The sequence below is a fragment of the Gopherus evgoodei genome, chromosome 1 (genome assembly GCF_007399415.2).
Source record: "Gopherus evgoodei ecotype Sinaloan lineage chromosome 1, rGopEvg1_v1.p, whole genome shotgun sequence".
Lineage (NCBI taxonomy): Eukaryota > Metazoa > Chordata > Testudines > Testudinidae > Gopherus > Gopherus evgoodei.
This window is the reverse complement of record NC_044322.1, coordinates 52,665,089-52,916,915: the sequence shown is the minus strand read 5'-3', so window position 1 is coordinate 52,916,915 and position 251,827 is coordinate 52,665,089. Positions and strand designations below refer to the sequence as shown.

The 251,827-nt window shown below is 43.4% G+C and overlaps 3 protein-coding genes across 6 annotated transcripts; 1 reads left to right on the top strand and 2 right to left on the bottom strand.

Moving 5' to 3' along the window:
* The first annotated feature begins 24,563 nt into the window (after positions 1–24,563).
* WDFY2 (WD repeat and FYVE domain containing 2) lies at positions 24,564–149,746 on the top strand. The gene is made up of 12 exons (XM_030564340.1): positions 24,564–24,839; positions 94,955–95,022; positions 103,558–103,631; positions 112,649–112,703; positions 117,802–117,952; positions 121,265–121,377; positions 122,521–122,647; positions 128,667–128,772; positions 133,374–133,475; positions 135,130–135,260; positions 137,677–137,785; positions 147,683–149,746. The coding sequence occupies exons 1-12, from the start codon at positions 24,703–24,705 to the stop codon at positions 147,710–147,712; spliced, it is 1,203 nt and encodes a 400-aa protein (XP_030420200.1). The 5' UTR covers positions 24,564–24,702; the 3' UTR covers positions 147,713–149,746.
* On the bottom strand, positions 140,374–195,349 carry DHRS12 (dehydrogenase/reductase 12). 3 transcript variants are annotated; one of them, XM_030564358.1, is made up of 11 exons: positions 195,122–195,349; positions 193,184–193,317; positions 191,747–191,829; positions 187,814–187,906; positions 185,079–185,160; positions 170,998–171,059; positions 170,033–170,137; positions 168,833–168,923; positions 167,561–167,698; positions 141,588–141,667; positions 140,374–140,741 (listed from the first exon to the last, which is right to left on the bottom strand). In XM_030564358.1, exons 1-11 carry the CDS (start codon positions 195,175–195,177, stop codon positions 140,727–140,729), a joined length of 939 nt encoding a protein of 312 aa, XP_030420218.1. In that variant the 5' UTR covers positions 195,178–195,349; the 3' UTR covers positions 140,374–140,726. The 3 variants fall into 3 exon arrangements, with proteins under 3 accessions (XP_030420218.1, XP_030420209.1, XP_030420230.1); XM_030564349.1 differs by lacking the exons at positions 140,374–140,741; positions 141,588–141,667 and adding an exon at positions 163,244–163,514 and having other exon boundaries at positions 195,122–195,331; XM_030564370.1 differs by lacking the exons at positions 140,374–140,741; positions 141,588–141,667; positions 195,122–195,349 and adding exons at positions 163,244–163,514; positions 194,889–194,986.
* Positions 195,350–213,037: 17,688 nt separating this feature from the next.
* Positions 213,038–249,462, bottom strand: TMEM272 (transmembrane protein 272). 2 transcript variants are annotated; one of them, XM_030564320.1, is made up of 5 exons: positions 249,221–249,462; positions 245,807–245,887; positions 224,928–224,987; positions 218,401–218,483; positions 213,038–213,913 (listed from the first exon to the last, which is right to left on the bottom strand). In XM_030564320.1, the coding sequence occupies exons 2-5, from the start codon at positions 245,862–245,864 to the stop codon at positions 213,551–213,553; spliced, it is 564 nt and encodes a 187-aa protein (XP_030420180.1). In that variant the 5' UTR covers positions 245,865–245,887; positions 249,221–249,462; the 3' UTR covers positions 213,038–213,550. The 2 variants fall into 2 exon arrangements, with proteins under 2 accessions (XP_030420180.1, XP_030420188.1); XM_030564328.1 differs by lacking the exons at positions 218,401–218,483; positions 245,807–245,887; positions 249,221–249,462 and having other exon boundaries at positions 224,928–224,982.
* Positions 249,463–251,827: the final 2,365 nt, after the last annotated feature.

The following is a 251,827-nucleotide window of genomic DNA, read 5'->3' as shown; positions in this document are numbered from 1 at the left end:
GAGAGTTTATCTGTAGAGGTCCCTCCCCCCAGCCTGAGTAGAAAGGGGCACCTTAGGTGGTCCGGGGCCAACTGCCCTGCCTCTCCGTGGGTTCTGCTTCCACCTTCTCCACGAACTGCTCCGCTTTACCAGCCGCTCCACTCTGCTCTGCCAGCCATCCTCACAAACTGCTCCGCTCCACCAGCTGCTCTGCTCCATGAGCTGCTCCAGTTCTCCCTGCAAACTGCTCGGCTCCGCTCGCTCTGTGGGCCGCTCCACCCGTCCCACAGCTACTCCGCTCTGCCAGTCGCTCCGCTCCACCAGCTGTCCTGTGATCCGCTCCAGCCATCCCCACAAACTGCTCCACTCCGCCAGCTGCTTTGTTCCGCAGTATAGCTTCAGGCTCCCCTACTAGTTAGCACAGTACTCAGTGCTCTCAGCTCAGTAATTTCAGCTCTTTAGTGATTTCAACTCTTAGTGATCTCAGCTCATAGTAGGGGAGCCCCAGTGCTAGTGCACCATTAGCCCAAAGTGAGTTCAACTCAGTCACCTATATCTAGATTCTTAAGGGAATAAAAAATCAACTCTGACATTCCACAGTGGAGAGAGGAGCGGGTGGAACTGGTGCTTCTGGCTCCACAAGGAGACTGCACCACCAGGCACAGATACATGTCCCCAGCCTCTCTCTCTCCATTCACTGGGTTTTGGAACCCATGTCCCTTGTCTAGCAAGTACCACCCAACTGAGGTTGAGTCATTTCTGTCACAAAGCAATCCCACAGCTCGGCAGCCTGGGATGGGGTAGGCGTGCCTATGCAAATACACTCTCTGAAATTCTTTCCACCAGATGTCAGGGTAGAGCTCATCCTGACTCTGCTTACACTTGTAGTTATCCTAGCCCTTCATTTTGCCATTTGCGTGCTCTCTCTCTCTCTCTCTCTCTCTCTCTCTATATATATATGTATTTATACACACACATACACACAGAGTTCTATTAATATTTCTGTATAAATAATTTTTGTTCTATAAACTCCCTGTAGCTTGAGACATCTGTATACTGTCTATTTTGTTCACTTTTCTATTATTTTCAGTACAAGGATTTATTTCCCTTAAAAACTCTTTAGCAGTTCTTAACAAAGCCACATCATTTCCTTCTTATAACTCATGGTAGCTTAGAGGGCCATGTATATTAAACCCATCACAGGCTGGGTAATTCCTGGAAGAAGGTTAACCAGAGAAGAATGAAAACCAAAAGTACAACTGTTAACTTTAGAGTCTGATTTTTTTTCAGAGGTGAGGAGCAACTGCATCTCCCTTTAACTTTGATGGGAGTTGCAGATACTCATCTCAAAAATCAGGCCTATCCAATACCTTCCATTTTCCAAAGGTCTTTGGGCGGGCAGGGGCTGCGGAGTGCCATTTAAAGTGTAGGGGAATAGATCACCCTGGCTCCAAGGTCTAGGAGGGTCAGTACAGCTGAAATAAGAACATTGAGAGATCTGGCTAGCAGTTTTGGGGGGTTTTGTATTCTTCAGCCCTCTCATAGAATCTTAGAATATTAGGGTTGGAAGAGACCTCAGGAGGTCATCTAGTCCAATCTCCTGCTCGAAGCAGGACCAATACCAACTAAATCATCCCAGCCAAGGCTTTGTCAAGCTGGGCCTTAAAAACCTCTAAGGATAGAGATTCCATCACTTCCCTAGGTAACCCATTCTAGTGCTTCACCACCCTCCTAGTGAAATAGTGTTTGCTATTATCCAACCCAGACCTCCCCCATTGCAACTTGAGACCATTGCTTCTTGTTCTGTCATCTTCCACCACTGAGAACAGCCTAGCTCCCTCCTCTTTGGAACCTCCCTTCAGGTAGTCGAAGGCTGCTATCAAATCCCCCCTTACTCTTCTCTTCTGCAGACTAAATAACCCCAGTTCCTTCAGCCTCTCCTTGTAAGTCATGTGCCCCAGCCCCCTAATCATTTTCATTGCCCTCCGCTGGACTCTTTCCAATTTGTCCACATCCCTTCTGTAGTGGGGGGACCAAAACTGGACACAATACACCAGGTGTGGCCTCACCAGTGCTGAATCGAGGAGAATAATCACTTCCCTCGCGCTGCTGGCAATGCTCCTACTAATACAGCCCAATATGCTGTGGATCTTCTTGGCAACAAGGGCCCACTGCTGACTCATATCCAACTTCTCGTCCACTGTAATTCCCAAGTCTTTTTCTGTAGAACTGCTGCTTAGCCAGTTGATCCCCAGCCTGTAGCAGTGCATGGGATTCTTCCTTCCTAAGTGCAAGACTTTGCACTTGTCCTTGTTGAACCTTATCCAATTTCTTTTTGCCCAATCCTCCAATTGGTCTAGGTCACTCTGGACCCTATCCCTACTCTCCAGCGTATCTACCTCTCCCCCCAGCTCAGTGTCATCTGCGAACTTGCTGAGGGTGCAATTAATCCCATCATCCAGATAATAATTTTTGTTGAACAAAACCGACCCCTAGGGCACTCCGCTTGATACCGGCTGCCAACTAGACATTGAGCCGTTGATCACTACTCGTTGAGCCTGACAATCTAGCCAGCTTTCTGTCCACCTTATAGTCCATTCATCCAATCCATACTTTTTTAACTTGCTGGCAAGAATACTGTGGGAGACCGTATCAAAACCTTTGCTAAAGTCAAGGTATAGCACCACTTTCCCCATATCCACAGAGCCAGTTATCTCCTCATAGAAGGCAATCAGGTTGCACTTTCCCCATATCCACAGAGCCAGTTATCTCCTCATAGAAGGCAATCAGGTTGGTCAGGCATGACTTGCCTTTGGCGAATCCATGGTGGCTGTTCCTGATCACCTTCTTCTCCTCCAAGTGCTTCAAAATGGATTCCTTGAAGACCTGCTCCATGATTTTGCTGGGGACTGAAGTGAGGCTGACAGGTCTGTAGTTCTCTTTCTTCCCTTTTTTAAATATGGGCACTATTTATCCTAGAGTGCTGACTTCTCAAAACCTTCCTCACTGGTTTCCTGGCTTGTAAATGGTGTCGACCAATTTCAAAGGCTGTGTTTTAGCTTCCTTAGCACTGAAGCACAGTGAAACTAAATGGCTTTGCAGACTGATGACCTTTGAAGGGGCTGCACTCTGGCTTTCTCTGGCCTGTCTTCAGATATAGCTAGCCTCATTTTCTTAAGATGGGAAGCCTAAAGTATAGTATTTAGCTCATGACTGTTTTTTTGTTTTGGTTTGGTTTGGTTTTTTGGTTGGGTTTTTTGGTTTTGTCATCCAGAGCCCTTTCACTGTGATCTAGCTGAAGAATCTGAACCCAATGAAGAGTACAGTGTGACCCTGGGGGGCATAACTAAGGCATGTCTACACTGTGGAATAATGCTCAGTAATTGTGTGTGGTTTCTGAGGTGCACTAATGCGTTACACATTAATTGATCTATGTAGACCCTGTTGTGCATACTCAGGCCATGCCTACACTACAGAGCTAAATTGGCACTGCTGCAATCGATGCAGCGGCATCAATTTAGCAGGTCTGGTGAAGATGTGCTAAATCGATGGGAAAGCGTTCTCCCATCGATATCTGTGCCCCACCTCCCCGAGAAGCATAAGGTAAGTTGGCAGGAGAGCTTCTCCCATCGACCCAACAAACTGTGGGCACCGCGATAAGTGGCTCTAGCTACATCGACTTCAGTTATGTTATTCATGTAACTGAAGTAGTGTAGTTTAGATCAATTTACTGCGGTAGTGCAGACCAGCCCTAAATGTTCCCTAGTGCACTTTAACAGCATGGTGTTAGAGCGCATCAGCAGGATCTATATGGCCCAATTAATGCACAACAAGTTAGTGATCTTTAAAAATCACATGCCTGTAGACTGCATTACCCACCATGTAGAAAAGCCCTATCATTTGTTTATCCAGGGATTTCAGTACACACTGGGATTGGACTGCATTTTGAGTTTTTGATATAGTCTGAATACCTACTACACATGGCTATTGAGAGACTAAGTTCATGAATGTTTATTAAATACTTGCTATCCTCTAATGAAATGTACTGTAGAAGTACACAGCAATATTATTTTCTGACAAATTTTTTTGACTTTTTAATCTCAAGACCCGCCTATGCAGCAGTACCTATACAAAAATCAGCTAATTAATGATGGGTAAGTGGAGATACAAATGGATAGGGCACAGATGTCATTTATTTATTTTAATTGCAAATGTGTGTAAAAATTGCATAAGTTGATTGTATCTAATCCTACCATACTTCTCTTCCATCTCCTTTCAATATCAATGATATTAGACTATGAGCTCATCTGGGGAAAGGAGTGTGTCATATGTGCTAAAGTAATATGAATATTAAATTTAAGATTCCTACATTAAGTAAACATTAAAATAAATTTTGAGAATGTTGGTTAAAACAAACATTAGAAGCATGGAAATTATAAGGTAAGGTAGATAAATATTAAAATAACTTTATAGTTCATACATTCTCCTATTTGGCCTTTTTTACCATTCCAGTGCTTTTCTTCTGTTTTTACAGCTCTGAAGGCAGGATGCTTGTCAGTGATGGGTGACTGGCGTGACTCTATCTAACAAAAAGAAAGAAAGAAGTCTATACCTCCACCCCCATCCCACAGTTTCTTCAGTTGAGAAGAAAGATGTTCCAGACCAACGGGTTTTTTTTAATTGGAGTCAGATGCCAAGAAAAAAGGTCACTCTAGAGCATGAGTAAAGTCAAAAAATTAGACAAACTTTCTTTGGGGTGCAAACAGGGCATTTTCTTTCAGAGGAGTTTTCAAACCATAGTGTGGAACCTTCTCTCTTGTGTAACTAAAGTATCTTTGGCATCCATCTGAGCCACAGCTGAACCCACCCAGCCCATTTGGGCTTGAACTGATATCCCCTATGGTATCTCTTGATCAGACCAAACAATATCAGAATAATACTGCATAAAAGCTCTTTAGTATCTTCATCTCCGATGCTTCCTTAGACTTCTTACATTTTACGTCCAGGTCAAGGGCTAGGAACATGGTGACCATGAGACAACATTCATGGATTAGCCTCTAAAAAGAGGACATACAGGCTATGCATCTGTTATTCTCTATCTATTGCAGGGGGAAAGCTCTTTAGAGCATCCTTTTAAAGCATCCCATGTTTGAAGCTGTGGATAAGGAAAATAAATCCTGAACTTCCTCCAGACAGAAGAGGGCTTACAGATCTTATAACAAAGTGAAACAGTCATTGTATTTTATTTATTATTTTAGTAATTGGGCTCAGTAAGATGTTGATGTGATGGTGGTTTGTTCTCCAGGGGACACTGGAATTACAACAGAGCAGGAAGAACCAGGGCTGGTGATAACCGGCTGCCCATCCTTCCTCCTCTTCCCTCCGCCCCCACCGCCCCAAAAATAGGACTCTTTGAAAATTGTTGTTTCTATTTTTTGGTGCAGCTGTTTCAGCTGGGGAGTAGCCTTAAATTTCTTGAGGTGTGACTACCACCTCAGGCAGATGAAGATGAAAGTTTTGAGCAAGGGATATGTTAGCGAATTCTTCAGACTTCCTTGAAGCATTTTTTGTTTGCCTCATCTCAAATCCAACCAAATACTCTCTAATGATAAAGGCTATTGCTCATCTCCTGGATTTTAGGGAAAGGGAGCTGATCTCAAAAGGAATAGCATCTGGCAATATTACTGTGCTTTCTACCTAATCTCTAAGAGCTCTGGAGGAAATAGTGCTATTCTAGACCTGAACTGCTGAACAAATCCAGTGAAAAAATCACTCCTCATGATAAAAACTCTGAAGACTCTCCCGTTGGCCATATCTTAGAGTTACTCCATAGACCTATGGGAAGTACATCTCCACATCTCAGTGCAGTCTTCCCATAGAAAACATCTCTTTTTCTTTTATGATGTTGTCAAGGCTGAATCCCCACTCTGTCACTTTGAGTGCAGAAGATAGGGGCCTGCAAGGATTCTAAAAATTAATACTTGCCACTTCAGGCTTGTATTACACTCCCAAGGTTATAGCTTCTTGCCGACCTTGGCTTGGTAAACGCTGCCATCACCAAAATGCAAAAAACTCCCTTTGAACTCAGGAAGGAGCACTTGGGAATTCCTCCATGTCGGGTACCTTCAAGCCCTTTCACCCCCACCCCCAGGGAAGAGCTAAGAAAGAAAACAAAGGAAATTGGCTGTGGCTACCAGCTAATCAAAGAACATGCACAAATCTCTTAGGACACCAAAAATCCAATCCTGTTCTTAAAAAAGGTAAATTTTATTAAAAACAAAAAGGAAAAAACTACATCTGGAACTTAGGCTTTTTGCTAGATCTTAAAAAAAACAATTACAAAAATTAAGCACCCAAAATAGCTTTTGCGGGGGGTTCAAATTAAAGGTTACAAGAAAACAAAAGCATCTGGGATTAGCAGAGAGGAGATGTACAGGCCAAAAAAAAAAAAAAACCTAATCGCTTCTATAAACATGCCCTGTCCAATAATTTTTTCTAGGTGTAAGCAGAGTCAGGATGAGCTGTACTGCGACATCTGGTAGTGAATTATGGCAAGTGTGGAAAAGAATTTCAGGGGCTGATCTTGTTTGCATAGGCACACCCACCCCACCTAGCATCGCCGATGGCAGCCTAAATGGGGCACGAGGAATAAAGTGTTGTTACCCTGATCATGTGAATGAGGGACTATGAACCTGTTTTATGACAGAGGATCTCACCACCAACTAAGTAGCTCTTGCTAGACAAGGGTTCCAAAACCCAGTGAATTGAGAGAGGCTAGGGATTGGTATGTGTACCTGATGGTATGGGCCCCTTTTGAGGGCCTGGAACACCAATTGCACTTCCTCTTCTCTCCGCTGTTCAACAGCAGAGCTAATTTTGATTTCATTAGGAATCTAGCTAGAAACTGATGAGCTGAATTCACTTTGGGCCAATGGTGCACCAGCACCGGGGCTCCCCTACTACCAGCTGAAATCACTAAGAGCTGATAACACTAAAAGAGCTAAACTTACTGAGCTGAGTGCTGTGTTAATTAGTGGGGGAGCCTGAAGATATATTGCTAAGCAACTGGCAGAGTGGAGCAGTTTGCAGGATGATTGGAGCAGCCCATCGAACAGTGAGCGGAGTGGAGCTTAGGAGTTTTCAGGACGGTTGGAGTGGCCCCACAGAACAGTGAGCAGGGCGGAGCTGAGCAGGTTGTGGGGACAGTTGCACCGGCCCACGGAACAGCGAATGAGCAGAGCGGTTTGCGGGGACAGCTGGAGCAGCTCACGGGTCGGCCGGACCGGCCCACGGAACAGTGAGCAAGCAGAGCGGTTTGCGGGGATGGCTGGAGCGGCTCACAGGTCACCTGGTGGAGTGGAGCTGTTCGTGGTGAAGGCTGCAGCAGAACCCCATGGAGAGGCGGGGCAGTTGGCCTCGGACCATGTAAGGTGCCCCTTAACACCCTGTGTGCCCCCCATTTCCACCCAGGCTGAGGGGGGTGGTGTGTAAAACTCCTCAGATAAACTTTTGAACTCTGGGGTGGCACTGACCAGGGACAGAGTCTTTTGGGTTGTTGGACTTTGGGGTGATTGAACTTAAGACCTAAGGGGAAAAGGACACTGTCAAAACTTACTTGGTGTGTCTTTTGCTCATGGTTTATATTATGAATTCTGTTTGTGGTGTTTCCCCAATATGATGCCATGTTGCTTCCCTCCTTTATTAAAAGGATTTTGCTGCACTCAGACTCTGTGCTTGCAAGAGGGGAAGTATTGCCTCGTAGAGGTGCTTGGGGAGGTGGTATGTAACTGTCCCAGGTCACTGGGTGGGGGCTCGAGCCAGTTTTGCATTGCGTTATTGAAAAGAAACCCCTGGATACTGAACCCAGCCCTTGTTGCTGCCAACTCAGAGGGGCAGAAGGGTATGGAAGATGAATTTTTATACCTGGTTCAAGCCTCACACAACATTCCTGCTGCCCTCTGTTCCCCTTTCTTGGAGAGAGACAACACACAAACAAAGGGAAGGGTTTTTTTTCCCCATTTAAAAAAGTTCTAGCCCACCCATTGACTCTTTTGATCAGGTGCCCACTTTTTTTTTCTTTACCTGGGGGACTTTTTAACCCTTTACAGGTAAAGCAGGTAAAGAACAGCTATGAAGAGGGACTTTACAGCTAATTGGCTGGCTGGGTGTCCATCAAAGGGAGCTATCCCCCTACTTTATTTATCACAGGTGTAAACTGCTGTCAGTACACGGTACTACCATTTGGCCTTGCCATCTTACCCTTACTGAAGTGATAGTGGTCCTGATAGCTGCTCCCAGGAAGAGAAGGGTACATGCATGTATGTATGTGTGTGTGCGAGATATATATATATCTCTCCCTTTCTCCACAGCATTCCCATTCAGGCATATTCAAGATGAGAAGCTCTTTAGAACAGCAAACACATAATATTTCTCCAGCAACACAGCTTTTTAACAATCATCCAGAAAAAAAAGCCAATTAAACCCTTCCCAAGAGAAACTTACTTGGGATGCTAGTTTCTTGCAAAGATCTTCTGACCTGGGCAATACCATTTGTGACTGTTCCAGAGGTTTCTTCTGTCTCTTCCTGCAGCATTCTTTCCTATCTACATTGCAGTTTCAGTAGGCCAGGAAATCATGTCCTTTCTGGACTGGTGGACCTTCCCACACGTTTCCTAGCATAACAACTCTGTTGTGGAACCAGAGACATGTACCATTATCATGGATGCCAGATACTGGCTTGCAGAACTCATTTAGCCAATCAGATAGTTCAGGGATACTGGTCCCAGTCAATGTGGAGCATAAACTGGTTACAGCTATCAGAGATTCATCTACGAAAAGCAAGGTGAAACAACAAGAAAAAAATTTAAATGGAAACAAGTTTTGAAAATGTCAAAATGCCCCATTCTGACATTTTTTTAAATGAAAAATTTCTATTTTTCATTTTGAAACAACTTTTTAAAAAAATCTATACTTAAAAATATTAAAAGTAAAGTGTTAAAAACAAAATGAAATGTTTCAGTTTACCAAAAATAAATTTCAGATTTCATTTCACAGAATTTTTTAAAATTTTGGCTTTGTCGCAATTTGGGATGAAATCTCAAAATTTTTCATGGAACAGAAAATTCATTTTCTAACCAGTTTTAGTAGAAACTAGAAAGTCCTATCTGCTGGAACATACTGCCTCTTTTTAACTACCCTATGTGTGAATTTTTTTTATTACTGTATACCTATGCAATAAGGTTCTGCTCTTGCAAACTGCTCTGTGTACTCGCATAGTCCTAGTGAAGTCAGTGTACCTCCAGGCCAGTGCAAGGATCTGCCTGCACAGGGCATTTGCAGGATCAAGGCCTTAGTTTGTAAATATTTCCATTTTGAAGCGAGGGCACTGATAAAGGATTACTTTCAAATGTGCAAAGGGGATAATTTTTAATTAGCTGAACATTCAAAACCGTTTCTTGAACTTATTTGAGATTTAAGGGAAAAACACTTCATTGTAGTCCTGAGCACCCCAATTTTCAGCCAACGATTTTTTCCATGTCCCAGTTTAGAGAAGGAGTATAAATATCAGGCTTATAATGTAATCTTGATAATAACATTAACTGTGATGAGAAGACCTTCTTTCCATAATAATGTCCTGCACCAAATAATGCTGCTTCTTCAGCCATGAGTTATTCAGTTTCTGGAATTGGCTTTTAATTTCATGATGCTGCTGTTGGAGAGGCTTGACTGTTCCAGAACTGACTCTGATCTTTACCTGTTCATAAACCCATCTCTCAAGGCAATACACAATTCATGGTTATTTTCCAAGCATACATCCAAAATTTAAAGGTCAGGAAAGCAAATTAGCACATCCCACAACCTATGCCCTGACCAATAAAAATTACATGTATACTTCCCCACTTTTGGTACTGTATATTTTATACTGTATACTGATTCTGTGATTAACTTAACACTTTCCTCTAGATTTTTCTGGTCCTTCCCTACTTTAAGCTAAATTCATATTTCTATGTTTTCAGGGCCTGATACTGGCACAATACATGTGAGGAATACTTGTAACCTTGATGTAAAAGAGACTACTCCTTGAATAAGGTACTACTCATTATGAAGATGGCAGAATCAGGTCTTTACCTGTTAAACCCTTTTCACACTCAACTATCTAAAATATACAGTCGAAATGTTTGTAACGCTGAACAAAACGTTATGGTTCTTCTTTCAAAAGTTTAGAAATGAACATTGACTTAATGCAGGTTAGAAACTTTACTATGCAGAAGAAAAATGCTGCTTTTAACCATCTTAATTTAAATGAAAGAAGCACATAAAATTTCCTTACCTGTCAAATCTTTTTTTTTAAACTTTCCCTTTATTTTTTTAACAGTTTACATTTAACACTGTAATGTTGTTGCCCTTTTTTTCGGTCTTTGCCGCTGCCTGATTCCATACTGCCTGTTCCAAGTGAGGTGTGTGGTTGACCAGTCAGTTTGTAACTCTGAGTTTCTACTGTATTGCTAATTCCTGCATACTGTTATTTAATTCTATTTTGTTTAAATAAGTTCTCTCTATATATCATTACCTTTCCCTTTTAAGTACTTTTTATCTTCCCTATATTTATCTCCAGGTAAAGTCTTTCTTCTTTCTTGTCATTTCCAATCGCATACACTAGATAGTTCTCTTCAGCTAGTTGAAGACCAAAAAGACACTTTCTCCTGACAAGTCTTTTCATTGCATATGGTGGTGGTGTAGCCATGTTGGTCCCAGGAAATTAGAGAGACAAGGTGGATGAGATAATATATTTTATTGGACAGCTTCTGTTGCTGAGAGAGACAAGCTTTGAGTTTCACAGCGCTCTTTTGCAGATAAGAATAAGGTCCTTCATTCTCAGTTTGCTGTCTGCCTATCTTCAACAGTAGCCAATCAGTAATTCTTGATTGTGGAGCAAGTTTCAGTGTTCAAAGAATGAATTATGTCCCTGCTGTCACTTCAGAGTTAAGTGACAGCATTCAGCCAGTCATGGTCCAGTGCAACAGAGGTAGTACTCAGTCCTGTCCTTCCGCCAAGCAAATACAATTACTTTACAAGCAGTGGAAGCTGGGACATTACATAGGCACATTCATTTTTCTTTGCAGAGGAACTATGGTCTCTTGTGCCATAATTATGTGTTCTTTTGAATGCACTAGCCCTTTTCCACCTTCAATCACATTTTTCCATTGCTGCATCTGCTCATTGTTTCTTAATTTCCCAACATTTGCTTATTGAAATCTATTACACTTGTATTAGTATATCTTACAGTAGTTGCCATTAAAATGTTAGTTTTACTTTTGTCTAATTAACTTAATCACAGTATTTCTAAAATTAATATAACAAAGTCTGCTGTAATGTTAATTACTTTCAATTTGAAAAAAATAATTTTAATAATGAGCATTGTTCAAATCTGTTTGCATGTAGTGTTCAGGTAGCCCATTGTCACTAGTACCAAACTTTCATATAACTCTCATGTTGTGATCAATTCCTCCAGTTACTGCCAATAAGTAAGTCCTGGATGGCTTTTTCTCTGTCTGAATTCTGTTTTCTGGATTGTGAAATTGTTCTTTGCATAAATTAAGAACCATTTCATGATACATGTTTAGCAAGCAGTATTTATTACTGTTACCCAGTAGATGTCTGGATAGTTAATGACCTCTTAGTGCACAATCCTGTGGTTCCTTGCTCCTAAATAGATGGTCTGGAAATTTTTATCTCTTTTATAATAAATTAGAATTAGTGTGGTATGTGTCCACTTACCAAGATACAAAAGTGTAATGGGCATAAAAGATTTCCCTCAAGGTAGTTATACATAGCCATACTCCCCCATGTCCTCCCATTCCCCAATGTATTGTCCTAGAAGCATGGAACCCAGGCATTGGCCCTCATGTTCTTTGTGTATATGTGTTTTTTCCTGGGAAAGAAGGAAGGAGACAAGTGAAAAAATCTGGAGCAAATAAAAAAAGAATTTGGATGAAAGAAAAGATTAAATTAAAAGCCAGAGCTGGGCTCTTAACCCACTAACTGGAAGTTGCAAGGGACTGGTCAAGACTTCTTATGGAGATGGATCTGCTCCAATCACTCCTCTCCAGTCTTTGATGTAGGCCTCACAGTGCAAGAAATGCCCTTTTCACTGCCACCCCCATGTATTAGCCTTGGTTTCTCCTTTGCTTTTCTTTTTTCTCTCCCCCTCACCTTACACTGGGAGAGGAAGAGCTTTGGCTGCAGCCTTTCTAGCTGTCAGTGACTTGTGTATATAGGAGTTTTCTCTTCTGTAGCTACCCAGAGAGAGAAAATTGCTGGGAGGGAAACTCATTTCCAACTCACATCTTGTAGGCCTTGAGGGTTTTAACATGCCCTCCCCTCCACCCTTTCAGACAAGGAAGGTGCTAGAGCTCTCATAGTGCATCTTGCTGCTTTGAAGTCTGCTGCCTTTCTCAGTGGTTCCTCTGCTTAGCTCGGTGCTGCTGTGGAGAGTTCTTTTGACCTCAGAGCACTGTTTGAGCTCAGAAAGGACCTTTTAAGCATCCGTTTGCGTATTCTGACTCAGGCTCTGCATAGGAAGCTTCTGCCTTTCCACTGTGCTTATATCAGGCCTGAAGTAGGGATGCTGTTTTGGCTTCAATTAAGCTGCTAAGAGAGTCTCTGTAAGCTAGCGCTGTGATGCTGCCCAGCTATTAGCTAGGTGTGCAGTTACTTTCACATTTGGTCATAGACTCATTTGATTGAGGGACTTGGATGTTGACTCATCTGCAAAAGAGAAGGTGACTTGAAGTGTGGAAGAGCATGATTGGATGATCCAACATCATTCTGACATCCAGAATAACTCTATGCCACAGAGCCCTAAGCCTCCTGCGCAAACTAAATCTTCTGTACTTTACCCTCAAGGTTCCTTTCCATGCTTTCTTCATTTAGGAACCATAAGCAGTTGGAATGATCTCCTGCCACATTCCTAAATGAACAAATTAGCCTTACTGAGGGCCCACCATCTTTCTTACACACTCAGGCAGACATGCAATATATTTGTGTGGTATAAAGCTTTTCTATACTCTTGCAGTAAGGTGTAATCTTCAGGATGATTTGGCTAACTTTCACAGAAAAGAATCCTGTCCACACTGGTAACAGAAATTCTGCTACAATTGTGTTAGCAATAACCATCCTAAAATGACGTTGACCCTAGGCTGTGTCTGCACTAGACTTTTTTCGTAGAATTGCTACTCCTAATATACCTGACCAAGTGAGCTAGCAACAGTGGGAGAGTTAGTGTTAATGAAGACTGGTGTTTTAATCATAATCTTGTTTAACACTGCCAGAGAAGATCTAGAGATGATGTGGTGTTGAAAATCCAGTCGCTTCCAGTCCCTTGTCAACATAAGAGCTCCCACTGGTGGACCATATGAGTAATAGCAAAAGTGAGAAATTTCAAGAAAAAAATATCTAGTGATCTAGTATGCAGACAAAGGCCGTTGTGTGAAATGATCCTTTGAGACTCCCTGGAGAAATATTTTTTTTAATTGTTATAGTTAAATCAGAGAAAGATCAGGTACTTAGCGCTTGGAGCCGTCATATATTTAGTACTATGTGCAGGACCGGTGCAACCATTTAGGTGAACTAGGCGGTTGCCTAGGGCGCCAAGATTTGAGGGCGCCAAAAAGCAGTGCCCCCCCCCAAAATTTTAAATGGTTGCAGCCGCTGCTGCTGGAAAGGTAGTCTGAGCTGCCCGCGGCAGCAGCTGCCTGCAGCCGGCAGCCCAGGCGCCCCCGGGTCAGTGCGCCACCGCGGCAGCCCGGCAGCCCAGGCGCCCCCGGGTCAGGCGCACCCCACAGCCCAGGCGCCCCGGGTCAGCCACGCTAGGAGCAGCCCAGGGCGCCCCCGGGGTCAGCGCCACCGTGGCAGCCCAGAGGTTTGGGCCGACGGCAGCTGCGCTGACCCAGGGGAATCCCTGAGCTGCAGGCAGAGGTCAGAATCCCTCTCCCTCCCAGAGCAGGGGCTCCAGCCTCTGCAATTTTTCTCGTTGCCCGGGGGCGCTGGCGGCTGGGCAGAGCTGTGCAGCTCTGCTTAGGGCACGTGGCAGGGGCCCTGCGACAGCGGCGCAACACCAGGGCTTCGCTTCTGGAGGAAAGTGGCGCTGCCCCCTGGCTCAGCCTCCACGTCAGCCCCAGTGAGGGGCACGGAGAAGAAAGAGCCTCAGCAGGTGGTCTGGTGGAGCGGAGGAAGAAAGAGGACCCAACGCTCATGCATTGGGCAAGGTAGCAAGTGCCTCCCCACAGGTCGGCCTCAGGTGCCTGTGCTCCTGCCCCCTTGGTCCTTGGCTGGTCCCTGCTCCTGCTCCCCTTGTGCCTGGACTGCTGAAGAGAACAGCAGCCTGCAGAACTGAGCTGCCCCAGTGCCCCCAGGCACCCCCCTGACCCCATCCCCCCCACAGCCTGACCCCCAGCTCCGAGCCTAGTCCTTCTGAGCTGGAAACCCCCTCACCCATCCCCCCACAGCCTTACCCCCAGCTCCGAGCCCAGTCCCTGTGAGCTGGAAACCCCCTCGACCCCATCCCCCCACAGCCCTGACCCCCAGCTCCGAGCCCAGTCCCTCTGAGCTGGAAACCCCTGACCCCATCCCCCCAACAGCCCTGACCCCCAGCTGAGCCCAGCCCCTCTGAGCTGGACACCCCCCTGACCCTATCTCCCCACATCCCTGAGCCCAGCCCCTGTGAGTCTGGGCACCCCTGAACCCAGAGCCCAGCTCCCCACCCAGCCGTGGGCAACAACAGCACCACCCCCAGGCAACGACAGCCCATTGGTACCAACTATCACAATCACCCAGCAACTGCCCATTATGTAATTGCAAATGTATACATACCATTACAGCTTTTAATGTTTTTAAATAATGTATTTAGTTTATTTTCAAATTATTACAAATTAATTTTTAATGTATTTCACTAGTTTTTTTACATTTCCTATACATGTTACTATAGTATTGCAAATGTTTTATGGAAGGGGCCCCCGATTTTGCTTTGCCCAAGGCCCCCTGAGTTCTCTGGGCGGCCCTGTCTGAGTTTTAAGCCCTGCTGCTGTGTTTTGCCTGCAACAGGCAGGCCTAAGCCTGTGAGTGACCCCCATAGCAGCTGCCTGAAGAAGTGCTTGGGGGAGTCATGCAGAAGGAGCATGATATTTGTTTGAGTTCTCTCTCATGGAGGCTGTGCTCCACTTGGTGCAGGACAGCAGTCTCAGCAGGATTCTAGGCCCAGCCTTGCCTCAGTTTGTAGATTTGTAGTGCACCCATCACCGGGCTCAGTCTGGCACCGCTACCCCTCACCAGTGCCCAAGAAGCAGTCAAAAAAGTTGGATGGACTGGTTAGGTTAGTTGTCATGCTGTTGCTTGGCCAGTGCAGAGACCACTGAATGCATAGTATTCCTCTATGATGTTCTGTCATGAGCAAAATTGGCATGTTATGAGGTAGTGCCTGTGAGGGACAGGTGTCTGTTTATGTATCCAGCCATCATGTCTTAGGTCTTCTTGGGGGAGAGCTTTTCCATCCTGCTTTCATTGGTGACATCTGTGATGCTCTGGTAGACATCTATGAAGACAATACTCTGACAGGATCATCTGGCAATACATCACGAGTTGATGCAAAGGCTCTTACAAAAGCCATTTCTAGTTTCAAGTTTCTTGTTTCTCTTGTTTTGTGGTATGACATATTGTTTTAGATCAACATTACTAGCAAACAACTTCAGGCAAAAGAATTTGATATATGTAATGCCATTAATCAACTTGGAGAAACCAAGAAGTTTCTTGTGGGCCGCAGAAGTGACGCAGCCTTTGAGAAAACATTGGTAGATGCAGGTGAACTTGCGGAGGAGTTGGATGTACCGGCACTTTTTGAACCAGATCCAATCCGTATTAGAAAGAAGAGGAAGCAGGTCACATATGAAGCAGATGACGAACCTATTTATGATCTGAAAGAAAAATTCGAAGTGAACTTTTACTTTGCAGTCATTGACACAGCAATACATTCGGTTGAAGAAAGATTCACATTGATGCAGCAAATTAGTTCAGTATTTGGCTTCATATATGATGTTTACAGTTTGCAAAATAAAACACCAAAGCAAATTATGGAACATTGCTTGAATCTGGAGAAAGCTTTGCAACATGGTGAATCCAAAGATATTGATGCCTTTGACTTGTGCAGTGAGTTGCAAGCTATTGCAAGACGAGTCCAAAGGAGTTCATCACCGCAAGATGTATTGAACTTCATATGGGAAAATAAGCTGACAGATAGTGTCTCTAACACAGTTATTGCTCTTCGCATCCTCTTGACTCTCCCAGTTTCTGTGGCCAGTGGTGGGCGAAGCTTCTCGAAGCTCAAGTTGATAAAAACATATATGCGAACATCAATGTTGCAACAAAGACTTGTTGGGCTATCTACCTTGTCAATAGAACATGACATTGCTCACAGCATTGACTTGGAGGAACTTGTTTCTAAATTTGCTAAACTTAAAGCGCAGAAACATAAATTCTAAATTATAACATGTTACTCTGTGACCGTGTATTGTGTATAATGTATGTCTTTTGGGGGGGGGGGCACGCAAGATGGAAGTTTCACCTAGGGCACAAAATATCCTTGCACCGGCCCTGGCTATGTGTGCAAGAAATTCACTTATCTTTTCAGGTAGATTTTGCATGCAATTTTTTCCCTCTGCTTTCCAAATAGAAGATACACTGTTACACTTATCAGTGATATTCTCATGTTGATAACTTCATCAGGAGCAAATGGGAAAGGAAGATGTGAAAACAATTCATAATTTGTCAGGTCTTTAAAGAAAGCCTGGAAAAGTTCAAGAGTAAAGAGCTAAGAAGAATAAGAATAGGTGGGTGGAGAGATCCACTAAAAAGATAATGGAATTACTAACAAAAGTTTCTAAAGTGGACAAGGTTAGAGGCCCAAAATTTGAGAAAATATATGGAGATGTGTCAGTGAGGACAGAGAAAACAGGAATAAGACTGCATATAGTGGAAGAACTGCTTATGGAGCAAAATGTGTGAGCCAGAGTTCTCATTTGCAGCCCACACTCTGACACAGTATCCCTCTTTTTTGTTCCCACATGGACACAGTCTGTTAAGAGACAACAACATGTAATGGTAGCTAAACATTAATGTCTTTGTTTTAGATGAGGTGCTGTATGTTGACATTGAAGACGTGTCCTTTTAAATCTTTTTTTCATAATTCATAACTCAGGAAACTCCAGCTGTACATCAGTTTCAACATATAATATAGAAGTTTGGCATTTTCCAAATTTATAAAAAAAGGATACAAAAATAGTGGAATATGGGAGAAGGTTGAGGCTTAAATCTCATTAAGAGCACATAAGGGTTTATTTTTAGAAAACATAGCAGCCAGTATTATTCACTATAAGAATGCTAAAGCCAGCAAAACAAAATCACAACATAAAGGAAAGCATGTCTGAATGTGAGGATGAATTTTCTTATGCAAGCTGTTTTCTAGAAATCCATTTTTTTAAACAAGTTCAAACAAGTTTGTGTTCCACAGAATAAATGGTCTACAAAGTGGTTTGTTTTGGTCTTTTTCCCCCATCAAATTTCATATACACTCTTTCCCCCATTATCTTTCATTTTTTAAATATTAGTGTTGATATCTCAAATGAAAAGCATTTTATTTAAAATTTTCTTTCCAGTAAATTTGTTAAGAAGACAACCACCTCTAAAGTGTGGTGCCTGGGTGGACATTTCAAGCACACACGTATCCAGTTGCTCAGTAAGAGTATGTCTACACTACAAAGTTGTTGACAAAACTTTTGTCTTTCCTGGGTACTTAAAAAAGTCCCCCCCAAAAGAGAAAAGTTTCGTCAACGCAAGTGGCAGTGTGAACATGGCTCCTGCCAACAAAGCTAATTCCACTTGTGGGACTGGAAGTATTTTGTTGGCAAAAGTGCTGACAGAGCGTTTACACGCTGACTTTTAGCGACAAGGCTGTGTCAAGACAGCCTTGTCATTAAAAGCTCCATGGTGTAGACAAGCCTAAGTGATGCTGTTATTCGGAGATTTGTTTTCTACTGTAACAATGTCTGGGATTTGTTACATTTGTGAAAATGCAGTGATTGGGGGATTGGAGAGAGCAGAAGAGGCTGCTGAATTTGATGGGTATTAAATGGCCATTTGTGGCTCTGCTTGATGCCAAGTGTTTTTACCTTTTTTATGTGGTGGTGGTTTTGTGTATACAAGTGCTTTTGGTTTAGCATGGTGTGATGGTACTTGGGGTATCCAGGACTGTGAGTCACCTTGTTTACCCCCTGCATCCAGCAAAAGGGAGGCTTTTTTATGGTAACTGGATGTCAGTCCCCTGACACTGCCAGCCCTTCACTACTCAAGTACGCTCTTCTGGGCTTATGCCAGCCCTTCCTTTTCTTGCAGGTTAACAATAGGCTCACCCAAATCCCTTTGAGTCATGCCTCTGTGATATCCAGTCACTGACACTGGCTACTGACTGTATTTCCCGATCTTCTGCACTGAAAGGTGTAGGCGTGTCCCAGTTTACCAGTTTTACCTTAAACCACACAGCATTTGTGAGCACTTAACAAAAAGGATTTATGTAAGAAATAATAAAGATTTAATTAGGAACAAGAAAGAGTGGTGAAAACAAGATGTTACTATATGAAACACAATCATAAAGCAAACCTGGATCTACACTTATAAACAGTTACCTTCTTATCTAATAAAGTAGATTTTCCCAAAAGTTCAGTCCATTGCAGAGCTAAATGGTTTCTTCCAGAATCAGGATCCAAATGTCCATGAAAGCGTTCCCCCTCTTCCAAGGTTTTTCCTCACTGAAGTTCCTTTTTCTAAACTATGTTATATTGAAAACAGTCCTTTGTTTCTATTCACAGGCAGGGTGAACTCCCGACATGTTGCAGTTTCTTTTCTACCTTAAGTAGTTTTGATTGATTGTTGTTCTTTGATGATTTTCCACTGACTGTTCTGGGAGGGGCAGGGTAGGCAATAGGATCTAACTTCAGTACTGGACAGATGGTTAGAAACTATAGTAAATAAAAGGAATTATCAGACACATACATAAACACAATTGTTGGGGAAGAGTCAACATGGCTTTTGCAAAGAGAAGCTATGCTTCCACAAATCTATTAGAATTCTTTGAAGGTGTCAGTCAGTATATAATGTGCTAGGATTTAAGAAAGTCTTTGACAACATCCTTCACCAAAGGCTCTTAAGGAAACTAGGTAGATAGGATAACAGGAAAGATCCTCTGATAGATCAGTAACTGATTAAAAGATAGGAAACAAAAGGTAGGAATAAATGATCTGTTTTCAGAATGGAAAGAGGAAAACATTGGGGTCCACCAAGGATCTGTACTGGGACCTGTACTGTTTAACATATTCATTAATAATCTGGAAAAGGGAATAAACGGTAAAGTGGAAAGTTTGCACAATACACAATTATTCAAGATAGATAAGTCCAAAGCTGACTGTGAAGGGCTTCAGGGGATCTCACAGAACTGGGTAACTGTGCAACAAAATGGCAGATGAAATTCAACATTGATAAGTGCAAAGTAATGCACCTTGGAAAAAGTAATCCCAACTACTCTTACGTAATGATGGGTTTTAAATTAGCTGTTATCACTCAAGAAAGAGTCACTTGGAGTCACTGTAGATAATTCTCTGAAAATTTCAGATAAGTGCTCAGCAGCGGTCAAAAAGGCTAATAGTGTTAGGAACCACTAGGAAAAGGATAGAAAATATTATAATGCCACTATATAAATCCATGGTGCACTCACACCTGGAATACTATGTCCAGTTCTGCTCACTTCATCGCAAAAAGGCTATAGTGGAACTGGAAAAAGTTCACAGACATGCAACAAAGATGATTAAGGATATGGAATGGCTTCCATATAAGGAGAGAGAAAAGATTAGGGCTGTTCATCTTAGAAAAGAGACAATTAAGGGGAAATATAATAGAGGTCTATAAAATCATAAATGGTGTGGAAAAAGTGAACATAGACATGTTACCCTTTCCTGCAATACAAAAACCAGCTGTCACCTGATGAAATTAACAGACAACAGCTTAATACAAACAAGAGGAAGTTCTTTTTCCACACCAAGCACAATTAACCTGTGGAAACTCATTGCCATGGATATTGTGATGCACAAAAAGTGTAACTGGATTTTAAAAAAAACAAGATAAGTTCATGGAGGAGATAGGTCCATGATTACTTGTTAGCCAAGATGGTCAAGGGCTGCATCCTCAGGCTTGGGGCAACTCTAAACTGCTGACTTTCAGAAGCTAGGAGGTGGATTGCTCACTGTTCTACTGCCTGCACTGTTCTGTACATTCCCCTGAATCTCTGGTACTGACCACTGTTGGAGACAGAACACTGGACTAGATGGACCATTGGTCTGACACATTATGGCTGTTCTTATGTTATGTTTTTACCTTCTGGGGACTGATTTCTACTCCAAGTTCTTAGGCATACTTTCAATATAAGTACATATTCCTTAATATTATCCTTACCTACATCTCACAACGATTCTGAGTCTTGACAAGTTACAAGCTTTCTGCAGATACCCTACATGTTACTCTTTATGAATAAGTATCCTGCAAGACATGTGTTTGGTGTAGTAAGTTTGCCAGATCTGAAGTGAGAGCTGTTTGCAAAGAACAGGGGACCCTTTGTAACGAGTCTCTGTGTCACACAGGGGTGATTAAGCTGTTGAGCCTTCAAAAATGCTGAAATCCCCAGCTTCATGTTAGCAAAGCACTCCAGAATTAAGCACTCAAGCAAAGTGCAGTTTCTTTTCCACACTAGTCACCATCTTGTATAATGAGAGGGACAAGTATCAGATTAATAGCTTAAAGTTGCATTTGTTAAGGAGTTTTGGCTCCAAAACGGACCAATCATAAAACAGTCTAATTGGGTAAGAGAATATTCTCGGATTCTAAATATCTATTGTAATTAATGGAACCCTTCATTGTTGAACATTTTTTTTAAATGACCAGTTTTTGTGAGCTCCTGTTGTCACCCTGTTTGTTAGATTGGCTCACTTCTAACAGGATGATCCTAAGGCATCCTGGATTTCCACAGTTCCCACTATTTGTTTGGAGGTTCATCAAGTGTCATCACGTTGCATGTTGATGTACTATTAAAATAATCATGCAGTAAAAAAGGCATGAACTAAATTGGCAACACAACACAGACAAATGTTGCTATGTTGTGCTGGGAGAGGAGTGTCCCCTCAAACTTACAGAAGTGGCAAGTCTGCAGCTGTAGTTAACTAAAAAATACTGCTCACAGATAGGCTTGGGACTCCGTCCAGCTCTTGGACCACTCCACTTTCACCTTCCTATGCCTGAACTCTCACTTAGGCCAGTGGTTCTCAACCTTTCCAGTCTACCTGTACCACTTTCAGGAGTCCTGACTTGTGCTTGCGTACCCATTTCACCTCACTTAAAACTGCTTGCTTACAAAATCAGACATAAAAAATACAAAAATGTCACAGCACAGTATTACTGAAAAATTGCTTTTTCATTTTGTCTGTATGAAATGTTAGTTGGTACTGACTTTGCTAGGGCTTTTTATGTAATCTGTTGTAAAACTAGGCAAATACTTAGATGAGTTGATGTAGCCCTGGAAGACCTCTGTGTACCCCAGGGGTATGCATAGCCCTTGAGAACTATTGACTTAGGCTTGATTACCTGCTCATGACATCTACTTTAAACTCTGCAGATTCTTTCAAGAAGCCAGAAGATGGAACCCAGAGGGCAACTTTGTAAGCAAGGAGACAGAGGTGGTAGGTAGGGAATTTCTTCTGCTACAATCCAGGAGTGTCAACAGGATTGCAGATGAGGAATCAAAGAAGGTGTTCTGGTATACTATCCTAGTGTGAGCACGTGGGGCTTGGCTCAACTGTATGTAACCACCATGGCTTGAGGCCACCACTGATTCCCAGAGCTGTGCTGACATCATCAAATATGTGAATTCAAAAGTACTATCACCAAACAGCTATGTTTCATTTCACTCCCACTGGGGGAAAAAAAGAGAGTAAACAGAAGTACATCAAATAGGAAAGACCAAAGCTATTTACAAACAGCTACAGCAAAATGCAAAATAAAACAAGGACCATTGCTGACTAAAATATCCAATAAAAGATACTACCTCCCCATCTTGTCTCTTGTTGATTAACACAGATTAAATTATACTGATACTGTACAAACAAGGTTAATTTTTTCAGAGGCAATCTACTATCCTTATGGGGGAATTTTTCTAGGACATTTTGAATAGTAAGGACCAATGAAGAAATGACCTTTTCTCTCTCTCTGTTGTATTCTTCCAAGAATACCATGCCTGTAATTGGGCTTCCTTCTGTTTCACAATTTACAGTAACAAAAACAAAAAACCCCACCACCCTTGGATGATATCAACCGTTTTATTTCTCTTCATTTGTGCTTTCAGAGATCAGCTGCAAAAAGAATACAAAAGCCTCCAGGGTAGCAAGAGAGGCATGTATTGACTTTTTTTTCCCAAGTGCACATGCTTTTTAGGATGCAAATATACCACTTGTGGTGCTCAGACTCAGAGCCAGTATTTCTGTATTACAAACAGTTGCAGAATGGCCAGAAAAAAATCCAACGAGCCTCTCGTACCTGTTGAATAAGCTAATAGCACTAGAAAAGAATAGCCATAGACCTCTGTGAAGAAAAGGGGCATACCTATGTGGTTTCTTATTAGTTGCTGCAACAGGCTACAGTTTGTCAGATTTGAGGAAGAGAATTGTCAAAGGTGAAAGGTCTCAGGATTTATTTTACCATCGGAATGTAGGCTGACATTTGCCCCAGTCTAAACCAGAAAACCCAGGCCCCACTTTAGGAATACATCTCCATTCAGAAAAAGTGCTGAAGTACATTCTTAAAGTATGTGCTTAAGTGCTTTCCTGCATTGGGAACCCAGTCCTGATAAAACTATGACGAATATTGGACATCAGCTGTTGTTACTGGATGTAGCTGTAACTTGTGATCCTATCTGATTGAGACTCAGTATAGAATTAAAAGGCATCTTCAGCTGCTTCCAAACTCAGTAGTTTGCTCTGTGACCCCAGTAGCCAAGGGCTCAAAACACTGCCTGAGGGAAGGGAGATTCTAAACCCACAGAACAGAGTCATTAACTTTAGGATTTTCTAATCCAAGTGAATTAACAAACTAAAACCCTTCACAAGGCCAGGACATGAGATGCTAAACTAGTGACCTATCTGAATATATAATTTGTATATTAATTCTTGTTTAAGATTATTTATACAGAAAGTTCATTGTTTAGTGTTGGAGGAGAGCAACTCTTGCTGTCATTCTTTACCATTATTACATGACATTACTAGTATTTTTGCAACATGTATGGACAGAGCTTGGATCCTGCAGCTTTCTCCTCTTCCACTGATCCTCTCTTTTGCCTTGTACCCTCCTGACCTACTTTGGTGCTCAAACCCCAACTGGTGAAACACTTTTTTCTTTTTATACTATGCAGAGAAATTAATCTTCAGTAGGATATTCAACATGTGAAGACAACAGCAATTAGGAAAAGGACTGACAATTTTGAAGGAGTCCAGGGAGAATTCTTTTTAAAGTCATATTTATTAAAAATAACTAGGTTTCAGAGTGGTAGCTGTGTTAGGCTGTATCAGCAAAAACAATGAGGTGTCTTTGTGGCATTTTAGAGATTAACAAAAGCCCAACTAAATTTATTAGTCTCTGAGGTGCGACAAGGACTCTTTAAAAAAACAAACAAAAAAACTAGTTAGTATTAGTAAAATGGATGTTTCTGGCATCAGAAGGAGCCCCTCAACACAAAGGTCCTAATTGTGCAGAGCTGGCATCCATGCTCTTATCCCACATACCTCCCTGCTTCCAGGGAGGGCAGCTTGAACGGAGGAAATGGGGTGGACGGAACACCCCTACAAGTTAATTAGCACCTGCTCTGACCCTGGAAGACAGACTCAGTCCAGCCGGCGCAGGCTCAGAGAGGGAGTAGCAAAGGTGAACCGTAGCGTTTATTTGCGCCCTTACCCGCCTGCTCAGCAATAGAGCCAGCCAAACCCCAGCCCGTTTAGGAGAGGCGGACACGGAACATGTCCTGCGCTCCATCAGGGTTAGGCTCCCATCACCCAAGTATCCCAATGGCATCAGGGCCGCGATCACCCTCCCACAGTCGGGGAAGCCAAGCGCCGCCTTGGGCGTTTTGCGTCGGTGGATCGGAGCAAACCCAGAACGGGGAAGCCGGGGACTGGCAAGCACCATCCACACAGGGTTACTGCAGCAGGCAGTGCCTCTCGCCTCGCCTCGCTGCGCAGCCGCCGTCCGCACAGACAGAGGCTCCCCACGCCCTCCTGCGTGTGCGCCCAGACCGGCCAGCTTGCGCTCCAGGCAGGCTTCCCCGCTCCCGATTGGATGCCGGCTGCCGCGCGGGGGGAGGCGGTGGGGGCGGGGCTCCCGGAAGTGCCGCTGCCACATTGGCTCGGCGTGGGAGGGCGGGGCGCTTTAGTTGCAGGGGTGGCGCTGGTTGTCGCGCGAGCTGCTGTTTTGCTACCTGGTTCTGAGGGATTCCACGGGGCGCGAGTCGCGGTCCCTCCTCCTCCTGTTGTTGCTGCAGACCGGCGCCGCCCCCTGCCCCTCCGCAGCCCGAGCCCGGCGGCGCTGCCCATGGCCGCTGAGATCCAGCCCAAGGCGCTGACCCGCAAGCCCGTCCTGCTCAGCAAGGTGGAGGGATCCCAGGATGTAGTGAGCATGGCCGCGATCGTGCCCAAGGAGGACGGGGTCATCAGCGTCTCCGAGGACAGGTACTGGCAGGGGGAGGCGGGCACGCCGCTTCGGCCCCGCCTGCAGCCAGGGCGGCAGTGCCGGGGGTCCCCACGGAGCGTGTGTGGGTCCGCGAGGGTGCCACGTGTGTGTGGGCGTGCATGAGGGAAGCCCGCTTGGGGCTGGGGTCTCGCAGTGGTCTGCCTGCAGGGGGCAAGGGGCTGTGTATGCAAAAACTGGGGTGGGGATTGCTCTGCGTGCATCAAACCTGTCCCCGTGGTTAGAGGGGCGATCCGCTGGGTGCCGGGCTGACCTGTTTTGCACAAGGCAACAACGAACGAGTTGCTCGGGCAGAGCATACGCCGAGTAGATTAAATATTGATCAGGCGTATTATGTGTGCACACTGCTCACTCTGCCATGGAGCTCACCGTTTCATGGTAACCCTGCTGCATCTGTCTGTGATGTGCATGATTCAGATTACACAGAGGTGAGCAAGAAGGATATGTTGTGGCTGATGGCTGGTCAAAACCGATAACGTATCTTTAATTAACTCTTATATCGGATACTTCAGGGGATTCCGTTTTGTGATCATACATGTTAAAATGGTCTGTCCTGAAAATTGAAGTGAGTCATTTTCCATAATATGCCTATGTTACTGTGATCAGAAGTGATGTGCAAGTCAGGGCATGACTTTTCCTTTATCATAAAAATGTATGGAGGGTTTCACAAATGATGCTCCTTGAAAATTCATATCAGTATATTTACAGAAGCCAAACTGGGTTTTTTTCCAGTCCAACATTGTACTTCAGCAGGCCTTTAAAATAACAGTTGTGTTGTTGTGTGTGTTGATTGGTAACTTCATAAGGAGCTGCTAATGTTTGTAGCAAAATGTCATTCAAATTACTGTAGTCTCATTCAATTTCTCTTTATATTGTTGTCATTTTAAAATCAGCATTCAGAAAGATATGTCAAACTCAGTTGATAACAGTGAGCTACAACAGTTTGCACTGAATAGCTTTTTGTGTATTTTAATTTTATAAGCTACAGTTAGGTAAAACTGCTAGATTAGGGAATCAAACTTTTAAACCTTTCAATACGGTCAGTTTATATTACTCTTTAATCTGTGTGTGTTTTGATGTGTAATTTGTCAGACCAGTTTAAACATATGCAGCTTTTGACAAATCTGTGTGAGATTTATTTTGACACTAGACAGAAGACACCAATGTTGTTCGCTGAAACAGCGCTTCTCATTCTTATCTAACAAAAACATTTCCTGGTAGTTCTTTTAAAAATAACTTATCTAAAGGATAAGAAACTAGTCCAATATCCAGTACTGTAAAACTGCAAAAGTGTCTGGTATTTTTATAATTTTTAGTGGTCTTATTCCACAATATAAAAGTATGTCTTAAGCCATCCAATAATGCTTCTTTTCTTTTCTGAAAGAGTTCAAATTTACTTCATTTAGTGGCATTTCCTCTTACATCTAGAACGGTTTCATTTTGTTAACTCTATAGGAATGCTTTCCCTTAAAATATAAAATTGCCCCATGATCCTAATTGGAACCATTCTAAAATGTAGTTTCATCATCACTCAAGCAAAAATCACTTGACTTATCTGCCCCAACAGAATGTTTAAAAAAAAAAAGTGTTGGCCCACAGGCACACTATCTCAGATTCAGGATTTTGCTCTTTTGTCAATGTACTTGTATAGAAAAAAAATCTAAATTCTGCCATAAGTTAGTTTCTGGTTAACAGTTTGATACATGAACTATACAAAATCTCATTAAAGTTCATCTATTCCTTGGGCTCCAATAAGCTCTGTTATCTGCTATGAAAAGAAAACACTTACGCTTCTAAGAGGCAGGTATATTGTGGAATTGATAGTGACTGAAAATGTGAAATCCACTTATTTTAAGTGTTATGGCCAAATTTTGCTATGTGAAACACTGAGTAAAGCATGAGTATAGTAGGAGTAAGAACTGGATACATTTATGGAGGATAGGTCCATCAATGACTATTAACCAGGATGGGCAGGAATGGTATCCCTAGCACATGCTTGCCAGAAGTTGGGAATGAGCGACAGGGGATGGGTCTTTTGATGATTATCTGTTCTGTTCATTCTCTGTGGAGCACCTGGCACTGGATACTGGGCTAGATGGGCCTTTGGTCTAATCCAGTAGGGCCATTCTTAAAATGATATGAGTTGGCGCATAGTGACGTGCTGAAATGTTCACTGATGTTCTGCACTGGAAGAAAATATTTCTCAAATATTCTTTATCTTAATAGAGTGAATGTACCTAGTATCTCTCCCTTAGAGAAAGAGAGAGTCCATTTGTTCCTTGCACTACTTCTTACAAGGTACAACCCCTCCTAATTTTAAGTGCCAGAATAGCAGCATGACACTATAAGTTAATGGTCTGTACTTCATGTAGAGATTCTCTGTTAAAAAGAGCCTTGGTCTAAAGGAGCATATAGTAAAGTGGAGATCTGGAGAGTGTCTCCAAGGAACATAGTATTTTAAAATCTTGTGGTCTGATGATTAATCTGCCTGTTGGTAAAATTGGTTAAAAGTGATTCCTTGCTTCTTACCTGTAGATGTTTGGAGTGCTGTTGGCAGTACAGGGTGGATCTAGGAAAACTACCTAACAAAGGCACCTCTAATGTGGAAACCTTCTGACTCTTCTGCTTGATGCTATTACATTCTTTCATTAACTACACTTAATTCATTACTTTAGGTAGAAATGGATTTAGGTAAGTGGATGTTCATTTCTGGATTCATAGCTGAAGTAGTACATTATTTCAGTGGTCACTATTTCTTTTGCAGTTAAGGAATTTGAGATATCGGTTAAGCTTTATTTGGAGGAAACAGCAACTTGGGAATAAACTTGTAGCCTTCTTGTTACGGAGACGAGCATGGTAGGGGAATGCACCAAGTGACAACATTTGCTTTCATCATTTCAGTGCTATGCTGCCTCCTAGTTGGATTTCCCATTTAACATTGACTCTCATTTTGTATTGGCTTATGTACTCCAATTATGTAGTTGCTTTTAGAGGTGGTTGGAAACTATAAAGCGCTAGTAATGAATGTGGAGAGTTTATGCCTGTTTCCTTTCCTTACAGAAGGAGGTGGTAGTTCTGGCTGAGGTGAGACCTATTATATGTAGAGCTCTGCAAATCTGCAGATATCTGGTTTATATCCGCAGATACAGATATCTGTGGACCACATTTGCGGATCGCAGATTGGATGCGGATAGAAATTTTGTATCTGCATAGGGCTCTAATTATGTGTGTCAGTTGTATGTGAGATACTCTGAAATGTATTAATTAGCTTCAGTTGGAATAACTTGTATCCAATGTTTGGGATTAGGAGTTTTTTATGAATGCAAAGGGAGTCATCAACTGACTCTTTGCTAAACATTGATAGTGTTAGGAAAAATCGAAGCTAGGCTTTAAGGTGCATGTCTGTTTTGCATCATCTGGCTCTTCATTTCATAAACTGTCTAGGATAGGGGTCTTGATGTCTTTTTTTTTTTTTTTTGTATTTTGTTCAATGCCCAGAGTTGTGCCTGGGTTCATTGCTTTGTAAACTTTAAGGATCATTTTAAACAATAGCTAACAATACCCTCATGGTTGATGCAATATGAGAACCTGAACAGAATGTACTTTATCTGTATAACAGCAACATTCTTAAAGTTGACTCTGTCAAATATAAAGGATGTATTCATTTATTTTTAAAGTTCTTGAGATTTTTGGTTTCAATTTGTTTGGGTAGATATCCCACGTCATGATAAATATTAGGGAATGGTATAATGTATGTGATGTGGATGCACATTGGAACAAATACTTGTCTAACTTTATTTTGACTGTTTGTTTTAGAAGAAGTGAGTATAGTGACAGTTAAAGCTTATCTAAGAATGTTTGTTTAAATCTGATAAGGTGAAGTTCTGAGAACAAGATTACAAGCTCTGCTAAAAAACTGTTGGATCTGACAGCCACTTAGGTCCCAGCCCGTAGAATCCTGTATCATACATAGTTTAGATTGAAAGTGTGCCTAAGTATAAAAATCTTTAGGCTAAATGTTGGAATATTTAAGGTTCCAAAACTGAATGTCTTTTTGGTCTTAAATTTTCAGAGCCCCTTGAATTTAATGATACATATTGGCCAAATTCTCAAAGGTGCTGAGCATTCCTACTTTCCATTGACTTTAGAGAAAATCAGGGTGGATAGAATTTAATTTTTTCAAACCAAAAAAATCTAATTTTTCTTTAAATCCTTTAAAAAGCTAAATCTATTTGAAATTGACAACCAATGTTAAGGCCTAAATTTAATATCCATTAAAATAATTTAAAAAAATATTAAGCAGTACATGTTTGGTGCCAAGTTTTAAAAAAAGTCAAACACCTGAGCTGCTGTAAGTCCCTGGCGAAGCACCTGGAGCTAGAGTTTGTTGAAGTGCTAAAAACCAGCTTTTGATAGCAGTAGTCTTGTCCGCAGCTGTGAGAGAATATTTTCTTTTTAGTTTATTCAGCTAGTTCATAATTTGTTCAAAGTTAAGAAACCAGCGTAAATTGAAAAAGCAGAAAAGTTTGTTCTCTTCCAGTTCTCAGTGATTTGAGCATTGGCCTGCTAAACCCAGGGTTGTGAGTTCAATCCTTGAGGGAGCCATTAGGAAACAGGTTTTTTTTTTTTTTTTTTTTAACCCCAGTCTGGGAATTGGTCCTGCTTTGAGCAGGAGGTTGGACTAAATGACCTCCTGAGGTCCCTTCCAACGCTGATATTCTATTATATGATTGGCAAAGAATCCTGTGGCACCTTACAGACTAACAGACGTTTTGGAGCATGAGCTTTTGTGGGTGAATACCCACTTCGTCGGATGCATCTGACGAAGTGGGTATTCACCCACAAAAGCTCATGCTCCAAAACGTCTGTTAGTCTGTAAGGTGCCACAGGATTCTTTGCTGCTTTTACAGATCCAGACTAACATGGCTACCTCTGATACTTGACATTATTCTATGCTTCTAATTCATGAATAAAAAACAGCTGAGAGGATGAGATCAGTTATAAAATTCTTGAAGGGCATAACGGTTTCTAATCATCCGTTGAATTTACTAAGCACAGATACTTGGAATAAATCAGTTTTAAATGCAGAAGAGGTTTTGATAAACTTTCTAATAAAAGTATTCCTATATAATTACTTAAATGTGTGTAGATCTAGTGTATCCCCCGACTAGCAAAAAGAAGCACAATTTAGTGTATAGGCTATATTTGGTTGCAAATCAGCATGTTTTAATAGTTACCAGCCAAAGAGAATCAACTTTACTTTAGGAAAATAACTAAAATGTAAAAATGCAAAACACAGTTAAAATCAATGTCTTGAATCAAGGTTTCCTGCTGTTTTTAAATTATTACAATTGATGATTTAAATCATTTCAGTTGAAATCAGACCACCCTGGAGGAGGTTGTGTGTGCAGGTCATTAGCATGTCACAAGTTCAAGTCACTGGACAAATATTAAATCTTCATCACAGCATTGTGAGGGAGGTAGCTATCCTTAGCTAAACATTGGATACAGAGGGAGAAATGGATTGACTTGTTTATTTATCAGTGAATGTAGTTCAGCCTTGTCTATATTGGCAAACATTTGAAGCTACCAGCAGTGCAGCTCCACCAGTGTTGGGGGTGCTAGTGCAGTCTGCCTGCTAGTGTTTTAATCATTGTGTCCTCCAATCTAAACCTGCTCTGAGCAAGGTTGGATTTATCGTGATGGTGGTGGCTGCTATTGGTCAGTCTGCACTACCAGCCAGAGAAGCATAGTAGGAGATCTACACCAATTTGCCAGTGTGCAGAACCTCCCTGACTGTGAATTCATATCTCTGGACTGTGCTCTCATCTCAGTGAAAGTCCTGGGCTTTAACTCACATATAGCTGATTTTGAAAACTCGAGAGTTAAGGTCAAGCATTATATTTTTCCTGACTCCTCTGCTCCATTCTGATCCAATAGTGTAGCCCATCATGGAGGAATCATCAAAGCTCATCCTCTGATTTTCTTTGTCATTTTCTAAAATGCATTAGTTGTAATATCTTAAAAGGAAACAAAACTTAGACAAGTAATTGTATGCCATAAAGAGTAATAAGTTTGAAGTGAACTATAAAAATAAATGTGTACTGCCCCCTCTACTCTGTTGTGTTGCTGCAGCACCTACAGGGCCCACCCTCATCGTACTAGGTACTGTACAAACATAACAGATGAAGACCCCTGAAAGTTTGCATTCTCAGTTCATATTGGCCTCTCTCTTCACTCCACATCCAATGAAGTGTAAAAAATTAACTTGTACTGCTCACGCTGTGTTGCAACTTGAGGTTTTCATCAGCCTTTTTCAATTTAGGTCAGCATAGTTTGTCTTAACATATCTGTCCATGGATTGTCTTCTGGGCATGTTAGTCAGCAATTCTGTTAGAGAATTTGTACGGCAAAAGGTTTTGATCTGCAGAAGGAATTTAGATTTCCACACAATACTGGTGTTGCTCAATATGGTTATAGGGAAAGCACACTTCACCATAATTGACATCAGCATAATTTTTCAGTGTGCTTTTTAGCATGCTTGTGAAAAACTCTAAGAGGTATAGAAATTTGTCCTTTCAACTGTTAAATACGCAGAATAAACTCTGGTTCCTTGTATCTTCTTGGCCATGTCCAGGGAGTCAGGCATATAGTGGCGTAGGCTATATCTTAAGAATTTATTTTAAATCACACCTGGGAAGTATTTTAAGGAAGAGGTGAAAATTCAGTGGTCTGAATATAGCACCCCAAAGAGAGGATGTGGTGGAGTGCGATACTGTGAAGCTTAGTTCTTGAATCCATTGCTGCAGCAGATGTGGTGTGCACCAGACAGTTAACTTCTACTGTGAACCAGTGGTCAAGAGGGAGTGTGCCATCAGTGCAAAACCTGAGTGTGTTGGCAATAGGTGTTTAAGTGTGGTGTGTCTTCTCTATACAGGCTTTTTATGCATTCCCAATCCAGTTGACTGCAGGAGTAGTAGTTACTTAAACAGTTCCATAGTTGTGGATTCTGCTTTATGGGTGAACAAAATGACAGTTCCCTGCCCTGAAGAGCTTACAAAATGGTTTAACTGCAATAAAGAAAGGAAAAATCAAATGCACAACTACAAAACGGGGAATAACTGAGTTAGGTGTTGGTACTACTGAAAAGGTTCTGGGCATTGTAGTGGAACACAAGTTGAATGAGAGTCAACAATGTGATGCAGTTGCAAAAAAAAGGCTAATATTTTGGGATGTGTTAACAGGAGCGTTGTATGTAAGACACAGGAGGTAATTGTCCTGCTCTAGTTGGCACTGATGAGGCCTGTGTCCAATTCTGGGCACCAAATTTTAGTAAATATGTGGACAAATTTATCCTGCAGTGGTGTTCTGCGGTTCTCCCACTCGTAGACCGGGCCTTGTGCTACAGTACCCTGTGTATCAACCATTGTTATCCTGAAAGTTGGATTGAGTTCGGGCATCTGTGATTCTTGCTTTCAGAAGTCAGTAACCAGTGGTATATCTTGATAAACCAGCCTTCCTAAAACCAAAGTGTTCGTTTGTTTTAGCAGTAGGAACAAAGCATTAGAGAGAGGTTTCAAAACAGTCTACATGCATGTCTATTTTACCTAAGCACTGTCATCCTTTGATGGGGACCGAGAGTCTAGCTTCTCCAAGCACCCCAACAGGGTCCTGTATCTGTCTGATTCCCCCAGACATTTACTACCCTTCTCCCTTTTTAATTCTGCCAGTGTTCCTTTGTTCTTCCTAGCTGAGTGGAGAGGAGGCAAAATCATAACAGTTTATAGGTCTTGAGCCATTCTCTTCCTTCCTGACTGTTTTTCCAGACAGCGACATATTGAGCAAAACCAGTATTTTCATACAGGGAACACCCTAATAGCCAGGCCAACACACACAATTAACAAATTACCAAGCAACTCCAAATCCCTGTTACCTTCCTTTGAATGGTGAAATTAATACTGCACTGTCATATAAGCAAGAATAGGGAGTGGTGGTAGTGCTGATACACTTCATTGCTCATGTTGGCACATCATTTTGATACAATAGTGGACAATAGTCTGATTATGATCTTTTAGGCCAGGGTCAGCAACCTCTGGCACGTGGCTCACCAGGATAAGCGCCCTGGTTGGCCTATCCAGTTTATCTGCCGTGTCGGCAAGTTCGGCCAATCATGGCTCCCACTGGCCGTGGTTCACCGTCCCAGGCCAATGGGGACAGCAGGAAACCATGGCTAGCACATCCCTCGCCCATGCGGCTTCCTGCAGCCTCCATTGACCAGGGATAGTGAACCGTTGTGAACAGTCTGCAGACGCGGCAGATAAACAAACTGGCCCGGCACCCTGGCGGGTCGGCAACCTCTGGCACGCAGTTCCTGTTTTAGGCTTAGAAAGCAAATAGGCCTGTGAAATGTGAAAATAATTTGCCTTTTACCTGTTAGCAATTTCAGCTGAAGACCCACCAACTCACGTGGAGTCACTTGTATGCTGGTTTTTTTAAATCATTTGTAGATACTGGCTTCCAAAATTAAACTGAAGCACTTAAACTGTCTAAAGCAACTTCCCTGTCAAGTTTTTTGCACACACTAAAATGAGGGATATTAGGCTTCAATCAGATGAGTTGTTAGTGAAATATATCTGTAGACATTAAAATAAAAAAGCAAATTCTATTTAAAGGGACACTATCAATGTGAAATCTAGTCAACTGTAAAAATAATTAATAGTGGCTTTAGGCAGTACACCTGCCAATTTCTTCACTATTTTTCCCCCCCTCTCCCCTGAGGATGGTTTTGGAGGGTGAAAGGAAAGGGGGGAACTCACACAAACAAAAGAGGAAACAGACTGACTACACAGAGTAAATGCTAAAAGGCATAAAAAGTAAGCAAATTAGGGGGAAAAGGAATGTCTGGGGATCAGCACATAATAGGACTTCTTTTGTGTGAGGTCCCCATGATGTTGGTGAAGATACTTGCTACAGATGATCAAGAATCTTTCTTTAAATGTCATCCTTTCTAGGATGTACTGCACTGGTGTGAGGGACTCATGGAGAAAATAATCAAGTATCACAGATCTGTCAGGTTTATTGTACCCCTAACCTGTAGTAAAACTAACTCATAATCAGAGTTAAGAATGACATTTTCCTTGGCAGTGAAAAGGATACCTTACATCAGTGGTGGACAACCTGCAGGCCGCATGTGGCCTGTCAAGGTAGTCTGCTGGCAGGCTGCCAGACAGTTTGTTTACACTTGTATGGCTGCCAGCAGCTCCCAGTGGCTGTGGTTCACCATTCCCGGCCAATGGGAGTTGCGGGAAGTGGCATGGACCACAGGGATGTGCTGGCTGCTGCTTTCCGCAGCTCCTATTGGCTGGGAACGGTGAACCTTGGCCACTGGCAGCTGCGGGCGCCTGTGTAAATGTAAACAAACTGTCTGGTGGCCTGCCCGCAGATTACCCTGACGGTCTGCATGTAGCCTGCAGGCCACTGGTTGCCCACCACTGTCTTACATCCTATTCTTGCCTATCAAAAATGGGCCCTATGCTGAAAACTAGTCTGTCAGAACATCTAAAATTGAACTTTGGAAGTGTTTATTGGGCCTATTTACATCTCCCATTGTGCTCAAATATTCTATATGCTTCTGTAGCCACCAAGGAGACTACTAGTCTTGCTGATACAAGATTGCTCTCCTTAAAGAGCAAGAATTTGTCCAGTATAACTGCAGGTTTTCGTGGTTCCCTTGCATTAGAAATTGGGAGTGATATTTCTTTTGCTGGGGCAGCTTTTGCAGCCCTTATTAGCTAAGAATCGATATTCCTTACTCTTGTTAGATTCTTACAAATTGGAGGAAGGGGGAAGCTCTTTGCTTAAGCAATCAACTCTGACTGGAGGGGAAAAAAGGCCACTGTAATTGCAGCAGTGTGGTTCTATAAGGGGAAACATTTGCACAACCTAGGGACTCTAATTAATGTGTAGTCCTTGAGTATAGGGAAGTGAATCAGACTTCAGATACAGAAAATCCTGTTTCTCAGTCTCATTTACTAGAACTCTCAGTAAATTAATGGGAAATAACTGTTTCATCTATCCTGCTCTAAGATGATGCTCCCAGCCTGTCAATGGTCTTACTGGATTTCTTCAGGGATTTTTAGCTCAGTCTTGTCTGACTATTTAACATAATCCATCATCTTCATATTATAATTCAGTTTGATTTCATCAGTCCTCAGATTATTTTAGGCAAAAAATGGAAGCAATTAAAGACTGGGTTAGTTTCTCACATTTGGGATTCTTTGGCAGCTTGATATGTTAATCCCTTTTTTAAAATGGTCAAGTACATTGAGTCAGATCAGTCAATCAGTTAGGGTGAGCCCCCTCTCTCAGCTCCTTCATGTATATTACCTGCAGAGATTGTGCTCCAAGCTGGACAGATACAAATACTCCTTTGCATTATCCAACAGGAAATAATATCCATAAGAGCCAGATGGGAAGGGGAAACATTGCAGAGTATTAACTTAAATATGTATGTAGCTTTTTAAATTGGTACCCATTTTCCAGAACACCTGGTTTGGGCCCCCCCCCCATGCTTTCCTTTCTCTTGAGATGAGTTCCTCATTTTGAGCATTCTGTGGTCACTTGACATTTTGGGTGAGCATGTAGTCCCCCAGCGGGCAGGAAATCTTAGTAGCTTTCACCGTGTTTCACCTGTAAACTCAGGTGCTGAGTAAAGAAGTTAAAACTACAGAAGCAGGCTAATTTTTCCCAAATTAAAGGTACGTCTACGCTACCCGCCGGATCGGTGGGTAGCGATTGATCTATCGGGGATTGATTTATTGCGTATAATGTAGACGTGATAAATTGATCCCCGAATGCTCTCCCGTCAACTGCTGAACTCCAGCTCAGCAAGAGGCGGAAACCAAGGTGATAGGGGAGCCCTGGTGCGCTGCAAGAATGCAAAGTAAGTAATTTTAATTCGATCTAAGATACTTTGACTTCAGCTGCGAGAATAGCGTAGCTGAAGTTGCGTATCTTAGATCAATTTCCCCCTCCTCCCTTCCCAGTGTAGACCAGGCTTAACTTAATCCTTATTGTTCTCCTGTTGCTGTCACCCAGAATGTTTGCTTCTTCTCTTTCATAGATTCATAGATTTAAGGTCAGAAGGGACCGTTATGGTGATCTAGTCTGACCTCCTGCACAACGCAGGCCACAGAATCTCACCCACCCACTCCTATAACAAACCCCTAACCTATGTCTGAGTTACTGAAGTCCTCCAATTGTGGTTTGAAGACCTCAAGGTGCAGAGAATCCTCCAGCAAGTGACCCGTACCCCATGTTGCAGAGGAAGGCGAAAAACCTTCAGGGCCTCTGCCAATCTTCCCTGGAGGAAAATTCCTTCCCGATCCCAAATATGGCGATCAGTTAAACCCTGAGCATGTGGGCAAAACTCACCAGCCAGCACCTAGGAAAGAATTCTCTGTAGTAACTCAGATCTCACCCGATCTAAAATCCCATCACAGACCATTGGGCCTATTTACCTGCTAATAATCAAAGATCAATTTATTGCCAAAATTAGGCTGTCCCATCATACCATCCCGTCCATAAACTTATCAAGCTTAGTCTTGAAGCCAGATATGTCTTTTGCCCCCACTACTCCCCTTGGAAGGCTGTTCCAGAACTTCACTCCTGTAATGGTTAGAACCCTTCCTAAAGCTTGGAAGAGTTCTAGTCCTCTTCAAACAAAACTCCAAACATCTTTGTGTGACTTTAAGCAGTGGGAGGTAGAATCTGGGAATGAGTGGTATAGTGGGTAGCAAAACAGAGGCTTCTTAACAAACAATTCAGATTGCTTATTCTGCTTGGACCACACCTCTCTGTGTTGCTGTTTTGCTTTGCTTCAAAGCTGAAATTACTCTTGACATAGTTTTAAAAAGGACACAATCATTCTTCCTCTTTCCAGACTTATAGGTGACTTGAAAAGGATGAGGTTTGAAAAGCCTCAAGTTGGTGTTCAATTCTTAACTATCAAAAGAAAATAAAATTTCATGAGTTTTATGTACTGAATGATCTAGGAGAAACAACAAAATTAACATTTTAAGAGAGACCTCTGTGATAAACGAAGGGGGAAACTCCCTTTTATGGACCCAGCCAGCCAGTTAGCTCTAAAATCCCTCTTAATAGCTGTGCTCTACTTGCTTTACCTGTAAAGGGTTAAAAGTCTCACTGCTAGGCATAGGTAAAAGGAAGTGAGTGAGTACCTGGCCAAAAGAGCCAATGCCAAGGCTAGAATTTCTTAAAATTGAAACAAGACTCCCCTTTTGTCTGTCTGTTTTCCTTTTCCCAGAGAGAGGGAACAGAGCAGCAACTATGCTGTAAGAAGCTTGGGGCCAGGTATGAGAAATCATTGGTATCATACCTAGAAACTACTCATTTGAAACCCCAGATATGTAAGTAGATCAGGAAATGTCTAGGTCAGGGGTCGGCCACCTCTGGCATGCGACTCGCCAGGGTAAGCACCCTGGCAGGCCGGGCCAGTTTGTTTACTTGCCGCGTCGGCAGGTTCGACCGATCGTGGCTTCCACTGATCGCGGCCAGTGTGGCCCGCGGCACTTCCTGAGACCATGTTGGAGAAGTATTTTTTAGGAACTATGAGAGAGGGAAACAGAAGGTGCTCCAAGATAGTGATCCTATGACAGAGGGACACAAGATAAAGAAACTTGTTTTCCTATGAAACTGGCATTACTACAGAGGAACTAAGGGGAAGTACGCTGGGCTCAAACTTCTGTACCTGAAAAGCCCTCGGTAAACCACCTTTCTTTATCTTTCTCCACCCTCAGTTTCTGCTATTTATTTTGGTCTTTTGCTGGTGTGTCAAGCTTCTGAGTATCATGTTGATGGATTTGGCTTTATTCTCTGTTCTGCTTAATGCTTCTATAAGTCACCCTCCTTTTCTCTTTCCAGGTAGTGTCCACATTATCACTTGCTCTGGAAATCATGTTGGGGACCTCCTTAAAGCATGGCCTAAATATGTCCATTGTGTTGTCTTAGCATATCTGATGCTTTAGAAATTCTTATAACTAGAGCAAACCAATCTAATGTTTCAATAAACTCTTTCCAGTAGACTCTAGAAGACTTTCCACAGGCATTTACTTTAGAATGAGTTGATCTCCTGATCAGTTTCTGTTGTAGATTTCCATGACTGCTTCAGTATATGACGGTTGTTTGTTGCTTTTTATATTCATTGCTTGACATGTAGCATCGTGTCATTGTCATTGCACATCTCACTCCTTAGATAGGTAAAATGACTGATTTCTTCAAGTGTATCTTCATCCCACTCTCATGGTTACTTTTGGGGTATTGATAGCTATGTATTTTGTCTTCTTGTAGATGAACAAACCAAATGGTTTTGCTATATTTGCCAAAAGCATGGTCTTTCCTTCCATTTGGACTAAGCAGGACAATGTCATCAGTAAGGCTACGATTTAGTCATGGTGATCTCTGACTTCAGCCTGTGGTGGTTAGGAGCTGAAGGGTCCCCCACCACCTGCAGGGGTAGGGACCTCTGGGGTACCCCTGCTGCCTATGGCAGCCCGCGGAGCTCCAAACCACTGTGGGCAATGGGATACCCCTGCAGCTCTCAGCCCTGCTGCTGCAGGTGGCTTCTACCCTCTGCACAGCTGCCTGCTTCAGGCTGTGTGGGGACCTGCAGAACCCCATTTTGTCACAGATATTTTTAGTCAGTCACAGACAGGTCACATCTTTAGTGAATTTTTCTTTTTTGCCCATGACCTGTCTGTGACTTTGACTAAAAATATCCATGACAAGATCTTAGCCTTAGTTATTAGCAAAACTGTGGCTGTCCATTTCTGCTTTATCACTTGTTCATAAAATTCCTCTGTGGCCTTCTTCATTTACTTTCCTGAGGTGTACAGCTAATCTTAAGTGTACAAAATTAAGTAGAATTAATATCTGTAAGTGTAAAAAGTGTGTGTTGTTTGTGTATGTATTTGTGGAGGGATGATTAACATAGATTTTTGGACTGGAAGGGACTTTGAGAGGTCATCGAGTCCAGTACCCTGCCATCATGGCAGGACCAGATACTTTCTAGCCCATTCCTGATAGACATTTATCCAATTACATCAATTACCATGTGCCCCTAAGAACACAGAAGGTACCAGTATATTTCAGATTCGATATAGTCTGGATAGGTGTAATGAGCCTAGTAGAATAAGTACAGAATAAGCTGCTTTTGTATATAATGTGTATATACCATTCCACATCAACAGTAGCTTATCCTGTATTTATTCTACCAGTCTCTGATCTGGACTACATGGAATCTGAAATGTATTGGTAAACTGCTGTGTTCTTAGAGGCATGTGGCAATTAGTGTTAGTGCGGGTTTTGTTTTTTTTTCATAACCATTCCTCTACAAAAGAAATGCAGCTTTAATCTTACATACCTTCTTTTCATGACCATTCTATCTTTTCGCATCTCTTCCTTATTCATACAAGCTCTACCGCATTGGCTTTTTTCAGGCTTGCATTCTTTTTTGCCAGTTTGAGTGTACACATCAGTTAGCACATAGTTGGATGTAAATAAGGTGAACTGAAGAGGGTTTATGATGCTTTTTTTTTTCTGAATAACACTCATTGGGGGAGAATAAGCATAAGTAGTTTGTTTTCTGGCTTGTTATAGTTTAATGCTTGCTTTATATTATGAAAAGTGTGGTTCATCTGTTGGTAATGCTGCTATTGACTTAATTGTGAGCAGGCTCAGACAAGCTGTTCTGAAATTAATTGCTTTTAAACTTCAGCTGCACAAGAACAAAAATTGGTGCTCATAGGCTTCTATAGATAAATAGCAAGATAAATAGCAAGAAGTGGGAGGGTGGAGGAGGTGGCAGGGGCAAAAGTGTAGAAGTGCTCAAGATTGGCCTAAGTCTGCTTCTGGTGGTTTTAATGGGATTTTTATCAGATGTATTTTTGTTATATACTGAGTTCCTGCTTAGCCCTATATATGCAGACCTCTTGTGCAAAAGTAAGGCCCTTGCTTTCTGTATCATTTCATTGTTTTCAGTAAGACATCACTCAGCCAAAATCATCCCTTGTTTAACTCCATCAGTTCAAGTGGCATTACAAAGGGGAATATAAGCGAGTCTCATCTTACACTGTGGTTACGTTCTGCTGTCAGCGTATAAAGCGAAAATCACGTATAGTATACACTGAGTGTAATGGCAGGCTGAATCGCCCGCAGTACAGGTACAGTATTGAAATTGTTGTTTTTCTTTTTTTCTTTTTTTTTTCTTTGCCGGCTGTTCAAAGCTGAATTCACGCATATTAAATGCGCGTAAGATGAGACTCGCTTGTAATTTGAGTGAAGAACGTAGAGCAGTCATAGGTAGTGTGAATATCCTTTCTTAGAATAGATATTAGAGAATTTGGAAAAGTGACAAGGGATTTCTTGAGTTGTATGTACTTTGAAATATTGAGGAGACTTGTTCCTACCACAGCCTTGTAACATTTTTCTCCATAAACCTGTTTTTCGTGCTGCACTACAGGGTTCTCCTTCTGTCTCACTCCTTGCACAAATTAAAATTCTGCTCTGTCTTCGTTGCATCAAATCTAAGGAAAGCAAGAGTTTGAGTTGAGCAGTGAGTGAGAGAGAAGAAGAATCACAGCGAAATGCAGCATAAAAACATAATTCCTGACAGATACCAGTGATCCAGGAATAATGTGAAAATATTCTACAAAAGAGAACAGCCTACTTAAGACATAGTGTGTACATAATTAAGGGCCTTCTCACAACCACATCTCTCTCGCTCTGCAAGATAACTACGTTGATTCCTTTTCTTGGATATTTCCTGGTATTGCAATTTTCTCAATGACATGATATCACTGTGCACTTAGAGTAAGAGAATTTCTTCCAAACCTTCAGGTTAGAAGACTACTGCATGTTAACACAGTTTTTCTGTGGCAGTAGGGTGACCAGGTGTCCGGTTTTTGACCGTTAAATATCTGGTCAGCGGTGCTGGGACGCTAAGGCAGGCTAGTCCCTACCTGTCCTGGGGCACCGTGCTGCACCCTGAAAGTGGCCAGCAGATCCAGCTCCTAGGCAGGGGGAGAGAGTGGCTCTTCCTTCCCCCCACACCTACTAGCGCTGGACCTGCTGGACGCTTTGTCAGGACAGGCAGGCATCCTGCCTTAGTGCCGCCCTCGCCCCCCAGCTGCGCCGCTGACTGGGAGCCGCATGAAGTAAGCCCCAGCGCAGAGCCCCTTCCCACACTCCGAATCCCTTGGCCCCAGCCTGGAACCCACTCCTGCACCCCAAACCCCTCATTCCCAGCCCCACCCCAGAGCCAGCACCCCCAGCTCAGAGCCCTTACCCCCCTTCCACCCTCCAACTCCCTGCCTCAACCCACAGCCCCCTCCCACACTCTGAATCCCTCAGCCCTGCCCCCCAGCCTGGAGCCCCCTCCTGCACCCAAACCCCAAGCATCTGCCCCAGCCCAGTGAAAGTGAGTGAGGTTGTGGGAGAGCGAGCCACCAAGGGAGGGAGAATGTAGTGAGTGGGGGCAGGGCCTTGGGGAAGGGATGGGGCTAGGATATTTAGTTTTGTGCAATTAGAAAGTTGGCAGCCCTAGGTGACACACTTCAAATGTTGCTTATCAATTCTTTTGGTCTTGCATGAACTGAGAGGAGAAATGGGAGGGCTCTGCATTGCTTGTACAGAAATGAGTGTTCTGGTCATATGCTGAATAATAGCCATTTTAATCACAAATTGAATTTCTGTCACACTAAGCAATGCTCTTCCATAGCATTATACTGTATGTCCATAATAGGAATTTCTTAACCAAAGAGCATGTCAACAGCCGAAATTAAGATAGTGTTTTTGAATCTTGCATATAATGTCGGTAAATTGGAGAATGAATTTTTTGTTGTGATAACCTCACTTAAAAACTAAACTGCCTTCATTTAGGGAGCATATTGTACCTCTTAGGGTATGTCTACAGTACGATATTTATTCAAAGTTATTTTATTTGAATTTCCTGAATTGAGTTCATACATTCGATGTTATGTGTTCCCACTAAAGCACGTGAATTCGGTGGAGTGCGTCCACAGTACCGAGGCTAGCATCAAATGGCAGACTGTTGCACTGTGGTAGCTATCCCACAGTTCCCGTAATCTCTGCTGCCCGTTGGAATTGTGGGTTAAGCTCCCAGTGCATGGTGGGGCAAAAACATTCTCACGGGTTTTTCTCGGTGTGCCGTCACTTGCTCCTCCCTCTATGAAAGCTCCGGCAGATGGCATGCTGCTAGTAGACGGTGCAGCACGGTGCATCGCCTGTCTCCTGGTATGTTGAATCCACTTTGAATGTCCTCTTCTCTTTCTATCTACCCTTTCATTTAACGTTTCCCGCTGTTTCATGGCCATCGTGAACAGAGCCGCACAGACAATCTGGAGAAAGCGGTGGAAGCTGTCCTGGGTTCCTGTGGAAGCTACAGAAGACAATCATTTACCACCTTTTATCGGCCATCTTGAACCGAACAGCTCATTTCGCACCCTTTTTCAAGGATTACCAGTGCAGGCGCCATTGCGTGGCAAACGTGGAGCCCACTCAGTTCTCTGCTGCAGTTTTGACCATTGTAAATACCTCGCGCATTATCCAGCAGTATGTTCAGTACCTGCAAAACTGAGCGAGGAAGTGACAACAGTGCGATTACTTTACTGATGAGGACATAGACACAGGCGTTCCTAGATGCACAGCATGTGGCGATTGGGAGATTTTGTATGCGTAGGCCCACTTTCTTGGAACTTTGACTTGCTGTCCCCTGCCCTGAAGTCAAAGACACCAAAATGAGAGCAGCCCTTACCGTTGAGAAGCAAGTAGCCATAGCCCTGTGGACGCTTGCAACAGCCGACAGCTACCGGTCATTCGGGAATCAGTTTGGAGTGGGCAAATCTACTGTAGGGGCTGCAGTGCTGCAAGTAGCCAGTGCAATCATTGAGCAGCTGCTATCAAGGGTAGTGACTTTGGGAAATGTGCAGACCACTGTGGATGGCTTTAATGAGCTGGGGTTCCCTAACAGCGGCAGAACAGTTGACGGAACGCATATCCCCTCTTGGCTCCGGCACATCATGGTGGCCAGTACGTAAACCGCAAGGGGTACTTTTCAATGGTGCTGCAAGCACTGGTGGATCACAAGGGACATTTTACCAACATCAGCGTGGGATGGCTGGGAAAGGTGCATGGCACTTGCATCTTCAGGAACTTTGGTCTATTTGAACAGCTGCAGGAAGGGACTTACTTCCCAGACCAGAAGATTACTGTTGGGGATGTTGAAATGCCTATAGTTATCCTCGGGGATCCAGCCAATCCCTTAATGCCATGCCTCATGAAGCCATACACAGGCACCCTGGACAGTAGTAAGGAGCTGTTCAACTATAGGCTGAGCAAGTACAGAATAGTGGTGGAGTGTGCTTTCGGACATTTAAAATGGCACTGGTCCAGTTTACTGACTTGATTAGATCTCAGCACAGCCAATATTCCAATTGTAATTGGTGCTTGTTGTGAGCTCCACAATATCTATGAGAGTAAGGGGGAGACTTTTTTATGGTGGGGTGGGAGGTTGAGGCAACTTGCCTGGCTGCCAATTTCACACAACCAGACAACAGGGCAATTAGAAGAGCGCAGCAGGACGCACTGTGCATCAGAGAAGCTTTGAAAGCTAGTTTCATGACTGGCCAGGGTACAGTGTGACAGTTGTTTTGTTTCGCATTGAGAGAAATTAGAAGGTAGACCTGGGGGGAGGGGGGCGGTTGAGTTAGTGGAGTGGAGGAGGAGGGAAGGACAAGTCCAGAAACCAAATCAAAAGTTTGCATGTGCCAGCTTTCTGGGGTTGAGTGTGTGGGTCCCTGTAGCCTCCCCCTCGCCTCCCCCCCGGTGTTCTTGGACGTCTGGGTGAGGAGGCTATGGAACTTGGAGAGGAGGGAGTTTGATTATACAGGGGCTGCAGCGGAAGTCTGTGGTCTTGCTACCTTTCCCGCATTAGATCCACCATACAGCAGAGCATGTCAGTTTGCTCCCCCATGAGCCTGACTACAGCGTCCTGCCTGCTCTCATCGCATGCCTCCCTCCTCTCTTCATGTTCCCGTAATGCTTTACGGGACTCCGCAATTGTTAGGGCCCATCTGAATGCATGGAGGCAATCGGTGTGGGAGGACTGCATGAGCTCATCAAACATGTCATCCCGAGTTGGTTTTTTCTGCCTTCTAATCTGGACCAGCCTCTGGGATGGAGTAGATAGGGGCCATGTTGAAACATTTGCACCTTTCAGAGGAGAAAAAGGGAGAGTAGTATTTTAAAAAATACGTTGCAGAGATCAAAGGGGGCACTTTGGTATGAGTAAGCCATCACACACTGCCGGGTAACTGAATTCATCTTGCAGGCAGCCCATAGGTGCACACAGGGTTTTGCTTCTTCTACATTCATTTCAATGCTTTCACACTGCTGGGCCCCCTTTCCCACAGCAAGCAATGCCTGGTGGGTTTACCATATAAAAGGAAGCGCTGTGGGCTCTCTGGGATAATCACTGCACACAACAACCCCTCCCACCCTACGTGGCTCCAGTCAGGCTCAGAGCAGGGATGAGCCATTTACTCTAAATGCAAACAACTCGGCATGACTGGGTTCCCCCTCCCTGTCTCCTACTGCGTGATTCCGATCAGGCTCTCACTCACCAGAAGTACCTTCTCCAGGGTCATGGAACAGGAGCCCGCCTTGGGAGTGAGGGGAGGCTATTGGACCCAGTGTTAAGATTAGTTCCTGGTTGTGGGTGGAAAACTGATTCCCGACTTGCTGCCTGTGCGCTGTCATCCTCCTCCTTCAGTGTCTCTCCTTCCTTGCTCCGTGCAACTCCCCCCTTGCAGGTGTCCACGGACAGTGGTGGGGTAGTGGTGACATCACCCCCCATAATTGCATAGAGCTCACAGTAAAAGCGGAATGTATGTGACTGTGACCCAAAGCACCCGTTTGCTCCCTGGCTTTTTGGTATGCTTGCCTGAGCTTCTTGATTTTTGTGTAACACTGTTGTGTGTCCCTGGAGTAACCTCTTTCCATCATGGCCCTGGAGACTTTAGCATAGGTATCTGCGTGTGGTGAGGGGTTTTTTTGTTTGTGTTTTTGGTTTTTTTGGAACGTAGTTCTGCCATAACAGACTCATCTCCCCAGCATGCAATGAGATCCAGTACCTCCTGTTCGGACCATGCTGGGGCTTGTCTGCAAATCTGGGACTGCATGATCTCCTGTGATGGTGGACTCTGCATGGTTGCCTGTGATGGCGGACTGTGCTGATGGTCACCTGTGCAGCCGGTGACCAAACAGGAAATGAAATTCAAAAGTTCCTGGGGCTCTTCCTGCCCACCTGGCTAGTGCATTGGAGTTAAGAGTGTTGAGCAGAGCAGTCACAAAGGAGCATCCTGGGATAGCTCCCAGAGGCCAGTAACATCGAATTGTGTCCACAATACCTTTTAACTCAGGATTGTGATCTTGATTTAAGCGCTTCTCAACTTGCTGAGGTGGAGTACAGAAATCGAATTAGAGCCCTTTAAATCGGAAAAAACCATGTAGTCATGTAGACGGAATCTTTTATTTTTTTTTAAAATAACTCTGCTAATTCCGAAATAACAGGCTAGTGTAGACCAGGTCTAAGATCTTGAGTAAGTTTTTTGAAAACTTTAAATTTTAAATGCTCAACCATTGGCAACTGCATGAAGGAACTGTGCCTAAAATATTTAGGCCCAACTTAATATTTTACAACCATTTTTTTAAAAATCACTTTATTTCCCTTTAAATCTGTGCAGAGAGAAATGTTTCCTGTTTAAGGTATAGGTTGTGCGTCAGAAACCTTGAGTTCAACTTGAAGCCTGTTCATCTAGAGGTTTCAGGATTCCTCACTTAACATTCGAAGGGCTATTATCTTCCCATGTTAATCTCCTTCTCCTAAATATCTATGATCCTGGTCTCGTGCTGCAAACATGGGTGACTAGAGTTCTGAGTCATGAATCAGTTCAAGGATATAACAAGATCTTTAAAAAGTATGTTGGGTATTAATTACATTCATCTGTGTATTTTAATTGCACGGTTGGGGTTTAGTGCATCCACAGACTACATTTTTTCCCATATAGTTTTCCCAAAGGGCCAACACCTGCAAAGGCGTTTTTAAATGGAGGTGAGCGGAGTGAACAGTGAAATCTTTACTCCATCTTATGTCTGTCACTAATGCAGACACTGCTGTTAAGGCAAGTGATAGCCAATTTGCAGAGAGACTTTTTTTATGCCCTGTTTTGTTTACTCATTGCTGTCAGCTTCTGTAGGAATCCCAGTTTTCTGTTACTATGCAAGACAGTAGTTGGTACCATTGGGCAGGAATTAGACTTGTATCACCCCTTGCATCAATACTGGGGTAGAAGTCCTCTGCAAATGGGAAAAAAAGAGAGCTTCCGACTTCATTATACCCTGTTGGATCTGCTCTTGTGTCCAGTAAGCCTATGTAATGTCTGATCTTCCCTGTCCCTGTTGGGGGGGTGGGGAGGATATGACCAGTCCATTAGATCAGTGGTTCCCTCTTAGACCAATAGAGATGGCTTGAAAAGGGCATTCTGCAAAGCAGCCACCTGGTGTGCTGTCTGTTAATTTGCCAGGCTTTCTTTGCATCATCTGGAGATGCATTAAGGTGGTGTGTTCAGGGTGGTTCTGCCCAGACAGTCTTTTTGAAGGTAAGATGTAAATAAAGCTTAAGAAAAGCATCCTCTTAACAATTAAGATTTCATCATGTTTAAATGCCGAAAAATCCCATTTCTCCCAGAAGATTGAAATGCTGAACAGGCAAGCATTCAGGGAAAAACACTTGCTGGGATTTTTTGAATATCAGTAACTTTAACAAAAATATAGCTATCTCAGCCTATGAGATCTCAATCTTCATAAATGTAGTGATCCCATTACAAAACTGTACTCTTTATTAATGTTTATCTCTGACATAATGCCAGTCATAACTGAGAATCTGCTACTGTGTATTCTGTGTATTGCAAGAATAGAGAGCATTTTAAAGTGGTTGTTATACAATGTCTAAATCGTATCAGAATGTTGAAAATTGGCATCTGTCACACTAACTCTTAGATATCGCTCTTGTATTTTATGCATGCTCAAGTGTATTAGATAAAATTATTTTAATAACTATGGACTTACATTGATACAGCACTTTTAATTCCAGAGGATTCCAGTGCTCTCCAGAAATTTAACAGGTGACTACGCAAAGGCTGCAGAGGCATCACTTTATCCACCACTGAAGTGCAGCTGTCTCTGGAATGAAATGCAGCAATTATTTACTCTTGAGTTAACAACTTTAAGAAAGTGACAATTTAAGACAGGAAGTGAAGTTCACTAAGGCCAATTAAAGCTAGGAGTGGGAAGGACTAATGCAATGTCCACCTATGACAGTGTTTTTAAGGTTGAATATCAGGTGACTGAGGTATTTCAGATGCTGTGAAATAAGTACACTGTTGAAACAAAGGATTCATTTAGAAAGTTTTTGCTATAGAGCTTCCTAAATTACTGATGAGAAGAATAAGCATTTTGAAACTGATTATCTTGTCTCAATATTACTACTAGGGGGAAGGGAGCATTAAACAAAAACTGGAATTTTGGTGTGAATTCCAGGATAACTAGTTTGTGAAGGACAACAAGTGAGATGCAGAGCAGTTCTGGCAAGCTGGAAATGTATGTGCACTTGCTGGCAGCCAGCCTATACTGGGAACAACTTAACGGTAAGAAACGGGATCATTGTACCTTTTCTGTGCTAACAAGCATGTGATTGCAAACATCAAGCATTTTCACGATTTTAATAATTTGGAATTGAACCAGCAGAGACAGTAGGGTGGGGAGGGGAAAGTGTGCATGAAAATGACTGCTCTTGTTCAGTGTTCCCTCTCATTTTTTACATCCATGTGCGGAATGAATCTTGTTATGTGCTCCAGTGTGGAGCTAGGCTGTTCTCAGTGGTGGCAGATCACAGAACAAGAAGCAGTGGTCTCAAGTTGTAGTGGGGGAGGTCTAGGTTGGATATTAGGAAACACTATTGCACTGTATTGGGTTACCTAGGGAGGTGATGGAATCTCCATCTTTAAAGGTTTTTAAGGCCCGACTTGACAAAGCCCTGGCTGGGATGGTTTAGTTGGTGTTGGTCCTACTTTGAGTAGGGGATTGGACTAGATCAGTGGTTCCCAAAGTGGGGTTTGTGAACCCTTGGGGATTGGCAAAATATACCGAGGGTCTCAGAAAAAAAAATTCTGTAATGTCGGACGGAGCCGTCCCTAGGGATCCTGGGTGCCGGGGTCCAGCAGTCCGAGCCCCGTGACCATGACTTCCTGGCAGAAGAAGTTTTAACCTTTGTTGTAGTTGTGCATTGTTTTCCTGGACAGCTCAAGACCCAAATGCTTGTGGGAGAAACTCTTTATTTGAGTTGGCTTCTTAAATACCTTTGTGCTGTTTCATGTCTGGTACTCCGTGATGAAATATGTAGGAGGCTTAATCGAAGTGATATGAGCTACAAAAGTGAAATCTTGGAAAAGTGTTGCCGTTTTCATAATGTAATGATAAAAATGTAGTAATAAATAGTGTGTAATAAGAATGTTATTAAAAAAAAAATTATTTCCAAGATCACTGATTCTATAATTCACGCTCAGGTAAAGGAGAAAATCCCTGGAAATACTTATTTTTAGGATGTGGTTTGTGAGATTTGATATTTTTGTGAAAGGGGTTTGTGGGTTGTTGAAGTTTGGGAACCAATGGACTAGATGACCTCCTGAGGTCTCTTCCAACCCTAATGTTCTATAATGTGTGACACATCACCTCCATATTGGTAGATATAACAAAATTCATGTTGTGGAGGTCTGGCCAAGGGGTTTGGGTGTGGTGGTGGAGGGAGTGGGGCGCTCAGGGCTGGGACAGAGAGTTAGAGTGCGGGGGGATGAGGGCTCTGGCTGGTGGTGCAGGCTCTGGGGTGGGGCCAGGAGGTTTGGGGTACAGGCTGCCCTGGGGCTGTGGTGGGGAGAGAGGATTCCCCCTAACCCTCTCTCGCCACAGCAGCTCAGGGCCGGGGGGAGGGAGGCACCTCTCCCCGGCTGCAGCAGCTCCAGCAGGGCGGGGCTGGGCTGGGCCGGGCTGAGGGAGGGGCTCCTCTCCCCTGCTGTGGCAAGTCCAGGGCAGGTTCATGCTTTGGCCAGCGGGGAGGGGCGCCTCTTCCTGCCTGAGCCCCTGTGCGGGGTTTAATGGGCAGCTGTGTGGCCGCACAGCTTAGAGGGAACTTAGCTCTTGTCCATTTATGGCCATTTTTGTATTTTCTTGAAATGTCAAGATGAATGGAATGTCAATGATCCTGTGTAAGGTATTAAGCAAAAAATTTTCAAGCAGCTATGTAGCATTGAAAGTCAGAGAGTTAGGCTCCTAAGTCATTTAGGCATTTCTGAACACTTCACCCTCAGTTCCCATCTGATTGCAAGTGTCTTGAACGTACATATAAAAATCCTCAGTTTGTTTATTATGTTACATAAATGAATAATGCTTTGAGTTTCATGGATAAAACATTTCCAAGTTGTAACTTGAAAAAACTTTTTCACCCCTCCCTAATTTGGCTCAAGTTTGATCCTGTACAGATAAATGAATCAGGGCTGGAGTATTGCCATGATGATACCAAGCACTGGAACTTTTTTTTCAGTTTTGCACAGACATTACATAGAGAACACTCTCATTGGTTCCCTATAACTGCAAAAACTTGTCACAAAAATACAATAGAAGTCCAAGTTATTAATTGAAAAAGCAAAATGCACAGTAAAATTACTTATAAAAATTCACTAATGTAGACCTTGGTGTGCACTGCAGAGTGCATTTTGATATTCCTTGGCAATGTATTCAGTTTCTTATTTATTGCTCACACTTATTTTACATTGATGGAGAATATGAGAGCCCTCATGTGGCAAAAATACCAGTAAATTCTTTTATCGGAGGGGTAGCCGTGTTAGTCTGGATCTGTAAAAGCAGCAAAGAGTCCTGTGGCACCTTATAGACTAAGAGACGTATCAGAGCATGAGCTTTCTTGGGTGAATACCCACTTCATCAGATGCATGCAGATTCTTGTGTATTTTAGCCAAAGTTTATGTAGCTTAATGGATTCAGTATATGCACTGATACTGGAAAAGCTTTCCTAAGCTAGATACAGAGGTAACTGTAACTTCTTGTACTTGCATATGCTTAATGTGGGAAATATCTTAAATATTGAAAATATGGAGATTAACTAACTGCAAATATTTAGAGAGAGAAAAGGTAGGTGAAGTAATATTTTTTTTTAATAGAATAATTTATCTTGGTGAGAGACTAGCTTTTGAGACACACCACACTTCTTCAGGTCTGGAAAAGGAACTCCCAGCAGTGAAATGCAAGGTGGAACAGATTTAGAGTAAGTAGCTAGAACACATTGTAAAGGATCATTCAAGGTAGAGTGGCCATTAACACCTCTGCTGTCATAGGATGAAAAGAGCAAGTTAATGGGTTCCAGATGGTTGTAATAAATCATAAATCTAGTGTCTCTATTCAGTCCATAATTTTTGCTGTCTGCAAGTATTTACTCAGTTATTAAGACAGAGAAAAAGACTCAAAGTTATCACCATCATTGTACTTCGTGAATCAAAGGCATGGAGTTCAGATTCTGGAAAGGATGTCTGTTTTTTTAATAAAATGACCTGCAAAGCACAGTGTAAGTCTCCAGACAAGTTTCTGTATACTCATTTTCAGTACTGTGGGACTGGAAGGAGTTACTGGAGGAGCGAGGAGGGTGGATCTGTTCATTCCTTTCTCTCAAATGTTGATGTAACTACAGGTACTACTGTCTAAACCTAGTGCTATATTATAATGCACTTGAAGAGGTCATTGAGACTGAGTATTGCATTATTCACTAAACAGCAGCAGTAACAAAGAAACCTGAATTTTTGTATACCATTCATGCTCTATGACCTCTTCCCAAGATCCACTAGGATGCCCTTCCTACTCCTTTTTCTTCTCTCTTCTATTCTTTCCCCTCATTCTTTCCAGGGTGGATTTGATTTAAATCACTAGTCAGGAAGACTCAATTTAATCATGGGTTTCTACCTAAAAGTGCATTCTTGTTGGTTGTTATAATCTTAATACATATTCTTCACAACTCAGAGATGGATGTAGGTTTCATTTTTAGAAGGTACACAACTATACATTTTTAAAGTGATTTATTTTGAAAACTTTTCAGATTAGTTATACAGCTATATCAGAAAATGAATGATTGGTTATTTCATTTACCAAAGGTAATTGAAGCAGATGGTACACCTCCCAATGACTTCTCCAAATTGGAGATATTTATGGATTTTCTTGCCATGCTGTATTAGGAGGAGAACATCACCAGACAGACATTTAAATTGTTTTATTTAAATAAAAAAACAATGTTATTTATTCTGGATTTTTTCCTTCAACAGCAAACATATAATAGTTTAACAAAACAAGCATATAAATTTTTGAATTAAACATTCAAGTTTTTTAAAATCAAGTTTGTTTTTGTTAATTGTTTTTAACTAAAATAGTTAAAAGAAATATTTTTAAAAAACCACAAAAATTAAATCTACCATGCCAGGTCTACATGAGAAACTTAAAATATTGGCTTCTGGAGCTAACTCAGTCGTCTTCACCTTCATTTTCTTGTTTGTTTGTTTGTTTTTCTTTTCCAGATTATGAACAAATTTTCCTGCTTTTTCAGACCCCAAACGATTTCTCAATTTGGAATGAATTAGTCCAAAGGAAGAAAATATTCTTTCTACACCGGCGGAAGATGCTACTGCTGTTAAAAGTGAGATTATCACTTCAATAGTCTCTGAATCCAAATGCTTAAGTGACTTCCACCAGTTCACTGGTGTGACTTTCTTTAAAACATCATCAGCAAACATATATTTCTTGAATGGTTCTTATTCCCAAACTGAGTCTGTCTTATGACCTGCTGCCATTATAGGTTTTCTCTTCTAGAGAGAGAATGGTATGATAGATTGCAAATCAAGAAGGCTAGAAAGACATCAAATCAGAAAGACCTCAAGACTTCTGGAATATGCTGTTCAAACAGTTTCACTTTTGTTTCTACTGCCTGTCGTCCCTCTCTCTCTCTCTTCCCCCCCACCCTCCCAATTTATCTCCAGACTTCTCCTTTTCCAGATCTGTTCCGCCTCCAATCTTTTCTATTCATTGAACTTTTTGAAACTTTGCACTTACAGAGAGAGGTAAGAGATTGTCTCTGTGTACACAAATTTGCAGAGGGATAATAGCGTTGAGGGTTGTTATTTCTCACCTCTATATATTTATTTATTTTAAAACATTTTTGCTGTTAAGAAGTATGTTATCTCTGGAGACACAAATTCACTGTTTCAGAACTGCAAAACTAAGCATCTCTGATGTCAAGTATCAGAGGGGTAGCCGTGTTAGTCTGGATCAGTAAAAGCAGCAAAGAGTCCTGTGGCACCTTATAGGCTAACAGACGTTTTAGAGCATGAGCTTTCGTGGGTGAATACCCACTTCATCGGATGGTATCTTCTAGACTGAGCACTGAGTCCCATTGGGTAGATAAAAAGATTAACCTAAATCTATACAGAAGCCCCTGGAGCCCCATAAGATTAGGTCCCTGATCCATGAACTATTGGAACTCATTTCAAAACTTTTCTTAAACTGTATATGAATATATTGTCTCATTCTACAGATTCAGAATTTATAATCCCTATTCCATGATATCAACTTAGAGCTATAATATATCTTAATCAAAACTATCTTTAGATAGGTTTTTTCCTCAAAAAGCATTTTATCACAAAATCTGGGTTTATTTTTTAAAATAATTGATTTTTATCTACCCTGATTCTTTATCATTTGTAGCTTCACTTTTTAAAATTCACTCTCCTTTCCCACCTTACTGTTCCTCCATTGTCTGTCTGTTTCCTCTCCTGATCCATGCAGAGGACTAGCAATTTGAAATTCATACAGACTGGCTGATCTCTTTCCTTCTTCTGGCCTAATATCTTCATGATCTCTCTCAGCAGACATATATACTTACCAACACAGACAGTGCTACTACATACAGATCTCCAGCAGTGAATTAATACGAGGCAATGATGAAGAATGAAGGCAGCTTAGAATGGAAAGTCTTTGGAACAGGATGTAACCCTGTGCATCTGTGGTATTATAATACCTAAATGATCAAAATCTACTGGTATCTGACAAATGTTGCCATCAAGAAATTTAAAAATACAACTGCCTGCTTATCCTATTTCCTAGCAGTTTTTTCATTTAAGAACTCCTTCCACTATCCATTCATAGTCCTAATCAGTTGTTATTGAATTGGTCTCTTTTTTTCTACTAAATCTTTATTAGAAGAGCACTGTTGTTGTGAATAATGAAGACATGCTGGTTGTGGTATTTGTGATCAAACAAAACAAATATCATCTTTCCCACAGGAAGTGGGTATTCACCCATGAAAGCTCATGCTCCAAAACGTCTGTTAGTCTATAAGGTACCACAGGATTCTTTGCTATCTTTCCCACAGACTCAGATAGTGAGGAATGGAGTGAAGGAAGTTGCTCTTTTGTTGCCTCATCGCTTTGAAGTGATCTTTCTGAGGCTGTCAATACCTGATGGGTGAGGAAAGGGCCCAGAAGTGGGTCAGAGCAATCCAGTTAATTGGGGATACTCACGGTTACTGAAAATGCAAACTGCTGCCAGGAAAAAAGTGGACTTTTATTGTATGATCGCTACTAGCAAACCCCACTCTGAAAATAAAGGTTTGGGTGGGTTTCTTTTTAGTTCTTTCTTTAGCCTGAATTTTATATTTTAGGTAAGTGATTAAACCTAATAGTATGGGGGTGGGAGGGAGGAGGAAGTAGTCAAATAAGGATTGTTAGTAATTGAGTGCTGGAGCCAAAGCCTGGGAAGAGAAGTAGCCTGGCTGAGGCATGTTAAAGAACAGGAGAGGAATGCTGCTTCTAGCAGCTCCCTCCATCACTGCTTCTATGGCTACCAAGAGACTTGCAGATGGTGGATTCTGCCGTGGGAGCCACTGTGGTGAAGCTTTCTATGTTAATAACTCATAGCTAAGAGATAAGAACTATTAGTCAACCAATTGAGATGGAGATTCCCAGTGTTCAGTGATTTCTAATTAAAATCTTTGACCTCTGTGACAGTTATAACCCCATATACCAGGGGTTCTCAACCTTTTTACTTTTCTGAGGCCCACTCCAACATGCTATTAAACTCCACAGCCCACCTTGCCACAACTGCTTTTCTGCATATAAAAGCTAGGGCTGGCGTTAGGGGGAAGCAAGCAGGGCAATTCCTTGGGGCCATATACCACAAGGTCCACCCCATGAAGCTACGTTGCTTAGTCTTTGGCTTCGGCCCCATGCGATGGAGCTTTGGCTTTCTGCCCTGGGGCTCCAGCAAGTCGAACGCTGTCCATACTTGGCGGACCCTTTGAAACCTGCTCGCACCCCTCCAGGGGACCCCAGACCTCTGATTGAGAAACACTACCATATACCATGCACTTCATACCCTTCCATAAGTTTTTTCCTTCCAAAATATTCCAGACAAACTTAAATCAATCAACACACCTTCAGCCTCTTGCCCCCCCCCCAAATAAAAAGTGCTTGTGGCACAACAAAACTAATTGGGAAATATGAGGGCCTGGTCTACATTTTAAAAATTAAATCAGCACTAAGCAACATAGCTAGGTTATGAAAAATTTCACACCCTGAGCACAGTAGTTAGGTTGACCTAATCCCTGATGTAAACACAGCTAGGTCGATGGAAGAATTTTTTTGTCGCTCTAGTCACCTCTCAGACAGGTGGATTAACTACATCAATGGAAAAAGCACCTACACTACAGTTCTACAGTGGCACATTCAGTCTTTCTTTCAGGTGTTGCATAAATTAAGGATGCATTTTCCTTTCCATGGGTATGCCTTTAAGGAGACATTTGTGGAATGGTTGGGTCAGTATATTCCCAGGCACCTCAGCTGGCTCACACTTATATTCTACAAAACCGATCATGGGGGTTCCTGTGTAAAGTCTGAAATAAGCCATTTGTTCCCTTTAGCATTTAGGATCATAACTCTTTTGTGTCTTTTTTCATTGTCAAGTGTATCTCCTGCTACCTTTAATAACAAATTTGCCTCACTGATTGTTTGCTTTAATGAGTACTGAGTTGAATTTTTTATAACTGTCTGTCAAGTGCATATGCCCATCAGCAGATTTCACATTCAGTTGTACAGCTAGACATAATTCACTCATTAGTAGCTATTAGAGCTGAAAGAGACTTATTGGATTCTAGTCTTCCTCCCTGGAGCTCTTCAGTAAATGTTTTTATGCTTCAAACTCTAGTACAGAAGAATGTAAAAATGCAAATAATGCCGCAGTGTATGAAGTATTAAAAAGAAACTGATGGTTCTAGTCAGTGGGGAAACAAATCTCTTGGCCCCGGGTAATTGGTCTGTTAAAGCCTTTTCCATAGTAGCTTAACTGTCACTAATGACAGAGTGGTCTGTCCCGTCCCCCCCACTCACTCCTCCCCTACCCCACAACAAAGTGTGTAAGAAGCAACCCTGTAGTTCTGGCTCAACTGCCACAAGCCATGCAGACTTCAGTACTTCCTAAAGAATTAATTCAAGAGACAACTGAAACATAAAGAACTTGCCTTATTCCCTCACTACCAGCCTCCCTTCCCCCATTTCATCTCATGCCATTCCCCAGCAGATGTTGTGAGCCAATTTCACGCACAAGGAATTACTACTCCAGAAGGTGGTTCCTAACTGCACCATACCTTGAATTAGCATTTAAAATCTGATGCCAGTTGGGGTCAGCATTTCAGTTACAATATGCCTCTAGTATCTGCTGCCATCCTCTGGTTTCAACAGGCTGTGAAGTAGCTAGAAGTCTGTGGTTTTTGTTTTGTTTGTTTTTTTCCCCCTCTCATTCAATCACCACCCACATGAAGTATAGGAAAGTCGTGAAGTAAGGTTGTAAGCACTCTGTCAATTAATACAGCCATATACTTATACTTTGCAGAATGAATAACTCCCACTTTTCACAATCCATTGTAAAGAGAAGGTGTTAACTCTGGCCTGGTCTACACTACGTGTTTAAACCGATTTTAGCAGCATTAAACCGATTTAACGTTGTACCCGGCCACACTACGAGGCCCTTTATATCGATATAAAGGGCTCTTTATATCGGTTTCTGTACTCCTCCCCGACGAGAGGAGTAGCGCTAAAATCGGTATTACCATATCGGATTAGGGTTAGTGTGGCCGCAAATCGACGGTATTGGCCTCCGGGCGGTATCCCACAGTGCACCACTGTGACCGCTCTGGACAGCAATCTCAGCTCGGATGCAGTGGCCAGATAAACAGGAAAAGCCCCGCGAAATTTTGATTTTCATTTCCTGTTTGCCCAGCGTGGAGCTCTGATCAGCACAGGTGGCAATGCAGTCCCAAATCCAAAAAGAGCTCCAGCATGGACCTACAGGAGATACTGGATCTGATCGCTGTATGGGGAGATAAATCTGTTCTATCAGAGCTCCGTTACAGAAGACGAAATGCCAAAGCATTTGGAAAAAAAAATCTACAGGCTACACAGTGCTGTGTGACAAGCGTAATGGGAAGCCAGAGACTCAAACGGACGCTCGTGGAGGGAGGGAGGGAGGGGGTACTGAGAACTCCAGCTATCCCACAGTCCACAGCAGTCTCCGAAAAGTATTTGCATTCTTGGCTGAGCTCCCAATGCTTGTAGGGTCAAACACATTGTCCGGTGTGGTTCAGGGAATAGCTCGTCAATTTACTCCCTCCCCTCCTACGTGAAAGAAAAGGGAAAGAAATCGTTTCTTGACTTTTGTCAATGTCACCCTATCTACTGAATGCTGCTGGTAGACGCGATGCTGCAGCAGTGAAGAGCAGTATCCGCTCTTCTCCCCTCCCTGGTGGCAGACGGTACAATATGACTGATATCCGTCATCACTATCAGCCTGTGAGTGCTCCTGGCTTGCCTCAGGTGAGGTCGGCTGGGGGCGCCTGGGTAAAAATAGGAATAATTCCTGGTCATTCCCAGTAGATGGGGCAGAACGGCTGGTAACCGTCCTCATCATAGCAATTGGGGGCTGAGCTCCATCAGCCCCCTCCCTTTCCTGTGTAAAGAAAAGATTCTGTACTGCCTGGACTATCATAGCAGTGGGATGCTGGGCTCCTCTCCTCCGCACCGCTTAATGTTCTGCCGGGACTGTCATAGCACCGGGAGGCTGCCTCCCGCTCATTTTATCTCACTAACAAGTCACTGTTTCTTATTCCTGCATTCTTTATAACTGCATGACACAAATGGGGCGGACACTGCCACAGTAGCCCAGGAAGGTTGGGGGAGGAGGGAAGCAATGGGTGGGGTTGTTGCAGGGGCACCCTCCGTGAATGGCATGCAGCTCATCATTTCTGCGGGATCTGACACAGAGCAGCTGTGCACTCTGATACGCTGCTTCTCTAGTACACTTGCCCCAAATTCTAGGCAGGACTGACTCTATTTTTAGAAACCATAAAGGAGGGATTGACTCAGTCATTCCCAGTTTTGCTTTTGCGCCCCCAGCCGACCTCAGCCAGGGGCACCCATGATAGCAGCAGACAGCACAGAAGGACAGATAACCGTCATCTCATTGCCAAATTACCCTGGCAGCAGATGGTACAGAACGACTGGTAACCATCTCTGCTATCATGCAAAAGCAAACGAATGCTGCTGTGTAGCGCTGGAGTATCGCCTCTGTCCATGGCATCCAGTACACATACGGTGACTGGAGGAAAAAAAAAAAAAGCTGAACGGGCTCCATGGTTGCCATGCTATGGCGTCTGCCAGGACAATCCAGGGAAAAAGGGCGCGAAATGATTGTCTGCCGTTGCTTTCCCGGAGGAAAGAATGACTGACGACATTTATCCAGAACCACCCGCGACAATGATTTTTGCCCCATCAGCCACTGAGCTCTCAACTCAGAATTCTAAGGGGCGGTGGAGACTGCGGGAACTATGGGATAGCTACGGAATAGCTACCCACAGTGCAACGCTCTGGAAATCGACGCTAGCCTCGGACCATGGATGCACGCACGCCGAATTAATGTGCTTAGAGTGGCTGCGTGCACTCGACTTTATACAATCTGTTTTATAAAACCGGTTTATGTAAAATCGGAATTATCCCGTAGTATAGACGTACCCTCTGACAAAGATCCTCCAAGTAGCTCCTTGGGTAACCCTGTGTTCTCAGTTTTATAATAAAATGACAGAAGTCATCCTTTTTATAGCAGTTTGGAGACATTAAGATCTCATGTAGGGAAAACTGCATCTTTCTTATGAAATAAGAGGTGTAACAGCATCCTGACTAGAAGTTATATTGTTTGTATATTTACATTCAGCCTATGGTGCATCTCAAAGAATTGTATAGTGGATAATGTGCTCTGCATCTTTACTAATGCACTGATATAACAATTCAAGCCAATTGTGTAGCGCAAGGCATACAATAGAATTCATCAAATGCTAGGTTCCTATACAAATTCTGCAAGGCATTTATTGTAATGCACTTATTGATCAGCTTTAAATATGCTTTTCAGATATTGGTTCAAAGAGTCTAAATTAACCTGTTTTGTGTCCTGAACTATCTGGGCCACCATTTAACCAAGCTGGATTGTTTTCTCTTGGGATACTGATACCATCTTGCTCCATACAAGTGAAAACTACTTTTGTTAGGTTAAAATGTGTCAAGCAAAACCAAGACAATTTAATTATTTTTTAAGTGTCTCAGCTTGAATTTCTGGCTTTGGTAGATATGTCTGGAATATGAAAATGCACAATAAATAGCTATAGCCTGGTTAAACAATAAAGATTGTTCAGATAACTGTCTGTCTGCAAGATGGTAAACATGCATAGGAGACTTGGTTAAGATGTTCTAAGAGGATATTGCTAAGATTGTTTGCGCTCCACTTACTAAATGTATGCAAGTAGATCTTACTTATAGAATGGGGGGCTATATCCTGGGAAGCAGTGACTCTGAAAAAGATTTAAGGTTTGTGGTGGATAATCAGCTGACCAATATGTGACACTGATTAGTGGGGTACTGTGGCCAAAAGGGCAAATGCGATCCTTTGGATGCATGAGCAGGGGAGTGTCTAGTACGAGTAGAGAGGTTACTTTACTTCTGTATTTGACACTGGTTCAATTGCTGCTGGAATACTATGTCCAGTTCTGCTGTCCACAATTCAAGCAGTAGCTGATGAGGTGGAGAAGGTTCAGAGAAAAGCCACAAGAATGACTAAAAGATTAGAAAACATGCTTTATTTTGATAGATTCAGAGCTCAATGTATTTAGCTTAACAAAGAGAAAGTTAAGGGATGACCTTCTTACCCCTGTAAGTATTCCTTACCAGTAAATACCTATATAAGGAACAAATATTTAATAGGTTCTTCAGTCTAGCCAAGAAAGGTATAACATGATCTAGTAGTTGGAAGTTGAAGCTAGACAAATTCAAAATGGAAATAAGATGAGAGTAATTAACGAAGCGTCCCGGTGCATTCTCCATCACTAACCATTTATAAATCTAGACTTAAGAAATTTGAAGGAACTCAGATATAAAATTGCAGAACTACTAGATGTGGTATGTAACCTATTGCCTAAATCTGTCTCTGTACTAGATGACAGGAAGATAGCTAATGTGATGGTGATCTTATTTAAAAAAAAAAAAAATGTACCATTTGCTGATCCTAGCAATTACAGGCCGGTAAGCCTAACTTCACTATCGGGCAAATTGACTGAAACTATAATAAAGAATAGAATTAGCAGACACATAGATGAACACAATATATTAGGGAAAGAGTAAACAGAATTTTTGTAAATTGAAATCAGGCCTCACCAACATAATATGTTGGAGTCAGTGGGTATGTGGACAAGTGTTATCCAGTTTATAGAAAGTCTTTGACAAGTTCCCACACCAACGGCTCTTATCCTAGGACTGCTTAAGTTTGCTTAAGAAGGAAGGTCCTCTCATGGATCAATAACTGGTTTAAAGACAGGAAACAAAGGCTAGGAATAAATGCACAGTTTTTTCACAGTGGAGAGAAGAAAATAGCAGGGTCCCACAAGGATCTATCCTGGGACCAGTACTGTTCAACATATTCATAAATGATCTAGAAAAAAGTGGTGAACATTGAGGTGGCCAAGTTTGCAGATACAAAATTACTCAAGATAATTGGGTCCAAAGCTCACTATGAAGAGTTACAAAGGGATCTCTCAAAAGTGAATGGGGCAAAAAAATGGCAGATGAAAATGGTTAGCACTTAATGACTCCAAGATCTTCCTTGTGGATAGTTCTCTGAAAATATCTGCTCAGTGTGCAGCAACAGTCAAAAAAAGCTAACAATATTAGGAATTATCAGGAAAAGGCTAGATAAAACAGAAAATATCATATTGCTTCTATATAAATCCATGGTACGCCCACATCTTGAATACTGCATGCAGATGTGGGTTGCCTCATCTCAAAAAAAGATGTATTAGAATTGGAAAAGGTTCAGAAAAGGGCAACAAAAATGATTAGGGGTATGGAACAGCTCCCATATGAGGCAAGATTAATAAGACTGGGACTTTTCAGCCTGGAAAAAAGATGACTAAGGGGGATGTGACAGAGGTCTATAAAATCATGACTGGTGTGGAGAAAGTAAATAAGGAAGTGTTATTTACCCCTTCACAACACAAGAACCATGGGTCACCCAATGAAATAGTAGGCAGCAGGTTTAAAACAAAAGGAGGCGGCGAACAGAGCGGCTAACGGGAGTTTCAGTGGGAGTTTCCAGGGGGAGGTTACAGGGGAGACCAAGGCAGAGGAACCAGGAAGGCAGACTAGGGAAGAGGCAGGGGTCTGCCAGCAGCCCAACGCTTGTTGGTGGCCTGCAGTGTGGTGTGAGGCGTGGATTGCCAGGCACAGAGTTGGAGCGCTACGATGGAGGCAGAGGTAGCAGGTGCAGACACACTGAGGATGACCAGATGCGGTAGCTGCGGCATGTACATGGTCCTAGAGGGGGCATCTGAAAGGAGTTTCATCTGCATGAAGTGCCGCCTGATAGAGCTGCTGGAGGAAAAGGTAAGGGGACTGGAGATGCAAGTGGAAACTCTGGCTGAGTTTAGAAGGGGATTTGAGCAGATGATGGAACACAGACATGATGAGGCACAGGGGACAAGCTCAGACGAGCAGATAGAAGCAGGACCAAAGGACTCTGAGGAGGGGCTGCTGGGTGAGGAAAGTGAACGGTGGAAGCATGTGACTAGGAGAACCAGGCAGAGGAAAAGACGGGCCAGCGATGGAGAAATAGAACTCAGGAACAGGTTTGCTGAGTTGGGAAATGAAGATGGAGCACAGCAGGCTGCTGAAGGACAAAGGGCGAGGAAGAAGAGGCGAGCAGCTAGTCCTGCAGAAGGAGGGGAGGAGTCAATGGAGGCGACACCAAGTATGAGCCCTAGGAGGACTGTAAGGGCAAATACAAATCGAAAGGAATTGCGACCACCTGCTGTGGGGGATAGACCACAGAATCGCACTGTCACCAGGAAAAGGCAAGTCTACGTGATTGGAGACTCTTTACTGAGAAGAGTAGATAGGCCTGTAACTAGACCTGATCGGGAGAACAGAAGGGTGTGCTGTCTGCCAGGGGCTAAGATACAGGATGTGGACCTGAGGCTGAATACGATCTTAGCGGGAGCGGGAAAGAATCCGTTGATTATCCTTCATGTGGGAACGAATGATACGGCTAGTTACTCGCTGGACTGTATCAAGGAGGACTATGCCAGACTGGGGAAGAGGCTCAAAGACATCGAGGCTCAGGTGATCTTCAGTGGGATTCTGCCGGTTCCTAGAGCAGGGCAACGAAGGAGTGACAACATTATGGCGATCAACAGATGGCTTAGGGAGTGGTGTTATAAGGAGGGCTTTGGGATGTACGGTCACTGGGAAGCGTTTACGGATAGACGACTGTTCGCTCAGGATGGACTTCATCTAAGCAAGGAGGGAAATAGAATTCTAGGATGGAGGCTCGCCGACCTCATCAAGAGAGCTTTAAACTAGGAAGTTGGAGGAGATGATTGGGAGATGTTCGGGAGATCTCCATGCCGGAATATAACCTGGAGAGGAAAGTAAACAAAGTGAGAGGGGATACCCTTGCGGTCCCAAGATTTGATCCAAGGAGGAACAGTGGAGTAGAAACCAGAGTAACGGGTGATGCTGGTGGTAAAAGGTCTCTGCACGACGGGGGAAAGAATGTCACTGACGCCAAACGCCGAAAATTAAAAGGTCTGTACACTAATGCGAGGAGCCTAGGTAACAAGATGGAGGAACTGGAGTTACCGGTGCAGGAAGTGAAACCGGATATTATAGGGATAACTGAAACCTGGTGGAATAGTACTCATGACTGGAGCACGGGTATTGAAGGCTATGTGCTGTTTAGAAAGGACAGGAAGAAAGGCAAAGGTGGTGGAGTAGCCTTGTACATCAATGATGAAATTAACTGTAGCGAAATAAGAAGCGATGGAATGGATAAGACAGAGTCTGTCTGGGCAAAAATCACACTGGGTTAAAAAGCAACTAGAGCTTCCCCTGAGATAGTGCTTGGCGTGTGCTACAGACCGCCGGGATCTGATTGGGATATGGATAGAGACCTCTTTAATGTCGTTAATGAAGTAAACACAAAGGGGAAATGTGTGATTATGGGGGACTTCAACTTCCCGGATATAGACTGGAGGATGAGTGCTTGCAAGAATAATAGGGGTCAGATTTTTCTGGATGTGATAGCGGATGGATTTCTTCATCAAGTAGTTGAAGTACCTACGAGAGGAGATGCCATTTTAGATTTGGTGTTGGTGAGCAGTGAGGACCTCGTAGAAGAAATGGTGGTAGGGGACAACCTTGGTTCGAGTGATCATGAGCTGATTCAGTTCAAACTAGATGGAAGGATAAACAAATGCAGATCTGGGATTAGGGTTTTTGACTTCTCGAGGGCTAATTTTAAAGAGTTAAGGAAATTAGTTAGGGAAGTGGATTGGACGGAGGAATTAGTGAATTTAAATGCGGAGGAGGCCTGGAATTACTTTAAGTCGCAGCTGCGGAGACTGTCGGAAGCCTGCATCCCGAGAAAGGGGGAAAAAACCATGGGCAGGAGTTGTAGGCCAAACTGGATGAGCAAGCAACTCAGAGAGGGGATTAGACAAAAGCAGAAAGCTTACAGGGAGTGGAAGAAAGGCAGGATCAGTAAGGAAAGCTACCTTGGTGAGGTCAGAACATGTAGGGATAAAGTGAGGAAGACTAAAAGCCGCATTGAACTGGACCTTGCAAAGGGAATCAAAACCAATAGTAAAAGGTTCTACAGCCACATAAATAAGAAGAAAAAAAAGAAAGAAGAAGTGGGGCCGCTATACACTGAGGATGGAATGGAGGTTAAGGATAACCTAGGTATGGCCCAACATCTAAACAAGTACTTTGCTTCAGTTTTTAATAAGACTAGTGAGAAACCTTGCGATGATGGAGGGATGATAAACGGGAATGTGGATATGGAAGTTGATATTACCACAACTGAGGTAGAGGCCGTACTTGAACAGCTCGATGGGACGAAGTTGGAGGGCCCGGACAATCTCCATCCGAGGATATTAAAGGAACTGGCACGTGAAATTGCGAGCCCGTTAGCGAGAATTTTTAAGCAATCGATAAACTCGGGGGTTGTGCTGTATGACTGGAGGATTGCTAATGTAGTTCCTATTTTTAAGAAAGGGAATAAAAGTGATCCGGGTAATTATAGGCCTGTTAGCTTGACGTCCGTAGTATGCAAGGTCTTGGAAAAAATTTTAAGGGAGAAAGTAGTTAAGGACATAGAGGCCAATGGTAATTGGGACGAATTGCAACACGGATTTAGTAAAGGTAGATCATGTCAAACCAATCTGATCTCCTTCTTTGAGAAGATGACGGATTACTTAGATAAAGGAAATGCGGTAGATATAATTTACCTAGATTTCAGTAAGGCGTTTGACATGGTTCCGCACGGGGAACTGTTAGTCAAATTGGAAAAGATGGGAATGAATATGAAAGTTGTAAGGTGGATAAGGAACTGGTTAAAGGGGAGACTCCAGAGGGTCGTATTGAAAGGTGAATTGTCAGGCTGGAAGGAGGTCACTAGTGGAGTCCCTCAAGGATCGGTTTTGGGACCGATCTTATTTAACCTTTTTATTACTGACCTTGGCACAAAGAGCAGGAATGTGCTAATAAAGTTTGCGGATGACACGAAGCTAGGGGGTATTGCTAACACGGAGAAGGACAGGGATACTATTCAGGAAGATCCGAACCACCTTGTAAACTGGAGTAATAGAAATAGGATGAAATACAATAGTGAAAAGTGCAAGGTTATGCATTTAGGAATTAATAATAAGAATTTTGGATATACGTTGGGGGCGCATCAGTTGGAAGCGACGGAGGAGGAGAAGGACCTTGGGGTACTGGTTGACAGCAGGATGACTATGAGTCGCCAATGTGATACGGCTGTTTAAAAAAGCAAATACAATTTTGGGATGCATCAGGCGGGGTATTTCCTGCAAGGATAAGGAAGTGTTAGTACCGTTATACAAGGTGTTGGTGAGACCCCATTTGGAATACTGTGTGCAGTTCTGGTGTCCCATGTTCAAGAAGGATGAATTCAAACTGGAACAGGTTCAGAGACGGGCTACAAGGATGATCCGAGGAATGGAAAAACTGCCTTATGAAAGGAGACTCAAAGAGCTTGGCTTGTTTAGCCTGGCCAAAAGAAGGCTGCGGGGGGATATGTTTGCTCTATATAAATATATCAGGGGGGTTAACGTTAGGGAGGGAGAGGAATTATTTAAGTTTAGTACTAATGTAGGCACGAGGACGAATGGGTATAAACTGGATATTAGGAAATTTAGACTTGAAATTAGACGAAGGTTTCTAACCATTAGGGGAGTGAAGTTCTGGAACAGCCTTCCGAGGGAAGTAGTGGGGGCAAAAGACTTTTCTGGCTTTAAGACAAAGCTTGATAAGTATATGGAGGGGATGTTATGATAGGATTGTTAATTTGGGCAATTGATCTTGGATTACCACCAGATAGGTCTGCTCAGTGGTCTGCGGGGAGATGTTGGATGGAATGGGAACTGAGTTACTGCAGGTAATTCCTTCTTGGGTGCCGGCTGGTGACTCTTGCCCACATGCTCAGGGTTTAGCTGATCGCCATATTTGGGGTCGGGAAGGAATTTTCCTCCAGGGCGGATTGGCAGGGTCCCTGGAGGTTTTTCGCGTTCCCCTGCAGCGTGGGGCACGGGTCACTTGCTGGTGGTTTCTCTGCAGCTTGAGGTCTTCAAACCAATTTTGAGGATTTCAATAACTCGGTCCTGGGATAGGGGTTGTTATAAAATTGGATGGGTGGGGTTCTGTGGCCTGCCTTGTGCAGGAGGTCAGACTAGATGATCAGATTGGTCCCTTCTGACCTATGAGTCTATGAGTCACCCAATGCACCGTCAAGCTGTGGATCTCATTGCCCGTGGCCAAAGGCCAAAAGTATAACTGAGTTCAAAAAAAGAATTTAGATAAGTTCATGGAGGATAGAACCATCAATGACTGTTAGCCAAAATGATCAGGGACACAGCCTCTGTCAGAAGTTAAGAACATCCATACTGCGTCAGACCAAAGGTCCATCTGCCCTGGTATCCTGTCTTCTGACAGTGGCCAATGCCAGGTGCTCCAGACGGAATAAACAGAACAGGTAATCATCAAGTGATCCATTCCTTGTCGCCCATTCCCAGCTTCTGGCAAACAGAGATTAGAAGCACTGTCTTTACCCCTCCGGCTAATAGCCATTGATGGACCTATCCTCTATAAGAGTGGTTTCCAAACTTGTTCTGCCACTCGTTCAGGGAAAGCCCCTGGCATGCTGGGCTGGTTTGTTTACCTTCTGTGTCCTCAGGATTGCTGCTCTCAGTGGCCGCGGTTCACTGCTCCAGGCCAATGGGAGCTGCTGGAAGTGGCGCAGGCCGAGGGACATACTAGCCGCTGCTTCCAGCAGCTCCCATTGGCCTGGAGCAGCGAACCTCGGCCACTGGGAGCCGTGATCGGCCAAATCTGCGGACGCAGCAGGTAAACAAACCGGCCCGCCAGGGGCTTTCCCTGCGCGAGTGGCAGAACAAGTTTGGGAACCACTGCTTTATGAATTTATCTAGTTCTTTTTTTGAACCCTGTTAGTCTTGGCCTTCATAGCATCCTCTGGCAAGGAGTTCTACAGGTTGACTCTGTGCTATGTCAAAAAAATACTTCCCTTTGTTTGTGTTTAAACCTACTGCCTATTAATTTCACTTGGTGAACCATGGTTCTTGAGTTATGAGACCAAGTAAATAAGATTTCCTTGTTTACTTTCTCCACACCAGTCATGATTTTTAAAGATCTCTATCATATCTCCCTTTAGTCATCTCTTTTTTCCAAGCTAAAAAGTCCCAGTCTTATGAATCTCACCTCATGTGAAAGCCATTCCGTACCCCTAATCATTTTATTTAAGCAGGATTCAAGATGTGGGCATACCATGGATTTATATAGAGGCAATATGATATTTTCTGTCTTATCTGACCTAGATGGGCCATTGGTCTGACCCAGTATGGCCATTCTTATGTTCTAGATCTTTTTCCGAAAGAGACCTAGGATTTATTTTTAGGGAGTTCTATAGCCTCTGCTACATAGCAGCTCAGACTAGATGATCACAGTGGTCTCTTCTGGCTTTGAAATCTATAAAAAATGAAGGTAGAATTTAACTTTTCTGCTTAGTATCATGATTGATTTTATTGATCTTTCCATGCCTTTATAATTTCCATGTAATATTAACATGCAAGCACATCCTGTACTGACAATCAAGTGGTGAGGCGTACATTGCACGATAAGTTGGTTCTCACCAGAGTCCTCAGGAAACTGCTCCTTGTGGACTGAGAGAGATACTTTCCTAGCCTTCCCCAGTGAACTGAAACAGTGCAGATCTTGGAGAACTGAGTACAAAGGAATGGGAGACTGTTTATTCACTTCCCCTAGAAAGGAACTCAAAACAGCATGGTGAGCAAATGAGACAGAAATACAATACTAAGAGATGCTTTAATAAAGTAGGAGGGATTCACCATGACCATGAAGCCTTGCCTAATCACAACGAATCTCTTACACACAACATAACAAGTAGAAAAAACAACAGGAGCTGAGCTAGTTATTGCTACAGAGTTTGTTGATTTGATAAGGGGGTAGCATCCTCTCTTGCCTGGCTTCCCCTCAAAGCACAATCTGTTACCTGAAGTCCATCACAGTTTTATCATAGTATACCACCACCTGGTTAATGTACTTAAAGTAACTCCCCCACTTCAGTATGTGAGGAGAAACTTTTATTTTGTATTTCTCTGCAATTGCATATTACATTTTGACTTTTCCGATTTACCAGGTATTGTGAACGTTTGATATGTAGTGCAGGTTTTATTATAATCTCTGTGCATGATCACTTATATTGCTCTTCTATTTCTGTTGTGGTTGTTTGTTTTTTCTGGATACCTGCACTCCACCTCCAGTACATGAATTGTGGAGTTTCCATTGTGTCCATAATTAGTGAAACTTCAGCTCTCCTCTCCCACTATTAAATTCTGGGCCCTTCTCCTGCTCCAAACTTGTAAATAAGATAATGTAAATTAATTAAATCCAGAGATGATTGAGGAGCTGTAGAAGGACTTAATCAAGCTAGGTTAATGGACAAGATCCTGGCAGATTAAACTCAGTGTTGATAGATAAAATAATGGCACATCAGAAGGAAAAAATTGATTTGCTCATATACCTTACAGGGTTCTGAATTAACTTCTGTCAACTCAGGAAAAGGAACTGTGGTCAGGTCAGTGTGGAGCTGTGGTCACAATAAGCAAATAATCTTAAAATACCTAAGGAATAGAGTAGAGAAATAAAACAGAAATAATGATATTTCATAAAGAAGTGTGTCCTCATCTGGCATACTCTGTCCAGTACAGATCATGCCATTTCAGAAAAGAATATTGATGAACTAGAGGGCTATCAGAGGCATGTAATGAGAATCACTAGTGGCATGGGAAAGACTTTTATGAAGAGAGATTGGAAAGATTGGGATTGCTTACATTAGAGGAGAGACAGATAAGGGAGGTGATTTAAAAATATACCAAAATAGTGAGTTAGGTAGGGAGCTTCTATACTCCCTATGTCATTACAAGAACAATTAAAAGATGGTTAACAGCAAACTGATAAAAGGAAGGCTTTTTCACACAATACTGTGGCCCTCATGGCTTTGGGATGTTTAGAAGAAGAGTGTAGCTAGATTCAAAGAGGGATTAGCCACTCAAATGGATAACAAGAAAATCCAGAGTCATCGTAAATGGAGAGTTTTGGATGGGATAGAAAAACTGTAGTTTGGCTTAAAACCTAATCTCTATTAGAATAGGAGATTTGGGTGGGGAGGGGCAGATTATTCCTCACATGCCTGCTGATGACAGGGTAGTAGGCAGACCTGTGGCTCATCTAGTCCTTCTGTCATCCCAATTTAACTAATTGTGGGCTCAGGCTTCGCTTCTCACTGCCCACCTTAATGAGTTCTGAGCTCGCCTGGCTCTCTTCCCAAATGACAGGGCTGCAGTGAAGATGCTGTTGAAGAGCAAGCTGCTCAGAGAATATTTTGGCTTTTGCTTCCTCTTGCTGTCCTATTTAAAGGAGCAGTGATATTTGGGCTGCTCTTCTCATTTCTTCTCTCCCTTTCAGAGATGATGCTAGTGGCTCCCCAGCCTGACTCTGCCGCTTTGCCAGGGCAAAATGGCTCCTTGCCTTGAGTGAATGGGTTATTCTGAGCCTTTTATGCTGAGTTTCGTTGCTTCTAGGGAGAACAGTTAGCACAAGGACAGTGGAGATCATTAACTTAAATTACATAAGAACAGCCATACTGGGTCAGACCAAAGGTCCATCTAGCCTAGTATTCTGTCTTCTGCCAATAGCCAATGCTAAATGCTCCAGAGGGGATGAACAGAACAGGTAATCATCAAGTGATCAATCCCCTGTTGTCCATTCCCAGCTTCTGGCAAACAGAAGCTAGGGACATCATCCCTGCCCATCCTGGCTAATAGCCATTGCTGGACCTATCCTCCATGAATTTATCTAGTTCTTTTTTAGAACCCTGTTATAGTCTTAGCCTTCACAACATCCTCTGGTAAGGAGTTCCACAGGGTGACTTTGCGTTGTGAAAAAATACTTCCTTTTGTTTGTTTTAAACCTGCTGCTTATTAATTTCATTGGGTGACCCCTAGCTCTTGTGTTATGAGAAGTAAATAACACTTCCTTAATTACTTTCTCCACGCCAGTCATGATTTTAGAGATCTCTATCATATCCCCCCTTAATCATCTCTCTTCCGAGCTGAAAAGTCCCAGTCTTATTTATCTTGCCTCATGTGGAAGCCGTTACATACCCCTAATAATTTTTGTTGCCCTTTTCTGAACCTTTTCCAATTCCAATATAGCTTTTTTTGATCTGGGGCGACCATATCTGTATGCAGTATTTCAAGCTGTGGGTATACCAGGGATTTATATGAAGGCAATATATTTTCTTATTATCTATCCCTTTCATAATGATACCCAATATTCTGTTCGCTTTTTTGACTGCCGCTGCACATTGAGTGGATGTTTTCAGAGAACCATCCACAATGATTCCAAGATCTATCTTGTGTGCTGACAGCTTATTTAGACCCCATCATTTTTAAGCACACATGATGAAGACAAGGCTGAGTCATGTCAAATCATCTTCCTCGAAATGAAAATAAACAGTGAAGCCAAAGGAATTATTCCCAGTCCATCCTATTCATTTTTTACATTCAATGACCAACTTGAGGGCCTACAAATGGGACTGTCGTCCAGGAAGCCTTGGTGCACTAGTTTAGCAGACAGGCGCTTTTATCTAGGAGAGCAAAGCCTTAAAGATAACATGGTGTGGCTCATAAAGCAGATATGGCCATCCCAGATAGACATGTTCACCTCCTGCCATAATCTTAAACTGGGTCAGAGCTATCATTCATAGTGTTCCCATTTACAACATAGTCCCGACAAACACACATTAACGGTGGGATTGGAAAAAAAAAAACCTGCTTCAGGGTTGTCTTATTAACATAATAAGGAACATATGTAAGACTTTTATGTGGAAAAACAGTAGGTGGCCATTAGAAATACAAATTACTTTTTTACGCACAACTATTTTCATAAGCATCCAACCTCAACACAGCCCCCATATAACATCTTTTTAGTATCCTTGTGGTGTTTAACTGTATTAAGTTATGCAGCTGTATTTTCCTGCACTATTAAAATAAGAAATAGATCATTAGTTACAGTAATGTATTGCATTAAATACTAATATTCTCATTGGTATGTAAAGCAAGAGAGCTAACCAGTTGCTCTGTTCATTTATATTGTAAGGTTAAAAGCGTATAAACAGGCTGTTATCCTGCCCTACATAGATGTTCAGGCTCTTGTCAGATTTTTTTTTCCCATAACCCTTCATTTCAAAGCTGTGGAAAAACATAGAAACAATTTTCCCTTTGATTGTTTGTTTGTTTTTTAAAGCTTTTCAACTTGTGTATACGTAGGTGGTTGCTTACTACTATAATACAAACACTGACAATATAACTTCAGAATTTAACAAAACATGCATGTTCCACTAGTTTTGCCTTACAAATCCTTATAAAGATGGCAATCCTTTTTCTAATACGCTAGTCTCTCAAGCTCTTCAGAAGTATTCACGATAAAGTAGATATCAGATTTAGCATATGAGTCCCTTCCTCAACCACTTCAAAGAAGTGGTGTGAGATGGTTATAATACTCAGTATAGCAACTCTTCTGAACTAGGATGTTGCAAATCTTTGCACTCATGCATTGACAGTAGGGACCAAGAAGGAACATTTCCATATCCAAGTGATAACATACTTGTACCCCTCTAAGTGAGTGTGTAATTCACTATGTAATGTGACTTCTGGTTTGTTGAGAGAGTAATCTAACCAACGGTGAGGTCTAAAGGCACATCTGCCTTTGTGATCCAGTCTCTTATTTCCTTCATAACTTGTGCTTCTGCTCCTGCATCTCTTACAGCATAGTGTGAATCTTCATCACTGATTGCATTGTGTCTAGACAGTGTCATAAATTCCCACTAGAAGCTTAATTTTATGTCTTCCGAAGAGAAACTTTGGAATGAACTTCCATCTTCTGCTGCAAGTTAAACTGTACTTTCTCTCCTAGCAGTAGAGAAATGATATTGGTAATCTGTCATTCTATTCTCAGTGCATTATATTTTAAAAAGGGATGTAGCTAATTTGCATGCAGTAAATTGGAAAACATGAGATTACATTGCAAGTGGGGTATCTAATGAATTCATTTTTATATTGAGTGAAGCGTGAATAAATGAAGTTTTAAAACCAAGTTCAATAGCCCATAATGGCTCTAAAGTAACTGTTAAATATTCACTTCTCTCTCTCCAGAAACAGATTGACCCAGTACACTCCGTCGTTTTAGTCTTCTATACTATGGGATGTGTAGTATTTTTTGGTTTGCAAATAACTGATCCAATGGATACCTATAGTACATTTCCATTGAGTTATTGATTACATAGCAAGCCTGCATGATCGTCTAAAGAAGCTTTTTTAGTAACTAAAGTTACTCAGGTATTTGAATTGGGAAAGGAGGAGAAAGTGTTTGGACTGAAGCGATCACTCTATCCTGTGGGCTTAACTAAAAAGTGTTTTTTAGAACTTCCAGAGAACAAAACTCTGTTGCTTTCTCCTTCACCCTGTGTAGTCTTAAGGGATCAGTGTCTCTTGCATATTTCAGTACAGAGCAGACTTCTACTTCCCAGTTGTCAAATCCTAGACATTATAATAGAATCTGTCAGATCCTTGATTGTCTCAGTATGACAAGCACAGGTGTAACACTTCCATCTAAAAACACATCTGATAGTAACTAGCATTTACCTTTCCATCTTACAATATTGACCTTTGTCTGGCATGTCTTTTCATTACACTTTCTGGTACCATGACAGATGGATGTATTAATAAGCAAAACGGGGATATATGTTATGAAAGGCATAGCTATATCACAGTATTGGTCATGACCAGGAGACAAGACTCCTATTTCTGGACCTCAAGCATTCTATGCACCTCACAGGAATGACTTGGCTGGACTTGACAGTGACGCTATATCTCTAGGGGATGTTCTGTCTGAGGAAAAACAAGAGGACAACTGCACACTATGTCAGAGTATAAAATAGTGCACATCTTTATACTAATTTAATTATCCTTCCATTCTCCTCTTTGCTGCACAATATCAGAACTAGTCAAGTGCAATCAGTTCTCTGTTGCTGTCTTTTTCTTTCAAGTGTTAATGAGTCGAGACTAAAATAGTAGTAGGAAAAATGTGGACAACTTTTTTTGCTTGCAAAAGTTAACATGGTCATAATATTTCATTGTCGAGGTTTTTTTTCCTTTTAAGAAAAGAGTAATTGACCCATACTGTCTTTGAATCAGAGACTCTGACTTTGTGCTACATCCATACACATACAAGGTGGGCCCCAGCCTTGATCGTCTCTAGGTGCCAATGTAATAGAAATAATACAAATGTAAATCATGATCATTATGTCATCTCTCTTTATTTAAAAAAAAGTAGGCACCAATTCATTGTTCCAGTGGAAAAAACATATTTGGGTGGAAAAATCAATATTTCATCATTTTTTGTGTAGCTGGAGGCATTGTGTTTAATAGGTAACTGAATTTAGGGAGTGTCTCTCTTGTGTTTGCTGGACAAGTGAAAATTGTATTCTTTGATTAGTCTTACTGCAAACAGGAATACAGTTTTCAATAAAGTGTTGATTTGGGATATCCATATAGTCCTTTTTAAGGGAATTATTGAGGGTGGGGAAAAAAAACTTGTTGTGAATCCTTCTGTAACCTTTATGTTCCCAGAACTGTGATAAAGAGGTCTATTAACTTAGGACGTGTTTGATGACAGTCACTTAAAACCCTTGCCTTGACTGCCCCCATTTTCAGGTAAAACAAATTTACCACTGCCGCCTTGTTTTGGAATGCATTTAGCATATGGAATACCAGGGTAATATGCTGTGACTACTTCAGTAACTTAAACTTTTACCACTTTGCAGGGCTTTATAAGTAGTGGTTCAATATCTAGTCCTCACACTTGTGCTCTAAGATAGTTCAAGTTACTTTGTCCAGTCTGAAGATTAAGAAACAGACATAGATGTCTTGTAACGTGCTCCAGGCCCCATGGGAGAGACTGTAGCACAGTCAGAATCAAAACTTGGAACTTCCTGATTCTGGGTTCTGTGTCTAAACAACAAGTGTACCATACACCAGCTCCAAATATAAATCCATTTGTAGTTCTAGTGGTCATCTCAGAAAATCTTCTGTTCTTTGCATCCAGAAAAATAACAGGAGAAAGTGAAAATTAGATTGCGCTATGCAATTGCAAAACTGGGATGCCTGCCATTTTGGAAGGATATGTAGTTTTCCTGGGCTGTTGTTTAACATGCAGCCTGTGGGTCAAATCACTGTCTGTGTTTTTTGGCCACTTTTACTTTGGATATTTGTTTCAAACGCTGTTCATTTTCTAAAGAAAAATTTATTACTTTAAATATAGGAATGTCTTTTTTAAAAATTTAAATACAGGGGATAGTTCTTGCAAGACAGCTTTCTATTGCCAAGGCCATGAAACTTTAGTTTTAGATACTGAAACTTTTCCAAGTCTTTGGCTGTTGTGCAATCTGCAATTACATTTTAGTGTACAGCAGCATAAATTGGATAGGAAAATATCTTACACAGCAAGACTTGAGTTAGTGTTGTGTAAGCTGAATGTGAACTTGCAGCTGCTTCAAAAATAGAATTTGAGCACACCAAAAAAATGATTGAACAGCATGTTTCTTTCACAGTGTCTGTCTGCTTGGTCAATGTCCTGTTACAGCTGGAATGTTTGTATTAGTAAAACTAATATTTGAGCTTAATGTTGAAGTACTTCATCTAATTTAACTAAAAACTAGAATTCTCAGGTTCCTCCTTAAAACTCGCTGTCTGTACAACATTTACCTTCATCCCTCTAACACTTCATGCCCAATTTAAAATAGATTTAAACTGAATAAAAATGAAGGAACTAGCAAAGTGCATACTGTGCAAACACAACTAACCTCCATGACCTTAGTCGGTGTAACTGGCCCTATTGGGTCCCATCCCCTTTTGCTTGTTATCGCTCCCTCTGTCCAGTCCTGCTGGTCAGTGACATAAGTGGGACTGTTTATGTGTAAAGCAAAACAAGGTGTGTAAATTTGGCAGAACTGGAGGTCTTGGTTAAGATCCTTAGGGCAGAGACCATATCTTCTTCTTGAAGTGCTAAAACTCGCTTTTGATACGTAAGTTTCTCAGCACCAGCTATTAAAATTTTGGTTGACTACTTGTGATAAAATACATTTACACAAGAATTTCCATTTTCAGAGTTTTATATTATTATTTTTATTTTGCCACTGGAAGACACAGGCTAAGATAAAGAATGGTGCTAATGTCCATAGCTGACTAACAGGCAATCTCAGGCTTTTTATAGGATTGTAGACCTGCCTGCCACCGGCTGGATCTGCAGAAGAGGTTGCAGGAGAAGCAGTCATATCCTAAAAACGAGGACAGTTGCTGAAATGCAACTATCAAGCCTTCTGAGGCTAAGACAGTTTCCTGTGCAAACTGCTTTTGGAGAGTGATGTTTCAGCCACAGGTTCTGTCAAGCTGAAGTCCCTACCACACAAGTAGTTAGTGTTAGAGACAACTGTTTGAGGGGGGAGCACACTGACTAGAACAAGGCAGAGGAAACTGTGTTGCAGGGCTGCCCAGAGGATTCAGGGGGCCTGGGGCAAAGCAATTTCAGGGGCCCCTTCCATTTAAAAAAAAGTTGCAATACTATAGAATACTATATTCTCGTGGGGGGCCGTGCGGCGCCCGAGGCAAATTGCCCCACTTGGCCGCTCTTCTCCCCCTTCCCCCCCGCCCCAGGCAGCCTAGGAAAAATAAACATTTAAAAACCTTCTACATCACGGCACAAACCCAGTTTTGAGAGAACTTCTTTTCAAGTCACCTTTACAAGGTTTCACTGGTTCTCAGCATCAGCTAGTGCTAAAAGGCACTAAAGCTCATTAAAAGGGTTGGACAAATATTTTCCATCAACTTTTTTTATCCAAAACTAGGATTTTTTTTAAAAAGCAGAAAAAAATCAGACAGTGTTTGCTTTCCTTCAAAATTTGTTGTAGTTTTTTAATTGAAAAGTTGAAATTAATCCGCCAAAACCTAAACATGGTTTGAGGTTTCAGAAGTGTGTGGCCAAATATTTGCTGCTTGCTGTGTTTGTTTAAAGAAACAATTAAAAAAAAATCCAAAACTTTTGAAACACCTCAGCTTGTCACCAAAAGCCTGAGCCCATCCAGTCAGATTTTTCCAGGTTTCTGATACTCTGCTGGCTTCCTTGACTCATATCGGTCTCCATAACTTTGGGTTAATTTAGCTTAAAATATAAGAATGGCCATACTGGGTCAGACCAAAGGTCCATTGAGCCCAGTATCCTGTCTGCCAACAGTAGCCAATGCCAAGTGCCCCAGAGGGAGTGAACCTAACAGGTAACGATCAAGTGATCTCTCTCCTGCCATCCAGTTCCACCCTCTAACAAACAGAGGCCAGGGACACCATGCCTTACCCATCCTGGCTAATAGCCATTAAAGGACTTAACCTCCACGAATGTATCTGTTTCCTAGAGTCTGGCTCCACAGGGTCCCTTGCAAACTGGAGATATGGTTACAGTGGGTTTGTCTTCAGTATAGCTTATGTACCTATTCCACGAACTGAGCATTCGAGCTTGTTCCAGAATCTGAAATGAGCTTTTGCTGTGAATACTGAAATGCTTGAAATAGCATATGCATGTGAATGGACACAGGGTGCTAAAATTAAATTAACCCAGGGATTCTCAAACTGGGGGTCGGGATCCTTCAGGGGGTCATGAGGTTATTACTGGGGGTCACAAGCTGTCAGCCTCTACCTCAAACCCCACTTTGCCTCCAGCATTTATAATAGCCCTGCCCCTTACCATGCAGTTCCAAGCGGGGAGGAGCTCAGACCCTGCCCGAGCCATACCGCTTGAGCTCTGTCCAGGGCTGCTCCTGCACCTGGTGCGCTGAGGCACTGGTGGATGGGGGAAGACGGGGCGAGGGCCGGAGAATTCTCGTGGGGGTCCCTGTGGGGCCTGGGGCTAATTGCCTCCCTCGCCTCCCCCCCCGGGTGGCCCTGCTGTGTTGCGCTCAACCTCAATCTCCCTTCTGAAATAGACCCTTTAGGAACAAAGCCAGATCAATGTCTACCATACCACCACAGAAGACAGCTTCTAGTGCTGATCCATGTTGTTCTAGAACCACATAACAATGCTGTATCAGCAGTCTTTTCTCACAAATGACCTCTTTTCCAGTCTCCCTTCTTGTCTCTTTCACTCCCCATCCAATGTGCAGAAGGCTGTCCCTAGTACAAATGTTACCCAGCAACCTGGAGAGGCAAATTGTGAGGTAAAAAGACAAGCTGACGTTACTTGTGAAGTGGATTGTGAACATCTCAAAAATAACTGAAGCTATAGATCAGTTCATGGCCAGATTCAGACACAAGATGCACTCCAATTCCAATAAGCAGCATTGCAGGAAAATCAACAACAGATATGATTTGGGGGGGGGGGGGGCAAATGCACCATACAAGGAAGCTACAGTATATGGCTAAATGAAGCTAAGACTGGATACTTTTTGCACCTGGGTAGAATGTGATAAAACTGATACAATAGTATTTTTCAGTTCACCTCATACAAGTACTCTAGTGCAATTTCTTTATTGTGAAAGTGCAACTTATAAATGTAGATTTTTTTTGTTACATAACTGCACTCAAAAACAAAACAATATAAAACTTTAGCACCTACAAGTCCTCTGAATCCTACTTCTTGTTCAGCCAGTTGCTAAGACAAACAAGTTTGTTTACATTAAGATAATGCTGCCTGCTTCTTATTTACAATGTCACCTGAAAGTAAGAACAGGCATTCACATGGCACTTTTTTAGCCAGTGTTGCCAGGTATTTACGGGCCAGATATGCTAAACATTCGTATGCCCCTTCATGCTTTGGCCACCATTCCAAAGGACATGCTTCCATGCTGATGATGCTCATTAAAAATAGTGCATTAATTAAATTTGTTACACAGTTCTCCTCCAAGGAAGTCAATGTCTCCTGCTCTGTGTTTTACCTGCATTCTGCCATATATTTCATGTTATAGCAAATATTGTTCATTTTAAGAACACTTTCACAGCAGCTTTGACAAAACGCAAAGAAGATACCAATGTGAGAGTTCTAAAAATAGCTACAGCACTAGACCCAAGGTTTAAGAATCTGAAGAGACTTCCAGAATCTGAGTGGGACGAAGTGTGGCGCATGCTTCAGAAGTCTTAAAAGAGTGACGCTCTGATGCAGAATCTACAGAATCCGAACCACCAAAAAAGAAAATCAACTTTCAGCTGGTGGCATCTGACTCAGATCCTGATAATGAACATGTCAGTCTGCACTGCTTTGGATAGTTATCGAGCAGAATCAATCATCAGCATGGGTGCATGACCCCTGGAATAGTGGTTGAAGCATGAAGGGACATATGAACCTTAAGCATATCTGGGACGTAAATATCTTGCGACACCAGCTACAAAAGTGTCATGCGAATGCCTGTTCTCACTTTCAGGTGATATAAACAAGAAGTGGGCAGCATTATCTCCTGCTAATGTAAACATTTGACTGAACAAGAAATAGGACTGAGTGGACCTGTAGGTGCTAAATTTTTTTTGTACATAATTCTACATTTGTAAGTTCAACTTTCATGATAAAGATTGCACTACAGTACTTGTGATAGGTGAAGTGAATTTTTGTTTTTTACAGTGCAAATATTTGTAATAAAAGTAAATATAAAATGAGCACTGTATATTTGAAAATGTAGAAAACGTCCAAAAATACTTAAGTAAATGGAATTCTATTGTTGAACAGCACGATTAATCATGTCTAATTTTTTTAATCGCTTGACGGCCCTATTTTCAGCACTTCCCAAGTGCATCAGATTTACCTTGTCACCCCTCATTCTCATCCTCTTTTCCCTTATGCTGGCAGAAACTAAATCCATGCTACCTGTGTCAGGACACGTGAGTAGGTGCACACACTTGCATGATCAGTGCTCTGTGTCACTCTGAAGAGCACCTGGTGACAAGCTAGTGGTGAGATACTCACAGTTGTGTTGCTATTTCTTGTAGGCGCAGTGACAGGATCTTTTTTGTGGACCTATGAACCTTCTGATACTCTTCTGTATGGTACGGAACACTGCTGGCTATGGCCAGTAGTTGTGCTACAGCAGTTTGATTTAGGTTTTCTAGTAGCGGCTCTTTGTCTCAGTTCTGATACTGACTCTGGTTCTGCTATATGTATGTAAGGGGACTATTATCCTCTTACTAACATTGAGTGGGGGTGTTTTGGTTGCTAGCTTCTAGCACTAAAAGGGGAGGGATAGATGGCAAATCAGGACCTTGAGACTGACAGTCCCCAGGAACAATGGCAAGAGGCCAATGCTCCAGGTCAGCCTGATTGACAGGGCGGGCAGGCTAGTCCAAGTGACATAAGGCCAGGGTGGGTCCCGTCCTCCCTGTGAGCTCTAATTGTCTGGGTCAGATAGAGTGGGGCTGAGCTAAGGTGAGAATAGAGGCTCAAGCTAAGCTGTTGGGAGCAGAGCTGCAACCCAAAAAGCCAGAGCACAGCCCAGAGAGAGAAGACTTGCCCGGAGTGCGGAGCTGCAGCAACCAGAGCCAGAGGGGCCAGACAAGCAGCCCAGGAAGCAGGTGAGAGCTGAGAGAGAGTCACAGAAGCAGCCTGCAGAGCAGGCCTGCCCTGGGAGCAGAGCTGTAGTAACTTGAGCCAGGGAGGCCAGAGAAGCAGCCCAGAGAGCTGAAGGCAGAGCAGCAGCAGCAGCCGTGCTGAGGCAGTGTGGAGCTGGGGCTGGAGCAGTCTGGAGTTGGGTGCGGTGGGCAGCTGGGGAGAGCAAGGGGGACCCTGGGCAATGGGCCCAACACAGGGAGACGCCTCAGCCAAGAGGCTCTGCAGGCTAGACTTGGAGGGGGATCATAACCCTGACAGAGCAGGGGTGACACTGGGGAGAAGGGTCCTGCCACCCACAGCCTGAGAGAGTGTGACCACCGCCAGAGCAACTGTCTGACTTGCGGCATCCCTGCAGCACAGCCAGGGCCTGAGAAGGAGGCCTGGGACCTACAAGGAACAGACCTGTGAAGTGCCCTGATGTCCAGAGACACTATTTTGTGATGGTCCCTACCACAGAGCGTGGTGATGTTTTCCTTTAACCTTTCCCATTTTTCCTTCTTTTTTAAAATTAATAGTTAATTAAATAACTTGTATTTGCTTTAAATTGTATGATGTGATCAGTGGGTCAGGGAGGTGCGCAGTGCAAAGAGAGTACCACGGAATGGGGACACCCTAGCCCCTGTCCTGGGTGACCACAGCAGGGTTGTGGGGGTTGAGCCCCCAGGAATCCTGGGCCCAGCCTTGTTGGGGTTACGAGGACTCCACCAGACAGGAGAGTGTAAGGGGAGTCCTCAAGGGCAGGGAGGCCTCTGGGTAAAGAAAGTGAGACCGAGGACTCAGATCCTTTCGCTAGCCCACTTCACCGGGGTAGTGCAGAAGACAGGAAAGTTCCCCACAATAGCGGGACCATTCCCCCGCTTACATGTAGTAGGGTTTGTCTGACTAATGTGTGGTGACAGTCGCATTGCAGGTTAGCATATGGAGTATAATATGCCAAGGGTAATAACAGTTGAGAGTTGGCTCTAGTTCCTCTTAAAACTAAATCTTACCACTCCTACAGACTTGTGTACACCTGAGTAATCTGGTGCATATGCAGTAGGGAATGAATGGAATATGCTGCTTGTTTTGCTAAGAGGTATAAATGCACTAAGTTACCAGCTTTGTGTAAAGTATGGGCTTTCATATAGGAAATTTTCATACAGGAAACGATTTAACTTGTTTGTTTAGGCTGATAATTTTGCAAAAAGGACAAATCCACAAGACCGTAAGAATGTCTTTCAGAGTACACTATATGAAAACTGACAAATTAGACTTTAAAAATAGAATAGGTCTCATGAGTCAAAGAAATGCACCTTCTGTTTGACTTCTGTGTATGCTAATGCGTTGGCATTTTAGATGTTTTGGAAAGACTGCTTATGAACACTAACATGTTTTTCTCAAGTGAGATCAAATGATAGTGGGTTTCCTTAGGAAAAAGATGCTTCCCTAGCCAAGATTCATAGACCACCTTGCCACTCCTGTGTTCATCTCTACTTTCTGAACTAAATCCTTTAAATTTGGAGGTGATTGACTACACTGAAATTCTGTGGCAGGTTACTCTAAAAGAGAGAAGGAGCTAATGGGGGGGAAGTTATTTTAAGGGATTTGTTGACGTATTTTACAAATGTATAGTTCATACCTCAACAAAACAATAAGGTAGACTTCACAAGAATGTTGCATTTTCTAATCCTGTCTAGTCACTTTTGCTTTTTTAAAAATTAATATTTTTTCTAAAGACTGCAATAATTCATAATTGCTTCGAGCAGTAAAGACATTGTGTTGTACACAGTGTCTTTATACATCAGTGTGGCATTGATTTACATGTAATGAGGGGGGAAATATTGAGCAAGGGGCCAGTAGTCAGTTTGCAGCTATGTAAGCACAAAATTTCCTCAGTCTGTTATGAATCTCATATTTTTGGTATTCAGTTGAGTGCTCATGTTCACAACAGTGCATGCAAAAAGAAAAGGGAAAAAAACCCACAATTTTCTGTTGCATTAAACTTTCTTTATACCAGACACTGTGTGTATATGAGTTTATGTGCCGGAGTATTCTAAACACCTCACATAAGTACATCTCCTTTTTAATGGTAAAGACTTTTTAATTGTGCTAGAAACTTTAACAAATGTGTGCCCAATTTTAATGAAAATAATTCCATGACACTTTTTTTTATAAATCAAAAGAAATCTGAGCAGCTTGAGGGAAAAATACAGGCAACACCATTTCTTCTGAACCAAAGCTGAGATGAACCAAAACTCTATAAATATGGTACATTAAGTGCTGTGATCTATAAAGTAATCTCCCATTCAGGTAAATATTAACTGTAGAAATAGGTGTACCAGGATACAAGAATGTGACCATTTTAGGCTGTATGCCAGTGCACAAAATACTTCTGTATATCTTGCTGTGTACATAGAAGGGAATGAGTAGTACAGCAAGTTTGCTTGTCAGGGTAGTATAAATGTACTAGATAATACTGGAGTAAGTTCCCAACTTTGTGTTAAATATGGGTCTGCATATTTTAAGGGGCTTTTTGGTAGTGGATGCTTGAATAATTTGAATGGTTGCTTTATTAACCTGTAACTAAGTACACATGGAATAAAAGAGGATATATTGTCCCCATTTGTGTCTACTTTAAACCAGTAATTGATTTGGTTGAATCTGTTAACCAAATCCTTCTCTGCTGACTAAAGAACAACCTAGGACAATAAGTATATAATGATGAATAGCCATGCTATTGTCTCCTAGCACTTAACAGTAGTCAGATGCTGAAGTCCTTGCTTGGCCCATATTGAGGCACATTCTCACTGATTTCACAGAGTTTGCTGGAGTAAAAAGTAGTGAGTAAAGACCTTGGAGTTTGATCTAGTAATTTGTCACTTTCCGATAAAAGTTGCTGTAGAAAATGCAAAGCCTAGATTGGTCTCTACCCTCTCCTTGCTCCCACTGCAAATATGCAACCCCCGCCCCCATTTTATGGATAGAAGATTTAAGCCTTCTCTTTTTTGTAAGACAGATTACTTTGAAATTATGTCCTGTTACCATCTCTCACTTCTATTCTTGTGTCCTCTGTCACTATTAACTCACATAGAAATGGAAAAACTCCCCATCACTAGTTACAAGCCACTGGAATTAGGTTACAGATTAATTGCTGCTAACATAAATAACTTTCTGTTCCTCCAGAAATCTCCTGGAGGGCAGTTCTTATTAACTGGCAGAGGCTATTCTCAGCTCACATCTCTCACTCAAAAGGTGGATGGAGCAGGCCCATACTATTCGTCTTTGGGGAGGTGTTATGATACTGTAGTATTTTTTGTAAATTTATTTTGCTCAGTTTCTTTTTCTTTCTAATGGCAGGATCTCTATCAAAGATGACAGAATTATCAGGATTCTAACTTAGTTTGAAACGATGTTATCAAGAGCAACCTTTTCCCGATCAGAATATGACAGCAGGATAAAGCTTTCGCTGTTGGAGGCAAACATTTCAGTCTTCATTTCAGATTGATGTGCCTTTGTGAACACATCAGCATTGTCACTGATGGATATTTGGTAGCGTGGTAGTGGTGGTTGTTTGTTTGTTTGTTTGTTTGTTTGTTTTAAGCCTTCATTTTGTTAAGGCAAGAAAAGGCCTAGTACATGGAGGTCAAAGCATGCTTGCAAATACATCTATCCTATGAGCACAGAAAACTCTACAGTTCCGCAAACCCTGGATACAGCATTAATATATCCTTTCCTAAATTGCTGCTTGTATTCTGCCCAAGTCCAAGTATACAGACTTAGTCCAGTCAGGCAGCCAGTATCTGAACTTTTAAATAGTCCCCAAATAGAGTTCATTGTTGTCTCCTCTGTGGATAGTACTGGGGAGCTTTTCAAACACTCTTAAGACAGATCTTTAGTCAATACAGCTGAGAGAGGACAGTTGTATGTCTGGCTGCATGGTATTATCTTCACTGAAAGATCTTTATTCATTTTGAAGGAGCTGTCTTCCAGCCCAGTAATACTTTGGGGGGTAGAGCTGTAGGCAAACCTATTACATTTTTTTAATTTGTCTTGCTTCGACGATCCCCTGGGCAGCTTCACCATACATGGAGATATAACCCATTTTGCTTCTAATATTGAACTTGACATTCAGTATTGAATTTTTCCCTCTGTAAGAGGGGAAAATTACAAATCTAATCCAATGGTAATTATCCATCCTGCATTTCTCCCACACGACATGGATGCTTATGGGTGTGGAGCCATATCCTGGCTCATTCTTTTTCCTCCGAATTCTCCCTAATACATTTGAGCGAGGACTGGATCTGGAATCATCAGGTTGTGGTCTGCCTTGTCTCTCTCTCAATCTCAATAGTGTTTAGAAACTGCTTTGTCTATATTGATTTTTTTTTTTTCAGTATTAAGCTTTCTGTGACAGTCTAGAACTACTAACAGTGGTATCAAGTATCAGAGGGGTAGCTGTGTTAGTCTGGATCTGTAAAAGCGGCAAAGAGTCCTGTGGCACCTTATAGACTAACAGACGTTTTGGAGCATGAGCTTTTGTGGGTGAATACCCACTTCGTCGGATGCATGTGGTATGTAACCTATCATTTAAATTAGATATCCTCCAGTCATCTGGTATAGAAGCTGATGTGACACCAGTTTTTAAAAAAGGCTCCAGAGGTAAGCCTAGCTTCAGTACCGGGCAAACTGGTTGAAACTTGAGTAAAGAACAGAATTATCAGATGTCTAGATGAACACGATTTGTTGGAGAAGAGTCAACATTGTTTTTGTAAATAATGCCTCACCACTCTTTGAGGGGGGTCAACGAGCACGTGGATATAGTGTGCTTAGATTTTTCAGAGAGCCTCTGAGAAGGTCCCTTGCCGAAGGCTCATAAGCAAAGTAAGCTGTCATGAGATAAGAGGGAAGGTCCTCTCATGGATCAGTAGCTGGTTAAAAGATAGGAAACGAAGAGTAGGAATAAATGGTGAGTTTTCGTAGTGGAGAGAGATAGATAGTGCTGTCCCTCAGAGCTCTGCACTGTGACCTATTCTGTTCAACATATTCATAGATGATCTGGAAAAATGGGTAAACAGTCCAAAGCAGACTGCAAAGAGTTGCCAAGGGACCTCACAAAACTCTGTGACTGGGCAAGAAAATGGCAGATGAAATTCCGTGTTGATAAATGCAAAGTAATGCACATTGGAAACCATAATCTCGACTATACATATAAAATGATTGGGTCTAAATTAGCTGATTGTGGAGTCATTGTGGATAGTTCTCTGAAAATATCCACCCAATGTGCAGCGGCAGTTAAAAAAGTGAACCAAATGTTGGGAATTGTTAGGAAAGGGATAGATAATAAGACAGAAAATATCATATTGTCTCTATGTAAATCCATGGTATGCCCACCTATTGAATACTGCGTGCAGATGTGGTCACCGTGTTTCAAAAAAGATATATTGGAATTGGCAAAAGTACAGAAAAGGGCAACAAAAATTACTGAGGGTATGGAATGGCTTCCTGTCATAAACAGATAGTTAAGGGTTAATGTCCCTTTTACCTGTTACAAGCAGTGAACCTGGACCACCTGACCAGAGGACCAATCAGAAGACAAGATACTTTCAAATCTCAGTGGAGGGAAGTCTTTGTTTTGTGTTTGTCGGTTGTTCTCTCTGGGTTCTGAGAGTGACCAGACATACCTACAGGCTCTCTCTAATTTTCTGTTCACATAGTAAGTACAAGTAGAAGGGCGGTTTAGTCTTTTTGATTGTTTGTTTGTTTTCTTTATTTGCAAATGTGTATTTTGCTGGAAGGATTTTAATTTGTATTTGTACTAGGGGGAAGGTTTCTCTCTAGTGTCTAATAGCTGAAAGACCCTGTAACCTTTACCATCTTAATTACAGACAACTTTTACGTTTTTTTTCTTTTATTAAAAGCTTTCCTTTTTTTAAAGACCTGATTGATTTTTTCCCCTTGTTGAGGCTCAAGGGAATTGAGAGTCTGTACTCACCAGGAAATTGGTGGGAGACAGAGAAAGAGAAGGGAGGGGGGAAGGTGGAATCCCTCTGTTTTAGATTCAAGGAGCTTGAATCTGTATTACCTCTTGGGGAAGGGGAAAGAGGAGGGGGCAGGGTGCACTCCTCTCTGTTTTTAGATTCAAGGAGTTTGAATCACAGTGATCTTCCAGGGTAACCCAGGGAGGGAAAGCTTGGGAGAGGCAACAGTGGGGGAAAGGGTTTACTTTCCTTGTATAAGATCCAGGGGGTCTGGGTCTTGGGGTCCTCTGAGAAGGTTTTGGGGGGACCAGAGTGTACCAGGCACTGCAAGTCCAGGTTGGTGGCAGCACTACAAGATCTAAGCTGGTAATTAAGCTTAGGGGGATGCATGCTGGTACCTCATCTTTTGGACGCTAAGGTTCAGAGTGGGGGTTATACATGACACTTCCATAGTTTAATAAAACTGGGAATGTTCAGTTTGGGAAAGAGACAACTAAGGGGGGTGGGTATGATAGAAGCAGCAGGTTTAAAACAAAAGGAAGTTTTGGGTATGCATTGTGTGAAGATAATCTGTGGAATGCTTTGCCAGAGAATGTTGTGAAGGTCAAGACTATAACAGGGTTCAAAAAAGAACTAGCTAAATTCATGGAGGATAGGTCCATCAATGGCTATTAGCAAGGATGGGCAGGGATGGTGTCCCTAGCCTCTGTTTGCCAGAAGCTGGGAATGGGCCAGAAAGGATGGATCACTTGATGATTACCTGTTCTGTTCATTCCCTCCGAAATGCCTGGCATCGGCCACTGCCAGAAGACAGGATGCTGGGCTAGATGAACCTTTGGTCTGACTCAGTGTGGCCATTCTTATGTTCACTATTTGCATGAAATTCATGGAGAGACAGATCTCTAGAGTAAGTGGGGTTGTTAGAGTGGAATTCTGATTAGCATGTAGGAAAGGAAGGTATGTAAGTATCTTTAGAAAATCCACAAACTTTCTGCATCACCTTATCTTCAGAGGGGATTGATAATTAATTTGTTGATATCTGATACAATACTTAGAGGATGAGGCATTTGTTAAAAATTAAATCCAGCCAGCACTGGAAACTTAAAGGGTAAGTACCTGTGATCTTAGATTGTAAATTATTTGTGGCATGGACTGACATCTCATGTTTTTTACAGTCCCTGGGACAGTGGGACCGTGGTGCATGACTGAGCTCCTCGGTGCTACTGCAATACAAATTAAAAATAAATCTCACAAGTGTTTAGGCAGTGATGCTGACTGCCCCTAGTTTAGGTGAATATTTTACAACTACTAGGAAAGTGCAACTCTCCATGACAGACAATTACCCAGACATACTGAGGAAGCTAGACTGGAAGGTAGTATTTTTTTTGTTTGTTTGTTTAATTTACAGGAAAGGCACCCATTTTTTCAAACTATAATCTTCTCTCTCTGTTGCTCTGTCACTCTCTCTGTGTCTTTTCTTTTTTCTGGGGGTGGGGGTGAGGGGTGGGGATACACTTTCCCGTGCAGTTCCTCAGGAAAGTTTGACTTTGTAGATGTTCAGTTGCAAAAAACCTTAAGGTTACTCTCTCATAACAGCTCCTTCACCCTGTAACTCCGCAGAATGAGACTTCAACACACCAAACTCAAACCTTTTGGGGGGAAAGGAGATTCATAGATTCTAGGACTAGACGAGACCTCGAGAGGTCATCGAGTCCAGTCCCCTGCCCTCATGGCAGGACCAAATACTGTCTAGACCATCCCTGATAGACATTTATCTAACCTACTCTTAAATATCTCCAGTGATGGAGGGAACTTAAGGGAGTAGAGAACACAGTAAATGCACAGTTAAGGTGGACCACCGTATCTCATTAATTTAAAGTGTTAGAAGAAGACAAACCAAAGCTTAAAACACCCCAGAAAATTATCACTGAGGTAGCGCTTACCACACAACATACTTAGTCACCCAGTGAACTTGGCACCTGTACAGATGCCACAAGCAACTCTGAAGTCCATGTCACACTGTATCTCTTAATAGTAAATATTTGCCTTTATTGGAATCTTAGAACATAGTCCAAGTGCACACAACTGTGAGACAATGCTTAAGATGCTTTCGATATGGTTAGATACTGTCTGTTACAGCTATCCCCCATTCCATTTTGTTTCTTACAGCTGTTCCCATACTCCATTTTGTTTTTGTTCTCCTCTTGTGGCCGCCCTTCCCTGGCTGTTAAGTTGTTTACCAGGGGCACTGCCCTTCCCAAAGGGAGGGCCCCTTAAGTTGCTTACCAAGAGCCATTGCCCTTCTCAAAGGGATGGCCACTTGTGCTGCGTGCTAAGTGGGACCACTGCCCTGTTCAGAGGGTTAGTCCTGTTATCATCTTGTTGAACCTGGGCTCGGTGTAGGGCAGGCAATGTCCAGAGCTCCAAGACCTATTGTGTTTTTAAGATCCTGGGCATGAGTCATAGGCCTCATGTGCTTTTGAGTCACCTATTGCACAGGACTCTGCCCAGGCATGTCTCTGTGCTCACCTGCAGTTTTTTCCCTGTGCCTCCTCCCCTGTGATAGAGGGAGCCTATCAGGATTACTGGCGGGAAACTGCCCAAGTTTGCCTTTAAAAACAGACATTTTTGAAACAAACATCAGAAAGGTTCCTGCATTGCTGCCTGGTCTGATCAGCCAGGGGTTTTGGGGGTCCTTTCTCCGCTCTCGTTTATTTTTGAGCGTACCCCTGGTTTTTAAACCCTCCCCCCCCACACGAAGAACGAATTGCTGCCTGAGATCTCCTGATTATCAAGACCATACCGAGCCCTCCTTGCTTCTTCTGATGTTGCTGCTGCTTCTGCCTTTGCTGCTGCCTTGGGGACTGGTAAGAATCCCTCTGTGAAACTTTCCATACTTTTATTTTTTTACTTTAGCTGCTGGCTCTGTTTCCCAAGCACACAGACTCAAGCTAAACCTTGGTCTGTGTCTTAAAACCTCTCTTAAACTCCCCCGTGCTTTGCTGCTAAAAATAAGCTTGTGCTGCTGCTAAGCTCTGCTCCCTGCTTTCAGCTGTATCCACTGCTGCAGCCACCATCCCTTGGCTTCCTTGGGGGCTGCCTTGGGAGCTGTATCCTGGGCACACACCACTCTGTCCTCTGTAACTTCCCCATAGCATAAGGTGCACCATAGGTTTTGCTTTTTAGTTTAATAAGTCATAGTTTGCTAAGATTGTAGAGCTTGTAAGTTTCACCTGCCTTGTTATAGTTTGCTGTTTTGTTGCTCTGTATAGTTGCTTGTTATAGTTTGCTTAGAATTGTGATATTTGTTGTTTTGCCTAGTTGTTGATTAAGATAGATTTAAAAAAGCCATTGCCTGGTTGTATTCTGTACCTGTTTTATTACTTTGTATAATCTGCTTGTAATTCATATAAGTTTGATTAAGTTAGAGGATAGATAAGGTTTTCACTGCTTGAATTCGTCTTCCCGCTGTCCCAATCTCTCCCTGAACTTTCCCGTGTCTGTTTTTCGCCCGCTCCAATCTCCCCCTCTGTGTACTTCTCCGTGTCTCCCTGTTGTAACCCCTTGCTGCTTCCTCCCCCCCCTTGTGTAACTTCCCAAACCCTTTGCCGCTTCTTCCCTTTTTTGGGGGTGTCCCTCTAGCCCTTCTTTACACCTCTCTGCTGCCTCTCCCTGTATCCCCTGTGTTCGTGCCCCCGTTCCTCTGCTGCCCCTCCTCTACCGAAGATCACCATCACACTGCTCCATTTGTCTTCACCCCGCTGCTCCGCAACTTCCCTGAAGTGCTCTCTACTGCTGCAGCCTGTTTCTTCCCTCAACCATCTCCCCCATTCTCCACATGCCTTCCCATCGCTTACACATTTCAGCGCTCTCCCCTCTTGCTGCTCCCAGACTCCCCTTAAGTGCACTCCAGCTGCTCTTGTCTCCCATACCTCCAGCCCGCAGGCTCCTGAAGACTGCTGCTCTGGGCTTCAGAGTCTCTCGCTGCTTGCAGCTGCACTCTCCTCTCGTCAGATACCACTAATCACTCACTCCCCTCCCGCCTCCCGCTTCTTGACCTAGCTTTAGGTACACTCTTGCTATCACAGCCTCACAAATTAAGTCAGTAATTTTCTACATTGCATAATTTCACTTATCACCCATATTGTATTATTGCACCGTGACTCACATTTTACTTGTGGTTATAACACCCTATTAATTGCCTCCATTTTTCTAATATACTTTGTATACCATTTTTATATAGAAGCTACCATTTTATTTTGCATTGTCTTTTGGGTATGTTTTGCATTCCACACTGTATCTAGAGTTGTTCCTATATAAAGTTAAGTTGCTTATTGACTGTACTGTATCCCATTGTGCTGAACCCCACTTACTGTACCCCACTGTTAAAACTCCCTACACTGTTCAATAAGAACCCCCCCCATCATTGTCTATTGTAAACACTTTATAAACCCCATCCCATCGCACTTCGTTAAATTCCCACCACTTCCTTTTCCCTTTAATAAAGAAATTAATTGGCACCCCACCTGTGTGGTAATTGCTCCCCAAGATCCCATATACCTGCAGGCAGGGACAGATACATTGCACTCAAGAATAGTATCTGTCATTTCCCAAAATGCGATCATGCAGGATGTTGAGGATAACCCAGTCACACACAGGCGGGGTTTTGCCTCTCAGAGGATTGATGCACCACCTGCTTACCATCCATTGAGCTTACAAGATCTTGCAGGTCAGAACAGAGGTGACTGGCAAAGATACCTAAGGAGTTTTGTTTTGCCTGCTTGCATTGCACCAGGTGCCAAGCATTGCTCTGACTCCCTTTAACATATACACACTTAAAAATTAGGATCTGACATCTGGGAAAAATGTCTTAGTGGTCAATGTAACTTCTTGACTCACTTTATTTAGTAGTCTAGTCAAACAGACTAGTTGGATGCATGCACACACACTCCTGCATAGAAACTTGAACAATTTTGTACTTTAAAAAGCTGTGTTAAAATGAAGTAGTAAGATTTTGTATCCGTTTAGTATAGAAAGAGTGCAGTCTCATTCCTTTGAGTGGCATAATTGTTCATTTTATGCAATTTTTCAATCTATAGAATGCACAAAGATCTGTCAGGAAAGAACTAGAAAAGTATCCATTGAGTCATCAAGTACTCTCAAAGTTCTTTTTAAATCACTTCACAGGCAGCAAAATATAACTTCACTTTCAAAGGGACAGTTCATTTCCATGGTAATGTGGCTTGCATTCTAGAGCAGCTGAAGAATGGATTTTGAAGTGGGTGGGTACTCTGTTATACTTCAGTAACTAAGCAACCAGCAGATGTACTCTGTGCTCTATTTCCATAATAAATGCATTTAAACTACATTTGTGTTTTGCTTTCTTACTAGGTTTTAAAAATTCTGGGTTTAATTTGTGGCAGACCTTGTTGTACCAAGAGGCGTACAAAAATGTGCAGAATGTAGGCTGAAAGTCACTTACAGGGGATAGTTTGGCTCCTCCCATGCTCTAAGTTCTTGATGCTAAATATTTATTCTGCTGCCTGAATTATTTATAAGCAAATGATAAAGTAAAAATTAAGGGGCCCTGCTTCATTTCTCTTCCATTCAGAAATGGGCAGTGTCAATGTAAATACAAATATTGTAGATAAACCATCTATTGGAAGATGATTATTACTGAAGTTTTTAATAAGGCTCCAGTACTCTTCAGGGCAGTATTGATTAAAGAAAATGTAGTTTTTCAGCAAGGTAACACAGCCCCCAAGATCTGAGTTCATTGCAGTGTTTTCTACTAGACAAAGATGGACTGTTGAGTGCATTCTCCTATTCAAAGGATATTAAACTGCCAGGATTTATCATTATTCAGTAGCTCTCTAATAACTAATAGAATTCTTTTTAAAGTATGAACGAAAATGTAAAGAATAATTTAGATTAAGTGTGAACTTAGTATTTTGCTGCCTGATCTGATGCTGGACACTGAGAAGGGAAGTTTGGCGCACCCCATTCAAAGTGTCAATCTGTTCTAATAATCTAAATTGTAGAATACACTATCTCCTATAGGACTTTCCACTTAAAAATCCTTGCAGAATAGGGTATGACAGATAGTCCTCTGCTAGGATAGTAGTGGTAAAACTGGTACTTCTAGATTTGTGGGGGACTATCCCAAAATAAAAATATTTTGGGGGACGATAAAAGCAAAATCAAAGAAGACTAGGTTAAAAAAATCATCTGAACATAGCCACCTAGTTGCTGGCAGTCAGTGAATTTCCAGATGAGCTAGATCTTGGCAGCTTTTGATTGCTGCTTGTCTTTCTCTTGCTGCAGGCTGGTAGAAGCTTTATGTTCCCATGCTGTTGTGATAGTACTGCAAAGTATGTGACTTTCTTGTCACAAACATACAAACCTGGAATTTAACAAAAATGTGCCATACTTGTGTGGTGGAGGGGCCAGCAGACTGAATTAGAGTGACCTGATGTCCTGCTTTTATAGGGACTGTCCCAATTTTTGGGTCTTTTTCTTATATAGGCTCCTATTACCCCCGCACCCCCATCCCAGTTTTTCACATTTGCTGTTTGGTCACCCTAGACTGAATGGATTACAGGGCTACCAGCCGGGTTCTTTGTGAGGAGGCCACAGATTATCTAGCAGGGCCCAGAAAGAGAGAGAATGCATTGGCCTCCTGGGAAACAAGCCTGGTGCATCAAAAGTGGAAGGCTAGTTCTTGGGTCTGGGAGTGGTTGGGCAGCTCAAATGCTATACTACAAAAAGTCTGCTCCTCAGAGCTAACACTACTAAGATCAGTGTAAGCCTTTTATTAGTGTGTGTTTTGACACTGGTCTATTTGCTGCTTTTTTAAAGACTTCTCTTCTCTGAAGAGGAAGGGAAACCAGTGACAACGTTCGCTTCCTGTTTGAGTTTTACATTCTCCTTGCTCAGAAGAGGGAAAAACACTGCATCTCTCAGCTTGCTTGAAGGCTTTGCTTTAACTCTCTCGCAGAGAAAAGCAAGGAGTTTGTTTAATGAGGAAGAAGTAATATGCTTAAAGGCAAGAGCATTTAGAAAGCAAACCTGGAATGTTGCCACAACTCCAAGGAGCAGGGAGGATTGGAGTTTGCTCGCCTCAGTGCTGATGGAGTGCTAGGAGATCGCTGTGTGACCACTTAAGTACCATTTATTAGACCCTAATAGTGTTGCTAAACTAACTAGCCTAATGTCCTCCACAAAAATCTGTCTGTAGTCATCACGATGGCATATTGATCTTATTTGTGATTGTCTACATTTACATTACCCTAGCATACCTGTTGGGTTTCTGTACTGACAATTAATAGCTGCTACTTGGTGGTTTGTACCTATTTCTGTATACTGAATATTGTGTGTGCAAGTCTACTAAAACATTTATTAAGAGGAGACCATGAAATAAAGCCAGTTCCATTTAATGTTAATAATTTGTATTTACCATAGTGCTGAGGAACCCTAGCCACAGACAAGGATCCCATTTTGCTAGACACCGTCATAACATAGCAAAAAGCAGGTTTCTACCACCAGGAGCTTAAATCTAACACCATGTCTATGCCACAAAGCTTTACCAGTAACAGTTCTGCCAGCATATAGCAGCTGGCATAGCTATTTCGGTGGAGGTATGTTTACATTTGGCTGCCTTTGCTGGTGCAGTGGGTTTCCATAGTGCCAGGTTGTGTCCGCAGCAGCTGTGCAGCACAGTGGGAAGGCATCCCATTATCCCCATCACCACCATCTGGCACGTTACTTTGTGGGAAATGTTTGCTGGAACACATGGTGATATTAAGGGAAACCAGTGCTCTCAAGGAGTTGTGGGAGTTTGGGGTCAAGTCAGGGGTGAAAGTAACTTAAAGAACTTACCAGTATGCTGAAGTCCTGAGGCGGGACCTGGCCTCAACTGGAAGAGACAGGGCCTTTTAAGATTTACGGGCCCTGGGGCTTTGGCTGTGGCTGGGGGCCCCAACGCCTTTAAAACACCCCAGAGCTACCAGCTGCAGAGGCGGCTGGGAGTTCAGGGGCGAATTAAAGTTTCCAAGGCTCTGCCCACCGCAGAGCTCTGGGCCCTTTAAATCACCGCAGGAGCCCGACTGCCTAATGCCAGAGCTCCAGTGGGGATTTAAAGGGCCCGCAGTGGCAGGACCACTGGGCCATTTAAACCCCCACCCAAGTCCAGCTGCTGGAGCTCCGGCAGTGCTTTAAAGGGCCCAGGGCTCCCCGCAGCGGCTAGAGCTCTGGGCTCTTTAAATCACCACCACGGAAGCTGGTCCAGTCTGGCACAGTGTACTGGCTCTTGCCGGTATGCCAGACCGTACCGACTTACTTTCATCTCTAGGTCAAGTTCCCACAATTCCCTTTGGTCCATCTTGATATCTGCTGTTTTTCTCATGACCATTTTCAGTCTGTCCACCACCTCACTGGCAAATAAGCATGCTGAACAGATTAGCAGAGCTCTTGTGGCTGCTTTAAAAACAGGATGACTGATTTGTTCTGTATTTGTGGAACCACAGCTACCACAGTGTGGCCGGCTGCCTGACACTACACATGAAAATACTAAGGGGAAGTGGATGATTCGGCTATTGAATGAAACTTGGCCAGCTGCTGCAGGTGGCCACTGGCAGTTCTGGGTCCATGCAGCAAGCACCAAATGGTGGGATCAGTTTGTGATGCAAACCTGGGATGACCAGTGGTGGCGGCATAGCTTTTGGATGCAGAAGGCCACATTCCCAGAGCTGTGTGCTGAACTCATCTGGCACAAACACACCAAAATGGGAGCTACTTTTACAATGGAGAGAGTGGATGTGAGACAAGACACAACAGATGGATATGGCTAGAGGGATGGAGAAGTACAAGGAACCAATGTGACAGTATTGGTTTGCCTGATAGACTGCAGTCTCAAGACAAATTTGATTGTTTTCCTTAAAATCTGCCAAGGTGTATCTAACCCTTCACTTATCTATAAATAGCAATTATTAATTTTAACCAAATGCGTGTCTTTTAAATAGTCCAAACTATAAGTCTTCCAGTATCGACACTAACAATCCACCTCAGGTATCCTTTTCTGAGTGGCATATGTTCCCAAGAGCTATATAAGAGGCATTTTAGTTAAGTATATTTGTATAATGTCCCAAGTCAGATAATTCAGAGAGTTATAGATTTTTATGAATATGAGGGGCACTAGAGTTCTGTGAACCACTCCCAGCCTTTGAATAAGAAATTCTCTAATTCAGGTAGAGCCACTCTGTTTGCATATTATGAAATGTCTAAGTATTCTAAAGGATGAATAACTATGATTTACGGTAGATAAAAATTCAAATAATGTTGGACTAAAATCCATCTAACTGTCTCCATCTCCATACAACATGTTCAACCCTGCTAAATGAACTCTTTACATTAATTTTACAGCTGGTAAGAGGTGACAGATTGACAGTACTGTGGACTGAATTCTGCTTTTCCACCAACGGGGTAGAGCAGCGCCACTGTAGTCTCTTCCACCACAACCATCCAGCCTCCAGTTTCAACCATGAGCTGGAGGGACATCGGTCTTTGGCGTCTCTTTCAGGAGCCCTTTTGATTAGAATGTGGTTCATGTTACTAGTAATTAGTTGTCATTGCTATCTTAGTGACTGTCTGATGGATTATATGAAATGTGTTGGTGGCCTTAGTCCACTTCTTAGTGGGCAAAAGTCAACATCAAAATTGCTACCGCCCATGCCAGATAGTTTCAGTTATTATGGGGCATTCGGCAGAGATGCCAAGGAATGGGATGGGCATAGAGAATTAACGGTCACCTTATCCCTAGATACAGTTAGTGACTGAGGCAGGCTAGTAGGGAATCAAAGGGATTCTTGTATTTTGTATTCTGAGCAAAATATTTTGGTTTCAAAGGCTATTTGTCTAGTAACTCTCATTAATTTTCAAGTGAGTATTAATATGAATAACTGACTTATTTTTCCTCTACAGAACTATCCGTGTGTGGCTGAAGAGAGAGAGTGGGCAGTATTGGCCTAGCATATATCATGCAATGCCATGTAAGTATTTTGGGATGTTCATTCTTTACTGTGTATTTGCCGACTGACTTCTCTAGGCCTGGACATATCCCTCTGAACTCGTGACCTTTTGGGGAGCTCACAATTGTATGCTAGATACTGTGCTTAAGCTAAGTGTCTAGGTTCTCTGAAACTTGTTTACCAAGTTATGAACCAATCAAAAATCCCCTATATTTTTTAAATATAAATTATTTGATACTTTGTAAAAATTTCTCCTTTGTTTCTATTACTAGCTTAAGTGTTAGTAGTAGTAGTGACTTCTTTCTAAAAGCAAAAGGCAACGTCCCTACTCTGAAGAGATGACAATCTAGTTCAGATTCATGATGCACCAGTATGAATTGAAAGTGGTGTTGGAAGTTCTGCGGAGGAAGTGGTGTCTCTCTTGTTGAGAGAGGGTCTAGAAGAGAAGATTGTCTGATATGTGAGAAGAGGGAGGATATCCCCAAAGAGGTGGCATCAATGAAGATACAAAGAGGAGAGTGGGAGAAGAGAATGCATTGGGGCTGGATTGGATGGCAATTTGAGATGAGCTCAGTCTTCTGGCATATGAATTCTGATGGCATAAACAATTAATTAGATACTGGGTAAGTGATGTGACCACTGTTGTCACAGCAGCAGCATCCAGAGATGTCAAGCACGTCCATCCACCATCAATGAGCTAACTAAAGAATGAAAGCAGAAAGAAGTGAACAGAATTATAGACAGGAATGGAGTTTACAGAGCCTTGAAATTAAGGGGAAATCAGAAAAATCAGTAATGGGATTTAAAGTAGGCAGTGATCTGATCAGAACAGAGGGAAAAGGAGTGCTTATTTTTAACTAGGCGTCCTGGACGGACAGGAAGGTGGAAGCTGAGGGAAGCCAGAGAGGAGAATGTTACAAAAATTATGGGAGGAGATGACCATAGCATTTATCAAAGTTAAGCAGTAGGGAATGGAGAAGAGTGGGGGTTCCATAGATGATGATGATGTAGAGGAAGATCAGAAATGGAAGTGGGCAATGGAAGGAGGAGAAAAAGGGTGAGAGACACCAAGATTCTGAGCTGGAGCAGTGGGGAGGCTAATGGAATTTTGGCTCCATTAGAAGGGAGGGGCAACCTGAGGGTGCGATATCCAGGTATGGAAGTTGGAAAGACAGTTGAAGGTGAGTGAAGAATGGGGGAGAATTCAGGAGTAGAGGGGAAGGTCTGTGTGGAAGGGAAAAAGAGTGGAGGATGAAGGACAAAGTCCTGAGGGTCATTAACAGAATGCTGAAGAAGGGAAGTGAAAGTGCAGCAAGAGGAAACTAGAATCGCTGAGTCAAGTGATCAATGAATGCTTGAACACTCTTATATCCAAATGTAATGCAAATCACCAAAAGTCAGGAAACTCAGTCCAGCCTCAAATCCTGCCACTAAAGGCGTGAGTCAAGGCTGAGGAGTCTCAAGTAAGAACCTTTCAGATTTCACCCCTTTCTCCTATAGTACTAAACCTTTAAAATGCTTACTGGGCAAGACCCTGGTGTTGGCTACTGCAGGATACTGGACGTACAGGTCAATGGTGGACTTCAGTGTGGCAAATCTTAGCTACCTTCTAGAGAAGGGTTGCACTAGTTGTAGAGGCAAGTTTATAAATGATGCACACAACAGGTTGGGTCTCTGCAAACAGCAGGTGTCATGAGAAAACATTGGGGCATCTTATTAATTCTGTCTCAAATCAGTTCTGAGCAGGGAAATTTTAGATTTTCCTCTGTCCCCCTGTTCTGATCTTTAAGCTCAGTTGACCTGTGGCATGTGAATCCTGCCGCCTGCACCACTTGTCACACAGTCTAAAATGACTTCCAGTTGTGAGTCCCAGTTTCAGGTCAGACTGTTAGGGCCTACACACCAAGCTGGTGGTATAGTCTACAACTGGATTCACCAAATGTGCACTCCTGATCAATCTATTAGTCTTACTATTTAGTCCCAAACACTCCCTTTAGGTCAGAAGTGGGCAAACTAAGGGCCACATCCGGCCTGTGGTACCATCCATTGAGCTCCCAGCCAGGGAGGCTAACCCCCGACTCCTGTCCTGCTCTGCCCCCTCCCCCGCAGCCTCAGCTCGCTGTGCTGCCAGCGCTCTGGGCAGCGAGGCTGCAAGAGCCGCCATGGTGTAGTGTATTAAATTGCTCCTTGTAGGAATGTGCTACTCACAGAGCACCAGGACTGGCAGCTGTAAGTACTACACCATAAGTGGCACATTCCTACAGGGAGCAATTTAATACACTACACCCTGGGTAGGGAAAGCTGTGCCTCCCCAAACAGCCTGGCCTCTGCCCCCTCCCAGCCCACCTCAGAACCTCCAACCCATTCAACCCCCCCGGCTCCTTGTCCCCTGACTGCCCTCTCCCGGGACAACCCCCCCCCCCCCCCCGGGATCCTCCCTGCCCCCATCCAAACCCTCCTGCTCCCAGTCCCCTGACTGCCCCGACCCCAATCCACACCCCTGCCCCCTGACAGGTCCCCTGGGACTCCCACTCCTATCCAACTGCCCCTTGGGAACCCCTGCCCCTTATTCAACCTCCCCCTCTCTGTCCCCTTACCATGCTGCTCAGAGCACCAGGACTGGCTGCCGTAAGCAGTACACCGTAAGTAGCACATTCCTAAAGGGAGAAATTCAATACACTACACCAGCCCTCCATACAGTTTCGGAACCCCGATGTGGCCCTCGGGCCAAAAGTTTGCCCACCCCTGCTTTAGGACTCTTCAACCTACCTTGCCATCCAGACAAACTGGACTTTGTGATACTGGTCACTATACCAAATATCACATCTCATTAAGTTACTCCCAACCCCAAGGGGTCCGTCACTTATCCCAGGTCAATGGATAATCTTGACATCACACCAAAGACAGTTCTGGCAGCCAGTTTCTCTAGTAAACAGCTAAAGGTTTATTAGTTTTTTAAAAAAAGGAAATGAGTTATTGAGAGGTTAAAGCAAGTAAAATACATTAACAGATGAGTCAAAGTTTATAAGTCTACAATTATTAACGTTTCAGTAATCTGCTGAATTTCCAAAAGTTCCTCAGGGTTACCCAGAGTAGTTCTAGGGATCTTTGTCCTCTTGATTAGTATTCCACCCTGTTAGCATCCAAAACAGTTCAGAGATACAAGATCCATCGTTGAATCCATTCTTAGAGTGTTTCCAGGGAAGGCAATCTGGCAGGTGTTTTCATTCACAGCATGAACTCTTCTTTTGCTGATTTAATATAAACAAAGTCTTTGAATTTCCGTTGTCGAACACAGCAATGCCTGCTTTGAAGTTAGCAATCTTTTACGTTTCCAATGCTCCATTCTCATGTGATGAGTAAACGTAATGTAAGCACAATGGGATAGCCTGGAACAATCCTTCATGAATTTTCATTAAGTTTACACATCAAGAACATTCTTATCTAAGTATTCTCACAATTTTTGATCTAGGGTTAATTAAGTACAGAGATACCCCTAATGTAAATAGAGAGCAATCAACAGTTTGTAGATAAATGAAGACCATATCCTTTGCATTTCCTTTGAAATATATTAACAATCAAGTGAATTAGTACACTTAAAGTTTCTTTGATAATCTCACACAAGAGAATTGGCCTATTGCTCTGACTTGAGCTGGCCTGTCAGCCTCACCCCCACACCCAATTTTGAGGAATATCTTGGACCATCCCCCTCGCCCAATATCTTGGAAAACTTCAGAACTATCGAACATGAGTCCTGCTGTTCTATCATTTCTTTCTAAGTGCATACAAGTATACTCCTAGGGCTGTGAGGTGTTGCCTGCGGAATTGACACACACAGTGACTTTTCTATATCATTGTTTCTGAAAGCTATTGGATGGGACATGAGTGATTGTCACTACCACTGCCCACACACCTCCTACATCAGAAGTGACCTTGCTACCGGAGTGTGGAGTGGCATTGCTGTGTTCTTCACACAGTTTCTTTTAGCTTCTCTAGCCAGAAGCAGGGGTGGCTCCAGGCCCCAGCACGCCAAGTGTGTGCTCGAGGTGGCATGCCACGGGGGGCGCTCTGCTGGTCGCCGGGAGAGCGGCAGGCAGGCAGCCTTTGGCGGCATGTCTTTGGAGGGTCCGCCTGAGGGAGGTCCACCCGAGCCACGGGACAGGTGACTGGCAGAGCGCTCTCCGCGGCATGCCGCCGTACTTGGGCGGCGAAATGTGTAGAGCCGCCCCTGGCCAGAAGAAAGCATCACTGGAGCAGTGACTGTCTAAAAAGACTTGGTAGGGCTGTAGGAGGGGGAAAAGATGTCTCTTTGCTACCAGAATGTGCTGCTATCCCCGTTCCCTAGCATAGCCATCCCAGTAGCATCACATGCATACATGACTTTGGCATCACTATTCAAAACACAGATGTACAGGATTCTTATTTGTGCTTGTTACTTGTTAGTATGCTGGGAGTGGTCTGGGTGAGGAAAAGGGAGAAAGAAGGGAGAGCTACAGGACTGAGCCAGATGTCAACTGTTTGAGTTTCTGCCGGCCTTGCGTTGAAATAGGTCATTAATGGAACGAGAACAAAAGGAGAGAAAGCACTGGAATGAAACTTTTGAGTTCTTTAGCAGATGGGACATACTTTTGTTGATGATTTTAGTTGTTGGAACAGCACCCTCCTCATGCTTGATAGATTATTACTTCTGGGGAAACAGACAATGAAAAGGCACTGCTGATCTATATGGCCTACAGGGATGAACTGAAAAACAAGTTAATATAGTTCTCATGTTCAGTACATTAGTTGACTTAGCAGCAGCATTCTTTACAATGGGCCTCTAAAAGATAACTACAGGCAGCTCATCCTTCTCATGCACATTCACGAAGGCTTTGTTAGTGTTAAGCATTCGAGCACTGTTTAACCTTACTTTTGCCTATGAATGGCCTTAAGATTGTGAAAGGGAAACAGTCTAGCAAAGAGAAATATGCTAAAAGAATGTAGAATGGAATACTGTAATAGAGGAGGGTGGAGTTTCAGTTTTGCACCAGGAGGTAGCCTGCTCTGCCTACCTAATGTTAGTCTTAATAGTTTCAATACAAACTACTGTGATTTTGGGGAGAGTGAAATAAGTTGTAAATCAGGATATACATTGGGCATAAAAATGATCGCTTTTAAATAATCTCAGTATTGGTTGTATCCCATCTCAAGGGACTCATAGGGATAATAATTATGTAAAGCAGTGGTCCCCAAACCGTAGATCACAATCGATTGGTCGATCCTGGAGCCTCTGCCAGTCGATCACGATCTCCGGCCGCTAAAAGTCTGGCTGCACAGCAGGGCTAAGGCAGGCTCCCTGCCTGTCCTGGCCCCATGCCACTCATGGAAGCGGCCAGCATGCCCCTGCGGGGGCAGGGTTCTCCGCGTGCTGCTCCTTCCAGCAAGCACCATCCACACAGCTCCCATTTGCCGGGAATGGGGAACTGCGGCCAATGAGAGCTGTGGGGGCGGTGATTGCAGGCAGAAATAGTGCACAGAGCCACGTTGGCGCCCCCCCCTTTAGGGCCACGGGGCCATGCTGGCCGCTTTCGGGAACGGTGTGGGGCCAGGGCTAAGCAGGAAGCCTGCCTTAGCCTCACTGCGCCTCCAACCAGGAGCCACCTGAGGTAGGTGCCACCCGGCAGGAGCCCACACCCCAACCCCCAGCCTTGAGCCTCCTCCCAGAGCCAGCACCTCAAACGCCCTCCTGCACCCCAACTCCCTCCCAGAGCTGAAAGTGAGTGAGGGTGGAGAAGAGCGAGCTAAGGAGAAAGGCGTGGATGGAGTGCATGTGCGGGGCTTTGGGGAAGGAGTGGTGCTTTGGGGAAGGGGCCGGGTATATACTGGGTTGCACTGAAATTCAAAAAGTGATCTTGTGTGTAAAAAGTTTGGAGACCACTGATGTAAAGTAACAGTATATACTTCATTGTAGCAGAGAGGAATGTACCATAGGGGGAATATAGAATATATAACTTGTTAATTCCTTTGTAATTCAGTTTGAGAAGGTGAAACTGAATGCATTAAGGGCGAGTCACTTGTCATATTTGTAAGTAAATGAACAAAACACACTACCTCAAGTCTTTTTGGTGACAGAAGGGTTACTGGATCATTCCATTCTGAAGAACATCCCTTAATAAGACTAAAGCAGAGGGGCTTAATGAAAATGCCTAGTCCTGTGGGTAAATTTTTCACAAGCCTTTAAATGTTTTACCAGCTTAAGTTCTATTTTCAAAGCACTTAAGTCAATGAGACTTAGATAGTTTCAATGGGAAGTAAGCATGAAAGGGCTTGTCTACACACAAGCAGTATCACTTTAACTATACTGGTACAATTAAAGCAGTTCAGCCACCTACGGTGAACGTAAATAAGCCAGTAAAAAGGTGCTTTATGTGAGAGAGGAAATAAGATGTATGGCATTTTTGTAAACAGAAATAACTGCATTTACACTAGGGGTGGTACTAGTATAACTATTGTGGTTTGAGGGGGGGACGGGACTCTAATAGAAATAGTTATGCTAGGCCTATGTTGTTTAAGTGCTTTTGAATATTTTTATGCAAAAGCTTTTTTTAAATTTTTTTGTAAGCTCCATTACTGACACATTGTTTGTGTATTTTTGGAAAAAGCATGACTTGAAAAATAACTAATTTATTAGACCCCGTCACTGACAGTGATTTGTAAAAATCTGATTTTCTGTGAACTATTAATGGTATTTGCAATGGCAGTAGAGGTTCTTTAGATTAGATGCTATCTAGCACTGGACCAAAAATGTAGGGTGGGGATGGTATTTTAGAGATTTTATATAGTCTGGTATGATACAGTGATTTTTTTTTTAAAGAATAACCATTTGTCTTAGACACTACCCTGCTGCAATGTTAGAAACCTAGACATAACAGCATTGTGCCAAGTACCAGCAGTTGAAATGACCTCTTAACAGAAGGTGAAACTGACCAGTTTAGTTTCACTGCTCTGAATTTGCTTTAAATCCACTAAGTAAATGGTGAAAAGTAAACTTTTCCATTCACCAGTTTCACTTTAATAATCTCTGGTGGTGTTAGTAGCAGCACAAAATACTGTTCATTGTGACAGCTTCATTTTTTAACTGAAGCCTTTTCTCTAGTCGTTTAGCAGCAAGTTAGACATTCCAAAACATAAAGTGAAAAAACAAGTAATCAGAGCCACTCTTGATCTACTTGATTGACTGTTGTGCTCTTTGAGTTTCTGTTGCCATAAATTATGCTGTATTCGTCCCTCAATAAATAAATCAATACAATCCTAATCTCCATGTGGTGGTGAAATTTCAGTTAAATGTCCAACACAAACTTTTTTTGTATTATCTTGTCTTTATTTTGTGGCATAATCAGATGAAGAACATGGAGGCTTTACTGGATTGTTGGATGTTTTGATACCAATCTACAGTGTTTGTTTAAAACTGTTGAGAAAACAAGTTGAAAATATATAGGGTAATCACTATTTATAGAAGCAAGTGCACATATGTAGTTAGGTGTTGGGGGAGGGCTACAAAAACAGAACAGAAAAATCCAGTGAAAAGCAGTACTAAAAATCTTTAGTTCTTTATTCCTGCGATCAATATATTAAGATTAAGATTAATGGTAAAAATCGGAAGGAGCAAGAATTCCTGGCCCCACTGCTAAGATTGCCAGTTGTGATGTTGAACCTGTCCTGCAGAAACTTGATCGAGACTTCAGCTACAACATTAAGAGGCAAAAAACCCAAAACTATCATTAGACACCTAAATTGGATTAAGAAGTCTGTCTATAAACAGAGAGCAAACATAACTCTATTTCTTAGTAGAAAATTCTGACTCTACACCAACATATTAACATCACCAGATTCTCAAAAGAGCCTAAGACATTTTTTACAAAGCAAGCTGCAAGAGTATGTCCTGAAAATTTGTAGTGTGGTAGTTGTGTAGGGCAATGTGTTTCTAGGGTGTTAGATAGAATATTGTTTTGAACATACTTTTAGTCATTGGTTACAATGTAATCTAATTATAACAGAGATGACTGACAACTGTAATTCCATTATGGACTATCTGTCTTTAATGAAACTCAATGACATTTCAGTCCATAGGCCTTTCCTATTTCAAGAATTTAAACTGATGGGATGTAAACCTTAGAAATATTATTATTTTCAGCTATAAAATAATCAGAAAATGTAGAAAATCAACTTCAATCATTGTTAAATCCACAAAAAATCTAAAACTGAAATGTCTTTAATATTCTTTGAGGGGTTTGTGACCTCACAACTGCTCTTGTAGAACATTTTCTGTTTAAATAATTTAACTGAGGGGGGGAAGTGGATCATGAAGTAAGGAGTAGTTGTATAGCTACTCATTTATTTGATGTAACAGAGTTTACCGAATAGCATTGCAGGAAGAGTGTGTTTATGCTTTTCTATCATAAGGGGTAAAATAAAGAATAGCCTCTTAAGTATGTTAGCTAGATAGGGACTCCAGAGCTTCAAGATCAATGAGAATCATGGTTTTGTTAACGTCATCAACATGTTCATTTTTTTCAGCTCCATGTTCATGCATGTCTTTTAACCCGGAAACAAGAAGGCTGTCCGTAGGTCTAGACAATGGTTCAATCTCAGTAAGTACATATAAATAAATTTTCCCATTGAAATACTTCCCTTTTGAGAAGTATGTATATATTTATTGTGCTGAGATTTTTAATTAGCATTTGCTAAATGACAGATTAACATTGATCCTACCTACTAATGACACTGACCGCTCTAGTGCAGAAAACAGAAGACCCATGACAAATTTTAAACTAACTGCTGTATAAACTTGAGCTGAGTTTAGAGGAATTAGGCAACTAAACAAATTGTATGGGTTTACTTGTCCAATAACAAGTTTTTAATTTACCAACTTTGATCAAATTATTAATCACTTGTGCTAAATTGGTCTGGGAACACAGCAAATGGGCGTAAAGTTACTCTCAGAGCCATATAATGCATCTCAACTCATACAGTTAGCTCTTTATATGCAATATATAGCACTGTACAAAGACTGGTCCTGGTTACCCTCTTATTAATTCAGTGTTCCGCAGATGTAATTCTCCTTTGAGAGAGAACTTCCTTCCGTGGAGTCTGTTCTGATTTACAGCAGCGTGAACGGGTCCATTTGCCTTTCAGTAACTTCTGAGAGATCCCCATGCGTGTAAAGAGAGCAGAATATTGAAGCAGAGATCTGCCATGTGGATCAAAGGGGCCCGCTGTTGCCATTTGATTGTAATTATTATGGAAACTGTTACTTGGGGGTCTGACTAGACTAAGAGCTGTTTTTCGGTGCTCAGGTGGCAGCGGTGATCACAGGCATTCTGTCATTCTTCCAAATGAGAATCTTGGTACTGTTATCTGTAGCTTTGACGTTTCATGGTCAGACCTTTTGCCATGTGCTTTACAAGGGGCCATATCTTAACATTGATTTGGAAGCTGAAACAAGTGTCAAAGTTAACTCGCCTTCTTGGTAAGCATGCTGTCCTATGGAGAGCACATGGCCCCCGTGCTTTTGGATCTGCCCTGTTTACCTGTGAGCTCTCTGGTAGGTTTTACGGTGCTGGCTTTGACTTCTAAAGAATAAAATGACCTGGGAACAGCCTGCCTCAGACTGCATCTCCCCATTATATTCTGCTATAGTTGCAGTCAGCAGAAGCGCTGATGTGAAATCCTCATTAATCTAATAAAGAATGGGGCGGGGGGCTGACAGGGTGTTCTCTGTACAGGCTTCATGAAAGCCTTCCCTCCAGTCTGATTTAGTTTGCACTTGTCGTCTTTCAGCGCACACTGCACTTGTTTTGCCTGGCCTTTGAGGAGAGGGACAGGGTTACTATACTTACCAGCATAATGGAGTGTTGGTATTTTTCATCCTGCATGTGTGAAACAGGGAGCTGATAGAAGTGTGTTTCGCATTTGTAATTCTAAATAATTGACAGGGCACTTGGATCCTCTAGGAGGACACATGTTGTTTGTTGTAAAGAAAGAAAATTGTGGCTTGTATGTTATTGGGTTTGTTGATATAGGGCTACATCTACACACAAATTCTATTCTATCAGGCTTTTTTTTCCTTGTGTTGGCCCTTTAAATGCTCTGACAGTACCAGCGTCATATATTAGCAGCAACAGCAAAAATCACATAGCATACAGATTTTTTTGTAATATTCCTCCAACATCTGAATTAGTCAGGTGTTCAGAGGAATATCTGATTGCTAATGGTTCAGAAAGCAGCAGTTATGTTCTAAAATATAAAACAAAATTTCTGGGAAAAAGTTATGTTGGACTAACTTTTGACTCACAGTCCAGACTATTTCAAATACTTTGGTATAGGGCAGGGAAGGAATGCTACTTTCAGAAATCAAGGAAATGTGTTAAAATAATCTCTCTGCATGCACTTTTAAAATGAGACTGATTCCAGTAATATGCCTGGCATTTTGGTGAATGGGGTAGTGCATTGTAAGGAGGATGTTGGTGTATAGAGACGCTGCATTACTGTCAAAATCAGTAGAGGGACAGATGTTCCACCAGAGCTGGTGAAAATGAGCTCAAAGACTGGTGGCTGAGATGATATACTGTTCTGTTTCCATTTAACTTAACCTCTGGCTAAAAGTTAATTAGAATCATTCAGCCATTTGTCATGGAGTAAAACAAAGTGGATGATAAACTTCCCTCCTTTTGCTCCTAGAAGTAACACAAGTGGCTATTTTCAAATTTTATAACTTTTCAGCTTAGAAGTTTACATTTATAAGCAGAACCTTTAAACCAGATGACAGATTATGCCTTGCGGTGATTGATTTTAATCACCATTGACAGATTGCATACTTCGTTAAGAAATGGTGGCACTTAAAACAAAATCATGTTGTATTTTTTTCTTGTGCTCTCACTCTGCAACCCCTTCCCCAAATCTTGGCCTGAAGTTGGGAAAGCTGTCTTTGAAGAGTACCTCTCATTCCATTGCTCCCTCCAAATCTTCAGGGCTATTTCAGGTCCCTTAGAGGCCAAGGGACTCTTCCCTCCAAAAACAAACTTTCTGCTCCAACATGAAGGAAAATTTTAAGTTTTTGGAGGAGATGCCAGTCTCCCACGCAAGTGGCTGTGAAGAAACCTCCCTTTTTATAAAGGTGTCTTAAAAGCTCTGCCTCCCTTTAATGGTAAGGACATTTATACACTATCACTTATTCTCCTACTGTTGTTGCTGCAAGCAAAGATCTTGCATGATCTCAGGGCTTGTCTTCATGAGCACCTAATGCATGGCAGGCTAATATGTGGTAGACTTACACTCCAGCTTGATGCAAACTCGGCATTTGTGTGGACGGCAAGCCCTCAGTTGGGCCTCAAGGAAAAGATCCCATCAAATACCCCGTTCAGAACAATGACTCTTTATCATCAGGAAGAATTGATCTTAACGTCTTCTTCTATCAGTTGCTCCTGCTAGATATTTAGAGACTTAGTCATATGGAGCGTTTTCAGTGTCTGTAACGGAATAACTGATGTTGGCTTGCTCACCCAGATTGTGTCAGTTAGAATCTCTTTCCTCAAGAGGCAAGAAGATAAAATCATAGTTTGTCACCCATAGTTTGCCAGCCTGTTGATCTGATTCATATTCTCTACAAAGTGAGTTACTTCAAAACTTGAGATCTTAAACTTTATTTTGCTTCTAAAGTGTACCCTGTGAATTCTACTCTGCAAACTAGGTCAAGGAGGCTTTTAAACCCAGAATGAAAATCTTACTTCAAATCCAAACTCTGTGCAGAAGCCCCAACTCTTTCTGCATTTTCTGAAATCTTTTAATCCTTAATATCCTTAATCCTGAGCAATATTTCCCAGTTTTAAAAAAAAAACCCACTTTGATCATCTTTCATAATGTCCCTTGGGGGATAAACAAAATCTTAACTGTAATTGCATTGTCAACAGTATCTTTTAAAGAGCCTCCATCCTTTTCTAATCCTGAAGCCAATCTGTTTACCTCTGGGGGAATGTACTCGCTACCGCACTCCAACAAAAGTGCTGTCTGCCACCCTTTCAAATAAGAGTCTAAAATGGAAGCTGTCTCTGGGTATGTGTGTCCAAACTGTATAGTCTGTCAAGTGGGATTATGAGATCCTTGGGCCAAAGGTCATTTTTTTCTGCCTCTGCTACAACACTGAGCACCCTGTTAGCTACTAGCATAAAAAATGTTTGAGGATAGTAGACTCTCAATCTGCTCACTGATTTGTCAAGAGAGTACTATTAGGATGCCTGTGTGGCCAAATTCAAGATTTTTCAGATGGGAAAAGATTAAAATTCGCAAAGGATATTACTTTAATTAAAATTTTAAGGGAAAATATTGGCCTCTCTATCTCAACTGTTATTCAAAGGTTTATATGTGGCAATGGACTCCCCATCATTGGAAGCTTTTAAGAACAGGTTGGGCAAACGTATCAGGGATGGTCTAGGGTTATGTGGTCTTCCCTGAGCACAAGGGGCTGGACTTAATGACTTCTCAAGGTCCTTTCCAGCCCTACATTTTTATCATTCTGTGACTGACTAAATAAGTGTATATTTAGAAACAAGTCAGACTGGCATTTGAAGGGTTCATCATAGCAAACAGTGTAGGTAAAAAGAGTCTAACAGACTTCTGAAGAGCCCAGTTACCTTGCCGACCAAAAATTTGTTTATAGCAGCAACTTCCATCCTGATAGGCAGTATGTGTAACCAATGTGGGCATTCAGAATTGTAAGTGGATGTGAAAGAACTCTTTATTTAAACAAACAAACAAACAAACAAAGCTTTTGTTTACAGCCCATTGTTGCTAGCCACAGAAGAGCAACAGACAGTTATCTTGGGGTCCATCTTTGTCAGATGTATCCGCCTCCAATTTAAGTAATGATAGGTCCAGTACAAATGCATTTCCCTGAACACACACGCACACACCCCGAGTGGCCAACTAAGTATTGCCAATTTAGTTGTTTTCCAACCCTCCCCTCTAAATTCAAACACCACTTCTAATTTCAATTACTGAGGAAGGTACTGTGGAAATAACCCTTACAATTTGTGGCAGATGTGTTCTGAACTTTGTGGGTGACCTCTGTCTTTATGATGGACAGAGCCAAAAAGTTGTCTAACAACTGGCAATCAGTTGCTTTGACAATAGAACCATATTCCATGAAAATAGCAATCTTATTTATATATATATATATATATGTTTGTGTATTGTGTGTGTGTGTATATGCATATAATAAAAATATAAAATTTAGTTAGAAAAATGAAAATATACCTTTGTAGAGTTTTTAGAAATGAAATCCAGTATTCTGAGAGTGGAGACTAAACAAAACATATAAGTGCAGTAGGCATGACCTTCATGAGCAGGGCACCCTATATTAAAATACTTGTCCATTGGAGCAACTAATTCAATCATTTTTTGACAAGGATAGGGGAATGAAAATGCAGGAAAAGAAAACAGTGGTCAAAAGGGGGAAGGGAAGCAAAAAATTAAAAAAAAAAATGTTGAGGAAACACCCAAGAATGTGTAAAGAAGAGAGAATACAAAGCAAGAATGAGATGTAGCTATGGATTTTGTATGGGAAGGAAGAAAATATGGCCAAAACACAAGGATAAAAACCATGGATTGTGTTCAGGTTAATGGAACATTCTTTCTTATACATTGCACCTCCTGTTTAAGAAAGGAAAGGAGGGGTTAAAGTTTGTGTATAATAATAGTTTGTCTATTTTATATCTCTGTGTTACTAGCAAATATCTATCCACAATGTATTAAAGCATAAATAGATAATCAATACATTGGTAATCTTTATTCCACTTTCACCTTCGCTAGACAGTGACCATCGTATTCCCTATACCACGACGCCATAATATTTTGTTACAAAGCATTTGAAAAGTCTTTCACTGAAGACTAGTGATTAATATGGTCATGTTACCTAACTACCAAAGGCAAAATTGGAACTAGTTATGAGTGTGCATTGTGTGTATACCAGCTTACTTCCTTCTGGAAAAATGTCGCAGGTTAATTTGAGGTGGGTAAAGATGGTGATGAGACTGGAGTTCACATGTTACTGATAGTTACATTAGTAGATGTGCAGGTAGATGATGTTGGTCCTGAGGACCCAACCATATCAGCCACACCATCAGGGACTCATTCACCTGCACATGTACTAATGTGATATATGCTATCATGTGCCAGCAATGCCCCTCTACCATGTACATTGGCCAAACTGGACTGTCTCTACATAAAAGAATAAATGGTCACAAATCGGACATCAGGAATGGTAACATACAAAAGCCAGTAGGAGAACACTTCAATCTTCCTGGACATTAAATAACAGATTTAAAAGTAGCCATACTTCAACAAAAACACTTCAGAAACAGATTTAAAAGAGACTGCAGAACTAAAAATTCATTCGCAAATTTAACACCATTAATTTGGGCTTGAATTAGGGACTGGGAGTGGCTGGCTCACTACAAAAGCAGCTTTGCCTCTCCTGGAATTGACACCTACTCATCAATTATTGGGAGTGGACTACATCCACCCTGATCAAATTCTCCCTGTCAACACTAGTTCTCCACTTGTGAGATAACTCCCTTCTCTTCATGTGTCAGTATATAATGCCTGCATCTGTAACTTTCACTCCATGCATCTGAAGAAGTGGGTTTTTTACCCACGGATGCTTATGCCCAAATAAATCTGTTAGTCTTTAAGGTGCCACTGGACTCCTTGTTTTTGTGGATACAGACTAACGTGGCTACCCCCGATACTTGACGCTATTGGGTATGTGACTGGGTTCGCTGTTGCCACACTAAAGTAGCTACCTCTGGTTCAAAACCCTTGAGTCCATGCACCACTGCAGTGTCATATGGAGCTTTAAACTTAAAGGTTAATAAGGTAGGAATGTTTAACTGTTACACATTGTGGCAAGTAAAGCGGACTTATTTTTTTCAGATAACGTCAGGAAAGTTAAATAACACTTCACACTAAGGAACCTTGGTCTAAATTAGCATTACTGTGAAGCACTTGATGCTTTGGTTACATTGTTAGGATCTTTAGGGCAATAACTAATCGAAACTAACATTAATGGTGGAGCAGTTTCTTGCTGCTGTGAGGGAGAAAGTGTCAGGGTGACCTTGGACTAGAAATTCAGCGCACTTAATAGATTTGTTACCACTGTTAATTGTGCTCTGAATTGTAGTCTGCCGGTGCCAGGGGATAGCCATTGTGAAATGATTAGAGTAAGGGAACAGTAGGTAAAGTAGGGCAAGTCAAGAGAGCGCAATTATAATTAACTTGCCAAGGAAACCTACAAACATCACACACTTGCTTTTGTGCTCTGTTGCTGCATAAACTGGTAAGACAAACCAGTCACATTTCATTTCTCAGTCCAGTGTTTGTAACCTTTGACTGACAGGCTGTAATATTCATTAGTCTGACCTCAATTTTAGTGGATCATATCCAGTGCCTTGGTATAATGGCCTCTTTTAGAGGAAGATTGTTCTGTTACTATTGTGACATGGTTATCTCGGAGCCATTTTACTGCAGGCTGATTTTTGGATTAAATTGGCCACCATTTTAAAGAGTTAACATAGACCTATAGCTACTTCACAGTGAGATCTGAGAATACCCTGGTTATTCTGTGAAACTTGGAAGCTATAGGGAAACATTGGCTTTTTTTAAATAACTACCAAGTATCTAGTCAAAGAATGGCTTTTATTAATTTTTATATACAATGTACTTTTCTTTACAAGTAGATTGAAGTACTAGTCATTCATTCATTATTTTGGCAATTCTTGCAAACTGGATACCCCAGTACTCTGTGGCTTTTAAAACTTCATTTATTTTAAACATTTTTACCTAGCCCTGGTCTACACTGGTGGAATCAATGTAAGTTATGCTATTCACTAAGCTGAAGTTGCATAACTGAAGTCGATGTACTTAGATCGACTTAACCGTGGTGTCTTCACCATGGTGAGTTGACTGCTGCTGCTTCTCTATCGACTCTATCTGCGCCTCTCGCGGTGCTGAAGTACAGGAGTCAATGGGAGAATGCTTGGGGGTCGATTTATGGCGTATCGATCTCCACTAGATTTATTACTGCCCGCCAGTCCGGCGGGTATTGTAGATATACTTTGAGTCTCATTTTTCCCCTTACTCTGTGCTACCTTCACTTATTTCAGTCTCTGTGATCCTCTTCTCTTTCACTGAAGTCACAATAAGGATGATGATTTTCCCCCAGTGTCATGGTTGCTCTTTTCTTCTCTTGAAGTCTCTCAGCACTTGCTATCTTGTGCACTTTTAGCTTTCTCTCACTTGCTCATGTGTTGACTAAGCCTGTACCCATTTCATGCACCTATTTCCCTATGAAAGGACTCCAGGAGCTTCCGCCCCAAAGTTATGCCATACTGCTTGAACATGTCCCCCTTCAATTGTTTTTTGTCTAGTCCATTATAAGTCACTTTTTTAGTGTCTGTGTCCACCATCAATCTGAGAATGAATTCATATGATCCTACCACAAAACACAAACTCTGAGATCTGGGTATTAGGCCATTTGCAATCCAGTATCACAAGACTTGTATCTGATTCTTTTCATTGAGGCCAGTTCTCCCACAAAACTCAAGCAGATGGACACCAGTGCTCCCTGTGAATACTAACTTGCATGGGGTTTGCCGCTCTGTGCTCCAAAGGCTGGAGACTGTTCTTCAGGTTTTCTTGTATGCTGATATTTTCATAAATAGTTCTTAAACTGTTAATATAACTTCTGTTGCTTTATTTTAAATCAGCACAAACCTGAGCAGCACTGGGAGGCTGACAACCTCCTCTAATGTAACTGGCAAACAAGTGCTTGACTGAGGTTCCATACCACTCCTCCTCTCCCATCTAGAGAGCTTGTAATAATCCATGGTATTCCACAGATACACAAATTTAACTGTTCGCAGCCTCGTGTAAACACCAAAAAAAGAGAAATACTGAGTTTAAGGATGGTACAAAGGGATATAGAATCACCAGTGGGATGAAATTAAGCAAAAGGAAATATGGCCTTAATATCTATCAAAACTTCCCAACACACACATCTGTTGAGATTTGAAACTAAATAGAACAGAAAGAGGAATAATCTAACACGGTAAGGAGTTGGGCTAGGGCTATTGCATCACTAAATTGAATTACAGGTATCTGGGCTCTGACTTATGTTTAACCAGGAGAGGGCAGTAGAACACAGGGACACACATTGAATTGAAGCCCCAGTTGACTTGAGAAACTAAATTATTTGGGATGTACTTGATCCCAGGTCTCCCATTCTGTGGCATGTTGTTGGCTAATAGCTAAGTCATTAACTTGGGCCAGCTTGCTTTTAAATTTTTTGTTTGCCACTTTTTCCACCTCCATTTCATTCAAAGTCACTATTGTGAAATCACTTACTGGGCAGATTGCAAAGGTGAAATACTCTGGTAGTAGCGAAATTTACTAGTCATGTATTTATTTTAAAGGAAACTGTTTGTATTGGACTACAAAATTCTAGCTAATGTTGGATTTGAACTTGGTTGAAAATTTATATTTTATGTAAATTCAAATAGAGCACAGACTTATTTGCAAATATTTCACATTTCTAAACATTATTTCATTTTTACAGGAGTTTATTTTATCAGAAGATTACAACAAGATGACACCAGTCAAAAGTTACCAGGGTAAGAAATGCAATCAGTCTTCGTTGGCAGAGTTATATTTTACATTTGTTAATGTCATCAATTGCTTTTTTAAAAAAAAAACACCTTTCTCTTTTGCAGTAGAAAGGAAGAAAGTGTTATTTCCTGTAATTATTGATTTACTAATATAAAATCTTGGTTTATCATTAGATTGATACTATACTATGTTTATTCTGAGATTACAAAAGTGGAAAAAAATGATTTGTTTAAAATGTTTTAGTCAGAAATGTGTTGGTGTGGGGTCCCCTCCCCCCAGATAAATTCTTTAAAATCCAATCTTTCTGTTTGAATCTTTGGCAGTCCCAGCATATCTAATGACAATATCTAAAACTCCTGTCCCCTTTTATCTTAAATACCCACATATATTTAAAGAGACCAGTCTCTCATACATTTTGAAGTATAGATACCTTACTCGAAGATCAAGCAAAACTAATCTGTATCTTCCTCCTAATAGCATTATAATGTTCACTAATGGGCTCTTCTAAATGACCAAGCTGTCCTTACTCTTGTTTGTTAGGTCACAACGGTGTTTTATACTAGTATTCATCATAAATTCAATGTCAACTGATGACTAGTCGTTTTTTGTTTTTTTTTCTTGTATCTCTTCCTTTGACATGTAGGTAACTCTATCCTGCATCATATAAGTGTGGTGTTTCCGCATAGAAACCTCTAACGCTGATTAGTGTTCAAAAGATTAATGTGAATTATTTCAAAGTTCTGTGTTTAGAAAGGTTAAAAATAAGACAGTCATTCCTTCAAGAGATGTTTCTTTGGGGTCACTTTGTTACATACCCCTGAAAGCATAAAAAGAATCTGGATCTTCAAGAATGAAGGTGAAACACATTTTTTTCCTTTTATAAGTCTTACTTCAGATCACTTTCACTTAAGCTCTCTGGTGTGTTATAACATCAAGCAAGAAAATATAAGTAGGTTTTTGTTAATGTGTACTGACAGAATCAAAGTAAGATGTATGTGCATATCTTAAGACTCTCTGGATTGGTTTTACAGACACTCCCCAATTTATGCAAGTGTTCCATTCTGGAATGCCTTGCGTAACCCGAATTTTGCGTAAGTCGGAAACGTATACCTGACAATTACGCGCAAAAAACCCCAAGCCCTCCTATTTCTAGTTTATGGAACTTTTTCTGTAAGTGCAAATTTGCGTAAGTCAGGTTTGCATAATCCGGGGGGCGTCTGTAATAATAAAAAAAACCTCTTGTACTGTGTCATATCGTCTGACGAATATGCTGGTAAGGCCTTGATCCACTTACACACGTGCCTTTAGTTGATTTAAATTAAAAAAGTCTCATTGACTGCAGTGGCACAGTAAGCTTACCTGCATGCATTGGAGGCTGCTGGATCAGAGCCTAAATGGAATTCATTAGTGGGGGAGATGAAGAGTGAGCTGAAATCTCCCTTGTCCTGCTACCCTACCATCTTTCTCAATGCTCATGCATGTGTCTACATTGACATACAATAATGTGTACATACAGATTTCTTGCTATTCCTGAATTAGTGTTCAGTACTGCCATTACCTGAAAATTCTGCAGTATGATGCAGTGTAACTGATGCAAGGGAAATTCTCTTATTTCCCCCACCCATTGCAGCAGGCTTACCAGAGAGGCATCACTCTGTATCTCAGTGAGCTCAATAGATGAAGGCTGGCACTTCTGACCAGTTAAATACAGGACGTATTGGCTTAAAAAAATTCAGTTGCTCTTTTGTGCTCTCAGCCCCTCTTTCATGGTTACAAAATGGGTTTGGAGGCCTATAGGAATAGGAGTGGTTCAAACTCTGTTGCAGGTTAGAGTATATGCAGCTGAATGGGACATGTTCCTGGTCCAGTAACTCCTCACTTAATGTTGTAGTTATGTTTCTGAAAAACGCGACTTTAAGAGAAACGATGTTAAGCGAATCCAATTTCCCCATAAGAATTCATGTAAATGAGGAGGTTAGGTTCCAGGGAAATTTTTTTTCAACAGACAAAAGACCATATTATATACACAGTATATGTTTTAAACAAACAACTATAATACTGATACACAGTGATGATGATTGTGAAGCTTGGTTGAGGTGGAGGAGTCATAGGGTGGGATATTTCCCTTACTGCTAAATGATGAACTTGCAATGGGCTGAGCCCTCAAGGGTTAACTCTCTCACTCTACAAGGCACCAGGAATGGAGGGAGATATGTGCATTTCCCCTTTCAGTACATTGCCTTGTTAATTAGATCAGGTTGCTGAGACCACAGCTGCTGCAAGCTCCCTCCGTCCTGAGCCCTGGTGTGTCCCCACTGCTCTATGAAAGATGGGGTAAGCTGTGTGCAGGGGGAAGGGGGCCACCTTGACATTAGGCCCCCTCTTCATTCCCTCCCCACAGCACAGCACGCAGGAGTCTCGGGGAGCAGCTCCAAGGCAGATGGCAGGAGCAGCACATGGCAGGGGGGGAGGGACAGCTGCAATTGCTAGCCTGCTGGGCAGCTGCTGCACAGGGAACTTAGGGGAGCAGGGAGCTGATGGAGGAGGCGGCCAGTCCACCCTGGTTCCAAGCCCCCACCAGCTAGCTGCAACAGGCTGCTCTTCCTGCAAGCAGTAGACCAAGCAGGCGGCTGCGAAACGATGTTAGAAGGGAGCATGTTCCCTAATTGATCAGCAATGTAACAATGAAACAACATTAACAGGGACAACTTTAAGTGAGGAGTTACTGTACAGCTTAAATTTTAGTCTAGTAAACTGGCCCATTTGCTATAGAAGTTTGGAGGCCACTGTTAGAGCCACATGTGTTAATTGTGTTACCAGGCCATGAGGAACCTCATCCTGAAAAGTGGGGGAACTAGTGACACATGTTAACACTGATTTTACATCCTTGACTAGAACAAATTCCTCCATACGATTCAACAGACAATATGCATATATTTGTGTAGTGTATGCAACAACAAAAATCTGTGCTTTATTTGAGCATTGTGTTCTGAGTAATTTTGCTTTTTAAAAAAATAACAGTTTAGAATATAGCTGCAAAGATATTTGATATCTTCCCAGTGTCAACTTTCACATAAACAGATACAAGCAGCCTACTTTGCCTGACATATGTCTCAAAGTCACAGAACACTAGTAATGCAGTAGGTTTGTGTATTATTGAGGAATATGACATTCACTGTTATGATACAGCTAAGAATAAATCTGTAAGCTTTTTTTCAAAGCACTTTTTTTACTTAAATCTGTCAGTCAGCAGTTCACAGTTCAGCCCAGAGGTCACTGATTTAAAGAATCAGTGATAGGTAGAATGCTGTTTCTTAGGTTAAAACCCCTTGAGGGTTTTATTTATGTAGAAGTACAAATCTATTTGTTCAGCTATTTTATTGATATTGACCAGCTGTGATTTTTATATAGCACTTTTTTCAACATCCTATTTGAATAACTATCTGGTGTGCCATATATGTGCAGTTTTCATGTGCACTGTTTGCATCTCACCTGTAACATCAAGTGGTCGGACAGAATACCAAACATCAAAGTCCTGGACTGGCCCCTGCGTGACTAGCATTGAATCTGTGATCATAGAGGGGCAACTTGGCTGGGCTGGTCACCTCACATGCCTGGACAATACGACTCCCCAAAGCCATGCTTTATGGACAATTGAAAACGAGAGCACGTGTGCTGGGGGACCAGTGAAAGCAATATAAGCACAGTCTCAAAGCTCACCTAAAAGCTGACTTGGGGTACGTCTACACTACTCGCCGCATCGGTGGGTAGCAATCGATCTATCGGGGATCGATTTATCGCATGTAGTGTAGATGCGATAAATCGATCCCCGATCACTCTCCCGTCGACTGCTGAACTCCAGCTTGGTGAGAGGCGGAAGCAAAGTCGACAGGAGAGTCGCGGCTGTCGATCCCACACCACGAGGACGTGAAGTAAGTGATTCTAAGTTGATCTAAGATACGTCGACTTCAGCTACGCTATTCTCGTAGCTGAAGTTGCGTATCTTAGATTGATATTCTCCCCCTGCCCTCCCAGTGTAGACCAGGTCTAAGTCAATCCAAATGCAGGAGAAACTGCTGCTGCCGATGGCAGCAGGCCTATTGATCTTCCTTAAAAGCCATTGAGAACAGCAGAACAGAAAAAGCCAAAAAGAGGTGGGAGTAAAGAAATTTGCAGCCACATCTGCCTGACATGTGGATGCATTTGAAAATCCCTCATCGTTTTCCATTCGCACAAGTTGATGCACTGAATCAAACTGACTGATTTGTCATCTGTGACCAGGACTCCAACAATGTGTGTACAGTGCTAAAACTCTTCTTTAGTTTAAGGCTCTGTCTACGCTAAATCTTCAGAAAACCTGTGATTGCGTTTCCACCTGCATGGTCCCACCAGTGATAACAATGCTGGGAGTGTAGACAGGGCATGGGTGTTTGTACCACTGTTATTGAAGCCTGCTCAGTAAGTCAAAAAATCCCAGCTTTGAGTTCTGCCATGCTAGCGTTACCAATGGTGATACTGCAGTGACGGGAGTTTTCCTGAAAATGCAGGTGTAAGCAGAAGTATATTACAGTAGCACTGCAGAGTTATGAACATTTCAGTAATGGAGGTTGTTTGTAACTCTGAACATTTTAAAAATGTTACAATGTTTAAAACTGAACATTAACTTAATACAGCTCTGAAACTTCACTAAGAAGAAAAATGGTGCTTTCCCTATATTTGTTTAGTAATTTACATTTAACATAGTACTATACTGCATTTACTTTTTCTTTGGTCTCTGCTGCTGCCTAATTGCGTATTTCCAGTTCCAAATAAGATGTGTGGTTGACTGGTCAGTTTGTAACTCTGGTGTTCGTAGCTCCGAGGTTCTACTGTATCATACAGACATAAGACTTGCAAAATTGGGCTGTTACATATATAGTTAGTCACATGACCAATCCTATTAGGACATCACTTAGGCTTACAGATGTGAATAAAGGCTTGCAGGATTGGACCCTAGAAGTGTTTTGGTGTGAAGGGATTAATGTTCGTGGATTTTTTGGATAGCAGAGGAGTGACTCTCTTCAGTGTTATATGTCTGTTTTTTTTCCTGCTTGATTTTTCCAGCTCACCAAGGCAGGGTTATGATGATTCTGTTTGTCCTGGAGATGGAATGGGTGTTAAGCACAGGACAGGACAAGCAATTCACATGGCATTGCTCGGAGAGTGGGCAGCGGCTCGGAGGGTATCGCACCAGTGCGGGGGCCTGTGGCCTGCAGTATCCTTTGTTTAAATCTTAGCTTTTCTCTGATTCTTTTGTCTTTGGCACATCTTTGTTTAAAACAGCCATTTTCAGGCCTGCATCATCTTGACCATCTATATTCAAAACCTTACAAGGAAATAATTTTTAAAACTCAGTTAAAAATTGTCAGCCCTCATAGCTTTGTCCGCTTTATGCATAAGGTATATTTAGCTTTAAACATTGATTTCTAAATGTTTCTATGACCTATCCGTTCTTAAAAGCTGCATCCTATTGTGGTCTCATTATAAGAAAGAGATTGATGGGAGCTTCATTTAAAACACGCTTTTTCTTTTGGGAATTATAATAGCAGCAAAGTAGGTCAATGATCAGGTCCGTGCGTGTGCACACACATGGCAAAAATTAAATGACTTAATATGAAATAATGAGCACATATTCTCTACCATGGAACAGAACAATGTGCTTTTGAAATATGGGCTCAGCTGGAGAGTAAATGATTCCTAAAATGTTACTCGCAAACAGGTTAATTCTCCAAGATCTGCCCCTAGTTGCCTGACAGAAGAAATGTCGAGACTCTCCTTTGATCAGTGATACACTGTAAATTTAAAAACCAGTCTTTTAGAAAGACTGAGACAATGGAGATTTCAGTGGGTTGAGAACCTGAAGATCAAATTGATTTGAAACCAATTTCTGTACAAACAAGTGAAATTGACCAGCCTTTTTGCCCTATCCAGGCTGAGTGAAATGCAAAAAAGTATAAATAGTGAAGAGTAAATTCCACTTTTAAAATATTTTCCCTTATTGGTGTTAAGTATTGATTAACACAGGATCTTGTTGTCATTTCTGTTGGATAGTTCCCTTTAGGAGTCTGGGGAGCCTTCCCACAGTTTGGATACCATTTGAACTGGACCCTTAGATCATGTCAGAACGGCCGCTCCTGTGTTTGTATTAACACCAGCAAATATAAGTAATAGATTGATAGTGCTAACAACTCCTTTACCCTGTTAATTCCAGACTCTGTTCTCTGCTGTGCCTCTTGTTTCAGAGTACATAGTTCTTTGGGCATGTCTACATTGCGAAAAAAACACATGCAGTAGAGAGAGAGAGACACTCAAAGCCTGGGTCTATAGCAGGGGTCTCAAATAGGATGACCAGACAGCAAATGTGAAAAATTGGGACAGGGGGTGGGGGGTAATAGAAAAAGACCCAAAAATCGGGACTGTCCCTATAAAATCAGGATATCTGGTCACCCTAGTCTCAAACTCAGTTTACCTTAGGGCCAATGTCAGTCCTCAGATCCTCCCAGCAGGCCAATAATGTAACCAAAGATGATGATCAGAAAAGAAAATGTTTATATTGCATTTTTTATTTTGAATTTCTTAGAAATAATAAAGCTGTCATACAACTTTATACAATTCTTTGCCTGTCAGAGTTTTTAGTGTTTGCCAGACACCTGGCAATGCTTCAGTTCTGTCAGTTTGTTGATGTTTGGCCTCCGTGACTGAGCAGTTGCACACCTTGCAGCAATCCTGAACGTTTCATCAGATAGTTGTGTTGAGTATTTTGACCTGTTTATATTCATTGTGGAAAAAAGTGATGCTGACTCAGCCCGGCAACCAATGATGAGATCTGTCCCTCTTCCCTAGCCAATGGGAGCTGGGGGGGGGGGGCGAGGAGTACTAAGGGGCCTGTGACTCCTCCTTCTGTGACTCCTCCATAGGCCACAGTGGGGAGGCTCTCGGGCCGCAGATGGCCCGCAGCCGGGGAGTTTGAGATCCCTAGTCTAGACTCTGATTTGTAGGTCTTGCACTTCAGTGCTAAAAATAGCCATGTAGACATTCACGTCTGAAACTCAGCCCCTCCCCTGGCGTCGGAGCCCAAGCTCCAGCCGGAGCAGGAACGTCTATGTGGCTGTTCTTTTAGCGCCGTAGCACAAGCCCAAGTCTGTACCCGGCTCCGAGACTCATTGTTGTGGGCCTTTTGCTGTGTGAATGTACCCTTTGATTATAAAAGACATTAGTGCAATGCAGCCTGTCAATGCTAATAACCCAGGGATGGGCAAACTTTTTTTGGCCTGAGGGCCGCTTCGGGTTTCTGAAATTATATGGAGGGATGATAAGGGGAGGCTGTGCCTCCCCAAATGGCCAGGTGTGGCACAGCTCCCATCCTCTATCCGACCCTCCCTACTTCTTATCCCCTGACACACACCCCCCAGGACCCCTGCCCCAATCACCCCCCGCTCTCTGTCCCCTGATGACCGCTGGAGCCCCCTCCCCTAACTGCCCCCCGCTGCCCCATCCAACCCTCCCTCTCCTTCCTGACTCCTCTCCCCCCTGGACCCCTGCCCCATTCAACCACCCCTTCTCCCTGCCCCTTGCTGCCCCATCCAACCCCTCCTCTCATTCTCCCCACCCTGTATCCTTGCCCCCATTCAACCCTCCTGTTCCCTGTCCTCTGACCGCCCTGACCACCACCCCAAACTCTCCTGTCCTCTGTCCGACCCCCCCATGCTCCCTGCCCTCTGACGGCGCTGCCTGGAGCACTGGCTGGCAGCACGGCTGCACCAGGACAGGCAGCTGTGCCGTCCGGCTGGAGCCAGCCACGCCCTGCACAGCACAGAGCACCAGGTCAGGCCGTAGCTCTGCAGTTGCGCTGCCCCAGGAGCTCGCAGCTCTGCCACCCAGAGCATTGTGCTGGTGGCACAGTGAGCTGAGGCTGTGGGGGAAGAGGAACAGCAGAGGAGGAGCCAGGGGCTAGCCTCCTGGGCCAGGAGCTCAGGGGTCAGGCAGGAGGGTTCCACGGACCGGATGTGGCCCGGGGGCCATAGTTTGCCCACCGCTGTAATAACCCATTCTTCAAATATGAGGTGTGACTAAAATTAGATTGAGGAGATACAACCTGTCAAAACGGATTATTCCAGTAATTAGTTGTAATCTCGCCATGTTTAGACCACACTTCAGAATGTACCTGTTCAAACTGGCATTTCCTCAAATATGTCATAAGACACAAACCAGCTCTATCAAAGAACAGCCACTGCCACCTACTAGAAACCATTTTAGAAGGAAGGAGGAGTCATCTTCCTAGAGGTAACTGATCTATCTCTAATCCTACAGAGCACAATGGTACTGCAACGGGCGTACTGTAAATGCAAATATAATAGTGGTTATTTCCAACTATGATTCCAGTGTAATGCAATAATTAGTATTTAAACAAAAAATCTAGTAACTGCTATGTAACTTCATAAAAATGCAACATATTCTTATAGATACATCCCAGAATTCAGAACCTCTGTCTAGCCTTTATAAAAGATTCCTCAATGCTTTCAATCAGATTTGATGTTGAGACCCGACATGTGTTTATAGGTGATCATTCTGGGCAGGTAACCATTCTCAAACTAGAGCAAGAGAACTGCAGCCTTGTCACAACATTTAAGGGACATACAGGTACAGTTTAAAGTTAAATAATCATCTCTGGTTCTTCATATAGGCTCTGCATTACCATGGGATGAACTGAATTTGTAAGCAGCTGTGATGGTTTGAATTGAAGATATGTCTGTATTTTGTGGGGCAAAATAGATGAGCTTAAACTGTCAACAAGGTAAAGGGTGGTAATTCTGTATTACTAAAAACAGGAGAGAACCCTGACTTTAATCTTGAAAATTCTGCACCTTAATGTACTTTGGTGGGAAAGTGCTGCAACAACAAAGCAAGCCCTGATGGAGGAAGACCTTAGTAGAGAAAGTCCCGATCCTGCTAACACATGCATGTGAGGAGTCCCATTTGTAGTCAATTGAATTGCTCAGGGTTTTGAATGGTATGTGCAGTGTTTCCAGGGTGTGACAGGAAGCACGTAAGAAGTTGATGTTTAAAAGTACAGTACACATTGCAGGAGCTGACTGATCACTTTGCTCCTGGGGCTCTCGCATTGTCCTGGTGGTTGCTGTGTCAGCCCACCATATAGCAGGTGCCTATGGAGATGGGGGTTGATGGCTCGTTCTTCATTGATGAATTTATTTTCCTCCTATGGCTGTTCTTTGGCCTCAGTGGACCTCCATATTGGCCTACCACTCCACTTCCCACATCCTCAGCACCAGCTGACTGGTCTGAAGTGTTTTGACAATCCACTGACTTACTTGCTTTGAAGCAAGGCTGCTCAGTTCTCATCCTGCAATTTTTGTGGTGGCATCGCCTCTCATTACTCCCCAGTGTCTCCACTGTTAATCACAAACTCTGCCTGCAGGGTGTGGAGATGAGTGTCCGCATAGCAGCTCTTTGACCACTCATGAGGTAACTTCCTATCCCAGGATGCGCTGGGCTCAGTCTGCATGAGTTAGAGAGCTGGGACCGGGCTCTGCACCAACAGAAATGCAGGATTAGAATTTGGCTCTGGTTTCCTAGGCTTTTCAGTGGGGCTCATTCTGTGCCAGACCTTTCAGTTGAGAAGTCTGCAGTGTGCTGGTGCACATGGAGGGTGTGTTGGATGTGTTTAAACTTAAGTCACATCTCTTTAAGTTGAGACTTACTTGATTACATTCTTCCCTTCCACTTTCAGTTGTAATGAAATAACCGTACTGTCTCTTGTTTTAGGTGGTGTCACTGCTCTTTGTTGGGACCCAGTGCAGCGAGTTTTGTTCTCAGGCAGTTCAGATCATTCCATTATTATGTGGGACATAGGAGGAAGAAAAGGAACAGCCATTGAATTGCAAGGACACAAGTAGGTTTGAAGAGTTTTTCCTCCTCCTGGGTTTAGGGGAGAAAAACAAAATGAAGCAGAACCAAGGAGTATATTCACTATGTCTGTGCATGGGGTTTGTGTGTGACTTCCTCTATCTTTGTATATTACCAATGTTAACTACAATTAATGAGAGGTTGTATTCCCCATCGGGTTCTATCTTCATCCAGCCCTTGAAGGAGCACAAGATTTGGAGTACCAGCCACTTAAACTCCATGCTAACCAAATATTTTTTAAATGTGAATGTATGTAGAATCCAGGCTGTACCCAAGGTGCTCTGTCTAATTAGCTATCATTTGTCAAAGTGTTAAATGTGTGTTCCTAAGCATCAGCAACTAAGCAAGGCAGAACTGGCTCCTGCTGTTGTAAAGGGGAATACACTAGAGGTACGAACCAGACTTAATAGACCTAGAGAGGAGGAGATGACTTGGTACTTCTGGTCTAATGCAATATTAAAGACTAATTTCACACGTGTGCTTTTCCAACCATTGAATTACTGTGACTGTGCAGACTGACGGTTCAAAGGAACTTTCTGCTTGGCTGGTTGGGCTCCCTTGATTTTGTGGTTCTGTACCACTCCTCACTGAAACACTCAATCTTGATGTCTATTTATATTAAAGCCTACTGCTGTGTGCCCTGCCGTGGCTCATTGTTGTAGCATCACAGCATCTAACGTGCAGGCAAACCTCTGTATCTTATTTGCAGTATGACAGTGTTGGAGAACATGCTGGTTCAGTGATGTAATGCATTGCATTAGATAGAACCACAGTAAAGATAGCATTTCCACACAGTGCTTCCTTCGAGTTGGCAAGTCATGGATATACAGTAGAGTGGCACTGTTCCAAATTGCCTTCTAAAAGCTTTGCTACATAGAGGAGCATCCATATACAAGATAATGGACCAGTATTAAAGCACTTCTCAGTATGCGCCTGGCTTGGTGTCAAGCAGTGCTGGTGCCAAAGTGTGGGGTGAAGATTCTGACCTATTCTCAGGGTATGTCTACACTACAAAATTAGGTTGATTTTATAGACATCAATTTTTAGAAATTGATTTTATACAGTCAACTGCATATGTCCACACTAAGCACATTGTTGGTGGAGTGAATCCTCACTACTGTGGCTAGCATCGACTTACGGAGCAGTGCACTGTGGGTAGCTATCACAGGGTTCCTGCAGTCTCCACCGCCCCTTGGAATTCTGGGTTAAGCTCCCAGTCCCTGATGGGGCAAAAATATTGTTGTGGGTGGTTTTGGGTACATGTCATCAGTAACCCCTCCCTCCATGAAAGCAACGGCAGGCAATCGTTTCACGGCTATTTTCCGTGCAGACGCAGTACCAGGGGAAGCATGAAGCCTGCTCAGCTCAGCTCACTGACACCGCCACTATTGTGTCCTGTGTGCTGCTGGCAGCAGATGGAGCAATAGGACTGCAAACCATTGTCGTCATCATACACTGCTTCTGCTGCAACTCTCCTTTCCTGCTCTCCTTCAGACACCATACCACAGCAAACGTGCAGCCCGCTCAGCTCGCCAACACCACCACTGTTGTGTCCTGGGTGCTGCTGGCAGCAGACGGTGCAGTAGGACTGCAAACCATCATCATTGTCATACACCACTTCCTATGCAACTCTGCTCTGCTGATATTGCCTCAACAGCAAAGTTCTCCATGTTGTCTGTCATGGGCTCCCGCGTTCTTGGGAAATGTGCTTGGTGCTAACCATCATCCGGAACCACTTCCGCTGCAATTCTGCTCTCCTGGTGCCTTGAATCCACCTCGCAGGTCCTCTCGTTGTTCGATATAAATATCTATTCTTGTGGCATCCGTCATCTACTGATTCCGCAGCAACTCTGCTTTCCTGCTGTCCCTCAGATGCCATATCACAGCAAGCATGGAGCCTGCTCAGCTCACCGCTGCTGTTGTGAGTGTTGTAAGCACCTCGCACATTATCCTGCAGTATGCACAGAACCAGAACCTGCAAAAGGAGGCGATGACTGCATGATCATGATAGTGATGAGGACATGGACACAGACTTCTCTCAAGGCATAGGCCCTGGCAATTTGGACATCATGGTGGTAATGGGGCAGGTTCATACTGTGGAACGTGGATTCTAGGCCCAGGAGACAAGCGCAGACTGGTGGGACTGCATAGTGTTGCAGGTCTGGAATGATTCCAAGTGGCTGCAAAACATTTGCATGCGTAAGGGCACTTTCATGGAACTTTGATTTGCTTTCCCCTGCCCTGAAGCGCAACAATACCAAGATGAGAGCAGCCCTCACAGCTGAGAAGCGAGTGGCAATAGCCCTCTGGAAGCTTGCAACGCTAGACAGCTACCAGTCAGTCGAGAATCAACTTGGAGTGGGTAAATCTACTATGGGGGTTGCTGTGATCCAGGTAGCTAACAATCACTGAGCTGCTGCTATCAAGGGTAGTGACTCTGGGAAATGTGCAGCTCATAGTGAATGGCTTTGCTGCAATGGGATTCCCTAGCTGTGGTGGGGCAATAGGGATATGCATTCCATCTGTCTGGGGACTGGACCTCCTTGGCAGCCAGTACATAAACCACAAGGGGTACTTTTCAGTGATGCTGCAAGCACTGGTGGATCAACAAGGGACATTTCACCGACATCAATGTTGGATGGCCGGGAAAGGTACATGACACTTGCATCTTCAGGAACCTGGTCTGTTTGAACAACTTCAGGAAGGGACTTACTTCCCAGACCAGAAAATAACTGTTGGGGACATTGAAATGCCTGTAGTTATCCTTGGGGACCCAGCCTGTCCCTTAATGCTATGGCCCATGAAGCCATACATAGGCACCCTGGACAGTAGTAAGGAACTGTTCAACTATAGGTTGAGCAAGTGCAGAATGGTGGTAGAATGTGCATTTGGATGTTTAAAAGTGCGCTGGTGCAGTTTACTGAGTCGGTTAGACTTCAGCGAAACCAATATTCCAATTGTTATTGCCACTTGCTGTGTGCTCCACAATATCAGTGAGAAGTAAGGGGGAGACATTTTATGACTGTGTAGCTGGTTGAAGTAAATCGCCTGGCCACTGATTACACACAGCCAGACACCAGTATGATTAGAAGAGCGCAGCAGGACATGCTGCACATCAGAGAAGCTTTGAAAACCAGTTTCATGACTGGCCAGGCTTCAGTGTGACGATGAAAACCTGCCCCCTTGGTTCACTCTACTTCCCTGTAAGCCAACTGCCCTCCCACCTTCAATCACCTCTTGCAGCGGCAATAAAGTCAATATTGTTGCAGAATCATACATTCTTTATTAATTCATCACACAAATAGGGGAATAACTGCCAACATAGCCCAGGGGGAGTGGGTGAGGGTAGGAGGGAAGGACAAGGACGCACTGCACTGTAAAACATATTAAATGCCAGCCTTCTGTTGCTTGGACAGCCCTCTGGGGTGGAGTGGTTGGGTGGCTGGAGCCCCACTCCTCTCTCCTCCATTCTTGAGCATCTGGGTGAGGAGACTATGGAACCTGGGGAGGAGGGCAGGGGCTGCCATCGCAGTCTGTGCTCTTGCTGTATTTCCTGCAGCTCCACCAGATGCCGGAGCATATTGGTTTGATCCCCACAGTAGCCTCAGCATTGCATCCTGTCTCCTCTCATCGCGCTGCCGCCACCTTTCATCTCGCTCGTCCCTTCTGTCCTCACGTTCATTTTCTGCTTTCTTGGACTCTGACATTATTTGCCTCCATGCATTCTGCTGAGCTCTTTCAGTGCAGGAGGACTGTGTGAGCTCAGAGAACATTTCATCGCAAGCGCAGTTTTTTTTTGCCGCCTTATCTGCGCTAACCTCTGGGACAGAGATGAGCAGGGGAGCGTTGAAACACTTGCAGCTATGGGAGGAAAAAAGAGAATTCTTAAACAAGGCACATCTTAGAAAACAATGAGTAGACTCTCTTTCACGGTGAACCAAGCTGTTAACATTACATAGCACATGTGCTTTCAGTACAAGGTCGCATTTTGCCTCTTATATTGAGGGTCTGCCGGTTTGGGGTGAGAGAACACATGCAGGGCCGAATAACAGAATTCAGCTTGCAGGCAGGCATGGTAAGCCACAGTCTTTTGGCTTCTTCAACTGTCATAACGTGGCAATGGTTTCAAACAGCAGCGCCCTCCTTTCCCATACCAAGCACCCATTGGGTTGGCCATTTAAAAGGAGGTGCTGTACTGGCCAGGAATGCATCCGAAGTCTTCAGGGCAAATTAATCCTTAAACACGCTTGCTTTTAAACCATGCATTATATTTACAAAGGTACACTCATCAGAGGTGCCTTTTCTGGCTTCATGATCCATGAGCCCGGGTTGGGAAGGTATTGGCTCCAGGGTGGTAAACAGTTCCTGACTGTCGGGGAGAATGGCTGTGCGCTATCCTCCTCCTCCATCTCATCTTCCTCATCTCCAAAATCCTCATCCCTGTTGTGTGAGACTCCCCCTTTGCAGGTGTCAAAAGACAGGGGTAGGGTAGTGGTGGTACCCTCCCCCCCCAGAATTGCATGCAGCTCATTGTAGAAGCGGCATTTCTGGGGCTCTGACCTGGAGTGGCTGTTTGCCTCTTTGGCTTTTTGGTAGGCTTGTCTGAGCTCATTAATTTTCAGGCAGCACTGCTATGGGTCCCTGTTGTAGCCTCTGTCCATTGTGCCCTTAGAGATTTTTTTTCCAATATTTTGGCATTTCGTCTTTTGGAACCGAGTTCTGTTAGCACAGATTCGTCTCCCCAAACAGCAGTCAAATCCAATACATCCCGTTCGGTCCATGCTGGAGCTCTTTTGCGATTCTGGGACTGGATGGTCACCTGTGCTGATCAGCTCGCCATGCTGGCCAAACAGGAAATGAAATTCAAAAGTTCCTGGGGCTTTTTCTTGTCTACCTGGCCAGTGCATCTGAGTTGAGAGTGCTGTCCAGAGCAGTCACTATAGAGTACTCTGGGATGGCTCCCGGAGGCCAATACAGTCAAATTACATCCACACTACCTCAAATTCAACCTGACAATGTTGATTTCAGTGCTACTCCCCTCGTCGGGGAGGAGTACAGAAATAGATTTTAAGAGCCCTTTAAGTCAACAAAAATGGCTTTGTCATGTGGACAGGTCCAGGGTTAAATCGATTTAACGCAGCTAAATTCGACCTAAACTTGTAGTGTAGACCAGGCTCCATGCACTAAACACCCCCCCCCCCCCCGAAGATCCATTTCTTCTGGAGGCCCTCCCAAAAAAGACCAGTGCAAGAAAACAGTGAGCTCAAGTAATTCCTTCCCCCTTGGTCTCAGTGTCTTCTTTCTGTGCCAGTCTCCTAGATCGTAAGTTTTCTGGGCCTTGATACTTCCCTCTTCTGTAGAGCTGAGCACACTTTTTTTTTCATGTTTTACAAATAATACTAAAAGGAGGAATAGTCCATTTTTTCTAAAAAACTTAACTCTCAAAATGTTAGGAAGATCTGGGGCAGCCTTATCAGTTCTATTCTATTTGAAATTCTTTTAATTTGTTAGTGTTAGATTTGAATGCTCACAGCCACACCTTAGAAACTATTTGTCTCTTCAAGTTGCTATCATTCACAGGTACCATGTGGGGATTTAACAAATTAACTAATAACTGACACATTCGTTCTGAGAGCGAGCGAGCACTTTACCATAGTGGTTATAGGTATTTGGGACTATATTCTCAGAGGTCATTAAATTACAATGCAGCCATGGCTTTCAAGGAAGCTAAGATCTCCAACCTAACTAACTGGAAAAGTATTAGTTATGTCTGGAAACTAATCTTGTTTTAAATCCTCCTCTAATAAGTGGTGTGCTACCCAATGGGGACCAAATTCAGAGCACATGGTACAGTATATAATATGTAATCTACTAATTGGAATTGTAGGACTAGTGAATTTTATACATGAATGAGCCGAGAGAGAAAAATATGGCAAACCAGTTATTTTGTCTTGGGACATATCTTTAAACCTTTAACTAACTGACGTTGTATGTTTCTTTTGCAGCGATAAAGTTCAGTGTCTCTCCTATGCTCCCCACACAAGACAGCTCATCTCTTGTGGTGCAGATGGTGGAATTGTTATCTGGAATATGGATGTTGAGCGACAGGAGGTAGATATCTATCTCTTGTTCATCCTCTAAGAAGCTCAGGCCTTTCTAAAGCATGTAATTTGAATCTGATTGGTATCTTTTTAAAGGTTAGAAAATAAACTAGTATTTTAGGAATGCTCCAGGTGTTACACGTGTGAAGATGTATAGTTTCGTGTGTGATCTAGTGGTTCAGGGTAGTTATGTAGCAGCGGGTGTGTTTTATGTATGTTGCTAAATAGCGAGTGCTCTGAAAAGTGACTCTTTGAAGAGGACATTGTAATGTGTTCTGTCTGTGTTTTTCAATAACAGAATCCGATGGAGTTACAAGTGTGCAAGTAGGATTTCTGGTTTTATGCATCAAAATGATTGTTTAAATTTCAGTCAGTTACACTTTGTGCAAAATTTAGAGGTAGTGAGATTACACCAAAGACCTAATTTAATGTTTTAGCAATGACGGGGGAAAAAACGCTAGTGACTCAAATCTGTTCGTATCCAGGGCTGTCAGTTTACAAGTGAAAGGATGGATGTTTGATTTTTAAACAGCCGGTTCTGGAAACTCAGATTTCTATTTGAGTCCATTTTCTTTTTTCTACCTTTGCCAAAAATCACTAAATTAGGCCCTGGGTTACAACTGTGTAATCCCACTACTGCTAATAGTTTTGGACAGGTGTAACTGATTGGCAATCATGCATCAAAGCAATTGTTTATTAAGAGAATAGAATCCTCGTTGCACACTCATAACATATTGGCTCTCTATGGCTAACATAAAAAAAGTAGTAAAAACGTATTCTGTGCCCTTATATATGCTTGAGAGTAGCCTCAGTTCTGTAGTCTCTGTAGCTGCAATGGTGCTGAACCTTAGGTGTTGACAAGGACATGCAGGGTTTGCACTCATTGAGCTTATGTTTTGCACTTCCTTGTAACTGGGGTAAACCCCGAATAAATCAATCCTTGCAAACTTCAGTTTGTCTAGTCTACCATATGGGGTGTAACTACACTTAACTGCTGAACTGGCCCATTTCTGGAGTATAGACAAGGCCTTAGTCACTAAAGTAAGGTAATGCAACTGATATCCACCGTGGGCAGATCTGAGTTACGTGATGGCATTTTTAGTCATTCTGTAGTGTGGAGCTGCACTTGAAAGGGACACAACCCACATAAAAACCTCACTTCTGTGGGGATTTTTTTTACCGTTATTGTTGCTAATGTCACCTGAAATTGCTGCACTACCGTAAACTCTCACTTTTGTGCCCATTGCCTGTTTGACTACTGCTTGTTAATCTGCCATATGTGGAATACTCATAGGGACTGTCACTCGAAGAAAGAGGTTACCCACCTATAACTGTAGGTTCTTCATGTGTGGTCCCCATCTGTATTTGCTACCCATCCTCCACTCCCTCTGTAGCAGATTGATTTAACGAACTGTGGTAAAAATGGGAAACTGGAGAAGTGTCAGCCTGCACCACCTTTTGTGCCCGTGGCTCAGAGCATGAGGAGGCCAATGGACACTGTTTGCAAAAAAAAAATTCAACTTTGGCACATGGCGCATGTACATATCCCATCTGTGGAATACAGCTAGGGACCACTCTGCTCAAAGAGCCTCCAGCCACAGGTAACTAACTGCCCTTGCCCTTTTGGTGTAACTTTAACATTCAGAAATAATGTGTTACTTAATGTTTTACAAAGGCAACTACAAAGCTTTAAAATTGAAAAGAGCTTTGTTATAAAACAAACTGCTTTATTGTGTGTGAGTTGGTTGAAAAGTGGGTAAGAAATATAATTAGCTAAATGAGTGTTTGTAATCAGGTGTTAACAGATATGTCTATATTGGCTCGTTCTTCTTGTCAGGAGGGAGTATATATATATTGTTACATTGACTCCAAAACACTAATCCTTAAGATTTTAGTATAACCTATTTTGCCTTGGGCTCTCTTCTGGAGTGCCTTTTTTCTTGAAATGTTCTGGTTATTGCTTTGGTGGCATTTTTCACTGATTAGATTTTCGTGTGTGTGTGTGTGGTATTCACTTTGATATTACCACTTCTACCATGTCTCTGGAATTGCACAAGGGAGGAATTAAGTCATTTATATTTTAATTCTTGTAAATTATTTTATCTGTCAATCTTAAAAGGCCTTAAAGGAACATTTGAAAGAGGCTAGAAGTGGTTTCCATTTTACTACTGAGCAGTTACTGTCACAAGGGATATCTACCTTTTTCAAATGTTGTGCCTCAGTGCGTAGATGAAAGCCCTATTTTCTCAGAACACACATCTAATTAAAGAGTTGGTTACTTTTAGAAAAGTAGAGTGGGGACTTACCCCTAAAGCACCTGCACCTTTGAGTTAACCTAACAAAGCAAGCTGCAGTTCCCTTAGGACTTGTTTGATCGTAGGGCGCTGGAGTAAAGGCTTAAGTTTAAGGATTTCATCAGCCTTACCTTGCTTTTTTGCTTTTGCTAAACTCCATCATAATCTAACCTTATTTAACCACAGTGTTGTGCATTTTAATCCTTAATTTTTGATACCCAAGCATCTTCTGAAGCCATTCCAGTTAATTGGGTTTGTACTTAATAAGGCAATCTTTTAAACAAGCAGCGGAGTCCTGTGGCACCTTATAGACTAACAGATGTATTGGAGCATGAGCTTTCATGGGTGAATACCCACTTCGTGGGATGCATTGTTTTTTAAACAATCCTCTTCTACACCCAGTAGTCAGGAATGGGTGTAAAGTGGATTAATGTGTATTTATATTAGAGCAACCTTGCAAAAGGTGGAGGTGAGGGGGGATGAGAGAATGCAGCAGCAGCTTCAAGGAGGGGCCCTATTTGTGAGGATGCAGTAGAAAGACAAAGGATAGAGGGAGGGAAAACACAAGAGGGGGAAGCTGCATATTGGAGAGGAGTTGCCCTGCTTTCCAAAGACAGACCAGTGTCAAGGAGGTGAGAGCGCACCTGAAGAGTTCAGGCCCCTGCCAATACTGCTGCTGTCACTTAGTTGTTTCCTGTTGTCTGCTGTCAGCGGGGGCCTGATAGGGGAAGCATTAGTTTACCAGACTTCCCTTCCAGTAGAGAATTGAGTCATTGTCATCACTCCTCATGTCAGGGCTTGGGTGAGGGTTACAGGCTATTGAGGATAGCCTTTGCTGAGGTTTCTCCATTCCTTACTCCTGGGAGAATTCTGCACCAACAAAATTAAAAATTCTGCAAATTTTATTTGTCAAAATAACACTACATAATCATGTCAGTTTCAATTATTTTGGTAATTTTATTTCAAAATACCTGTCAGCAACTCTGTCTGTAACAATACATATACACACACACATCCTCCAGGAATAGAGTTAGAGACCCCTATGACAACCCAGTTCCTGTTTCTCAATCCCCTCCCCCACAGAGCCCAGCTGGGGGACCCTTCGGCCCAGAAACTCACAACCTTTCCTACCAGAGCCCAGCTGCGGGGGTCCCCCGACCCAGACACTCTCACCCCCTACCCTCCCAGAGCCCAGCTGTAGGACCCCCCTCGGCCCAGACACTCTCACCCCCCTACCCTCCTAGAGCCCAGGGATCCAGAGGGAGAAACAGACTGATGCTGGGTTCTAGGCTTGCGTGGAGTTCCCTGCATACTGTCGTCTTCCTTCAGGGTATGCTGGAACTGCAGCTGCAGGCAACTCTCCAGTCCACGCCCACTCCCTCTCCCCTTGACCTTGTCTTCTATTTGTGAACTGAGCTCTGCCAGGCCCAGTGGCCCCTAGTGGGGGCCAACATCTCTGCAGTCCATTTCTGTGGTGGAGGGGGGAAGGAAATTCTGAACACACATTAATCTCTCTGCAAAATTCTGCCTTGCGCAATGATGCAGAATTCCCCCAGGAGTAACTCTTACCCACTTCACTCACAGCATGACAAGCATAGCATTAAATCAAACTGCATTAGAAAATACAAGATTTTACTGAAAATAAACGCTAGCTTTAGTGTATAAATGTAAAAGCAGGATAGAGCCGACCTTTCTTTTTGTTCAGCCTTGTTCAGGATCTGCCTGCCATCCCCCCACATGAGACTTGAAGTCTGACAGCAGGAGGTTCAGAAAAGCCAATTACAATTGAAAAGATTGAGCAAAATTTTTCAAAGTTTGAGTGTTTAGGCACCTAAAAATGAATGACCTGGTTCTAAGTAGTGCTGACCACTCACAAGTGCGTCCAGGGAGGGTTGCAGGGGCCCTGGCCTGAGTCTGAGTAGTGCTGAGTACCTGCAACGCTCAGTGGAGCCAGCTGAGTGTGCTCAGGATCACACCATTCATTTCAGGCATCTGATTTTTAAGCATCCATGTTTTTGTCAAATGTTGGCCTTTCTTTCAGAATAGAATCCTACTTTATGGTGAGAAACGTTCCTCCTGTGTGAACTTTCAGAACACAGCAAAATAAATCCCGGGGAACACTTTGGTGTGGGTTTGGGTTGTCTTTTTTGTTTTGTTTTTGGTTTTTTTAATGACTTTTGGCTGAAAAACTGTTTTTCTAGACAAGTTCAGCATAACACTGTTTAATTATTGCAACAGAAGCCACGTGGCTTGTTCTGCTCTTGGATTCCGACCTGAAGCTTTTCTGCCTATTTATCATAACCCTTTTGTGTTACAGACACCAGAGTGGTTGGACAGTGACTCCTGTCAAAAGTGTGACCAGCCTTTCTTCTGGAATTTTAAACAGATGTGGGACAGTAAGAAAATAGGCCTTAGACAGGTTTGTTCTGTTTTGTATTGATGAAGTAATTTAAGAGAACAATATACCTGATAGTTCAATGAAATATTTTAACATTTTTCAGATGTATAGGAACTTGTTTAACTTTTCCGTTGGCTGCTTGGTGATTAAAGTCATTTAGCTACCCTCGTTCCAAGAGAGGGGGAGTGGGCAGGCAAAGGCCTGGTGATGGGTGAATATCTTGGCCCTCACAAACAGAAGCACTTTTTGCAATCCATTTCTATAGAAAATGCACCCTGTACATTAGCTTGGGTAAATTTTGAGTTGCATGTGGGTTTAGCGATGTGAATCTTATTTAATATCATAGGAAGATTCTGTACAAACAAACGTGGCCCAAAGCTCACATCTGAAGAGTCTAATGGAACCAGTATAATAGTGTACTAAAAAGGGCATTGCTTTCCCTTCAAAGGCAAATGTCCATAATTGCTGTTCCAACTGCTCAGTTATTGGCAAAACTAGTCTACAGTTTGCAGCATGAGAAAAATGGACAGCGTTAGGTAGCAACTGTCACATTGCCCAAGGCATTTCCAGGCCTGTTTTATTAGGTAGGATTGTAAAAAGCTGAGGAGAATCTGCTCACTTGACTTTAGATGGACGGTGTTTACATAAACTGAATGCCTGACATTGCCCAACATTGAGATGTTATCTTGCCCTCCAACAGTAACCAACGCAGCATTCCAGTGTTACAAAGCCAGCAGGGAGGGGAAACTCGCTGTCCCCTATAATCCTAATACATGATCCCAGAGCCCAGCTCAGTGTGTGAGATCCTACCCTGTTTCGCTTTGCTTGAAGGTATTCCTGGTCCTTTTGTTGAGACTGAAAAAGTGGCAAAAGGGACCACATTGAGCTGCCTGTCAGGAATGTATGTTTACATGTGTGTTCGTATCTCAGATCATATTTGAGGAGGCAGAAGGATTCGCCCAGTGTCCCGAATGTAATTGTACAATACTGATAAAAGGATAGTTGTCTCCTAATGATACACAGGCAATTCTTGTAACACTAATGTGGCGTGCATGCATTGATTTGCCCACACACTAATGAGAATACTCTTCCCCACCCCCTTCCCCCCCGCACAAAAGAGAATATCCAGTCTGAGAATTTTTGCCTGATCAAAATACCAGACTGAGAAAAGGTTTCAAAGATCTTTACTCAAGCTAGTGAAGCAGACTTAAGTAAGTGAAATAGCTGTGATCTAAATTCATCACATCATAAGGTCAGTATCCCTGTCCCTCACTTCCTCTATACTCATTTCACAGATGGGGAAGTGATTTGGCCAAGGTCTCCCAGCGGCCGGAGTCAGAGCCAGGAACAGAACCCATCTCTCGAGTCCCAGTTCAGTGCTCTGTCAACTAGGCCACACTGCCCCCATTTGGCCGTCGTTAGCGGGCTTACCCCAGATGCTTAGCTGGATGTAGTTGTTAGTGAAAGGTAATGAAATGCAAAATTGAGACTAGTTTTTTCCTACTATTCAGCTTTTTCTCCTTCTGCCCTAAATGGGGGTTTAGAGAACTTGCTGTGGCCACAGGTGAGTTCTGCTGAGGTGAATGGGTGAAGTTAAGAGGAGAAGTTAAGTTAAGCACTGCTGTGCTTTGCTTTTTCCATTCTGACCAATCCTTTTTTGACTTGCCTTTTTCAGCATCACTGCCGGAAGTGTGGGAAAGCAGTGTGTGGCAAATGCAGCTCTAAGCGCTCCTCCATACCACTGATGGGATTTGAGTTTGAAGTGAGAGTCTGCGATAGCTGTCACGAATCAATAACGGATGAGGAGTGAGTCTGAACTATGAGCCCAGTTGCCTCAGAAGAGGCTTAATGAGTTACAGAACTCCTCAAGCTGTACTCCTGTATACTGCACTCTGCTCAGAGTCAACCAGATGGGAGTGCCACCAAGCTGTATAAAGTGCTTTTTCCTTTAACAGGTCAGGCCATCAGTCTCTATAGCTCTGTGTAGCACCAGGACTTGGTATCCTCCTTTATACAACTATAGCGTTCTTGTGACTCAGTTGCTGTGTTCAGTTCTGCGTACTTCATTATCAGAAAGAGAGACAGTTTGGAAGGAGTTTGGGAAAGAGCAACAAAAATGTTCTGGCGGTCAGAGGAGTTCATTTAATTAGCTCCTAATTTCTCTTTCTTGTGTGTAACTTGGTACAGTGTCCTGCTATTTGGAATACCAGGACTTGTGGTACACATCTGTCTTGTATCTGGGGATGCCCCCAGAAATGGAGTGTGGAGAGAGAGGGATTTTTATGCAAAATAAAGAGTTTATTTTGCCTGAGGCTAAAACTGTGGCTTTTACCAAGACTGCAGTACATAGCTGGACACAGTTAGGAAAAACTGGAATATGAAGAGTCATTTCTAAAGCAGTGGTGCAAAGTAAAATCCACTGCTGGAGGATTCTTCTAAACAGTCCTTATTTCTTCCTACCTGTTTCTTTCCCAATGTGCTCCTCCTGAATATGAAAGGGGAGCTGTTTTCACATTTTGCCTTGTCACAAATCCCTCTGTGGGGAGAGAGACTGTGAACTACATCTCCCAGCCTGCCTTGCCACAGACGTATTTACAGAGTTGGCCACCATAATGGACTGCATTTCCCAGCCTAACGTCATTGAGAGGTTCACAGAGATGGTCATCTTGCAGTACTGGTCTGTCTCTTGAGAGATGAAGCCCACCCTGCTTCAGAGATTCCAGCCTGGGGCCAGATGGGCTTCTGTCATAGCACCATACTGCTTCACCAAGGCCCACTCACTTTCCCTTCAGTCAGGGGCAGCTCCAGGCCCCAGCACGCCAAGCGCATGCTTGGGGCAGCATGCCGTGGGGGGGCGCTCTACCGGCCGCCGGGGCGGCGGCAGGCAGGCTTCCTTTGGCGGCATGCCTGCAGAGGGTCTGCTGGTCCCACAGCTTCGGTGGAGCTGCGGGACCAGCGGACTCTCGGCAGGCACGCCTGCGGGAGGACCACCGGAGCCGTGGGACTGACAGAGCGCCTCCTACGGCATGTCACCGTGCTTGGGGCAGCGAAATGTCTAGAGCCGCCCCTGCCTTCAGTCAGTACCTGTCCCATTTGGCATACCACATAACTATTAATTGTAGGAAACTGACTTTTTAGTAGTCTGTTTTTATTTAGTGTGGTAAAGCAGGGTATAATTAGGTGTAGTGGGATGAAATTAAAAGCAACCTCTTTAGGCTAACTAAAAAGAAAAGCTTCCTGAAAATGGAATCCATTAGGCTATAGAATAGTCTTTTTAAGTAAGTGCTGGCAACCCCATTGTTTGAGAAATTTAAAATTAGGCTGAACGAAACATTGGAAAATCTGCTGTAGGGAACCATTTTCCCTGGACAGTGGCGATGTACTGGATGATCTCATAAGGTGTCTTCCAGTTCTATCTTCTGTGGTTTACTAAAAATCGGACTCTCCTGGGGAGATGCACAGTGCAATGCAGTATTGGTCAAGGAAAGATCAAAAGTGCCCTGGTGTCTTCATTGTCACACACAAGCAGGTACACTCAAGTTTTCAGTATCTCATCTGAAAGATAAGTAACTGCCTGGGAAATTTGATTTTTCTATCTCTGAAGGAAAAACTATGGTTCCAAGGAACTACAGGTCATCCTTCATAGGGTGTGTCTATACTGCACGGTCCTTAAGGTGGCATGCAGAGTATGTACACTGCACACATCCCTAGCACAGGTATAAATAGTAGTGTAGATGGGGAGGTACTGCTTAGATAAGTAAAGGCACCTGAACCCTGTGGGTGTGTCCCCTCCACAGCTCACTACACTCCCAAGCAGTGCCTGCCCCCTCTACCTGACTAAAAATAGCAGTGTAGCATCCCGCTGCTTCCCTATCGCATGGAAGACTCTGGCAGCAAGGAAAGGCTCTGGCAGAGGGAGGCAGCAGCAGCTCCCCTCTGCCAGAGCCTTTCACTGACACATGTAGCTTCACACCACAACATGGGAGCAGCTCACTTTTCACTGCAGCATGTAGCTACAAGCCGCCACTAGTGGTGTGTCATGTAGGCCTAGCCATAGAGAGACCATGGAGCTATCTCCTCTCGCTCAATAATTAAGTTGAGTCACTGAAGAAAATCAATTATTTACATTAGTGTTCAAATTCTCATTTCCTCCTCTGTGAATAGTTCAGGGCAATACTGCAGTCGCTGTCTCCTTGATTCTTGATTTTTGATCTTTCTTTAGACGTGCACCCACAGCCACTTTCCATGACAGTAAGCACAACATTGTCCATGTACACTTCGACGCAACCAGGGGATGGTTATTGACTTCCGGGACAGACAAGATTATTAAGGTAGGACTAAGGAGACTGCTTTAGTTCATTTTCTGTCTTTTTCCATGTCCCTTCCTCCTCCCACATGGTTTCAGGTCTAAGTCTCCCCTTCCTGCCAATAACAGACTCATGGTTTAGAGAATCTCTAGGCTTTTATCATACACTGCTGTTTCTCACCAGGTATTTTTCACAGCCATTCAGAGATTTTCTGCCCAGTAGGGATCATCAGTGTCCTTCCATTGGGAGTTGCTCTTTCCTTTCACAAGCAGGTGCCCTCTACAATGGAATTGTTCAATCAGGGAGTTGGTACAAAAATTCTCTTGAATGTCACCTTGTCAATCAGAAAACTGTGATGCAACACGTTCTCCTCTCTAAGTGTCGGGCCTTGTCTTGCTGCCAGCATGGCAGCGGGTGAGAAGACTGTCAGATGAAGCTGGTCGTTCTGTGCGTGGTATCCAGCAAGCTGGCTGGGACACTGTTTTAACTGATGAATTTTACACCTAAGTCAGTAAGTTCCTTTACAACTTTCCATCTGAGTAAGGACACTATTATTTCAAACATATACTGTCTATTGTAGTATTAGTACTAACAAGGGAGCTGGAAAGAAAAAAATGTGCAAGGCTAATCTGAAATGCCAGTTTCTTCTTTGAATGTTTGTTCACGTTCATTCCACGTTAGGTGTGTATGCTTGTCACATGCACTGGTGCTGGAAGTTTTTCCCTCAGTGGTATCCGTAGGGGACCGGCTCTAGTGCCCCCTGGAGTGGTGCATTTTGTCGCGGTATAATGAGTGCCACCTGCACCTTCCAACCTTAGTTCCTTCTTACCGCCAGTGATAGCACTGGAACGTTCCTTTGCTTCAGCAAACCATTTCTTCTATAGAACTGTTCGTTGCGAACCTTTCTATTATACGTACTTACATACGTACGTACTCCTTATGGAGTCGGTGCTGACACCGGCACTGGAGCAGCCGAGATTGCATTCTGCACCTAGCATCATGGCATTGGTGCAGAGCACCCTGCGGGTACTGTCATCAGACAGCAGTCCACCTCCCTGGCACGACCCAGTAAAAAGAGAGAGAGGTCGTTCTCCTGATCGCAAGGGCAAGGAGAGGGCAGGAGGCGAGTCTAGACCCATGAAGGGTGGCTCATCGCCTCCAAATGAGAGTCAGGCCCCAGCTTCAGTTGTGCAGGTTAGCCCATCATGGGATGTGTCAGCCACTTCAGATAGTGGCACGGGAGACTGGCACCTGGCGATGCCATAGACCCAGGAGGCCCTGCAAGTGGGCAAGGATGTTTTGTCCCTCCCGGTGCCACCCACACAGGTGACAGTAGCTCCCAGGTCAAGGGGTAAGCTTGTCTTTGCATCACCACCTCAGTCCCCGTCAGTATGGCACTGCTCACCACCTCAGGGAGCGTACCACCAGTGTTCGCCCGTGCAGAGCCACCACACCTCGGATGTAGGTCTACCTACAATTTGGAGCCCTTGGTGCCAGTCTCTGGGACTCCAACCATCACACTGTTGGCTCTGAGCATTGGTTGCCGATGGTATGGCATAGACCTACTGAGGCACATTCATCCCTGTGACCCCAGTACCAGGAGAATCACTCACCTTCAGATTGATGCTGCTTCAGCGGAAGCCTCTGTCAGGACTCTCGGTACCAGTCACCAGTCTATAGTCAGAGGTCATTGTACCAGTGATGACGCCTGTCAGTCACGCTCTTGCTCCCACTCTATGGGCCGGCACCAGTCGGGAAGCATTTGGCATGGATTGCCAGAGTACCACTGCAGATCCACCACACTCTGATGCTGGTCACCAGGATCTTGATGTGGTGGATCATCGCCCATGTACCGATCCCATTCAGAGCGTGGCAGTAGATGCTGCTGGGACCGAGATGCCTGCATCGCTGTGGTCCCAGTCTCCAGAACATGGCCCTCCATCCCCAGGTTTGGAGTCAGACTAAGAACCCCTGCAGGCAGAGCAAGGTCCTCCATTGGCACTGCCAGCGCTATTTGTGGCCTCAGGATCAATGGCCCATGCCATGGCACCCTTGGAACCCATGGGGGTTCATGCAGCCATCCCAAGGCCATAAATCGGTGTCACGAGTCTGTCACCCTCTGCCATGGTCTGCCACCCACCTGAGACAGAGGCCCCTGGGCATGAGACCCTTTAGATGCAACAGACTGGGGAAGAAGGCCATGCCAAGCAGGGCACAGAAGCAGTGACACCTGCTGTACCTGCATCCTGTTCCTCATCCCTTGATGAGGCCATCATGGGACCCCGGCCACGGTCCCCCAGGACGACGCCAGGGCTCATCAGGAACTTTTGAGGAGGGTAGCCTCGAACCTGGGGCTAGAGGAGCCCTCAGACACCCTATTCAATGTCCTCAGCTCAGCAGCCCCACCTAGAGTCACACTGCCAGTACTAGGAGTGGCAAAAATTAACAAGGCCTTCTGGCAGACCCCCTCTCACTACCCCCTATTTCCAAGCATGTGGCGCGCAAATACTGTGTGTCTGCAAGAGGATATGAATATCTTTTTATACCCACCCTGCCCCAAACCCATTTGTTGACTGCAGACACTACTAACGAGAGAGCCAGGGACAACTGGGGTCTACTCCCAAAAATAGAGGCAAAGAAATTGGACCTTTTTGGGGGAGAGGTTTATTCTACATCAAGGCTACAGCTGAGGGTGGCGAATCAGGCCCTATTGGGACCCTATGATTTTAATATTTGGCAATCGATGGCCAAATTTGCCGATTCCTTCCTGGAGGACCCCAGAAAAGAGTTCCAGGCCATCCTGGAAGAGGGGTGGGGAGTGGTGAGGGCGGCGCTGCAGGAAGGATTGGATGGGGCTGATTCTGCGGCACGGACCATGGCTTCAGCCATAACGATGAGGAGGGCGGTGTGGCTGCAGTCCTCAGACTTGTTGATGGAGGTCCAATAGTACATCCAGGACCTCTCCTTAGATGGTCAAGCTCTGTTTGTGGAGAAAACAGACAAACACAGGCTGAAGGACTTATGCACTACGCTTTAGACCCTGGGCCTATACACCCTGGGGCAGCAGAGGAAGCGGGTTAAACCACTGCCTCCTCTCCAGCAGCGCAGTCAGCCTAGCCAAGAGCCCTTCCAGAAGAAGTGCTATAAACGCCATCTGGGCCAGCAGCCCTCTACCTCGACATAGGCCAACTCTTTCTGTGTCCGGCAGGGGTCGAAGTGGGCATTTTGAGGGTGCGCTGGAGGGTGACATTCCAGCCACTGTCCTGGATCCTGGCCCCCTCTGGTTCTCCAACCGCCTTTCTTTTTTTCTCCCGGCCTGGGCATCTATAACTTTGGACTGTTGGGTCCTCAGTACTGTGGTGGAAGCTATACCCTCCAAGTTTTCTTTCTCCCTCCCTCCCATCCCTCTTCAGGGACCCCTCTCACAAGAGTCTACTGCATAAGGAGGTGCAAGGCCTGCTACAGGCAGAGGCTGTGGAAGAAGTCCCCCCTAGACCTCAGGGGCAATAAGTTCTACTCCTGCTACTTTATGATCCCAAAGGTCCAGCGGGGTCTAAGGCCCGTCCTGGACCTGTGAGACCCTCAGCAAGTATCTCAAGAAATTAAGGTTCCACATGGTCTCCCTGGCGTCCATCATCCCCTCCCTGTATCTGGGAGACTCGTAGTTGCTCTCAACTTGAAGGATGTGTACTTTCGTGTAGCAATCTTTCAAGGACACAGTGCATTACTCCCCTTTGGCCTGGCAATGGCATCAAGGGTGTTTACAAAATGTACGTCAATGGTGGCGGCTTATCTCAAATACTGGGGTATCCTGATCTACCCGTACCTGGACGACTAGCTGGTCAAGGGTAACTCCAGGTCCAGGACACCATTGCGATGCTGCTGAACACATGCAGGAGAGTGGGCCTGTTGATAAACAAGGAAAAATCAACACTAGTCCCTGTACAAAGAAAAGAGTTTATCAGGGCAGTCGTCGACTCCACTAGGCCGAAGGCGTTTCTGCCACATGCAGTCATCAGATTCCCTCTCACGACGGCCAGGGTCTGCCTAGGGCTGCGGGGCTACATGGCAACATGTATGTACATCTACCATGCAATGCTCCAGATGCAACCCCTCCAGCAATGGCTGGCTATGGTCTATGCCCAGTCCAGGGATCACCTGGACAAGGTCATTACCATTCCACTGGAGATACTCACCGCGTTGCAGTGGTGGACTAACCCCGGAACAGTCCTGGATGGATCCCGTTCTGTTACCAGATTTGCCCATTACTTTGGGGTATGTTCATTTATTCAGGTTACTCTTCTGTGTGTGTGTGTGTGGAGGGGGGCGGTGTTCTGTAATTCTATGAATATACTGCTTGTGTCATGTGTGTTTTCATATGGAGCTCTGCTTCTGCCTTCTCCAAGTCTCCTCCCAGTGGAGCTATCCTGCAGGACCTACGTTCCCCAGGGCTGGGTTCCACCAAACACGAACACAAACACACACAAACAAAGCACATCTGAGCGGACTGAGTCAATCAGCACTTTCAAGCTGACCCCCTTTTACGTCCCTGGATTCAATGGGTTGGATCAAGTAGCACTTTCAAGCTGACCTCCCCCTGCCCATGTGCCTCTGGGCTCAATGGACTGGGTCAAGCAACACTTTCAAGCTGCCACCCTTGTGTGTCCCAGATTCAGCATGTCCCTATCCCCACATCATAATTGTGCTGGTAGTAACCTACTTGATGAGCAAACCCCACAGTATTTTGGGCGCTGCAGGGATCTTTAGCTTAGATAAAAGAACTGTTGCTGCAGAGTAAGTGGGAGAAGCTAAAAACACAAAAGAGTGAAGTTCAGAGAGAAGCAACCAGCTTAACCATAAAAGTTACTTATTGAATAATAGTGATAACCACACAAGGAGGGCTCAACCAATATAACATACATTCTACCTTAGGTATTAACCTTGAATAAAGGAAAACAGAGAGAAAGAGGGAATCTCACCCAATCGATGAGGCTTGAACTGGTCGGGGTTCCCAGGTGATGGTGGTAGCTCATGGTCCTGAGTGCTGGAGACAGGCAGAGCCGCCAGCATAATCAGTCAGGAGAAGAGGGAGTCCCAGTGGAACTGATGCATAGTTTGGATCTAAGCATCAGAACACTTATTTGAACATAGGTAGGGTTTTTTGTAGAGAAATGACAATGGTTCAAGGGAGAACACTAGATTTGTTTATGGGTAAATTGATGACTCAAGGGTTTTTCTTTAGGCTAGACAATAGGAGCTGATCACTCTTGGCTATGGGTGGTGGTTTCTTCCAGGGAGTTCACAGTCCAGCTAGGCTGCTTCAGTATTTTGGATATCAATCAAGAATTCATTAATAGAATTGGTCTGATAACTGCTGAGCTGGGTGTGGGCAGGCGTACATTCATTAACGTCTGGAGCAGAGATTCCCATGATGCAGTGCTTCCCTGCTTTTTCTGGTCCCAGAGTTCAGTGCAGTTCTCTGTTCTTCATTCTGTATGCTAATCCCTGTCCCATCTTTTATGCAGATGAGGCTAGAGGAGTTGTCTCTGCTGTTCATTCTGTATGCAAATTGAGATGTCTTGTCACCCTTGTCAGGAGGGGTGTAGGTGTCTCCCAACGCCGTTCACTGCTCTCTGCAAGCCTTTTCTCTGATCGGTTTTGATTCAAGCAGAGTCTGGTGGGAGGGCGTGTCTTTCATGAGTCAGGCTAGGTACTGCACCCTGGTTCCCCAGAGCTGACTGGTGTCAGTTCAACAGCCCGTGTCCTTTGGCATCACTGATATTGGATGCCTCGGACCTCAGCTGTGGAGCGCACCTTGGCGCAATGCGGACACGAGGTGCGTGGTCTCCAGAGGAGGAGGTGATGCATATAAATGTCAAAGAACTCAAGGAAGGTGGCCTGGCCTGCAGGGTTTTTCTCCTGCAGTTAACTGGCCAAGTGGTTCAAGTGCTGATGGAAAATACGGCCTCGATATTTTACATCAACAGGCAAGGGGGAGCACGCTTGTCAGCCCTCTGTTAAGAGGTACTCCACCTATGGCATTTCTGCATCCAGCATGTGATCGACCTTGAGGCCTATCACCTTCCCAGCATCAGGAACACGCCGCTGAGGCGATCTGGCAGGTCTTTCTCACCATGAGTGGTTGCTCCACTCAGAAGTGGTCTAGATGCTCTTCCAGAGGTGGGGAACTCCCCGAGTGGACCAGTTCACCACCAGGCAGAACAGGAAATGTCATGAATTTTGCTCCCTGCAGGGCCTTGGCCTAGCTTTCCCAGGCACCTTTCTCCTATCCTGGTTGGAGGTCCTGATGTATGCGTTCCCGCCCATCCCGCTCGTCAGCAGAGTCCTGCCAGAGATCCAGAGGGACAAGGCTTGAGTCATTATGATTTGCCCCAGCCTGGCCGCGCTAGCATTAGTTGGTAAGCTGTTGGATCTGGCGGTAGCTCCCCCGCCCTCCCACCCCGGGCAACTGCCCAACCTCCTGGACCTTCTTTTGCAAGACCACGGTCACCTCCTGCACCCCAACCTCTCCTCCCTCCACCTCACGGCATGGATGCTGCATGGTTGAACCTGGAGGAGCGAGCCTGCCCCAGGGAGGTGCAGCAGGTCCTTTGGGGAAATAGAAAACCCTCCACTAGAGTGACTTACCTGGCGAAGTGGACAAGGTTCTCCCACAGGACATCTGAGCGTAGCATCTTCCTGACACGCTCTTCTCTGGAGTCAAGGAATACCCTTTCTTCCTGAAGAATCACGGCTTGGCCCTCCCTTCTATCAAGGTTTATCTAGCTGCCATCTCAGCTTTTCATCTGCCGATCCAGCATAGATCAGTGTTCTCACACGAGATGTCCACCAGGTTCCTGAAAGGCCTCAAAAGGCTCTTCCCTCTCATTAGGGATCCTGTCCCACAATGGGACCTCAATCTTGTTCTCTCCAGACTCACAGGTCTGCTATTTGAACCCTTAGGTGGGAAAGGGAACAAGAGCCCATCATGGAAAATCGCCTTCCTTGTGGCAGTGACATTGGCTTGATGAGTGTCAGAGATTAAAGCCCTAACCTTAGAACCACTTTACATGATCTTCTACAAAGACAAGCTGCAGTTGCGACCCTATCTGACCTTCCTGCCAAAGGTGATGTCTTTCTTACATATCAACCAGGACATCTTCCTCACGGTGTTCTGTCCTAAGCCACACACAACCAATGAGGCAAGGCGACTACATGCCCTGAATGTCCGCCGTGCCTTCGTGTTTTACCTGGAGCATACCAAGCCCTTTCGTAGGTCGATGCAGCTCTTCATCGCAACAGCAGACAGGATGAAGGGCCTTCCAGCTGTCCTCTCAGAGGACCTCCAACTGGATTACCTCATTGTGATGTCTGATTAAAATATACTTACGCAAGCCATTATTTCTACCACTGTTATATACTTGCAATGAATCTTATACAGAATGTAACTTGTGGCCAGAAGCAGTTAAACAGTTTGCAGGCTGGATGACCCAAAGCCGACCTTTAAAGTCATGCTAGAAATGTATGTGAATAGTAATTAAGGCCCTTTATATAAATAGGCTAAAACTTTCAAATGCAAACCTGTGAAGTAATAAAAAGTAGTAGTAGTAGTACTTGTGGCACCTTAGAGACTAACAAATTTATTTGGGCAGAATTGTGTGCATCTTGGATGCTACTCATGTAAACAGACAGTTCCTGTCTGTCACTGTAACTATGAATTCAGAGATCAAAAGGGAATATTAACATTTAGATGACTCTCTTGGGTGAAATGTTAATTGTCTATATGTCTCTTTGAAGTTTGTGATAGACAGCCTAATGGATAAATTGCCTTATGTTAATTTGTGTAATTACTGGTGGTGGTAAGAAAACAGAAGGTTACATCAAAAGCCTATTGTTTACCCAGGTCTGCACGGTCGAGTGGATAGTGAAAAAACTATAAAAGATGATTGGGTCCTGATTCTGTCATCTCAGATCTGCTTGAGGCTTCCTACAGGAGAAGCTTGAGCTGTAAGGACTGAGATCGCAGTTCTAACTGGATCGCCCTAAAATATAAACATTGGATTATAACCATAGGTTATAAGAGACTCTTTGCAACCACAAAGCTAACAATCTCTGCTATGAATCTGAACCTTAAGAACTAAATTCATGTCTGTATGTACATTGATCTTTTTAACCATACTCTCTCTTTTGTTTAACTAAATTTTAGTTTAGTTAATAAGAATTGGCTGTAAGCGTGTGTTTGGGTAAGATCTGGAATATTCAATAACCTGGGAGGTAACGTGTCTGATCCTTTTGGGATTGGTAGAACCTTTGATTTTATGATGGAATAAGATTTTCAGAAATCTTCATATTTGACTTAGGTACCTGGGTGGAGGCCTGAGGCTGGATCACTTTAAGGGAGCTGTGTTTGGGTTTCTGAGTAACCAGTAACGTAATAAATAAACTGTTTTATGCTGGCTTGGTGAATCTAAGTATTGGAATATCCACCAGCTTTATGAGGATTATCTGCCCCATTCTTTGCAGTTCACCCTCATTGAGTGTCCATAGCTGTCCCCCACTGGGACCCCAGTCATTCATGCATCCGGACCTATTACAAGGTGGCGCAGGTCCAACTGCCACCTCTGGAGAATGCAAGTGTCCTCCGGCGCCTCCCTGGCGCATGTCCTCATTCAGGACATTTGCAGAACTGTGACGTGATCTTCAGTTCACACGTTCACGGCATCCTATGCCATCACCCAGCAGGCCAGAGATGATGCTGGGTTTGGCAGAACTGTGTTACAAGCTGCACGTCCATGAACTCCTACCCACCTCCATTCATACTGCTTGGCAGTCACCTAACATGAAATGTACATGAGCAAGCACTCGAAGAAAAGACAGTTACCTTTTCTGTAACTGGTGTTCTTTGAGATGTGTTGCTCGTGTCCATTCCATGACCCGCCTTCCTTCCCCACTGTCGGAGTTTCCGGCAAGAAGGAACTGAGGGGTGGGGGGAGCCAGCGGTGCCCCTTATACCATGGCATACGTGTGCCATTCCAGGGGGTGCAGGAGCCGGTGCCCTGTGGATACCACTGAGGGAAAAACTTCCAACACCGGTGCATGTGGTGAGCATAGACAACTAACCTGAGTTGCTCATGTCCATTACATCTTGAACACCAGTTACAGAAAAGGTGATTTGTCTTTTATCCTGGCCAGTCCTGATTTCAGGCCACTGGCTATCCTCAAGCAAGAAATTCATAAACCCAGTCACTTCACTGAGCTTCATAAGTGGAGCTGTGAGGTGGCAGAAATGGGGGAAATAAAACAGTTCCTTTTGATCTTTTAAAAAAAAAACACACACAAAAAAAGCTAAAGATTTGAAGGAATTGTTCTGTATCCTTGTGCCTGGAAAACTGAAAATATGTTAAGTGCTAATAAGTGGTGTACAATCTAGGGTGGAACGTTTTTGTCTTAAGCAATGTCTCAAATTTCATTTAAAAATACACTTTAAAATTCTCATAGCACAAAAAATCATTGTACAAATTCAGTCTTCTATACACTACCATTTGCCTTGACTGTTTTGTGTAATAGTGACGGAAGATAGATTTTTCTGCAACTTAAAAATAATTCTTACACTGAGACTCTGGGTGCATCAACACAAGGAAAATAGAGATAAGCTACATCTAGACAGCTAATCTTGACAAAAGGAAAGGACTATAGCTCATAGTGCTCATCAGGCATGTAAGCAAAGGTGCTGTGTTCTTGGTTTTATGTTTTGTTATTGCTGTGGCTTTGTTTTATGTTTACCTTCTCATAATGAAAGATCTGTTTAAATTAAATGAGTTAAAACAATGTCAAATGTTTTCAAACCTAATGTGTCTCTTTAACAGAAGAACACAATACTTTCCCCTGTGATATTACATGCATTCTTATTATTTTTAACAGTTGTGGGATATGACACCGGTAGTGTCTTGATGATACGTCAGTGGAACTTAAAAGGCGGTATTTGCTGAAGAAACAGATTTCCTAACCCTAATCGTATTGCAGAAGATAAAATGCTGTGTGTATATGGCAGATAAGGAAGGAGCTAACACATCTGTGACGATTTTTCAAGTCATCGGCTAGATCAATGGTGAACATTTGCACGAAGACTCTATTTCAACTTTGTTCTCAAAATATCCGAGAAGGTATTTTTTTAACTAACGGTTTGTACGATCTGGCTGTGTTCAGTTATTTTGAGTTTATCTGGAATATCTGTGTGCAGTGCAATGTATACTTGTTGCTTTGTGTGGAAGGGTTCTTTGTTTTGTGTCTGGGCTTGTAAGAAAGTTTCCAATCTCAACACACTGTACAAAGCTATCGGAGTTCCCCAGAGAGAGTACCTATTTATTTGATGTTTTTGCTAACAGCCTCTTCAGTGGAGCAACTCTGAGCAAGGCCTTGCACCTTTTGCTTACTGCTTCGTACAGGATCTGTGGAACTATTTCACCCATCCGAAAAGGGCTCTTCCATCTACTTGTTCTAGCAAATGTCACCTTGAGATGGTATTTTATTGTTGCATAAAATGAAATTCAGTTCCTTCTGTCTCTTCCCTTGCCACACAGGTTGCAAAATCAAGGGGCTGGGTTGCTTAGCAACTAATCTTACAATAGCTGAAATAGTTTTCCAGCCCAGAGCATTAACAAGGAGTGTCCATACTGGTTTGAATTTGATGAGGCCACACAGGCTGATTCAAATTAAATTGACAGCAGCTGTGTAGTTGTATAAAAGGGTGTCTAAACAGGCTTGGTCGGGCCCAATCAAGCCCATTTCTTCCTCATGAAGCATCATGTCAACGTTTACATCCGTCTCTTTCGCTGGAGAGAATCTTAACTTTCCCTTTCCTGTTCCCCACCCAGTTATTCATATTTATTTTAAAGTTGCTGATGGTTTTTATTAATCGTGTGTGGTCCAGAAACTAACGTTGCTGACTCTCTCTCACCCATTGTCCTGCTGTCGTGTTTGGCAGTTTCTTTTTAAAAATAAAAATGATTAAAAAACCCACCCTGGTCCAAATGACCTTTTTAACGGGATATTGTCAAGGTTCATAGGCGGGAAAGTTGTCCTCCTTCCACAGGGGTCCCATCTGGAAGGTCCTTGCTTTCTGGATTCCTTGAATGTTCTGTTTATAAATAAATTATTGTGGCCCTGCTTTGAAGAAACTAAAAGTGGAAAGACTGCAGCAGGTACTACCAGACCTTTCATATGGGGCCACTGTCAAGGTAGGCACCATGATCTGGGGACTTGGATACACAACTGGTAATCAGCAAGTCAGTGGCACAAGCTAGGTCTTCCATGTGACTTTGATGAAGTGACTTGCCCCTTTCTGTGCATCATCCCCCCACTGTAAACTGGAATATAATGATACACACCCACCTTTGTAAAGCACATTGCAGGCTGCGGATGTCAAGTGCTGTAGTGCTAAGTGTGCACACACCTACTGTTGCCCCTTGCCTGCAGTAGGTAACCTTTTTTTTTTTAATAGGTGAACAAAATATAGTTAGTTCTCTAGTCATCATCAGTTGTCCTAGTAAAGGGTGAGTAAGTAGGGTTGTGCACACACCAAGGTTGGTCCATCTTCCTGAGAATTCTGTGTTTTGTATTTATAGGTTTGCCAATCCTCATATTCTCCCTGTTAAAATGACCCTACTCTTGCTTTATTGGACATGCTATCAAGTATCTGCTTCTCCTCTAAGCAGCCCATTTTAACGTGTATTTTCAAACACAATAAAGACTTAGTTAAAATAATATTTTCCAATGTAAATGTTAATTCTTTTGCAAACCATCCTGCTTTCTCTCATGGTAGCTGGCTGCTGGTTTTCTCCCACCTTTGAACGGTTTTCCAGTGGGAGGTCATTACACCTGCTCCATATTATGAGACTCAGGCTACACTTAAGTCATGGGTATTTTTAGTAAAATTCATGGACAGGTCATGGACAGTAAACAAATATTCACAGCCTGTGACTTGTCCATGACTTGTACTATATACCTCTAACTAAAACTTGGGTCGGGGGTACTCTGGGGGCGGGGGGGGGGGGCAGGGCTGCTGGGGATGCTAGGGGAGGGCACGAGTGCACAGCCCGGGATCCTCGCTGGTGCTTGGGGGAGGGGAGAGGGCTGGCAGGCTCCCTACCCAGCTCCGTGAAGCGACCAGCATATCCCTGCAGCTCCTAGGGGGAGGGAGGAAAGACCAAAGGAGCTCTGTGTGCTGCCGTCGCCTGCCCATGAGTCCTGGCTCCACAGCTCCTGTTGGCCACGAACCTCAGCCAATGGGAGCTGTGGAGGTTTGCCTGCAGACAGGGGCAGTGTGCAGAGTCCTTGGCCCCTCTGCCTAGGAGCTGCAGGGACATGCCGGCCATTTCTGGGGATCCCCCCACAAAGTAAGCATCTCCCTGAGCCCCCTCCCACATCCAAACTATTTTTGCTGCTGGGCAGAGTCACGGAGGTCACTGAAAGTCCCAGAATCCGTGGCCTCTGTGACAGACACGCAGCCTTAATGATGACTGAAATTTCTTCTGCTGAAAAAGCTATGCAAGATAACTCAGTGGTTTGCCAATGTCCAAATGCTTGTTGCTTAGCTGGGGTGAAACTGCTGGATTATGCTACTCCACAGTACCTTGGAAGAGTCAGGCTCCTTTCCTAAAACAAGATCCACTTTGCTGCTGCTCTGAACAAGTATGCAGCAGGATGGTGAAACATCCGGAAATACTGGGCTAAACAACTCAGACCAGTGTCTTTTGTAAAAATGTATACACTTAGCCCTGGTCTACACTACAGAGTTAGTCAGCATAAGGCAGCTTGTGTCAACCTAACTCTGCAAGTATCTATGTTGGTAGGACTACTTTTTAATGTAACTCGCCCACTACATGGACTTAATAACTCTACCTCCATGAGAGGCGAAGCGCTTTGGTCAATGTAATTAGGTTGACGCAGTGTCAGTGTAGACACTGCATTGCTTACATTAACTGTTGCTGCCTTTCAGAAGCCATCCCACAATGCCCCGCACTGACAATTCAGTCGGTGCAAGCGGCCCTGGTGGGGTTGTGCACCGCCAGCACGAACGTAGTGTGGACATGCAAAAGCGATTTAATTACTGCGGTGGCTGTACATTAACATCACTTAGGGTGAGTTAATTTGTAGTGTAGACATGCCCAAAGGTAAACACTAAGAGGGCAGTTCAGCATCTGGTGTAAATTATTATAGTTCCATTGTAGTCAGAGGAGCAAACAATTTACACCAGCTGAGGATTTGTCCCTGTCTTTTAACTTCTCCTTCATAGGCTGTGTAAATACAAATCCACCTAACAAAAAATAACCAAGTTTTTACCCCCCAAAATGAAGGAGAACCAGAGACACCAACATCCACAAATCATTTGACTGTAAGAGGATTGACTGTACTGTGAAAACAGACTTCTCTGCAGATTATAATGAAGTCCTTTTCTTGATCTTTACAATTTAAATACTGTGGATGAGAGATTAAGAAATCCCATTCTGTGGGTCGGTTTGTTTTTTTGCATCTCTTTGTGCATAGGAAAACATAAGAGCTAAGGGAGTCTGTTCTCCTCTTGATGTAATCAGGTAGCCCTCATTGGAACTGTCTTTTATGTATGTGAATATGTATTGATATCAAGCAAGAAAAATAGACCTGTCTTTCTTGACCTGCAGTTCCTTTATCTCCCAAATAAAAGTACAAGGATTCGATACTGGGAGAGTTAAGAAGAACGTCCGATCTCTGGGGTAAGAGTTAGACCTTGTCTACACTATGGGGAGAGATCAATCTAAGTTATGCAACTTCAGCTACGTGAATAACGTAGCTGAAGTCTATGTAACTTAGATCTACTTACTGCGGGGTCCACACTACAGTATGTCGACAGATGCTCTCCTGTCAACTCCCCTTGCGTGTCTCATTCAAGTGGAGTACAGGAGTAGATGGGAGAGCAATCTGTGTGATCAGTTTAGTGGGTCTTCACTAGACCTGCTAAATAGACCACTGATGCATCAATTGCCATGCATGGATCCCTTGGTAAGTGTAAACAAGCCCTTAGTGTCAGTTTCTTTCAGCCCTTTGATCAGCGTGGATCCCAAAATTCCTGTTGCCTACTCCATTCTTTCAGTTATAGCTGTGAGGAGAGACCCTCAGTGCAATTATTCTAAACAATTATACTTTTTCTTTTTACTTGAAGGTGAGGAAAGGGCATCTTTCAACAAGGATGTTAAATTACATCTTAAGAAGTACAAGCAGAAATCCTCCATTTTCTTGGGGTAGTTGATTACAGTTGCAGTTTACTTTAGTTGCATGATTTTTCCACTGCATCAAAGGAATGCAGAAAACACTAGCCTTCCTCCACTTTTAAGTTTAAATTTATCAGATTTTCATCGATCCTCTGTTAGCTTTTTCCCCTTCAGGGAATCTACCCAGTCTGTGTGGCTTAAAAACCAAAGATTACTGCAATGCTTACAGAAAATAAACCCCACCATTATTGTGCATTGCACTGACGATAAATGAGTGTGTTGGCAATTGACCTGAGGCAAGATATTAATATAGCTACTTATGTTCCTGCTCGGTATTGGTGACTAAAGGAAGATATTTTTGTGGGTTTGGAGGAGAAGCTGAGACGTGTAGTGTTTTTCTTTAGGGTAGGAACTAGGAATGAGATGAAATTAGGCAAAGGAAAATGTATGCTGACTACTAGCAACAGTTTTCTTAGATAACAGCAATAGTCTCCTGAGGATAGAAGGAACAAACTCATTGCATGGGTCATTTCAAACTGGACAGAGGGCTAACAAACAGTACTGTAGGGAAGAATTCTGCACTAGTAACAAGAGACTAGATGGTCCAATAGGTCTCTTTTCTCCCTCTTTTCTATGACCTAATGGTGATCCTGAAGCTTTTTGACCTTGATATCAAGCAATGGAAAAAAAAAAAAAGGGTGGTCCTTAACACTCTGTGGTGTGATCCTTGAAGTGGTATCAAAGGGGATAACTGTTAAAGCTTAGCCCTGGCAAGGTTCTTAAACATATACAGTATTGGGCAGAGGGTGGGGAGCATTTTTCGTCAGTGTTGGGTTGGTTGCTGATGAGAAGGTGGGATGTCAGACATTTGAAAAGGATTCTGTGTAGTCTCATCTAGTTGCAGAAAGAAACTATTGGTTTAAGCAAACTACAGGAAATTATTGCATGTTCTCATACGCAGATTGCTTCCATTTCATAAGACTTCCATGTCGGTGAAAAATATTGAGATTTTTCTCAGTCCAAACCATTAGGGCTGCTATAACTATTACTTTAGAATGCTGTGCATGAATTGTCCTTACTGTTTACAACAGAGCTTGGAAAAAAGGACCAGATTAATTATCAGCATGTAAATCTTTCTATTTTGTAGTATGTAGGAACTAACTGTGCAATAAATGTGTACATATTCCATGTGAGTATCCTGATTCTTTACAGAAGACTGCATTAACCAGCTTAAACAAATGGTGCATATTTTTTTCAAGAAAGTCTTTTTTCATCTTTTCACTATATGCCATGCATACACACTTAGATATGTTAAAAAACCAAAACCACACCCCTAACCACATTTCTAGGAAGACTGGAGTGCTGACTGCCCTGAGGAAGTGGTTTGGGCATAAGAGATAAGTATCACTTTAGTATTTGCAAGCTTGCTGATTTTGGATGAGCCAAAAGTCTGGCAAAGCACTGTGTGAGAGCAGATGTGTTACAGAATCACTTGTATGCAGTATTGATGGAAAAGATGGGGCCAGATTTTTCCTTATGATCTCCCACATGAATGACAGTGGGAACTCTGCATGCATCCAAGGGAAAAACGTTTCCTCCAGCTTGGGACCAGTAAAGACCCAAAATTCTAATAATCAGGATTCAAAGAGATTCTCCCTTAATTTTGTGTGGCTACTTCAGCATCTTCAGTTTAGTGGGGGGTGGAGGGGTGGGGATTTTGTGGTTTTACATTTACACATTTTTTTTCCAGGCATCTCTGATTTTCTCCATTCCATTTATTTGTGTTCAATGAGACTGAAATCTTTTCCTGTTGGGGACAGAACTCAGAGCGCCATTGGCAAAATAATTCAAAAGAAAACAGTGCTGAGAGAGAGAATGTTTTCAGACCGAACTAAGAGTGGAGATGCATAATAGTCAATGGGATACAAAGCTGAACCCAGTTCTGCTGTTTTAGCCTTCTTTATTAATCACAGCATGCCCAGAGGCCCCTGTCACGACTGGGATTCCATGGTGAGTAAGGACTGTCCTGGTTGTTAGTGCTAGCCTGGGACTCTGGAAACCTGGAGTTCAATTCCCTGCTTTGCCAGAGACTTCCTGTGTGACCTTGTGCAACTCATTTAGTCCCTCTGTGCCGAAGTTCCCCATCTGTATAGTGGGGGCGATAGCACTTCTCTACCTCACTGGGATGGTATGGAGACTCCAATACTACAGTAATGGGAGCCAGATAACTAATATTTTGTGAACAGTCAGGATTTCCTTGAACAGATCTGAAATGCCCCTTGCCATTTCTCTAAGAAGATGAATAGCACTTCTGTGTCCCTCTGCCAAGAAATTGTCACTGGTAATTACTTGGGATTGTGGTTCTCAGTCAGTGGAGTATTGGTGAACATGGAAAAACTGAGCTAAGTAAATGTAGACAGACAGGGATGAAGTGGATCCCTGATGTTTTAGGGTGGAGTAAAAGAAATAGTTTGTCTTTAACACTGTGAATCTGGTCACTTACAGCACGTTTGTAAAACTCATTCCTTCTAGTCTGGCCTTTGGTAAATGTTCAATACAAAAATAATATTGCATCAGAGAGAAAGGTGTAGCCCTGATGGTTCCTTAAGACTAGGACAAAAGCATGCAAGCCACATGGTGATAAATTGCACTTACCAGGCATCCGTGTGGTAATATTTCTGCCTTAGAAAAGCTGATTTTTATTGACCAGCAAATGGTATGATTCGTTTTTCCAAAGGATAAGCATTATTTTTCACTTTCCCTTTATCAGTCTGTTTTCTGTGTTCATTATATTGACCAAATAAAGCTCTTGCTAACCTTCAGATTGGTATAGATTTAGTTTTTAAAACAGGAAAAACTTATTGATTTCTGTTCCAGTTGCTTTTCCTCTAACAATTCTACTTGGCAGTTTATAATTCTTGTGGGCATAAATGATCCAACTACCACTTTGTGGTTTCTATATGTAAATGCATGTCTCCAAGATACTTTAATACGTTCTTCAGCACAAGTTTAACAGTTTACTTAATTTATTTCCATCAAAATCTGTCTTTAACCTCTCCATCCTCTTGCTTTGTTTAATTTTTAATAGGGAGATTTGGATATACAATCTCATCTGCCTGTTCTATCTATGCTGAAATAAAACTGACTTCTTCTAAACAATGAGTGAACAAGGTCATTCTTTTAATGAGATGGGTTTTCACTTATCACACTTGGAAGGGCCTGAGCAGCCAATGACAGTAGGATGTGTGAGCTGCCAGATTCTTGGCATCATCTTGATTGGCAGCATAACGTCTCAGCTGCCACTAAGGCTTCAGAACTTTTTTCCTGAGTTAACTTCTTGGCTTTACTTATTAATGAGTTAATAGGAGACATTGGCAGAAGCAAGAAAAACCCAACTTCTCTGAAAGCTCCTTTTGTGATGATGCCCAGGCCCACAGGCTCTGCAGGTCTCCCTTTGTTTTATCAGCCAGTCTGCACCATTTGATTAAGCAGCTGAGTGGCATATTGGTGTGGCTGAGTGGTCTTTGACCAGGTTAGCCACACCAGTCCATTATCTAGGGCCTGGTCTACACTACAAACTTAGGTCAATGGAAGCCACCTTATGTCTCCCTAATAATGTATGCCTCTACACTACCAGGTCCCTTCTGCTGATCTAACTCACCTGTAATATCAAGTTAATGACCACCTAGTGAGGACGCACTCCACTGACACAATAAGTGTGGTGTGGACATCCACGACTGACTTAATTACTGTGGCAGCTGGATGTTGACTTAACTTTATAGTGTAGACGTGCCCTAGGAGTCCTTCGAGGCTGTTTCCTTTGGAACGAGAGGGGCCTGTGTTTTTAGGTAATCCTTAAAATCAACCAGTAGTGGGGGGGGCTGATAAAGGTTTAGTTTTGCCAGTCAAACTTCATCCTCCCAGTCCAAAAGAAGAAAAACTGTGAAGAGCCTTAATTGTTCAAAGTTCCCTTCTTCACCTAGCTCTGCAGAAACTAGCAGCTGTGGAAACTTCAACTGGTTGGGGCGTATCCTGTTAGAAACAGTGCCACCTTCTAGATTGTGCTATAATGTCTCCTGATCAGCTGCTGTTTGTCTTCCACTTTCTTTGACATTGGGTACTGTAGAAATCCAAATACCTGACTTGCCACTACTGCAGTCTTTGGCTCGTCTGTCCTCGCATCTTTTTTTAAAGCCTGCCTTATATATCCCATCGGGTTAGAAGATAGCCTTGTTCAGGGAGAGAACGTGCTATTTTTTACCTGAAATATCATCTGACACCCTGCCTTTAGGAATTAGGTCTGTGAACCTGCATAGGGGGATATAGAATATTGATACTGCCCTACTCTAGAAATATTTCTTGGGTTTGGACACATTTATACTGGAAGTTCCATTTTTGTTTTTTACTTAGCTTTTTCTTGGTTTTCCATCCTTTCAGGTACCTTTCCTCTCCACTTGTCTGTTTGATTTAGTGCCATAGTGGCTGCTGCCTGCCTACAATGATTTTAGACCCCTTTAGTCACATCCCAGAATTCTTTCCCCTAACCAGTCACTGGTGTCTGTCCAAGTGCATAGTAAGTGAAAATCCACCAAAAGCAACCTCATGCACAAAAGTAGGATTATAAAGTAGTGTTGGATCAAACTGGCTGAAAAACAGGAAATGTGCCCAGATTTAGAAGCCTCTCCCCCATTTTCATCCAAATTCAAAACCTTGCAAAATTGACATTGGGAAGACTTTGACAAGCTCTAGTTTTGGACGAATTAAAGTGTGACCTAATTTAATTGGGAAAATATGATTGTGCTATGTATTAGAGAGAGAGTGAGTTCTATCAGAGAGCTTTGCAGAAGGGAGAACATACCAAAAATGGGGGGTCAGAAGGGCAACTGAAGACTCTGGGTTTCTTTTACTAAGGTTTACAAATGCTGAGGGTATGGTGAAGCGTTGCCAGTCCTTAATGAAGTTGGTGAGCAGTGATTTTCCTACAAGTATCCCTTCATATCCACTATTGCTTGGGTTATTAAATAACATTCATTTTCCTTTACTGAATTAAACATTGACTAACGTTGTACTGCCACAGATGCTATTGTATTTTAACAAGTGACATTTTTCCTAAAATGTAATCAGATTGAGTTGAAAATTGTATTAATTGGCCTAGAGGAGAAATCCACACACACGATCTCAAGATGGGATTTTTACATGTAATCGGTGTTTGCCTAACTCTGCTCCCATTGAAGTCTCTGGTGAGCACTTGTCAAAATACCACCCTTAATCTGAGTCACGTAGGGACATATTCCCTTGCAACCTTACTTGTACCATGGTACAATAGTAATCTGAGAAATTCTCATTTTATGCATAGTATAGAAAACTGGCATTTCAGCAGCAGGCAAATAACTGTAGATGGTACTTTGCATTTCCTTCAAGGAACTGTAATGAAGGATCTACACTGTAAAATCATTTCCAGTTCAGTGGTACATTCTACAAAAATGTGTGGTCACTACAAAGTTACTGGAAGTGTCCTGCACCTGCTTTTGAGATTAACAGCACCAAATGTGATATGGTACCATTGTTATCGGCAGAGCTCTGGTGCTAGAAGGCAACCTATTTTGTTTACAATTGTTGTTTACAGGTTTTGTAGTTAGACTAACATTTTTACATGGAACAAGTTTGCCCCAGATGCAAAATTCAGGACAGGGACACTGTCAACTTGAAAAAATCACCTGACCATAATTACATTAGCATTCCTATCAAAGATTAAAAGTGTTCAAGTTTGCTTTCCTGGGGAGAGCTCAAAACACTGTATAATTAGTTCAACTGTAGTGTTGATGGTGCGCGCCCATCTTCAGAGCCTGCAAGGGGTGGTTATCATCTAAACAGGAATGTGTGCCTTGAGAAGGTGCAGGGGAGTAAGTCTAAGCATGGTTAATGGTGTTGCTCTCTGGCCTGTGCAAAAAAGCTATTTACATAAACAGGAGCACACAGCCCCTTAACTATTGATCGGGAGCTCTTAAGAGTAAGGGAAAATATAAGGACTTGATGGGATTTTTTTTTTAAATAAGACAAAGGTAAGTTTGCAGTGTGTCTTGGAAGCTAGCATCAAAGCTCTAGACTGATTGTAGGAAAGGTGAGGTGAGGGAGAACACCTGTGCTGGCATTACAGACTCAGGCTGAAAGTTACATATCCTGGAAAAATAACTTCACCAGTTCACTAACTGTTTATGTTGCCTTCCTGTGTCTGGCTGTTTAGTTGTTTTTTTTATAAGTATTGAAAGTGCATTGCTTAACAAGTGCTGGTCCTCTGTCTACATTGAATATTCTGTCACTAGTGTCTCTTGCCACTAGAATTTAAGATGACAATGAATGTATTTGCTTACATGACACGTATAACCTAATGTGCATTATTTTAAAATAAAGCATCTCATGTGCGTCCTGATGCCATACCTCATTCAAACTTGCGGTGAGGAAAAAGGAATGTTTTTAAAGGGGAGAAGAATTGTGTTTAAATGTTGAACTAAATGCAGTAGAATGCCAATGTTATGAAAAACTACATATTTGGTTTTGAAGTGCTGCCCTAGATTTAATTGTTGATTACAAATGCACTTCAACTACAAAATATGACAGCTGGCATTTCAGTACACTATGACTAAGTTTTACGCTTTCATGATTTTGATCCTTTCCACCTATAGCCTATGAATGGAAAGAAAGTAAACAGGTATTTAAGTATGGAATATGGACCAAAAGACATTAAATGCACTTTAGTTTTATGCACTGTTTTAGTAACTTACATTATACTACGGCTACTGGAGTGCAAACTTACTTTAGCTAAAACACAAACATTACGTTAATAAGCTCTGCAGCCTGCTAGATTAGGAAATGTTACTACTGCGTATGCTTTCTGTATAAATGCTTGTCCAAATAATATGCGTCAATTTACTAAATTGTCTGGTACAGGGAACTCTCTCTCCACTGTTAAATAGAAGAATGGCCTCTCTCATTAGTGGTTATTAATTATGAATTTTGGAATCTCTATTTTCAAACTCTCTCTTCAACCACAACAAAGCTGGCAGGTGTGAAGGGTAGTGTTCAGTCACTGCAAACTGACTAAAATATATTTAGTTCTCTAAGAACACTGGCACCCACATGCCATTTGTCAGAATATTACAGAAGGGTGAGGGTTTGGTATATTTTTACACTGGTAGTAGGAAATTCCAGTTGCACAGGAATTTGGCTTACTAAAAGATTATTCAGTAATGAAAAACATTTAAATTCTGCAATGTACTATTAAAATGCTGCTGAATGTGATTGTTTACCTTTGTCTAGAATTTTCCCTCCAATTTGTCATCTTTTCAGTAACTGTTCAAACAGTGTAATAAATTGTTGATGTAAGACCTAAAGCTTTGGGAAATAAATGTCTGTGTAAATCTTACTGTTGCACTTTTTCCACTGTAATTTGTATGTGAGAGAGAATCCAGTTCCCAAAACATTGTCTCTCTAGCTCTCATACTACTTACTGCTTTTTAGATTGTTCTTTACCAGTCTTCTCTTCAACACTACAATAACCTTAAAGTGATCAACTGTTAGAGGGCTTTCCCTCGGCCCTCCCACATCCCTGTCATGCAGACAGCAAGCAGCAAAAGACCAGAAGGCTGAAGCGCAGACAATGTGATGTTTATTGGGGTTAGTTTCCAAGCAAGCATATTCTGAAGCCCTTCAACCAGTTGGGCTTATCTCTATCCACCAATAGAACCTGTTCCCGTAGGTTCTGTTCCCAGCTCTGACTCCACAGAGCATTTACCCTGTGTCCCTGTTCCTTCCCCCCCCCCCCCATTAGTAAGCATGATTCCAATTTCCTCTTCCACTTCCTGTTTGACCCCAGATTATATAGTAACATTAGCTGTACCTTAACCAATCATTTTACTGAAATTTAACTAAACAATCCTAACATTGTAACATTCTCTAATCAATTATATCCTGCTACCGTAATTAACTTATCTAGCAAAATTAATTATACAGCAGACAGAAAAACTAAGGGATCCAGACAGATTAACAATAGAAAAGTAGGGGCCATAAATATAAAACAATACAGAAATGAGGGTTTCACAACCACTGATAAGTGATTTTTTGCCAGACACGATGCTATTAAACTAACTTTTCTTTAACCATCTTAAGATCTGTTTATCTATCTGGTGGTGATGGGCACTATCAGGACAGGATTGTCTTCCTAACAGCCCAATACCACCTTATTTCAATGTGACTGGTTTGGGATATGAGGATGTGACTATTCACTTCCTGGCTTATGGCTGCCTCTGTTGCTTAGCCGAAGGCCTCAAGCTATCCTAGTGGGAGAAGGCCCCTACACAAGTGGACTTCTGATTTTTGATTTGTTTCATACCTCTAACTAGCTGAGTGATGAAAATACACCTAAATTCTTAAACTATAGACCTTACAGAAGGCCTGATTATCTATATTCTAACATCTACTACTCTGTATCTTGCTAGAAGCTTGTTGTACTACTAAGATCACATTTTTGTTTGACTCCTTCCACATATATAGAGAGCAGACTGGAAACACACAAGTTTCTTTAAATCAATCTGTGTTAAGTCTTAAATTGGATGCTTTTGAACACAATGTAAAGGACTTTTGGGCATACTCCTTTTTTAAACTATGTGCACTTCACACAGTTGGGACACCGTTTTTGTGAAAGTCTCATAACACTTAAAATCTAGACATAATTATTCCTCCTTTGGGCAGTAGCATGGCCTCAAGCAAGCAATCTTTGTATAGCCCAGAAAGACAGCTCACTCACTTTGATCTCCCTAGTAAACTATGGGTTTGTCTGCATGGCAGCAAAGTGGTCTAGAGGGGGTATTTACAGAGGACTCTAATGCAAACTAAGTACCGTTTTAGAACATGCCAGCAGTGTCTACACTGAGCAGGTATAGTGCTCTATAACTACTCCCCCCCCTTTACCCCCAGCACTTTGCCATGCAGTGTAGACAAGCCTTAAAGGTGGTATTCTTGCTGCTATCTGAGAACAAACTAAACCTGTCTATAAAAACTAATTACAGTCTAAGGTATATTAAAATAATGTTTGTAACTTCCAAAGGCTTGTTCTAAAAAGTTTATTGCCAAAGACTGGTGTTTAAAAATGTACTGCTTTTGCAGTGTGGCTGTGTGCATGTTGCCTGAAGCAGGCCAAGAATTAGGCAAAGTTCATTAGTTCCCCATGGTAACACTTCAATTGTCTTATTCAGCATAGTCCTTCAATTCTGAAAGTAGACAGCTAAAATGAATTTAATGCCCCTGTAACCTTTTAGTTACCTCCCACGATTAGCTGAGTTTGCATGGCCTTACTCTCACCTGGCCAGCACTTCTGTCTGTAAGTAACATGATCACAACAGGATGTATTCAGATACTGGTATGTGAGACTGAAGGCCTTGGCTACACTCACACTTTACAGCGCTGCAACTGGGGTGTGAAAAAACACCCCCCTGAGCGCTGCAAGATACAGTGCTGTAAAGCGTCAGTGTAATCAGGGCAGCAGTGCTGGGAGCACGGCTCCCAGTGCTGCATGTAAACCACATCCCTTACGGGTGTAGCGTGCAGCGCTGGGAGAGCTCTCTCCCAGTGCTGCCGCTCTGACTACACTCACACTTCAAAGCGCTGCCGCGGCAGCGCTTTGAAATTCCAAATGTAGCCATACCCATACAGACCCTTGCTTGGGGCATTTTAGTAAGTCCCTGAAATGGAGGGGGATCAGAGGGTGGAATGCAACTAGTCCTGTTACATGCAGTAAGCTCAGCATATAGAAGCTATGATGTGTGCACCCTTGTGTTAAAGCTGTCGTAAAGCCTTTAGGTGTCACATGTAACAAGCATGTACACTTTCTCCTGTCCTTCTCTTGCCTGTAAAGGTACAGCTATTTTCAAGCATTGTCATTACCACTACTGAAGGGAAACTCCCATCTAGATTAGGTTTTTACTTTAGTATGTGGCTCTGTGATTCTCTAAATCAAAGCTTCAACCCCTTGAGGCTGGAATGGAATATAGTATTTCCTCCCCTGTTCATTGAATCAAGCAGCAGGAATTTGGCAACAGCTGCAGAGCTACCCACACAGAAAATAGTGGTCCACTTCCTCCTGTTTTCAGTAATTAGTTTACAGAAAAGCTCAAGGCCTTAAACCTGACTGTTTGTTTACATGAATTGTGTAACACTTGCTGGTTCAGTTATGGACCTTGTAGGAAGAGGGCTTATCAGTTTATGAAAGGAAAGACACTCCAAACTGAGTGCAGTCTACACCCCTGTAAGCAAACTAGCTGCTACCCCCAAACTCTGTACAGGACAGAAGGTTCTTACCTCTGGAATACAGCATTTAAGAGCACTTGCTATATAGATAGAGGGAAAGGTACTGGTTTAGCCTCCAAAGTAGCTTGCTATAAATAAAAGATCATTTAGAAAAATCAGACTGAAAAGGACTAGAATAGCCTTCCCAGACAGCAGTCTAGCACTTCTGGTCTTGGAAAAAGCACCGTCTAATGACCAAGCACTTCTGACCTTCATTTTTCACATACAGACCAGTCCTCTACTGGTATAAAGCAGTGGTTGAGTTGTGAGTGCAAGGGGAGAATACTGCCACTATCTCCACTCTCTAGGTTTTGCTAAAGTCTAAGTAAGTCAGAGATTGGCAACCTTTCAGAAGTGGGGTGCCAAGTCTTCATTTGGTCACTCTAATTTAAGGTTTTGCATGCTAGTACTACATTTTAATGTTTTTAGAAGGTTTCTTTCTATAAGTCTCTAATATATAACTAAACTATTGTAAGTAAAGTAAATAAGGTTTTTAAAATGTTTAAGATGCTTCATTTAAAATTAAATCAAAATACAGAGCCCTCCCAGACCAGTGGCCAGGACCCAGCCAATGCGAGTGCCACTGAAAATGAGGGGTTATCTACCCCTGAACTAAGTGACTGCCCCTAAACAGGTGGGGCTGCAGTCACTAGGAAATGAACTTTAATTAGTAATGGTGCTAGACTACAACCTGCTTGTTACAGGGACATATGAGCAACTCAATGCTGAAATACCTCCCTCTGCTGTTTCCTGTACATACTTGAGGCAAGGTGAATGTACCTTAATGTATGACATGACAGAGGTAGGACTTCAGGGGAGCAAAATCTGAATTCACAGGCAACTGCTTAATAGCTTATGCTATCTTATGAAAGCCTGCATTACAACATAGATTTAAGTAGAATCATAGTTCACCTTTTATAATAGAATTGTAGCAAACTTGTTCTCTTCACCTCATATTTGTAACAGGTGTAATACAGTTTTGCTAGTATTGTAAGTTAAAGCTTCATTTCTGTTCAACTGAGTAGTGATAAATGCCTACAGAAGACATGATCAAGCAGGTTTAAATTTCTGGGAAAGCTCTTCCAAAGCTTCTATTAGCTTCTCTTCCTCCTCTGGTGAAGAATATGTTCTGGCCAAGAGCAAGTGGGTAGAAACAGGGTGCCGGTCTGGGGGGGGGGGGGGGGGGAAAAAAAATAAAAAAAGGTAAATCTTTCCCCTCTCCCAGCACAAAGTGGGTCTTAGACCAAAACCACCAATGCATTTTACCTGTGCTCAAAATGATCTTGAGGCCAAAAGGTTAATCTGGCCTTGTGGATTTCTGTAACATTTAAATACTGTACTTTAAAAAATTACTTCATTTACCAAATCAGAATGCACTTGCACTAATTTCATTTTGAATTAGGTACCCAAAAGGCATGTCCGTGTGAGACTGATTTTATAGATAAGATGTAGACTCTTTGTAGCTAGACATTAGAAAAAGGAAGATCCTGTTCCATGCAAATTAGCCCTGATTTTAGTAATTAGTGTAGCTGGACCAATACAGTGATTTGCAAAGATGGAGTTTAGTCCAGTTTCAAGCAGCAAAACAAACAATGGCTGTCCTTGTTTTCAGGATGGGAGTTTGCACTGGTGCAGCTACTCCATGGTATGGAATTGGGCTAGTTTTATCCTTAAAATACAGAGCTTAGCATTAGCACTATAGAATTAGCTTGTTAAGTGCTCAGCCTTTTATCAAGAGAATAAACTGATTTACAGTCAAAATGTAAGCCAAACTTGCACAACAAGACATTCCTTACCTGGTTGCATGAACCTGAGCTTCCTGGTTCAGTCGACCACACAGCTACACCAGTAGAGCACCATAACACAAGGAACAGTACTAAATTTCTGTTCCTGATTAACTGTAATTACATACCACCCACAGAGAAGCTCTAGGTCTTTGCCTTAACAATGAATTAGTAATGACTTTCTATCTTTTTGAAAAGCAACTTCAAATCACTACTATGCATTGGAGTATTTCTCCTTCAGTATTCCTACAATATGTTTAGTGAAGTCCAACTTCTCAAGTGGCCACTTGAGCTGTAGAAAGCTAGTTTATCTTCACCATAGCAGCCATGCTGTAAGTAGGAAGCTGTGGAGAGCTACAGGTTTGTCATCCATCCTTGCACAAGAGTTGAGTTTCAAACATTGTTCTGAGCTCTAGTGGAAGATTTTCATGAGAGCACAGGGGCCTGCCTCATATCCTCAGAGGAGAATTTCCAGAAGAGGTGAAAATTGTCAGTTTCTTGTGGAGTTAGCATAACAACTCAGTGTACATACAGCATTACATCTGTTCACCCTAGCCTGTGCACAGGAACCCAAACAATAAAGAGACACATTCACTGTTCCTTATGGTGCAGCAGTCAATACTACTGGGGGGGGAAGAAAAATGTTTGAGAGAGAGAGAGAGAGAATTAGCATACATGGATACCTGGGAACTGTAATACTCTACCAGGCCAAAGCTATGCAGGGAAACAGCTTCCTGTCTGCCTGTGCACTCTCATTAGCAGAGGGGAAGAAATTATTTGAGCTTAGGATAGCCTACTCCCAGCTCCCTTCCATTCCTCAGCAAAAAAGCTGACTAGGGTTTGCTCTAAGTATCAAAACTGAACAGAATAAGGAAGGTGAAAGAGACGCAGGAGGGGAATGGAAGCAGAACAGCTGCATATTAATCCAGTTTGGGGGTATTTTATTGTGGGTTGGCAAATAGCTCTCAGGGAACTAGGACAGCAAGCAAACTGTCACAGATTGAAGTGTCACTAGAGGAGGTTTTGGAATTAAATTGATAAACTCAACATTAACAAGTCACTGGAACCAGACGGCATTCACCCAAGAGTTCTAAAAGAACTCAACTGTGAAGTTGCGGAACTATTAACTAAGATTTGTAACCTGTCCTTTAAATCAGCTTTGGTACCCAATGACTGGAAGTTAGCTAATGTAACACCAATATTTTAAAAGGGTTCTAGAGGCGATCCCCACAATTATAGACCAGTAAGTCTAACGTCAGTACTGCGCAAATTTGTCAAAACAATAGTTAGGAATAAAATTGTCAGACACATAGAAAAAAAACTGTTGAGCAATAGTCAACATGGTTTCTGTAAAGGGAAATTGTGTCTTACTAATCTATTAGAATTCTTTGAAGGGGTCAACAAACATGTGGACAAGGGGGATCCAGTGGACACAGTATACTTAGATTTCCAGAAAGCCTTTGACAAGGTCCCTCACCAAAGGCTCTTATGTAAATGAAGCTGTCATGGGATAAAAGGGAAAGTCCTTTCATGGATTGAGAACTGGTTAAAAGACAGGGAACAAAGGGTAGGAATTACTGGTAAATTCTCAGAATGGAGAGGGATAACTAGTGGTGTTCCCCAAGGGTCAGTCTTAGGACCAATTCTATTCAATTTATTCATAAATGATCTGGAGAAAGGAGTAAACAGTGAGGGGTAAACAGTGAGGTGGCAAAGTTTGCAGATGATACTAAACCACTCAAGATAGTTAAGACCAAAACAGACTGTGAAGAACTTCAAAAAGATCTCACAAAATTAAGTGACTGAGCAACAAAATGGCAAATGAAGTTTAATAAGGATAAATGTAAAGTAATGCACATTGGAAAAAGTAACCCCAACTATACACACACACACACACACACACACACAATATGATGGGGGCTAATTTAGCTACAACGAGTCAAGAAAGATCTTGGCGTCATCGTGGATAGTTCTCTGAAGATGTCCACGCAGTGTGCAGAGGTAGTCAAAAAAGCAAACAGGATGTTAGGAATCATTAGAATATATTATTGCCCTTATATAAATCCATGGTACGCCCACATCTCGAATACTGTGTACATATGTGGTCTCCTCACCTCAAAAAAGATATACTGGCACTAGAAAAGGTTCAGAAAAGGGCAACTAAAATGATTAGGGGTTTGGAGAGGGTCCCATATGAGGAAAGAGGCTAGGACTCTTCAGCTTGGAAAAGAGGAGACTAAGGGGGGATATGATAAAGGTATATAAAATCATGAGTGATGTGGAGAAAGTAGATAAGGAAAATTTACTTATTCCCACAATACAAGAACGAGGGCTGGAGCAAACAATAGAAATAAGAGGGAGGAAGAGAGATTAAGGATGAGGAAGAGGCACTACCCCTGCTCTACAATGAGGCAGAACACTTGTGTGTGTTCCATTTTGTGCATACACCACAGACAAATGATCCCATCTGAAAAGAAATTCCAGTCAGGTTTATGGGCAGCTGATTCAAGCCTGTAGTTTACTGCTCTTGGGTGGGGGACAGTAAAAATCTCCAACTTTTTAATTAAAAGCTTGACTAAGGGTGGGTCTGCTACCTGTGGAGAGGAGGAGTCCAAACTTTCCAGATGCCCTGGACTGAGCATACAGGTTGAAAGCAGGCCTTCGTCACACCCAGGAAGGGGGGGGGGGTGAAGGGGGCTTTCTATGAAAACGGGCCCCACCTCTGGCCTGTCTCCCACATCATAGATCTCCACTGCTCTGAGAACAGAGGTGTCACAAAACCACTCCCACTTGAGCACTTACTGTGTGAGTGGCAGAATGGGAACATTCAAAGCCCTTTCCCATCCTCTACTGCATTAATTCCACCACCACCCCCGTTCACCAACCCAGCTGCAGTTAGATTTCATCTCAGAGTCTGCATTGTTCACACTAACAGTCCTGACTGTAAGTCCCCACCACAGAGCTGGAGAACGAATGTGTGCGCACTGGCACCTGGGCACTGTTAATGTGAACAGGAGAAAAAGGAGAGACAAGTGCCCTCAAAATGAATGCAACTCCTCTGTACTCTGTAGAGAAGGCAAGAGTCCATCAGACATCTCTGCGGGCTCACTTTGCTTTGCCACGTCTCTGCCTAGTCATGTGCAGAGCCAACTTCAACCCAGATGTTTTATCCAATTATTGCCAGCTGGTCGAAAGGGCAGGACCAGCAAAATACCGTCAGTTTGACTAGTTCTGCTAGTTATGCAATACTGTGCGTTGGCCTTTGGAATCAGACATTATAAACAATTGCAGGAACTATTTTAACCCTCAACCACTTTTTAACCCTCAACTATTTTAACCCTCAACCCTTCAGCAAAGTCAATAATTGTACAATCAGTGCAGTAATAGCACTCCTCCTTCAGTTTCAGTGTATGAAACTGTCACCTTACCTTGGAAGAACAGGCCGCTTGTTTGCTTAGCTGCTGCAGGTGAGATTGCCAGCCATACTACTGTATCGGCTCCCTGAGCCTCTGTGCGCAGTTTGTTCTTCATCTTTTCATAGAACTCTGGCATCGCTGATCTCACCGCTACAGTGAAGAATAATGAAAGGGTGTTGAGTCAATCAAGGCTTTTTGCTAAAGTTTTTTAAAAGGTTAAAATGGTAATTGTAGAGTGAAAAGCAGTGACCTTTTGAAATCAGGGAAAGGACACTATTGTCCCATGGATGGCAGAGTTACTATTGTGGTGGGATGTTAGGTTGCCAAAAGATGAACCGGACATTTCTCACTGTTTGGACTAAAGTGTACAGAGACAGTCAAAAGGCTGAGAGAATAAGAATCAAAAAGAGAGGTGTTTCCAGTTCTGTTATTTGATCCTGTTCAAAGTTGACTGGATGCAGAACATGAGAAAACAAATGGTGGAAACCTCTGGGGATTTAGTTCTTATTTTCATTGATTTTATGACTGACTAGGACTGCTAGAAATAATGAGATAGACTTAACCAGTGTAGTCTTTTGAGTTATTTTATAAGCACATGGCAAAAAAGCAGACATGGAAAATAGTATTCCCTAAGCTATACACACTGCATTTAAACTGCTTAAGTGTAAAGTAACACATTGGGCAAGGAAAGATGAAGCCTATATTTTCAATCAGCAGAAAACTGCAGGAGGGTGTGGAGAGTCATATGATCAGTGGGTGTTGGGGGAGCTCCCTATGTGGCATGCCAGCCCCTAGATTTGTAAAGGGATATTGTGAAGCCTATTAAGAACCTGCATTCTACAGTGTGTAAAAGTAAAGGAAGGTGACTAGACAGTGTCCTTTGACCTAGGCAGAATAAGCTGAAGTCCACTGGGAGGCTGAACTACAGGGGTGGTGTGGATGAGTAATACAAGATACTGAAGTGCACAGTTGGAACTGGTAGTTTCCAAGCTCAAAGCCGAAAGGGAGAGTGACATCACTGGGGGCCCAGAGTCTGAAGCAAGAGTGTCGGGTGGGGGGGAACTGCAAGAGCAGGTCAGACTAGAGTGCACATCTGCATCTCCAGCTCCATCTGATTTCAGACTCCCTGTAAAACAGAACTGCAGAGGGTTCTAAAACAGCCACTGACCAGAAATTTAAACTGAACAGATCGGTGGACCTGTTATACAAATTTACAGTAATGTCATATTACAATTCAATTTTAGAGTAAGACTGGAAGGGGCAAGTGCCCTCAGCAGACTATACCTGGTGTATCTGCCCAGCCAGGATGCATAGCAGAGAAATGGATGTTTTTGTGCACTTTAGCCCATTGTTCTGTCAAGACTACTTGCTGTCTCTAGGATATAACAAAAAATGCCATACTGGAAAAGAGCAATGATCCATTTAGTCCATTACCCTGTCTCCCAATAGCCAATCCCAAATGCTTCCAATACACCCATATAACCAGGTGGCAGACAATATAGAAAATACCTGTACCACTCATACACTGGGAAAAGCAGCAATCCATTAGATAATGTTAGGCCTGGTCTACACTGGGGCAGGGGGGAAATCTATCTAAGATATGCAACTTCAGCTACGAGAATAGGGTAGCTGAAGTTGACATATCTTAGATCGACTTAGATTTATTTACTTCATGTCATCATGGCATGGGATCAACAGCCACCGCTCCCCCGTCGACTCCACTTCCGCCTCTCACCTTGGTGGAGTTCCGGAGTCGACGGAGAGCGCGTTTGATCTTTCGCGTCTAGATGAGACAAGATACATCGATCCCCAATAGATCGATCACTACCCGCCGGATCAGCGGGTAGTGTAGGCATACCCTCTGAGAGACAAGAGGGGGAGGTCATACCTTTTATCAGACCAAGTTCTGCTGGTGAAAGAGACAAGCTTTCGAGCTACATAGAGCTCTTCAAGATAATGTTGTCAGATACCACTGGAGAGTGGTAAAGGCAACCTACGTACGCAGCAATAGGTATTAACCCTTGTTTGTTTGACATTAAAGCTTTTTGCTAATGTAAGTTCAAGAAGGTTTCATTCACCAACTCCATTTTCTGCAGGCTAAATATAGGGGTAGAAATGGAATGAGAAAAAAAAAAAAAAAAAAGACAAAAATCCAGGCTAATTTTCCACTCAACCCCTTCTATAAAATTTTTGGGGTTGGGTGAAACTGAACACTCATATTGCTCTCAAAGTGCAAGAATCACCCCCTTCTCAAGCTTCTCCGTAATCTTTACTGTAATATGCAACATTAATTTCAGTTTCAGCAGGAAATGAACTGCATTGATAAGAAATGTTGCTTGCTGCACTATCTCTAGTTTAGATGCAATGAAAAGAGCAAGCCCATGTCAATAGCCGTCCGATTTGCAGCCTGTTTTAAAGGAAGCTGTATCACACAGTCAGTCTGATCCAAGTTATAGGGTTTACTTTCAAATCCACATACTGTACCTTGTTATGGGCATAAACCATTGTACCATCAAATGTTACATGTTCGGACTGCAAATCAGATACATCCAATTTCTGAACCAACATCCCTCCTGAAGAGACAATTATCTGTAATAAATTAAGTGAATGTAAAAAGCCAATCCCCCACGTTCATTAAGATTGTCTTAAGGCCCACTAATGAAGTCACACTGCATGCAAGAGTTTTCTGTTTTTCTCTCTTTTCACTGTGTCTGTAGAAGAGGACCATCACACCTGTACCACAGAGCATATCTGGAGAGCTGATAAAGAAATGGTCAAAAATGGAGCAGATCCTCATTCAAAATGCTCTTTGCCCCACTAGGGACCTGCTCATGCTTTTATCCCAATCACTAATAAAAGGGACAGAACAGGGATAGGCTTTAATTCACTGATCCAGGACCAGCACTAGGAAAATCCAATCAATTTTTCTTATTTAGATACACGCACATTAAAAAGCCTGATGAGCATTTCTAATCCCGGCAGGTAACAAGACAGCAAACCTTAAAATACAGGTGGCAGCTCATTTATTAGAACATTTTTCAATTATTTTGTATAAATATTGAATGCTTCATAACACAATGTCCCCTTTTGCAGCAAAGTCTAGAAGACAACTTTAACCCTACACTCCTGGTATAGGTGTTTTACTGTGCTGCAGGAGATAACATAGTGTAGGGAAATAGCTCTCTCTGAATAAGTTATTTTATCTACTTCACCGGCCACTGTAGCTCCTATGCCGTTTTGCAACATCTTTCTAAATGGTAAGACAGAACTCAGATTTTGATGGATGGCTACTATTTATAAGAGTCTAAGAGTGTGCTAGGCACCTGACAGAGGGGTAACTAGTACCGGAGCTGCAAACATGTACACAATCAAAGAAGAAAGAGGCATTACCACAAAACACAAAAAGAGTGTAGTAACAACAGTTTTAAAAAGGAGCATTATAAACTCACAACTCTGGGATCATCTTCGTTTGCCAGCAAAGGCAGTAGAGCAGTTGTGAGAATGTATGTACCTAAAAGAAAGGAAAACAAACATTTCACCAAAAACAAGTTCCTCCAAATTACCTTGGCTACACTTGAGTTACAGCGCTGGTGGTGGCTTTACAGAGCTGTAACTTACTCCCCGTCCACACTGGCAAGGCACATACAGCGCTGGTTGTACTCCACATGGATGAGAGGAATAAAGAGAAAAGCAGTGCTGCTGCAGTGCCAGTGTAAACAGTGATTAATCTACGTTGTAACTGACCTCTGGAATTTTCCCATAATGCTTTTAACTAAAGAACTCTCTTTGTTTTGTTGTGAACTCAGGGCTCCTGGAGCTGTTTATCTAAAAAACAAACACAGCAATTGTTTGCTCGAACAGAGGCAGGCAGGGAATGTCCACAGCTAGTGTTTGCTTGAGGAGAGAAACCGTGGGAGCAGCTGCTTATCTGGTCTGAAGGCTATTTGCATTTAAGAGTGAGTGAATGAGAGAGGGGTGGGAAGGGGTCGGAACTTGCAAGGCAGGAAGCTGACACAATGTCAGCTCCAAAAATCCACACACACACACTCTCTCTCCCCCCCACCACTCCCTTTCACACTCCACCCCACCCCCCTCTTTTGAAAAGTACGTTGCAGCCACTTGAACGCTGGGATAGCTGCCCATAATGCACCACTCCCAACAGCGCTGCAAATGTGGCCACACTGCAGCGCTTTCCCTACACAGCTGTACGAAGACAGCTGTAACTCCCAGCGCTGTACAGCTGCAAGTGTAGCCAAACCCTGACTAATATGTAAAAACCCTCCATTTCTTGGCCATTTAGTATAAAGAATCAAGAATCTTAATGCTTCTCTGAATTGACAGACCATGAATAAAATGTATTCATGTTCATCATTAGAGCCATATTCAGAGTATAAAGATTTTTAAAAGTCTATTCTAGTCGTAATTCTAAAGACAATATGGTTTACTAGGGAAAAAACATGCCAGAGACAACTCTCAACTGTGGCAGAGACATTTCTACTTTCTCCCCCTAAAATAACTTAAATACCCAAATTCCAATTACTGCAATAAAGTATTATGCAGAAAACAGCCTGCTCATTTACAATGAGAGGGAGTGTGTGTCTGTCTGCGCCTGTTGAGGTTGCCTGACATTTCCCATTATAAAATCCTGCTTTTAGTTGCTGATAAGTTTGCCAAATTTTAAGTGTTTGGCATTTACAATCTTAAGTGCCTGCCTCAGGCTGGGGTGTTTTTCTTTGTTTCCCCCCACCTGAAGACAGTTCAGCTGTTTCCAAGAAAAAAAAGTAGGGAAAAAAATGTTTTGCCAAGTTTAAATTCTGGAGCTTTTTATTTGAGAGGCACTAGTGCCCTAATGCTTCAAAGCAGGAACTTCAAATTTGGCAGTGAGTGGCCTGTGAGTTGAGGATTTGCCTTTTGCCACCTCTGAAAATCTACCCAAATTTGGAGAAGTTAAATGCTTTCATTTGGCAGGAGGGAGAAAGGGTTAGGAATCACAGCTTGCAAATGCTCAGACAACACTTGCAAGACCACAGCTAAAATCTCCAATATTCCATCCTCAGTGGGCAGCATGGTCCAGCCTATGTCTGAGCAGGTCTTTCCCTGCAGCTCTGGGCTGCTGGAGGCCATGTCAGAAACAGGGACCTAAACTGAGAGTAGGGAGCCTGTCTCTCAACCCTCCACACTGTTGATGCCCAGGCAGTAAAGAGGAAGCCGATTCTGCCCAACTCCAATGCAGAGAGCGGATAAGCAATGGACTGGGGGAGGAGGAAAGGCAAGAGAATTAAATTAGGACCAGGAACGTAGGCCAGAGGAAACCAGGACTAGGGGTTTTGGCAAAGGAGGGGGAAGACAGACTAGCTGGGCAAGAGGAATGGATGAAAATCATGGCGACTGGGACCAGCAGCAGCCCAAGCCGTTTTGCTAGCCAGGGCGGTAACGTTTTTGGCATCCCCTGCCAAACAGGTAAGCCAAAAAAAGTGACTGGCCAATCAAAGTGGAGCAAAAATATGAATATAGAAAACACCCCAGCATCACATCATTTCAGTGGCCTCGGGAAATTGGTACCCAGGACGACCACCCTGCTCACCTGGCCCTAGACCCACCCTGACTGGGACTGTAGAGATGAGGACACTGGGATGAGGAGCAAAAGGCAGGGAAGAGTGGGACAGGCACCAGCTGGAAGGGACCAGGCAGAAGAGTTTGCGCTCACTGGAGCACACCCTCCCCTCCAGAGCCTGGAATGGAACCCAAGATTCCAGTCTGCTGTTAGCAAACATTGCGAAACCCATTGGCAAAGTGTCTCATCCCACTCTGGAGCTGGTCCATGTAGAGGACAAACTACTACTACCACTTATTCCATAAGTGTTTGCGAGGTGGATCTACAGCTTCTAACTGGATGAATCAGGTGGGTGTCAGTATGATGCAATATGGAGTTTGTTTTGTTTTCCGTTTGATTTTTTAAAAGATGAAAGTTACACACAAAAACTACATTGAAAGAATGTTAGGTTATAAAGACAAGCATTCAAAACTGTTTATTCCCTACACTGAAAGTGTTACAATACTGTAACCAGGGCCGGCTCCAGGCCCCAGCACGCCAAGCTTGGGGCGGCATGCCGCGGGGGGCGCTCTGCCAGTTGTCCAACTCCAATGCGTGCCTGCGGAGGGTCCGCTGGTCCCATGGCTCCGGTGGAGCATCCGCAGGCACGCCTGCAGGAGGTCCACTGGAGCCACGGGACCACCAGACCCCCCGCAGGAGGTCCATCAGAGCCACGGGACTGGTGAGCAGCAGAGCGCCTCCCGCGGCGTGCCGCCGTGCTTGGGGCAGCGAAATTCCTAGAGCCGGCCCTGACTGTAACTGTTTGCTTAGTCTACATATAGTCATTTAACCCAAACAAAACCCTGTACCCCACCATGCCCTTCAATGGCAGACCTGGACTTTGTATCAATTAAGAGTTACAGCACCACCAGAACAGCCATTACAAATAAGGCTATGTCTTCACTACCAACGTGGCTGTGTAGTCGCGACACCAGTGCTGGGAGAGAACTCTCCCAGCACTGTAAAAAACTAACCAAACAAAAAAAAAAAAACAGCCCTACAAGGGGAGTGGCTCCCAGTGCTTGGAGCATGGCTCCCAGTGCTGGTGCACCGTCTACACATGGCACTTCACAGCGCTGAAACTTGCATCGCCCAGGGGTGTGTTTTTTCACAGCCCTGAGCAAAAAAAAAAAAAAAAAAAAAAAAAAGTTTCAGTGCTGTGAAGTGCCCGTGTAGACAAGGCCTAACCCTGGTTCTTCAGTTCTATGAAAAACAATTTTCACATGAATTAGTGAGGCCACATTTTTCACTATTTATATAGACAAACATGTTTCTTTGCAAATCAATGATCTCAACACTTGTGGATGAAAGGTTGCAATACAGCACATTTATCAACATGTTACAGAATTTTAAAGTATTACATTCCACTTGAGCAATCTGTTCAGTACCCTTGTCCATCCACAACAGATCTAACTTTCCCTATACTCATTTGGACCCTCATGAATAATTAGAGCACACAATAAAATCAAATTAAGTGAATGTACATTGACTGAGTTAGCACAGTCTCTCTTGAGCAAAAAGTACAAGCAGAAGCTGTGGTCAGTAAGGAAGAATGTCAGAAAAGAGAATTTATGTCTCTGCTGGAGCTGGAAGACTGAAAAATAACAGCAACGCAAGATCTCGATTGTCACCCAATGAGGTAAGCAGAGCTCTAATACAACCCACAATCCTGGTTTAAACTTTCATTTTGATAAGGACTCTGCAAATTCAAAAGAAGATCAAAGTTGGATAAACTGACTTCATTCCCAAAATCCTGAGGCGCAACACACCTGCCAATACTTAATTTAGTGGTCTCCAGAATCAATTTGCATTTTTACAGATGGTAGGTTTTTGTTTACAAGTTCTGAAGAGGTGCAAAGATAAAGAGGAATGTTGTTTACCATTCAAGACCTTCAGCCCAGCAAGTGTTTTTAAGCCTTGTGAGAGAAACATCCTGAAGGCTAGAGAGACTGATTGTGACAAAGGGCTGGCTCACACAAGTTTTAATAATAAACCCACTCAAACCCTAATTTATCTTCCTCCAGTTTAAGAGGAGAATTTAATATAAGAATTAAGCAAACAAAGCACAAAAAAGGTAGAGATCATAGTCTGCAAACAGAAATTGAGTTGTTGTTCCCTTGTGCATTTGCTTTGAGGTAAGGTGTGAAGAAGTTCTTGCTCCAGGTGTTATTAGGCAGACGCTGCTACATAACCACACTGATGGGAATGGTCAGGCCTCAAAAGACTCCAATCTTCAGCCATTGCTATTAATTCCCTGGGGACTGGTGTCCCAAGCCTAAATTATCTGGATACCAATTACTCTGCACTTTAAGATAGAAGTATGGTGGATAATATTCACTCCAGCTGGCACAGACTGCTTTGTTAAGAGAAATAACTCACCCCCAAGTAATTAAAACAAGGAATAAAGATTATTTGGTGCATCTTCTAGTTGAAGTCTCCACTATTTTAAACCCACACCTTTAAAAAAATTCTTATACAATCGCATGCTATAGGGCAAATATTTTACAATTGTAGACAGGCTACAGCCTTTATTGACAGCAATACAGATGTAAAATTTCCATTGACTGATTGGGGGTGGGGGGAGAAAAGTGAATAAATGGGAATAAAAGTTATGCTGCCTTGCAAAATAGTATTACAAATCATATAACGAGTGAAAAAATGAGGGGAAAAACATCTCCCCCCTTAAATATTTAGTACATTACTTTCTCCACAGAGAAATAACTGCTAGAATTCTATAGTTTGGTGGAACAGAATTTAGAAAGATTGATCAAGATTTCCACCATTAAGGAAAAGCAAGGTGAAATTTCTGTAACTTAACTGAGTTGATAGTGCACTTTCTTAATTAATAAATATTAACTCCCCATTTATTATGTTTTCTTTAAAAAAAAAAAAAAAGAGCCAATACCCAAATATACAAATAACCCTCAGACTTCTCCATACAGGCACAGGGGAAATAGACACAAAACCAAACTGAACTTGATAAATACATAATGTATAAACAATAGCAAGAACTATAGGAATTAATCATATTCATTAAGAGAAATGAGTAAAAATACTGAACAAACCACAATTAAGAAAAAGTACAAAAACAGGTTTTTAAGTGAAATGTAGATGGTGAACAGAAAATGCAATGTGTGGACTTCAGAAAAGCAGACTTTGACTCCCTCAGGGAACTGATGGGCAGGACCCCCTGGGAAAATAACATGAGGGGGAAAAGAGTCCATGAGAGCTGGCTGTATTTTAAAGAATCCTTATTGAGGTTGCAGGAAAAAACCATCCCGATGTGTAGAAAGAATAGTAAATATGGCAGGCGACCAGCTTGGCTTAACAGTGAAATCCTTGCTGATCTTAAACACAAAAAAAAAAGCTTACAAGAAATGGAAGATTGCACAAATGACCAGGGAGGAGTATAAAAATATTGCTCAGACATGCAGGAGTGAAATCAGGAAGGCCAAGTCACATTTGGAGTTGCAGCTAGCAAGAGATGTTAAGAGTAACAAGAAGGGTTTCTTCAGGTATGTTAGCAACAAGAAGAAAGTCAAGGAAAGTGTAGGCCCCTTACTGAATGAGGGAGGCAACCTAGTGACAGAGGATGTGGAAAAAGCTAATGTACTCAATGCTTTTTTGCCTCTGTCTTCACAAACAAGGTCAGCTCCCAGACTACTGCACTGGGCAGCACAGTATGGGGAGAAGGTGACCAGCCCTCTGTGGAGAAAGTAGTGGTTCAGGACTATTTAGAAAAACTGGATGAGCACAAGTCCATGGGGCCAGATGTGCTGCATCTGAGGGTGCTAAATGAGTTGGTGGATGTGACTGCAGAGCCATTGGCCATTCTCTTTGAAAACTCACAGGAAACGAGGGTGGTCCCGGATGACTGGAAAAAGGCTGCTGTAGTGCCCATCTTTAAAAAAGGGAAGGAGGAGGATCCGGGGAACTACAGGCCAGTCAGCCTCACCTCAGTCCCTGGAAAAATCATGGAGCAGGTCCTCTGAAGCACTTAGAGGAGAGGAAAGTGATCAGGAACAGTCAGCATGGATTCACCAAGGGCAAGTCATGCCTGACTAACCTAATTGCCTTCTATGAGGAGATAACTGGGTCTGTGGATGATGGGAAAGCAGTGGATGTGTTGTTATTCCTTGACTTTAGCAAAGCTTTTGATATAGTCTCCCACAGTATTCTTGCCAGCAAGTTAAAGTAGTATGGGCTGGATGAATGGACTATAAGGTGGAAAGAAAGCTGGCTAGATCGTCGGGCTCAATAGGTAGTGATCAACAGCTCCATGTCTAGTTAGCAGCTGGTTTCAAGCAGAATACCCCAAGGGTTGGTCCTGGGGCTGGTTTTGTTCAATATCTTCATTAATGATCTGGAGGATGGCATGGACTGCACCCTCAGCAAGTTTGCAGATGACCCTAAACTTGGAGGAGTGGTAGATATGCTGGAGGGTAGGGATAGGATACAGAGGTACCGAGACAAATTAGAGGACTGGGCCAGAAGAAACCCGATGAGGTTCAACAAGGACAAGTGCAGAGTCCTGCACTTAGGACAGAAGAATCCCATTCACTGTTACAGACTAGGGACCGAATGGCTAGGAAGCAATTCTGCATAAAAGGATCTAGGTGTTACAGTGGACGAGAAGCTGGATATGAGTCAACAGTGTGCTCTTGTTGCCAAGAAGGTTAACGGCATTTTGGGCTGTACAAGTAGGGGCATTGCCAGCAGATCAAGGGATGTGATCATTCCCCTCTGTTCGACATTGGTGAGGCATCATCTGAAGTACTGTGTCCAGTTTTGGGCCCCACACTACAAGAAGGATGTGGAAAAATTGGAAAAAAAAAAGAGTCCAGCAGAAGGCAACAAAAATGATTAGGGGGCTAGACCACATGACTTATGAGGAGAGGCTGACGGAACTGGGATTGTTTAGTCTGCAGAAGAGAAGAATGAGGGGGGATTTGATAGCTGCTTTCAACTACGTGAAAGGGGGTTCCAAACAGGATGGATCTAGACTGTTCTCAGTGGTAGCAGATGACAGAACAAGGAGTAATGGTCTCAAATTGCAGTGGGGGAGGTTTAGGTTGGATATTAGGAAAAACTTTTTCACTCAGTGGTGAAGCACTGGAATGGGTTACTTAGGGAGGTGGTGGAATCTCCTTCCTTAGAAGTTTTTAAGGTCAGGCTTGACAAATCCCTGGCTGGGATGATTTAATTGGGAATTGGTCCTGCTTTGAGCAGGGGGTTGGACTAAATGACCTCCTGAAGTCCCTTCCAACCCTGATATTCTGTGATTCTATGAAATTACTACCACTGAATACTGCATATCTAATACCTCATCTTAGAGGGGGGTCCTATATAAAGGAGAAGAGATCCACCACGTGGTTATCCACATTATGTCCCTCGCTCTTTGCCCTCCATCTGAATGAATGAAGTGATTCAGTGACAAAAGAGGATTCTTTTTAAAAGAGCTAGAGCTTTTAATGCTGTGGCAGTATTTTGGAATTTGTATCCACATCTAGCTCAAGAAACTGTAGTTTCAAGGAAGGCACTAAGGAGAAATGAATTGCATTACAAACAGGTTACATACTTCTGTCCAAAAGGGAGATGTATTTATTTTTTAATCAGTGTGCCACAAGAGAGCGTGAAGACTGTTAGCAAATGCTAGGCCAGTCATCTTCAGACAAGGTGAGAAAAATCCTACATCAAACTGGACTGTAATGAAGTGGAAGCTGTCTAAAGAAAATTAAGCCAGCCCCAGCACTGTCCCACAAAATGACGTTTGTCACAGCAGTAGCTGGTCATGCCTTCTGGAGTTTAAGTGGAGTTGTCAACACATCGACATTTCTTTTTAAAAAGAAACATACAGGTCTTGATATTTCTTTGGGGAAAATCCACTAGTTTTATTTCTGTAAACTGAGCTCACACAATAATCAATGGTGCCTAATATAGTCCTATTATATCCTTTTCAACAAGTGGACAAATGAGCACAGCTCATGTTTGGAAACCCTTTAGCAATGACTCACATGAGAAGCTAGATAATATAGGTTAAAGTTCAGTGAGTTACACACTGCCATTCCAGAGTAGATGGTATGTCAGTAAAAACACAATATATTTTACCTTTTTAAAAACATACACAAATTTTAAACAAAAAATATGACCACACATTCCCTAGTGGTATGTTCCATAATTGCCCCAATTACTCTGAGGTCCTCTCATCGTTTTATGTATTTTGACATCATGCTCTAATTAGCATCTCTCCCATTTTGGTAATTCCACACCATTAAACACACAGCAGTAAAACTATGTCACAATGCTCAGTGTTTTGTGATCATATTGAGAGACCCTCATAAGGCTAGAATTCTAAAATTAGGATTTCTTATAGAAATAAGAAATGTCAATAGCCTAGATTTTGTTGGTTTAAAAATCTCAAATTTTTAAAATCAAATTATTTTTCAATTCACCTGTTGTGAAGCTGAAGGCACTCTGATTAAACGACAATATTGCTGAAATGCGATTTGTAAATTCTTGCAGAAATTTTCAGTCACTGCAGATCGCACTAGTTCTACAGCAATACATTAGTGGGAAAGCTACTCCCAAGCAGTGTTTTAGAAGACTATGTTGTATTAGGACACTAATTCTTTCTACACAAGGCTAGAAAAATATATCCTGAGCTAGACTGCAGATCTAAACAAAATGTGCATCAGCCCAAGTGCCAGTGTCTTGAAAGTAGGTTTCAAGAATACCTTCAAGTCAATATTTTAATATGCTACTGGTTATAAACAACCAGTTTTTACATACTTAACACTTGAAGATCGCCAGGATAGAATATGCAACACTGCACATGAGAATATTCTTTCCTATCTGCTGTACTGCATTTGTATAGAATGACCCAAAAATCTTGGGTTTCAAAATTGATTTATAAACTAAATTATACTTTTCCTCTTGCAGAAGCCCTAAAGCTGCTGCCTGTTTATAACATTAAATTAATTGATGATGCAATCGTTGCAGACCAAAATGTCCTGGGAGCATGCTGGAATAGTTTTCTCTTGATGTTCTACTTGGCAATTAGAGTTAAGTTGTTGGTGAAGTTTTTAATCCTCTAACATTCAGACAATGGCAGGTAGCCAACACCACACTCAATGGAGTTTTCCCCATCTGACTAGGAAGCCTTTGCAGAATATTGGCAACGGTGTTATTTCAACTGTGGGAAAAAAAATAATCTAGTTTGCTTACACAGATTTCAATGGGTCATTCATCTGGTAAATTCATTGTTAAAAAATTAATGGGCTTGCTTTTGCCAGAGCCACGTATTTTTAAATAAAGTATACTGAACGTTTTCCCTGAACAGTTTATCTTTTTGAGGCCTCTCATTTATACAGTCCCCTATGAGGAGAGAGCCACAGGCCAGCTCTCTCAAGCAGCAAATCAGAATTCCAGATTTTAGTACACTATTCTCTGAGGGCCCAATCTGACAGCCCAGCACAAGAAAGTGGAGGGAAAAGACAATGTGGAACGTGTGCGAAAGACAAGACACCAGTCGACACTTCCTTTATACCACAAAGCTGTGCTCAGTAAGGGCTGTCTTTGCCCTGATATGTAGGGAGGCGATACCTGCAAATCCACTGCCTGTATCTGGATTATTAACAACAAACACACACTCTAATATAAGACTTCATCTGTAGATCTCAAAGCACTTTACAAAAGCAGGCAAGTATTTCCATTTTACCGATGTGGAAATGGAGGCACAAAGAGAGGAAGTGACTTGTCCAATGTCACCCAGCAGACCAATGACAGATCTGGGATCTCCAGAGTCCAAACAGTCTAGCGCCCTATCCACTAGGCAGCACTGACTCCCATGATTCACTAGCCAGACCCATACTGGGGAGAAAGGGGTTTGCAAACTGCGATGGAGGCTAGAGTAGTTACTATTGAGGAACTGTGCTGCTTTTTAGGGCCTAAGAGGAGGATCCTTCCCCATGCTCTACCCACTACTTTGACTAAACACTGGGAAGAGGATGTAGGTTAAACTATTAAATTAAGAAGAAGAAGAAGAGGAAAAAAGTGAAGCAAGAGGGTTTGGGTTCAGTTGGAGTGAGTAATGGAGACGTACTGTATTCTGTGATCATCTCTCAGCTCCCTTGGCCAGTAAGTGCTAATAAAAATGAATAAATATACTATTCTCATACTGGAGTGAAGAGATGACATGTAAAAATGAAGTAAGAACTTCCCTTGTTCCAGTACTTTACAGGCCTTGTTTCAACTGTGAGAGTTATCTTTAATGCACCAACAAGCAAACAGTACTGAGTCCTCTATCCATCTGCCTCCACTGATAGCTTTTATACACATGGATTGAACACTGTCAGCTGGGATAATCATCCTGCAGTGGCTGGCTTCAAAAAGGAAAATGCTGACTAGGAAGCCTATATGTCATATCTGAAGAAATCACTGCTTATCAGTGGAACCTCTAGGATTCGATTTAAACTCAACCACATCTGAGACAAAAGGACAAAAGCAACAAGAGTTCTCCCTGTACATATGCTGCTACACAAGAAACCATTATGAAGTGCCCCTACCATCTACACAATCTCAGGAAATCAACATGACTTGTTAATTGCTGCAGTCATTTAAACACTCGTATGTAAGTACTGTTTCTATACTACAGTATTAACTCCACATAGCTGCACAGCAGTCACTACAGATTGATCTTTCTTCTATTCTTGTACTTCAATTGAATTCCAGTAAATAGAGCACTAACTCTTTGTAGTCTAGCTGGTAACAAGGGGTGAGGTATTGAGCAATAACAGATATACAACTACAATGAACCACACAGTATTTATTTCTACTGTGGTAGTGCCCACAGTCCCACTATACTAGATGAACATATAGGAAGACATGGTCCTGCCCACAAGCTTACAACCAACAATTTTAGCTTAAAACCTTTTTTTTAAAAAGCCATCAAGACACAAAAACCCGATTGTGCGCATGTGTGTACTCCGCCCACTGACACACCCAATTTCCCTTTGCCCTACCAGCTTTCACTCATGTAGAAAAGTATGGCCAATTCTCGAAACTCGTATTCACATGATCAGTCCTTACTTAGGAATAGTCACACTGAAATGTGAAGTGAGGCCCCTCGGTCATAAGGTCTTTGCTGGAAGGATCACATGTTTGTTCTGTAAACTGCCACGAACGTTTACAGAAATAAAGAGCTTCGGGACTACCCTATTTTCCTCATTAACATTAACAAAACAAATATGGAAAAGTCTGGCAAAGCAAACAACCACAAACTGGATTATGTAATACCCTGGCAGGATACTACACTGCAAAGAAAGACTTCAAACATCCCAGTATCCAGCATAAAACAGTTTGGTCTGCCTTTTTTTTTTTTTTTTATTTTATTAAAAACACTAAAAAGTTCTTACTTGGACTACCACTGCACACAAACTTTAGATAAATACAATTTGGGGACTTCTCTATTCTCCTCAGGATCACTTTCAGTGACTCAGAGCTCTTTACTAAGGAACAGTAATTCTTTTGCTTCACACACCTGCTGTGCCTTAATATTTTCTAACGAAGTACTGCACATGAAGTGAATTAGAATTAAAGTCTTAATTCTTAAGAACAACTTGGTGAGAAGAAAAAAAATCTGAGGAACGGAGAGAGAAAAGGAACACGGTGCAGAACCTTTTCTTTCTACAGTAGCCAATATTTTTATATTATGCACAGCACTTAGAGATCCTGTTTCAATTAGAATTTAAAAAATTCAGTATCCTTTATGCAATAGGTCCCAGGACTCTTAAAAAAATAAATAAATAAGAAAAAGGGGAAATGTCTCTAACCTGAATTTAAAGACTTGTCAATGTTTTAGACCCCAAGGCAGACAATGCCACAACTGATGTACATGTTATCTAGATATCAGCTATGGCACACTGACTTGGCTCTAAAATGTTGCAAAGTGTGTAAATCCTGTCATGTCCTGAAGTCTTGCACAATTACACAGGTATTACCAGTAGACCGCTTCATTAGACCTGACCTAAGAGGGACAGATGAGATAAGGCAGAAGCAGGTCACTGAGGGAAGATAGATGAGATGCCTTGCAAGTAAGGCAAGATTTTAAACACTATTAATTCCTAAAAGAATGGAAGCATGGTTCCAATTTCCACAATGCAGGCAATTCAGAGTTACAGTTCCCTCAGATACCCTAATTCACAGCCTCTTAGATATATGTACAGTTGTATTCTGCACTGTAAATGTTAACTAGAATCTATGCCGTATGGTGGACTTATAGTCTGCAGTTTACCCTACTTGTGTGAGACACAAATCTATACCAACTGATCCACTAATGTGTTTTATGGCAATTAGTCTGTGGTTTAGTGAAACATAACTTCACATTCAAACAGCTGTGTTTGTTTCAGTGTGCTTGTATCTGGAGCCACTGCATCTTAGTGAACTACTGAACTGTTTGAAAAAGTGCAAGGGGTTTAAACTAGTTTAATTGAAAGAATTTCTTCAGAAAAGGTCAGAGGTGCTTTTATTCTTTATTATAGAGTAGATCCAGGGCAAATCTGAAGCCGAAAAAAACCTGCTTTGAGTTTTGAGCACAAACAGTATGGAAAGTGTAGCTGAAGAAAAATGCATTCCCTCCATCAGCTCCACTATTTTTTAAAAATGTTAACCAAATGAATGCAATCAGACTTACAAAACCAAAAATCTCATTGAAATGCAAGTCACGTACAAGACATTGCTGCCCAAATGTTGATTTTCAAAAACGTAAGCAGAAGCCAGAGAAACAGAGCAGCAACAGTGCTAAGAGTAAGGCCCAGCCAAGGCTCGCTACCTCCAACCCCTTAGATCCAGAACTGAGCGGGTGACCCTCTCTGGGTGGCCTAGAACTCCCCTAACTCCATTCCCTACCGACAGGGGTTTGGAGGGTGGGACACAGAACTCCTGGCAGAGTCAACCACCACGGATACTTATTATTTATTATTTGTATGACTGTAGCACCTAGGAGTCCTATTCAGGGACCAGGATCCTGTCAGTGCTAGGTGCTGTACAAACAGAATAAAAAATATGGTCCCTGCCAACTGCCACTAAAGCACTTACTAGCCAATGCTTCCTTTTTCAGGAGTGATTTTTGCAGCCCCCTGAATGTCAGTGATGACTTTCTTCATTTAAAATCTGGACATTTTCCTCTGATTGCCTGCTTGCTCAGACTTCTTCTGCCCCTCACCCTCAGTGCCCTCTCATCCCCTTCCCACCACTCTTTGTCCACTCTCCTATGTTTCCCCCACCAGTTCGCCATAATTTGTTAAACACCACATGAAACTCTCATGGCCTTTGCCAAGCATTACTCAGTCCTTCTGCCTGTGTGTTGCATCTCTTCTCTCCAACCTTTACCTATTTTTATGTGTGTGGATTTTTTGTACCGCTCTGTATCTCTGAAGCCCTGATGTCAACTGGAGCTTTTTGGTGCTACCACAATACCAATATGTCATCTTTATTAAAGAAAAAAAAAGAAAAACAAAAACAAATGAAACACACACTTGAATCTTGTAAGAACCATCTGAACCCCAAGACAGCTGTTAGAGTGTCTTGCAGATCCTGCAAAAAAGGCACTACACCAAGTATCATTAGCAGAGCCGATTGGAAAATTTTCCACTGAAATTTCAAAATGGTTTAACTAGCTTTAATTCTTACATGCTATTCTCAGAGCAATGAACAAACAATGGGGTCAATATGAGAATATCTTGCGTATGGGAGAAACCTGAGAAGTACAAACCTTCTGTACAAGTTATGTATTTTTTGCAATATTAGTCTAATCCTCCTACTCTCTCAGTGCAAGAAGAAAATATATCCTGCAAAACTACATGAGACTATACCTTTCTATAAACAAAAAAAGATGCACATGAGTACCCTAGACTCTTATCTAAAGACTGCTGTACTCACCCAAGGTATTTGTAGCAAAGTTCTTTTCAAGTCCATCTTCTGTTAATTCTCTTCTGTTTACCATGCAGCCTGCATTGTTGATCTGCAAGAAACAGTTCAGTATTAAAAAAAAGCCACATACACGCAATCACACACTTATTTCAATGCTCCAGAGTGTGCAAATTGCAACTCCAGCTATCATAATCGGCCACTTTCAGTGAAGCTGCTGTGTGAAAACCATCTTCACAAGGAAGTGTAATGCATTTCATTGAAATCTAGCTGATAAAATTAACTGAACAAACAAGATTATAAGTGCCATCAGACATCATGGTGCCTTACTACAGTTTGTGTGCAAAGGGGCCAAAAACTATGAAGTAAAGTGTGATTCGCAGAGCATAACTATTACAATAAAAAAGCATGTATGGTAGTTTATCAGTTTCATCTTAAAGATCCAAATGACTCCACATCATCACAGCTATGCATTTATGTATTCTAAGTTTGATTTTTTTGTACCAGTGAAAAGTCATTAACATTTTACCATGTTTTGGTTAAGAACTAACAAGTGGTGTGCAGGTAATGTGTGTCTTCTCAGTGTGACTCCCCGTACTGGCTCATCTCACCTTCTGGCTCGAGTTCAAGCTTCTCATCCTCCCCACCAAGGCCCTAGAGAAAACTGCCCCTACCTACTTCTCTGCTCATTTCCTGCTACTCCGCCAACCTGCCCTTCCCAAATACGCCATTTGTGATTCTCACACTCTATTGGCACCAGCAATTGTTCCGGGTGCTTGAACAGTAAGACAGCCCCTGTCCCAAGGGCTGTATTCCAGAAGACACTAGTAATGAAGGTTATAGAATCATAGGACTGGAAGGGACCTCAAGAGGTCATCTAATCCAGTCCCCTGCACTCAAGGCAGGATTAAGTATTATCTAGACCATCCCTAACAGGTGTTCACCTAACCAGATCTTAAAAATCTCCAATAATGTAGATTCCACAACCTCCCTAGGCAATTTATTCCAGTGCTTTTAACCACCCTGATAGTTAGGAAGTTTTTCCTAATGTGCAACCTAAGCTACCCTTACTCAATTTAAGCCCATTGCTTCTTGTCCTATCCTCAGAGGTTAAGAGCAACAATTTTCTCCCTCCTCCTTGTAACAATCTTTTCTGTACTTAAACTGTTATGTCCTCTCTCAGTCTTCTCTTTTCCAGAACAAACAAACCTAATTTTTTTTCCCAATCTTCCTTCATAGGTCATGTTTTCTAGATCTTTGTGTCATTTTTGTTGCTCTTCTCTGAACTTTCCCCAACTTGTCCACATCTTTCATGATATGTGGTGCCCAGAACTGGACACAATACTTCAGTTGAGGCCTAAATCAGCGCCAAGTAGAGCGAAGAATTCTTCTTGTGTCTTGCTTAAAACATTCCTGCTAGTACATCCCAGAATGATGTTCACTTCTTTTGCAACAGCATTAGAACATTGACTCATTTAGCTTGTGATCCACTATATCCCACAGATCCCTTTCCGCAGTACTACTTCTTAGGCAGTCAGTCCCATTTTGCACATGTGCAACTGATTTTTCCTTCTTAAGTGGAGTATTTTGCATTTATCCTTATGGAATTTCATCCTATTTATTTCAAATCATTTCTCCCATTTGTCCAAATCATTTTGAATTATAATCCTATCCTCCAAAGCACTTGCGACCACTCTCAGCTTGGTATTGTCCATAAACTTCATAAGTGTACTTGCTATGCCATTATCTAAATCATTGATTAAGATGGTGAACAAAACTGGACCCAGAAGTGATCCCTGAGGAACCCCACTCATAACGTTATTCCAGCATGACTGAACCACTGATAATTACTCTCTGAGAACAGTTTTCCAAGCAGTTATGCACCCACCTTATAGTAGCTCCATCAAGGTGGTATTTCCCTAGTGAGAAGGTCATATGAGATAGTATCAAAAGCTTTACTAAAGTCAAGATATAAACATGAACAAAAATGGATAGGAAGGACAAGGATGACAAGATATCACAGTCACTCAGCAGATATGTGCACATCTTCATGCGTTTGTGTGTATTATTCTTTAATCTTTTTGCTTTCTTCTGTGCCACCCCTTATTGCTTACATCCTCCTCTTTGGGCCAAACTCAGAAGGAAGGATAAGGAGGAGCAAGAGAAAGAGCTAACAAGAGGGCATGAAAAGGTTTCAAGTTAGGGGCACTACCTACTTTCCTCTATATTCTGCACTAACTAGGTCCTGATCCTGCAACTGCATCCATTTGGATAGACCTATGCACGCACGCAAAGTTCTACTGAAGTCAAAAGGGCTCTGTGCCAAGATTCATCTACATGGACATTGGTGCAAAACTAGGGCTTTAGACATCACCTCTGTCTTTGGTCTCTTCTGGGCCAACCAATCATCAGATAGGAGAATGGGAGTAGAATAATAAGAGAATTCGCCAGGCTGTTCCGTGGAGTGAAAGAGGAAACAAGAGAAAATGAGAGCAAAGAGGCATGCAGAAGCAAAGCTGTGCAGGGCCCTGAAGGCTGCAACTTTGATAGATTTCTCTTGTCTTCTGTATCAAAGCTATGTATATGAAAAAAACTGGACAAGATCAGAGAAGTGGACTAGGTGAATTATTTTTGCAGCAGGATTATACCCAAATTAAGTTTGCAGAATTAGAGAGGTTAGACTATTAAATGGAGAGGTACAGATGAGAGACTCCAAAAGAAGTACAATTTAAAACTTGCAAACTTACCAAGACATTTAACTTATGTTCAGTCTTGAATTTTTCAGCAAACTCCCAAATTCTCTTGGGATTAGACATATCCAGAATGTGCAAAAAGATATTCTAAAACAAAAAAGGAATTACATTACAACCAATATGGAAAGACAGTTTCCTTTAACATGCATAAATGAAACTCCATTATGCTATTTGAAACACAAATTTACAAACATAGTATTGGCAAGGAATTTGCATATTAACTAATCTAAGTAAATTTAAAACAGGACTTTCGATATGCTAAGGAGAAAATATTTCAGAAGTTAGAGTGTAGTGGTATATAGAGACTTTACTTGCATCAAAAGTTTTCCCTTCATGTGCCCCCATGTTTCTCCCCAAATATAACATGAAACTGCCTTGTATGGGTGCTTTGTCCTTCCATAAGAGGAGAATTTATGGATTTGTAGTCTCCAAAATTAGAAGTGTAATCATTAGGTATCTTTACAGAAGAGCATTACTCACCTGTAATTATGCTTCTCTGAAAATATCATTTGATTGGATTACTAGTCACCCACTGTCTTCTCAGAGTTGGGAAAGATAGTAACAGTTTCAAAAACTACATATTTTCTCATGGCCTTTCCCTACTGTAACCAGTAGGGCAGGAGTGAAAGTAACTTAAAGGACTTACCCGTACTCCAGAGTCCTGCGGAGGGGGAGGGGCCTCAACTGGAAGAGGTGTGGCCTCTATCGGAAGAGGTGGGGCCTTTAAATCCTGGGGCTTTTAAATCAGGATTTAAAAGGCTCAGAGATTCAGCTGAAGGTAGGAGCCAGGCTCTTTAAAATTAACCCCAGACCTAGCAGCTGCAGAGGCGGCTGGGAGCCCTGGGGTTTGGGCAGAGGTGAAAGTAATTTACATTTCTTACCCATATGGTCCAATCACAAGCAACCCACACACCTCTAGTACATACTTCATGGATCCCTCCCATTGCATGACACAGATAGAGAAAATAAAGCTACTATTACCTCTACCAGTACTGTCTGTAATAAAACTTTATTATTGAATAAATATTGGAATAAACCTGAAAAAGTGAAAACTCACTGTCACATTTTTCTCTGTGTCTTCCCTCCTCCTCCTCCAGCCAGGCTGCAGATGCTAGGCTCTGTGCTTTCTCCCTGCCTGGCACTCAGCAGCTGCTGCAGAGGCTTCCCTCTAGCTTGCAGCAGGGAGACTGCCTCCTGCATAAGAACAGTTTAAACTCAGTTGTTCCCTGATGGTTCAGCCCCCAGGGTTAAGAGAGGTTTCTGGCATCTTTGTTAATTTCACTCCCAGTTGTTGGGGGGTGGGGAAAAAAGCTGTGTGTGACCATGGCAGGGGCAGTTCTTTTCTGCCCCCCGGATGAGGGGATCTCCAATACTACTAATATACAATAGTAGGGGCCAGTTGCTGGGGTCGGGGCAGTCGGCGGCAGGCTGCAGCTGCACTGTTTGTGACACACACATTCACACACACACACACACACACACACACACACACACACACACACACACACACACACACACACAGAGTATATATGTGTATGAATGTGTCACAAACAATGCAGCTGCAGCCTGCCACCGACCACCAGCGACCCCAGCAACTAGCCCCTGTGGGCTGCTGCCTGCAGAGAGCCAGCAGGTGTCGCTGGGCTGGGGCTGCCAAGGAGTAAGTAACCAAGGAAAAACCACAGCCAGCCAGCCAGGGAGGGAGCCTGGGGGGCAGGAGGAGGAGGAGAGGAAGGGAAAGTAAGGGGTGATTGAAGGACAAGTGGACTAGCCTTCAAGAAAAATACAAGATATTTAAAGAAAGTCTTATCAATTTCAGCCTCTGCACTCTGCAGGCAGGACAAAACAAAAAGATCTGAGATTGCACCCGCTGTCCTAAGGACATTTCAGGTGTTTAAATCAATATAGAAAGAGGGTGGATTGGTATGAAAACTACTATTTTTTTCAAAGGAGGCACAATAATTTCGCTGAATATTCAGTTTTCCCTCCAATCCCTTTGTGGTTTTGTCTATGGGGACTATTTGCTTTCCCTGTAAATCTTTAGTTGCTTTAGCAAAATTGCTTTGCCCAAAATAAACCCTAATCATCATGACATCTTTCCACTATGTTCTCCATGTTTTGTGTGTTTTTTTTAAATAGTAACATTTCAAAGACGATCTGCAAACAGTTTGGACATCACAACCATGATCCTCTGCTGGGGAGGGAATGGGATAGATTTGCACTTGGAAATGGTTCCTGATTTTGATTGTGTTTAGGAGATCCCCTCATCCCGGAGGCAGAAAAGAACTGCCCCTGCCATGGTCACACACACCCAACAAGAACTGAGAGTGAAATTAACAAGGATGCCAGAAATGGCTCCTAACTCTGGGCACTGAACTGCACAGGGAACAGCTGAGTTTAAACTGTTCTTTTGCATGCAGCAATAGCAGGCATCTCAACCAGTCTACTGCAAGCTAGAGCCTAGAGGAAAACCCCTGCTGGGGGGAATGGGGAGGAATTCAGAGCCTTGTCTGCAGCCTGGCTGGAGGAGAGGGAGGGAGGAGATGAGAAACCAATGTGACAGTGAGTTTTCCCCTACTACCTGCTTTTATTAGCTCAGGATTTAAGCTGTGCAGCCAAATGCTTGTATTTGTTGTGTATATTAGTAGGAGATATCCCCTCATCCCAAGGGGCAGACAGGGACTGCCCCTGCCATGGTCAAACACTCCCTCCCCTCAACCCCCTCCACTCAGCTACTGTGAGTGAAATTAACAAGGAGGCTTGAAACCTAGCCCTGGGGGCTGAACCACCACAGAACAGCTGAGTTTAAACTTTTCTTATGCAGGGAGCAGGCTTCTCTCTCCCTCCCTCAGTCAGTCTCCTTTTCTTACTGGTCCTCCGTACCAGCGCGTACCAGCTTACTTTCAAAACCTCTGCAGTAGGGTACCCTATCTTAAAGAAATGCTCTTTGGCTATTTATTTGGGAGTAATCTGCTTTTCTTCTAATCAGCAACTGGAATGTAACATTGTAAAGGGGGCGCAACATGGGGCTGACCTGCTTGTGTCTCAAAATTCCAAAAGTCTTTGAGGACTAGGAAAGTTCCAATTTATGTCACACCAGAGGAGCTGAGACCAAAGAGCAGGAACCCAAGCAGTACAAAATTGTTAGAAATAGAAAGTCAGATGTTTGATTCTAATCTAAATTAAGGACTCTAAGTGGATTTGAAACACTCAGGTCAAGAGCCACATCACTTTCTAACACAAATGGAGCTCTCAGCAAAAGACAGGAAGATGCTGATGGCACCACAGAAGAGGTGCCACTGCTGAACAATTGGTGGTGCAACATTAAAAGCAGTCACAAGGGTGAGTCGAACAATGATACAAACAGGTGTGAAGAACTGTCAGGGAAGGTTTGGGGGTGGGGGGCAGGGGTGGAACACCATAGGTACAGGAGATGGAAAAAATCTGCAAATGCATGAGAAGAGACTAGGTCAACTTTGTGGGGGGTTGGGAAGGTAACAGTCTGAACATCTACAGTAGCAATGTGCATGTGCTTTATACATTAACTGTAAAAAGCCTAAGCCATATAGTAAACTGTAGGGAGTTACATATTAAAAATAGAGAACGTACAAGAATATCACTGGCCTGAATAATATCCTGTGTACCAGCCTTGCCCCCCACCCCCACTCTCTCTCTCTCTCTCTCTCTCTCTCTCTCTCTCTCTCTCTCTCTCTCTCTCTCTCTCTCTCTCTCTCTCTCTCTCACACACACACAGCAATACAGGAGAACAATCAAAACCATCAGCTGCTGAAATTAAACTTCATCAAATGCAACCATTAGAAAGAATGATAAATATTTTGCTGATTTATGAGGGTGCCTATTTATAAAATCTTCTAAGTCTTACTGCTGGTAAAGTGCTTAACAAAAACCTCCTAAAACTAAACTCACCTGATTACCAGTTTCTGTTGTTATTTCTCTTTTAGCTTCTTCAGCTCTCTCTTTATTTCGGCAAACCAGATGAAGTGTGCCACCTGGTGGAATTCCATAAGAATCACAATTAACAATTAGGTGTTAAGTGGAGGGGTGTGGGGAAAGGTAAAACTAACAAAATGGTATTTCATGTTTTTAAATACAAGTTTCCATACATCCCTAGAGCAATATCTTTGGAATCATATGAGCTTAAAAAGGGATGGAGTGGGATATGACCGTATCAAATTGTGAATTGTTTGCAGTGTTGTTGTGTCTCTAATATACTGGGACAAACATGGGCTACAAGGTGGGTGACGTAACATCTTTTATTGGGCCAAATTCTGTGGGTGAGAGAAGTTTTCAGGTTACACAGAGCTCTTTTACCTTGAAAGCTTGACTCTTTCACCAACAGAAGTTGGTCCAGTAAGAGATTACCTCACCCATCTTGTCTCTCAATTGTAAAGTCCATTTTGTACCCGTGTTGAAATACTGGCACTGTGACCACATTGATTTGGACTTGCCTGGGGCAGCCTGTTATGCTGCACTCCAGATAGCTGGTATAAGAATAGCAGTTGAAATTTTTTGCATGCAGTCAAGTAAGGCAGTTTGTGTGCTGACACTGCTGACTACTGTACCAAACACAATTGTCTCACTGTTACCTTGTCCTCCCCTCCTTTTGTTGGTCTTATCTATCTGTTGTCTTCTCACACCTAAGACTATAAATTCTTTGAGGCAGGGACTGTCTTACTTTACCTTGTCTGTACGGTGCCTAGGACAACTTGATCAATATCTTGTCTTGATCAATGATGGAGACCTTTAGATACCACCCCATAATATTTTGTGGCTCCCCTCCACTTGTTACTTTTGTTTCATGACCAGTTCTCGTGGTAAGAGCTGCCGAAGAACCATACAAGGTGCTCAAACCCCAAATATGCCCCTCTGAAAACAGTCATTTTTCACATGAAACATCCTACCCCTGAAGATGGGAGCTAGAATGTCTTGAAAAGCAGAATCCTATGTTCAGAAGGATGAACACTTTTCCAGTTAAACTTCTATCACACTTTGTGAAGGTCCCAAAAAGGTTAACACTGGTTTAGCTCAGTGGTTCTCAACCTTTCCAGACTACTGTAACTCTTTCACAGTCTGAAGCCTGAGCCCCCACTCTCCAGGGCTGAAGCATGCATCTTAGCTTTGCAGGTCACCCTGTGGCATGGGGTTCCAGGCAATTGCCCTGCTTGCCACCCCATAATTCCAGCCATGCACTTGTGAACCCCTAAACTGTCCAGTGACTCCTCTGTAATTCATAATCCCCAGGTTAAGAAACCCTAATCTAGATGAGTTGACTACCCTCTAGAAGACTGCTGCGTACACCTGGGGGTATACGTTCCCCTGGTTGAGAACCACTGTTTATCTCACCTCTCTTTGCTATCTCCATTGCAGTTGCTTTGCCAATACCACTGTTTGCTCCAGTAATCATAAAGGATCTTCCAGTTACATTTACCTCCAAATCTGCCGGAACAAAGTGTTTGGATGCAGAGTCATAGCCACTCCTGAATAAATCAATTAAAAGACTTGTAAATGACAGACTATATTGTATCCCTAAAAATACAAAGTCTTCAGTGGAAGAAAGAAAAAGGGGATCCACAACCAGGACTCAATTTAAATACTTATTTGTTTTCTTTAGCTTTCTAATAAATATAACAAGTCCCCATCTATTGCTCTAGGAGTTTTTGATGCAACATTAAAAGGCACTGATCAGCAAGAATATTTGAATAAGAATATACACAGATAGGAAATCTGTGTTATATATATATATTATATAAAAATAAAAACCACATACACACACTCTCTCTCTTACTTTAAAGAAATAAGACAAGAATCAGAATTTAAGGTCAGAAAGATCATCCAGTCTGACTGCCTGTATCTCACAGGTCCCCAACACCACCTAGCACCCACACTCTAAACCCAACCATCCAAGTGAGACTGAAGTAAATGAGACCCATGGGAGATTAGACTACTATGTGACACAGGCAGAGAACAGGAGGGACCAAGATGCACCAGCGCTCAAGGTTCCCGCAATGGCAGGAAAATGATCAATGAGATATATCCAGATGACCCTAGCAAGTCATTTTTTCCACACTTTGCAGAGGGTGAAAATCCCTTCAGGTCACTGCCAATCTGACCTGGAGGAAAATTCCTTCCTGACCCCACACAGGGGGCATTCAATTAAATTACAAGGTACAAAATTCAAAACCAATAAAAGGAAATGCTTTTTCACACACAATGTGATTGAACTGGTTGCCATGGAAAGGCACTGAGGCCAAGAACTCCACAAGAACTGAACATTTAGATGGATAGCCAGAATTAATGACAAACAACATGTTAGATGGGATATTAAACTTCACATTTAAAGGGTTAAGACATCTCTTATTAGAGAGATCAGGCAGAGACCTACGTCAGGGGCAGATTATCCCATATCAGCTTACTGCAAGGTTCTTACACCTTCCTCTGAAGCAGTTGATACTAGCCACTTTCAGAGACAGGATCCTGCAGCAGATATCCCACAGTCTGAGCCAGAGTGGCACTCCCTATGCAAGATCTGCTCCTCAGCTTGCCAATAAATTCATTAGTGGTGGCTGTGGTAAAGGACTAGCTCAGTGGTTTGAGCATTAGCCTGCTAAACCCAGCGTTGAGAGTTCAATCCTTGAGTGGGCCATTTATGGATCTGGGGCAAAAATACCTGGGGATTGGCCCTACTTTGAGCAGGGGGCTTGACTAGATGACCTCTTGTGGTCCTTTCCAAACCTGATATTCTATGATGTGCGATGATGCACAATGCTGTCACTTACACCCAGCATTCCCAACCAAAGACCTTACAGCTGTGGCTATGCTCTGAAGCACCTGGGTCAGCAGCTAAACCCACACACTAAACTCCACTTCTGCATCGCAGACAGCCAGATACAACCCAAGCCGACCTTGCTTTCTCAGTGCCTCTGACAGAGGAGTAACCTGGCTTGCACGAGGGCTGCCAAGGCACCCCCACGGAGCAAGCAGCCAATCCCACCCAAAGGCTCAGGGCACAGCAAGGGAAAGGAGACTCGAGAGGGCAACTTTTTCCTACCAAGGCTGCAGAGGCAACCGGCTTGTACCCAGCCAAGCGCCAGGGCGCTCAACGGCTCCTCGCCCGACCCCCGGACTGCGGCGCCTTCAGGCTGGAAAGCCCGAGGGCGGGAGCCGGGGCCAGCCCCCGGGAGCCGAGCTGCGCCCGCCTGCAGGCTCGGGGCCGGGCGCGAGCTGTGCGCGCGGCCGCTCGCAGCGGGAGCCCCCTGCTCGGGCAGCCCCAGCGGCCGGTACCTGGTGTACTCCCGCAGCCCCGTCAGGAACCACACGGTGTTCCGGTACCAGGACATGGCGCCTCTCCGCCGTTGTGTAAGCACCGCCCCGCCCCCGGGGTTAAATAAGCGACGGGCCGGGAGACGCCCTGGCAGGCAGCGCCGGGCCCGGACCCACAGCTGCGTGCTGGGTCCCGTATGCTGCAGCGCCGCTGTCGGGGCGCTTGTCGCTGAGAGCTGCGTGCTGTGGGCAGGTTGAGGCAGAGAGCCCCGCGCCGGCACCCACGTGTCTCCGCAGCCCATCCGCCCTCCGCAAAAATTCCCTGTGGCTCGCTGCTGATATCCGCGGAGTTGCAGGGCTCTACAGTGGGGCCAGGCTAGGGTGACCATCTGGTCCGATTTTATAGGGACAGTCCCGACTTTGGGGCCTTTTTCTTATATAGGCAGGGCACCTGTTAGGCCCCAACCCTGTCCCGATTTTTCACATTTGCTGTCTGGTATTCTAGGCCGGGCTGGGGCTTGAGGCATTTCCCCTTCCTTTCTCCCCCCCACCCCACCCCACCCCACCCCCATGGAGGAGAGCTGCCTGGCAGCTGTGGGGATCAGTGGCAGACCTTACACCAGTCCTGGGCTGGGCTCCCAAGCAGCCCTGGCCTGTGTCCCTGCGCTCCCCCCCCCCCGTATCCCTGCCCCTCAGTCCCCCCTGCTCAGTGTTCCTGTCCCCCAGCCCCTCTGCTGAGGGCAGGTGGAGAGATGCAGGCTCCCCGCAGCTGACAGCATGGCTCTGGCCAGGGGGAGGGGCAGCTTGGAGCTGCAGCCCTGCCACAGTAAAAGCTGGGTTGGCAGCTGTAGGGAGTCACAGTGGACCCTCCATCTGCTCTGGGCATGGGGCCAAAGCAGGCCCCTGCCCAGTGTCTCTGCCCATCAGGTCCCCCACCCAGGGCAGGTGGAAGATCCATGCCTCGGTTCCTCACAGCTGCCTGCTTGGATCTTACCATCAGAGCCATGCACGGATGCAAAATTTGTATCTACATCTGCACAGCTATCTGCAGAAATGGTGCACGGATATAAAGCGAACACCTGCGGATTTGTAGGGCTCTACACAAGCAGCCGCAGCTGCGATGGGCCCTGACGTGGCCAAGCCACCTCTCTGAATAGCGCAACCATGGGAGGGCTCAGTAACAGTCAGCTGGGCTTCTTGCTGGGAGATCTCCCCGGCTGTTCCATGGCACCCTCCATGGCTTTCTACACAGTTGCTAGCCATTGTAATAGCAGGTCCCCATTCCTGGCACTGGGGAATGACCTCCCAAGCTACATGACGAGTCTACATTATCCCGTGGTTAGCATGGATTTTCCCTCTAGGGTGCCTTTGTTCTTCTCCCTTTAAAGTACTGTTTAGCCAAAGATACCTAGGCAATGTGTTTTGCTGTCTGATGAGTGTAACTTGTATATTCTGCAACCTATTGGAATAGAGTTTGTTCTGCTTACATTGACTGTAAGCATTTGTGGGCACTAAGTGGCAATTGAAAGTCTGTGGGCAAGCTTCTGCCTGCTATGTGTCCCTTCTACTTTCTGTTTGTTCTCAATTTCTCTGCATCAAACAAGAATAAAAACATTTACAGCTTTATTGTTAAAATACACTATAAAAAAAATCTCAGAGTGATTTACACTGATTTAAAAAGACCATACAAAAGAAACTGGACTCAGAGCTTTCTCATAGGCCGGGGCCACGTGCTCTGCTCAGTTCTGATGTAGCCTGCCATTTACAGAAAAAACAATAGCTAACCATATGTTGGAATTTGCTTTGATATAGGAACTGAGTTTCAGAGGAAGCGAAACTCAGCTCCCCCAAGAATTTGGCCCTACATTCCAGAACAGGCCAGAGTACCTCATGCTACTGGTCCGGGGTGGGAGCCCTGCTAGCTGAAGTGATACAGAAACAAGCCCACATTTTCTTGCATTGGTCCTGCTCTTACACAGAGTCCCATGAGTCCTATCACCCAGTACTGTGATTTAGATGCCAAATGCAACTCTGTCTCTATACAACACTAGCAGCTGTCATACACATCTTTATATAAACCTAGTCATTCTTAGGAGAAAACCCTGGGTTCCACAAGGGATCCTACACAAAAAAACTTTTCTCCAGAAAGCCAAAGCTCCTCTGCACTGGCAGTTCATCAGAGTGAAACTGCTGAATATAATCAGAGCCAGATTGCACCGTCCATACTCATGTTAGAAAGTGTCCCACCCATATCTATGGTATAAATAATCCCATTGATTTTAGTGGGACTACTCGCCATGTAAGGCACTACTCAGTATCAGAATAACACAAGTCACCCTATAATAATAGGTACAGGGAATTTCTTTTAGTGTATTTTGAGTTCCTGGGCCATGCACAAGTGGAATTTGGTGCCCATCAGGTGTAACATCATCACAAAGGCCCAGCTTGTCAACCAGAGCATGGCTTTTGACAATCAGTGCCTGCTGTAAAATAAATTCTTATATACATAAATAATTACATTACAAAAACCTTTAAAGGAATGTAGGGTTGAAAAGTCAAACACTCAAGTCAGATATATTCACTTATGTTTGAAACACGATACTCTGGTGAGAGAATCATAGAAACACATGTGAGGAAATGAATCATTTTGTATTGAATGCAGTGTTTGGGTGGTGGGTGTTTAATAAGGACTGAGGCCACGCATTGAATGTACAAGATATATCAAATAGCTACCCATGCACTGAATGAGGCATGAATCATGCGGTCAAAATTGAATGTGATTGTGTAATTAAAGACTGTTTCATAAGCCTTCGAAAAGTCATGGTAGAGGGGCAAATATGGTGCCCATCCATAAAAGGGGAAATAAGGACAACCTGGGGAATTACAGACCAGTCATCTTAATTTCAGTACATAGAAAGATAATGGAGCAAATAATTAAGCAATCAGTTTGCAAATACCTAGAAGATAATAAGGTGATAAGTAACAGTCAACATGGATTTGTCAAGAACAAATTGTGTCAAACCAACCTAATAGCTTTCTTTAACAGGGTAACAAGCCTTGTGGATGGGGGGAAGCTGTAGATGTGGTATATCTTGATGTTAGTAAAACTTTTTATACTGTCTTGCGTGACTTTCTCATAAACAAACTAGTGAAATACAACCTAGATGGAGCTACTATAAGGTGGGTGTAAAACTGGTTGGAAAAATCATTCCCAAAGAGTAGTTGTCAGTGGTTCACAATCAAGCTGGAAGGGCATAACAAGTGGGGTCCTGCAGGGATTAGTTCTGGGTCCAGTTCTGTTCACTATCGTCAGCAGTGATTTAGATAATGGCATAGAGAGTACACTTACGAAGTTTGTGGACAATACCAAGCTGGAAAGGGTTGCAGGTGCTTTGGAGGATAGGATTAAAATTCAAAATGATCTGGACAAACTAGAGAAATGGTCTGAAGAAAATAGTGCAAAATTCAATAAGGACAAATGCAAAGTACTCCACTTAGGAAGGAGCAATCAGTTACACAAATACGAAATTGGAAATGACTGCCTACAAAGGAGTACTGCAGAAAGGGATCTGGAGGTGATAGTGGATCACAAGCTAAATATGAGTCAAGAGTATAACACTGTGGCTAAAATAGCAAACATCATTCTGGGATGTATTAACAGGAGTGTTGTAAGCAAGACACAAAAAGTAATTCTTCCACTCTACTTCATACTAATTAGGCCTCAACTGGAGTATTGTGCCCACATCTGGGTGCCACATTTCAGGAAAGATGTGGACAAATTGGAAGTCCAGACCTAGGAGGGAAGATTGAAAAAATTGGGTTTGTTTAGTCTGGAGAAGAGAAGACTAAGAGGGGACATGATCAGTGGTGGATTAGCCACTGGGACAATGGGGGGGGGGTGTGCCAGAAAAATGGGTAACCTCCGCATTCCACCCACCTGGTACTCATGCCAGGGAGCGGAGTCGGGGCACAGGGTCTTGCCCTGCTCTGCCAGTTCACCCAGTGTGCCAACCAGGGAGCAGGGTTGGAGCCTGGGGGCTCCCCGGCAGGAGCACCAGGTGGGCAGAGCAGGGCAAGCCCCCACATCCTAACCCCACTCTCCAGCAGGAATGCTAGAGGACAGACCAGGAGGACTGCAGGCAGAAGGGGTGTAGAGGGGCCTCCACTTGCTCTGGCCCAGGGGCCCCACAAAATCCTAATCTGCCCCTGGACATGATAAAAGTTTTCAGATACAGAAAAGGTTGTTACAAGAAGGAGGGAGAAAAATTATTCTCGTTAACTTCTGAGGATAGGACAAGAAGCAATGGACTTAAATTGCAGCGAAGTCAAACTTCCTTACCATCAAGGTGGTTAAACACTGGAATAAATTGCCCAGGGAGGCTGTGGGACCTCCATCACTGGAGATTTTAAGAGCAGTTTAGACAAACACCTGTCAGGGATGGTCTAGATAATACTTAGTCCTGCCAGGAGTGCAGGGGACTGGACTAGATGACCTCTCGAGGTCCCTTCCAGTCTTCCATATGATTATATGAGATGCACATGGGGACAAATTAAGTTTGTATGGGCCTTAACTACAGGTGGCACAACAAGCTCTGCCTATATACCTATGTAATTGTAAGATATAAGAGGAAGGCTATATGACAGTCACTTATGGAGCTCAATAAGCAAAATTGTACAGCCTGGGGTGCCATACTGACATTATGTGAATGGGAATTTTTAACACAAGGAAAACAGAGCATTAACTGGGCTTTACTTACATTAGCATCCAATCAGAAAGCTCCCATGGTGTCCCACATTTTGACACCATGGGAGCTATAAAAATTTGTTATATTGGACTCTAACCATCAGTGGTTAACAATTTACTGGAAAATGCTGACATACCACAGCTGTTTACTTTGGTAGAGTTATTTGCATTCTTGAGGAGAATACAACTTAAGACCAAAGAACACTAGTGGGGGAAAAAAACCAGAACTTTCCCTAAGGAAAATTGAGAAACCTGTTGGTGTTTTATTTCCCCTTATTATTAACTACTATTATTAATTGTATTATTATTTGTTAAGCACTGAAAATGTGTTTGGTTCAATATAAGACACAAGTGAAGTAATGATCCTTGCTCTGAGGAGATTGCAGTCTGATGTAGTAAGAGGAGGCCTTGAGATATAAACCTTGGTATCGGAGGCCTGGTATGAGGCCTAACACCTGAACTAAAGTAATGGTCAAGACTTTGCTAACATAACATAAAGCAAAGTTAAGCAGTGAGCCAGAGGCAGGCCCTGCTCACAGAAGCTGGCAAGGAGAGGGCTGATGCTGGGAAAAAAGACATACCTAAAAGATACTGGACACCAGAGATCAGAACATTCGCATACTTGTACACGCTACTCGGATAACAAGGAACAGGCTGACCCATCCCAATGACAGGGGCAAAAGGGTAATATGATGGATAGAGTTGTTTTGTTCGAACCAACATGTACAAGGTGAGAGGCGGCACCTTATTACGTAGAGGGGTTGTACCTTGCTACATAGAAGGGTTGCATCTCAATATGTCAGGAGTGATGTGTAACTTGTTTGTACCTGTGTATAAGAATACATCCCTGGTGCAGTGTCTTTGTCCAGCCTAGGGGGCAGTAGAAAGTCCCGCCACTGACTGAGCTGAGTCCATTGCCAGGGAGCACATATGTACTGGCTAGCTGCACCTTAGCAGCACCTTGGACTTTGTTTGCCAGGGAGCTGGAGACTGTGTTTCTCTTCAACAATAAACCTGGCTGACGTGCCTTTATACCTTACTAGAGTCTGTGGTCATTGGGGATTCTCTCGGGGTCTGCTGCGTCAGCTATCTGTGCAGAGCTGGGGCAGCACACAGAGGGAACACACGCACGCAGCTTATTGATATCAACATTGAACAGAGCAGAGCACCACACCAGTAGCATCTGACAACAGCCCTGTTTCTGCTGTTTGCAGGTAGATACCTACGCCCATGCAGAGTCCCTCTGAAGTCAACAGGTCTTTGTGCAGATGCAGGGCTCTTTGTGCAGAGCCCCAGCAGGTGGTTAAATTCTTGATGCGGTTCAGCCAGAAGCAATGCCCTGCAATGAAACCTGATTGTTCTGAACGATGTCTGTTAAGGAGCAGCTGCATCCTACCATGTAGAATGTGAGGGAAGACCTTTCCAGGGACCAGTAGCAATGACGTACAGCAGGCATATAGCAGGGGTTCTCAAACCGGGGGTCACGAGGTTATTACATGGGGGTGTCGCAAGCTGTCAACCTCCACTCCAAACCCTGCTTTGCCTTCAGTATTTATAATGGTGTTAAATATATAAAAAAGTGTTTTTAATTTATAAGGGGTGGGGGTGTGCACTCAGAGGCTTGCTGTGTGAAAGAGGTCACCAGTACCAAAGTTTGAAAACTACTGGCATCTAGGATGTGAGAGAGGAACAGGAATCCTTTCCATGGGCTGCCAGCCAATGTCTGAGCTGTGTCCCTGAGGTTACTAGAGACCGATGCCTGAAATATCCCATGCAGAACTTTGACAAACACTCCCTTTGCCCATTGGATTAAGGGAATGGGATAGAAGGATCTGCACAGTGGTGAATCCCCAGCTCTACCCAGGATCTACTCCTCTTCCCCCAAACACAGGATAAGACTGCCTCATACTGGGGGTGTGCAATCCTTGCACAATTTCCCCAAAACCACAGCCATCCCTCGAGTAGTGGAATGCATGAGTCTGATGCATAAGGAACCCTCCAGGACCATGAAGAATGGATCTAGAGCTGCCCTGTCATAGTGTCTTTCAAATTTGGAGCAGAAAGTTTTAAGCAACGTTTTAAAGACCTTTCAGCACAAAGGGAATTTCTAAAACATTGAATACTATAGAGGTGACTGTGCTACAGCATATTTTAGCATGTTTAATACCATCTCTTGAGGGTAGAGATTTAATATATAGAGAAAGTCATAGTAAAGCTGAAATGAAATTGTATTTAATAAAAGATATTTAAGAGCAGCCCCAAGGTAGTTGCGAGCTCTTTTACAATCGTTTTTGGAGTGGCAAAAGCCTCAGTATTAAGTACAAAACCTGCTTCCTTGTTTAGTTCCTACAGTAGATCCTATGGCTTTTGTGATACTCTGTTTCCCTGCATTCATTGATTTATAAATGCTCCTGCCCCCATTAAGTCAATCAGAATTTTGTCATTGATTTCAATGGGAATTGGAGCAGGCTGTATGGTGGGCCAAATTTTCAAAAAAGCTCAGCACCCATAATTGGGACCAGAATTTCAAAAGAAGTGGCCTATGGGCTGAACTCTGCAGCTGGGAATCAGTGTCGCAATGGGAGCTGCTGGGTACTGAGCACTTGAAAATCTGGCCCGACGTAACTAGTCTTGTGCTCAATGGAGTCTGTGGGAGTCTGTCAGCAACTGGGAGGGAGGCGTTTACCACTTCTCTTTGCAAGAGCAGAGGCAGAGAATCTGGTAAATCAGTAGAAGAGGCGTGGCCAAGGCCATGGAGCCTTGTGAATAAGTCTGAACTGCTTATGATAGTGCAGGAAGAGACACATAGGCCAAACCACTTGACTCCTGAAACACATGATGTGTTTTGAACAGCAGAACATTTTCTTTGTTTAGGGATTATACATCCAAGAGAATGATAAATCTGTCAGTGGCAACTGTCAGCATCATTGCTTTCCAGTGAATAGTCAGAATTTTCCCAGAACAAAGGCTCTTTGTTCATTAGGATTCCATGTGGTGGGGTGCTGTCAATTTAGTCAGCCCCTCCTATGACAGCCTTCTCTCTTTCTTTTCTTTCAGTCATTCCAGCTGATACTGGAAACATGTAAAGAGACACAGGCAAGTCAATTTTTGATAATCTAATCTTCCAAGAAATTTCTCTCATGGTAGGTGACAATCAAGCCACACTTTTCTTAGAATAGGATTTTGCTACATTTTTTCGTCGGAAATATGGGTTGGATCCAGCAAGATTTTGAGGGCTTTCATCTCCTGTTGACCTCTATGGGAGTTGAGGGCCTGGATCACCTCTCAAGATTGGGTGTTATCTCACGGTGAGAGTGCCTGCTAAGACTCAATCCTGCTCCCACTCAAGTCGCTGGGATTTTTGTTACTTATGTGCAAGTAGGATGAAACCCCTACTATTACAGCAGGAAGAGTGGAAATCTTCTTATAAACCCATCTCCTAAGTGCATATAAATTTTTGTATATACCTTTATATGGTATAAAGTAGCCTTTATAAAGAATAAGCTAAGTAGTTAATTTTCATCTTAGAAAAATACATTTTTAGGCTATAAAGCCTCAATATTTTAATTCCTATTATTAAAAAATTATTTTGAATTCCGTAAATCAGACATCACATTAAACACATGTTATATTGTCATAACGGTAATTAGTATTTTCCCCTCATTAGTATTTTTCTGTACTGATATTTCCTTTAGTTAGCTGCATTCCTCCCCACCCTACTTTTCTTTTTGCATAAAAAATTATCATATATTACACGGGGCCAATCAATTTCCACTGATCTGCCTTCAGAGGGAGCCCTCGGTGTATAGATCCTACTGCTCCCGTGCAGAAAAGGGAGCCAGCTGTCTCTGCAGCAATGCCCCTGATTCCCGTGAAGGGTGCTATGTAGATCTGGTGGTGTACGGAGGGGCAGGGAGCAGTACTGGTAGGCTGAAGGAGGAGTGGGCAGGTCAGTAATGGAGCTGGGAAGGGAACACATTCCTGCTCCGCCCCAAATACACACACTTGTCATCAGGACAGAAATAGAACATCATGACCCAAGCAATATGATCATTTCGCTAAGCTTTATAGCCACTGCTGCTAGTTTTCCACACGAGGGTTCTCATCCAGAGTCAAATGAACTCAATGAGAGTCATTCCATTGACTTGACTGGGCTTTGGATCAGATCCTATAACAGGCATAATGACTAGCTTACTCAGAATTCTGTTATAGTTCATTATTATTTCTGAAGCTGTGGGGTTGAATATTGTGGCTTGATCTTTACATTTAGGCCCATATGCTACCCTACATACACATACAACTACCCTTGACATCAGTAGGGCAACATACAGCCCTAGTTTATATGGCTGCTGTCACCCATGTGAAAATGACTAAAGAAATGCGTTGCAGCTTCTGTTCATGAGCAATCAACATGCTGCAATGCTGGGCTTCAGATAACCACTTTAATTTAGTCAGTGCAAGGCGATGAGTGAGACAAAAACGTTTATAAAAAGTTTTATTTCACCAACATTTGAGAAAAAAACAAAACCCCAACAAAAAATAAAGCAGCTCTTTGTGTGGTGTGTTATAATTCTGAAATTAGTACAATTTACCAAATATTAATTTGAAATCCATGCAAATCATAAAGTATCAATGCAGTGTGCAAATACAAGCAGCACTAATATAAAAGATTGGGTCAGCAGTACATTGCTTCCATTACTCCAGTAAGAAGGAGAACAGAGGTCTTGATTCTCTCCTGTCTTGCACCTTGTGGACTCATTTAGGGCTCAGTCTTGCACGGGGCTGAGGCTAACCCCACAAAAGGAAATAGATGTTTAACTGCCACTTTATAGGAACATTACAAGTCTTAAGCCATGAGAACAAAATGTGTATTAATATCGGCACATTATTGTCATAATCCATTCTTGCAGGCCGCTGGCCTGGCTTCCCAGTCCAAGAAAGAACCAGTGCCACACCAGAATGTTTCAGGTCCTTTTTCTCTGGGCTTCATATATTCGTGGCACCAAAAACCTTCAGCAAAACTCCCAGTTAAACTGTTCAGCATAATTCCAACAGTTAAACCATGTCTTATCCCCTGACCCAAGGGCTTCCTTGGGAGAGTCTCCTTGACTTTAGCAACTCTTCCCTCGTCCTGCCACAGGCCATCTGCCTGGGAGCCAACCTGCCACAGACACAAACTTTCTTGTTCTTGCTGCAGCTAAGCTCTCCAGCTTAGCTCCTTCAGCCTTTATAGGAATCAGCTGCTTATCAGGCAATCCCCTGATCTCTTGTAATCTACTAGACTTCAACCTGTTCTTAACCAGGCTCTGCCTCAGAAATATGCTGGCTGGCCCCTAGTCCCAAGAGTGTGTCTACACTGCATCTGGAAGCAAGCCTCCCAGGCCTGGTCCTCAGATTGATGTTTGCACACTAAAAATAGTGTCAGGTTTCAGAGAGGTAGCCATGTTAGTCTGTATCAGCAAAACAACAAGGAGTCCTTGTGGCACCTTAGAGACTAACAGATTTATTTGGGCATAAGCTTTCGTGGGCTATAACCCACTACATTAGATGCATGGAGTGGAAAATACAGTAGGGAGGTATAAACATACACACATGAAAAGATGGTAGTTGCCTTTTCAAGTGTGTGTGGGGGGTCAGTGCTAACGAGGCCAATTCAGTCAGGGTGGATGTGGCCCATTCCCAACCATTGACAAGAAGGTGTGAGTATCAACAAAGGGAAAATTACTTTTTGTAGTGACCCAGCAATATTTCCACCACACCACTGAACAGCACACTAACCCACAGAAACCTTCCTACCAACACTGCAAGAAGAAGGATTCTGCGTGGATTCCTCCTAACGGTTGAAACAACAGACTGGACTTCTACATAGAGCGCTTCCGCCGACATGCATGGGCTGAAATTGTGGAAAAGCAGCATCACTTGCCCCGTAACCTCAGACGTGCAGAACACAACGCCATCCACAGCCTCAGAAACAATTCTGACATTATAATCAAAAAAGCTGACAAAGGAGGTGCTGTAGTCATCATGAATAGGTCAGAGTATGAACAAGAGGCTGCTAGGCAACTCTCTGACACCACATTCCACAGGCCACTACCCTCTGATCCCACTGAGGGTCACCAAAAGAAGCTGAACCATCTGCTCAAGAAGCTCCCTGAAGAAGCACAGGAACAAATCTACACAGACACATCCCTAGAGCCCTGACCAGGGGTATTCTATCTGCTACCCAAGATCCATAAACCCAAGAATCCCAGACGCCCCATCATCTCAGGCATTGACACCCTGAAAGCAGGATTGTCTGGCTATGTGGACTCTCTCCTCAGGCCCTACACTACCAACACTCTCAGCTATCTTCGAGACACCACTGACTTCCTGAGGAAACTACAATCCGTTGTTGATCTTCCTAGCCACTATGGATGGAGAAGCTCTCTACACCAACACTCCACACAAAGATGGACTACAAGCCATCAGGAACCATATCCCCGATAATGTCACGGCAAACCTGGTGGCTGAGGTTTGTGACTTTGTCCTCTCCCACAACTATTTCAGATTTGGGGACGATTTATACCCAGAGGTGAAAGTGAGCCGGTCCGGTCCGGTCCAGTCCAGCGTACTGGCAAGAGTTGGTACACAGCCAACCATACTGGCAGAGGGCAGCTTCCCCAGACCTGCAATTTAAAAGGGTCCTGGGCTCTGGGCAGCAGCAGCCGGAGCCCCGGGCCCTTTAAATCAACGCTAGAGCCCCGCTGCTGGAGCCTTGGGGTAGCAGCAGTGGCCAGGAGCCCCAGGGCTCTGGAGGCAATGTAAAGGGCCCAAGGGTCCCAGCAGTGGCTGGAGCCTCTGACCCTTTAAATCGCCGCCAGAGCCCCAGAGCTCCTGGGTGCTGCCACTGCTATCACTATCATGAGGCTCCGGCAGTGATTTAAAGGGCCCAGGGCTCCTAGCCACCGCTACCACAGCTGGAGCCCTGGGTCCTTTAAAGTCGCTGCCTCTTTTGGTTGAGGCCCCACCCCCTGCTTAGAACGCCGGCCCTGTATGCCATTAAGTTCTTTAAGTTACTTTCACCCCTGTTTATACCTTCAAGTCAGCGGCACTGCATAGGTACCCGCATGGCCCTACAGAATACCAATATTTTTATGGCTGACTTAGAACAACTCTTCCTCAGATCTCTTCCCCTAGTGCCCCTACTCTACTTGCACTACATTGATGACATCTTCATCATCTGGACCTATGGAAAAGAAGCTCTTGAGAAATTCCACAATGATTTCAACAATTCCCATCCCACCATCAACCTCAGCCTGGACCAGTCCACACAAGAGATCCACTTCCTGGACATTACACTGCAAATAAGTGATGGTCTCATAAACCTATATACCGGCACCCTATACCAGAAACTACTGACCGCTATACTTACCTACATGCCTCCAGCTCTCATCCAGACTACATCACACAATCAATTGTTCACAGCCAAGTCCTAATATACAACCGCATTTGCTCCAATCCCTCAGACAGAGACAAACACCTATAGAATCTCTATCAAGTGTTCTTAAAACTACAGTGTCCACCTGGGGAAGTGAAGGAACAGATTGACAGAGCCAGAAGGGTACCCAGAAGTCACCTACTACAGGACAGGCCCAACAAAGAAAGTAACAGAACGCCACTAGCCGTCACCTTCTGCCCTCAACTAAAACCTCTCCAGCGCATCATCAGGGATCTACAACGTATCCTGAAGGATGATCCCTCACTTTCACAGACCTTGGGAGACAGGCCAGTCCTCACTTACAGACAGCCCCCCAACCTGAAGCAAATATTCACCAGCAACCACACACCACACAACAGAAACACTAACCCAGGAACCTATCCTTGCAACAAACCCTGTTGCCAGCTCTGTCCACATATCTATTCAAGGAACACTGTCATAGGTGCTAACCACATCAGCCACACCATCAGGGGCTCATTCACCTGCAAATCTACCAATGTGATATATGCCATCATGTGCCAGCAATGTCCCTCTGCCATGTACAATGGCCAAACCAGACAATCTCTACGCAAAAGAATAAGTGGACTCAAATCAGACATCAAGAATTGTAACATTCAAAAACCAGTAGAAGAGCACTTCAATCTCCCCGGACACTCAATAACAGACTTAAAAGTGGCCATTGTTCAACACAAAAACTTCAAAAACCGACTTCAACGAGAAACTGCAGAACTGGAATTAATTTGCAAACTTGACACCATCAAATTAGGCCTGAATAAAGACTGGGAGTGGCTGGGTCACTATAAAAAGTAATTTTCCCTCTGTTGATACTCACACCTTCTTGTCAACTGTTGGGAATGGGCCACATCCACCCTGCTTGAATTGGCCTCGTTAGCACTGACCCCTCCACTTGGTAAGGCAACTCCCACCTTTTCATGTGCTGTATATTTATACCTGCCTACTGTATTTTTCACTCCGTGCATCTGATGAAGTGGGTTATAGCCCACAAAAGCTTATGCCCAAATAAATTTGTTAGTCTCTAAGGTGCCACAAAGACTCCTTGTTGTTTTTTTAAAAAAATAGTGTGTAAACATTGTGGCTTATGACAGAGCTTGGGCACTCAAGACTTGGGGTGGGGGAGGGCTTGCGAGCCCGAGCGCCAGAGCCTGAGCAATGTCTGCACAGCTATTTTTAGCATGCTAGTGTGAGCCGTGCTAGTGTGAGTTTGTGGCCCTGGGATGGGAGGCTTGCCCCCAATGTAGTATAGGGGCAGCCAATTCTGTTACAATGTTCTATTCAGCACCTGTATGATGGTGTGTTGTGGTAGAATGGCTACCTCAGAATGCTTGGGGTAATTGCATCAGCTTGGGGTAATTGCATTTTAGAAATGTTTTTGAAAATTGTATTGGTTCTATTTTGTATCTCTTTGCCTGTAAAGCCAAGGTATTTGGAACATGAATCCAACTGTTCACACATCAGAGGGAGAGGAAAATGATAATTAATACATTTCAGACAGCTCTGGAAAAAATCTAAAATAGTTTTTCTAAACCTACTAATGATGTGATGTTTAACTCTGATATCTTAAGACCATTAAGGTTTGAGGATCAAGGGCTGTGTGTTGCATTGGAAATCTCCTAATTTCCCTTTTCCATGGTAGAAAGCTCCTGTTTCAAACCTTGAAGGGGTAACATAATGCCAGACCTAAAATCTGCTACAGGACTGAATTATGTCCATTGTTTATCTCTTCGTGGGGGCAGTGGGGGTGCAGGAAGGGTGGGATTCCACATTTGGAGGGAAATAAGGAAACATTTATCTGGCAGATTGTTTTTCTGCTGTTTGAAGCTGCCTCACAGGGCTCTGGAATGTTAGGCATAGTACCAATGAAGGTGGATTAGTGGGCAGAGTGAAGGTGAGGTGGTCACGGGGGGATATGCTTGCTCTATATAAATATATCAGGGGGCTTAACGTTAGGGAGGGAGAGGAATTATTTAAGTTTAGTACTAATGTAGGCACGAGGACGAATGGGTATAAACTGGATATTAGGAAGTTTAGACTTGAAATTAGACGAAGGTTTCTAACCATTAGGGGAGTGAAGTTCTGGAACAGCCTTCCGAGGGAAATAGTGGGGGCAAAAGACTTTCCTGGCTTTAAGACAAAGCTTGATAAGTATATGGAGGGGATGTTATGATAGGATTGTTAATTTGGGCAATTGATCTTGGATTACCACCAGATAGGTCTGCTCAATGGTCTGCGGGAAGATGTTGGATGGAATGGGAACTGAGTTACTGCAGAGAATTCCTTCTTGGGTGCTGGCTGGTGAGTCTTGCCCACATGCTCAGGGTTTAGCTGATCGCCATATTTGGGGTCGGGAAGGAATTTTCCTCCAGGGCGGATTGGCAGGGGCCCTGGAGGTTTTTCGCCTTCCCCTGCAGCGTGGGGCACGGGTCGCTTGCTGGTGGTTTCTCTGCAGCTTGAGGTCTTCAAACCAATTTTGAGGATTTCAATAACTTTGTCCTGGGTTAGGGGTTGTTATAAAATTGGATGGGTGGGGTTCTGTGGCCTGCCTTGTGCAGGAGGTCAGACTAGATGATCAGATTGGTCCCTTCTGACCTATGAGTCTATGAGTCTATGAGTCAAAAGTATATGATAAATGTAATTTACCACATGGATATCACCACTGTGTGTGTGTATGTATTTCTATGATACACAGTACTATGAATACTAATATTGTACAGGATATCTAGCCTGTGGAAATCATGGATATTTTTCCTTTAAAAGCTACATTTATTTCTCAAGAAGAGACGATGATTTAAGAAGCACAATTGCAACTGATTTCCTATACCACAATCATAATGCTGGCTGGTGCAAAAGAATTAGCCTAATAGTTTTTTGTTCCATTTCAAGAAGAAATTACAAATAAAGAGGGACATGGCTGATTTTCAAACTACTGTAATTTTATCCCTTAAATTACAAAATATTCAAAATGTTAACTAAAGGTATATTTTGTATCTTCAGTGATTCAGCTTTGGGCAGGGCCGGCTCCAGGCACCAGCTGACCAAGCACGTGCTTGAGGCGGCACCTTGGGGCAGGGCGGCACTAGGGGTTTTTGGTTTTCTGGGGTTTTTTTTTGGTTCCTCAGGGCAGCGGAGGGGCAGGGGTTTAGCGTGTCACTCGGGGGGGCGGGGGCTTGGCACAGCGCCCAGGGGGGCGGGGCGGAGGCTTGGAGCAGCGCTTAGAGGGGAGGCGGGGGCTTGGTGCAGCACTGGGGGGGGCGGACTTGGCACAGCGCTCGGGGGGACGGGGGCTTAGAGCAGCGTGGTGCTCGGAGGGGGGGCGGGGGCTTGGCGCAGCACAGAGCTCTGAGAGGGTGGGGCTTCAGGCGGCGTGACGCTCAGCGGGGGTAGAGTGGGGTGGTGCTCTTCCTTTTTGCTTGGGGCAGCAAAAAAGTTAGAGCCAGTCCTGGCTTTGGGTTGCAAACTTGACAGCTGTTATAAAGTAAGCGGGGTTAGGCCTTGCTAATACTTGACTGAGAGACCACTTGGGACAACCCAAGCTGCTGAAGGAAGGGCTTTTGGTGATTGTGCATGTTTATATCTGAGTCAGTACTGGACCAGTGCCCTAGCACGGCTTTGGAGGTGCTCATGTGCAAACCTTGCATCGCGTACATTCATTTGTTTCTGGATCAGAGGCATACAAACCACTAGAGTGTCTGATTTCGGAGCATTGTACATTCACTCTGCAAAGCTGTAAAATGACCACAAAAGGCTCCAGCTGCTAAAGAATCAGGCCCAAAGTGAAAGATAGTTGAGAACCAGTCCTACTGTCTTTTGAGTGACACTTCATAAATTGTGGCCATTAAAGATCCTAGGAAACTTTTTGTGAGAGTGTGAAATGTTAGTGCTGGAGTCTTCTGTCTTATGAATGTAGTTTGGGTAACTATCTTTTGCCTTTTTAAATTCCCAGTGCAGTGACAACTGAATATGATTTTTTTTCTTCACTTCGTGTCCTAAGATTTTGTGTAATGTTGTTGTGCACTGTTAATCAGCTGCTGTGTGTGACTCAGAGGTGATTGCACTTCAGTAGTGGGTGAAGGGATTCCTGCTTAAATAAAATTTGTAAAGCACTGTGGGATCTTGATGAATGAAAGGTGCTGTACATGTAAGATGAAATTATTCAGACAGGATGAACAGAGTTTTATGGAACAGATCTGTCTGTACTGGAATCCAAGGGCCAGAACTATGAGTCAGTGGAGCACTTGGGTGGCTGGGTGAGGACAAGTCTAGCATTCCGTCAGTGGCAAGAATGATGCCTAGGCAATGTAAAATGCCTCCAGAGAGACTGTGGAAAGTGTGGTGAGAAGCAAGTCTTGATTCACTGATGGAAAAGTGTGGCTCATGCTCCTCTGCTGGTCCTCCCTTAGGTGCATGGAACAGCGGAAGGGGTTCCAGGCCACACCTCTCGACATACAGACATGTACCCTTTGAGCCAGTAAGTGCTGCCAGCAGTGTTAGGTGTCCCTATTCCCTGCACTCCTGAGCAGAGTCGGTCAAATTATAGCTTCTTTCGAGTGGCCGCTTAAGGGCTGGGGAATTTTACACTTGATCCTAACCTTAGCTCTGACTTGATGGAATAAACCAAGCAGCAGGGAGAGAGCAGCCTCACTAATAACTCACTACCCAGCCACTTAGTAGACACTTGCACCTCTCATCCCCCTTCCCATTTAAAATCAAACTCTGTGGAATGACCTGTGATCATTTTCTAACATGCACTTCTTTGTGCCATGGACTGAGTTATAATCAATAAGGACCCACTTGTGCCCCAAGACACATATGCAACTGCCACTGACTTTATTAGGAGTTGTGTGTTCATGGTTGAAGGCAGAACTGTTGCCTAAAACTTTAAGCAAAGCTCAGCCTTGGGCCCACAAATGAATGGCCAAACAGATCAGATTAAGCTGTGGGGTACTTCAAAGGTTGAAGCGCAAACAGAGGTTCATTTACAAACACCTAATTTTGCACTATTTCTATGTGCTACAAGGAGAGGTTATTGGTTGCATGGTATTTAATAAAAAGAACATCCAAAATGCATTCTATTATCCTGGTGCTGTTGAATGCCTGCATGTCTGAGCACAGGTGTCCAATCTAGACAGAAGGAATACTCTGCTCTAAGATAACTGTGTAAGAGCAAAAGCAGAAGGTGCACTTCACATGCATTAATCAACAGAAAAACAGCATCTACCAGGACCAATAATAAGTTAGTTTCATTATACACCACAGGACAATTGCCTCCATGCATGCTGGTGCTTCTAAAGCGAATACTTCTGCTGTCATCACATCCATCCACTAAGTATAGATTTACACACGTACATCATTAAGGGGAACAAATCAAAAGGACCCCCTGAAATCACAACCAATGATACTACCAAAGTAAACATGTTCATCTGTAATACTGACATCATGCCCCACCTCATTCTGAAATTGTCACATACCAAAAATATGAAAATAGTCAGTTTCCCTATGGACTTCATCGGGGAGCTTTTAAGCACTCTTTGTTCTACCTAGGTGCTATTAAATTATATTGTACAAATAGAGAGAGAAAGTAAAGTTGCCCCATGTAGACTTTGCTTTTCCATTTTTCCCCAGAATGGAAGGATGATCTTGTGGTTGAGGCACTGGCCTGATAGTCAAGAGATCTGGGTTCAGTTCCTGGTTTCCTGCGTGACCAGACTTCCTGTGTGACCTTGGCTACATCACTGAATCTCTCTGTGCCTCAGTCCCCATCTGTAATATAGGGACAATGATACACCCTCAAAAGGCTAATGGATATGGAGGTGCTCAGATACCATGGTGATAGACCACATATTACCTATACAAATTGAGAGGAAAATGTATTATGCTGAAACAGCATCCCTAAGGGTCTAAGAATAAGGTTTGAGAGGAGTTTGCTGTCTGCAATTCTCAGCTGCAGATTTCAACACTTCAAATGAAACCCCTAACAAAATGGATGTAAATGTTAGTGGGAGAGCAGCTTGCCATCTATAGCAGCAATTTTACATTACTATGATGTTTTATATTAAGAGAGCCAGATGGCACTGGCTTGCACAATTTCCTCAGTATAGTTGGCTGCTATTTTTTTATATATATATACACACACACACTCTGGTAAATTATTGCCTTTTGTTTTTCATTGGACTCCCTTTACCTAACAGCTGTGGTTTAGTTTCTATGGCTTTTAATCCTCTTCTGCAGCATATCTTCGCCTAGAAAAACAATATATACAGAAGCTACAAAAGATAAGCAAAAACAGCACAGTATGACTAACAATAAGAACTCCAACAGCAAAAATGTACAGGGTTTTATCACAATAATCCTGGGGTTGGTGGAAAGGTGGAATGAAATTTGGCAGGTAGACAGAAAACACCCAATAGTTCCCAAGTATGAACCAGATAAAGAGGAAGAGACTGAGTGTAACATGGATGTAGTATTTGTGAGCATTCTGCCGCCATGGATATTCATCATCGTCATCATCATCAATCACGATAGATTTGGAAAGCAGTTGCCGCATCCTGGTGGAGTCATAAAGCAGAAGAGTCACCTGTTTGTTGTAGAGACAAAGAAAGTGAATAAACAGAGCCACTGGCTTTAAGGGGTCAACTCTGCGAGGTGCTGAGCCCTCACCTCTTATAGATTTCAGCAAAAGCAGAGAGCACTCAGCAACTCTGAAGAACTGCTCAGAATGGTCAGGACTGGCCCCTATAAAAGCATCCAGCAAAATTAAAACAATATTGTGGCACAAAGGGCAGCTCCAGGTACCAGCACGCCAAGTGTGTGCCTGGGGTGGCAAGCCATGGGGGGTGCTCTGCCGGTCGCCGTAAGGGCGGCAGGCAGGTTGTCTTCAGCAGCATCCCTGCGGAGGGTCCGCTGTCCCGTGGTTTTGGCAGACCTCCCACAGATGTGCCGCTGAATCCGCGGGACCAGAGACCTCCCGCAGGCATGCCGCCGAAGGCAGCCTGCCTGCCATGCTTGGGGCGACAAAATACCTAGAGCTGCCCCTGTGTGGCACATAGGTGCCAGCTTCATTCAGGCCCGGGGTACTCAACCCCACACTCTGCCCCAGGCCCTGCCCCATCTGCCTCCTTCCCCCAAACCCCCACCCCTGTCCCGCCTCTTTTTGCCCCCACTTCACCCCAGACCCCAGCCCCTCTTCCCCCAAGTCCCTACCCCAACTCTTCCCACCCCTGCCCTGCTTAATTCAGCCTCCTTTCCTGAGCTCCCTGCTCCTCTCTCTTCCTCCCAGAGCCTCCTGCATGCTGCAAAACAGTTGATCACAGTGGGTGGGAGACGCTGGGTGGGAGGGGGAGGAGTTGATCAGCAAGGCCGCCAGCGGATGGGAGGTACTGCGGGGGAGGAGGGGGCTGGTTGCCAGTGGGTGCTGAGCACCCGCTAATTTTTTTCCCTGGGTGCTCCAGCCTACTACACAGACACTGCACCACTCTAACTACACCACCATAAGCCTTATGCCTCTCACTGAGGTGGGGTTATTATGTTGGTGTAGTAGGGCATCTACATTGGTGGGAGGAAGGCTGAAGTGTAGACACTGACATACTTAGGTCACCATCAGCTGCCTTATGTTGACCTAACTGTGTAGTGTAGACAAGCCCCAAGTATAGAGCTCACCACCAATTTGGGGTTTGTGCCCTGGTTCTTAATAGTCTACTCTGAGGCTGGTACTTATGCTCTTGAGCCACTGCAGGACAGCTTGGCAAGGTCCATCTATGGCTATTAGCCAAGATGGTCAGAGATGCAACCCTATGCCTTGGCAGTCTCTAAACCTCTGACTGCCAGAAGCTGGGACTAGATGACAAGAGGTGAATCACTCAATATTGCCCTGTTCATTTGATCTGAAGCATCTGCCACTAGCCGCTGTTAGAAGACAGGATACTGGGCTAGATGGACCATTGGTCTGACCCTGTATGGACATTCTTATGTTCTTACACATGAGTATAACCGAGGGTGGAATTGAGCCAATTGGATTTAAGCTGATATATAGGGTGCTATTGAGGGGCTATGTTAAAACATGAACTATTCTAATCAAATTATTAAAATCAAGTAGGTCACCACATTACAAAACAAAGGCCCAATCCTGTTCCATTGAAGCTAAAGGCAGAGCCCTGATTGACTTCAGCAGGAGCAGCATTGGACCCACGTTTAGTGTCATATTTAATGAGAACTGACGACAGGCTAATCACTTATGGCTAGCACAATTTTATTACTAATTAAAATCTTTATTAATCTATGGTCAACAATATTAGGAGAGTTTCAAGCAATCATATCAAAATTGTGGAAGTCAGCATTGTTGCTGAGGGTCCCAGGTCATTACAGTGAAAAAAACTCCATTCCAATTTAATTTTCCTAAAGGAAAACTTAGCTGTTGTTAATCTAATCCTCTGATTATGCTATCACTGCAGGAAAGTCCAGCTGAGCAATCAAATGACTGAGCATTTAACCACTGGAATTCATGCACAGCAAATGATTTCTAACAAGCTTAAGTACTTTCTTTTCCTCATTCACGTATTTTGCTGAAGATACTGACCACAGCACCTTGATGGGGACTATTCATTTCTCATTAGTGGGACCATATACTGAACTATGCTGGGCAAGTGTAGGGTGTGTAGAGACCTCTTAGCAAGAGGGTTCTCTGCCTTTTCCCTCTTCATTGATCCTGGCACAAAAAAAGGGGCAAGAGACATGCATAAGGGGAGTGTAGCAGCGTGCAGTGCTATTGTTCTCAGGTAAGAGACTGACAGCTTTAACTTCAGGAGACAGGCTTCCCTTGCCTGGAACATTAGTTTCTCACAGCAGGGGACTCCTACCTCAATCAGATTCTCCCTGGAAAAGTGATGGAGACTAAATGGAATAGCTAATAGGAATACCGTACCATATATACCATAGTCTCTGTTACATGACAACCTTACCTGTGCCAGCAAGCAACTTCATGACATAGGTAGGGGCATTTTCCATGGGTTTTTGTTTGCAGAGTAGAGGGCACTACATGGTTATTGATCAGGGGTGGGAAAACTTTTTGGCCCAAAGGCCACATCTGGGAACAGAAATTGTATGGCGGGCCATGAATGCTCACAAAATTGGGGTTGGGATGTGGGGTCTAGTTGGGGGTGTGGGCTCTGGGGTGGGGCCAGAAATGAGGAGTTCAGGATGCAGGAAGTGACTCCAGGCTGGAGTGGGGGAGTGGTTGCAGGTGGAGGGTTGGTGAGGGCTCTGGCTGGGGGTGCGGGCTCTGGGATGGGCCTGAGGATGAAGAGTTTGGGGTGTAGGAGGGTGCTCTGGGCTGGGACCAAGGGGTTCGGAAGGCAGGAGGGGAATCAGGGCTGGGGCAGGGGGTTGGGATGTGGGAAAGGATGCAGGCTCCAACTGGGGGTGCTGGCTCTGGAGTGGGGCTGGAAATGAGGGGCTTGGGTGCACGAGAGTGCTCCAGGCTGGGATCAAGGGGTTTGGAGGGCAGGAGGGGGATCAGGGCTGGGGTAGGGGGTTGGGGCGTGGGGAGAGGCTGAGAGGTGCAGGCTCTGAGTGGCACTTACCTCAAGCAGCTCCTGGAAGCAGCGGCATGTCCCTTCTCCAGCTCCTACACAGAGGTGTGGCCAGGCGGCTCTGCATGCTGCCTCGTCCGCAGGCACGGCCCCTGCAGCTCCCATTGGAGTGCTGGAGGGGGCCACTGGAGCACATAAGAACTGGAGGGGAACCATGCCACTGCTTCCAGGAGCTGGATGGAGTGACCCCTGACCCTGTTCCCCAGCTGGAGTGCCGGAGCACTGGAGCGGGGCAAGCCCCAGTCCCCATTACCCAGTGGGAGCTTGAGGACAGACTTAAAATGGCTGGTGGGCTGGATCCAACCCACAAGATGTAGTTTGCCCACCCCTGTTATAGATTGTGTTACAGCATTACAGTCTCCATCATTATCTGGGATGTCACCCAGCTACAGGGATAACTCTGTCAGACAAGCACACACTGGCACAATGAGATTTGTAGAGTAGTTCAGACCAGAGAAACAGCTTCACTATTGTTTTGTTCAGTTGTGTCTCCTCAAGAGAAGGAGCAGGGTCTGAGGGGGATTGTTAGAAGAGACAGAGCCTGATTCATTATTGCCCTGCACCTGGTGTAGTCATTTCCACCAGTGCAAAGGGAGTGCATGGAACATGTGTAATGCAACCGTTTTGATTTGGTGGTATTTTATGCCCACTTTGCATTGGTGGGAATAACTACATACTGTGCAGGGCAAGGTGAATAAGGCTCATTGACAGCTGAAGTCCTCTCCAGTCAGCCTCCAAAGCAGGAGCAGATACATTTCAGAACAGATGCTGACTCTGTTTGTTACAATCTGTTGACTAAATAAAGCTAGCTGTTTTAATCTAGCTGTTATTTAAGTGTTTCAGTTAATTCCTGGAGAGGCTTCAGGGCAAGAATCTTCGCTCTGTGTCTAGGGAGATCAGACCACTAGTACAGGATTTCCAACCTTACAGAGTTCTAGAATCATTTACATGCAGCATGTGATGTTACATTAATCACTTACATCTGTGCCAGCCACTGAGATTGCTACCTGGTTCACCGGTCCTCATTGATAAAAGAAATAAAATTCAGCCAACCAGAAGCCATTGTCCTTTTATGGCTCAGATGTTCTCTGATTGGCTGAGATACACAATTACTCTGTTCTTCTGAATGCACCAGCAGGTCCCTCATGGTACTGTATAGTGAGAAGTTGTTACTTTCCTGTACTAACGTCCATTTATTCATTCTAGAACTATCATTTGATAAAACAGAAATCAAATCATTGTAGCAGAACATTTCCACAGGATCAATGCCTCTTGCTTTGGAGTTAAATTTGCCTATTTTGTGGTGCAGCAAGGAATTATTAAGCTGTGATATCATTCAGTTGCCTAGCTCTCAATTAACCATAAGAATGTAATGTAAATTCTTAAGTATCCTGTCTGAACACAGCTCACTTAAAGCATACTTTATAATGTCAAAGTCTTGGCACATAAAACATTTTTCATACAAAATGCACAATACCTTTAAACTGCCGACAACACCACCCACCAACAGATATAAGGGAATTAGTGGTTGAAGTGGGCAGTCTTCCAAAAACTTCATTCCTGAGTACCAAAAATATAGTATCATTTATTACCTTAAGTGACCAAAATGTCAGTATATGCTTTACAGAAAAGAATAAAGATGCAGTAAGTGCAGTATAGTGCTTACAAATATGCTTCTGATCCAATTAACATTAAGGCCGGGGGACTGAATTAAATGAGCTTTGCATCAGACACAACACAAATGAGGATAATGAACAAACAAAAAGGCAGAGAAGGGAAGAAATAGAACAAAGATCACAATATCAAGATTATGGGGTTACTCATTTGAGCCAGGTGCATGTTTTTATGGCTCTGCTCATCTTTTGTTCAGTGTATTATTAAATATAGAGCTGGTCAGAAAAATTCCAACCATTTCAACAAACTTTGGATGGACCCTGAGCTGTTTCCTGCCAGGTTGTCTGCCCAGCTCCTCAGCAGACTGTGAACCAAGAAGCTTAGACCTTGGGAGCACTCCCAGGGCTTCCTGACTCCACTGCAATCTGGACAAAGTGCGGGAAATGTGCTGCCAGGAACAATTCTGCATGGTCAGGGAGATGGACTCTGTTCTAAAGGGTCACTCCATCTCTAGCTTTGCTTTTTGGAATTTTTAATGACAAAATTTCATTCCTACTTGTTAAAATTTGAAAGTAGATAAATAACCAAGTGGTTGAAAAGATCTCAGATTTTTATCGTTACGAATTATTGGCTGTTCTTCATGAATATTGATCTTCACCATTATTTGCATAGTTACAGATCTGTTAATATTAGATAAATTTCTAGAAATACTCTCTTTGACTACGGCCAAAATGATTGAATGCACGTCAGTAATCAGATCAATCAAAATCAAGTCATTGTGAGAAATCATTGTAACAGAATGTTATCAGAGAACTTGAGTCCCTTGCTTAGATAATAAATGTCTGCATTTCGTCTTGACATTTAATTTTCCTTAAAATGCCTTCGCAGATATTTAGCTGTCGGAAACCATTATCCTGTGACAACGCTGTATTACACTGACAGTCTCTTAATTTCAGCACGTCATGAAAAAAGGACTCTGCATCTAGTGTGAGAAGTTACCCACAGCTCTAGGCTAATCCCATAGAATTAATGCCACATTTTCACCTCGAAGTATCATACATTAAAGTGTATTACTAGAAGGGGGTATTAACAACAAAAGGTCAGATTCTAGCCCCCATTCCATTTTTGAAGGCTGGCTGCCAATGTGAAAATTATGCCATGGTGTAAATGACACCTCCCTGCACTAGCCTGGGTCCCTGCAGTCCTGTCGCATTCACCCCTTCACCACTCTCCATTGGGGTAGGCAACAGTTTTAGGTGATAGCCAGGTCTATATAAGAGCTCAGTCAGGATAAGTTTTCGAGATATGCTGAATCAATGCATCTCCTGACTGTCTGGGACACAGTTTCTGCAGTAGCACCCAGTGGGCATACAGCGGAGGCCAGGGGCAGCATAGACCCTTAGCTGAATGTGGTTCATAGGTTATGTCTACATTGGAGCTGGCAGTGTAATTTCCAGCTTGGGTACACAGACACAGGCTAGCTCTAATCAAGCTAGCATGCTAAAACTAGAAGTATAGCCATGGCGGTGCAAGCAGTGGGATGGGCCAGTTGCCCAAGTACAATCCCATCTAGGCACATACTCGGGGCAGGAGAAGGCTTAGCCCCTCTCACAACCATGGCTACACTCAGGGCTGGCTGCAGGTATTCTGCGGCCCCAAGCTCAATCGCGCCACTCCATTCTTGGGCGGGAGTTCGGTGGCGGGTCCTTCACTCCCTCTCTTCCTCTCCTGCTGCACTTCGGAAGCAGCTCAAAGGGAAAGAGAGGGACTGAGGGACCCGCCGCTGAATTCCCGCCGAAGACCCAGATGGGCCCCCCCACAACAGCGGACGGAGTGCCGCCCCTTTGTATTGGCCACCCCAAGCACCTGCTTCCTTAGCTGGTTCCTGGAGCCGGCCCTGGCTACACTTCTGTTTTAACCATATTAGCAGAACTGCAGTGGGCATGTCTACCCGAGATGAAAATCAGACCTACAGTGTAGACAAACCCAAAGTGCAGGGCAATAACATTTAATGGCACCATCTTCTTAACCAAAAGAAGATCCTGACTACCCTAACCATGCTCTTGCCTCCATTTGATTCTGTTAACTACTGATGGTGCCAAGACTCTCTGCCAGAGCCTTGAGGCTGGAACTCTCTGGTAGCTGAAGCAGCAATCAAGTCTAAATAAACTCATAGACAAATACATGTGTTAAGGGATAGTTAAGCCTGAGAGTATATATCAGTAACTTAAAGGTAAAAACAGCATTATAGGAATGTGGTAATTACCCCCAAAATAAGCAGTACAAACCCAGAAAACCCAAAGTTATGATGAAACTCAAAAAAATCCAGACAGCTTAAGATACGGAAATGCACAATTGAGGCATCCAAACAATGCAAACCCTGCCCTGTACTGATGTATGTCTGGCAGTGGCTCCTGGGGGTGGGGTGGGGTGGGGTGGGGTGGGGCAGGGCAGGGCAGGCAGCTCCACTGTGCACTGCCCTCACCTGTGGGTACCACCCCCAAAGCTCCCATTGGCCACGGTTCCCTGTTCCCGGCCAATGGGAACTGTGAGGGACAGTGTCTGCAGGCAAGGGCAGCACACGGAGCCCTCTGCCAGGCTGCAGGGACGTGGTGCCAGCTGCTTCTGGGAGTGGTGCGAGGCCAGGGCAGGCAAGGAGCCTGCCTTAGCCTCGCTATGCTATGGGGCTCGCAATCCTGCTGGCAGGACTGAAAGCCCTGACGGGCCAGATCCAGCCCCCGGGCCGTAATTTGCCCTCCCCTGCAATAGCCATATAGCTACGATCAGTGCATTTAGTATCTGGGAACATATACTAAATATATGGCTCAGAACATATACTAATATGTTCCCAGATCAGATTAAATTGACTTTTGAAGACACATTTTCTTTCCCATGTGGTATCACTAAAAGGTTGAATTAAGGTGCCTGAATTGTGCATTTCTAGACCTGCATTCAGTACTCTGAGAATGAGTGCTGTAATTTTGGGAAGGAAATGATGCCTTGTTCATGCATAACATAGCTATTGCCCTGGCTACATGGCCGCTCACTCCTGTAGTATCTGAGCACCTCACAGTCACTACATGGTTTTATCCTCATCACACTCCTGTGAGGTAGAAAAGCACTATCCCTATTTTACAAATGGGGAACTGAGCTGCAGGGTAGACTAAGAAACATGTTCATGGTCACACAGGATGTTGTGGCAGAACCAGGAACTGAATCCAGGTTTCTTACATCTCAGTCTAGTGTGCTATCCGCTAGGCCATTCTTCCTACCTGAGTCCCTGCTTTAAGTGAAAACTCAACTCAACTTTAACTATGGAGCCTTGAACAGCCCCTCCAGAATAAGGTTGCCTCTTGTTATGACAGACTTTCCCCATCCTCCATCCTGACTTCAAAGAAGGCAGGCTGGCAAGACAATGAAGGGAGAGAATGAGGGTCTTTCAGGTTTGGTTTCCAGCTGACAGGGTCTGTCCCTACTTATGGGAGACTAAATCCATATTGTACATTCAGCTCCTCATTGAACTCTCTAAGTCTGGGGATGGACCTGCAACCAATAGTCTCCTTGTTTAAAACAGACCAAGAAGCAAGAGTCTGAAATAAGATATGGAGCACTCATACATCTCAAAAAGAACAAGGAATACTTGTGGCACCTTAGAGACTAACAAATTTATTTGGGCATAAGCTTTCATGGGCTACAGCCCACTTCATCGGATGCATGCAGTGGAAAATACAGTAGGAAGATATATATACACAGAGAACATGAAAAAATGGATGTTGCCATACCAACTCTAATTAGACTAATCAATTAAGGTGGGCTAGTATCAGCAGAAGAAAAAAAACTTTTGTAGTGATAATCAGGATGGCCCATTTCAAACAGTTGACAAGAAGGTGTGAGTAACAGTAGGGGGAAAATTAGCATGGGGAACTAGTTTTTATTTTGTGTAATGATCCATCCATGCCCAGTTTTTATTCAAGCCTAATTTAATGGTGTCCATTTTGCAAATTAATTCCATTTCTGCAGTTTCTCTGAAGGATGATCCCTCACTCTCACAGATCTTGGGAGACAGGCCAGTCCTTGCTTACAGACAGCTCCCCAACCTGAAGCAAATACTCACTGGCAACAACACACCACACAACAAAAATGCTAATCCAGCAACCTGTCCTTGCAACAAAGCCCAATGCCAACTCTGTCCACATATCTATTCAAGGGACACCATCGTAGGACCTAATCACATCAGCCACACCATCAGGGGCTCATTCACTTGCACATCTACCAATGTATATATGCCATCATGTGTCAGCAATAGCCCTATGCCATGTACATTGGCCAAACCAGACAGTCTCTATGCAAAAGAATAAATGGACACAAATCAGATGTCAAGAATTATAACAGGCAAAAACCAGTCAGAGAACACTTCAACCTCTCTGGTCGCTCAATTACAGACCTAAACGTCACAATTCTTCAACAAAAAAATTCAAAAACAGACTCCAATGAGAAACTGCAGAACTGGAATTAATTTGCAAACTTGACACCATTAAATTAGGCCTGAACAAAGACTGGGAGTGGATGGGTCATTATGCAAAGTAAAAACTATTTCCCCATGCTAATTTTTCCCCTACTGTTACTCACACCTTCTTGTCAACTGTTTGAAATAGGCCATCCTGATTATCACTAAAAAATTTTTTTTGTTCCTGCTGATAATAGCTCATCTTAATTGATTAGTCTCGTTAGAGTTGGTATGGTTTTTCATGTTCTCTGTGTATATATATATCTTCCTACTGTATTTTCTACTGCATGCATCCGATGAAGTGGGTTTTAGCCCACGAAAGCTTATGCCCAAATAAATTTGTAGTCTCTAAGGTGCCACAAGTACCCCCATTCTTTTTGCTGATCCAGACTAACACAGCTACCACACTGAAACCTGTCATACTTCTCAGTGTTCATAAAAGTACTTTAACTATGAAATTATTCCTATAGTGCAAACCACTGTAGGAAAGAGCAACATTCACCTTTTTGTTTGTTTAGTTTGTAGCTCAGACCTGAGTCCAGCCATACCCAGCCTTCTTTATACTTAGAGACATGTGAATTGTGTTTGAAATGAATATTTTTTCAACTGCAGCCTGAAGAGTGTGCAGTGGATCAGAAAGAGAAGTTCACTCTTCCGGCTGTTTGGAGGTGCATTCGTATACTGGACATATACTGTACAGTGCACTCTATTTTGCACATAGGGTGACCAAAGAGCAAATGTGAAAAATTGGGACAGGAGGTGGAGGGTAATAGGAGCCTATATAAGAAAAAGACCCAAAAATCAGGACTTTCCTTATAAAATCAGGACATCTGGTCATCCTACTTGCACTATGTCTTTTATTCAGGATGCAAGTTCTGGGTGAAATTGCCTTTGTACCTGTTTCTTGCTATTTATTATCAATATTAGTATTATTTAAGCACTTATATGGTTACTTTCATCTTCAACTCAGGTTCCAATAACTGGGCCAAATGCTGCCCCATGCAGCAGATGATGGAGAACTCCCAAGGTCATTGCTAATCTGACCCTCGGGGGGAGGGATAGCTCAGTGGTTTGAGCATTGGCCTGCTAAACCCAGGGCTGTGAGCTCAATCCTTGAGGGGGCCATTTAGGGAACTGGGATAAAAATCTGTCCAGGGATTGGTCTTGCTTTGAGCAGAGGGTTGGACTAAACAACCTCCTGAGGTCCCTTCCAACCCTAATATTCTATATGAATAATCCCATTAGAGTCAACAGGATTGCCAAATGGGTATGGTAAGCAGTATTTCACTGCTAATTTAAGTTTCCTGACACTGCTGTGAGGTAGATAAGAAAATTAAAAGAGCCACATTTCATAGACGGAGAAATTTAGGAAAAGAGGTTAGGTGGTTTGTCCAAAACTACAGAAGGAGTTGTCAGAACTGGGATTAGAAGGCCGGAATTCCTGGTTCTCCATATAAATGGCTGCTGTGGTCATGCATCTGAAGCCTGGATATCACCCCAGAAGCTTACAGGGTGAAAAATAATAGTGGAAAGGATTTAGTTTATCATTACAAGTCTGACTCCTATGCAGCATGCTTTTCCCACATAACTCTGCCAATCTGCTTTGATAATGACCTGCACACCCCACCCTAGCTCAAGGAATTGCTGAAGCAGATATCAACAACCAAAGCAAGCTCTGTGGTGGTTTTATGATATGGACAAACAGATGTAGTGACAAATATGTAGTTTACGACTTCAACAACCATATGTGGTGACATCACCAAAGTCAGGTACACTTATGTCATAAATCAGATTCAAACTAATCTTTTCACAGGTGGCATTGCTATAGGGTTTTATAATACCACCAACCTCCTCTCTTTAAATGTCTTTGATAGACAGCTTACCTGTAAAAGCCATGGCCAGTGGTAAAGCAAGGAAAGCAAGAAGCCCAAAAATAAAGCATGCTGTAAAGAAACAAAAATGGTGGGTTATTCAGCTGGCAGTATTTCAAAAGATACCACGTCCTATTAAATATGTCCCCTTGCACCGTGTGTGGACTAGGAGTATCCATAATCCAATGCAATGAGAGCTTCATTTGGATCGTGTGGGATCACTGATGACTGAGTTGCGGTGTATTTCACATGCTGACACTGAATTTTACAGTGATACTTGAGCAGTCTCACCACCTTGGAGCAGCCTATTCATCATGGGCCTGGAGTCCTTCTATTGAACTCCGTGGGCTTTGGAGCAGGCACCATACCAGCACTGGTGGTGGCTTCATCATCTTCTGCAAAATTCAAGCATTCATTTTCAAAATATTACATTTCCAGCCCTTGTAATGGTAACAAAAATTTTCCAAATGTATCCCAATACAGCAGTGTCCACCTACCTGTGCAAGACGACAGAAACAATTGCAGTAAGATAAGTGTGAATTCTCCCTATTCTTATCAATAGTGGTCAACTTTGGAGCCTAATGATGGGCATTCAGCATTGTTAAATTGTTACAGTTACTTTGCAGAGCAAAAATTCTGCTCTGCAAAGTAACTGTAAAAAGGTTATTATGGAGTTCCAGGGGTCACATGTTGCTCAGGTTGCAAATAGATCCCAGTGGTGAGTAAGAGCAGTAAAAGGAGGTCGAGGTGGCTCAGAGGATAGAAAAAAGCCACTCTATAGAAAGGCAGTATGATGTTCCTTGAAGGTCCGAGTTTGCCAAATTTGAACCGTGAATGGTAGGGCAGAGTCCCCAGGTAGCTTTGCAGAGCTCAGCCCTGCTAGTTAAATCCCCTCCTCATGTCTCAGTGCACAGGAACAGATGGAACCCCAGCACCGTGAGCAGCTGCACTGGCACACACAGCTATTATATAGCATGTCCTGTTCATAGACCTCAGGGAGCTTTCTAACTGAAGGTAATTGTTATTATCGGTATCTCACAGAAGGAGAAATGGAGAACCAAGGGTGTAATAACAATCAAGGGCAGTAACAGATCTGGGACCAGAACCCAGGTCTCCTGATGCCTAATCCTGCACTCTAACCACTGGACGATACTACCTCCCATACACTACATTAATTTTATTAGCTGCGTACTGAGGTCTGAGATCTTACGCTTCACTCCTTCAGCCCCAAACATAGTGTATGTAACATATCCACTAGCTGAAAAAGGCTGAAGGTATTTCGAGATGAAGAAAGCACTTCTGTTTCTTCATCCCCCCTCCATTTTTTTTTCTGCACCATCCTCTCTCTTTTTCTCAAACACTGCCCAGTGTAGCAATTCTCCGTGTGTTATGTGTCTGCAAAGAGGCCTACACTTGGCTAAGCTTTTTCAAATGGCCTTTATAGACAACCTCTCATTAAAACAGTCCATGCCAAGTTCTGTACTAGGACCCTCTCACTGTTCCATTACCCAGATTATTATTCTAATACACTGAAATGATTTTGAACTCTAAATCTTACCCGTGAACACTACTAGTTGCCTAGGTAACCCCATTTACTTAATATTCCAGAGAGAACAGTTCAGGTGTTCAGTAGTTGAGTTAACTGTCTGGAGTTATAAGTAAGTAGCATGACTAGTGTAGCAGAATGTAGGTCATCTCTCCCACTGCCATTTTCCCTCTCCTACACGCACCGCGTGGGTACAGAATAAAGAGAATCATAGGAAGAAGAATCGTGATTCTTTATTGTGCAATGGATATTTTCTATGATCAGTTCCAAAGAAAAAACACTGGAATAGGCTCCAGTATACTCTATAAATGGCTTGGCTGGGCACATGTACATGTAGAACTGCACATCTGGCTCACAGGTGTTTGGTTTTGTATTTGCCTGCTTTCTATCAACTAGCTTGATTTTGGAGGAGGAAAAAGGCAGCAGGGACCACTCAGAACTAGAGAAAAAGCAAGATAATAGTTAATGAATTCTCTTCCCTTAGCAGTCACTGGGAATGTATTTCCTTATTATCGCCCCATTCAGCCTCATGCTCTGAGATTTTTCATTGGAGGGGCAGATGCACCGTCTGGGAATGTTTCCAGATTCATGTTTAACAAAGTGAGACACTCAACAATTGACTATACAATTGGCTGAGTTCTGTAGCCAGTCACAAAGCGCCACTAGCAGCACTAAAGATTGTTTTCTCTGATACTTGTGGAGTTTTCCTCTAATGGCACAGATAGATACTGGCTGTTTTGTCTAGGTTGTGCTAACCCTGACTGGACTTAGGACAAATCAATGGAAAGTTAGGAACCTAAATACCTTTGCGGAGCTGGGCTAAGCTGCCCAGGAAAACCTTTTTTTAACTGCAGTATGCAAAGGTAGTGCAGACAGTGCCATGCTCTTAGAGCTGGGAATAGCTCTGTATTTACAACAGTTCATGGAAGTGAAATGGCAACATTTCTGTGTTGCTGGCCATATCTCCTCACAGCTGGGCGAGAGAAACCCACCCTCTAGGATCCGACCCCTCATAGCAAGTGGCAAGAAAAGGAGCCTTGTGTTCTAGGAGCACACTCACAGGACAAGGGGAGATGGCTGCCTGATTTTCCAAGGTTGGCCCAGAAGAAACTGTGTTCTGGGAACCCATACCTGGAACCTGGACAACTGGGTGGGGAGGCAGGTAGTCAAGAAAGCCCCCTGCTCTGGGAATGTCTCATTGGATTGCAGAGAGAAGGAGAAGTTTTTTCCTATATGTTTGGCCCAAAAGAGAGCCTGTTAATGGAGAGGGCTTGCTGTGTTGGGAAGTGAATGATTGGGAAGAGCTCATGCTCTGGGAGCCTGGAAGTGCAACCACATGGAAGCAGCTGGGTTAGCTTCCTGCCCATTCTCTGAACTTTGCGGTCAACACAGAATCTGAATTGTGGGCGTGGACGCTGAATTTTCAAGCACCACAGTGACTCTATCCATGGGCAGTGCATAATGGAGCCTGGGGAAGGCAAAGCCTCCCCAAACCTCTGCTAACACTCCCCACCACAGCTCCAGGCCCAGGCTGTGGTGGGGCTCAGAGCTCCTCCAGGGAGCTGGGGCTCGGGGCAGCTCAGGCGGGTTGGCCTGGAGCTCCACCAGCCACAGTGTGGGGCTTGGAGCTCCTCTGGCCCCAGCAGGTGAAAGCGGAGGTGGGGCCTTGGGCAGAAGGGCAGGATAGGGGCAGGGCTTGGGAAGATGGGGCAGGGTAGGGGGCTAGCCTCCCTGAATGGGGGGTGTATGTGCCACCCATGACTCTGACCCTTTGTATAGCGGAATTACTAGTTTCTGATCTGTCTCCTGCTTGACTCTCTCCTCTTCTTCCCTCTGATGATTTGAGATCTAAGCTGTTACTTTGTCCCTAGCAGCTGTCCCACAATTCCCCACACTGACTGCTCGAGTCACAACTGTGAACTTCACTGCCCAGACAGTGGAAGCCATGCCCCTTTAACAGCCACACAAATTTCTGAAATGCCTTTTCCTCATTGTCCATCTTGGTGACCACATCCAGCAGCTCTTCGCTGTTCTGTGCAACTGCCCAGCTGACCATGCCAGTTACACATGCCAGACACACTCTGGCTTGGAGCAGACAGGAGATATTGGCTCTCCTGCACCTGTGAAGAGAAGAGGCTGTGCAGGCACAGCCTATGGACCAGCCATAGAAATGTGGCCATCTATGAGAAGACTGCATTGAGGAGGCAGGGCAAGGGGTTACGACAGGAATCAGCAGCAGTGCCACATGAAAGCAAAAGAACTGTGGCAGGCATAGCGGAAGGCCAGGGAGGCCAATAGTCAATCCAGTGTCGAGCCACAGAGCTGCTGCTTTTACAATGAGCTGCATGCCAGACTTAACAGAGACACACCCTACCACCATCACTCTGGATACCTTTGAGGAGCCCAAGTCACAGGCCCCTGCCATGAACAGCAAGGATGAGGATGAGGGACATGTAGCCAGGGGTTCCAGCTATGCCTCAAGCCAGGACTATTTGATACTCCACTGCAGTCCAGATAGTCCCAGCAGTTGAGCACAGGTGAGCCTGAGGCAGGGGAAGGAACGTTGGGTATGTGTGTAAATTTATTTCCCATTACAGTGATGGCTCCCCCAGCTTCAGTGGCGGCTCCAGGCACCAGCACTCCAAGCACGTGCCTGGGGCAGCAAGCCACGGTGGTGCGCCCTGCCGGTTCCTGTGAGAGCGGCAGTCAAGCAGCCTTCAGCGGCTTGCCTGCAGGAGGTCCGCTGGTCTCGCGGATTAGGTGGCAATTTGGCAGCGGGTATGCTGAAGCCGCGGGACTGGCAGACCTCCTGCAGGTGCACCACTGAAGGCAGCCTGCCTGCTGCACTTGGGTCGGCAAAAAAGCTAGAGCCGCCCCTGCCTAGCTTAGCAGGACACAGTCCTCAACTTTTCATTAATTTACTCCTACTAGACCAGGTAGCAGTATAACAAATGGAAGTAGTATTGTTATCTGCTTCACTTCCCCTGTAAAGTTAGGCCAGGGAGCCATGTGGAGCAGTTTGTTTAGGTACACGGGGATGTCCCTTGAATCCTCCTGAGACATCTTGATGAAACTTTCATAGAAGTACTCTGCCATCCTCTCCTGAAGGGCTCTAGGGATGGCAGCCTTATTTCTTGCTCTGAGGTAGGACACTTTCCCATGCCAGTCAGCAATAACTTCGGCTGGCACCATTTCAGTACCCAGGCTAGCAGCATACGGGCCTGAGTGGCTTTGGGATGTCAGCAGCAGCTGTGCTCTCTGTGCCTTTGTACATGATATCTCACTCCTGAGGGTAACAATCACCACTGCCTGTGGAAAATGGTGCCAGTATTCAGTGCCAAGCACTCCGAGGCCGAAGAGTCAATAAAAATGTCTTGCATTGTCAAGGCTGAATCCCCACTCTGTCACTGATTGCAGGAAGTAGGGGCCTGCAAGGCTTTTAAAAATTAATACTTGCCACTCCAAGCTTGTATTAAACTCCAAGGTTACAGTTCCTCTCTGACCTTGGCTTGGTAAACACTGCCACCACTCAGATGCAAAAAAAAACCCTTTGAACCCAGGAAGGAGCACTTGGGAATTCCTCCTTGTGGGGTATCCTCAAGCCCTTTCACCCCTCCCGCGGGGAAGAGCTGAGAAAGAAAACAAAGGAAATTAGCTGTGCTACCAGCTAATGCACAAATCTCTTAGGACACCAAAAATCCAATCCTGTTCTTAAAAAAAGGTAAATTTTATTAAAAACAAAAAAGAAAAAATACATCTGGAACTTAGGCTTTTTGCTAGATCTTAAAAGAAACAATTGCAAAAATTAAGCACCCAAAATAGTTTTTTGGGGGGTTCAGCTTAAAGGTTACAAGCAACAAAAGCATCTGGGGTTAGCACAGAGAAGATTCACAAGCCTTAAAAAATAAACAGAAATAAACCTAATCACATCTAGCTAAACATTCTGATCACTTCTGAGTTCTTACACATTTGGAATTCAGATAAGTAGTTCTAGGTATGATCTGATGATTTATGACCATACCTGGCTTAAAGCTGCTTATAGCATGGCTGCTTTGTCCCTCCAGCCCAGAGAGAACAGACAAAGGGAAAGTTCTTTCTCCATTTAAAAAAGTTCTAGCCTTCCCATTGGCTCTTTTGGTCAGTTGATCACTTTTTTTTCCCTTACGTGGGGGACTTTTTAACCCTTTACAGGTAAAGCAAGCAGAAAATAGCTACCAAGAGGGATTTTTATAGTTAACTGGTTGGCTGGGTGTCCATCAAAGGGAGCTATCCCCCCACTTTATTTATCACAAGTATAAAGCTTTAGGGGAGAGAGGGAAGGGAGTTCTGAATCTTAACTTTCGCTTTCCACAGCAGTACTTCTATGTGTCTTATCTGTAGCTGCTGCCACAGGTGCCAGCTTTTTGATTTCCCCAGGTCCGCCCTTGCCCCTGCTCCACCCCTTCCTCTAAGGCCCCATCCCCAATCTGTCCCCACTCTGACCCCTCCCCCGAGTGCACCCTGCCCTCACTCCACCTCTTCCTGCCCCTGCTTCTCCCTCTTCCTCCCAGCGGGCTGGAGGCATTGGGGAGGAGGGGAGAGGAAGGAACTGATAAGCAGGGCCGGCCAGTAGGCAGGAGGCACTGGGTGGGGGGAAGGGAGGAGCTGATCAGCAGGGCCCACCCCCACACACCTCAACATTGCACATGGCATCAGGGTCTGCATCCTTACCCCTACCGTGCTACACCAGGGGACCGGAAGGACAACCACCACTTCACATATGCTGACCTGTGAGAGCCACAGTTAATGCATGTGTAGCTAAAATAGACTTGACTGTTCCTTCCTCTTCTTTAATCTCTGTTCCATAAATGCATTATGTATTTGCTTTTAACTGGGAGGTTAGGACCTGGGGGCAGAGGGAGAAGCCCCCAGGATCTGGGTGGGCATCGAGGGTGGTGGGGAGGAGGGGACATAGGGAGAGCCCCCCAGTAGCTTGGGGGCTGGGAGCTGGGGGCAGAGAAAGGGCTTCCTGGGAGCTGGGAGGCATGGAACAGGGCCAGGAACTGGGGGCCCAGGGGGGTTCCCTGGTCAGCTGCTGGGGCTGGGAACGTGAAGGGGCCCCCTGGGAGCTGAGGGGGCATGGAGAGGGACTGGGACCCGGGGGGCACAGGGAGGGCCCCCCCAGGAATCTGGAGGGCTGGGACCTGAGGGCATAGGGAGGAGCCCCCTGGGAGCTGGAGTGCAGGGTCAGGACTTCCCCAGATTTAAGATCTCTTTGCCCTGCAGTTTTAGATCCCTTCCCCCATCCACACACTCCTGGAAGAGACCAGCAACTTCCAGCTCCCATTGGCCAGCTGAGATGCCATGCTCACCTTCCATTGGGTGGCATCACTTTCATTCAGGCTGCCCATGGAAGGAAGAATGGCAGGGCTGGAACAGTCCCAGAGGGGAAGAGCCTCCCAGCTTGCAAAGTGCAGAGGTGGAACTAGGAGCCAGGTTGGGAAACCAGGTAGGGCAGAGGGAAGAGGACCGCCAACCCGGAGCAGGGAGGCAGGCACTTCTGCCATGCCGAGCTGCACCCCACAGGCAGAGAGTGGAGCCCTAGCCTCTGGGCTTATCATGGCACCCCCTGACTATGATGTCCTGGGGTGATGCCCAGATTGCCCACCTCTAGGGCAGCTCTGCACCAAGTAACACACAATTCCTAACAGGCTCCCACACTGCATGGCCAAGTAGAGCACAGAACACCACAATGCATTACTGAGGCTCCCTGGTAAAGTGCTCTTTCAAATCCTCCCCAAGCCGCATACCTCCATGTTAAGCTCTTCTGATACCTCTTATGTCTGGTTGTTCAAACTCAGCAGACAGCTCTTCTGCCTCCAGCCTGGTGGCCACTTTCTCCCCTTTGCTTCATAGATATTTTACAGACCACAGCAGGCATCTATAACCATTGGGATATTTTTCCCACCAAGATCCAATCTTGTGAGTAAACAACGCCAGCGTCCCTTCAATCTACCAAAAGCATATTCAACTTTCATTCTTCACCTGCTGAGCCAGTAGTTGAATCTTTCCTTGGTGCTGTTGAAGTGGACAGTGTATGGCTTCATGAGCCAGGGGAGTAAAGGGTAGACTGGGTCCCCCAGATCACTATTGGCATTTCAGCATCACCATTAGTAATCCACCGGTTGGGAAAGGAAGTCCTTGCTTGTAGATTTTTTAATAGTCCTGTGTTTTTAACAATGTGAGCGTCATGCACCTTCCCTGACCAGCCAACGCTGACAGCAGCGAAACATGCCCAGTGATCCACTAGTGCTTGCATAACCATAGAACAATAGCCCTTTCTTTTGATGTACTGTGTGACAAGATAGCCTGGTGCCAAAATAGGGATATGCGTGCTGTCTATCACTCCACCACAGTTCGGGAAACCCATTGCTGCAAATCCATCCACTATGTTCTGCACATTGCTGAGAGTCACAATCCTGCATAGCAGGAGATGATTAATGGCCCTGCTCACTTGCGTGACAATGACGGCAACAGTGGATTTTCCAACTCCAAAATGATTTCCCACTGACCGGTAGCAATCTGGCATTGCAAGTTTCCACAAGAGTGTGATTGCCACTCACTTTTCCACTGTCACTGCTACCTCTCATTTTAGTGTCCCTGCTGGGATAAGCTCTGCACACAATTCCAGGAATATGGCATTCACACTCAAAAGTTCTGTAGCCACTGCTCGTCATTCCAAACCTGCATTATGATGTGATTCCACCAGTCAGTGCTAGTTTCTCAGGCCCAGAAAAAGTGCTCCACCATTTGAAACTGCTCTGTGAACACCATCAACCACCTTGAATTGGTTCAGGCTGTGTCCCACAGCAATCTGCCCTCCAGGAAATCATTGTGTTCCTTGAGACTCCTCTTGCAGCTCTGCAAATACTGGAAGATCATGCATGCTGTGCTTGGGACGCTCATGACAATAGTGCAGAGCACTGCAGGCTCTATGCTTCTGTCAGAAATTGCGGACTGCGACAAGTCCTGAGTGGGTTTGTGGGATTTTCAAAATAGGCATGAAAATGATGGGATAGATATGGCATTATGGGGAGGAGAAGGTTGCATGATGGGAATTTCAGCCCGCAGTCCCCATTACCACAGCACGCATTGCCAAAACTTCCCAAAACACAATGTGCTGGATGGTGGCATATTGGGATACCTACCCATGGTGCACTACACAGTGCACCTAAACAAGCATTCCTTGTGCGTACTCAAAGCGCTGATGGAAGAACTCAAGCGATAGACTAACTGCAGCAGCTGTATGCCAAATTCATTTGCATCAGCAAAAGTTTGTAGTGTAGACATGCCCTAAGTAAGAGACATAAGAGAATGGCTCAGGGGATTTAATCTATAGGTCACCAGTCTGTAATATACTTGACAGACAGGGAGACTTGGAAACAGAGGGTAAGAGTTAAGTGACACTTGCTCAGGATTAGAAAGCAAGTCAGTGGCTTAGCTGGGAATAAAATGCAGGTCTCCTGATTCCCAGTGTACTAACCAAGGTGTTCATTTACAAAATATAATTAATGAGTTACCCTCAGAGTGGAGAGATAGGTATTTATTATGCTAACTTCCTGGATGGGAAAAACAGGCACATAAAGAGGTGAAGGGACTTAGTCAAAGGTCGCACAGGAACTCTGGTAGAGCCAGGAACAGAACAGAGATTTCCTAACTCCCAGGCCTGTGTTTTAAATATAAAACCATCCTTCCTCTTGAGTTCCTATCCTCCGCTGACCATGACCCAATTCATTTCCCACTGGTGGCTGTTCTAGTGGTGTATGTTCAATGAGTAAATGGTCTCAGTGCGGATGCTAAGTGGACATATGTCCACCCCATAAAAAACATCAGCACAACCGTCAATATATTGGGCACCTGAGAATACAGCATGCAGTTGTGGGCCCTTTAATAATAGAAGAAGGTCAACGAATGAGATGGAATTCACAGAAGGCCAGCAAGGAAACTTGAAGGGACTAACTTATGAGGAACAGATTTCGATCCAGTTAGCTTGGTTAAGCAATGACCACATGAGACATGATAGTCTCTGAAGGGCGCAAGCACCCAAGAGGAAGATGGAATATTTGGGGTGGGCCTAGAGGTATAAATGCAGGACGAAAAATGGGCTTAGGGTGACCATACATCCTGTTTTGGCCGGGACAGTCCCATTTTTAAGCTCTGTCCTGGCCGTCGTACCTTTTCCCCCCACAATGGAAATTTGTCCTGTTTGCTCTTCCCAACTGATCAGCAAAAAACAAATGCCCAGTTTACCAAAAAACAAATGCCCATTTTACCAAAAAACTGTGGCAGGGGAGGAGGCAGAGGAACATTGTAAGGAGCAGCGATGTGAGGTTCCAGGCAGTGGGGCTTAGGGGGTCAGCCCCAGGCAGCATGAGGCTCAGCCCCAACCAGCACAGATCTCAGGGGAGGGGAGCTAAGGGGTCAGCCCCAGCCTGGGTGTTGTGGAGCTTGGCGGGGGGTCATCCCCAGCCTCTGGCTGTACAGGACACTGAGCTCGGGGTACTTGTGTCAGCCTCATGCCCACCCACAGGTGGTGGGGGCTCGGGGATCAGCACCAGCCATTGGTGGCATGGAGCTCAGGGGGAGAGGGTGGCTCTGGTGAATCCTGTGGGGAGTGTTGGGGGGCAGCTCGGGCTTAGGCAAGCCCCAGCCATCCTGTTTTTACTTTAGGAAATATGGTTGCCCTAAATGGGATGAAATTGAGCAAATGGAAGGTTACGTTGAACATCAAGAAAAATGTCCTTATAGTGAGATCTACTAGTGGAATAGTCTTGTAGGGAAAGTTGAGAAGTTCCATCCTTTGAGCATTTTAAAAGTGGAGTAGAAAAACCACCCTAGAGTATCCTGCAGGGAGCAGTCCTGCACTGCAAGGAATATGGAATCATAAATCTAATAGGTCTTTTCCACCTGTAAACTTACATAACACTTTGATAATATATAACAGCACAATCGTTTTACAGTGTAAAAGGAATCAGTTCGATAAGGTTCCAATCCTGCAAATATGTGATTTTACGTACGTGAGTAGTCATACCAGGTGAAATTCACCCAGGTGCAGAGACACACCATGAGGCCTAGGCACCTATTTTGAAGGCGTAAGTGGGACTTAAGTGGCAGTTGGACCTTATGCTGGGGTATGCATGTGTGAGAATTTCATCCATCGTGCATAATTTGTATTTTCAGGATTGGGCCCGAAAATCATTCACATATTTTCCATATTATTCTACAGGCTATCTAAATATGCCAGGTGACACTAACTGGACCCACATCTGAGTGTAGGTGCTCAGATCCTGTGGTGATTAGTGTCATATAAATATGCTAGATGAGATTGGAGTCATGGATTCCAAAGCCAGAAAGGACCACTGTGATCCATCTACTCTGATCTGCTGTATGACACAGGCCATAGAACGTCCCCAAAATTAGATTATACCAGGAACAGTGCACTGGTACTCTCAGAAATGATGCTCTTTGCCCTGGAGTCTCTGGTTCTTCCTGTCTCTTGATTTTAAGCCTCCCACTAAATTAAGTTTATTGTTCATCAAGAGATCCCTTAAAAAAACAGACTTGAAAGTAGGATGACAGGAGGATCCTTTCAAACAGGATAAAGATAAGTCCAGGACTGATGAACTGGCTGCATGTCTGGGACACAAGCTGATCTTCCTTGGTGAGTGTGGGATATAAGTATACGTTGTGCGTACTGGCACTCATTCTAAACTTGGGTGTTATTGTTAGTTGGCTAGGTTCTGACAAAGAGAGTAAATGAAATCCATAGGTAGGCCTCTCACCCCTCCTGGCAACCCTGCCACGCAATGAAAGAACAAAACTCAGAAGCCTGCTTTCTGCCCTTTTAATTTTTTTTAAGTATGGAGTTATCCACAGCCCAGTTTCCCAGCTCCTCGTGCTCCTCTTCTCCCTTCATGAAGAATTTAATTGTCCTTTATTTTCTGTGGAGAGGTAAAGCAAGAGTCCACTAAACCAAAATGAGGGGACAGTCAGCCAGCCATTTGGTTCTACTTCATTAGTATTGATGAAGATGGAAGGGCAAGTGTTTCATTAACCCTCTTTTTTCCCTGGTTGAGCTCAAGAATGGACTGTCACCCAGGGAAGAACAGTGAAAGTACCACTGAGTGGGCTGAAGATTTTAACAGCCCATGGGGTAGAAACTGGGATTTTTTTAATTAAAAGGTTTTGACTAACAGAGCCAGGCCTTTCTCATCCCTTGAACTCACTGAGGATGGTTATGCCACATCAACTGCTGTTTTCACCTGTGAGGAGGTTATTTTAAGGGGAGCCACAGGACGCTCTCCACCTCCTGAGTTTGCAGCTTCCAATCTGCGAACAGTAAGACTGGATTTCATTAGGGGCATCAGTAACAAAGAATGGAGGCCATACTTACAGAATGGGGGACACTATTCTGGGAAGAAATGACTCTGAAAAAAGATTTGGGAGTCATGATGGATAATCAGCTGAACATGAGTTCCCAGTGTGATTTTGTGGCCAAAAGAACTAATGTGATTCTGGGATGCATAAACAGGGGAATCTCGAGTAGGAGTACAGAGGTTATTTTACCTCTGTATTTGGCATTGTTGAGATCATTGTGGAATACTGTGTCCAGTTCTGGTGCCCACAATTCAAGAAGGAGGTTGATAAATTGGAGAGGGTTCAGAGAAGAACCATGAGAATGATTAAAGGATACGAAAACATGCCTTACAATAATAGACTCAAGGAGCTCAATCTATTTAGCTTAACGAAGAGAAGGTTAAGGGGTGACTTGATTACAGTCTGTAAGGACCTTCACAGGAACAAATATTTGATAATAGGCTCTTACATCTATCAGGGAAAGGTAAAATACAATGTAATGGCTGGAAGTTGAAGCTAGACAAATTCAGACTGGAAATAAAGTGTCAATTTATAACAATGAGGTAATTGACTATTGGAATAGTTTACCAAGGGTCATGGCACATTCTCCATCACTGACCATTTTAAAATGAAGAATGGATGTTTTTCTAAAAGATATGCTGTAGGAATTATTTTGGGGAAGTTCTAGGGCGTATCTTATATAAGAGATCAGGCTAGATGATCACAGTGGTCCCTTGGAATCTATGACTTTGAATATGATGTGTATCAATTTGTCCCTGCAATGCAATAATAAAATCCCCTTCTTTACATTAAGAGTGCAGGCGAGGTGATGAGTCATCCCTGAACTAGAGCCTGATTAAGCCTCCTGCTGGGATGAGTCATTCCTGTGCTAGGCTCCAGCCAAGCCAGGAGCTGGTCTGGTGACTCTCAGGGTATGTCTACACTACGGGATTATTCCGATTTTACAGAAACTGGTTTTTTAAAACAGATTGTATAAAGTCGAGTGCATGCGGCCCCACACTAAGCACATTAATTCGGTGGTGTGCGTTCATGTACCGAGGCTAGTGTCGATTTCTGTGGGTAGCTATCCCATAGCTATCCCATAGTTCCCACAGTCTCCCCCGCCCCTGGGAATTCTGGGTTGAGATCCCAGTGCCTGATGGGGCAAAAAACATTGTCGCGGGTGGTTCTGGGTACAGCCTCACCCCTCCCTCCATGCAAGTAGCAGACAACCATTTTGCGCCTTTTTCCCTGGGTGAACTGTGCAGACGCCATAGCATGGCAAGCATGGACCCTGCTCAGCTCAAGACAGCAATCATGGATGTTGTAAACACCTTGCGCATTCTCGTGCAGTCAATGCTGAACCAGGACCTGCAAAACCAGTCGAGGAGGTGGCGGCTACGGCAGCGCAGCGACGAGAGTGATGAGGACATGGACACAGAATTCTCTCAAACCGCGGGCCCCTGCTCTTTGGAGATCATGCTGGTAATGAGGCAGGTTCTAGCCATTGAATGCCAATTTTGGGCCCGGGAAACAAGCACAGACTGGTGGGACCACATAGTGTTTCAGGTGTGGGACGATTCCCAGTGGCTGCAAAACTTTCGCATGCGTAAGGGCACTTTCATGGAACTTTGTGACTTGCTTTCCCCTGCCCTGAAACACCAGAATACCAAGATGAGAGCAGCCCTCACAGCTGAGAAGCGAGTGGTGATAGCCCTGTGGAAGCTTGCAATGCCAGACAGCTACCGGTCAGTCGGGAATCAATTTGGAGTGCGCAAATCTACTGTGGGGGCTGCTGTGATGCAAGTAGCCAAAGCAATCATTAAGCTGCTGCTACGAAAGGTTGTGACTCTGGGAAATGGGCAGGTCATAGTGGATGGCTTTGCTGCAATGGGATTCCCTAACTGTGGGGGGGCAATAGATGGAACCCATATCCCTGTCTTGGCACCAGAGCACCAAGGCTCCCAGTACGTAAACCACAAGGGGTACTTTTCCATGGTGCTGCAAGCACTGGTGGATCACAAGGGACATTTCACCAACATCCATGTAGGATGGGTGGGAAGGGTTCATGACGCTCGTGTCTTCAGGAACACTGCTCTGTTTAAATGGCTGCAGCAAAGGAATTACTTCCCAGACCAGAAATTAACAGTTGGGGATGTTGAAATGCCTGTAGTTATCCTGGGGGACCCAGCCTACCCCTTGATGCCATGGCTCATGAAGCCATACACAGGCAGCCTGGACAGTAGTCAGGAGTTGTTCAACTACAGGCTGAGCAAGTGCAGAATGGTGGCAGAATGTGCATTTGGCCATTTAAAGGTGCGCTGGCGCACATTACTGACTCGCTCAGACCTCAGCGAAACCAATGTCCCCATTGTTATTGCTGCTTGCTGTGTGCTCCACAATCTCTGTGAGAGTAAGGGGGAGACCTTTATGGCGGGGTGGGAGGCTGAGGCAAATCACCTGGCCGCTGATTACGCGCAGCCAGACACCAGGGCGATTAGAAGAGCACACCAGGAAGCGTTGTGCATCAGAGAAGCTTTGAAAACCAGTTTCATCACGGGCCAGGGTACAGTGTGACTGTTCTGTTTGTTTCTCCTTGATGAAACCCCCCTCCACCTTGATTGACTCATTCCCTGTAAGCACCCACTCTCCTCCTTCGATTACTGCTTGCTTCCTAAGGAAATAAAATCAGTCTAGTTTAAAAATCATGTATTCTTTATTAATTAATTATAAAAAGAGGGCTAGAACTGACAAGGTAGCCCAGGTGGGGTTTGGGAGGAGGATAGGAGGGAAGGAAAAGGCCACTAAAAAAATTTCAAAATAATGACAGTCTTTTGGTTGGGCTGTCCACGGGGGTGGAATGGGTGGGTGCATGGAGCCTCCCCCCACGTGTTCTTAGTTGTCTAGTGGGTAAGGAGGCTAAGGAACATGGTGAGGGGGGAGGGCGGTTATACAGGAGTTGCAGTGGCACTCTGTGATCCTGCTGCTGTTCTTGAAGCTCCACCAGACGCCGGAGCATGTCCATTTGATCTCGCAGCAGCCCCAGAGTTGCATCCCGACACCTCAGATCTTCCTGCCGCCACCTCTCATCTCGAGCGTCTCTCCTCTCCTCACTTTTGTCCCTTCTGTCCTCACGTTGGTCCCTCCTGTCCTCACAGTCACTGGCATCTTTCCTGTACTTTGATATCACATTCTTTCACTCATTCAGATGAGCTCTTTCATTGTGGGTCACTTCCATGATTTCTGAGAACATTTCGTCTCGCGTATTTTTTTCCGCTGCCTTATCTGAGATAGCCTTCGGGATGGAGGAGGGACACTTGAAAAATTTGCAGCTGCAGGAGGGAGGGAAAAAAGGGAGAGAAGTATTTAAAAAGATACATTTTACAGAACAATGGTTATACTCTTTCGCGGTCAACAACACTATTCACCTTACATAGCACATGTGATCTCACTACAAAGTCGCATTTTGCATCTTAATATTTAGTGCCTGCAGCTTTGGTATTAGAGATCATAGACGCAGGTCCAGGCATCAGAATTCGGCTTGCATGCAGCCATGGTAAGCCATTGTCTTTCGGCTTCTTCAGCCTTCATATATCCAGCGCCCTCCTTTCCCAAATAGCAAGCAAAGCCCATTGAGTGCTGCTTCTTTCCTGTTAACGTGCAGCACCAGAACTGCCCCCATCCAATTCTCTGGGATGATCGCTTTACCCCTCTCCCCACCACGTGGCTGGTAGCAGGGAAGATACCAGCTAGCCAAATGCAAAAAAGCTCAGCGCCTATCACCGCCCGTCCCCCGCTTGGCTAAATGCAGGGAAGGATTTCTTTTAAGCCACAGGCAAACAGCCCAACCATCTCTGTCCCCTTAATTAAATTCCTGAATTTCAACCAGGTTACCATGAGCGATATCACTCTCCTGAGGATAACACAGCGAGATAAAGAACGGATGTTGCTTGAATGCCAGCAAACACCAGGACCATACTCAGCTACGCTTTGTCATGTAATGATCCCAGATTACTTGCTACATGCATGGTGTGGTCAGGTGTCCTACCATGGAGGACAGAATAAGGCTGCCCTGCCCAGAAACCTTCTGCAAAGGCTTTTGGAGTACCTCCAGGAGAGCTTCATGGAGATGTCACTGGAGGATTTCCGCTCCATCCCCAGACATGTTAACAGACTTTTCCAGTAACTTTACTGGCTGCGAATGCATTCCAAGTCCTCAGGGCAAATTAATCATTAAAAAATGCTTGCTTTTAAACCATGTTTTATATTTACAAAGGTACACTCACCAGAGGTCCCTTCCATGGCTTCATTGTCTGAGCTAGTGGCTTGGGAGGGTTGGGAGGGTAATTCCGTCAGGGTGAGAAAAAGCTCCTGGCTGTTGGGGAGAATGGAGTGCTGTGTGCTCTTTGCTAGCTCATCCTCCTCTTCCTCCTCCTCCTCTTCCCTGTCCGCAGAATCCTCAAGCATGGCTGAGATTACCAGGGGACAGAGGTGGGGTAGTGGTGGCGGACCCCCCTAGAATTGCATGCAGCTCAGCGTAGAAGAGGCATGTTTTCGGCCCTGCCCCGGACCTTCTGTTTGCTTCTCTGGTTTTCTGGTAGGCTTGTCTGAGCTCCTTAACTTTCACATGGCACTGTACTGAGTCCCTGATGTGGCCTCTCTGCATCATGGCCTTGGAAATTTTTTCAAATGTTTTTCCATTTTGTCTTTTGGAACGGAGTTCTGTTAGCACGGAATCCTCTCCCCATACATCCATCAGATCCAGTACCTCACGTGCAGTCCATGCTGGAGCTCTTTTTCGATTCTCAGGAGACTGCATTGTTACCTGTGCTGATGAGCTCTGCGTGGTCACTTGTGCTGGTGAGCTCTCCACGCTGGCCAAACAGGAAATGAAATTCAAAAGTTCGCGGGGATTTTCTTGTCTACCTGGCCAGTGCCTCCGAGTTCAGATGGCTTTCCAGAGCAGTCACAATGGTGCACTGTGGGATCCGCCCGTAGGCCAATACCGTCGAATTGCGGCCACAATAACCCTAATCCAACATGGCAATACCAATTTCAGCTCTACTCCCCTCGTCAGGAATGAGTACAGAAATCAGTTTTAAGAGCCCTTTATATCGATATAAAGGGCTTCGTTGTGTGGACAGGTGCATGGTTAAATTGGTTTAACGCTGCTAAATTCGGTATAAATGCGTAGTGTAGACCAGGCCTCAGAGCAGGTGTAAGTGCCTCACAGGGGAAAGAGAAGCCTGAGTCTGCTCAATGTTGCTTCACGGCTCAGAACAATCATTTGCCTGACAGTGGTGACAAACTCTACAGGCCTCAGCCTGCCCCAGCCTAGCACCCGCAAAAGCACTACTTTTGCCTTGTTCCAGCCCTGTTCTTGACTCCAGATTTAGCCTCTGTCCCTTAGCTCCAACCACTAGGCCTGACCATCCTCACTTCAGTGTCTAACAGTGCACCTCTAATAGTGGACAGCTGGTTTCCATTTAGCTATAAAAGGTTGTTTGTTCTATATAGCCCCTTAATTGCTGAAAATCACAATATGATAGAGTATATTAGCATCAGTCACATCTGAACAGGATTTTTTGCAGTAACCAAACGAAGAACCACAGTATATCATCCATTTGCTTTGCAATACAACTGGAATTGAAAATTGACTCTAATTCCTTTTGGCCACTTAACTAGAGTTTGCCCTGATGCTCTGAGCCTAAAGTATTGTACTAAAAAAAAAAAAAAAAAGAGAGAGGAATTTCAAATGATGCTGTGCTGATATGCTGACCATTTAAATATCATTAAACCATTAGGTTTATATCTGGCATCAGAACTGGCCTCTTCATGAATGCTTTCTGAAAAATATTTAAAGGGCAATGGGAAATGTGAAGTTGAGATTAATTAGCATTTGTGTTGTAATTAATGAAAAAATCCATTTTGGAGGCACCAGTCGCACAGATGACCCATCGTTAAGGTTGAGTTGAGTTTTGCACTTAAATATAAGCAAAAGCCTCATCTTAGAGTATAGATGGAGGAATTCTGACAACTCAACTGCAGTGCCAGAATGCAATGGGCCTGATTCTGAGCTGCTTTACACTGTGGTAACTTTATGGACTTCCATGGAGTTACTCCTGACTCAAGCCAGCATATGTGAGATTAGAATCAAACCCATTTTTTAATTTTAAAAAGGGTAATTTATTCCATCAGTCACCCCTGAAGCCCTGATGGCACTATAACACCAACAGAAAATAGTAACATTTCAATTGTTTCTGTGGTAGGAACAGAAATCTAAAAATACACTGCCTCTGCCCTTTTTGTCCTGAAATCCAGAGAGGGGTAAAAATGATGGCCAAGATTCTCTGCTGTGCACGGGTTCCACAAGGAGCCACAGAAGTGATGGAGAGCTGTCAGGTTGCTGAAGCATCTTGTTTCTTGATGCGGTTCTGAATCTGCCACTGCCCTGGATGGAGTTTAGAGTAGTCTGGGGGATTCTCTAAACTGTGCCAGATGGTCACAGCTCCCAAGCAGTCACTTGCAAAATAAGCAAAGCCAGATCAGAGTGCTCTGGACACACCTCCTCACTACTCCTTATGCTCTTTATTGGTGGGGGTGACATAGAAGCTCTATGTGAGCTGGGGGACTGTTCCCCACCAAGTGAATCCTCACTCAGTCAGTGGGGACTGGTCTCTGCTTTCTAGTCCCTTTGTGTCACTGGAGCAATCCAAAGAGAAGAGGTGGGAACAGAGAATCTGGCCCAGCAGTGTTGCCTACAGTTCTATTTCCTCAGAGTGGGATCTTGTCAGATTTCACAACCTAGGTCAAGTCAGGCATGGTCCTTACTTAGATGACAGCCCTCTGTAACTTGGTGGGGTTTTTCACCTAGGCAGTTGGTATTTGGTACCTCCTTGGGGGATAAGGTAAAATTCAGTGTGGGCTCTTGCTGTGCCATTTGATAGAGTAGCAGTAGGGTGATTTAATAGCAGCAAAGTCTTTCTGACTGAATTGCTTTCAGTCGGACTATTTTAGGCTACATTTGAAGAACTGGACAGGAGATTGGTGGGAAATATTTAGCTGAAGTTCTAATGTATTAAAATCAGTAACTTTAGAGTATAATTTAGCTTTTGAGACTCTGTATATTATCGTAATCTTTGTGGAAGACTGTATTTCAGGGGGTTGTGGATTTTAGGTCATTTTGTTATGGAACAAGAGGTGTAGTGGCTTAATCATTCATGGACATTTATTCTGAGTTTTCAGGGAGCTCTGTCAACTGGAGCCAAAAGCATCCATATGAGACCCCGGAGTAGTAACTGCAGTCTGAGGAATACAATAATTGGTTTGGGTGAAGTTTCAGTTATGTTGAGTGGGAAAATAATGTAAAGAAATTTTCTTTTTCTCATAACTGAATGTGAGACTCTGGATTTGGAAAACATCATGGGTTTAAAGTAAAGGCACTAGGAATTTGGAGGACAGCACACAAAGGAGACATAGTCAGAAACCAGGTTAAGGATTTAGTTTTCCTGTTGGCCACTCCCATGCCATGGGTTGGGTTTTATGCTGTGATGAAAAAATTTCTCATAAAATGTACAGGTGTGACCTTATTTACCCTCTGATCAGCCTCTTCCCAAGGCTTTTGACAGGGCTTCTCCACCACTTGTCTCTAGCGCAGAATGCAATGGCATGCCTGCTCACAGGACTGGGGAGCAGCCAAGATCACATTAGACCCCACTCCATATTCTTTATCTTTACCCAGACACCCTGTAAAATGACAGAATGATTTTAAGATGGCTGTAACCAAGGCTGTTGGTTTTAAAGCCTTGAATTGCATAAGCCCAGGCCATACTGGAGAAATCCTCCATTAGTGTTAATAAAATCACCATAGGGCCTAGGAACCCTAGACATGGCTCAGAACCACATTGTATCAGGTGCTGCTCAAACATGGAGCAAACAGATGGTCCCTTTCCCAAAGAGCTTACAATTGAAGTGAGACTTGCCCTGGCAGGTGTTTGAGTCTAATATCACATGACCTTTTGGGAGTCTGGTCATTGTACTTTGTCTCAAAAGCTGGTTGTGATTTTGCGATGGCAGGTCATAAGATATGAGACTCATTCCCACAAGATGTCAACCTGCACTATTTTTTATAGCTGTTCTCCATCGTAAGTCTACGGCAAATCATGCGTAGGACCTAATTTGAAAAGAATGACACTAGATTTGGCTCTGCAGTGCAGTACATTGTAAAGTGTTTTAAGGTGTTTTTAATTTCCAGGCAAGCACCACAGCAGAGGAGTGCTTTATACGTACAGTCGTTAGTACAGTACGTCTGTCTACCAATCTGTCTCTCTAAAACACACAGATACAACAACACTTCAGCCAGGGAAGAAAAGTGCTGGATCCAATGGAAATTGCAGGGGGAAATTAGCTAGGCAGAATGTATTTATAAAATTTAATTTGACCAGGACACTAGAGTTAACATACCTTGTGTGGCCATGGATTCTTCCGTACCCAGACCTCAGTTTTACATCACATCTGCAGCACCAATGTGCCTCCTAACACCAGGCTGGCACATTGGTTTAGTGCTGACTCAGAAGGCAGAATCGGAAGTTTGAGATTCTCCCATCTACTTACTGACCAGGACCACCTGCATTTAGGACCCAGTCCTGCCGCATGCTGAGTCCCTCCTGTGAGGTGTTAATTGATTTAGGTAGGAGTTGCCATTACTCCACACCAGGCAGGAGTAGACCATTTGGGCTTGATCCAATGCCCAGAGCCCCCACTGACTTACCTGGGCTTTGAGTCAGGCCCTGGTGAGTTCTGGTGAGATCATAGCAGAAGGTGGTACAGCTACCTAAACTCTCATGCCCTTAACTTACAATGAACTTGGTATTAGCCCATTTTTCTAACTATAGTAACCACAGGGCCATTTAAGTAATAGAAGGTGATTACTTTTACAGCTGTGACTTACCGTTACTGGCAATTTTAGATATGCACCGGTGACAAGCTTTCTCCAGGCCAGCAGCCATTGGTGATCACTGTCTGGTGTACTCTAGAGATAGAAATAATAAGGGTATTACAATAATAAATTGTGTTTTTAATGACCTAGACATGATGGGCCAGATTCACTTTTTTGCTTTAGCAGCTTTGTGCCTGCCCCAGTCACCCAAAGCAGCTGCAAACCCAGATTGCTGGAGCAGAACCAAGTAGCCAGAGCATACCAGCGATTCTAGCACCACTATAAACTGAATGTTAAAGGCTTGATTCACCTCCCACATGACATTGGTGTAACTCAGGAGTAATGCCACTGAAATCAACCATGTGACATGGGTGTAAATGAGAGGAGACTGTATAGAAATGGAGTAGCATGCATGGCCAAAAAGGAGAGAGATGTGGGGGTGCACAACTGGGTGTGTCTGAACAAGAGGAATTCAGTGCCATCCGCAGAGTGCAAAGAAGGCACTTAGCTAACTGCTCCCCTTTGGCCTTGCTGCTGTTATTAGTCAGGAGCATTCTGGCAGCCACACAGCAGAGCTTTCATTAATGCAGGATCAGCTTCCCCTGCGCTCCCTGTCTTGCTCATGTCTTTATACCGTGTACTACACTCCCTGTCTGCACTGTGTAGGATTCGAGGCCACTACTAAGAAAGATAGTGATTTTTAAAAGGGTAATAAATAAAGGGGATACATTTAAAAAGTCATTTGCCAGCAATTTTTACACAGTTGTATCTGTGTTAACACCCTGCCCCCACTCTCAGAAGACACCACTGTTTTATCTCAGAAAACGCTGTGTGGTAACTTTTGGCAAAAGCTGACTCTTTTCGTTTGGCCACAGTAAGATGATGGCTGGTCAGAAGTGACCTGCTTCTCGGGGAGTTTACCCCATCCCCTCCCTCCCCCTCACACTCACCATGCCACTAAAACCATCCTTGGCTCACAAAGATACTTCTGAAGAGCAAATATTGTGCTTTTGGATTGCAACAATTGACAGGTTTTTTTAAAAGAAAGAAACTGGCCGTGAAGTGCACTTAGTGGGCAAAGGTGGTTGGAGGTAACAATGTAGTAATGATAGGCTGTATACAATTTTCAAAATGCTAGCAAGACCCCCTGGCTCAAAACAACAATGCAGAGCAAAAGGCTTCATAACTCTTTACCAAAGTAAAAGTATATACTCTTATAAAACCACACAAGAGGCCAGTTTTAAATGTAGAAAAGTATGGATTAAACTGAGGGCATTGGTTGTAAATTTTATTCCTGAACAATCCAAAATTAGACTTTGCTTTTAGAAACGAGTCATGGCTAGTGGCATATCCTAAAATAATCTAATTAAATCACTTTGGCCATTATGAGAAAAAATATAAACACCCAATATTTTAACAGAAAATACTTTTATAGTTGTACTTTTTGCTAAAACTACTTTACCTATCCTTTACCAATGCATTAAAAAAAAAAGCCAGCACACCTCTGATTATCAAATTATCATGGACAAACGAACAACTCCTGTGGCTGCACAGGCTATATTTCCACACAGAAAGAGCAAAACCTACCCTCAGTCTAAAATGACTTTGGTTTTAAAGAAAAACTACAATAAAGTAAATGCAATAGACTCAGTATATGTTATCATGTCTCCTTCTAGTGGCTGGCCTCAGCAATTACAGCCATCCGATTACATGGCTAAAACTTGAGTTCTGCACAGAGGGAGAGTTCTTAAAAAATGTAAAGACATAGTACTAAGAAAGCAAAAGGCATGATGGTTTCATAGGTACACACACAACAGGGCGTATGCACATAACCTCGAGATAATTTCACCAGATTACAAGTGACATGCACCCATTTATCAGGGTGGATTTAAAACCTATATGATTAATCTACTGCTTTGGAAAGTGCTATAAAGTCTATGGGTAATCATTCCAAAAAACTGCCTAGCTGCAGGATCACAATGCATATTACAGACAAAAGCGTTTTCTGTATGTAATTAGCTATAACAGATGAGAGGGAGCAACTCAGTTGCCAGGCAAATTAAGGGGTAATTTCCTTTGGAAAACTGCTATTATAAGAAATTAAAATTTAAATGACCGCTAAAAACTACACCCAATCAATGTAGAGTGTAGAGGGTTATAGAATGCTACAGTAATGCAGATAGGCATCCTCATTTTGCCAGCAGGTCTCAGAAAATCACCTGATGGTACCACAGGTAATGAAAAACCCAGACACAACTGGGTAAAGTTAGAGACAAAAGACCCGCACTGTGATCCTCCTTACATCAGTTTTACACTGGTGTCACTTCATTGCCTCAAATGGAGTTATTCTTGTGCTGCACAGGTGTAAGGTAGAGCGTCTCAAGCCAATGGGACAAGTTATTCAGCCACCATGGGGATGGTCACAGTAGCTGTCAAAGCAGCTGCATGGCCCTATATGGGGAAATTTGGTTGGTGGATCTACGTAACTGCAGATCCTTTGGTCACTCCCTGGTCTGCTGTTCCCAGGTGATAGCAAAGATGGAATCCATAGAGCAGAGCTCATGGGGATATATTTTCTCTCCATATCCTGCTCAGTCTCAGCACAGCTGACCTGCTCCAGTCCCTCTCCCTTTTGTGCTAGCTGTGCCGATGGAGGGGGCCAGGGTTGCCCCAGAATGTTGGCTTCAGGGGGGCTCGAATTGCAGCAAACTCATGACATGCTAACACTTTCCCAGATATTGCTCCCCTGGTTTTAAAACTCTATCCCTTATTCCTCCAGGCAGTAATGAGAAGTCTCTGTAGCTCAGACCCATCTGTAAACCCAGCCCCAGGTTGCTTTAACTTTGAACTGGTTTGCTGCCGATGGTTTCTGTCCTAACCTTACATTTTCAATTGTGTTCACCAAATAAGAATGATTCTCTCTCCTGTAGCATGCCTGACCCCTCTGCCTTTGTAAATCCCCTTTTACGCTGTTCCCATCACTAGTTATCCAATTAAAGAACAGATTCCAAATTGGTCTATTATTTGATTTCTCAAAATATACTTTGGCTGCACAAAATAAGCTGCACTTTCAATCAATTCCAAACGCCTCACACTGTTGTGGAATAAAACAGGAAGACACTCTGTTGCTTTCTAAATTCTCAGTCCACTGCATTGTAGATCTACAATTCCTGATAGCTCAATCAGATAGGCTTTGCCCCAAGACCCCAAATCCTTCAGCAATAGAAACATGTTCATCTCATTGCATAGACTCTTGAGGATTTTTTAAATATTCCGAAAACCATTTCTACCATACTGGTTTGCAGTCCATTTCTTCCTGACAAAGTATAAAATGCGACACTGTCCTTTATTCTGCAAACATTCCTGGCAAATCAGCATCTTTCCAATGAATTTCTCATACCTGAAAGGACTTTAACTTTAACTCACCTTGTTAAACCAATGGAAGTCCGGAATGAGAAATCACAAAATAGATTCTTCAACAAAAGTATATTGTGAAAGTCTCGGATCGTGTGTTACACTATAGTCATACTCTGCTTCCAGGGACTCTGCTTTCAGTTAGCTGGCTTTACGTGATCGTGGCTTCTTTTCATTCCATCTCTTTCTCTCTCTGTTGCACACACCTTTTCTCTCTATCACTACTCAAACTCCTCTGCTGCCGCCAGGCAGCTCTTCTGCTGTTTCTAGTTGTGAGGAGAACGGATTATAATTATTTCCTATATACTCCCACATTTGGCTTGCTCCTCAACCCAACAATTGCAGGGTTTTACAGTGCCATCAGGGGGCAGCAGAGGAGCCCATAGAAGACTTGAGAAGGTAAAAGAAAAGATTTCTTTTGCAAAAATCTTTCAGTCGATTTGGTTTATCCATAAATCAGCAGCTAGTAGCTGATGCTTGGTTTATTTTATGGTACCGTTTTGTCCCTTTGCTCTTTGCAAAGGCCTGATATAGTCCTCTGTGATTTACAAAGCTGCCACATACACAACTTTTAGTGTTAGCTACTGGATGTTGTTTATGCTATATATCCTATACTACCTCGCTAGAGATCTATTTTTTGAATAGTTATTCACCAGTTTCTCTTTTCATTAGCAGGTGCCTGTCAGAAATCTCAGGTCTAATAATAAGTGCTGTGTCATTAGCTAGAAAGCAATACCTTTTGTACAATAGGAAAACTATGTTTGACAGATAAATCTCTCTGGGAGCAACTATAGCATTAATGAAGATCTACACATATTTAGGGCCTTTTATAAAAGGCTTTGCAAAAAAGGCTACCAACTGTTAAAATCATCATTAGGGAACTGACAAAATACCTGCCAAAACTTTGGAGAAACAATAGTGAACTCAGCTCTCATGTTTGCACAGCATTCATATGTGATTAAGTCTAATGTTGAAGCAAAGCTAACAGCTATGCATTAGGAGGATTACGTCCATGGTTGAGTTTACTGGGGAAAAGAAAATTGCATTGCTTGAAGATTTTTTTACATGCAATTGGTCTAGTATGCACAAAAAATAATGTATAATGTAGTTTTTCATTATGAAGGAACCCAATGGTCTTTAAATGTTGGTAAATAGTATAGAGAGTATATTCTGAGCATGGTACAGGGGCCCTGATTCTGCAATCCTTACTCATGTTGATTAATACCTTGCTCCACCAGTATTCATATTGATTTCAAGAGGAGCGCTCAAATGGGTAAGATCTCTACAACTGTGCCCCTTGATATTACTAAATCACCACTGAAATGCAGCCACTTCTGGTATGACACCTGTGCTAACACCACAACATTGCACAACTGTTTTTAGGAAGAGAAGGGAAGCACCAACTGAAACAGTAGTAGTTCGAATTTAGTTGCCAAAGTTGGAAGTTAAACAGGACATCATAGTATTTAAAAGGTAGGAATAGCAAGGAGAGAGAGGAATTGTTTGGATTAGTCCAAGCAAGTGTAACTAAGAGAAATCAGATGCAAATGAACAAAGAAAAATGTGAGCTGAATAAAATTTTCTATCAGGAATAGCTACTAAATCGTGGAATAGAATCCCAAAGGAAATGATAGAAATCCTTTTGCGTGAAACTTTAAAAATTAGTCTGAACATGCACTTGGGAGCAAGCCTGTATTGGCCAAGGAATTTGCAAAGTTACCTAAGTCTTTTCCATCTCCAGTTTCTATGATTTTAGCTTGACTTCTAACCATGACAGATGACTGCGTACAAGGGACACTGAGAAGCAGAGTAAAGGAAGTGGGTGAGTGAAGCTAGTTTCTAGATGCCACAAGAAGCTGTAGAATAGTGAAATCTTCTCTTTGCTAGACAGTTGTCTGTGTTACGAAATCACCCGCATATCTGACATCTGTTGGCACCTCTGTCAGCTTTGCCAGCAGAGGGATCAAGGATTGAATTGGTATGGGGGGCTGAACTACTCTTTCCCCTAGACGTGATCCTTTCTGAACAAGATTAAGGCGCAGCAGTAGGGGAAAGCTGCCATGGCAGCTGTCCCCAGTGTAACTACAGTATTGCTACCCCAAATGCTCCAAAATCATAAATTAATCCCCTGAGATTGTCTTAAAAGCACTGAGATTTTTTAAAAATAATCACCAAGGATTTCTTTTTCTTTATCTTGTGTTGTTTGAAACTTTAGGGTTTGAAACTTTAGGGTGAAACTTTTCAAGCTTTTCTCCACAGCTATGAGGCCTAGAAACTGACTTGGTTTTTAACTAAAGCTTAGATTCTCATGTAATCACATGACTCTAGGAGATGAGGTCCGAAATAACACTAGATACGAAAAGGCTTGCGATAAAATTGCAGGAATTGGCAGCACTGTAATTGTTCTGTAGCTAGAAGTCTGGTTTCCAAGATTATCAGTACAACCCCTTTCATGAGCAATCCATTCAATATAGAGTACTAACAAACCTTAGGGAAGAAATTAACATTGGATGGGGAGGGGAGAAGGAAAATATGGTAAATTCCCAAGTAGAACGTTCCTCAGCTTAGAAGCAAGGACATTTTAGTGAGAAAAAGAAGAGGAATGTGAGGATATATTTA

Coding starts and splice junctions, on each gene's coding strand:
- WDFY2 (XM_030564340.1), top strand. CDS start 24,703: ATGGCCGCTGAGATCCAGCCCAAGGCGCTGACCCGCAAGCCCGTCCTG. Junction 103,632..112,648: donor TAGACAATGGTTCAATCTCA/GTAAGTACATAT, acceptor TCATTTTTACAG/GAGTTTATTTTATCAGAAGA. Junction 133,476..135,129: donor AGAAAATAGGCCTTAGACAG/GTTTGTTCTGTT, acceptor TGCCTTTTTCAG/CATCACTGCCGGAAGTGTGG.
- DHRS12 (XM_030564349.1), bottom strand. CDS start 195,177: ATGTCCTGGTACCGGAACACCGTGTGGTTCCTGACGGGGCTGCGGGAG. Junction 171,060..185,078: donor CTTTGCTACAAATACCTTGG/GTGAGTACAGCA, acceptor CCTTTCTTTTAG/GTACATACATTCTCACAACT. Junction 170,138..170,997: donor ACGAAGATGATCCCAGAGTT/GTGAGTTTATAA, acceptor AATTTATTACAG/ATAATTGTCTCTTCAGGAGG.
- TMEM272 (XM_030564320.1), bottom strand. CDS start 245,864: ATGGCTGCTGGCCTGGAGAAAGCTTGTCACCGGTGCATATCTAAAATT. Junction 218,484..224,927: donor ACTGGCCATGGCTTTTACAG/GTAAGCTGTCTA, acceptor TTTGGTACTCAG/GAATGAAGTTTTTGGAAGAC. Junction 213,914..218,400: donor GTGTTGTCGGCAGTTTAAAG/GTATTGTGCATT, acceptor TACAACAAACAG/GTGACTCTTCTGCTTTATGA.